Consider the following 203,604-nt stretch of genomic DNA (forward strand, 5'->3'; position numbering starts at 1 on the left):
CCCTGGGAAGGAGGCAGGACAGACAGGAGGTGGTACCCCTGCAGTCAAGGACCCTACAAGCTTTTTTTTTTTTTTTTTAATAAACTCTGCCCAGCGTGGGGCTCAAACTCACAACCCCAAGATCAAGAGTTGCATGCTCTACTGACTGAGCCAGCCAGGCACCCGAAGGACCCTGCAAGCTCTTGTTAGCCCCTGGAGAATAACCAGAATTGGGGGAGGTTCGAAGCTTCTCCCTGCATGTTCTGCTTCTTGGTGGCCCTCCTCTGCTATGAGGCTGAGGTGCTGAATGCAGCTTGCAAGAGAGGAATACCAGTGGAGGCAGCCCCAGCACAGAGTCTGTTTGTCTCAGTTTGCCCCCAGATCCGTGTCTGGAAAGTCCAAGGCCCCGACCGCTCTCTGGCAGACTCACGGTGAAGACCCTCACCGCAGACAGAAGGACAGTGCTGTGGAGGGACTGCGGGCTCTGGCGGTGTGGAGAGGATAGGCAGTGCTCTCTGCAAGAAAAATTTAAAAGCATAACATTTGGAAGAAGTATTAAAAATGTTTCAAGGTGGGGTGCCTGGGTGACTCAGTTGGTTAAGCAGCCGACTCTTGGTTTCAGCTTGGGTCGTGACCTCAGGGTTGTGAGATCGAGCCCCACATCAGGCTTAATGCTCACCACGGAATCTGCTTCAGATTCTCTCTCCCTCTCCCTCTGCCCCTCCCGCTTGTGCGCTCTCTCTCTCTCTAAAGTAAATAAATCAGTCTTAAAAAAAAATGTTTCCAGGCTCTGGAAATCAACCAAATGTAGACAAATTAAAAAACATTTATTCTTGGGAAAAACTACTGAGTCTCATGTAAGAGCAGTGGAGGCCTGCAGCCCTCTTGCCTGGGGCTGCCGCCCACCCCTGCCCTCTCTCTCTTGGTAAGGGAAGCAGTTTTACCAGATCAGGGCTCTGCTCTGAAGGGGGCATACTTGATCATGTGTTGTTTGAGGGTCACGGAGGAGAGCTGTAGGTTTTTTATCAGCCCAAAGCAGCAAAGGTGGTGAGAAATGAATGGGGAAAAACCCAAGGCTTGCTAGCCTGAGGTCTAGGCAGCCGAGGAGTCAGAAATTTATCGGGGAGACCATGGAAGCGAGAGTGCTGTAGGAATGGGTAAGCGCTCAGCACCTCCCAGGCTGCCAGGGATCTGCACAAATCAGTAAACCAACCCTCAGTACCTAACCTGAAACCCCCTAGAAATGTATCTGTTAACCAGTAAACGTGGGAATTTCCTGGTCAACATGACGAAAGGTACTGGTGGACCCTTGAGTTCCCCTTGGGAGGGCGACCTTGCCTAAAATAACAAATTCTTTGCTAACAATTTCCTTTTTTTCCACTCTCCTCTCTACCTTTATTTATTTATTTATTTATTTTTAAAGATTTTATTTATTTATTTGACAGAGATAGAGACAGCCAGCGAGAGAGGGAACACAAGCAGGGGGAGTGGGAGAGGAAGAAGCAGGCTTCCAGCAGAGGAGCCTGATGTGGGGCCCGATCCTGGAACGCCGGGATCACGCCCTGAGCCGAAGGCAGACGCTTAACCGCTGTGCCACCCAGGCGCCCCTCCTCTCTACCTTTAAAAGCCTTTCCTCTCCTGTAGCCCTTTGGAGCTCCCCTGTACTTGCTAGACAGGATGCTGCCGATTCATGAATCAATTAAGAGAGCCAGTTAGATCTTTAAAATGTATTTGGTTGAATTTTTGTTATTTAACAGATTTGGTGGCAGCAGTGGGATCCAAAGCAAACTTCCAGCAGCATTTGGGGACAACGAAAAACTAGTGTGATACCTGTGAACCGTTTGAGTTCACTGCTTTTCTCGCCATTTCTGAGGGCTGTTGGTGAGTTCCTCCGGATCTAAGCTCTGCCCTTTTTGTGTTCAGGCTCCCGATCTAATCAGCTTTTCTTTACAGGGCAGGTCCGTTTGAGTGGCGGAGAGTTATGCCCAGAGCCAAGCCCCCTAGCCTTTCAGGTCACAAATCGCCCTATGGATTTGTGGATGGAAACCTCAGCAAGTGACCACAGGTAGTGGTGGTGGTGTGCATGGGGCCATCTTGCGGCCAGGGTACTGTAACGTCTCTTGGTTACTGCCGATGCATTAAGATGCACATGTTTGTTTATCTGGTTTTATATAGATACAGGCTTACTAGTGGGGTTCTCAGAAGGGGCCCAAAAGGCCACAAAAATCAGTGGGCCCAAGGTGAACATTTGAAGACAGAGTACTTGCCACCTTCAAAAGACTCCCGTGGTAGGATAAGTTGGTCACAGACCAGGTTAGATTGACGTCAGGTCACCCACCAGCCTCAAGAAAACTTCCGTGCAACGAGGTACGCTGTCAAACACACACAGTCCTCAGCCTTGCCGCACACCCCATTTAGGCATCATTTTGGCTCCGAGAAACCCAAAGTCTTAGCTAATGGGATCCTTAAATTCTAAAGAGTCATGTGCTCAACCTTCCAGCACACCTGCTTATTTTATGTCTAAGAAAAACAGAAGGTTTTCTTAGAAGTTGCAGATGGCTAGCAAAAACAGCAAAATCTTACTGGGCTTCTTTTGTGTGCTGTGGAATTTGGTTCTGTAACCATCAGGCTGGAGGCCCCAAAACAAGGCCAGACAGAAATGTGAGTTGCCCCCCTTGGGCGGTTGGATATGGCTGTGCAAAAATGGGAGTTAACTCCATTTGCAGCCAGGGTCCTAGGGAGCTGCTGCAAGCTGTCAGAATTACAGCCTAAAAATCCAATGGTCCCATGGGGAACATTCCAATTAGAAAAGATCATTTAGGAAGCACCCTTGGAAGCAAAGGTTCCCCAATTAAGCCAAATGGGATACCTGTTTTAATTGGCAAACAGAAGCCTCTAAAAGGTTTCAAAACCCCAACGTGGTTTCTTTAAAAGATTTCATTGCAAGAGGCTAATGAAAAATTGCAGATGTAAGAGGGGCCTAAAACAAAAGCCTGGAAGACTGATAAAGCCCCCACTCCTCTGCTCCTGTCATCCTTTCAGTGCTCACTGTACTCATCCTCTGAATTGTTTTAACACTCGGAAAGGACTACAGAACCGTAAACAGAAGTCCACCAAGTGAAGGGCCTTACACACACCCCCATATCCACCTTCAAAGAAGGCCTGCCACATGGGTCCCTCCAGAGTTGACCAAACGGAGGGGTTTTCTAGGTAAACAGCCAAGGGGAAACTCTGGTAGATCCCAGAGCCAGCAGAGGGGATCCTGGAAAAACTGGCAGAAGCCAGCACAGGGTGGAAGTTCTTACCGAATCAGCTCTCCTGCGTCTCTGTCTGCAGTGCCCAGTTGTGAGGGGAAAATTTCACGTTGTCCCTTTCCAAATCCAGACCCGTTGGTCATTGATCCTTCGTGTCCCAGCTGCCGGCGCCTTGTTCCTCTTGTTGGCACAGCCGGGCTTGGCTTTCTGTCTGCCCGGGACTTTGTGGTTGTGTTTCTTTCTCTTGGCTCTCATTGGGAGTAACTCTGGAGCTTGGAAAGCTACTATCCTTTGCACCCTCTTTGTGGACCGTCTTACACCAAAGGGGCGATTACTGAATACTGCCAGAAATATTTAAAATTAGAACTATGTACCCAGGGGAGCCTGGGTGGCTCAGTTGGTTAAGCGGCTGCCTTTGGCTCAGGTCATGATCTCAGGGTCCTGGGATAGAGCCTCGATCGTATGGGGCTCCTTGCTGTCAGTGGGGAGTCTGCTTCTCCCGCTCCCTCTGCCCCTCTGCCCCCCCCACAATGCTCTCTCCCTCTCTCAAATAAATGAATAAAATCTTAAAAAAAAAAAAAAAAAAAAAAGAACTCTGTACCCAGAGGGAAACAAGCAAATTGAGATACTGTAGTTGGGTAGGTGGATGACCCATGATATCATTTAAGTTATAATCCGATTGTTTGAGGAACTGAAAGCAACTATCCTTATCTTTCAAATCTTCACAGAACTAGAAATGCAGCTCTAGAGGCAATTCAAAGTTCCCCTATTCCTTTCCCAATCCCCAAACTTCTCCTAACTATCTTAAACCCCTTGTAAACTATTGGCTTTAGGAAACCAAAGTCCTTCTAGAGGAACGTGCATTCTTTCTCTGTCCCTCAAACTTAGCACATCCTGTCAGGACTTTGAAATGTAAACATAGCCCACAATCACCTGAGATTGAGGGGGGAAAAGAGGGAAAGAGGCCTTTTTATAATATAAACTGCTAAAAGGGTTCTCCTGCCCAGACTCCAGCACTTCTTCCTTACCATCAATTCCAAGAACAAAGACAAGTCTTGAAAATCTTCTTCGCCAATATTAGAACTAGATTTTTCCACCTCCGATAGTATTGCTAAAATTAGTTTGTCGAAGAGCTCTATTTAGTTGGACAGGTGCTTGTAAGGATGGGGCATTCTAAAACTCTCAGACACACGAAAGCTAGTCCAAATGCTTTTTCAAGTTCACGTGACCTGGGAAAATATTCAGTTGGTTTAATTAAAATAGACTTGTCTCTAGAGTTACCAGCATTAAAATTAGAGCTTTCATTCTGCCTGGGTTTATGGAAACTCAAATAGGTTGATATCATGATCTCTTACACAAAATGGTTTTTGTGTATTTTTTAAATAGCTCAAAAGAATGATGAACTTTGATGTCTCCTAACGTTTCTATGTCCCCATAGAGATTTTGGTAATCTAAAATCTTGAAGTTTTGCTGAGTTAGGTTAAATGATGAAATAAGTTAAATTCATTAAATATGTAGATCGTTTCCAAATAAGACATAATACTAAAATACTAGTTACTAAACATAGGTTTATCTACTTCTGGCTTCCTTATTACAGAGAAACTACAGATAAGTTTGGGTCGCTAATAAACATGGGTGGGTTTTTTTGTTTATTTAATTTATTTATTAAGTTTATTTTGGGGGGTGCCTGGGTGGCTCAGATGATTGAGTAGCCGACTTCATTTTGGCTCAGGTCACAGTCTCAGGGTCCTAGGATTGAGTCCCACGTCAGGCTCCCTGCTCAGCTGGGAGTCATCTACTCCCTCTCTCTCTGCTCCTCTCTCCCCACTCATGCTTGCTCTCTCTCTGGCGCGCGCGTGCTCTCTCAAATAAACATCTTTAAAATAAATAAGGGTGCCTGGGTGGCTCAGTCAGTTAAGCATCTGCCTTCAGCTCAGGTCATGATCCGAGGGCCCAGGGATTGAGTCCCGTGCCGGGCTCCCTGCTCAGCAGCGAGCCTGCTTCTCCCTCTGCCTGCCAATCCCCCTCCTTGTGCTCTCTCTCTGAGATATATAAATAAATAAAATCTTTAAAAAAAAATGTACTTGGGGGCGGCTTGCTGGCTCAGTCAGCAGATCGTGCAACTGCTGTTCTTGGGGTTGTAAATTCAAGCCCCACTTTGGGTGGAGAGATCACTAAATAAATAAATAAGATCTTAATAAATAAATAAAAGTACTTGGTTGAATTTTTGTTACTTAACAGATCCAAAGAGGAACATTTCATGATGGTGAGGGATCGATGTATCCATCGATTATATCCATTATAACCATTATGTGCATCTAGCATCAGGGGCGTAATACGTGAGGCAAAGACAAGCGAAAAGAGGAATGGGCAACTGAAAATTCATGGTAATAATTCTCAGCAAATTAGAAATAGAAGAGAAATTTCTCAACATAGTGAAAGGCACCTACGAAAAACCTAAAACATCATACTCAGTAGTGAAAAATGGATGCTTTCCTCCTGAGATTGGGAACAAGGCAATGTATCTCCTTTTACTGAATCAACATGACATTATACTCGAGGTGGTCTCCAGTGCAAAAAGCAAGGAAAATAAAAGGCGGTCAGATTGGAAAGGAAGAATTAAAATTGTGTTCATTCACAGATAACGTGATCACAGATGACAAGGCGTCGGGACACAAGATCAACGAACAACAATTAGTTGTGTTTCTATGTACCAATAATGAAAACAGTCTAATACTGCACATGGGAAAGTCCCATTCACAATAAAACCAAAAGGAGTATTTGGAATTCAGTTAACGAAAGGGCAAAGCCCCTGCCCTGAAACTACACACATTGCTGAAGCAAATTAAGATCTGAATACATGGAAACATTATAACACATTCACGGCTTGGAAGACTCGATATCCTGAAGATGGCCATTCTCCCCAAATTAACTTATAGATGCAGCACACTCCCCCAGAAACTCCCAGGGCGCTTCTCTGTAGAAATTGACAAGCTTATCCTGAAATTTATATGGAAATGGCAAAAGAGCTAGAATAGCCCCCCCCCCCAAAAAAAATTGGAGAAGAAAAACTCAGTTGAAGAACTTAAATTACCTGATCATACAACTTACCGTACGCTACAGTAATCAAGGCAGTGTGGTGCTGGCATCAAATCAGTGGAACACAATAGAAAATCCAGAAACACAAATTCCCGTTTGAGGTCAACGGATTTTTTACAAAGATGCCAAGGCAATTCAATAAAAGTCTTTCCGACAAGTGTTGCTTGAACGATTGGCTATCCATATGCAAAAAATATGAACTTAGACCCTTACCTTACATGTTATACAAAAATTAACTCAAAATGGATCACGGATCTTCATGTAAGAGCTAAAACTAAGAATTCTCGATGAGAACCTAGGAGAAAATCTTTGTGACCTTGGGTTAGGCAAAGATTTTTTAGATATGTCACCGAAAGCATGATAAATTGGACTTCATCAAAATCAGAAATCTTTACTCTTCAGAAGACACCACTGAGAAAATGAAAAGCCCCAAACTGGGAGAAAATATTTGCAAATCATATATCTAATAAAGAACTTGTATTTAGAATACACAAAGGGGTGCCTGGATGGCTCAGTCGGTTAAGCGACTGTCATGATCCCAGGTTCTGGGATCGAGCCCCACGTTGAGCCTGCTTCTCCCTCTGCCTGCCACTCCTCCTGCTTGTGCTCCCTCTCTCACTATTTCTCTCTGTCAAATAAAATTGTAAAAAAACAAAAAATAGAATACACATAAACTTTTAACAGTAAGACAAGTGTATTTAAGAAACAAACAGGCAGGGGCGCCTGGGTGGCACCGCGGTTAAGCGTCTGCCTTCGGCTCAGGGCGTGATCCCGGCGTTATGGGATCGAGTCCCACATCAGGCTTCTCTGCTAGGAGCCTGCTTCTTCCTCTCCTACTCCCCCTGCTTGTGTTCCCTCTCTCACTGGCTGTCTCTATCTCTGTCAAATAAAAATAAATAAAATCTTAAACAAACAAACAAACAAACAAACAGGCAGAAGTAGGCTATACTTAGTGAATGGCTTGCAAAGAATAGAACATGGAAAGGAGGAAAGAAATAACTTCATAGTGGGGAAGCTGGACAAACTGCCTTGGCTAGTGGTCAGGAGTAGTATCATCCCCATTGATAGCATGTACCTCTGATATGATGTCTAGAGAATGGCGCTTGACCTCCGTGGTACTCTTCACAAAACCCACAATCCCAGGATAACCATGGGGAAAAAACATCCCCCCCAAAAAGTCCAAATTGAAGGACATTCTATAAAATACCTGACCAGCATTCCTCAAAATGGAAGGTCACGAGGGGCACCTGGCCGACTAAGTCGGTGGAGCATGCGACTTGATCTCGGGTTTGTAAGTTCAAGCCCCACGTTGGAAGCAGACATAACTTAAGAATAAAATCTTAAAAAAAAAAAAATGAAGGTCATTAAAAACAAGAAAAGACCAAGAAATTGTCACAGTCCAGAGGAAACTAAGTAGACAAGATAACTAACTATAACGTATCCTGGATAGCCCCAAACAGGAAAAGCGCATTTGTAGAAAACGCACTTGTAATGAAGTCTGGAGTTCGGTTAACAGTATTATACCAATGTTGGTTTCTTCACTGTGACAAATATACCATGGTGATGTCAAGATGTTTACCACAGGGCGAACTAGGTAAAGCCTGTAAGGTTACTCTCTGAATTTCTGCGACTTTTTAATAAATCTATTCTAAAATTTATTAAAAATGAACAAGGAAGGGGCACCTGGGTGGCTCAGATGGTTAAGCGCCTCTGACTCTTGGTTTTGGCTCAGGTCATGATCTCGGGGTCATGAGATCGAGACCCTCATCAGGCTCTGCACTGGGTGTGGAGCCTGCTTCAGATTGTCTCTCTCCCTCTCCCTCCCTCCTTTCCTCCCTCTCTCTAAACACACACACACACACACACACACAACACACACACACACACACACACACACACACACACACACACACACGGAAAAGATTTGAATGGATATTTCACCAGAGACAATATGTGAATAGCAAGCGAGCATTTGGAAACATGCTCAGCACCATCAGTCATTAGGGAGATGCAGATTGAAGCCACCATGAGATACCACTTCACAGCCACTAGGATGGCTCTAATCACACGGACAGTGTCAAGTGCGGCGAGTGGAGAATGTGGAGAAACGGGAACCCTCACGCACTGCTCGCGGGAGGGGAAAGTAGCTTAGCAGCTCCTCCGTAGTGAACCACACACCACAGGAGCCGGCACTTTCTCCTAAGGATCTACCCAAGAGAGAAGAAAACATGCCCACACAACAATTTGTACGTGACTGTTCAAAACAAGATTTATTCTTTATTTACTGCCCAACGGAGAAAGAATCCAAGTGTCCATCAACAGACAAACAAGTGATGTGGATAAATGATGTACAATGGAGTACCGCTCAGCAGTAAGCAGCAACGCACCGTTCATTTGTGTGGCATCACGGACAACCTCAAAAACACGCCAAGTGGAGGAAGCCAGACAGAAACATTACATAGTCCAATTACACGAAATTTCTAGGACGGGCAAAACTGTAGAGACCAGAGGTTGCCTGAGGTTGGGGGTTGGGAGCAGAGGTTGACTACAGATAGGCACAAGCGAACATTCTGGGGGTGACAGACTGTGGTGAGTGTCACACCACTGCATAAATTAACTAAAAGTCGTCGACCGTACACCTACAGTCTAGGGATTGTACAGCACGTAAACTATACCTCAGAAATCTTTGTTTCGGCTTTATTGAGGTACAGTGAGAAATGTACCGTGTACTCCTGATGATTTGATATACGCATACGCCGTGAAAGGATACGTCCCAGCTAGTCAACACATCCGTCATCTCATATTATTTGTATATGTATGTATCTTTGGGAAAACATTTAAGTTCTACTCTCTCAGCAAGTGTCAGTTATACAGTTTAGTGTTACCAAGTTTAGTAGCCACGTTAACATTAGATCCTCAGACCTTGAACATCTCATAGCTGAAAGTTGGTATCCTTTTACCGGTCTCTTCTTATTTTCCCCCACTCCCCTAGACTTCAATAGATCATTTCTTTTTTAGGGACAATACTATGAAGAAGTTGTGACATATTTTTTTTTTTAAGTAAGCTCTATGCCTAACGTGGGGCTCAAACTCACAACCCCGAGAACAGGAGTCACACACGCCACCAACTGAGCCCGCCGGGCGCCCCAGCATACGATTTTAAGGCAGGTTGCCAATAGAATTTATCATTCAAAGCAGAACAATTCTTTTTTTTTTTTAGATTTTATTTATTTGACAGAGAGAGAGATAGCGAGAGAGAGAGAGAGAGAGAGTGCGCGCAAGCAGGGGGTGTGGCAGGCAGAGGAAGAGAGAGAAGCAGACTCCCCACTGAGCAGCGAGCCCAATGTGGGGCTCAATCCCAGGACCCTGGGATCATGACCTGAGCCAAAGGCAGATGCTTAACTGACTGAGCCACCCAGGAGCCCCTCAAAACAGAACAATTTTGAGAGTGAAAAGGATTGCTACTAAAGCTATGCAGGAAAACAGGTGTGAATGAGAACCGAACCAGACCATCTGCATGAATCGTACCCCTTAACAAAACAAAAAAAACTGGTATAAACCAGACATCTGACAGCAACAGTTAGTGGCCATCTGTTGTGTAAAAGGCACAAGAAGGTGGCAGAAACACACAGGAGCAAGATAGACATGGTGTCTATGCTGGCGCGCCCTACTTAGGGTCCCCTAAAGGGATGTAGAGCAGAGGTAATGACTATGGAGAAGAGGATAGGATGCTTGGGGTAATAGGCATTTGGACGAGGAAGACAGGTATTGCGAGATTTATGGGTCAGTCATTGTCAAAGGGGAAGGTTTTCCATAGCAAACAACTCAATGGAGCATTTTATCACCAGCTGAGTTAGAACTGCTCAGACGCTTTGCTGCAAGCTGCAGAGTTGCTTTTCAGCTTCTGTCCCCAGAAGGTTGCACAGCGAAGCCTGGGAGAAGTGTTTTGATTCAATCCTATTTTCCTCTACAGTTTGTGTCTCTTCTGTGTCCTTTCCATAAAAAAGACAGAGGCTAGCATCTGGGTACTCAGTCCAGATGCAAGTCCTTGTCTGTGTCATTTCACCCTAGAGTGCCCCTGAGGTTTTGTCCTTCCTGTTTTACACATGAAACTCTTGAGAATCAGTAACTTGCCCCAAATTGCACAGCTCGAAAGAAGGGGAACCAGAGCACGCCAAGGACAGTGACACCAGGACCCATTCCTCCCCTTCTCTATCAAGCAGCTGTCTGATCTGACTTCTGCGATATGGTGCTGTCCTACCACTGAATCCGGCTCCAAATCCCCGGGGCCACTGAGAGGGACCTCGGAGAGCATCTAATCTGTCCCCAGACGGGCAGCTCTGATGTGCGTCCTCTGATTAAGCAAGCCTCAGCTCTCTGAACCCCAATTTCCTCCTCTCTAAAACAGAAGTTGGGCTAGATCTGTGGTTCGCAAACCACTGCTCTCAGACCCTTTTATACTCTTAAAAAGGACTGATGAGACAAAGAGCTTTCATTTTTGTGAGTTTTATCAATATTTACCATTTTAGAAATTGAAACTGAGAAACTTTTGAGTAACAATTTCCCCAAACAAAAGGAAATTCAGTGATATGTGTCATTGTTTGACAGTTTTGAAGTCTCTCTAATGTCTGGCTTACTACAGTTTAAGACAGCTGGATTCTCTTGCTTCTGCATTTAATCTCTTCCAGATCACGTGTCACAGAGCCTCTAGAAAACTCCACTGGACACCTGTAAGAAAACGAGAATGAAAAAGGCAAGTCAGATCTTGCTAGTGCTATTGAAATAGTTTTGTGCCCACTTCTCCCTGAAAGGATACCAGGGACCTCCAGGGGTCGTGGACCACCCTTTAAGAACTATTTCAAAAGGTGGCCCAGAGACAATCTGCAGTGAGAATCACCAGGGGTGATAAAACGCCTTCCTGGCCTACCCCAGATCTATGGAATCGGAGTTCACGTTTATCAAGCTTCCTTGCACAACTGGAGTGTGGAGGCACTTGGTTGGGAGAGCCCCAAGATTCCTGCCAGCCTGGGTCATCCAAAACTATAAAGTCGCCAAAACTGGGGTTAAGACCTAGGTCCCCATGCCTCAGAATGACCAGTGGCCAGTGGCGGAAGCAGCTCTGCTCTCCCTGGTTTTGCCTGGCTCCATCACCTCCCATATTCACTTCCTTCCCCTTTCAAGGAAGTATTGAGAGCAGCCAGGCATCTCGTGTGTAGCTTTAAAATACATTCTGGGCTGGGGGGCCTGGGGGGCTCAGTCGTTAAGCATCTGCCTTCGGCTCAGGTCATGATCCCAGGGTCCTCAGATCGAGCCCCACGTTGGGTTCTCTGCTCGGCAGGAGGCCTGCTTCTCCCTCTCCCACTCCCCCTGCTTGTGTTCCCTCTCTCACTGTCTCTCTGTCAAATAAATACATAAGGTCTTTAAAATAAATATATAAATTCTGGGTTTACTGGCAAAAATCAAAAACACAAGAAACAACAGGTGTTGGTGAGGATGTGGAGGAAAAGGAACCCTCGTGCATTGTTGGTGGGAATGCAAACTGGTGTGGCCACTCTGGAAGACAGTATGGAGGTTCCTCAAAAAATTAAAAATAGATCTACCCTATGATCCAATAATTCCACTACTGGGTATTTACCCAAAGAATAAGAAATTACTAATTCGAGGGGTACCTGGGTGGCTCAGTTCGTTAAGCATCCGACACTTGATCTCAGCTCAGTCTTGATCTCAGGGTCATGAGTTCAAGCCCTGAGTTGGGCTCCATGCTGCGCAGGGAGACTACTTGAAAAAAAAGAAAGAAAAAAATAATTAGAAAAGATGTATGCACCCCTATGTTTATAGCAGTATCATTTCCAGTAACCAAACCACTGAAGCAGCCCAAGTGGCCATCGATAGATGAATGGATAAAGAAAATGTGGTAAATATATGTTATATATATATATATATATATATATGAATATTACTTAGCCATAAAAAAGAACGAAATCTTGCCATTTGCAACATGAATGGATCTAGAGAGTATTATGCTAAGTGAAATAAGTCAGAGAAAGACAAATACCATATGATTTCACTCATATGTGGAATTTAAGAAACAAAACAAATGAAAAACAGAGACAAACCAAAAAACAGACTCTTAACTATAGAGAATAAACTAATAGTCACCAGAGGGGAGGTGGGTGGGGGGATTGGTGAAATAGGTGAAGGGGATTAAGAGCATACTTATTGTGGGGCGCCCGGCTGGCTTAGTTGGTAGAGCGTGTAACTCTTGATCTTGGGGTCATGAGTTCAAACCCCTCTTTGGGGGCAAAGATTACTTTAAGAAAAAGGGTACGCTTATTACGATGAGCACTGAGTAATGTATAGAATTATTGAGTCACTACGCTGTATACTTGAGACATATTATAATACTGCATGTTTGCTATACTGGAATTTAAAAAATGACTAATGTTGAACCAATAAATAGTCAGAATAAATTCTGGGCTTGCTTCCAGTTGTATATGTCTGCATCCAGGAAAAGCAAGAAGGAATGAAGGGAAGGGCCTCATGGGACAGGGACTTTGTTCTTCAGGAGGAAGTTCTGTTCTAATCTTGGCCCCACCTGGACATTGTACAGCGAGTCAACCACAGAGCCCATGAACACCGTGCTCCACACCGGAGAGCAGCGGAAGGAAAAGTCGACCTTCAGGAGTGTAAGCCCTGGTGGGTACAAAACCAGCAAATAGGGAAGCAACTCAAGGAAAAGAACAGATTAACAGAATGCCTTTAGTGCAGAAACAATACAGGAGCATTTTTACATGTAAGATAGATTGTGAGCATTTAAATATTCAGAGTGAGATTCCATACTGGATTCAAAAATATTAACTGTGATTTACTCATACCCAACTTCTAGTAGGAAAAAACCAGGATAGTGGGACACAGGCTTACATGTAAGTTACTGTAGTGTATCTGTTAAAACCTGTATTACAAAGTAACTTGTGCAATTGGTGTGATGGAACTAGCTTTGGCCTTGAATCGGGCACAACTGGGCCACTAACTAGCCATTAAACAGCTGTGTGACTTTTGTTTCTGGCGAGCACTTACTATGTGCAAGGGGCATGTTAGAGATATGAAGCATTTACAGAAAAAAAAAATCCTAAAATGGACTGGAGGCGCCAATCCTGGTTCACCAGCATCTGCTGTGAGAGGCAGGAGGGTTCAGTGCTGATGAGAAGATGCCTGGAGCAACGCGGGGCGGGGGAGGGGTGTGCGGGGGGGGGGGGGCTTCTGAGAGGGCTGTGGGGTCGCCTCTAGTGCCTCAGCTGTACGGGAAGTTCAGTGACGCCTCCATCACACCCCAACAAGTTCGTTCACCGCCCGCTCTGCGCCTGCTGCTTCAGGGTCTTGGGTGAGGAGCCACATTTCCTGGCACTCATTACACCCACATGCCAGAACGAATCCGGGTCCCCGACGGGATTGACCCCACAGTGCGCCGCAGCGTTGGGAGGAAGGGACGAGGGACACTCAGGCAAAGGGCGTCTGAGTGCCGGGACAGTGGAAAGCACAGCCCGGAGTGAGCTGCCATCCTTCCAACCGAGCCCCGTGTCTTCTGCTCCCGGGTCCGGGTGGAGCCGCCCGCCCGGCCTCCGCCGCGGCTCCCGGATCTGCGCCCGACCCCCTTCGCTGTCCCAGCGCCTCCTGGCTCGCGTCCCCCGCCCCCTCCACCAGTGATCGCGAGGCGCCGAGCCGCCCGGGCAGCTACGCCTGCGCCCCGCACCCCCGGCGCCCTCTGCCTGTCCCGGGCGCCCCCCCCGCCCGGCCCCCTGCACCCCGCACCCCCGGCCCCCTGTGCCCATCCCCCTCTTCTGTCCCAGCGCCTTTAGGCTCGCGCCCCCCACCCCCTCCATTTGTGCCCACGCCCTACCCGGTCCCCACTGCCTGTCCCGGGAGCCCCCCACTCCGCCCCTGGGTCAGTCCCGGGCGTCCCCGCTCCCGACCCGGCCCCCTCACCTGTCCCGGCGCCCCAGCCCCTGGCCCTGTGTCTGTCCCGGCGCCCACCGTCCCTCCACTGGTGCCCGTGCCCCGCCCAGGCCCCTGTGCCTGTCCCGGGTGTCCCCTGCTCTCCTCCCGGCCCCCCTCCTCTGTCCCAGTGCTTCTCGGCTAGCACCCCCAGCCTCACTATGTCCCTGGTACCCCCGGCCCCGCCCCCCTGTGCCTGTCCTGGGCGCCCCCCCCCGTCCCTCCACCGGTGCCCTCGCCCTTCCCAGGACCCTATGCCCGTCCCGGGTGCCCCCTTCTCCCTACCCGGCCTCCTCCACCTGTCCCAGGATCCCAACCCATCGCCCAGCCCCCCTGTGCCGGTCCCAGGCGCCCCGGCGCACCCCCTGCCTCGGCGTTGCCATCGATGTGCTCGGCACTCTTCTGAGCCGGCCCCCCGAGAGTGGGCGGGCCCGTTTGCCTCAGGTGGGCTAACAGGCGCTGGGGAGAGCCAATGGCGTAGCTGCATAGCTCCGCCCCTTCCTTCCGATTGGTCAGCGCCGGAAGGCCGCGGCCAGGGCCTGGGGGCCCTTGCGGGAGCGGAACTCAGCCTCTGTAGCCGCGCCGCGCGCTCTCAGTTCTTCGGCTCCGCACGCTTTTTCCCAGTCTGCCGCCGCTGCTGCAGCCATGGCCCAGTGAGTGACGGCCTGCAGACCGCTGGGGAACTTTCCGAGGGCTGGCGCGGAGGGCGGAGCCACCCCTGGCGTCGCTTTGACCACGGGGGTCGCGGGAGCCCGGCCTCGTGGCGCCCGGAGCCCCGGACCTTCAGGGTCTCAGCCCCGTCGGGCCCAGGCCCTCTGCCCCTCGCGGCGCCGCCGGGCGGATCCCCGTTTCCAGAAAGGGCTCGGCGGGGAGGGGACCGGCATGGCCGAGGGAAGCCAGGGCCCGAGCCGGAGGGGAAGTGGCTGGACGGTCGGCGGCTGTGCCTGCAGGGGCTTCTCCCCAGTGTGGGAGACGAGGACACCCGCAATGAGTCATTACCGGGTAGACTGGAGCGCAGCAAAGATTGCGTGCCCTCTTCCGTGCAGGATTAGTTGATCTCAAGAGAACCTGAGGTCCTTTGAAGTGGCAGAGTGTAGGGTGGCCTGTCTTTAGTGGCCTGGGAGGTGCGTGCCTGGGTTCTCAGAGGTGAAAGGGAGTAGGGGGACGGGAAAAGGAAGGCAGATGATTCATAGCAAGAACTAGGACACTCTTGGGTCCCTGAGTTGGAATGGATTAGGTGGAACTGATACATTTTTCTTTGTTTCCTTTCCTGGTCTTTTAGAGCTGACATTGCACTGATTGGACTGGCTGTTATGGGCCAGAACTTAATTTTGAACATGAATGACCATGGCTTCGTGGTAAGTCAGGAGGACACACACTCCTCTTGTGGGTTCTTGGTGTGCATTGGAGCACCGCTGCTGATCTCCAAGATCCTATACAACTTGAACTTATTTCTCTTGATGTATTCCCTGTTGCTGCCCATGAGGTTTTTGCAAAGGAAGGAGAAGCACCAGTTCACGGGGTGTGTGTGTGTGTGTGTGTGTGTGTGCAGCTCCACCGTTCTCTGAAGGACAGTCTTGCTGAATACATCTGACAGTTTTGTAAGGTTGCAGCCTGAATAAAGTTACCCAGATCTTTTTTTTTTTTTTTAAGAATTTATTTGAGAGAAAGGGAGAGAGAAAGCACGAGCGGGGGAGGGGCAGAGGGAGAGGAAGAAGCAGACTCCCTGCTGAGCTCCATCCCAGGACCCCAGGATCATGACCTGAGCCGAAGGCAGACACTTAACTGACTGAGCCACCAGGTGCCCCATCTTACCCGTATCTTAAGGAGGAGGAATCCACACTGGGTTCCTAGAACTCTAACTTTATTGCCTAATGAGAACTGGGGTGAGTGAAAGTTTAAATAGTATAAACTCGGAGCTTGTTTCGATACAAAGAGTATGGATGACAAAAGATAACAGTTTGCAGCAGCTGCTTCCTTGATTTGAGTGAGTCCCAATCAGCTAGTGACAGACTGCAGCCTGATTTTCCTCGGGCAGCTGACCTTTGCTTATAGTCATTTCTCTGCGTGGGTATGAGTAGAAGTTTCATTGTCACTTAATCCAGGATCTGAAGTTCTGGGTTCTGGATCTCCTAATCAGACCTTTTGTCCTTCTAGGTTTGTGCTTTCAATAGGACAGTCTCCAAAGTTGATGATTTCTTGGCCAATGAGGCAAAGGGAACTAAAGTGGTTGGTGCTCACTCCTTGGAGGAGATGGTCTCCAAGCTGAAGACCCCGCGGCGGATCATACTGCTCGTGAAGGCTGGTCAGGCTGTTGACGATTTCATTGACAGATTGGTGAGGCCAGCTCTGCTCCCAGCTGCTGCTGGTGGGGCAGCTTTTCTCCTTCAGTCCTACAGCTGTTTCACCAGTTTTTCCTTAAGAGATTTTTTTTTTCTCTTCAATGTCTGGATGTGAACTGCTTAGTTCAGACAAAACAGTGCTTCAGTGTCTCAGTGTTGGTTAACTTGATTGGCACTAAGTAAGTCCACTAATTATCCTCAGGTGGTAATAATGCCATATGTATGAATTTCTGGGACACCAAGAGACATTTCAATTAGAATTCATTAACAGTAGGAACAAAAGAGTAGTAACCTCGGTGTCTATCTTTGATACTCCAAAAAACTTACTGTTTGGGTGTGCATTATGCATGTTTAGTGCTATTCACTAATAAACTTAGTGTCCAAACTTAGGCGTAGATTTCACTTTTTTCAGCGTTTGTATGAAGTAACAGTATGTAAATCGTTGTATAATTTAATATTTATAAATGATGAGATCCCCTTAGGGAATCCTAGGAACTACGTGCTCGGTACTTATTTCTGAATGATTTGTTGGCTCTAGAAAGTATATCTTTTTTGGAAGAGAAAACATATGTGTATGGGCTGCAGTGGGCATGCTAGGGCAGGCGGGTGACCCGGGGCTGAGTGCCCCAGAGCGGGCCTTTGTTGCACTTCTGACCCTGAGCATTAGCTGAAGGGGCCGTGCTTTGTGTAGGTGCTAATTCTGGTTCTTTAACACATCTTAGTCTGACCCCTCCTTTAGTCTCTCCCCCACGGCCCTAGGGCTAGGGGGTGGTGGGCTCACTCTGTCTTCCCCAAGCTGTCCTCTCACAGAAGGGCCGATGGCCACTCACCCACCGGGGTGGCAGTGGGAGAGGAGGAGCCAATGACAACGACAGGTTCTTCCCAAGGGAATGTGCCCGGCAGCGTCTGGTTGAAGCGCTGTTGCTGCGCGTGGTTTCTGGGGCGCCTCTGGGGCCCCTTCCCTCAACACACCTCACTGACAGGCCGTCAGTGGAGACAAGCTCACTGCCAGTGCCCTGCGACCTTGGGTGCTTCTCCCTCCAGCAAAACCCACAAAACCACACACAGCATATGGGTGAAGGGGAACGTGTGGAAATAACTTACGGAGATACGCAAAACCATTCTCAGTAATAGCTCCGGAGAAACCAAAGCATTAGCTGATGGGAAGAAACGTTTCGCTGTGAGAATGTAGTGACAATACACAAAGCCAAGGGATGAACATTCCTTTTCTACGGGAGTCCTGTTAACAGTGGGCGTGACTCTGCAGGGAGAGGAATTTGTAACCAGTGCCCTACCATTAAGAAAAAATGACCTAGAAAGGAAGAACACTGTGATAAGGGAAGGACGTACCAAGCTTTTTGTGTAGCGACATGTAAGCTGGTCACGATTAGCTATAGACGGAAGGGACTGGAAGGTGGTAGCTTATTCTAAAGCATAAGAAAATATGAAGTCATGTTCACCGGATCCTTGTGCAGGGAGACTGAATAATAACTAATAAAGTCAGCCTCGTTGGGCACTGCAGGAAGATGTGCTTGTTCGCGGCCTGGTCTCCTGCCATCTCCAGACAGGGCTGATCACGTCACCGAGTCAGGCACCAAACCAGCTGATGGCTGCTTCTGGAGCCCTACTCTGCTCTGGTCAGATGTTATAGGAAATGATGGGATCCTTTAGAATGAGTCCCGTTCCCAGTGTTCGGGACTGGAAAGCAGCCAGTGGCACACAGTGGAAATACAAAATTTTTCAACTAGGTTTTGGTTGTCGTAAAATTTTAAAGAGAACCATCTTCGTTGTGGAGAGTTCTGACAGGGTAGCTAGCCCCAACCTGGCGCCTAAGGCTCAGCTGCAGCCACAGGGAGGATTACTGAAAATGAAAACAACATGTGCTTTTAGATTGGATTTATCTGGGAGACAGTCTTGTTTGTTTTAATTGGTCAAGATACGTTCTATTTTGTCTTTCATTTCTTTGACCCAACTTAATGCTAGCGTCTGGTTACAGGTACCATTGTTGGACACTGGTGACATCATCATTGATGGAGGAAATTCTGAATACAGAGACACCACAGTAAGTATTCTTCAGTCTAAATTCTTCCCAGTTCTGACAACATTCTAGAAAAAAGTATCAACACACGTGATGAAAGAGGGGACTGTCCTTCTGCAGTGCTGATCCCGGGGCTTTGTGCGGACGCTGCTGTCCTCAGCCTCTGCTTCTGCTGAGTCGTACCTGAGGTCTCCTAGGAAGGACTCCTGCTTAGATGCAGCAGGCAGGCGGTTTGTGCTTAGCTCTTCCCTCCTCCACCAGCAGCCCACGCCACGTCAGCGCACAGCGTGGTTGAGAACCACGGCTTGAGTGGCCTCGTGTGCTGGAGGGAGACCCTGTACCACCTCAAGTGCTGAGTGGCAGGAAGTCATACTCGTAGGAAACCAGCTCTTAAAAACCAAAACACCTTCCCCAAATCCACCAACTCTTAATGGGGTCCTATGGTCCTAGATCTTCCAGGAAAACGAGGATGTATGTTTGGCTTTATTTATTATTTCCCTTTGGGGGAAGGGTAGCTATTTTAAACTTCCATAGATTTATTTTTTCTTTTTATTAAGTAATCTCTGTACCCAACATGGGACTCAAACTCACAACCCCGAGATCAAGAGTCACATGCTTTACTGACTGAGCCAGCCAGGCTCCCTGGATTTTTTTTTTTTTTTTTCCTAACTCCCAACTGAGAGGATTAAATTTCTTTTTAAAATTATTTATTTTAGTATTTATTTATTTTTTTAAGTAGGCTCCACACCCAGTATGGGGCTTGAAGTGAAGACCCTGAGATCAAAAGTTGCGTGCTCTACCACTGAGCCAGCCAGGCGCCCCGGGATAAAGTTCCCTGAATGATCAGGTCATTCTTGGATCCTTGGGTCATTTCAAGTCCAGCGTGGGTTCTCCATACCTGTCTTACACCTCCTCTCATTCATTGGGAGAAACTGTTCTGTTTGTTTTTTTAATTTTTAAAGATTTTATTTATTTATCTGACAGAGAGCACAAGCAGGTGGAGGGGCAGAGGCAGAGGGAGAAGCAGACTGTCCGCTGAGCAGGGAGCCCAATGCGGGGCTCGATCCCAGGACGCTGGGATCATGACCTGAGCCGAAGGCAGACACTTAACTGACTGAGCCATCCAGGTGCCCCTGGGAGAAACTGTTTATGGAAGCATAATGAAATTATTTTTCTCTCGTGTAGAGACGATGTCGCAGCCTCAAGGCCAAGGGAATCTTGTTTGTGGGGAGCGGAGTCAGTGGTGGAGAGGAGGGGGCCCGGTATGGCCCCTCACTTATGCCAGGAGGGGACAAAGAAGCCTGGTGAGTATCAAGGTGCCACCCCCATTTCAGCACAAGGGAGCCTGAGCTGTGGCGGGGGGGGGGGGGGCTGTGGGCATTTCTGCCGCCCTGATCTCTGTGGGCCGGAGCGGTGGAGAGGATGGAAATTGTTCCTTTATCCATACATTTTGCTGCTTTGACATCATATATGTGTGTGTTCTCTGTTATTCCCTCCAAGACTGATACTAGAAGTTTTGCACAGGCTTACAGAGTTCAGAGGCTTTAAGGAAGCTGTTCGAATAATGTCCTAGGCACTGTCTGGACTTAGAAGTCAAGTCTGCCTCTCTCAGTGATGTAGAACCCTAAAATAACTGTTTATTTAATAATCGTCTGAGTAATGGAAAAATCTGACAGGGCCTGTTTTGTCCCTGGGAAAGTGAGGTGGAAGTTTTGTATCTGACTTGGGGAGAAAACAAGTTTTATACTGTTCACTGTGCTGTACATAAGAGGAAGTATTGGTCACGGGGGGGTGGCGGTGATGTAAGAGCGGGGGTGCATAAGGCATAAGGGTAGGGGGCTGAGCGGGACAGAATCAAAATGAAAGGTGCAAGGAATAGTCACAGCCGACGCGCAGACTGAGGGAAGCCGCTGCTGAGACTGCAGAGGGGGCGGCCGGACGGAGGGAGGGGGGTGAGCAGAAGAGAGAGAAACAGAAAAGGAGGCATCCTTCAGAGGGACACGTGGAGAGGTACCATTCTTTTCTGGAGGAGTTTGATTTCCAGATGCGCTAAAACTGTGGTATGTGTTGAAGTAAGGAGTGGTCAAACCTAATTCCCAGAGGCGAAGGGTTTCCCGGGGAAGGTTATTCTTCAAATGACCTCTGATGAGTAAGTCTGGGGATTCTCTGCAGTACGTGAAATCTAAAGATTTTATTTATTTGTTTGTTTGTTTGAGAGAGGGAGAGAGAGAGCGCGCGCATGTCAGCTGGGGGGGGGGATCCCAAGCAGACTCCCCGTTGAGTGCAGAGCCCAACATCGGTCTTAATCTCACAACCCAGAGATCACGACCTGAGCTGACATCAAGAGTCGGAGGCTAACCCCCTGAGCCACCCAGGCGCCCCTGCAGTATGTGAAATCTAGAAGTAGATAGAGGCCTTCCTGCTTCTCAGAAGTTTACAAACGTTTATCTTGGGTGGACACGCAGCCGATACACATGAAAATATTTGACAACACAGAGGTGCTCCAGGTGCTCATTGACTCAGTTTCTCAGACTGTCTGGCAAACTTGAGCATATATAAGACTCATTCAAATCGTTTGCTAAAAGTAACAGGAATGATGGTTAGTACAGTGCTTAATGTGGGGTCGCCTGGGTAGCTGAGTCGGTTAAGCGTCCAACTCTCGATTTCGGCTCGGGTGACGGTCTCAGGGTGGTGAGATCGAGCCCCAGCGGAAGTAGAAGTGGCGCCGTTACCTGAAATGCTCAGTTCGAGTTCAGTGAAGTTCTAAAGCTTCACGCGCAGCTGTCTTAGCTCTGACCCTGAGCAACCCCGGCAGTCCTGTGTCTTTACCAAAAACTTTTCGCGAAGAAGCCTGTATTGGTCAGTAGTGAGGAGAACAGAAGCAGAAAGCCTCGTGGGGCAGTGGGGGGGGTGGAGCGCAGCTGCTTTTTCTCTGGGAAGTCTTGCTGGGTTCTGCGCATGCGGAGTCATGCTGAGCCTGATAACACGCTGGCAGACCGAGGAAAGGCGTCTCCACAGGAACTTCCCTGTTGCTTGCTGTTTGGAGTCACAGCTCCTTTTATAGTGCAAAAGAAATTTCTCCTGGCTTTGATGCTTCCAGCTGGCCTTTCTGTCTTCTCTAACCAGATAGTCTGCAGCCTCTGAGGGCTTACCTCGGGCACTTGGCACAGTCATTACTTTTTTGAAGGTGGGAGGGCACTTGCACCTCCCATTTGAAAGAAAAAGATTGGGCGGGGGTCCTTGAGTATTTAATTGAGATCTCAGTCCCTCTTTTCAGCAGCTAAACTACACGGTTCCTTCCCACAGGCCCCACATCAAGACAATCTTCCAAGGCATCGCTGCGAAAGTGGGAACGGGGGAACCCTGCTGTGACTGGGCAAGTTCTGGCTCTTCTTTCAAGCCAGCCGGTAACACAGGCACAGACATGACAAAGTGCGCAGAGCCAGGACCACCTTGGTGCCAACAGTTAGTTTTGTGACAAGCTTCTCAATCTTGAAGTCGCTAGCACAGCTGAGGCCTAAGATTCATGCCTGTTTTACGTGTCCTTGCGTCTTATCTGACTATTTCAGAGCCTTGAGGTTGGTATTAAAAACAGCCCTCCTCAATTCATGTAAGAGTTGGAATTCTTAAGAAGGCACAGCAGGGATGAGGTGAAGTGAGACTTGTTTTATTAGCAGTGTGACTTCATGAAAATGAAGAAAATGTCAGAATCAAAGGTGGGCTCTGACGGCCTGCATGGAAGGAGGACTGAATGGCTGGTGCTGTCCGATGTCCTGGCCACGGATGTGGAAAATCTCTTTCCTGTAGCTTGGGACGCAGGTATTCTGCGCTGGAACAGAGTATGCGGCGCATGGCCTTTTGCCTTCACAACACGGGAGGGAGGCCTGTGCTCATTCCTGTAGGCCTCCCTTCCTGCATTTTGTGTGGCTGCTGAAACCAGTTTCATCCCGACTGCAGCCTCAGTCCAGGCCGTGGGCGGGAGGAGCACTAGGCTGAGAGACCTGACCTGTGACTCTGGCTCTCTGTTCACTGTGGGACATTAGCGAGTCAGTCAGAAAAGTGTTCTTGTCCGTAGCATATGAGGGGTGGGCTGGGTGGTCTCCGAGGTCTCTTTAGCTCCTAATCCCCTTTATTAGTTTTATTTCGTATGAGGGGGGTAAAAGATGGAAGAAGTCCTGAGGCGTACGAGGAATGAGGGGAGGCCTGACCACACCCGGTGACGGCAGCTGTAGCCCCCGGTGCTGGTCCCTCCATCTTAACCCGTGGTTCCTGAGTCGGGCAAAGTCTGCTTAGGGTGGAGAGAGGCTGGGCTGGATTTGGAGGGTTGAGGATTTTCTCATTAGTATGAAGGACTGGGAAGGGAACTTTCAAGCCTCGACAGTCGATTTTACTACAGTAAAAGGACAGCCACGGTCACTCCTTTGTAGACACACTTAGGACAGAATCATGAAGGAAAACCAGGACTGGCCCTGCTGTGTCTTGATCGAGTCGGGGGTTGACGTTCCATGGCCTCAAGGCTCACTCTCAGGATATTGAGAAAACGGGTACAGATACTGAAAGCAGGCACTCCTTCGTTCGTTCTTGAAGTTACAGGAAGGATGGGGTGAAGTAAGATGTTATTAGCCATGTTGCTAAGCAGCCACAGAGGTGTCAGAATCAGAAGGGGGCAGGTCGGTGTGGAAGCTCGGACGGCGGAAGTCTCTGATGTGAACTCCACCGTGTGGACCCCGGCGGTGACAGCAGAGACGCTCGGGTCAAGCCGAGCCCGGGTCCACGGCGCGGGTGGACGCCTGTCGTGGAGATGGGTGTGGCTGATGCAGAGCCCGCTGCCGCCGAATATTTGACCCCGATACTCCCTTTGTTCTGATTCCTGGCCCACTAAGCGATTTTCAGAGGATCTGGTTCCCCGCGTGGCTCGTCTGTAGGGACAGAATGTGCCGTCGGGCTAACACTTGTAACTACTAAAATCCATAGTTAAGTTTCTTACCCTAAATTCATAAGCTGGCATTCTGACTGTAGACATCTTGCCGACTTTATTATAAATCCGTATCTTGTCAGCTGTGAGACGCTGGCACGGACACGTTTCTGGGCTTACCAGGCTGCGGGCCAGACCGGGGTCTCAGGTCATTTTACCCCTTGGTAGCCATTAGAAACAACTACAGCACATTTATATATTTTTAACAGTGCCAGTGGTTTAGTTAGCCAACTTACCGTAACCCCCGGTGGCTAGGAGAGTGCTGACCTCGGGAAGAGGAGGCCTTTCACTTGAGGGCAGGGCTGGGAGCCAGGGGCCTTCATAACGAGGGAGGGTGGGACAGGCAGGCTGCCGAGCTGTGGGCCTGGAGGCTTGGAAAAGCCTTGGGAGGAACGAATTCAGAGTGAGTTTGAAGGAACACTGGACGGGTGTGAAGCTTGTATTGAATTGTTACATAGTGATGCTTAATTTTAAAAATACTACAGATATTTGCTTCCTATTTGTTATTTTTTGTATGGGGAGGGAGCCTCGCCAAAGAATTTGATGCGGGTGTTTCTGGGGTGTTCCCTGCCTCTGAAGGCCCCCTGGTGCCCGTTGCCCCGACAGGTGGGAGACGAAGGAGCGGGGCATTTCGTGAAGATGGTGCACAATGGGATCGAGTACGGGGACATGCAGCTCATCTGCGAGGCGTACCACCTGATGAGGGACGTGCTGGGCATGGGGCACGACGAGATGGCAAAGGTGAGTCCTGGGCCCTGCCTCCGGGCTGCAGCAGCCGAGCCCTGCTCAGGTGAGAGGGGTTTGCCGGTGACAGTGAAGCCTTCTGCCACCTCCTTTATGTGGTCGTGCTGGTGGCAGGATGGACTCGGCCCCAGGGGCGCGGGCGGCTCAGCGGGTGAAGCGTCTGCCTTCGGCTCAGGTGGCGATCTCAGGGCCCTGGGATCGAGGCCTACGTCGGGCTCTCTGCTTAGGCGAGAGCCTCCTTCTCCCTCTCTCTCACTCTCAGTCTCTTAAGTAAATAAATTAAAAAAAAAATAAAAAAAGATGGACCCAGCCTGATTTAAGGGAAGCTGTCCCATAGGATAGCGAGCCCCTGAGCCGGAAGTCCCCAGAGAATCGTGGCGGTGATCATTAACCACCATTTAGTGGCCCTTCCGGTGTCAGGCCTGTGTCCTTTTATGGTCATTACCTCGTTTGGTTCCCCCCATTGTCCTGTAGGGGAGGTGGCAAAGAAGCTCGCTTTCCTGGTCAGGTTGGGACTGGCTGTTTGACAGTTAATCAAAAGTTAGTCAGAGTGGGGGAAACAAACATTCCCCCCCAACATTTTATTATGAGCCCGATGTTCAAACACACAGCAAAGCTGAAAGAACTTGGTAGTGGACACTGGTGCACACGCCCCCACATTCTCCGGCTAGCATTTTACTACTCGTGCTTTATCGGATGTCTGTCCCTCCCTCTATCAGTTGATCTTCTAAAAATACATTTCAAGGTAAACACCAGTACTCTTTTCTCTGAAGACTTCAGCATCGTTCCTAGGTAAACATTTATTTTAACTGAAAATAGAGGAAGCCACATTCATCGCCAGTCCAGTCCTTTCCTCGAAGTTTGGCTCTGCTGGCCATCATCGTCCTCTTTCTCATCATCTAGAATTTCCACTTCTGGTGACTTTGAGTGGAACATGATTTAGGGACACTTGTTTGCAAGGTGCACACTGCAGAATCCTTCCTGGTATTTTACAGCTTTTCCTCCTTATTTTTTTGTTTTAAAGTTTATTATTTTTTTAGGAATCTCTACACCCAGCATGGGGCTTGAACTCATAACCCCAAGATCAAGAGTTGTACCCCCGACTGACGGAGCCCCCTGGGCGCCCCTCCTCCTAACTTTCAAACGTGTCGTCCCCACTTCATTTCACTGGCTTGCCTTTACTCTTCTTTCCAAAACAGTTTAACTTTATTTTCATAGAAACAGTGCTTTTCTTTTTGTGTGTTCAAATGTAATTGATTTACTTAAAACGTAACGTATTTTTATATACAAGCGCTGTTCTGTATGCCAGGAACTGTCCTAAGTGTTGGGGATGTGGTAGCGAGAAAACCCAAGTCCCTGCCCGCACGGAGCTGGGAAGACATGGTGGTAACTCCACGGACAATGTAACACTAGCTGGTAGTGACTGTTAAACAGAAGAGGAAACGGGGGTGAGGAGTAGGTCAGTGAGCAGGGAAGGCCTCCGAGGAGGCGATGGTGTGGGTCTGAGGGGAGAACCGTGCTGGTCAGCAGCCAGCATCACCAGGCTCAAATCAAATCAGACCGACTCGTGGGGAGCAGAAAACGCAACCCGGGGAGCTGGGCTCAGAGCCGTGAGCCTCGAGGGCGGAGCAGACCGTGAGCCCGGCCAGCACCCGAGGGGAGGGCGGTGAGCCAGGTCGGGGGCCTCCGCGTGGCCCGGCTCCGCTCACGCTGTGCGTCTCACGCCCTGCACTAGGCGTTCGAGGAGTGGAACAAGACGGAGCTCGACTCATTCCTCATTGAAATCACGGCCAGCATTCTCAAGTTCCGGGACGGCGACGGCGGGCACCTGCTGCCGAAGATCAGGGACAGCGCGGGGCAGAAGGGCACGGGGAAGTGGACCGCCATCTCAGCCCTGGAGCACGGCGTTCCCGTCACCCTCATCGGTAACGTGCGGCCTCCGGCCGAAGCCCCTCGTCTCGCTGTTTCGCTCTTGCTGTCCTTCTGGGGGTTGGTGTAGACCGGCCGCCGAGGACGGGGCCTTGGGGAGGACGTGTGCAGCCTTCGTCAGCGCGCGGTGCCTTCTGCTCCGCGGCGTGAGAGGCGACCCTCTTGAATCTGTTCCTGATAAGCTTCTCCCAGTCACGCGGGCTTTGAGGTGCAGGTGGGAGCTCCTGGCTTTCTCATCCACTTCGACCTTTGGGATAGCTGTGGTCTTAGGATTGAGCTGTGGTCAGTGACCTCCATGACTTCCTAATGGGGAAGGTCACGGTAACGAAATTCTTCATACCAGAGTTCACCAGATGACATAAGCTCACGTCCTCAGCATTAATTGTTAATATTTTCATTAGGTTCCCCCCCAATATTTTATTTATTACTTTATTTTATTTAAAGGTTATTTATTTTTAAGTAATCTCTATACCCAACATGGGGCTTGAACTCATGACCCTGAGATCAAAGTCACATGCTCTTCCTACTGAGCCAGCCAGGAGCCCTTCCCCCAGATATTTTTAAAATAAAATATTACCTATACATTTCAGGTCCTTTAATATTCTCTTCCTTCTTTCCTTCCCCCCCCTCCTTTTTTTTAAAAGATTTTATTTATTTATTTGACAGAGAGACAGCCAGCGAGAGAGGGAACACAAGCAGGGGGAGTGGGAGAGGAAGAAGCAGGCCTCCCAGCGGAGCAGGGAGCAGGGAGCCCGATGCGGGGCTCGATCCCAGGATCCTGGGATCACGCCCTGAGCCAAAGGCAGACGCTTAACCACTGAGCCACCCCGGCGCCCCTCCTTCCCCTTTGTTTAGAAGAAAGCCACTATCCTGACCGTTGGTGTGTGTCCTTTCCACACATGTTGTTTCTTTTAGAGGAGCGAGCTAAGCAGTAAACTCAAGAAGACGTGGGGCGAAGGAAATCTTAGAAAGTAGAAATAAACAGAGAACAAATAATAAGAGGATTTATAAAACCACGAGTTGGTCCTTTAGGAATAAAATAGGTGCACTTCTGGCAGGATCGAAAACGGACAGTGAAACAAGGTGCCTTGCGTGCTGAGTGAAAGGCTCATCTTTGCTCCTGGCAGAATGGCTCCCCCGCCCATAAAACAGAGGTTTTCCTCCCTGCTCGTCCGGTTGCAGTTGCCTTTGTCTCCCTGCTGCCCTCCCTGCTGCCCTCCCTCCTGCCCTCGTGCGGTAGGGCTCCCTGCGGCCAGGGCGCCGTGAGGAGGCGCGCGTTGCTGAGGCAGCTCTGGGCCGCGGGCAGGGGACCGAGGGCACGACAGTGGCAGGAGTGTCCGCTGACTGCTCTGCGACAGTATGGTAGGTTCGTGTGAGGGGCTCCGCACCCCTTCCCCCAGTGGAAGGCAGGCCAGGCTTCATCCCCGGGGGGGCGCCCTTCGTGTTCGTTGAACTCATGGGGAAGCACGTCTTCGAGCTGACGCTTGGGTAACCGGGAGGGTTGCGCCACCCCGGCCTCCTTGCACCAGCTGTGTGACAGCGACGCTTCCGGCCCCGGCGCCCAGTCATCGTGAGTGTGCACGGCCGGGGGGGGGGGGGTGCTGCCCGAGGACAGCGATGGCGGCTCGTGGGTTCCGAGTGTGGGCAGTGCTGTCAAGTGGATGGCCGTCCCCGTTCCTCGAAACCGAAGTCCGGAGGTTTTACTTCATTTTGTTTGCAGGGGAAGGATTAGTTAGAGTAATTTACTCTGATTCTATAAATTATCAGTTGAGCAGGTCGCCTTTTCCAAAGGCTAATTTTTGAAGATGTTAAGTGTCTTGACATTAAAGTACTGCATTGAAATGCTTACTCAAATGAAACAAAATTGTGGTCATCGGCGTACTGGAAACTAAACTTCAATAATTAGAAAATGGAGCTTTTGGGGTGCCTGGGTGGCTCAGTCGGTTAAGTGTCTGCCTTCGGCTCAGGTCATGATCCTGGGGTCCTAGGATCGAGCCCCGCGTCGGGCTCCCTGCTCGGCGGAGAGCCTGCTTCTCCCTCTACCTCCACCCCTCCCCTCCTGCTCATGCTCTCTCTCTCTTTTTCTGTCAAAAATTAATAAAATCTTTTAAAAAAAGAAAATGGAGTTTTTGAGGGGCGAGTCTGTTATTTCTCAGTGTCCTGCAGTTTCAGACAACCCCATGTCAAGGCAGGGCCACCGTCGTTGAGCATCTGGCCGAATTCCAAGGCTGCCTGTTACTAACTAGTTTTCAAGGGGTAGTGAGTGCTTCTCAAGAAGAGTCTTTGGTGAGCATTTAAAAATTAAAGTCCTGTCAAGTGAAATTATAATTTTACGTGTGGACCAACAGAGTAATTCTGAATAATAGTGGTTTTGCTTCCTTGTTTTTTCCCCAGAACTCCTCCCTTTTATTTTTTTTTTAAAGATTTTATTTTTAAGTGATCTCCACACCCAGCGTGGGACTCGAACTTACAGCCCCAAGATGATGAGTCACAGGAGCCACGACCGAGCCTGCCAGGCTCTCGGAACTCCCCTTTTGAATTTCATGTTGGTCTTTGGGATTGATATCTACATTTATGTTGGAAGATTGACTTGTTTGGAGTTTTAGTTACCAAATTAACTGTCTAGAGGTTTTTATAAGTTCAAAACTTTTTATAAGTTTAAAAGTTCTTTCTGAGCCAGGTTAAATTTTGTGGCCTAACGCTGACACTTCCAGCTCTTTGTACAATTGGAAATCCAGCTCTTTTTCTAATTTTCCTCATCCTCTCTGGCTTGCGTGTACTCTTTTCTCTCCGGTTTTATGAGTGACCTTCGATCCCCTCCCCTACGCAGGAGAAGCAGTGTTTGCTCGATGCTTATCGTCTCTGAAGGATGAGAGGATTCAAGCTAGCAAAAAGCTGAAGGGTCCCCAAAAGATTCAGTTTGAAGGCGATAAGAAAGCATTCCTGGAGGATATTCGGAAGGTGGGGCCCAGTCCGTTCCGTGGTGGTCTTGGGTGCCTCGGGTGGCAGTGGGGGTGGGAGGACGCGGGAGGCCTGGGCGGGGGTGGCAGAGTCCTGCCCTGTCCTGGTACCACTGTCCACGCTAGGACCCGCACTGCCGGCGGGGAGGACGTGGCTAACTCCAGCTCCGGGGTGTCCGTCCTTCTTCAGGCCCTCTACGCTTCCAAGATCATCTCGTATGCGCAAGGCTTTATGCTGCTAAGACAGGCGGCCACGGAATTTGGCTGGACCCTCAACTACGGTGGCATCGCCCTGATGTGGAGAGGGGGCTGCATCATCAGGAGGTGAGTGCGGGCCACACGCCACGCCACCGTGCTGAGAGCGGTGGTCTCTGCGTCTGTGTGGACGGTGGCCCTGGGACTGGCGCCGTGAGTCCCCTAACTGGCGACAGGACAGGTGTAGGTGGTCATGTCCCACTTTTTTCCTGTATGTCAGCCGTTCTGACTACATTGTCTACACCCTTTAAAGTAGCTCCGTGAGAACCGTCGCGCCCTCTGGCCTTGCGTCTTGGGACTCTGGCTCCCTGTTTTCACTGAGCGAACAGCTGGCTCTGAGGGGTGAGGAGTAACTTGGTGTGTCGCTAGGGTGCGTGTCCGCTTCCGGCTTGTCCCCCTGCTTTCTGCTGGGCACTCAGCGTGCGGAGGTTAAGATTCATGATTTCTTCCCTCTTGATCATTTCAGCGTGTTCCTAGGAAAGATAAAGGACGCATTTGATCGGAACCCACAACTTCAGAATCTGCTACTCGACGACTTCTTTAAGTCAGCTGTCGAAGACTGCCAGGTAGGCCGCGCAGAGCTGGGTGCTGGGAATTTTGTTTTTTCACTTCCCTGCCTCGGTGCACATGGGGTTCTGTCGCTTAGAAAGGAAGCGGATCTCGTCTCCGTGGGCTGACCCCTCGTCTTTGGCTTGTTTTGGCTCAGGGCTCGTGGCGGCGGGCGGTGAGCACCGGGGTCCAGGCGGGCATCCCCATGCCCTGCTTCACCACGGCCCTTTCCTTCTATGACGGCTACAGACACGAGATGCTCCCGGCCAACCTCATCCAGGTGAGCTTTCCGAGCAGGTGGTGGACGGTAACCCGGCTGGTGCCTCACGGCGGCCTGTCCACGCGTTATTCCAACCAACCCGACTTCTCGTTTTCCAGGCTCAGCGGGATTACTTCGGGGCTCACACTTACGAACTCTTAGCCAAACCCGGACAGTTTATCCACACTAACTGGACAGGCCATGGTGGCAGCGTGTCGTCCTCTTCCTACAATGCCTGATCAGGCCGGTCCCCCGCCACGATCCCCCGGACTGGGACATTCCACTGGCCGCACGACACTGCTTACACAGCCCTCCGCCCTCCTCTGCTCAGACCTCAGAAGATAAAGTCCCATAAGAGATCCTGAAAGTCACCGTGCGCGCACGTGTGAAGGAGCTCTGCAAGGAGCACTGTGCCCTCTGCCCTAGCCTCCCGGGGCCGAGCAGGAGGCGAGCATGTGCGCGCTGGCGTGAATCAGCTCCGGGGAGCCGTTTTCCACGCGTCCCTGTGCTGAGGGAGGCGGGGCGGTTCCCCTGCTAGAGGCACCCGCAGATGGGAAGGGCTTCTGTGGGATTTGCTCAAACTGGAACCTTTGTATCACGTCGTAGATTCCCCATTTTTCTCTACTTAATAAAAGGTACTTTCAATGTCTGCTTCTTCTCTAGACTCTTCTGTATCTCCCCTCGGCCACACTGAGCCATTCTCGCCACTGGCAGAAAGGTGTGCGGCCCGTTTCGGCACATGGGAGCCTGTTTCCTTCTAGCCTTGTTCACTTTTTCCTCTCCATTAAAACAACAACAACAACAAAAACCCCTCCAGAACAATACGAGAAACACCAAAGTTAGGATCCTGATGAACTGTGCCGGGAAGGACGAGGAGGCGACACAGGGACCCGAGTGTTTTCTCAGGTTGGGCGCTGGGTCCACGGATGTTCACCGACACAGTCTTCGTGCCTTTTGTGTGTTGTGTGCCACGCTTCGTACGAAATGTTTTAGGGAGCTACATTTCAGTGACACGGGGGGCTCAGTGTGCCCTGCCTCATTCCCCCTCCTGGGCCCGCCTCTTTCTGTTCGTCCCTAAGCCCGGCGCAGGGGCGTGGGGTGGGAACGTTAGCAACCTAAGCCTACTCCTTGAATCCGGCCTTTTCACTCCATCTTGTTTACTTAAGACGTCCTGCTGGCGTGCTTACTGATAGTGTCGTGTGGCCTGGCGCCAGGTAATTGTTTTATTCCAGCAGCTTAACTCCAGAAGACTTCTCTGGAATGCTTACAAAGTCCTGCGAGTATCCTAGAATAGAGCAAAGGGCTTCCTTGTTTTGACAGCTGGTGTGTAATCTGACCTCTGACCTCTTTCAGAAAGTGCAGGGGCTCGCAGAGCTGACATGGGAGGCGATCCTTTTCATTAAATGTTTAGCTTTTGAAGCTCTCAACCTGGATGTGAGTACTTAGCTGGACGCGGCTCTGTCACCCTTCCCCACCCCCGCCTTCAAGTAGAGGTGCTGCGTCACTGCTCAAGACAGCATTTTGTTTTTCTTTTGAAGATTTTATTTGTCAGAGAGAGGGAAAGAGAGAGAGCACAAGCAAGGGGAGCGGCCAGCAGAGGAAGAAGCAGGCTCCTCGCTGAGCAGGGAGCCCGACCTGGGACTCGATCCCAGGACCCTGGGATCGTGACCTGAGCCGAAGGCAGACGCATCACCAGCTGAGCCACCCAGGCACCCCGACAGGGTTTTTTTTTTTTTTTTAAGGGATGTGAACCCCTCGATGCAGCTTTCCTCCCAGGTGATCTCTGACCACTCGCTCTGAGGCGGACAGGCGCTGCTAGGATGGAGAGCGCGTTCCTCCGAAGAGACGCGAAGTGCGGGGTGGGAGGCTAAGCGTCGAAAGCGTGGAATGTAAAGCTGGACCGTCTGAAATCCTACCGATCACGTGCAATAGAACTAGGCTCTGCTCAGCATCCAGAAGCTATGAAGCCTCAGATCAGCAACCCCCCCACTAGCTGTAGGGCTTTCGGCAAATTATTTACCATCCCTGCTCCCAGTTTTCTCATTTGTAAGACGGGATAATAGTACCTGTCTCCTCAAGGCTGTTTTGTGCATTCATGGAGTGAAGAACAGGCCAGGGCCTGGAGGTAATAAGCACCTCTGTGTGGCGTTATTGCCACTGCAGGCCGCACCTGTCCCTGAAGCAGCGGGATTTCTGCGGTTTAGACACCAGTTTACGTCTCAGCGCCCAGCGGTGAGTTCGCTCTGCAAGCCCAGCCTCAGGACGGTCCTGGTGGCGTCCTCCGTGTGCCACACGGCCGGGCGTGGCAGTTGGGACAAACGCCTTCCAGGGGGCGGTGGAGGCCGGGGGAGCTTCTCAAACTACACAAGCCCCTAGCGCCGGGGGTGGGTCTTGAGGAAAAGGGCAGATTCGGATTCAGCAGGACGGGGTAAGGCCCCGCGCTGGGCATTTCTAACTGGCTCCCAGGCGATGCCACGCGGGCCACGGACCAGACAGAAGATCCGAGCGCACAGGTGGACTCGGCAGCAGCGCCCAAGGCCTCCACCTGCCAGTTCTTCATCTGCACAGCGGGGCTGGGAACGACTTCCCCAGGTTACCGGGGCGATGAGTGAGATCACGCAGGTACTTGGCACAGCACCCGGCACACAGCGAGGGCACAATAAGAGGAAGCTGTTTGTCCTGTTAAGGAAAGTGACAGTCTTTTGCCGAGGCCCTTGCTGGGGTGACTGTTTTTACTAGAAAGGCGCTCGTGCTGTTTGAGTTTTACATCCTGGGACGGACCTGAAAAACAGATCAGTGAAACCTCGGTTCGCCCCTGGAAGGTCAGCCCCGCCGTGACCTCTCCGTTGCTCTGCACATCACTGCCCCTCTGTGCCCGTGTACTTTCTCGTCTGCACAGAAGGGGCGGTGAGACTCCCTCACAGAGCTGTTCTGAGGCCGACATCAGTGCCCGCCCCACAGGGACAGCTCTGCAGGGTTGGCTGTCACTTACCAGCTCCTGTGCCAGGTGGCGGGCCAGCAGCTCTGAACGTGCTGGAGGTGAGCACACAGGGGTTCTGGCCCATGCGGGGACAGACTGGTGGCTACTCCAGGAAAGGGCCTCTCTGGGCAGAAATCCTAGGCCCACTAATGGCTTCAGCCACAGCTTCTGCTTCATTTGGGACAGAGAGGTTGTTGGTAAAGACCGATGCATCAGACATGGGAGCAGACAGGATTTCTCAGCAAGGGGACTTCAGGCAGGGGACTGACAGGTGTTAGACATTCACCGACGCCGACGTGGAGCCCCTCCTTTCAGGAGAGGCAGAGGGGCTTCAGGACAGGTGTCCTTCTCTTAGCACGTACATTAGTATATACGTAACATGTCCACAGTCCAGGAACGCTGCACGTTGCTCCAGTTACCGCTGAGCGGTGTATAGGAAACTGCCCTAAACTCAGGTAATAACCATCTTTATCCTAATTCTGTGGCTTGGGAGCTGGAAGGGCACAGGGGCATAGCTTGTCTCTGTTCCACAGTATCTGGGCCTCAGCAAAGGCTTGAAAGCTCGGGACCACTCCGTGGCTGCGGTCACTCGGAGGGGGTCTGTCCGCTTCATTCATCTGGTGGTCGATGCTGGCTGCGGGGACCTCAGCTAGGGCTGAGATGTGGCCTCGCCGTGTGGCCTCGGGCTGCCTCACGGCATGGCAGCCTCCGGCGCGGCGACCTTCTTCCCCGGGGGCTCGGCTCCCAAGCTGGGTGTTCCAAGTAACAAAGCAGGCACGACGTTGCCTTTGAAGACCGAACCGTGGGCGCCGTACAGCGTTATTTCCGCCACTTTATGTCAGTTACAAGCAAGTCATAAGCACCCCAGATTCAACGGGTGGAGGACGAGACGCTACCCCTCGATGGCAGCGTGGGCCACGTTCTAGAGGAGCACGTGGGTCAGGAGATATTGGCTCGATTTTTCGAGCCGGTATCTGTCACCTATGCTTCCCCGGAAAAAGACCATTTGTGACATGGAGGAGTCAGGACCTCTGGCCCTATTTGGGCGTTTTCCTGAGTGTCTCCCACTGTATAAATGGCACATACAGGAATAGAATAATAACTGTGCGCCAGGCGCCGTTGGAGGTGAACTCCATCAACACCACGCCCTCTGAAGCAGGTACTGTCACTCCGCCCAGGGTACAAACCAAGCACACGGATGGTCTGGTTACCCCTGACGCACTGTAACCAGACCACGGCCGCCAGAGCCCCTGCACTCGACCCCTGCACCGCCTTCCTGCTCGCGTGCACAATCCACACCTCCGCTCGGCCACCGGCACGCTTCCGGAGCACCTGCCACGTGCCGAGCGCTGGGCCAGGGACGGCGTGTCCATGGGGAGGGCAGCAGTCCTGACCTCGGGAGCTGACAGAATCCACATGACAGCCAAAGGAGATTGATTGTTTAAAATCAGCATTTTACAGGGCAATTTTAGAGGAAAAAAATGATGACCGTTATTGAAGTTTAAGTCATGGCCCCCTTTTTAATGCAGCTGAAAAGGATCCAGGAAGCCCGCAAATGTCCCCATTTTACCTACGCCGAGGGCGTGCGCTCGGAAGCCAGGCTGCGGCTAACCCGATCTGGGCTCCACCACTTCCCAGCATGTTAATCTCTGTGCTCTGGGACCAAGTCCTCTCACCTCTGTGACCTTGTTCCCTCACATATCAAATGGGGTACCAGTACCTACCTGTGAGGGCAGCTGAGAGATGAAACAGGCGTCTAGAACAGCCCAGGAGCTAGTAAGCCCTGGGGAAGGTAGCATCACTGCCGGCAGGGCCAATCTTATTTCACAACGTGGCACAACGCTGACATCTAGTGGCCAGTGGGCGTGGCTGGTTCCTTACCGGGCAAAATCCCTCCCTCCAAACAGATCCATTCTCGGTGACGAAATACCTCAGCTCTGGACCTTCCTCTATCAGACTCTGAAGTCCGTGGGTATTCCGCAGACCACTAGAATAACTAGAATAAAGCCATTGCTTTATTTGCACATATATATGTGTATATAATTTTTTTTTAGAGAGGGCGGGGTGGCAGAGGGGGAGGGAGTGAGAGAATCCCAAGCGGACTCCCCACACAGTGCGCAGCCCGATGTGGGTCTCAGTCTCAGGATCCTGAGATCAGGACCTGAGCCAAAATCAAGAGTCAGATGCCTAACCGACTGAGCCACCCAGGCGCCCTGGGAAGCAACTGCTTTAAAATGAGATAACATGCAAGGTACAAAGCATAGAAACTGCCCAGGAGATAACCGTGACTATTTTTGAGCACTTAGGTGCAATTTTGGCCTCACAACCACTCTCTGATGTTAGTACTAGGGCCCCCACTCTGTAAATGCAGGAACTGGGGCTTGGAGAGTTTCTGTGGCTTGCCCTGGCTCCCAAAGCTCGTGATAGGGGCTGGGCTCCGAACCCGAGTTCTGGGCCTACAGCTGGAGCTCTCCACCTGCTCCCAGCCCACTCCATGCCTGCCGGCTCCCTTCTTTCCTGCTGGAGACCAGAGAGTGGCAGCGTGAGGGGCAGAACTGGGCCTGCCAAGGCACAGGCTGCATATCAGCGACATACCGTGAGAGGCCTGTCCTGCATGGCACTGGGAACCATCCCAGGGGACGGGACACCGGGACTCTCTCAGGGAGCAGTGGGGAAAAGAGGCCAGAGGCACCTGTCATCTCAGACGCAGTGGAAATCGATCAGAAGGCGGATTCCTCCAAAAAGAGTTTCTCTGGGTTTTGGCCTTCGGCACACTTGTGAGGCTTGGAGGCACTTCCGTGGAAGAGGAAGACCAAGAGGGGCCTGTGGGCTTCCCTTTAATTGTAAAAGACACACACACACTAGTTAAGAAATGCAGAATACAGGGGCGCCTGGGTGGCTCAGTCGTTAAGCATCTGCCTTCGGCTCAGGGCGTGATCCCAGCGGTCTAGGATCGAGCCCCACATCAGGCTCCTCTGCTGGAAGCCTGCTTCTTCCTCTCCCACTCCCCCTGCTTGTGTTCCCTCTCTCTCTGGATGTCTCTCTCTCTGTCAAATAAATAAATAAAATCTTTAAAAAAAAAAAAAGAAGAAATGCAGAATACAGGAATATATTAAGTGAAAATCTGAGTGTCTTTATTGCCTTCTCTTCAACTCACTGCTCAGAAGTTAACTGTATTTGTCATGTATCCTTCCAGCTCTTTCTATTCCTTTCAAATATCCCACATCTCTATATGGATGCATATGCTCTTCTTTTAAAACAAAAAAAAAAGGTTAGTCGGTTCATACCGGTCTGCAAGTCTTCTATCCCTTAATGTCCTCATTCTATAAACTGGCAATTAAAATATGTTAGCGCTTCAGGTTTCTAAGAACCCTTTATAGATTATTTTGAAGAATAAAATCTTCAGGTTACACAAATAATCACCCCTAATAACTTTGTATGTCAAATCTCTGCCTCCTCGACCCCCCCACTTAGGATTCAGCAAAGATGTGGGACAGTTGCAGGTGAGGGGCCAAAAGCAAATCCTTGTGGGATTCTGCCCCCACAATTTCTCCCTTCACCCCCGCCCACCCCTTTCTCCACAGAGGTGTCAAGAGGGGAGGTTGCCTGTGGATTCTTTCAGTTGAGCACCCTTCTTTTCTTCCTTAGTTTCAGATTAGTCAGGAAAGGCCGATGATTTTCAGGGCACTGGAAGGTGTTCGGAATACCCTCCGGAGCTCTCAACGCTCGCCTCCCTATGCAGTCAAAAGTGAACACAACCCTAAGCCCTAAGTGGGAGGACGTCCAAGGAGTGTTGTTTTCTCCCTGATGACTGCAGCGAGACTTTGGAAAATACATAAGCAAGTCAAAGCCCTTTTTAAAAAACTGGGGGCCCTGGGACACCAGGCTGGCTCCCTCCATTGAGCATGGACTCTTGATTTCGGTGCAGGTCACGAGCTCAGGCTCTGTGGGGCTCTGACTCGGCTTTCTCCTTCTCCCTCTGCCCATGTGCTCACTCTGTCTCTCTCTCTCTCTTTTTTTTTTTTTTAAAGATTTTATTTATTTATTCGACAGAGATAGAGACAGCCAGCCAGAGAGGGAACACAAGCAGGGGGAGTGGGAGAGGAGAGCAGGCTCATAGCAGAAGAGCCTGATGTGGGGCTCGATCCCAGATCGCCGGGATCACGCCCTGAGCCGAAGGCAGACGCTTAACCGCTGTGCCACCCAGGCGCCCCCTATCTCTCTCTTTTAAATCAATAAATCAATAAAATCTTAAAAATAAATCTTTAAATAAAATAAATCTTTAAAATAAATAAATAAATAAATAAATAAATAAATAAATAAATAAAATCTTTTTTTAAAATGTTAAAAGAAAAAAAAAAAGTTGGGGGCCCTGGAGCGCCTGGCTGGCTCAGTTGGAAGAGCAAGCATCTCTGCGTGTGTGAGTTCGAGCCCCATGTTGGGCAGAGCTTAAAAAATTTTTTTAATTGGGGGCCCTGGTACTGCTGCTGAGTGAGTGAGCCTCGCTGTGTCACCTACTCACTGCCTGCGCTGCTGAATGGGACAGTCATCCAGCACTTTCCTGCAGGCTGATGCCCTAACACTACTGTTGGTGACACAGTTACAGACACTGGGTGGCTTTTGCAAGGCCTGCGGAGGTTAGAGCCACACGGAATTTACAGGGAAGGGTGCCGCCCGACAACGCTGTCCCTGCACACACGCCTTCTTTCCAAGGAGGGCTCGTGGGAGCCTCAAGCCAGGCGCTGAGCCCCGGGGAGCCGGTGGGGTGCCCGCCCCCGACCGCGAAGGGCCTTTCCCGGAGCGGCCGCCAGAGGGCGCGCGCGGCGCGGCGGCGAGGAGCTTCGCGCTTTGTCCCCCCGCGCGGCCCGTCGCCCAGCGCCGCGGCGGGAAATACGACAGACTCCTCCCGGCCGCCGCCTCCTTCAGCCCTCGCGCGCCTGCCCGGGTCGGCCCTGCTGCGATGGAGGAGGACGAGGACAGGGCGGCCGAGGAGCAGCAGCAATTCTCCTACCGACAGGTACAGGAAAGTCGGGTCCCTGCCGGGCTGGGGGAGGACGGCGTCTAGCTTCTGGAGAGGGAAAGGCCTCGAAGCCTCCGCCGGGCGCTTCTCGGGGCGCGTCCCCCCGAGCGGAGAGCGCGCTCCGGCCGCCTGCGCCTGCGCCAGCTGGCCTGGCCTGCCGCGGGGGGTGCTGGGAGGCGGTCTCCAGGGTAACGCGGGTCGGAGTCTGGCGCCCGGGGGCCACCTCGGGCTGGGAGCGGCGGTCTCCCTTCTCAGACAGGGCTGTCGGGAGAATAGGGTGTGCGCCCTGGAAGGGGATTCAGGCAAAGCACTTAGCGCGGGGCCCGGCGCGTGGCCGCCGTGAGGTGCGCGCTCCGCCCTGCAGACGCGGGGACGCGCTGCGAGCCCGGATGCCGCGCGGGCTCCTTCCCGCGTGGGTCTCAGCCCTGGCTCCGCAGCCCGGGCGGCGCGCGGCTCTGCTCCAGCCCAGCTCTCCCGCATGCAGAATCCGAGTAGTAGGAACCTCCCAGGGCGGTTGCGGGCAGCGCCTGGAACAAGCGCACCGGGCGGAGTCGTGAGAACGAGCCAGAACGCCCTGAAGAGGTAAAAAGCAAGAACCAGGGCGGCCACCTCAAAGAGGGTGAAGACCGGGAGTGAGCTCGGTGCACGGGAGTGTCCTCCTGCCAGGGTTCGTTTCAGAAGCTGCTTACCCACCGCCTCCCTTTCTTTTGGGAAGCGCAAGGTTTCAGGAAAAAGCTGCAAGGATAGTGCACTCAGCAGCCATAGGCTCCTCACCTGGATTCACCAGTTGTTAACACTTGGCTATATTTACTCCTTTGCTCTCTTTTTTTCCTGAATCATTTGAGATTTAATTGCAGGTACCTTGACACTTTCCCTTTAAGTTTTAGTACTTTCGTATGCCTCTCGCCACAAGACGGGTATTTTCGTACATAACCTCAAGTATCACACTCAGAAAGTTTAGTATTGGTAAAATCCTATTACCTGATGTTCAGTCCATAGGCACGTGTCCCCAGTGTGTCCCAAAGCTGTTTCTTCTGGTCTTTTTTTCTTTCATCCAGGAGCCAGTCAAGGGTCATAACTTGCATTTAGTAGTCCTGTCTCTTTGATCTTCCCTGGGAGTTCTCCACCCTTTTTGTCTTTCCTGACATTGATGGTTTTGAAGAGTCCACTGATGGCAAAAGTAGTGGGAGATAAACCCTGAGAGCTGAGGCTGTCCTCATTTTCGTATTCTCAGCTTACTGAAGCAATGAGTATGGCTGCAAAGATGGGCTGAGAATTTGGTGAGCAAGTTGAGGGTCCCGTCACTCATTCATGCAGCTGTTCTTGGCGCTAGGTGGACAGTAGGGAACAAAACTGACAGGGTCCTGCCCTTGAGGAATTTGGGATCTAGGGATTGAGCCTCGAAGTGCAGTGTTGTCTGCAACATTGAAGAAGGCACTTGGCCCGGTCCAGGAGGCGGGCAAAAGGAGGGACAAAAAAATCTGTGGAACGTTCAGAAGCCTCCCTGTCCTGTTCCTCTAATGACAACACCACACATACCTAAAAAAAGATGACCGTGGGGGCTCTTTATCCCTTCCCAGGGCGATGGTCCCTTTGTCTCCTTCTACCACAAGCCTCAACTTACCTTGTCTTTTGACATCTGAAACCAAGAAAGGTCATTACCCTTGCTTGTCTGCCTGGCCTCTACTCTGGGCTCCTGGAGCTGTGTTTCTCTAGGTCCTCCTCATCCTGTCTCAGCTGTGAACACTTGCTGTTTGGGGTTCAGCTGTCCCCTGTCCAGTTCAGTTCTGTCTCCAGCATAGAGGAGCACCCCCAGGGGCGCAGTAAGTTTGTTGACAGCATGCTGAGATCTTGGCTTGGCTTTGTTTTGCTTCTTTGCTTCTCTGCCTGGGAAAGCTATGTTCTTCAGTATCTAGAAGGGTTGCTAAGGAACAGCGAGGGTCCTAGTGAGGTGGGCTAGCAAGCCAACAAATCAAAGGAGGGTCAGACGTGTCCTCACAGGCCTTTCCCGGCATGGTCCCGAGCGTTTGTCCTTGGTCACGTGCAGGCCTGGGGCCCCAGTGACTTAGAGCAGAGGGATGGGATCCTTTTGCATTTCACTAGAGTAAGCCCTGTCTGGTTTTTCATTGTTCCAGAAACACCTAGCATGTGCCTTTGCTCAGTAGGAATGGGTACACATTTGTGGACTATCTAAAGTCATGCAGATACTTTGCAAGTGCAAGTCTGACTTTGCTCCCCGCTGACCTGTCGTTGTAATTCCTTATCTTTATTTGACCTAAATCATAACCATTAACAAGGAAGTAATGTTTCTCCAAGTCACACTCCAGAGGGCCTCATTAATTTATTAGTACACTTGAAAAGTCACTCAGCCATTGTGGAAAGTGCTGAAGGAATTAGGCTGAGCAGACCCTCTCCTTGGTCTTAATTTTCGAAGATGTGGAAAGCTCTTATTTGCAGCCTCACCCATGAAGTATTTTGACTTTTTGCTTCAGAGGCTGAAAGCAGCCGTCCACTACACTGTTGGTTGTCTCTGCGAGGAAGTTGCATCGGACAGAGAGATTCCATTCAGCAAACAAACCATCGCAGCGATCTCAGAGCTGACCTTCCGGCAGTGCGGTACGAAGCGGGGCCTTTCTCTCTGTGGGTGGAAATCCCCCAAGTTGTTTTTGCCCAGGAGAAACGTGTGGCCGGGTACCATGGCTCGTCTTAGCAACAGGCGGAGAACATAACCATAGGGCGCTATTCATGAAACATTTCATTTCTAAGCTGTAAGATTCGGATGTTTTATGGAAACATCTGTTTCTATTACCTAACACTGGGCATGAACCCCTTTATTTTGTTCTGTTTTAAACTGCCTGGAACATTAGACATTACATTTTTATCTCGTTGCTTTATAACATTTTTATATCGCCCATGCCATGGTTTCTATGACAGCCGAGCTTGTGACATTGGTATCTGCTTGACGTCCAAGGAAATTAATGTCCTCTCAAGCCATAACTTGTAGCAAAATTTAAGATTAAGGGCTAGTGTCATGGAAGGAGAGGTGTGGCCACAATTACCACACTTATGACAGGGAGGCCATATGAATAACTCACACAACCTAGGCTGAAGGCTCCCGTCCGGGGATGGGGCGGCCTGAAGTGCATCCTCTCTCCGCAGAAAGGGTCTGTCGTGTTAGTCACTGGGTTGTGGGAACTGAGGTTGCACTTGCCCTCCTTCTGAGATAAGATTGGCATGAGGATAGCTAAAGCACATCTTCTTCTCTTTCAGAAACCTTTGCCAAAGACCTTGAAATGTTCGCAAGGTGGGTAAAGAGTTGCGTGTCTGATGCTGTGTGCGTCGACGTGCTGTGCCTCCTCCCCGTCCGGCGGTGTGTTCGGGAGAGCTTTAGGCTTTTGTGTGCGTGGGTGGGTGGGTTTATTGCAGGCTCCTCTGCCGTCATGATTCCGCAAGAATATAACATCTGCTGTAATCACGTCCATTCAGACTTGATTTGGCACTTTTGTGACATCTTCTGAGTACTTTTTGTCAGAGAAGCGGAGCTGCTCGGCTCCCGGCTACACGAGGGCTGTGAACGTGCAGGGCGTGTGCGCGCTGCGTGCCCGGCGGTGACCGTGGGCGGCCGTGGGGGCGGTGACAGCACCCAGCACCCAGCACCCTCAGCCTCGGGGTCGCAGCGTCCGTCACCAGAGGCACACGCGCCGTGAAAGGCGGGTGACTTGCTTCCAGCGGGGAGGCTCGAGCTCTTACAGGTGATTTACGCTCATCTCTTCGATTAGTACCTCAGGTAATTGAGAACAATCGCGCCCAATTGCTTTTACGAAGCAGTTTGAATGGCGGAGGCCGGAAAGGGCTAGAGCTTTGCAGTCCGCTCGCACGTCCGAGTCGGTGCCAGCCGCTCCGCACCCGAGCTTTTCACCTCGCCGCCGCTAGCTCTTTGTGGCTCGGTGAGTGCTTTGGATGAGTTAGAGCCATAGGTTCTCAGAGGGCGGACTCTACATCTGTCCTGTCCCCGTGTATATGAATCCCTAAAAACCGCTTAGCATCGCCAGCTTGGCCGAAGGGTAGGGTCGTCTCACGGGATACTAATAGCTCCTGTGGTTTCTTCACTCTTAATTGAGGTGGTGGCTCCTTACGTGGCGCCCATTAACTCCCCCGAAGCCCCCGCGCCTCGTGCGAAATAACATTTGTCACCCCTCTTGCCACGTCTTTCCTTTTTTCGGAAAATACAACTTCTTTTTATTACAAAGGATGGCACAAAAATGTAAATATGTAAGCCCACGATTATTTGATTTGAACGTGAAGCTTATCAACATCGAGCCGGGTTTCTCCATCTCAGCACCGTGGACATTCTGGGCCGGCGCCTTCTGGGTTGTGGTGGGGACTGTGCCGTCCTGTGCAGGGCGCTGATGGGCTTCTCTGGCCTCTCCCTGGTGGACGCCAGCAGTAAATCCCCGGTCATGACTTTTCCTGCCATTTCTGTGTTAGCTGTGGGAAAGACAACACATGTTTTTAGGTGGTTCTGTAAAGATACTAGAAATAAGAACGAAATTGGAAATATTTAGCACATAATACACTGAGCTTTCAGGTAGTCTGTTTTATGATTACGTTAAGAGGTTGGGTTTCCTTTGCTGGGTACTTGCTGGGTGAGGGTACTTGCTTGCTGTGTGCGTCACTTAGCCTGTAAGCTCCCCAGGCAAGGGCATCATCAAGTCAAGGCTGCCAAGCTGCTGTTGTCTAACTGAGAGAGGCAGAGGCTTACTGACGACGAGATGCCTCCCCTTCCGCGTGTCCCGGGGTGTCCTCTGGCGCTCTTCACGCTCCCCCCGCCCCCCGAGCCAACACAAGTGCAGATTTACTTTGAAGACTCCCCCTTGTCTAATTTCACACTGATCTTTGTAATACTTCAGTTTGCAGTCATTAAAAAAAAAAATCCTGTTTGAAAGTTTATCGTGGGGTAGGGGTTGGGGGCGGGGCACCTGGGTGGCTCAGTCGGTGAAGCGTCTGCCTTCGGCTCAGGTTGTGATCCCGGGGTCCTGGGATCGAGTCCTGCGTCGGGCTCCCTGCTCAGTGGGGGGAGTCTCTTTCTCCCTCTACCTCTGCCCCTCCTCCCTGCTTGGGCTTGCTTGCGCTCTCTCTCTCAAATAAATAAAATCTTAAAAAAAAAAATAAAGTTTTTCACGGAATAAAATTGATATTCCCAGAAGGTCAGCTTTGTTTATTCTGTGGCCTTGTGTTTTCCCCGAGGCCACTGTCTAGAACTGTGAGTCCTACAAGCAGTCTGAAGGACTGTTTCAGGCCAGCTGTATATTAAATGGTCTTTGTAGGCTGGCTGGGAACCTAACCAGTATTTGTAACATTGTTTCTATGAGAAAATGTGTTTAAATTTGAGCTAATTCACCTGTAAACTTTGGAAAATCATCTCCCAGTTTAAGTTGCAAATTTCCTTTAATTTAGCTCTGAAATCTCTAGTCACCTAATATTGTTAATATATTAAAGATGTAACGTTCTGAAGAAGACAGATATTAGTAAGTTGATTCTAGGAACATTTTGGGAAGAGTCTTCAAAACCTGCGTTGCTAACAGCGTTACTTGAAAAACGGCTTCGTAATTTTCCCTCGAGTCGTTTTCTGGGGTCAGAGGCCTGATTTAGGTGTGAGGAGGCCAGCCTCCGATATACCTGCCCCTCCGGTTAGGGACGTGTTGGCATGAAAACATGGTGCGGAGGGGGCAGATACCAAGCCGAGTAGTTAGAGGCTTGGCTTTGCCGTTTCCTGACCGCTGCCTTGTGAACAGATCGCCTCTTACTCTGTGAACAGGTCACTGTGCTGCTTCCTTCTGTTCTTCTGTTTGTGGCACTTTGCGAAGAATGTGAAAACCGGCAGAGCGGCCCGATCTTGTGACTCAGGTCCACACTGTGTCCGTGGCACCTAACCGCCTCCCCCTGGTACATCTGTGGCCCGGCTTCTACTCTGTGGCCGCTCTGACCTCCCCTTCTGACTGTTCCCCTTCTCTCCTGGCCCTTGCGAATGGCTAATGAGAAGTTGTCTCCTGCAGTGGATACTGTTGGCACAGGCAGTTGCTGTCAGTCGTGAGGAGACGACACATGCCACCTGCACATTTAGCAGGGTGTGAATTAATTCAAATTATGGAGTGTAATTTCTGTGTGATTTTATTGTTAACAGAACAGATATTTGGTGAGGACTGTGTGTTGGCCACTTTACTGGTTATTAAGGATACAAAGATGCCTACTCACTCCTGTGTACAAAGTTTCTACTTACTTTTGGAGGAAGTGAGAAATGGCAAGAAATGGTGTAATTAGAGCAATAAGTTATTGAATAGAGCTTATCTGAAATTACCTTTTATTTTATTTATTTTTAAAATATTTTTTTTCTTTATGTGTCGGAGAGAGAGAGAGCGCGCACAAGCAGGGGGAGCAGCAGGCAGAGGGAGAAGCAGACTCCCGGCTGAGCAAGGAGCCAGATGTGGGGTTCCATCCCAGGACCCTGGGACCACGACCTGAGCCAAAGGCAGACACTTAACCGACTGAGCCACCCAGGGGCCCCTAAAATTACCTTTGAAAGCAAAGATAAGAGGACTGGAATGAGAATAGGAGTCCAGGTTGTAAGCAAGACACAGACTCCAGTTTAATGGATGTTCTTTGTTCTGGCTCGGCTGTTGTTGAGGGAGCGCATTACCTCCTTGTGGGGGGGGGCATCTGCCTGTAACGTAGCCCTCGGAGAAGAGCTTCGGGATCTTGGTATCTTTGTTGTTCTACTTCCCATCTGTTTAAGCAGAGGCAATCTTTGTGGTGTGAGATATTGTGCCATTTTCTCTTTTCACTAAAGGGGTGTGCGGACGGGCTGCGTGCTCTTTCTGTGGTGTTCGCTGTGACCGTTGTGCCTAAGCAAGTCCCCGCTCAGGCACCCGTGGCCTCGGTGGAGGTGGACAGATGGCTGCTGCTTTCCTTGGTCTCTTTATTTAATTAGTATCTTGGCGAAGTCACTTCACTCATTTTTATGTCATTGTTGCGTAATGAATTTAATCTAAAAAGATGGGCTACTTAGAGATCCTTGCTAGTTTGGAGTCTGACCGTGAACTTTTGGGTTTCATCAAAACTTGAAGTGATACTAAACATTTTGGTGAATTGTTCCTGCCCTTTCTACAGACATGCGAAAAGAAGCACAATTAACACCGAAGATGTGAAGCTCTTAGCCAGGAGGAGTAATTCACTGGTGAGAGATGAATTTCTTTCCTCACTCCCCTTTCCCATCAGAATACATTATTCCCAATTAATCACTTGCAGCCATGAAGCGATTCCCCAGGGCACCTTGCATTAAAAACGAGAGATGGTTGAACCATTCAGACCTGCCCACAATTTATAGTCTCTCTTTCATCATGATGAATCTCGCTAAGCCAATTTGAAATTTTCTAATCAGCACTCTCTGGATTTCATAATTTGCCTTTTTCGTAACATCTCAAAACTTTGGCCCTGAGTTTCATTTACAGCGTGGTGTCAGAGACAGGCCACTGGCTGGAGCGTGTGGGGAGAGTTGTGTTGCTGTGTGCACAGCTCTCATGGGCCAGGTATGGAAGGAGTGTCTGCACGGCTGGGATGGGCAGAAAACGGAGCACGTTTTCTGTCTTTCCAAAGAAATCTAGAAGTCATCTTGACCACGCCCTCATTTTACAGGTGATGCTGTGGTCATCCCTGCCTCGTGGCCATGGCCCGGGGCAGACGCAGGGCATCTGTGAGGTTTTCTGACCTTGTCTAATCCTAGCAGTGAGAACACTTTCTGTCCCTCATCCTGTGAGCTCCACCAGGACGGGGACCTTTGTCTCATCTCTGCTTCATCTGCCCTGCCTAAAATACGGCCTGGCATACAGCAGGTGCTCAGTACATAGTTGCTGAAGGAGTTTGTATAGCACTTGACAGTTTACGGGGGGCTTTTATAGTTATTATTTTACGTGTATTATTTCAAACCTCACAGCCTGCCTCCGAGGGTTTTTCATAACATGATTGATTAGCCCGATTTTACAGGGGAGGCCGCCGGAGTTAGGAACTTCGCAGAGCTGAACACGGAGCACTCGGGCGGGTGGCCGAAAGCAAACCGTCTAGGCCAGGCTCTAGCACCGCTTCCACTGGGCTCCCTTTTCCCCCTCCTCTTCTAATACCCTCCCTCCAAAGTCGAAGTCAAGGTTAAAGATGGTGTGATTGCTAAGGAAACAGCTAAGGTGGCTGGCGGTGCTGTGTATCCGCGGGGGAGACACTTCTCTCTCCCCATCCGTTCTGTGCGGGTCATGGCTGGGAGCTGGCTGGCTGCGGTGAGCCCTTTCTTCCTTTTGCAAAGGAATGGGCAGTGCCAGTCATCTTAGAACATTAACTGGGAAGTTACCTGCTTATTGCACATTCGTTTACTTCCCAATCGTGTGTTTATTTGGGGCTCTTAATTTTTTTTTTCATGACAGAGTTGCAGCTAAATTTATGCGTTTGATAAAATCCTCCCCGACGGCAGGGACCTGCATTATTTACCCTGTGTCCCTAGGACCCGGTGCATCGTCGCTGCTCAGCGATGTTAGTTGGATACATTTCGGGGGGCGTTCATTGTGCTGGTGCTTGGTGGGGTATATTGAGGCCTGGCTTGTCTTGTGCACGCTCCACAGTTGAACTCTTGATTACTCAAGAAACTCCTGCCTGTTGGGTAGGAGTGTGGGCAGCAGTCGGTTGATTTTTGTAGATGGTTGCTTCTTCCAGGAAAAATTGGAAGATCTGTTTCACTCTCAGGAACGTAACCAGGCTTTTCCACCCAAATTCCTAGGGGGGGAGTGGTTAGGAGGGGCTTAGATTCCCCTCTGCTGCCCCAGGTTTGTAGAGTGGCTTCGCAACCAGGTAAAAATGTGATTCTTTAATTTTTTTTTTGGTAGCTAAAATACATCTCAGAGAAAAATGAAGAGCTCACTCAGTTTAACACAGAACAAAAAGCAAAGAAGAAGAAGAAGCTAGAGGATGACAACACAAAATCAGTGGCACCGGCAGAGGCTGCAGCGGCCGGAAAGGACGGTTCTTGACTCTGTCGCCACCGGCAGAAGCAGCCTTGAGCGGGGAGGGCGGCCGGGAGCCCCGCTGCCACAGAGGGGTTTTCGAAGGGATCAGTAGAGAGTAAAATAAAAAGGCTAAAAGGCTTGCTGGGCTGTGTTCTCCGAGTCATTGGCTGCAAAAGCTCGTGTCAGAGAGCCCGAGACGCTCGCGCAAACGCTCCGCGTGTCCCCTGCGCTAACACAGGAGTCTGGGGGCAGGGCTTGGAAACGGTATCTGTTGCCATTACTAAGGTTGTGTCAGCAAGGAGATGTGGCCGACTTTTCAAGGAAACATCTTCGTTATCTCTTCATTCTTCTACGTGGTTCTTCGGGCTGACAGTCCCTGAAAGATGAACAAAGCTCTTTCGATCTCCAGTGCGGTTTTTAAACCTGTATCATGTGTGACCACAAGGTAGTGTGGTGCTCGCAGGTGCATGTCCGTTTTACTTTCTGAAGGTGATTTTCTCCAGAAACACAGTTTATGCAACTTTTCTTTGGCTATTTTGTAATTTAACTATGGTTCTGTGGGGCAGAGGTTTTGCTTGAGAGGAAAACCCGCTCTCTTCCCAAACACTCCTGTGTGTGGTGCCCTGGCTCGGTCTGTGAGGCCTGGAGCTTCTAGTCCTGCTGTCTTCTCTGTGGGGTGTTGGGGGGCCCAGGACATGACTTTCCCGGCTGGGGCAGGAGGCATAAGGGACGGCACTGCATTTGGGAGCCCTCTCTGTGCCAGGCTGCCCCAGGGCTCCATATAGGACCTCAGTGCGTCCTCCCAGCCTTATGGGGCGGATCTGATTCTCCCCGTTTTACTGATGTGCAGACCGAGGCTTGAAGAGGTCTGTGCGCTGCCCAGGTCTGCTGACCAGTCGAGATGGTATTCACCCTGGGGGTGCTGACTAAAGAGGGGGTGAGAGAGAACAGGACAGGGGTTCTGGGTAGAACGGATACCGATCAGCAAAAGACACCCCACAGTGTGGCTCTCGAGGGGCCATGATAAGCTGGTCACGGGAAAGCTCTGAAATCAAGCTTCACAGTCTTAGGGTCTGCAGATGCCTCCTCCTTTCACCTCAGAAAGTGACTGTGACATCCATGTGTCACGTCAGGTAAGAAAAGGGAATCCTAAAGCTTCTGTCCTGACAGTCCCTTCCTGCCGAGACCCCTGTGTGAGCACCTTCCTTTTCGGGTAAGCTCTGTAAGTCCACGTCAGGCGAGGTTGGACCCTGGCCGCCGTGGACTTGCCGCAGGTTGCCAGACGCGGATTTGCTTCCGGGTCCTGCGACTCTAGTGGCGGTGTGACTTTCCGTAGCTTTGTGTTCTCATGAGCGACATAGGGCGTATGTGACAGGAAGAGGAAATGGGGAGGACTGTTGCCGTGGGTCTTGTTTTTATGGATTTCCGTAGCTCTCCAAACTCGGCACACATGGGATTGGAAGTGGCGAACTCCGTGTGCGCCACGGTGTCCAGTCTGGTTCCAGGGCCGGAGAGGCCCCCTGTCCCTGGCCTGGGTATTTGATGTGGAGTTTTCTAGCCAAATCAGAAACTCGACTTGATGTTCATGTAATCTTTGGGTGTATTTGCATATTTATGTACGATGTGTTTATACTTTATTTTTTAAAAGATTTCATTTATTTGAGAGGGACAGAGATAGAGCGTGAGCGGGGAAGAGAGGGAGAAGCAGACTCCGCTCGGAGCAGGGAGCCCAGTGTGGGACTTGATCCCAGGAGCCTGGGATCATGACCTGAGCCGAAGGCAGACACTTCAACTGAGCCACCCACGTGCCCTGTTTATACTTCCGGTGAGCAGGCTTACGACACGTGTTTCAGGGCTTGTGACAGGAGCGGTCGGACGGTGAGGAGGAGCTGACTCCATCTCCTGGGTTCTGGGAGCTGCCTCTTCCCCACTGCATGCTCCGGGGGCGCTTCGCTCACTCTGGAGAATCCGCAGTGATGTCGGTCATCCTGTGCGAGTCCATCTTTGGCGACAGATGGCAGAAAGGACCTCTGGAGGGCCCTGTTTGTGGGCTGGCTTCCTCAGAGTCCTGGAAGCTCCTCTAAACTTGAACCTATTAACCTTTACCAGATGACGAACCAAATAAAGAAGCGGGTGTCTTTGGAAGGAATGTGTCCTGGTCACATAGACGGGGGCAACTTAACGTTTGTAGTATTTGTCATCTTCTTGTCACAGTGGTTCCTCGAAGTGCTTGAAATAAAGGGCCCGTGGTAATGTGTTACTACCGAAATTAACCGGAGCCAGGGAGCTGGAAAGCATCCCTCTCCGCACGCAGCAGCAGCTGGAATGCCCTGGAAAGGTGTGTACTGGCTCGCACACAGCGGATACTTCAAAACCTGGATGTCCCAGAAAGGCTGCATCGGGACATGCTTCTTTCTTTACCGAATTGTTGAATTTCTGAAGAGCCCCTAGGGGTCGTTTAGTCCAGGCTCCCCACCACCTAGGAACTCGTGCAGCGTTCTCCAGGGACAGAGTCCGTCCGGTGACGGGACTCTCACTGTTCGGTTTCTTCTGTACTTAGAGAAAAGTCTTCCACCCTCTAACCTCTCTCTTGGTTCCATTTGGACCTTTAGAAGGAGCACTCTTTGTTTTTCAAAATAATTCAGGACTGAGTTCCTTTTAATCGAAAGTTCCCATTTGATGTCTTTTCAGGAACACGTTCTTGCCTAAGACCTTAGGTTATCAGCTCCCAGAGGGCAGGCTCTAGGCTGGAGTACGTGATCGCTGGTGCCTTGTGCAGTGCGGCGCTCGCGGGAAGCACCCCGAGATACTTGGACCCTGGCGTGTAAGATGTGCTGGTGGAATAAGTGGGAGCCCTTGGGTTGCATGGCCCCTGTTGGGGGGCCCCCACGTGTTGTGGTGCGCGGCTCTTCTCTGTACCCTGGGGAGCAAGGAGAAGGATTGAGGATGTCGTCTTAGCGTTGCTGGACGTGCGTGCCTGCTGTGAGCTCCACGTGGGCCGGGTGCTTTACGGGACCCTCTTCAGTCCTCACAACAGCTCTCTGATGGGGGCAGTAGGTCCAATTTTTTCTTTTATCCCCATTTTACAGATGAGAAAACAGCCACAGAGAGGCCAGGAGCAAAGCCAGGGTTTTAGTCTTCAGCCCTTGCCTTGAAGTACCAGACGGGTGGCCGCCTGCTCGAAAGCAGCCAGTAATAAGAGGGCGCGTGGCCTTCCTCCACCCGCGGCACCCGGCCCTCCTTGGCCCACTCCCAGCGCCCTGGTTGCCCTGGAGATGTGCTTCCATTCCTAGGCACTGAGTCTTGCCCCCTGGCTAGGCAGGCTCTCACAGCCCTGCTGGCGTGGGTCCTTTGTAGTTCAGTGTAAGCTCTGGGTGCTCAGAGTGTCTGAGGAGTCCGTCCAGTAAAATCTGCAAAATATACTAAGGGTATAAGAAGCTGGCTGAGCTGCTGTCAATTTTCATTTGTGAGACTCTCCTTTTTGGAGGCCCCTGGCAGGCTCAGTTGGTAGAGGAAGGGACCCTTGATCTCAGGGCTATGAGTTCAAGCCCCATGTTGGGCATGGAGTCTACTGAATTAAAAAAAAAAAGTCTCAGTTTTTAATACCATTTATAGGAATTTTCTTAGGCTAAAAAATTATTTTCGTATAGAAAAAAATGACGAAGCAACATGCAGTAATGAGCCATGACTCCTCGGGCCATGCCCATTTTGCCTAGAATCTCTACAAGCCTCTGCTGGAATTTAAGATGGAAATTGCCCTTGGGGGAGGGGTGTGAGCCAGGAAATTGGAAAACTGAAAGGGTCAGCCTTCACTTTTGGAGAGAGCTGTCAGTTCGGTTGCTTTACTTCTGCTTGGAACTTGCCGTGGCTCCTGGCCCCAAGTGGCAGGTTTGTGGCCAGTGACTCAGTTTACCGGCTGTCTCAGTTGGATGAAGAGGGTCTGCGGCTTTGCTTGTGGGATTCTGAAACTGGGACCAGGGAGGGGATGCCCTGGGGGGCAGCACGGAGGAGGCCTCCACGCTCCGGCCTTCCCGGGAAAGCGGGGCAAGTGCAGGTCCTTGAGTCAGAAGTAGCCAGGCCCTCCAGGGCCAGCATCCCCAGGCTCTCGGCTCCTTCCCGATCACCCCGTGCCCAAACCTGCCCTCTTGCCCCGGTTTTTAGCCTCCTTGCCTGCGATTCGGTGAGAACCGGCGGGTTCTTGGGGCGCCCCCCTGTACCCCCCTCATCCCCCTTGTCTCTTGGGCCCACGGCGGAGTCCATCAGACCTTACACGGGCAGAATTTCAGAGCCTCAGCTCCTCACGCACAGCGAATTTTCTATTGTGTGAAATCGCTTGGCTTTGTGCTCCTGGCTTCTGCGGACTGTGGGCGTGACCGTGAGGACGCGGGACTTCAGGAGTGAGCGCACGTGTCCTCCAAAGTAAGCAAATCTGCTCTAAACTCGGAGACCGTCGGAGGCGTTAATGAAGGGGTTAACTCTGATCCAAAAGCGCTTTTGTGGGCTGCTGGCTTAGGCAGGTGCAGCACTGCTTGAGAGGGAGGGAAGTGGGGGTACAGGCTTTTGACAGGTACAGAGACAAAAAAAACAGCTGCAGGTGGAGCTTAATTAAAATGCCCCCCACCCCTCCCCTCCGCGAGACCCAAGTGCACAAAACAGCGATTTCGAGGCTGCCGGAGATGAGCAGCGGAGAGAAGTGCTGGTCAGCCCGCAGAATGCCGCCGCCCCTCTGCCTGCTCCTGCTGCTGCTCTCGGGGGCCACGGCCACCGCCGCCCTGCCCTTGGAGGGTGGCCTCGCCGGACAGGACAGCCGGGTGAGTAGTGTGCCGGGGCCGCAGGCTAGCCCACTTTCTGGCTGGCTCGTTCCTTGGCCTCTCTGGCCTGGGGATCGCCAGCGTCTCCAGGGCCGAGTGGCTGTAGACAGAAGGCAGGGCTGACCTTTGTGCGGCGCCCCGCAGCTGCCACCCGTCCTGGGATGTCCCCTTTAGACCACGGGTTCTTGTTTACCCTCAGTGGTCCCAACAACCTGCAGAGAGCTCTGAAACTCAAGGGGGGGCTCCCTGCCAGCGATCTCCATCTGCTAGTCTTTGAAACGTTACGCGATCGTGCCAGTCTATCGCAGGGCGGTCACGGGGCCGCCGACGGCCCGCGTTAGTCACACGTGCTTCTAGAATCTTAATTTATAGGTATGGGACTCTTCACTGGCTCAGATTCATTGACATCATTATAGTTTCCGTCGTGAGAATTCGTAACTTTGTGAAGTGATTTATTTTTCTCTTTTTTTCCCATTTTGAAAAAGTTCCAAGAAAGAGTACATAAAGTTGGCCATTAAAAATGGATTTTTCTCTAAAATTACCAGATGAGTTTCAGACAAGTCATTTATCATCAGGTTACTCCTAGAAGCTTTCTAAGGAATTTGAAAGAGGGGAATATCACGTCTCAATCTGATCTGTCTCAAAGAGTAATTTGTGAACCTTCAGGAGTCAGACCAGGCACTTGGCGGCAGGGAAAATGATAGATTTCCTGACCTCAGCCAAGATTATGGGCCAAACTAGCCGTTTTTTTTCCCTGACTGAAAATTCTTAGCTTTTCCCTCTCTAACTAGAACAATTTCATTAAGGTGCTCTCTTAACTTTCTCATCCTTTATTTTATTTTTTAACTTTTTCTTTTCAGATTTTTTAAAAATTAATTTTTATTATGTTATGTTAGTCACCATACAGTACATTTTTAGTTTTTGATGTAAAGTTCCTTGATTCGTTATTTGCGTATAACACCCAGTGCTCCATGCAATACGTGCCCTCCTTAGTACCCATCACCGGCCTGTCCTAATCCCCCACCCACCTCCCCTCTGAAGCCCTCAGTTTGTTTCCCAGAGTCCATAGTCTCTCATGGTTCCTTCCTCCTTCTGTTTACCCCCCCTTCATTTTTTAACTTTTGCATCCTTTAAATGGAAATGTGATTTATTCTTCTGAAGCATCTTTTTTTTTTTTTTTGAGGAAGGAATTATGGATCTTTCCATGCTGGCTGAACCAGATGGTTGATTATTTTTCTTTCCTTTGTCCTCTGCTTCTTTTTAAAAGCATCTGCAGGAGGTGGTAGAAATGAAGAAAAACAGCCTCTTGACTTTCCTGGCTGGGTGGTACCAGTGGGTCTCCCGGGCGGGTGCAGCACCCTTCACAGGAGGGGCAGCCGGGGAGGCGGCCAAGCGACAGGAAGTCCCCCCCCCTCTGCGGTCCTTGCGGGCGAAGACACCCTGCAAGGATTTCTTCTGGAAGACCTTCTCCTCCTGCAAATAAAATTCCAACCCCGATCAATCATGCAAAGGAGTGTTAAGGATGGATCTGAATAAAATGTATTAACAGCCGTGATCTTTCTTCTTCACACAGTTGTCTTCTCCTTTCCGTGTAATTTAAAAAGCTTTATTTATTTAAAAAATATTTTATTTTTAGTAATCTCTACACCCAGCCTGGGGCTTGAACTCACAACCCTGAGATCAAAAGTCCTGTGTTCCATGAGCTGAGCCAGCCAGGCGCTCCCCAAAGTGAACGTTTTTGATTAAGATTTTTGTGTTTTTTGCTGTCGTGTACCCACTGGGCTTTCTTTCCACCTTTGTTATGTGCTTGGAAGTTCGCCCTTGTCTCCCTTCCTTTGATTTAAGACGGCTAAAGGCAACATATTTAAGAATCCAGAATAACATCTTATTTCAGTTTTTTTCATAGAAATCATCTAATTTAAAAAATATTTCCCTCATATTAAAAGCTAATTTTTAAGATTGTGCTCAAAGAGCAAAATGATTATTCCTTGTGTTTTGGCGAAAACCAATTTAAAAACAGATGTCATGGTCTCAAACATGATCTCATGTTCACATACTTGTAAGAAGAGTTACATTCAAACCTGCTCTGATAAAATACCTGTACTGGATTTCATTAGTAAGTTAATTTTAATTTGTTGCAGTTCTTTCGTGGATCAGAGCGTCTATGTTTGCGTCGTGAAGAATGAAGTCTGTTTGTTTAAAGGCCTCATTTCAAACCAAATACAGAGCAGGGCTGCTGTCGAGCCTGTGGCCTGCTTGCCTCAACTTCTAATTCAAGACTTTCAGGATGCCAGGATTCAGACTTTGTTCCATGTGTTTTTTTTTTAAAGATTTTGTTTAGATAGCGCGTGCACAAGCAGGGGGAGCGGCAGGCAGAGGGAGAAGCAGGCTTCCCTCTGAGCCGGGAGCCCGAAGCGGACTCGATGCCAGGACCCCGGGATCATGACCTGAGCCGAAGGCAGATGCTTCACCGACTGAGCCACCCAGCCACCTCCCGTGCATGTATGAATTATATACATGACACGTATAATTGTGATATTTTCCCATTCCCCAAGCATTTCCACAGAAGGGTCAATGAGTGACGGCTACACAGGAGGGGAGTTCCTTTTTCTGTGAGATAAGGCCGAGCAGCCGTCAAGCCCCATGTGGACCAGGATTTGGGGCTGCTCAAATGACATGAGGAGTGAACAAGTCACTCAGTTTCAAAACCCTGATCAAATCTTAGTTCTCCCCCACAGCACCAAAATCCTTCCTTGATGACATATTGTTTATGGCTCTCGAATGACAGACTCTAAAGAAAAGTTCCAGGGTCAAGCTGTTTAGATGCTAAACTTTAAAGTTCAGAGATCATACCTGGAGTTACCGGAAGTTTCTGAGGGTCAGGCCTAACATGAGGGAAATTGGCAAAGGCTGGCTGGAGTAGCACAAATCTTCTTTTCTCTGGACACCGGGGGAGCAGACGCGGAGTATGACTGCTGACCGTTCTGTTCTGTTTTCTGCAGAGCTGAGCTCATATTCATAATTACTAGCTGAGTAAAGTATAATGTGATGGAGGAGACTTAATAGCACCCTCATTTCCAAACACAGCAGCTTTAAGAGACCAGTAATTGGGTCAGTGCACTGGTGCAAGATGCCGGCCTGAAAGGCCAGCTAACCTTCAGAACTTTGTCTTTTAAGATTTTTCTAGAAGAAAAGCATGCCCATTGTTTTTCAGTTTCAGTTGGGGTCATACATACACAGTCCTTAGGATTGGGGACTTACAACTTTGAACTAAGTAATATCTGAAGGATAATGAGGCTATGCTAATGAGACTGGCAGGAAATCCGTCAAGTCTAAGCTTACCTTAGTTCAGGGGGCTTGATAAAATGTTAACTGGCATCAACTGCGTGGCAGACTAGATTAATATGCTCGTGATGAATACATTAGGGTGAAATGGGTATATTAGGGTAATTTTCTACCATCCGGTTTTGGGTACTTTTCTCAGAGCATACCTTGGTGTAGTTCAATATAGACAGCTACGTAGATGTGGTCGTCGGCACCTGGACAACTTGCAATTCATTCTTGCACGTATCTTTTTTAAAGATTTATTCATTGATTTGAGAGAGAGAGAGAGAGAAAAGCACACATGAGCAGGGGCGAGGGGCAGACGGAGAGAATTGCTCTTCTAACTGAGCCAGCCAGGAGCCCCTGCGTTCCATTTTGAACAAATCAGAAGAGGGAAAGGTAGGTATCAGAAAGAAGGAAATTTTCTGTTTCTAGATGAGAAAGGAAGAGGCAAAGGGCAGCTGGGCTACCCACTATTTCTAGCTTGTCATAACCCTAATAAAAGTAACGCTAATTTGTCTTTTCCACTTATAATTAGTTAAGTGATCAAAAATACGTGTGCTTGTCTTGTTAAAATAATTGTAAACTGGAGGAAAAGCTAGATTTTTGGTGACCGATCTTGGAACGTGGTATTGGGGATACTGAGGAAAATCCCGTGTCTATGCATTAACCCGTTACTTCGCTTCCTTGTGATTGCAAAGTGTGTTCTTTTAAAAAAGATTTTATTTTCAGGTAATCCCTACACCCGGCGTGGGGCTTGAACTCACAACCCTGAGATCCGGAGTAACATGTTTGTTTGTTTTTTTTTTAAAGATTTTATTTATTTATTTGACAGAGAGACAGCCAGCGAGAGAGGGAACACAAGCAGGGGGGGTGGGAGAGGAAGAAGCAGGCTCCCAGCAGAGGAGCCCGATGTGAGGCTCGATCCCAGGACTCTGGGATCACGCCGTGAGCCAAAGGCAGATGCTTAATGACTGAGCCACCCAGGCGCCCCCAGAGTAACATGTTCTATACCGACAGAGCTGGCCGGGCGCCCCTGCAAAGGGTGTTCTGATTCCATTTGAGCAAACAATGAACTCTGAGGTTCTGCAATCTAAAATTCAGTGCCATTTCCTGGGAACGAGTCTTTCCCCCTCGTTGGAGGCCTTCCAGCAGGACGGGGGACCCCACTGTCTGAGGACTCAGGCAGTGGCTGGGTGTTCAGAACACATCACTTACAAGGTCCTTAAAAACTTCAGGTAATACAAGACACAGCAAGATAACTTAAGGCAAAACCGTACAAATAAAATAGAATGGAGAAAAACCCTGAAGGCAAAAAAATAAATAAAAAATAAAAAAATTGAGTGGATAGCTAAGAAATAAAACAGCTAAACAATCTGGTTACTGAAGTCACATTAATCATTTTTGTAATTAATGCAGGTTTTCTTTTCCGAGACTACTATTATTTTATCCCTTTCTCTCTGGAAAATGAAAAACCCATTAGTTTTTTTTCCTTTTGCTTTTCCCCAGAAATTAAAGGTTGGTAAGTGGTAATTAGCACAGCTCCTGTCAAAGCCAATTGCCTAATGGGGACCGACATTTGACTTGAGTTGAAAGAATGGAATATGGCTAATGCGGAGTTCATTAGTCCCAGCTGCTTCCGTCGACATTCTTTTCTCCCACCGTAAGAACAGGCTGCCCTGCTCGCGCTCTCCTATTTTTAGACATATTGCTGTGCTGCTGCATTTCTATTCTAGAAGGCCTGGAGGCACGGTGGCGCAGGGAAGGTAAACGGCACCAGGGGCGATATAATGTGTTTGCAGCCGCACGCGCTACACGTTTTGGGCCCGTTTGCGGGCTAAGGTCTTTGCCTTGTAGACCCATAGATGGGGGCCTCCTCACACAGCTGTTTCGCTCCTGCTCCCCCCATCCCCGAAATCGCCCTCTGCAGCCTGTGCTAGGTACCCGGCTCCTCCTCAGACACTACTTCATTTAACCCTTTCAACCGTGGGCTTGGCTCCCTCCAAGCCTGCAGTACTTTCTCCATTATTCTATGCAGCCAAGATGCTTGGTGGATCGGGTTCTAGTAGAGCGCACCAATACCCACACCCCGGCCAGCCAGCTCAAGCGCTCCTGTGTATCTGACAGACGCGATTCAAGACAGTATTTTTAATTCAGTAGGGCGAAGGTGGAGAATGTTGTTAGAATTGGTGAGTAGAGGTACCATTCTGTTTCTGGAATCCAGGCTTCCTTTACCACTGGGCTAAGTGTACAGTGTTCACAGGGCTATTTACTTCTCTTATACCACCGGCACTGTGCCTGCGGTCAGAAATCTTTTGGCAGTTACGTTGTAGACACAGGAGGTCTTTTCCGGTTCTGGTTGACTCCAGCTTATTATGTTGATGTGACAAAACCAGTGATCTGGAGGTGGAAGGGAGAAGAGTGTGTGGACCTAAGAGAGAACACACATGAGTGGGAAGAGCGCTGAGCGCCTCAGTCGGTGAAGCGTCTGCCTTCGGCTCAGGTCATGATCCCAGGGTCCTGGGATCCAGTCCCGCATTGGGCTCCCTGCTCAGCAGGGAGTCCGCTTCTCCCTCCCCCTCTGCCCCCCTCCCCTGCTTGTACGTGTGCATGCGCGCTGATAAATAAAATCTTTTAAAAATTAAGTGGGAAGAGCACTGGAATTAGAACCAGGATCCTGGCCCTCCAATTAGCCTTGTGACATGGGGCAAATCTCTGCACCTCACCGAGCACCACTTGGCTCATGTTGCGTGAGACGACAAGCCACGCCCTGGCCAGCTCACTCAGGCTCCGGTACGGTGACTGCTAATGTGGAGCAGACGGCAAACTGCTAGAAAAATCCCCAGCTGGCATTAGTGACCCTCCAGGGGGATTCTGAAAGTGCGCGGGGATGTTTTCAGTTGTCGTGGGGCCTGCAGGCTGCCACTGGCATTGCGCGGGTGGGGGGGCGGTGCCAGTTCTGCCACGAACAGGATGACCCTGCGTCATGAAGAAATCAGCCCGTATCCTGCATGGATTTGAATGTCACGCTGGACATTCACCTGGATGAAAATCTGTTCCAAATTAGAGGACAAAACCCAAAGACCAAGTTTGTACAGAAACAGGAAGTCTATAAACCAGAAGGCTCTGCTTTGTACCCAGAGAGACTCACAGTCACATCACATGGAGATCAATTTAATGACCTTTCATCCCCCCTGCTGATAAAACATATTAGAAAACTGGAAACAGTCTCACAGTGGTAACAGATATAATTTCACAATTAGAAATGGCGAATTACACTCCCCGTATGTCCCTGCGGTCTGCAAACTTAATATGCGCCTTTACACAAACCAAAAAACTCATTAACTCGAGACACAAGTTTGTGGCCATAAATCAACTCTGTTCTGTCACCTTCTTGACCATCATTTGTGTTTAAAATTCTGCACTTCTGGCTTCAGCACACGGATAGTGAGTCTGAAATGCGACAATTGCTCTTCACTGTCCTTGACAGTTTCTTTCAAATGGAGAACGTAAGAAGGGGTCATCAGAAGAGGTGGGGTACTGTGGATACAGCCTCCTCATTCAAAACAGGTGGAAGGGCTCTTCTGGAAGGGACAGGAGGCTGGTCTTCCAGCCTGTTCCAGGAGAACGTGCTGTAAGGCAGGGGGGCCAGTGGTAAGGCGGCAGCTCGGGTAATCAGGCTGACGGTATTTACTGCGAATACGAATAAGGTCGCAGGCTTTCTGGCGGCGGCGGCGGCGGCTACGTGGGCTCTTGTCTGGCTCGCTTGGGCTCCCGCGGTTCTCCGGGCAGCGAGCTCCTCCTTGCTGACACGCTCCGGAGAGAACGTAGGCTCTGCACCTGCTGGAGACGCAGGCTGAGCTCCTGGTGACAGGCCTGCTGCACTGTTTCTGTCTTCTTTAGGCCCCAGTTCAAGGCAACAGCGAGCGCTTTGGGGTCTTCCTTGGTGACCAACTGCGGCAAGAATAAGAACCTCTGAGAACCATGACCTCTGCTCTACTCACCTACTGCTCTCCGGCTCCCTGAGTTTCTTTAGGGGAGCGAGACCAGGCAGTACCAGCTTATGTTACATCCTGGCGCTGAAATGCCAGAGTTCTTTCACCTTCAGCGGTCACGGGCCTCTTCTTACCCTCCAACACCGCCAGGAAAGATCTCTAGAAAGTAAGGTCCTCCACTTACAGGAACCGTAGCCCTGCCCAAGTCAGCAGGTTTCCTCCCTCCCAGCAGCACGGGGGACAAGGATGAAGCAAGAGAAGCGGCGCCCACTCAGGGATTCTGCATCAGGCTTCTGGTTCCCTGGCTGCGGAGCCAGCACGAGAGGACCCCCTCAGGCGCTCCTTTCACTATGACCGTGCATGTGTCTTGATGGACTACAGATCCCCGTCGAGGGCCGACAGAACCAGAGGCTTGAGCCCTGCCACCCCTCCCTATCTTTGCTCGTTCCATAACCCGCCGTGCCCCAGAGAATAATGTTTGACATCGAGGGGGTGCACCCCGTTTTGTTCAAGCCATTTTGATATAGATTAAATGAGATGTTTCGTAAATGGGCAGCTGTGAGCCAGGGTCTGCCGAGGTGAAAAGCACTCTGGCGCGTGCCTCTGCAGGGCAACACGCACCCCCAGGGGGAGGGCTCGGCGCAGCTCAGGGTCCCTGGTTCTCGCCCACCTCCAAATCCCGACTAGACAGACTCAGCTCTGGGGCCGGCTTCTCCTTCAGTGCCGTAAGGACCTGGCTGGCAAGGGTGATTCCGGAGGAGCTCTTGCGGTTACTCCCCGCGTCGACTGCATCCATCTTGTCACTGAAGCCAGCGTCGGACTCTGCAAAGCAGACGTGAGACGGAGCTGAGACACGGTGTGAGCGCACCGCCGCGCACACCACAGTCAGTCAGGCAAGACGCCCGCAGCTGTGGCTTCCTCCTTGTTTGATCCCGTTATAAACACTGGTTCTCTCCCCAGGAAAAAGGCTGGCCAGGCCCTCGGCCCTCAGGGGGACTCCCCTGGCCAGGGAGTCCTACCTTGCTGCTTTGACAAGACGCTGCCCTCCTTCTCCAAAGCCTGGAGGTAAAGCTCCAAGAGCTGCTTGGACTGACGGGCTTCCTCCCTCTGGTCAAGTACCTGCTGGAGGGTGTTCTGGAGCCCCTGCACCGTGCCGCAACTTTGGCATAGTTCCTGAGCCAGGTCCGAACACGGAACGTCAATGAGCACCTAATAAGCAAAGACGGACTTTAACAAACCTAACCATCTTTCAAAACACAATGGCCCCGACCCGTCCACAGCAGGCTCCCTCCTTCCTTCAGCAATCCGTGTCCCTGCCGCCTCTAGGGAACCCGCCAATGTTTGCCAGCTACACTTCTGGGAGTTTATTCTACGGACAAGCACGTGTGTGAGATGACACTGGTCTAAGTTTTTTGTCGCGCTGTCTGGGATCAGCAGGACTGATGACAACCCAAAGGTCCACCAATGGGGACGACTCTTTAAATAAGTCACGGTACATGCACAAAAGGGAGTACTATGCAGTGGTGAAAAAGAAGTGTCTTTTATATACTGATCTGGAATACTCTCCAAATATTTTTTTAAAAAGATTTATTTATTTATTTTAGAGAGAGAGTGCACACGTGGGTGCGTGAGCTGTGGTGGGGGGCATAGAGAGAGATGGAGAGAGAATCTCCACCAGCCTCCCTGCTGAGCACGGAGCCTGTAGCGGGGCTTGATCTCATGACCCTGAGATCACGACTTGAGCCAAAATCAGGAGTTGGAGGCTCGACCAACAGAGCCACCCAGGTGCCCCTCTCCAAATATTTCTTTAAAAAAAAGTAGGGGCGCCTGGGTGGCTCAGTCGTTAAGTGTCTGCCTTCGGCTCAGGGCGTGATCCCGGAGTCCTGGGATCGAGCCCCGCATTGGGCTCCTCTGCTAGGAGCCTGCTTCTTCCTCTCCCACTCCCCCTGCTTGTGTTCCCTCTCTCCCTGGCTGTCTCTCTCTCTCTCTGTCAAATAAATAAATAAAATCTTAAAAAAAAATAAAAAAAATTTTAAAAAGTGGATATGCTTACACTTGTGTAATATAGGGAAGGAGAAAAAATATTTTTATTTGCTGGTACTTAAAATATCTCTAGAATGGGAAACTGAAAGATTGGTGACCTCTGGGAAGGGAAACCTGGTGGCTAGGAGCAGGAGTCAGATTTTTCACGTAGCTCCTCCCTCCCGCCTTGAGATGTAATTCACACACCACACGATTCACCCATATGAAGGGTATACCTAGGTGGGTTTAGTACGTTCACAGAGTTGTGCAGTCATCGCCAGTTTATACCATTTTCACCAAGCCGAAAAGAACTGTACCCATTAGCAGTTACTCCCTATTTCTTCTCAAAGCTGCCCCAACCCAGTCCTAGGCAGCTGCTCACCTACCTTCTGTCGCTATGGATTTGCCTATTTCGGCCACGTCATATAAATGTACCTATAAAATCTGTGGCCTTTCATGTCTGGCTTCTCTCACTTAGCACAATATTTTGAAGGCTTATCCATGTGACAGCATGTGTTTGTACTTCATTCCTTTTAAGGGCTGAATAATATTCCATTGTGTGGCTAGACCACATTTTATTGAGCAATTTATCAGTGCACGGACATATGGGTTGGTTTTGCTTTTGGGCTACCGGTATAATATCCTTCTGTACCTCGTGGATTTTGAGCCATGTGAATGTATTCATGTTATTTATTCAAATATATAAGTTTGTAAGTTTAAAAAATTACCAAAAAGCCACCTCCTTGGAGGGGACTCCCTTGACCTCCCAATCGAGACTACTAGCCCTGCCGCTCTCGGCACACTGCCTCACCTACTACCCACCTAAGATGCTTCCCTCCATCAGAATTCTGTGTCTGGCTTGTCCACCACTGTACCCCCCTGGACAGAATCCTGCCAGGCACAGGGCAGGGGCTCAAGAAATATTTTTTGGAATTAACACATACTATTTTTATCCCAATTTTACAGGACAGGAAATGTAGGCAAAGAGGCTAAGTTACTGGCTCAAAGTCATAGCGATAGAGCTGGGATTTAATTCGGCTCCTCCCAACTCCGTATTCTTTGGGACTACATCCTTAACTCCCCCCGCCCCCCGCAGTAAGCCTAAATAGGTGGGGCCTGCGCATCTGTATTTTCTCCCTCCCTCCCTCCCTTTCTTTTTTAAAAAATATTTTATTTATTTATTTTGAGAGAGAGAGCAAGAGAGCAGGGGGAAGAGCAGAGGGAGAGAAAGAATCTCAAGCAGATTCCATGCTGAGCACAGAGCCGGATGCGGGGCTCCATCTTACAACCCTGAGATCATGACCTGAGCCAAAATCAAGAGTCGGACATTTACCCGACTGTGCTCCCCGTGCGCATCTGTATTTTCTACCCTAGGTGTGAGAACTAGAAGAGCCTTGCTTGTCATCAAAGCATTGTTTGAAAATGAAGAAATAATGAAATTATTGTGGCAAGACGCATGGAAACTAAGGGGCTGGGGGTGGCGGAGGCCAGATGAGCGTGGCTGCGGGTTGTGGAGGGGGCTTACCTGGAGGTCTTCCTCAGACAGGAGGATGATGCTGGACAGATCTTCTTTCAGCTGCCTGGCCACATTCTTCCACTTCAGCCCTCCCCCACTGTCTGTTTCATCCACATCAAAGGACTCCTGGGAAATCCAAGCCGTGCCTCCATCTGACAAGGGGAGAAGAAGCCAATCACAGGGTAACCTAAAGTGCTAATCTAGGACCTACATTTTCCCTTCTCTTCCACCTTCAATTTATTTCTGTGTGAAACTGCTCTGTACCTTTCTTATGGGAAGAGGCCACTTTAAACCTGATGCATGGTCACGCACACCCAGGATCCTACCGACTTCCCTTTAGGTGAGTTGTTGTGTCTCTGGGTGTGCTCCGTTTTTGTACACAAAAACACTCATTGTCAGCAGCACTTCTCTTGTGCTTGGGGATTATTCTCATCCTTGACTGGAGGAGCTGTAGCCAGTGTTTGCTGTCACTGGGGCTGAGTACAAAGGTGGCTGGCAGAGCCACTGCTGAAGGGTGACTTCCTCAATTTAGTGGCATGGGGACTTTCTAAGGGGACACTTTTTTAGCCTTTGATCCTTGCTCATCACTAATTAGTTCCCTTTGTATCTCCAGTAGTGATGATGGTATAACATTTACTGAGCCCTTTGTGTGTGTCAGGCAAGATCTAAATGCTTTTTATCAGTGGTTCTCAACTGGGAGTGATTTTGCCTCCCCGCAGAACACATTTGACAATGTCTGAAAGCATTTTTGGTCGTCGTAACTGGGGTAAAGAGATACTACCAGCATCTAGTGGCAAAGGCCGAGGTTGCTGCTGAATACCCTGCAATGGACAGGACGGCCCCTACAGCAAAGAATTCTCCAGCACGAAATGTCAGTAGTATTGTTGGGAAACCCTGGTTTGATATATATTATGTTCTATCAGCCCTACAACACCTGAGCAGAGAGAAGTACTATAATTATTACCTCAGTAACATGCTAAGAAGTTAGATAACTTGCCCAAGGTCACATGGCTAGTAAATAATAGTCTGGAGTGAAACCAGGCAGCCTGACTCTGCCTGTGGCACTGATCTCTCTGCCATGCTGCATTTTAGTTACTGTTGGTCTGTAGTTATTTGAGAACCAGGCCCGCGTCTCATTCCTCTTTACCCCGAGACCCAGCACCATGCCTTGGCATGCAGAAGGTGCTCAGTAAATGTTGGTGGCATAGATGCTGAACCAGACAAACAGCAACCTGGTGCCTGTGCAGTAAGAAGAATCACGGTGGATGCTGTATTGCAAAGATAACTTTGTATGTGGCCAGAGTTTCTTACCTGAATTGCTGTATGCCCACTTCTCATTACTGGCCAACGCTACAAACTTAGTATTGGAAGGTAGACACAGGAAGTAATCGTCATCATCAACGATGGTGCCATCCTCTGCCAGGACCAGGGTGACTGGTGCCAGGGACTTGTCAATGGCCAGAATGTCACAGGCTGAGAGGAATAAAATATTTGGCAATTGACAAGTATCCATAAGGAAATTACATCTATCCCTGTACTCTCACTATACACACACACACACACACACACACACACACACACATGCTCCCAGAGCATAGCAGAATTCCCGGTAGTTAATAGTAACTACAACTACTAGCACTAATATACCACTTCCCACATGCCTGGTACTAAGTGCTTTTTGTATACAGTATTCTCCTAAAAATCCTATAAGGTATGTACGATTGTTATTCCCATTTTACAGATGTCAAACCCAAAGCTCAGGGAGGTTAAGTAACTTGTCCAAAATCACAAAGTAAGTGTCAGAGCTGAGATTTAATCCCACAGCCTGACTCCTGAAAAAGTCTCCTGCAGCTGCTCTGCCTCCACATTAAAAGGCCTTCGCATCTTTACTTGGATGAAAAACAAACCAAAGGCTGATCTGATTCCTTGTGAATGAGCAGTCTTTCACTCATTTACTCAGTGGTCATCTTAAATTCTCCTGTGTCAAACATCAAAAGAAAGAAGGAAAAGAATAGAAAAAAAGGAAATGCTTTGTGTTCTTTGTAGCCTCGTTCTTTGCAGCCTTTCTAACCTATAGGAAGGCACAAGAGAAGTACAAGTTTGTGTCGGTAGCTTCTCATCTTTATTGTCAAAGGGCAAGAAGCTTGTCCGGGGCAGGCCTGTACCATCCCATTTAGTGATGACAAAGCCTAAATTGCAAATGGGATAAAAGAGAGCAGCAAAGTAGCCACGAGACTACATATATGGTTGGGCGATGTTGTCCAGCACCCAAATAGAGCAGTAAGCCTTGCAAAGGCTGAGCTCCAGAGAACATAAACACTTAACACAAGCTCTGTGCCAAGTGCATACAGCCAATGCGCTCAAGGGGAACAAAAACTTCAGTACCCTAATGCTAAGAAAAAAAATACGTGAATGTTAATATGGCAAAAACCATCTCACTAAAGCATTTATAATGCTTTGGCTGCTCCTGGGTCTCTGAAAGATTTCTGTCTGGTACCTTTTGGGTCTTGGTGGCTCTGAGAGGAAGCACTGAACACTGACACCCCCTTTGACTACATTCCCGGGGAACACTCGGCCCAGTAGAACTTCTGTGGATAAACAATCCACAGAGCTACCAGCTCCTAATACTTTTAAGTCCTGTAAATATAGCATCTGCCTTGAGAGTTCCAACAATCCTGTAAAGCAGGGCTGGAAATATTATACCCATTTTGCTGATGAGAAAACTGAGGGTCATGGGCTGCTTAAGTACAAGGTCAAGCAGCTAGTAAGTGTGGGGCCGGGACTCAGAACTCTGGTCACTCAAAGCACCTGCTCCTTGTCTGGAACTCCGGAATGGTCGGCAGCAGCTCCCTCTTCGCCGCACAAGTGCCTGCCAGAACTGACGGTGGAAAGGCGCTCCCACCCCGCCGGGGGATCAGCCAGGGGGTGGGGGCGCCGGTATCACCGTAGGGAGCCCGGTGGCTGGGTCTGGTCCAAGATCTGAGTGATTTTTAGGCAAGGCACCTAAGTCGAGTCGGTCTTAATTTGCATATTGCTTCCCGTCTACCTTCCCACCATTAGGAGTCTCACACGACGTAATCGCTTTGAAATTTGTCAATCGCTCTGCCCACGTCGGTTATTTCTGTCCCAAGTCGCTCCTGCTGACCCCTCCTTGCCCCTGCCAGACATCCTCACCCTGCCCGGCTCCCCGCAGCCCCCGCCCCGGCCCCCACAACCTCCGCCCGCGCCCCGCGCCCACCCTTGCTCCTCAGCTCCTCCAGGCAAGAGGCCGCCACGCCGTGCTGCTCGCGGCTGTGGTTGCGGCGCAGCAGACACGGTTTCAGAGCCCGGGTCTCAGTCTCGGCTTCCTCAGCCACCTCCATCCTCTTCAGGGTGGAACCTGACTGACTCGGGGAAGTCTAGGCGGCTCTGCGGGGCGCCCTCCCCGGTCCTGCGGCGTGCCGGGAGTTGTAGTTCTCTTTGCGGCAAAGCACGCGTGGGACCAAGGCACGCCGGGAGATGTAGTTCTAGTTGCCGCTTATCACGTTCGGCTCCGGGGGCATGCCGGTAGCTGTAGTCTCTGGGTTCGAAACCGACTATGTTATGTTGCTCAAATCCGCCCAGAGGAGTGTTTTTCTACTTTATATTTAGGAGTTTCAATAGCGGGATCAAAATGAGGTCAATAGGGATTTATTTTGCATTATGAAAGACACGCATGTATACTTCCTTGGGTTTTTAGAGCACTCCTGTTTACATATATAGATGCATATTAATATTTAAACGAAACAGTCTGTCTTTGTACTGTATTAATTTGTTTTCCCTCTCCAAACTGAAAATATATGTAAGACGTCCCAACCCTCAGGATAATCTGAAGGAAGTCAATTTTTAAAATTGATGAGTGTAGTTTTCAGTCCTGCTGAAAATGTGACAGAGAAGCATAAGATACTCGCACATTTCCACCAGTTCGATTCCCTGCTTTAGCTGTGCAAATTGGGTTGGGATCCCAGAACAAAATGCTTACATAACTAAATTAAACATTAAGGTCTCAAAGAAATCAGAGGGGAAAGGGAAAATGAGAACCTCATCACTGTTTGAGACTGTCCAGATGCTGCTTGGTAATAAATTCATCTTCGTTCTAATACTTCGTTCTAATATTTACCGCCTCTGAAAAAATTTAACATTAAAATAATAATTAAAAAATCAAAAAGGTTCCTCCCTTAAAAGGGGGGGCATATTACGTAAACGAGAAATAGCCTATATTCATTCAGAGTCTCTCATATTTTGTTTATAAGAAAATAAGATATTACCTCATAAGAAAAGGGTAGGCATTTAAAACAGCGTTTGGTAGGGGGAATTGTTACTTGAGGCAACCCTTTTGAATACTCCATAATCAATCAAAACACAACTGCAATACGAACTGACCGGTAGTTCTAATACATGCAAACTTTTCGTGTAATTTTATACTTAGCTTAAAATTTAACAACTCAACCACTATAAAGTAAGAATGTAGAAGCCTCTCTTCTGTTAAAAGCCCCGTTCAGTGTCCTCCTAATAGATCTGCAAACCGTTATCAGACTCCTATCTCCAAGATGCTGTAATTATGTGTGCAGGAGCTGGGTTTTGGATCTTTTTATTTCTAGTGGCTACCAAAGTGCCTGGCAAATAATAGGCGCTCAACAAATGGTACTGAACTGAACCATTTATTAATTAATTTCCAAGTTTCTTCCCATTCATTCATTTATTAAAGACTTAGCGAGTCCCTGCTTGTGCCCAAGGCACCGTGGGGATGGACAGAGATTTAATTCAATGAGAATAATACACATATAAAAATGCAAAAAGGACGGACTTAGGATCTTCCTGGCCAGCGGAGACCGAACGGCAATAGTGCGAGGTGACCCAGACGTGGGAGTTCGCTCATCTTCCCTACTTGCCCGCCATCGACCGGCTCAGTTCCGGCTACTTTGGTCTGGGCGGGTGAGAAAGAGCGAGGGCGCTTGGGAGAAGCCTCGCCCAGCGGCGATAGATTAGTTAGGCCTCAGAAAGATGGCGTCCTCGGAGCAGGCAGAGCAGCCGAGCCAGGTAAGGGGAGTGGGACTGCCCCGCCGTAGTGGCGGGCACCCCGGCTGGAGGGGGCGCTCGGCGTGCGGTTAGGAGCCGGGCGGAGGCCCTGAGCCTCCCTAGCCGGTGGCCCCGACCTCTTGCCCCCTCCTGGGCCCCGCCCCTCCCCAGGTCCTCGCCTCCAGGCCCCTCCCCCGGTGACCCCTCTTAGACGACATTCCCGAGCCAGGGCTCGGGGGCGCCCGCGGGCCCCTCCTTCCAGCCTGAGGGCCCCTCGGGCCCCGCTTGCACTCGGCCGGGACGGTGGCAGGACCCTTGAGAAGCTTCCAGCCTTGAGCTGCAAGGGCCCCTGCTTGAGGAGAGAGGGGTGAGAAGCTCGATCATTCTCGGTTGTCCCCTCCCAGGAGGGCCCAGACTCCATCAAGGTTCCCACTCTCCCAACAGTCTCAGCCTTCCTGAGGTGGCCCCACTGCCAGCCTCTTCGTCACCTTTGCGCCTTCTCTGCCAAATTGGGAGGGTCGGAAATGTACTCGGACCCTCTCAGTGCGTTGGTAGGAAGGGGACTCACTTGTAAACAACAGACGCCGCCGGGCTTTTGGCTGAGGATCCGTCCTTGCTTCCCACAGTTTGGTTTTCTTGACCAAAGGACTCTGCTCTAGCTTTTCAGCCACAGATTCAGCCAAATCCCACTCCATTAAGGGGACCTTGAGGACCAGTGTTCTTGCCTGTACGTCTGCTGTCAGGAAGCAGTGGATGATAAGGCCTATGAAAGGATGTGAAATTCAAAGGTGGGGTAGGCTGGAGTGAGGTGGATGGGGTAAGCGGTACCTTGCATTTACTGAGGGTGTGCTGTGATGCTGGGGACAAATTAACGTTTACCATCTCATTTAGTGCTCATTACGACCTTTATGAAAATCAGGCTATTAACCACCATTTCACAGAAGTGGATGCTAAAGGTCTGTAACATGCCCTAAATCATGTGCCAGATTGGGTCTGGATTTAAACCCAGATGTGCGTAACTCCACCAGTTAGCCACACATGCTTAAATTTAGTTAAGATTAGACAGAGGAAGAAGAAAATGGTTTCAGTCTGGACTTCATCATTCACCTCTCACCTCCTTGAAACACCTGTAGTCTTTTCACAGCCTACTGGTATTTCACTTCGTTCCTTGGCAGAAGAACACTCCTTAAAGTTTCTTGCTGTTGTATTCTTCATGATACGTCTATTACAGGAATAGCACTTAAAGGAGCTGTGTGTTCCCCAGACCAGCTTCTGTTAGCAGAGCGGGTGATTCAGAAAGAAGATGTCTGGATTGTAAAATAAGGGAAATAACTAGGGCTGATTCTGGCCTTCTCACTGTCAGAAATTCTGGAGTGTGGGAGTGTCTCAGAGGAGGGGCCCTCCTTTCTTGCCTTATCCCACTTAGCTTGCTGCTATGCTAAGGCTCCTCAGAATCTGGGCTTTTCTGAACTGTTATATGTTAGGAATGCCCACAGCCAGGGATTAAAGGTGCCTTCCGTCCCTGATTCCTCTAGGACTTTTAATTTGCCAGTGCTGTGAAGGTTACTAAAAAGCTTGCCACTTGGAACCATTGTAGTGCCGAAGGATTCCTTTGGTTCTGGAAATTGTCCTCTGTACATGTGGAAGGGACCTAAGGTCCTTTGAGGGTGTTTGGCCAGCACTTGTTTGGTTTTCAGTTCTGCTTCTCCTTTGCCCTCTTTCCCAAAGCTGGTAGAGATGGGATTGCATCAGAGTACACTGACAGTTTTGGGAAAATTTGAGTTCTTCATGCCAACTTCTGTCACTGTCTAACAATAAGCTGCAAATGCACACTTATGAAGTGAACCAGCTCTCCTCAGCAGTTGATTATCATTTTATTTTCAAGTCCTGATCTACTTGGCTTCCCATTTCTCTAGTCAAAGCAGAGTGGAATTGAAGAACTATTTGGAGAATTTCCCGCAAACCTGGTTTGTAAGAAAGAACACATTTTGCCTTTGGGGCTGAGTCAGTATTTGTTTCATAGAAGGTTTGTTGGTTGGCCTTGTGGAGCCTCAGTCTCTCATTTTGAAAGATACAGGGTGATAGCCAACCCTTTCTTCCTTTGAGAGGCAGTGTAGAACAGTGGTATGCGCTCCCAGGCCATCCCTATTGGCTTAGAATCCCAGCCCCACTACTTACAGCTGGGTGATCTTGGACAAGGTAATTCTTTGGCTCTCGTTTCTCCAGTTGCAAACCGGGAATAATACTTGTGCCTATCTCATAGGGTTTCTCTGAGGGTAAATAAATTAACTTATTTTATTTTATTTATTTATTTTAAAGATTTATTTATTTGAAAGAGAGAGTGTACACATGTGTGTGCAAGCAGGGGAGGGGCAGAGGGAGAGGGAGAAAGAGTCTCAAGCAAACTCCCCACTGAATGTGGAGCCTGATGGAGGCTTGATCCCATGATCCTGAGATCACGATCTGAGCCAAAACCAAGAGTCGGACACTTAACCAATTGAGCCACCTAGGTGTCCCTAAATTAACTTAATTTTAGAACAGTGCCTGACATAGTGTGTTATCTGTTATTATTGGATTCATTAAACTCTGGATTTTCACTCACAAACGAGAAATCTTTCTTTAAGCCTTATTATTATAATTTTTGGGGGGGTATTTTTTTTTTCATATATTGACTACTGGCCCACTAAAATTTTTTATTTGTTCCGGAGTAACTTCCGTCCAATTTAAAGGAATACCCTGAATGCTGGTGTTTATCCTAGTTGTCCTTTGTGACTTTTAGATATCAGTGACATACTTGCTTTTTTCATGATGGCGGTCTTTTTAGTCTTTCTTCAAGATGGTCTGTTGGAGTTAGAAATCACATTTATTGCTTCCTGTCCTTGTTCTGTTTTCCCCATGTTACTCTAGTTTGCATGGTTGATCTCTTATGAGAGGCCCTTTCTAGTCTGTACATGGTATGGCCCATTGGAATGGGTGCTACTATCCCTATTTCTGTACTTCTCCACCAGTTGTCGTCAATGAAGAGCTTGTTTAGTGGTTATTGAATATTGAATATATTAGAGAACATAGATTTCAAATCTGTTGAGATTCCCTGGATATAGTGCATTTGGGATTGCGAGAACACAGAACCTGGGAAGGGAGAAGAACACGGTGAAGACAGTAAGGAGTAGAAGAGCATGGCCTTGTATCGAGACAGACTTTGAACTCCAGCACTCACTCGCTCTTGGACTTGCCACTCCACATCTCTGACCCTGTTTTCCCCTTTGTAAAATAATAATTACCCTAAAGGGTTGTTCTGAGGGTTGACTGAAATCGTGGATGTAAAGAGCATCTGCTGCACAGTCAGTGCTCGGTGAATGTTAGTTTCCTTCTCCAAGAATCTGTGGGCAGTTTTGGAAGTCTGCTGAGCTCTTGAATAACGGTAGTTCAAATGAGATATTTTCCCCCTCAACTCTTTTCTATTTTGAAAAACTTCCAACCTTTAGAAATGTTGAAAAAATAATACAGAGAGCTCTTGTAAAACTCCTATAAAAACTTCAAGATACACTGTTTACATTTTGCCAGATTTGCTTTATTTCTGTCTCTTTACATGTATTTTTTTAAAGATTTGAGAGTGAGTTACAGACATCACGGTACTCCATCCTAGAATACCTCACCTTGTCATAAGAGTGAGGTTATTCTCTTATATAACCGTAATACCATTATCACACAAGAAATTTAGTATTGATAAAATATTATTTGATAATACAGTCCACATTCAGATTCTCCCAATTAAGACAAATCCAAATCCAATCAAGAAATAGGGGTTGATTTTTCTCTTTAGTATGCTTTAATCTAGAATGATCCCCTCGTCTTTAAATTTTTTCTTTTTTTTTTTTTAACTGAAGTTTAACATATACCCAGAAAGCACACAAATTATGTGTCCAGCTTGGTGAATTTTCAGAGGGAACATACTTGTGTAACCAGTACTTACATTAAGAATTCAAACATTACCAGGACCTCAGAAGCCCCCCTGGTGTCCTTCCTGTCACTGCCCAACCCCCTAAAGGTTGCCCCTATCCTGACTTAAAAGTCATAGATTAATTTAGTAGCTTATTGAGTGACAAAGTCCTTATGGCCAAAAACTTTACTGCGGAATTCTAATAGGTGTGTTGTGGTCAGTTTAATGAGTTTCGACTTGTATATGTATATACCTGTGTATGTATATACCTGTGTATATGTATATACCTGTGTATGTATATACCTGTGTATGTATATACCTGTGTATATGTATATACCTGTGTATGTATATACCTGTGTATGTATATACCTGTGTATATGTATATACCTGTGTATGTATATACCTGTGTATATGTATATACCTGTGTATATACCTGTGTATATGTATATACCTGTGTATATACCTGTGTATATGTATATACCTGTGTAACCACCACCACAGTCAAGATCGAAACAATTCCAGTATTTGTAAATGTTCCCTTTTGCTGTGTCCCAGTAAGCCCTAGCCTTTGGCCTCAGGAAATCTGAACTGCTTTCTGTCACTATTGATTATATTTGTCTTTCCTAGAATTACATATGAATGAATTCATAATGTATGTATTTTGTGTCTCACTTCTTTTGCTCAGAGTAATGTTTGTGAAACTTAACATTGTTGTATCAGTAATTCATTACTTTTTATTGGTAATATTCTCTCATATAGATATATCACAATTTATTGATCTGTTCACCAGTTTATGGACATTTGGATTCTGTTAATTATCTATTGCTGCATAAGTATTACAACAAATTTACACAAATTACCAAAAAGAGCACACATTTTTTTTGTTTCAGTTTCTGTGAGTCAGGACACAGTTTAGCTGAGTCTGACAAGGCAAGAAATCAAGGTGTCTGCTGGGGCTGTGATCTCATCTGGGTCTCGACTGGAGAAGGATCTGCTTCCTAGCTCATGTGGCTATTGGCAACATTTAGTTCCTTGTGGCCTGAAGACTGAGTACCTCAGTTTGTTATTGGCAGTCAGCCAGAGGCTGCCCTCATTTTTTTGCCACAGGGGTCTTCCTAACATAGTCACTTGGCTTCCTCAAAGCCAGTAAGGAAGAGTCTCTTAGCAAAATGGACATTACAGTCTTACATAGTGTAACCACATACATGTAATTACATTCATCCTGTCATCTTTGCCATGTCCGGTTGGCTGGAAGCAAGTCACAGGTCCCGCCCACACTCAGTGGGACCACACAAGGGCAGAATACTAGGAGGTGGGGATCCTGGCAGTCACCTTAGAGTCTGTTCCCCCACATGATTGGTTCTAGTTTGGGGCTACTATAAATACTCATGTATTGTGAGGAGATATATTCTCATTTTTTTTCGGTAAATACTTATGAGTGGAATTGCTGGGTCATATGGTAAGTATACGTTTAGTCTTATAATAAATTGCCTAAGTGTTTTTGCAAAGTTTTACTATTTTTTATTCTCACCAGCAGTATATGAACATTCCACTTGTCCTACATCCACACCCACACTTGGTATTGTGTCTTTTTAATTTTAGCCATTCTACTGAGTGTGTAGTGGTATTTCTTTGTGGTTTTAATTTACATCTTTGTGATGACTAATAACATTAGGATCTTTTCATGTGCTTACTGGTAGAGGCTGGGGTTCATTTTTTTTCCCCCATATGGATATGACTTATTCCAGTATCATTTGTTGAACAGGTTACCCTTTCTCCATTGAATTATCTTGCCACCTTTGTCAAAAATTAAAAAATTGGGGGCACCTGGGTGGCTCAGTCGGTTAGGCATCTGCCTTCGACTCATGTTGTGATCCTGGATCCAGTCCAGGAATCAAGCCCCACATTGGGCTCCTTGCTCAGTGGGGAGTCTTTTTCTCCCTCTGCCCTTCACCCTACTCTTGCTCTCTCTCTCAAATAAATAAATAAATCTTTAAAAAAATTAAAAAATTGTATATACATAGGTCAGTTTCTGAGCTCTGTTTTGTTTCATATCTCTGTCTATCCTAATGCAAATGAAACACTGTCTTGATTGCAGTAGATTTATAGTAAGTCTTAAAATCAGGTAGTGTAGTGTCTTTTGACTTTATTGTTTTTCAGAATTGTTTCAGCTTTGGTCCATTGCATTTCCATACAAATTTTAGAATCAGTTTATCAATTCTTACAAAAAAGCTTGTTGTGATTTTTATTGGGATTGTGTGGAATCTATAGATCAATTTGGGGGAGAATTGACATCTTTTCAATATTGATCTTCTAATTCATTAACACGTGTCTCATTTATGTTGTCTTTTAAATTTTCAGTAGTGTTTTGTAGCTTTAAGTTTGGAGGTCATGTACACATTTTGTTAAATTTCTCTATTTTGGCATGCTGTTTATGGATGTCATGCTGAAATTTCATTTTTAATTGTTGAATGCTAGTGTATAGAAATAAAATTGTATCATTGTTTACAATGGTCGTACTATGGAAACAGCCCAAATGTGCACTGATAGGTAAATGAATAAAGAAGATGTGATATATATTTATATATATATATGCATTTTATATATATACACATACACACACATATGAATACATATAATGGAATATTATTCAGCTATAAAAAAGGATGAAATCTTGCCATTTGCAGCAACATAGGTAGAGCTGGAGAGTATAATGCTAAGTGAAAGAAGTTGGAGAAAGACAAATACCATATGATTTCCCTCGTATGTGGAATTTAAGGACAAAGGCAAAGGAAAAACTAGAGAGACAAATCAAGAAACAGACTCTTAACTATAGAGAACAAACCGATGGTTGCTAGAGGTGAGGGGATGGGTGAAATAGGTAACAGGGATTAAAGAGTGTACTTATCGTGATAAAAATAAATAAAATTGAGTTTGTATGTTGGTCTCGTATCTGTAACCTTGTTACACTCACTTTAAAATTCTAATAGCTTTTTTTTTGTAGATTGTGTGATTTCTCTGTAGATGATCCTGTCATCTGCAAATAAAGATAGCTTTGCTTACTGCTTTCCAATCTATATACTCTCTAGGACTTCTCATACAATGTTAAGAGGAATATTGAGAATAGACATTCTTGCCTTATTCTTGATCTTTGGAGAAAATTCAGTCAGTCTTCACATTTAAATATGTTATTAGCTGTAAGTTTTTTTGAAGGTGCCCTTTATCAAATGGAAGGAATTATTTTTTTTTCAACTTTTTAATTTGTTGAGTGTTTTTAAAAAAATTATATGTGTTTTGACTGTTGTCCCGTGTTCTTTTTGCTGTCTGTTGATCCTGTTGTTTTCTTGATTAATATGATGATTCATATTGATTGATTTTCAAATGTTAAACCGACTTTCTGTTTGTTGGATAAATTCCACTTGGTTACGATGTATGATCCATTTTATATATTGCTGGATTTGGTTTGTTAGTATTGTTAAGGGTTTCTTCATTTTTGTTTAAGAGAGGTATTGATTTGTAGTTTTGTGTGTGTCTGTGAAATCTTTGTCTAGTTTTGCTATTAGGTAATGTGGGCCTCATAGATGGAGTTGGGAAATCTTACCATTTTTTCTTTTTTCTGAAATAGTCTGTAAGATTGGCATTACTTTTTCCTTAAATGTTTACTTGAATTCACCAGTGAAGCCACCTGGGCCTAGAATTTTCTTTTTTAAGTTTCATTACATACTTAATTTATTTTTAATTTTTTAAATTATTTATTTATTTATTTTTAAAGATTTTATTTATTTAGAAAGAGAGAGCACAAGAGCAGGGGGAGGGCAGAGGGAGATAGAATCTCAAGCAGACTCTTTAAAAAATCTAAATAAGTAAGTAAACGAGAATTGATAATAGGAAAAAATCTGGAAAAATCCCAAATGTTTGGAAATTAAACAACAGATTTCTAAATTAAGGGTGAAAGAAGAAATCATAGGGGAAGTAAGAAAATATTCTGAGCTGAACAAAAATGAAAACAATATAATTTAAATTTGTGGACTACAACCAGAGCGGTGCTGGGAAGGAAATAACATTTTGAGTACCATACTAACTTTAGAAAATATGCTAGAGAAATAAGAGCAAATGAAACCCAAAACAGAAGGAAAGAAAGAAATGAAAAATTCTACACATTACAAAAAAACATGGAATGCTTCACAAATTTGCATGTCATCTTTGTGCAGGGGCCGTGCAAATCTTCTCTGTTGTTCCAATTTTAGTATATGTGCTGTTGAAGCAAGCACATATTTTATTTTGTGTTTATTTTTGAGATATATTTTCACTGGCTATAGAATTCTAGGTTGACAGGTTTTCCCCTCACAGGCATTTTAAAGATACAGTGCTACTGTGTTTTTTATTGGGCTTGCAGGTCTTCTGATCAGAAGCATGAAGTCATTCTTAGTCTTGATTAATATTTGTAGGTAGTGGTTCTCTTTTTTTCTGGCTGCTTGTAAGATTTCCCCCTTTTCATGAGTTTTTAGCAATTTGATTGTCTAGTGCGTTAGAATGCTTTTGTGTTTGCTTTGCTTAGGGTTTGTTGAGCTTCTTGCATTTGGGAGGTTGTCATTTTCATCAAACTTGGAAAATTTTCAGCCATTATTTCTTCAAATATTTTTCATTCTTTTTCCTTTTTTTTCCCTTTGTCCTTCATTTTGGTCAGTTTCTGTTGCTGTTTCTTCAAGTGCACTTACCTTTTCTTCTGCAGAATCTAATCTGTCACTCCCATTCAGTGAAATTTTTATTTCCGATATTATATTTTCATCTCTAGAAGTTCTGCTTTCTTTTTATGCGATATATTTCTCTCTTACTATGATCCAGTTTTCCTTTGAATTTTCTTTTTATTGAGGCATAATTGACATGTGTATATTAGTTTCAGGCGTGTAACATATTGATTCAGTGTATGTGTTTTTAAAACTGCATTAAGTTCTTGAATAAGGTTGTTAACGCTTATCTTAATGTTGTCTGTGAATGATTTCTTCTAATTTTTCTTACTATTATGGATCACACTTCCCTGCCTCTTGATGTCTTTGAGATTATTGAGTGGGTGCTGATGCTGTGAATTTTACATTATTGAGGGTCTGGATTTTGTGGTCTTACTTTAAAGAGTGTTGAGATTTGTTCTGGTGGGTAGTTAAGTTACTTTTGGTTCATTTTGATTCCGTCAAGTCCCGTTTTTAAGCTTTGTTACGGTGGATCTAGGGTGGCCTTCACCCTCGGGATAAGCTGCCCTTCCCCTACCAGGATGTGGCCCCTCCAGGTCTCTACTGAGTGCTCGGACGGAGCAGTGAGCACACCCCACTCTGGTGCTGGTGGCTCATGAGGCCTTTGAGGGCTTTGGGAGCCATTAACCTCATGGCTTCTTCACTGCTGTTTCTCAGCCTTGTGGAGTTTCACTCTGTGCGTGCACACGTTTTACTGTGCAGCAAGACGTAAGGGAACCTCTGTGCAGATTTCTGGAACTCTCTTTGGGCATAGCCCTCTCCTCTCTGGAACTCTGTCTGCAGCTCTCAGCTCCCTTAGTCTCCCTGAACCCTAATCTCTGTTTCCTCAACTCAACAAGAGACCGCTATGCTCTGCTGGGATTCCCTCCCTCACACCCCCTTTCTTAGTCTGAAACATGCCTCTTGGCAGAAAACCAGAGTGACCTTAGGGCTCACATCATTTGTTTCTGTTCTGTCAGGAATCACTACTGTCCAGTGTCTACAAACAGTGGTATCATGTATTTGGTTTAGTTTTCTAATTGTTCACAGTGGGAGGTTAAGTCTGATCCTGATGACTCCATCACAGACAGAGCAGAAGTCTGTAGGTCGATTTTGAGCAGAGGGGCATTAGGATATAACTTCTGTCATCTCACCCTGAACGTGAGGTGGAGGTATTTTTCCCATTATTCCCACGGATGGGGAGACTGAGGTTCAGGGAGGTTGAGTGCTGTACCCACAGTCGCTCCGTTCCTGGTGCCAAAGTTCATGCACTTGCCTCTATGCCAGTGCCTCTCAAAAAATAACTGTTGAATTGAACCGTATTCTACTCTGCGAAGAGCTGCAGGCCAGACCGACACAGGACATACTCGGAGTTACACAGCCACGTGGCCGGTGTGGGACGGGATGTTCTGTCAAGTGCTCGGATCTGAGCTGCGTGTGCCGTCGGTCTTTGCTGTGCCTCCGGGCCAGTGCTTGGGGACACCTTCTGGCTGGGGAAGGTCAGCGCCTGGGCAGCAGGACTGAGAGCGACTTTGTGCCTAATAAACTGGGAGCATTTCTCTCTGCCACTCTGGTCTTTTTCTGTCTGTTCGTTTTTTGTTTTTTTTTTTTAATTATTTATTTGACAGAGAGAGACAGCCAGCGATAGAGGGAACACAAGCAGGGGGAGTGGGAGAGGAAGAAGTAGACTCCCAGTGGGGCAGGGAGCCGGATGTGGGGCTCGATCCCAGGACTCCAGGATCACGCCCTGAGCCGGAGGCAGACCCTTAACCACTGTGCCACCCAGGCGCCCCTGTGTGTTCGTTTTTTAACACCGCCTTACGCTCCTGCTCTTGTTTCCTTCCTGCTGTCTGCATTCTGGCCGCTAAGGATCCTGACGGTGCATTGCTTTAGAGCGTGTTTCTTACACCTTTGCAGTGGGCTTCAGCTGGTGATTTCTAAGCCTTACTATTAGTATTATTTTTAAAGTCAAGACCACCCTGTCAGAATTTCCAGGATCAAGGTGAAATTTAATTTGTAGAGATTTGTCTCAAGCCAGAAGATAGACTTGACCACTTAAGAGGGGTTGATGCAGGGGTAGGTGTTTGAGAAGTGTTGGGCTTTCATAAAAGCTGGGTTAGTGAGCCGGACGGACCTGCACGTGCTGGGGTGGAGCTTCTGACAGGCAGTTGTCTGCTCAGACCTTTGCCCTTCTTTGAAGCGACACCTAGAGCTGCCTGTGAAAGATGGTCAGCATTCTCCAAGGGGTCCTGTTGGTGTTTGGATGGAACAGTTCTTCATTGCATGCAGTCCTGGACATAGAGCCTCCCAAGCCTCTGTCTTCTAAATGCCAGTGAGAGATTCCCTGGCATTGTGACAGCAGAACCCCCCCCCCCCCGACATTTTCAGATGCCCCTCTGGGGTGTGTGCGTGGGGGGTGATTCTGCTCTGGGGTTGAGAACCACTGGACCACAACACTGCGCTGGGGAGTAGGCCAGGTTTGTGTTAAGTTGCAGAGGAAATGTCCCAGGGACGGACACGTGTCCTGCTGTGGTTCTCTGCTTGCTTCTTTTGTGCGTTTGTATATGAAGTGATCGCTTTGTTTTAGCTTTTTTTAGTTAAAAAAAGCTTAAGATCATATTTATTGGGTACTGGTGATATTTTAAGTGCCGAAGATCAGCCTTCAGTAAGATGGTAAAGTGCCTTCCTTTAAGGAGCTTAAAATCTAGTGGGGATAGAGAGGTGATAAACTAGTTATCAAGTGAAGAATCTCAGATTGTATTATCAAGGAAATCAGTGTGGAGCGTAGTAAGGATGAAGGCTGTTTTGGTTATCAAGAAACCATTTTCTAAAGAACACTGAGATGAGAAATGGGGCGTGGTCCATTCTAGACTGCAGGTCTTCCAAAATGAGCTGGAGAATCATCTAGAATATAATCAGTGTTGGGCAATTCCCAGACTGTGAGAGGTCCTCTGTGAGCTCACTGATCCGGCCTGACAGACCTCAGTAGTCCTGTGAGTTCAAACAGGGTGCGGGGAAATGTTGCTCCTCTTAGCAGCCCTGAGGCTGGGCTTGGAGTCCTGGCTTTGGTGTGCAGAGGAAGGCTCTGGAAGTCAAGACTTCAGGAGTCTGGAGAGTGTCGCTATTCAGATTCCTTGATCGGGGTATGCCACACATGTGGGTTCTTAAACGCTTTGAATGTCCCTGGAAGAATCTGTAAGGAGCCAGCGTCAGTGGTGGGTCCCCCAAGGAAGAGGGGAGTGTTGGAATGAGAGAGAAGCTTTTTAAAAATTTTAGTATATATATTTTTAAAACAGAGAGTTCACTTCTGTGGCTCACAGTTTAAAAAGATACAAAAGGGTATATGGTGAAAGAGACTTCTTAGTACCTCCATTTCTCTCCACTTCCACTACAGTGCAGTAGTGTACTGTTTTCCCTTTATTCAAGAGATGAACTAATCTTAAGGGAAGTTCCTTGGTGATAATGATTCACAGTGGTGAGTTGTATTTCAGGAAGAGGAAAACTTTGGGTTAAGTCAGAAGGAGGCTTCGTAAATATTAAAGCTGTTTGAGTTTTGTTGAGTCAAATAACTCACATTATTATTTGGGGGGTAGCATTAAGAGTGTCGCTTAATGAAATGTGGTCTAGACAAAACTCGATGATTTTAAGTAGAATGCTTCAAATCCCTTCAGTCCCAGGTACTGGCTGAGTCATTACGGGCACATAATTTAACCTCCTGTGCCTCAGTTTCTCATCAGCAATAATTTCAGACACTTATTGTAGAGCTAAATGAAGAAAGAGGTAAAGAAATGTTAGCATTTTATATTTGCCAAGTGGAGTGGAGGAAGCCCTCAGGGAGATAATGAACTTGAATCTATAATGCATTCAGTTGAGTAAGAACCATGTTTTATTCTTTGTTGCCTTTCATTCATTCAGCAAATATCTGTGGAAGGCCTAATCGGTGCCTGATACTGTCCTCAGCCCCCGGGCTGCAGTAAGAGGCACACAGTTTCTGCCCCTGCAGAGTCCTAATCTGGTGAGGGACACAGACCTCAGTCAGATAATCACACAAGTCAAGCTGCGGTCCTGCTCAGTCCCTAAAAGAGAGGTGGATGGTGTTAGCATATAGTAGGGAGAGTTCAGCCTGTCTTGGATGTCGAAGACGAAATGCTTCCCCAAGAAAGTGACGTAGCTGAAATCTGAAGGATGTGTTAAACTGTCAGAGGCACGGGCAGGGGTAGCATGTGCAAAGGCCTGGGTGTCTGGTGGGCAGAGCTGGGCAGCGTGGTGTCACACACACCTGAACTGCAGCCAGTGGCTATGTTGAGAGGGTTTTCTGTATTAGAGCCGTTGTTATAGTGGTTTACTGGGGGTGTGTGGGGGGGTGAGATCTGATTATTACCGTTTTGAAATGATGGTCTGTTTGCAGTGTGGAAAATGAATTAGAAGAGAGCCAGCATGGATGTGGGTGAACCAATGTGAAGGCTCTTGGCAGTGGTCCAGGGAGGAGATTTTGGAAGCTTTGACCCAAGTGATGGTAGTAGAAGTGGAGAGAAGTGGATGGACTGATTCCATGGATATTTACGAAGGAATGTTGGCAGAACTTGATAATGTGTTAGCTCTGGTGAGTGGGGGAGAAAGAGCTGTCCAGAACGTTCCTTTGGACTCTGGTTTGTATATTTTGGTGGAGGGTTGTGCCATTCTCGCAGATAGGGGAACACTGGAAGAGGATACGTGTGGCAGAGGGAGGAACTTGTTGAGTCCAGAGGAGGCTGGAAGGCCGCTGGATGGAGAACTCTGAGGTGGGGCCTGGGCTAGAGATCTAAATGCGGTAGGTTATCCCTGCTGCCCCTTACCGCTGCCTGCTGGGAGCCTCAGGAGGGAGGGAGATGGTGGGGGGAAGGGAGGCAGGGAACACGTGCTCAGATTCCCTGAGACTTTCCACTTGGTTTCATGCAGGCTGACCTCATTCTGGGACTTTGGATGAGGGGACAGAGTCCTTCTCCCGGCAGAGTTCTTGTCACTGTGCTGTGTGCCAGCCGTGCAGGGGCAACGGGGTGTGAGGAGATCTTTGGGGACCCTCCGTGGACTGGACTCTTTCCTCTCCCACCTTCTTTGTTCCCCGCACCAGAGGCCTGGCACTTGCCATCTGAACGAGCTGGGAGGAGTATCGAGGCTGGAAGCTGGCTCCTGAGACCCACAGATCAGCTGCACTTGTCTGGATATTATCTGTAGATAATTGGAAATTGGCTTGAACATCAGTAACAGTAAACTAATCATAACTCTCTCAAACTGCTTGTTCTATTCTTTTGGAGATTTGTGAGTTTCCTCCGAGTCTGTCTGTCTCTGTCTCTCCCTTTCTCTGGATTTGGGCAGATCATCAGCCCTGGGTTGAAGGCAAATGTGAGATCCAGACAGAGGAGAGGGTAACAGAGTGGAGCCAGGCGAGGGGGCCACAGGCTCCCTACCTGCCGGTTGGTCTTTCGGCCTGTCACTGGCTTGTTTATACAACAGATTCAAGCTTCCTTACCACTGGGGGTTGGTGTCCTCCGTGACGGGTGATAAATAGGAACCAGTGTCCATAGTTTCTGTGCTTCCTGGCTCCAAGTAGATGCCCGGAGAAAATCCAGAGTGTGGGCACCTGGGGCCCCCTTGTGGCTGGATCTGGTTCTCCACTTCGGCTCTGCTTTTCCGGGGTCAGTCAGTCGGTGGGAAGATGGCAAAAGGGAAGTTTTGCTCTCACATGAAGCCTTTCCTCTGGACTTCGCTATTCCTGTGAATCTTGTGATGGACCCCAGCCCTTGCTGCTCAGCTGCTGACCTCGGGCCCTCCTAAGCCAAACCTAGCCTTCTCCTTGAGGTGCTGTGGCAGTGAACCCAGAAGCAGTCTCTTCACGTTCACTGGCAAATTCAGACTCCACGGTGGGCTGCTTCTTACAGGCAGCCCACCATGGAACATTCTGCAGTCTGAGAAGCTGGTGAGAAATAGGAGGAATAGGTGTTGGTGTGTGTTGCTTGAGAATGGAGTGATTTTGGTTTTTTGATGTCCATTGGGTGGCACTGTGATCTTATTTTTGTTTCTGTTTTTCTTTGCAGCCAAGCTCTACTCCAGGAAGTGAAAATGTGGTGCCTCGAGAGCCTCTGGTAAGTACCCAAGATATATAGTATCATTTTCTAATCATGAAAATACTGTGTGAGTGTGGAGAAACCCTAGGACCCTATAGTTTTGCATCATTAGTGTCTCTTCAAAAGGAGGTGCTGTGTGGAGACTAACCTAGTGACCTTTGACTTCTGACTTCTTTTCTGGCATGCAGGGGTTAGTGGGCTCTCTCCTTAGTAAAGACTGGTCTTTTCTGGAACAGAAAGCATCTAGCTCAGGGCGTGGTGCAGCGCTTTGTTTGTTGCTGATCAGTAGTAATCAGTGGGATGCCTGAACCCTTTGAAAGTGGGCTTGGGACGAGGTTGCTGCTTGATTGTCTGAAATAGCCGTTTTGCCCTTCAGGGTGAGAGCGCTGTCAGGTGGCCTTTGAGGAACAGGTAAGGCAGGGAGTTCTGTTTTTGCCTGGTCGGTAATGTGTGCTGCTCGCTACCAACATTATCTGCTCACGGTATTGACGGGAAACGGCCTCCCGAGCACTGAAGGCAACTTTCTTCACGAAGTGCTTTTGCTTTGGTGGTCTGAGCCCCAGTCCCTGCCAGCACCCCCCACTTTCATCCTAGCTTGCATTGCAGGGCCTGCCACAAATCCTGTTGGTTGGGTAGCAAGACCTGTTCTGCACTAACCAGAGAAGTTTTAGGAGGGCCAGCTTTCAGAGCTTTGTCTTTGTTTGGATGGCGATAACGAGCTCAGGGTTGCACCGCCCAGCTTTGGTTTCCCAGGCCTCGTTTTCTTGCCTCTCCTCCAGCAGTAGTGGGAAGAGGTGATGTGAGGTCCTTAGCTGGCATGAACAGGCCTGAATTCTAGCCCGTACTCAGCCTTTCCAAGGCAGAAGGTGAGTTGGATTTGGCTGAGGCTGAACGACCAGGGTGACGCAAGCCCTGTTGGGGCTGTTTCAGGGAAACGCGGTTGTCTTCTGTGACACTCGCTGTTACTAAGTGTTAACCAAGTCCGGCTCCCTTCCCACCACGCCCCACAGTGGCTTCATTTCACTCTTGGTGTTGCCTGGGTTTGTCCTGGAGGTCAGGGTGGTGGGAAAGCCAGAGGCTTCAGAAGGGCTTTGCTTTGCCAGGCCCTTAGCTAGGGAGCTGGAGTGTTCCCCTGGGGCCGTCAGTGCCCCAGGGCTGGAGTTGTGCTTGGTTTTGGACTAAAGTCCAAATCGAATGCTGTAGTCCTCTGCAGCCCTTTACCTCCTCGGTCTCCTTTTACATTTTATCTACTGACTTAACTTCTGATCCCCGGCAGAGCTGGCTGGTCCTTCTTCTGCAGCATGATTGGCTAAACTCTGGGGGGTTCTTTCTAGCAGCGAGCCCTAAGCAACAGCAGCCTGGCTGATTTCTGGGTGTTTGGAGCCCTGCAGCCCCTTTGCTCCACGAACGTTTCTGGATGCTGCTCTTTTCCTGCTGTCCTCTGCATCTGCTTGTTGTTTGGTTGTATTTTCTTTTCTTTCTTTTCTGGGAGGCCCCGAGCAGTCTTCAAACCCTAGTAGCCTGTGATCGTCCAGAGTTCAGACTCATTCTCTCCAGGCCAACTCTACAATTACCTTATATTTAATTAATATTTTTTCCCCTCTTTACGTACTTGCTACATAATTGCTCAGAGGAAAGAAAACACATAGCAGCAATTTATATATATATAAAAAAAACAATAATTAAAAAAAAACCCCGAAATAAACTCCCATCTCATTTGGGCTGATCCTATGAGTTGGGTAATTAGGGCCCTATTAAAAGGTGGACCCTTTCTCCTTCCCTTCTTTTTTTTTTATATTAATTTTTTTATATTAAACTCCCACAGTCTCTCAGTTATGGCCTTATTGCTTTTGGCCAACCATTCGCAGCAGCCTGATTAAATGAGGGCACCAGCCGCGTTGTATGGTCTTGTGTGAGCTACTTCTGTCTCTTGAGAGCAGCGGTGGGAGGGTGCCAGGCAGCAGGGCCCCCCAAGCACTGGCGAGGACTCGTGGCGGGTCAGGGTATAGGACTTTAAGCGGGCAGTAGGCTGGATGAGAGTCACAGGGTGCTGGCGAAGGGATGGAGTGGTATCCCCCACCCACAGAAAGCCCACAGCCCTGGGTCCGAGGCCCCCTGCCCTAGGGGAGGTTTCTCAGGCACGTGCATTAGCCGTCTCTTGGATGCTTAGAAGGAACAGACAAAGAATAAAATTAAGCCTCCTTCTTAAGTAATTTATGTATTTTATTGGGGAAGAAAAGGCATTTGTACACATGAAACAATTAGCAGACAGCACAAGACCATATATAATTTTAGCAAACGGTACAAAATCGCATATAATTTGGTGCAGAATTGCCTGGCTGGGAGTATAAGAGCCCTCATTATTCAGAGAAGGAAGAGTTCTGCCCGGGGTATACTTAGGGATGTTTTTTTGTGAAACTTGAAGCCAGGTCTTGAGGAATAGGATTTTCCAGTGTTGGGGGAACACCCTGCTAAGTTGCTTTTGTTTTTGTTTTTAACTGAGAGCATATTTTCCCTACCGTTGTTTCGTGGAAGCTGCCTATTCTTTACACCGAAAGGGCTAAGCATGGGATACTGAAGGCGTATCTTATTCCTGGTCTCCCGAACCAGGTGATCACTTCGGAGTAATTTTTCCCTTTATTAGAGAAGTGAGTTCTGACAAGAGAGGCTCCATAGAGTGGTCAGTACAATGCAGATGGCATGGACGGGTGATATTTGGGGGTTCACATTAGTTTTCTGCTTTATCTCCTAGAGCAGGAGGGCCTGATTTTCGTTTCTGCCCTCTCCGGACCAGAAAAACGGTCTTGTGATTTGGTGGTGAGGAGCATTGTCTTGTAGTCTTGAGATGACACACTGGTGTCTTTAGTCACCCCCTTGTCTGGGTTCCACCCACATAGTGACTACATGTTACCTTCTCTTGCCCCTCAGGCCTCCCTACCATGAAAAAACCACCCCGGCAACCCTAGCCATATTAGTGAGATGGTTGCTCTATAATGTTGTAATGCCCTCAGGGCTGGAGATTGGTGAACAGACCGGTCTTGATAAATTCTGTAAACTCCCAGTTGAAATTCCCTTATTATTGATGATAAAACTCTGCCAAAGTTAAAATGGCCGATTGCTTTTTCTTTTTCTTTTTTTTTTTTTTTTTTTTAAGATTTTATTTATTTATTTGACAGAGATAGAGACAGCCAGTGAGAGAGGGAACACAAGCAGGGGGAGTGGGAGAGGAAGAAGCAGGCTCATAGCGGAAGAGCCTGATGTGGGGCTCGATCTCCTAACGCCGGGATCACGCCCTGAGCCGAAGGCAGACGCCCAACCGCTGTGCCACCCAGGCGCCCCAACCGATTGCTTTTTCTTCTTCCTTACTTTTCGTCTCTGAGCTTTGCCTCCTGGGGCAAGGAGTTTTGACAGATTAGCCTCCAGCTTCCCTGCCCATCCTCCCCACCATGACCTGTTGAAAACCTTCTGTAAATTCTCTCAGACCTGAGTTTTCTGGTCCCCTGTGTGGGCATGTTCTCGGCCCCGGGCGGGGTCCTCGCGCAGGATCAAGCCCCACCTGGCCGATGGGTCTTTAAATGGGCGGACAGTTGTTTGCCTGTCCTGCTGGGATTCAGAAACTAGGGTTAAGTAACCGGCTGAGAGTCCTTTTAGTCATCTGAGTTGAGGTTATTTGAAGTGAGCAATAAATAAGGTTTCGTTTGCACCGTGCTCACTGGTTTCAGCACAGGTTCCTCAATATCCAGCAGTACTGCAGGCCACCTGTTTCATACAAGCTTACGCATTTGGGTGAAACTAGCATTTTGGCTTTTTGCCCTTTGACACCAGGTTCTTCCTAATGGATGAGTCTTCTGCCAGTTCTTTCTTCCTCTGACTTAACAGGTATAGTTTTTTGGTTCTGTTTTGGTTTTTATCCTTTCCCTGCATCCCTCCACCCCAATAGTCCCAAACTACAATGAATTTATTTTTATAAAATATGATGGTCATTTCTACTTTATCACCTTCCCTAGGATTAATCTTTTTTAGTAGGCTGAATTATTAATAATAAGGATGCTCTCCACTCACAGAGCCAGGCCATGTCTCAGCTTTGCCCTCTAAGTACAGAAGTATCCTGTGGCCTCTGGTTTCTCCCTGAGGCTGACGGAATCTTGTCCAGGGCGGGGGTGTCCTACATCGTGGATCTGATCTTAATCCTTCTTGGGGAGCTCATCTACCTTATGCCTGGGTCACCGAAGATTTTCTCTTTGGTTTTTAAGTCAGTTAACCAAAGGCCGGTAATCAAAAGGCCATTAATATCTTCATGAATTCAGGGTGTTAGTCCGTGAGCTCTTCTTTAAGAATACCTGTGGCTAGTTGCCTGTCTCCTAAAGACCTTGCGGGTGTATTCCTGACACTCACCCTGTATTTGTATCTTTAGTGGCTGGCGTACTTCGGTCGTACTCGCTGGCAAGCTCACCGGGGACAGGTGCTTCTTGTGTTTTGTCCCCACCAAAAATCTCTGAAGGATGACATTCACATGCTCAACCCATTTCTTTGTGTATAGCGTGTGCATATGTGTGTATGTGTATGTACATGTCTAGAACATACGATGCATGTATTTCGTAAACTTCAAAGCAATTGGTGGAGAGATAAAATGGATTTAAAAAAAAAAAGATTTTATTTTTAAGTAATCTCTGTACCTGATGTGGGGCTCAAACTCACAACCCGAGATCAAGCGTCGCATGTTCTAGCGACTGAGCCAGCCAGGCTTCCCAAATTCATTTTAATGTCATATTCATGAAGATGTATCCACAAGCACAGGGGTAATGAAACTGGCCTTTTTTAGAGATTTCAGAAATTGTCATTTTTTTTTCAGGAAAAATAAATCAATATGGCAAATCTAAAGTAGTAAGCATTATTATTGTAAGAATCTGTCGTGGTTGATTCCTGTGCTGAGTTAGGTTACTCAAGTGAGCTGTAATTTCCACTCAGGGACCTCTGTCTGGATGCGGATGAGTGGGGGTGACATCATAGGGATAATCCTAAATCTCTTCTACTTATTTATTTTTAAAAAGCGAATCATCTGCAGATTTTAGTACTTAAACCACTACTAGCAGCACATGGCAGGGGTGAACCCCTCACAACTGCTGCTGAGAAACTTGGGACTGAAATCAAGAGTAGACAACTGAAGGGTGGGGCTGGTGGGACACCCCTCTGAGGACGCCTTGTCCTGGGAGCAGGCCTGAGGCCTGGTGCCTTTCAGATAGGGAAGGTGGTTGGCTCTCCTCCTTCCCCACTCTTATCAGTGGTGGAAATCCTTCAGTGATGAAAATGCTCTCTTTTGACACCCTCCTTCTGGGGAGGGTGCCAGAGAGCCCCACAGATCATGTGGGGAGGAAGCTGTTGAGAGTCCTCCGAGCTGGATGAACTTGAGAAAAGCCTCATTCCGGCTCTGGGTGGCTTGTCTATAATCTCTAGGCCACTTACTGATTTTGAAATTACTGTCTCTCCCTACTTCGTCCCTCCTGTTCTGGACGAGGTTTATTGAATAGACTAGGTGGGGCCCTTTAAGTTCTTTCCTCTTTCAGATAAATGAAGAGGTGGTTTTCTTCAGTTTTAAGGTATCCTTTTACAAATAATTATTAGACGAATCGAAACTCTTAGGAGTAATAATTAGGGCAATGGAATTTGAAATAGTTACTCAGCTTTGTTTATACTTTGGGTTCCTGGCTTTCACAGTAAGTCTTGCTAGTTGTTATAGTTCCTGCTGTCAGAGGCCCTGACTGTCGGCTGACCAACCCGGCGAGGGTCCTGGGGACTCGGGAGCCAAGCGCCTCTGCCTTGTGCAGAGCCGGGCACAGGTGGGGCGAATTCAGTCTGTAATCTCGTCGCCCGCATCATTCTTCCAGAAGGCCAGGCCACGGTTGCCCCCTGTCTCCTGGAGATGGTCTCAGAGTTCTTCAGGTGCCTTTGGTCACTGCTGAGGAGGGGGGAGAGGAAGCTCTTATCTGGGCGGAGGGACGTTCAGAGGTTCTTCTTTCGCTTAAGATCAATCATCTTATTTGAAAGACTTTTCACCTAGAAGCGTTTTTTGTTTTTTTTTTTTAAGTGCCACCTAAAGGATGGGTATTCCCTGCGGCAAACTGTGACTCTCCCACGAGCCCCTGGTTTGAGAACCGCTGAATGTCATGTTGTGCCGAGGACTGCCAGGTGCCCTGCGGTTTCCAGGATGATTTCAGTTGAAATATTTTCACGCGTTCTCAAACCGTGCAGACCAGTTTGGGTTTGAAAAATACGATCTTGTAGTTAATCCCACTTCTGTGCTGTGAGAAGCCGCAGGAAGATGAAGTGGTGCTTTGCAGGAGGACGTGTTCGCCGCCCTTCCTTCTTCCCTCCCAGCTCTCCTTTCTTTTATGGTTTGTAGTTATAACCAAGATTTATGCTTGTTGCTCCACAAATCTTCTCCCTGCCATTATGAGTTTGTCTGAACAGTCTAGAGATGGGGCCCACACTGAGTGATTCTTGAGGTAAATCTACCCGGGGGCACTCTCTGACGCTCAGAGTCACGGAGGAGCTGACTCATAGCCCCCAGTGGATCGGATAAATTGCCCCTGTCGAGAAAAAGACGTGCTGCCACCTTTGTGACCTCTTGCCTTAGCAGTGTCCCTGGTGGCACAGGGGCCTGCTGGTGCTTACTGAGTCTGTGGGGTGGCGCTCTGGGTCACAGTCACACCCTTCACCCCGCAGTGTCTGTCAGGAGGCCTTTCTCTGTCTTTCTCTGTTGCTGTCCCTCTCCCTCCCTCTCCCTCCTTCCCTGTCGCTCTCTCTGTCTGTCCCCTGTGGCCCCGGGGCCACAGCAAGAGGGTCTTTGGGCAGGGCAGCTTTCTGCAGCCTGGTGGGGAGGAGCTGCTAACAGGATCAGCCAGGCAAGGTGATGATTTGTATCGGTGGTTTAGCTTTTCCACACTTCACTGCAGTTGGATTTTGATGGAGAAGGGGAAAAAGAAGACAACATATATTAAACAGCTTTTCTCCCGTTTCCTTATTTCTTGTTGCTTCGTCCTTTTGGCTTGTGTGTACTTTCGAGAGTTATTTCAAACCTCTTGTCACATGAAGCGGCAGCATCAGTAAATACATATTTTTTTAAAGTATCAAGAGCTCACATTAGACTCACTCCTTGAAGCGACGGACCCGCTGTTACGGCACCGTGGAAGCCGCTCCAGGAGGCCCGGGGTGCTCTCAGTGGGCGGCTCCCGGCCCATTACGTTCACCCCTATTCTGCAGACCAAGAGGTCATCAGCCGGTGTATTTGTTAGTGAATGCTGTAGACAGGTGAGATACAAAAGTGAACAGAGGGAACTACAAATATAGTGTGTTTTATAAACATAAATGTGAAAAGAAGTTTCTGTGAAAGCTAAGCTGAATGCTCTGGTAAATGTGAATTGCAAGTAGAATGTCTTTTCAGGTGTGAGCAAGATAGACAGTTAAACTAGGGGAAGGTCATAAAAATCTGGAAGTATTCAGTACTTTGATTTGCGTTCCTACTGTTTTTAAGTTCTCACTTTGCTTTAGAAATTGTGAAGGGTGTGTCATGGGTGGGGTTTATGCAAGAAAGACGTCTGGGAACTTCAGTCTGTGGGCCCACACTCAAAGAGAAGGTCTTGGCTCCACATCAAAAGATTAGCAAATGACTGTACGTTTATAGGTTTTAAGTTAATGTAAAATGTTTAAGGTATGTAGAGTAGGCTCCATTTTTAATGATGCCCGGCTTTAACCGATTTTTCGATTAACTGACCAATTACCAGCTCTGATGACCTAGGTCAGGAGGGCTTCTCGGGTGCATTTTGCTGGCCTTGGCGCTGGTCTCTTTATTTTTGTTAGCTTATTTCATCCTAACGTGAAACGGGTGGGAACTACTGTTTGCCTCAGTTTACGGCGAGGAAACCAGCCCAGGGCAGTCCAGTTCCTACAGTTTGTGAGGGGCAGGACTGGGATTGAAGCCCCAGGTGCGGACAGCCAAGCCTCTCTCGTCTGGGTCACAGGCAGGGACCGCCAGAGGGGCTCCGGCTCTGGTCGGGGGCTGCCTGGTGAGGCTGCTGCCTTCATGCGCTCCCCGGTTGGAGTCTTTTGTACGCATCTGAGCTGTTGAAAAGGCACCTATTAATTTATCACAGGTGATGTGGGCCTCCTCGTGCTGGAGGAGGCGTCTGCACCCATGTACCTCACTAATGACAGGTTAAGAGATCGAGGCGAGATAATAGGATCTTTTCATCTGCGTCTCTAGAGCAAGGTGCTGTGTCCCTGCTGGCTTCTAGGGGGCAGCAGCTGCTTGCCGGTTTACCTCCTGCGGGCGGAGGGACGCCGCCACAACTGAGCGCTTGGCTTCGGACTCCAGCTCTTAGTGGTGCCGGGGCTGTGCAGGCCTTCGGGGAGTCGCCGGAATCCACACAAGTAAGGAGACGGCAGGATCCAGGGTATTCCATCCTTGCTCTCTCTGCCCCGCTGGGGGAGATCCTTTATCTGCGTCCCCATCAAGGTCCATAAATCCGTCACTGTCAGAGTTAACAGCAGAGTTCACTTGCTTTGAAGATAAGAGACGTAGAGATGTCTTTAAGAGGGTAAAATCTCTTTGTCAGATCTCACTTGTTGCCATTGATAACCCACTCTAATCATGTGTAGCTGTTTTGAAATTTTCGCCTGTGGGCACGTGTCTTTACTCTGTTGGGAACACGACTGTCCTATGCTTGATTACCTGTTCTTCCTCTGGGCGCTTCCCTCCCCTTCTCTCCCGCACCCCAAGCTGGGTTTACAGAGGTGTGTTTTCGGTTCTAAATGACTCACTTCTGGAGCACGGTCGAGCACATTGAAGGGAGACTTTGGATTTGCCCGTTGTTTTAGACGTTGGGGCCCAAGCCTGACGCAGGGCCAGCTTGGGCCTTGTTGCAGTGAGTGACAAGCAGCCTCCCCCCCACAGGCCCTGGCCCTCAGATCTCCCAGCTGTATGGCTCCCTCGGGTGACAGAAAGGGGAAGGCTTGGTTGCAGGCAGAACCGGATGGTTGCAGTACACACCGAGAAACAAATTGGCCACGACATTTCAGCCCTGGGAGGTTTATTTAGGATTAGCTAAGAATTCTCAGCCCCGACTCCGCTGTGGGAGGAGCTGGTAACTGATGGCCGCTCTCGGGCGCTGCCTGCTTGCAGGCTTTCATCTGAGGACCCCTGAGCCCCGGGGAAGGGTGGGAGTTTCCATGCTCTGAGAGTAGCTTTCCTCAAAGACAAAGGCATGCCTCTTCACCTCACCTCCCCAGCGCTCTCTCTGTTGTCTCTCTCTGAAAAATGGCAGTTAATAGAATCTGCTAATGAACAGAAGAAATAACTAGAAATAGTGGCAAGTCGTTTGACAGTGAAGTGGTTTATAACTTCTGTTTATCAAGTGATTATAATTATTATTATTCTTATTTCTATTGGATTTTTGAAGAATTCAGCCTGGTCTCCAGAGCCCCATTGATGCAGCATTTTATCTCTTTCTTCGTCATGTCTAGAAAATAACTTTATTCCAGTGAAATCCAGATCTGTAGTCCTCCCCCTGGACCGCCACCCCCAGATCTATTCTCTCCCCTTTCTGCTTGTCTTCCTTGGCCTCAGCGGGCTCCATCAGGTGGGGTATCCCCCACTGACCAGCCTGGCAGAGCTAATACTGGCTGGAGGAACGCTGTGGTGTTTGTTTTTGCAGTTCCTGGATTTGGTTTAATGTACAATTGATTTTTTTAATGTATTTAATCATTTTTTTCTTACCTCATAAGGATTAACCTGCACAAACCTCATTTTATCCTAAGTGTGGCTTTGGGAGGAAGGGAGAATAAAATTGAGTTTCTCTAGCTTATTTTATTCTTTCACTTTTTATTTTCCGAATGGCTTTTCCTGCCGAAGCAGCTCCGTAAGATACAATGTATTTTAGTGGCCATTACTTACTCATTACTAACTGGTCTCTCCTGCTTCCCTTTGTCTGTGAACTAAATACAGGGGGCCTAAAGATAATTGGTAGCTCTATCACAGACTCGCCAATTATAGATTAACAGGGAAGACAGCCCAGTGATGGTTTGTGGCTGGCCCTGGCTGCCCACCTAGCAATGTGAGCTGTCACTCTGTATCTGCCACCGGGCTGGGCTGGACTGGATCAGGCCTTTCCTAATTTTGTACCTTGGCTTTCCTAATTGCTGCGCACGGTCTCCCTGATTTACAGATGTCAGCCTCGTCTTATTCGTCCCTGTGTGTGGTTCTCATGCCCCTCTTGTTCTTGCTTATTAGTTCCTGCCTCTTTGTTATGTCTATGAAGTGTTAACATAAGTTTTGTTTCTGTTTTTCTTTGCAGTTCCCTGTGGGCCTAGAATGGTTAGGTGGCAGGCTGCAGATGAAAGATGCTCTTGAAATTAGTGGTTTTCTGTAGTTTTGTCGGCTGAGTCCAAGTGAAGGCAAGTCTTTGTGGGTGCTCAATTCAGCCGGCTTTTCGAGTGTTTATCTGATTCGTATTGTAGGAGGTACAGGAGGGGAAGAGTTGCATCTCGCCGTTCGGTTACCAAGCTCTGGCGTAAGGCTGTTAGGTGCACACGTAGCAGAGGAGTCCCCGTGTTGTATGGCCATATTTCCAAGCAGAATGCATGTTTCCTTAGTTTGTCTCCTGGGCATTTGGCACCTAGGCATCTTGCTAACCCCTCTACAGGATGGGAAAATACCCTTCTAGCTCTGCTCTGGGTAGGAAGTAGGCGCTCAGTATGTGTTTGTGGGATGTGGAAGTGTGTGTGTGCGCGAGTGTGCGTATACTCACTTTGGTAGATAGCGATGAGGGGCCTGGGGGCTGGAGAGCACAGCTGCCGCCTGGCTCCTGACTGGGGACTCAGGGTGCGCGGTTCCCACTGGTGCCTACGTACGCGGGTGCGTAGTGTATCATTGCCACGTAAGCAGCAGAAAGCGGGCATTTTATGACAGGGAACATCAGAGGAAACATTATAGCTGAGACCTTTATAGCCTTTCCATTACTATGGTTTAAATCTTGACAGTCTCTATTCGCAGTGACACTGGGACCAGCAAAGACAGCGCTCACTCCCACCTCCCTGTCCTCTCTCCACATCCTGTTCCGCCGCTGTGATGGGCATCGTAAGTGTGCCGGCAGCAGAGCTGCTTTGCAGTTTGTCTAGAAACAACCCCTTTTGACTCAGAAGTTGGAAACCAGATGACTCACCGTTCTGTTTGTTTTATTGCAACTGTCATTTCGTAAAATGCCCTGAAAGCTTTAAACTCTAAATGCCAAAGTGGGCTTTTCGCCTTTCTTTTTCATTTTGTTTCCTCTTGTGTTATCTCTCATCTTTCTCTCATGCCTCTCCTTTCTCCTTCCCTTTCATACTTTGTTTCTCTTTCATTACTCTCTCTACCCCTTCGTGCCTGCCTCCCCTCCGCCTTTTGATGACTGAAGCAGTCTGCTAGCATCATGCTGCGCTCTCCCCAGCCACCTGATTGAGAGTCTGCACCCTCCAGTTTTTGCGTGGGGCTTAGACTTGGAAACAAACGTCCGTGCACGTCAAAGTTTATAAAGTACTCGTCGGCGGCAGCTCTAGAAGCTAAGTGCCATGTCCGATCATAACAGCTACTCACCTTTTTGTGAATCTACATTTTGTATGGTTGTGGGTGCATCTGGGTCTCCCCACGTATCCATCTCCGCCCTTGTGGCTGCCACGATCACGGTGAGAGCGCTAGGATTTCCTAGGACGGACTGGAGGACAACATACCGGTCTCCCTCCGCAAAGTGCTGATTTCCGTGAGAGGGCCTTGAGCAAGCATGCCAACCTTCTTTGCTCTGAGAGGTTATTTAACTGGAATTCCTGAAGTCAAGAGCACCTGCTGAGTCTTACAGCTTAGGTGGGAGGTTGGGATCTAAATTTTTAAGGACCCGAGCTCTCAAACCAGGACTTGCAGGATCTTTTTTTCCAGCAGTTTCTGACACTGTGGCACTTGACTGAGTCGCCTGATCGATGACATGAGCGTCACTGGGTGTTAAACACCTGGCCAGGGAAACAGGGACCCTCCGTGGCTTTCCCCAAAGGATGGCAGACAGATTGTGGAATTTTAATGAAGCTGGGGTGGGTCCCCGATGTTGGTCTGCTTTGGAGCATAACAGAATCCCAGCATTAACTCCAGGCTGTCGGTTGGAAAACGTATTGGTGTCAGTGTGGTTCTAGTCTCCGTTTGTCAAATCCATAAACCCAACTGAACTAATTTTAGAAGTAGCTAGTTAGAATGAACAAGTGAGAACTTCAAACACGCAGGAACCTTTCTTAATCGAATACTCCTTGTCATTTTTCTTTTTCTTCTTCTTAAAGGCTTTTGGTCTATCTTGGCCTTCAGAGCGAGCCATCCTCCGAATTCTCTTATAATTAAACTTCTTTCCTATATGTCTCCAAGGAAGGAGAGTGTTTTCCAAGTTGTGAATCAGGGCGGGGCAGAGGGAATAGGATATCGTTACAATATTTAACAGATTGATGGCTGTGAGTTTTAAAAATGAGTTCTGTGTATCTATTGCTGGGCGGCATTCAACATAGAATGCTCGGTTTCTCACCCACTTGGCTGGATGTCTGATTCTGACACAACCGCCATCCCTGCTGCTGGAAAACAGAAAACCACAGGCTGTTAACTTAATACTCTGCCCTTCTGGGGCTAGGGTGGGAGCACGGTGGGGAGCAGGGTGGGAATAGGGCGGGAGTGGGCGGGCAGGAACGGGGAGGGGGGCACGGGGTTCACATCAAGATTCTCTCACTCCCCACTGGAGACAGATGTTCCCCTGTTCCAGCTGACCATTGGAGCAAGGATTCTAGAGTTTCTGGCCATTTTAATTAAACTTCATTGAAAGGTGCCCGGAAGCCTGCGTATGACCTGGACACTTACTCCTCGGGACCAGGAGCAGCCTGCCAAGTGTCCGTTGCAGGCTCCCCCCGGATTCCCTACCTATGGATGTTTTCTCCCTTCCTGGGCAGGGCCTGTTGGAGAAGCAGAAGGATCATTTAGTGCTCATGGCTTCTCTGCTGAGCTATCCAGCAGGGGTGCCAATTCTTCCATTTAGCTGACTATTATATAGCCCTTAAAAGGGAAAGGTTTATTTTAGCTGGCTGCTATATTGATTGCTACAGGGACGTTTCTATTTTCACTGGCTGCTATATTGACTGGGAAAGGGAAAGGGGCTGTATTGCCGGGAGCTGTCATATTGACTGTTACAGAAAAGATCTGTATTTAAGCAGTACCAGTGCACTGGGATCTCCCAGGCAGGATATTAATGCTAATTCATCCGCTCGCCCCCTGCTGTGAGCGTTATTTGTTTAAATCTGTAGATTCCCACAGCGCGTTTATATCCTCACTAGAGTGAGCTCTGCTCCCTGTAATTATTTAACATTATATGCTGATATAAATTGTAACAGTTAAAGAATGGTAATGAGTAGCCAAAAAAGAAAAGAAGAAAAAAGAAAAGAAGGAAATGAGGAAAATGGGGAAAAAAAGAAAGGGGGAAGATATATTAAAAACACATATAACGTATACGTCTAAGAAGCGTGTACGTGTACACGTATGACATTAGAAACAGAGTCGGGTTCTAAAACAGCAGCGAACAATTTCTGGCATCCTTTCTCCCGCTTCAAGTCGACGTGTACAGTGTGGCAGAGTCCACGTATCGTGCACCGGTGTGTGTGTGCGTGTGCTCGTGTGCTCACATCTCCTGTCTGAAAGCGACTGTGCTGGTGTGTGTTCTCCTGGGCAGTTTGCACACACGTGTATCATTACATACGGTGTGTGTATGTACTCTCTGTAGCGACAGGACATTTATCCATTAGCAATTCACTTTCTTGACGAGTACCTGATATCTGAGTTTCTTTCGAGCTTCCGTGTTCACGCAGGAACTCTGGGCCTGAGACCCATCTCTGGGAGCGCAACGGGGAATGCTCAGTTGGGATTGAATCAACAGGCCATTGGGTGTCACTGTCGCTCTGTTGGCTGTAGTTGAAAGAGGTCTTTTCTGCGGGGGAAACTGGATCTCAAAAGAAAGAAGTTCTGCTCAAGTTGGAGGTGTTGTCTTTGAGATGTTTGTCTGCATTTTGAGACACCCGTTTTAAAAATAGTTGTTTTATTTGCTTGTTTTTGCTGTGCTAAGCCCTGGCATTTATATTGTTCTTGAAAACTGGGTGCTGATGGCCAGTTTGAATATCACCTGGAGCGTGCAGGATGAGGACTTCCCATAAACAGAAAACTTCTGCCTTACTCGAAAGCTCAGCAGCATTCTGGAAACCCTTCTTGAACAAGGAGACGGGGTTTGGGCAAGAACTTGAAAACGGAGGACGAGAAATCTCCTTGCATAGCCTAAATTTGGTGAGTGCCTGCAGCTCCTCTGCTGCCTGTCCTGGCCTCGCGGAGGTGGGGAGTGTGCTGTGCGCCACGCTGCCGCCTGGTCTCAGAGGCGCGGGCGCGCTGCTCCAGCTGGCTGCTCCGGCAGCGTGGAGCCGTGCCAGGCTTCACCACAATTCATACTGTGTCAGTTTAATAAATGCACTACTTAAATTATGAAATTACAAAAGAAAAAAGAGAATGCACTTATTCAGACTCTTAATACATTAAAAATAAGGCATTAAAACTCTGACTTTTTTTTTTTCTTCCAGAATCAATAATGAACAGGAAGGGTTGTAGACATTAACAGTCATGGACATTCAAACTCTTATACATAAATTATCTCAGAAAAATGCACATAAGACTTGAATAATGTAAATACATTAATGCATTTAATAATTTAAACATTAAAGCTCAAGCAGGAATTTGAGGCAGAGGCTGTTCTGAGGTAAGGGATTGGTCCTAGAATGCGTGTGTCCTAGGATCGATGGGTGATTTCCCCTAGAGACACCCTGGGAAGAGAGTGCCTGGACTGCTGGTGTGAGCTCCCATGCCAAGAATCCCTGGGCATTTCTGATCTCAGTTGCCTGCCAGCCCCGCATTTTCACATGTCCCGACCTTCGTCCTCAATTCCATGTCTCCCTAGTCCCGTGCTTCTAATTGCTTGTTTGTTTGAAAATCAAATGCTTCCACTTGAAAAACCAATGGACTTTGAGAGTGTCTTGGTTGGAAAGCCAAGCCAAATTAAAAAAATCCTTCACCCGGCTCTGGCTGCTGGTGTCTGGGAATACGGAAGCGGTTGTTCCGTATCATCGTCGGTGGCACTGTCAGCCTGGAACTCCCCCGCAGCAGCACCGCAGTCAGTGGGTCCGGGTCGCAGTGCGCTGATGGATTTGGAGACAGGTCTAATGGGAGTGCAGAGATGATGTACAGTGTCAGCGGCTGCGTGTCGGGCGTAAAGGCCGCAGGTCACCACGCCAGGAAGCAAGACAGGGGCCGTGGAGTTAGACTCAGGGGTCGGTGACTGATCGTGCCTCACTCGGATTTGAGATCTAACCATCAGAGAGACTGATGTTACTGTTTGTTCCCCTGTCTTCCAAAATCGTTTTCACAACAGCAACACTGGAAAGTTAAAGCCCCCTTTTCCAGCAGAATACAGAATGACTGAATTCAGTCTTTGACATCTGTGCTGTAGAGTGCCCTAGAAAGAACTAGGAAGCCGGGGCAATGTGCCTCGAGATTTCATTTGTTAGCCCCGGTGCTATTTCCCGGTAGCTCCCCAACATCGTTTTATAGCCCGAATCACATGAGAAACTGGGAAAACCGCAGCAAATGTGTTACTGGGTATGTAGTCTGAGAACTTTTTCTCCACCTGTGGAGGAGGTGTGTTGCCGATTTGCTCCCCTGGGTTTGCCGTGGGCCTGAGGGACCCTTGGGAAATGGTTATCAGATGGTAGTGACCAGGCAGAACCTGTTTTCATGATTGCCAGATCCCGTAGAGTCTCTTACCGGATCTCAGCTCTCCTACCTGAAACTTCACCTGGGGTCGTCTTGATTTGACCTAGGCCTCGTCTGTTCTGGCCTCTGTGGCTTTGTTTGCAGCCATTTCCAGTCTCTGTTGCAGCCAGAGGCGGCCTGCTCTCCAGCGAATGTCGTTACAAGCCAGCTCATAACCATTCTCAGGAGCGGCGGTAGGCTGGCCTGGTGTGGGCACCATACACACAGTATTGGGCTGTGCTGCCCAGATGGCCGGAAGGAAAACCAGTCCTTTAAAAACTGGTAATCAAGTGTTGGTTTAGAAGGGAGTAGTGTCAGGAATGGGTGAGGACCCCCCCGGGAACAGATCTTGAGGTCATTTTGTCATCCTTGGGGTGTGTGCGGATTCCTCTCCAGACCTTATGAACAATCTTCATGTCATGACCCCTTCCCCACCTGTTTGCCTTAAAGAGGCATTTCGCCTTGGGATGAAATGTCAGTCCCGGGTCTGTTGTGTTTATTTCCTTTCCAGAGTTTTTCAAAGCCCAGGCCTGCTCCCTCTGTTACTTGTCGACCCTTGAACAGTGGCTGTCTTTCCTGCCTGCACTCCCCACTTCATCCTGGCAGAGGGAAGAAAGTGAAAGCGGGGAGCACTCGGACCAGGGGGAATCTAATTCTCTTTGGGTTTTGCTGGTCACACCCAGGAAAGCTTGCTTCTCTTCCCTTAAGTTCCAAGAAATGTTTTATGGCCTTAACCGCATAATAGGCTTGTGCCAGATTGGGATGTGGGGGGGAGGGGGTGGGGACAACCTCACTCTCCTGTTGGAGGCGCAGAGTGCTGGCTGCCATCAGGCAGAGTGAGCAGATAGCGCTGATTGGGGGTCAGTTCACCCCTGTGATATATCCCTTATGCAGATTTCCTTTGAAGAGTGAGGAGTCAGGTTCATTAATTAAAGGAGCCTGGCTCGAGCGCCCTGTAATTATAGGTGCTAGAAATCTGAATTTTAAGAGGTCTGTGCAGCTGCATTTTGAAAAATGTTAGGGAGGCACCGAGAAGTACAGGCTGTGGGCAAGAATGTGGCTGAACCAGATTTGGGAGGTTCAGGTTTTGGCAGAATTCCCCTTCAAATTCATATTTATTCTATCTTTTTTTTTTTAATGGGAAGCTGAAGCTCTGATTTTTATTTATTATTGTTATTGGCATTATTTTTTGGATGAAGTTTACACCCTGTGACAGGCTGCTATTGTCAGAGAATGGTGGGCAAAAAGTATAAACTAGAAGATGCTTCATTTTCAAGGAAGCAAGGGGTATCTTTGGGTTCTAGGGATGCAGTGTTTGAAAAAATTAAGTAACTTCTTTCTTGAAACGAGTGAGGGGGAAAGGGAACAGAAAGTTATTTTGAATGCGATGTAGGGAGAGAAGTCCCAGGCATGTGCGGGACTCTAAAATCTTTGTGCCTACTTCTCTTCCCCAGAACAGTGTCCCCTCTGCCATAAATCGTATTTTGATGTGAGCCCAGGGGTACAAACAGAAAATTTCAGACCTTTGTGGGAAGTCCTGACCCGTCCCTTTTCTTTCTCATTTCCTTAATTATTTGTAGGTTGACCTTTCGCTTTGGGTGGTTTCTCTCTCCCTCTTTTTTTTCTTTTTTCTTTGTTTTTCATTTTTCTCTTTGATTTGTAAGGTCTCCTTTTACTCCTTGTTAAAAATCTTTATTTTAGACCGTGACTATTTGCATCTCTGTTAATTAACATGGCCAATTTGGAAGGTGGATAGGAGGGGGAATGAAGATGAGTGGGGTCTCACCAGAGACCTATGTGGCCAAGCACACGGTCAGCACAGACCTGATGCCTCTGTGAGCCTCTTTTGTCCTTGTTGGCTCTGTCTTCTTGGGGGTCTTGCAAACATTATCCCATTTCACAGTGTAGACCCTCTGCCTCTCCTTTGGGGATTACAAGGGGCTGAAGAAATATTATAAATGAATAAATACACACACATATATACAAATATATATGTTAAAAGATAATCTTCTCTACTCTTCCATGCGCTTATGTGTGTATACTGGGAAATCTTCTACTAGTGAACCCATAAACTGTGGAGTAGAACAAAAGTCTCGAAGGCTGTCATTTGCTGCATTTACAATATGCAGATTGCAATTCCAATTAGATTGAAACCTCTATTTAGCAGAGTGGTTTTGTGAAATAAATAACTTTTGAAGAAGGCCTACTACATATAATAAATACCTATTTTTCCTTCACTTGCTGGCATCAAGCTTCCTGCCTTCCAAACACTTGCCGTGAAGTGCTGATTCAGAAGCAGGCGGCATCTTTGGGCTCTTTACAGAAGAAATGCTTCTCCTTTGCTTTCCTGGCACAGGGATTTCATCCTTGATTTACAGTGCTCAGCTTGTTAGCGCCGGCGAAGGGGAGATGGTGTGAAGGTCATGATGTCCGTTGTGTCCTCTTGGAGAGAGAGTGAGGGGTGTGTGTCTCCCTGGGTGCTTGTGATGGTAGTGGTGGGGTTCAGGTGCCCCCTGCCCTGTCCAAATAAGTCAGCCAGAACTCTTGTGTCTCTTTTCCACCCTCTCTACTACATGTCATCCAACGGGCGGGTGAGTGATTTTGAAAGCCTAATTCAGAATTTCAGGAAGAGTAGCGCACCACCTAGTAGAGAGCTTCCTCCGAACACCCCCCTTTTCATCATCCTCCCCTTCTCAGCCCAGCCGTGACAAACTGGCGGGTAATGAACATATCAGGTCCTCCTATTAGGCGAGTCCCGATGCTGGAAGCTGCTCTCGCTTTGTGCAGGTCCTTTCACAGCCCTGCGCTTGTGGGTGGTGGTGCTCTAAGTGGTCCTAGCAGAGGGCAGTGAGTGCTTTGGGGAAAAGCGAACAGAACGCTCTTTGGAAGAGAGAGTGCTTAAAAGGGAGAGAGGGGGCAGTAAGGTGCCCGGCTTGAAAGCACCTGGTGAAAATACTTGAACTTGCAGGGTTGCAGTCCTGAACACCACCGCCTGTCTCAGCAGCGGTGCTCTGGGTTATAATAGGGTGCCTGATTACAAAGAACATGTTGAAGGCCACTTAGTCCCAGGTCGGGCTGTGCATTAGGCGGCTGGCTAATCCTTTGCCGTAACGCTGGACTAGAATCGCAGAATTGGAAGTAAGCGGTCTGTTGTGTTCCAGCTGTGGCAGTAAATGATTCTGTTACAGGTGCTGCCCTGTGTGGCTTTTTCTCAGCTCCCCAACTTTTCTTTCCCCAGTGGAAAGAAAAATTTGTTGTGAGAGCGTCCTCTTCTACCTGCCAGTGACTTTTAAAAACGACTTTTCTGCTTACCTTATGTGGTCTCTTTTCTCATCTTCATGATTTGAAATTTTGACATGTAGATTAATATAGTAACATGCAGGGGCTACACATAGGCTCAGGTCCTTGGGCCTGGCATGTTGGAGCAGAAAGAAATACCTAATTGCATCAAAACCACTCTAAGTTCATATATGTGGAGCCCATCAAGCTGAAAGCATCCAGACAGCATCTGCTGTTATCAAATCACTCGCGAATCCAGCTAATTAAAATAGAGCTTCATTTTTCTGAACCATTGTTTGGCAGGAATTCGAAACGGGTCTAACCCAATTTCTGCGTGTTTATGAGCCTTTATTATATCAGAGGTACTTTTCTGTAAATGTACAGGGCAGCGTTAAATGAATTGACCCGCGCGGTATTGCTGTAGACGCGCTGTGGACTTGCTAATGATCTCTCCTCCAGCTTTCTGGTTTCCAGACAGACTCCGGAAAGCTTCATGCTCTCCCTTTTTATCCTCTGCTCTTTGTCCTCCTCCTTTTTTTTTTTTTTTTAATTTTCAATTTTAAACTTTTACTTTTGACCATCTTGCTTTCTTTAAGAAAACAGAACACACTTTTTATATTTGCTCCCTCGATGTTTGCTTTTTCCATTTCTCTGTTTTTCTCTTTCTTCCTCCCTTCCTGTTCTTGCTGTGCTTCCGGGGGATGGGGTTTGCCTGCTCTTGATTTCTCACTGCTCCCTATTCCTTCTTCCCCCTCTCTCATCTCTCCTCTGGTCTCTTCCCTTTGACATTCGCTTCAGTGCCTTTCCTCAAACCTTCTCTTTCTCCTTTCTCTCTTCTTTCCACCCCCTCCCATTTTTCCTAATAAAACGTTCTTATACCTTTGTCTCCACATGCAGATGCAGATTAGGGCAGAAAGTGGTGCCCGTGGAAGTAGAGGCATTGGCTGCTGGGAGGTGACGTCAGCCTGTTTTGCTTCTCTGAATTTGCTTGCATGCTTTATTTTCGGTTTTTAAAAGATTTTTGAAACCACATCTACTCTAGTTTATAGTCTAATAATCTTACTTTGAAGATCAAAAGGGTGGTATAAATGCTAACTAATTCTTCCACGTGACCCTTTGGCGCGTCTCTCGGCACTCTTAGTTCCATTTTACAGATGAGGAAGTAGAAACAGGAAAGGTAAGCACCTCTTGGAAAGTTCCCGAAGAAGTTGGTGACTGAGTTAGAATTAGGACCAGGTCCGCTTTGGCTTTGCTTCGTTGATGATCCCCTCCTTTTCGGAGCTTACCCTCCTCCCTGTAAGAATCGTCTGTCTGTAAGACAAGGGTGAGGGGATACTACTACGCCTTTTGCCCTTCTCTTCATGTACTTACTTTTAGCCTTCTGAAGTTGTTTTTTTTTTTTTTTTTTTAACATTTGTAGTCTTTTAGACGTTAAATGAATTTCTAGGTAATTCCTGGGGAAGGAGGAGGCCAAACCACTTATGCGCTGGTAAAAACCCGTCCGTTACAGTCTTGAAGCAGAGCGCTCGCTTTCTGCTTCCAGCAGCTTCCAGTAAGTGGGCCCACGTCACACGCGCTGGCCCCAGTGATCAGAGCATTGTAGGAAGCATTGCCATATTTGATTGAATTTAGCCATTCGGGAATGACGTGTATATGAAGTCGTCTCTTGCATTACTGTGGCCTTTATTATTGCTAATGCATTCTGACATTACAGGTGTAGCCTTGGCCCTCCCACAAAGGGCAAGGCTGCTCTTACCAAGCTTAAGAGCAGAATTCATGAAGCTGTTATACAGTGAAACTGGTGTTCACATTTAGTTAATAAGCAGAGTAAGGGAAATGCTTTTATAGAAAAGATAGCCAAGTGACAGAGGCCTTTCCTAATCCTCACCCAGCATTATTTCAAAAACTGGATCTGTTACTGTTCTCTTGCAGGGAACTGGGGCCAATGGATAGAAGGCTCAGGAAAGTAGATTTCAGCTCCGTTTAAAGAAGGACTCCTGAGGGTCACCAGACTGGATCAGTCAGTAGAGCATGGGACTCGATCTCAGGGTTGCGAGTTCGAGCCCCAGGTTGGATATAGAGATTACTGGGGGAAAAAAAAAGAACTCTTGAAAATGAATTGACAGTCTCTTGAGAGTGAGTTCTCTTGTTTCTCTTGTTATATGTGTAAGCATTGAAGGGGAAGCCCACTGATCATTTGTCAAGGTTGTTAAAGAGGGGGGAGTCTTAGATCATATGTGGGACCGGATGGCCTAAGATCTCTTTGACTCCTTTCCTTGTCCTGGATTGTAACAGCAAAAGCAGCATCTTTGCTTGTTGTACCTGGTTTTATAAGTGCCTGCTGTACTGTGTGGACCCGGGGAATGCTCAGTAACTATTCATTATTTAATCTTTGGTTTCCTGCTTCCTAATCTAACTTGAATAAAAACTGTTCTTGTTCAGTCCAGGAAAACCATCATCTCTGGCTCCCTCCTAGATGAGTCATTTTGGATAGGCACAGTGAGATGGCCATCAAGATCTGCGTGAAAACCAAACAAAACACTTTGAAACTTTGGGCTGGGAATTACATAAAATGGGTTATATACTTTCTTACTTTATTAGGCAGAGTATCTGGAATATAATTGAGTCCTCATGACTCAGTATTGTCATTGTAGACATAAATGTTTATATTGTGTTGTAAGTACAGCTCTGTTTTCAAAAACTGTTGGAATATAGATATGTTGTATATTTGCCCTTATTCGAAATGACTCCACCTAGGCCGAATGAGCCCCAACTAATAAACTTTTGAGTTTTTTGCTTGCTTTTCATAGCTGTTTCTCTCTTGACATTTGTTGCTAGGTTTCTTTCACTCTCTGGTCTTTGTTTCCTAAGTTATCTCTCTGTTAGCTGGCTTCTTTCTCCTTTCTCATTTGTAGTTTTAATCTTCTGTAATTTGGATATCAGATAACTAGCTTGTATGTAAAATAAGTTGTAAGTAAGTAGCGTGAGTAAAGCTTTGCTATGTGCAAAATATGTGGAATCTGTCATTTCTTTTTTGGCAACAGTGATTTTTTAAATTCTCCCTTTCCTTCTCTCCTTCCTCTTCTCTGTTGGTTTTCTCTCTCTCTTTTTTTTTTTTTAATTTGGGTGAGATTGAAGAGCTGAGCTCCAGAAGGGTTGTGTCTTATCCTTGACCCTCTTTGGCCCGAGCCCATATCCCTGGTTGAGGTATCACAGGCTGCCTTTGGGAGTCAACTTAGAAATTATAGAGTGGACGGTTGGAGGGTCCAGAAGGTCATTTGCATTAGCTCTCATTTTACAGAAATGAAGGAATCTGTGGCCCAGAGCAGGGACGTGAAAGGCTGGGTCTCAGGACGTGTTAGTGTCAGGGCTGGACTCCGTGTGCAGATGTCTTGAGATCCAGCCAGCTTTCTGTCCTGCCATCCCACCAGGTTCCGTTCCCTACCAGTTTTGAACAAAATCTGGGTAAATGAGGAAATACAGGGTTTCTGTAAGGTAAAGTTGTGGAGAAAAATTCTCTGCTGGCTAGGGGCAGGTTCAGAATGAAAGTCCATAAACCAAAAAAGGTTTCTGTTTGTTGCAGTGTTTGGCTGTGTTTGCACTCAAGGCTGATATCGATATTGTAGGAGAAGCTTTAATCCTTTCATTCAAATTTACAAGAAATGCTGTTTCCTTTTAGTTAAAAAAAAAAAAAGTCCAAGAGAGCATTTGATTTGAGGAACCAAAAGTCTAGAAAATGTATCCGGGAGTCCTCGTCAATTTGGGGCATAATGAAATATAAAAAATACTCAATAAAAGCTCCTTTATTACTTTAACTGTTTAAATGTGGAGTTTTTAGCCATCAGGTTAATGTTTTGGTATCATTTTTTTATTTGATTGTGAGCACTTTTCCAGGTAGCTCTGCCACTCGAGCGCTAATCAGATTCCCACAGATGAATGGTGCTCGCTGCAGCCTGACATCACCGCAGTTTTGCTTCGACATTATTTTATTTGGTTTTCCTGTAAAAGTTAATAACTCTGTGTCCATGTGTTTAAACAGGCAGGAAGAGAGAGAGAGAGAAAGGACAGTGAGCAGAGAATGATGAGCGAGGTCTCAGGAAGCTTCTGCCAAATTGAGGAAATGTAGGGATTTTTGTGATTTCAAAGTATTTCAGCCTCCTAGTGGGATGTGGAGAATCAAGAAGGTTGCAGAGCAAGATGGTCATTCCTAATCCTTCAGATAACAAAAAGTGAACTTCTCTGTTTCCCAGACAGAGCTGGAAGGAATTGGAAATGAGTTACTATTGATTTAGAGGAGGGGGGCAGGGTGCTCAATAGAACTGATTTGCTTGATGGTGAAAATTGTTTAAATGTTGCGTTAATTATAGGTAAATTACGTGCTCATTTTAGATGACCAAGATCGGTAGGAAGTCAGATGTAGGGTGTAGAGACCCTCCTTCTTGAGATCTGTAATGAGGGCCTCGTGGCCAGGGCGGCTGTGATGTCTAATAGGCCTCTCTCCAGTCTTTTATCTTTAAAGGTGTATTTTCTTTATTGGTAGCTGTGGTTGTGAATAATAGGAATGTTCACCATGTTTAGTGAAAGATTATGGAACGGTTCAAAGCCATGATGATTACCATTTGAGTTCCTTGCTGAGCTACAAGTTCCTAAATTGGGGTTTATCAGAGAAGGCAACTGGAGTGATAGTGTTTGATTCACTCTCTCTTCTGAATTTGCACCTTGGTCCTGTGGGTACAAATCCGATAGTGGGGGATGAGAGTCAGTTCCACAGCCCTTGTTTCAGTGCTTCCGGAAGATCCAAGAAAAGAGTGATGCCTCTTTCCCCATCTGTGTCCGAGGCATAGCTTGACTTGCTTCTCTATTCCGTACTCGTGGTGTGGGTAAGTTCCTCCTAAGGTCAGCTACAGAGGCGTGACCTAGATCAGATAGATACCCCTTTCTCAGAAGATAGAAACTGGCCACTGAGTTTCTTAGTTCATATGGATGCCAGATAGCCAGAGTCGGTTCCACCAACGTGGCCCATCTCTGTAGACAGCCTATTTCTGGCCACTCTCTGGGGCTTATGTGCTTGGGGAGGAGGGCGCTTTTCCTCGGAGAGGAGCTGATTTCATTTCACTAGTTGAATGGAAACCGTTTCTGATCCCTATTATCTTACTGTAAATTTGAAGATTTTTGAGTCTGCCAGTGTTATGAATCATACTTTTGGATCTCATACTTTTATTTTTTTCCTCTTAGGCCATAAAAGAACCTAAACTAATAGCAGAAACTAGGACTTGGTGGTCCTTTGTTAGTGCAGATACTGTTTACTTTCTTGGGCTCTCTGGTGGATCTAAGGGTGACTTAAAGGCTGTCCACGTTTGTCATTTTATATTTCTTTCTTAATTGTTTTGTACACAAAATATTTTACATTTTTAAAAAAGATTTATCTATTTTTTAGAGAGAGAGAGCACAAACAGGAGGGGCAGAGGAGAGGGGGAATCTGAAGCGGGCGCCGCGCTCGGGGCTCGATCTCATGACCCCGAGATCACGACCAGAGCTGCAACCAAGAGTAAGAGGCTTAATTAAGACTGTACCACCTGGGTGCCCCTGTATACAAAATATTTTAATAACATACTATCCAGTTAAGCGATATCCAGCCTGGAGGCCAAGGCAGTTGCACGTGAGCTAGAATGGAGTCTAGGCGGGCCTAGCCGAAAATTCCTCTTTATTTATTTTTTCTTTTTTATTAGCTTTAGAGGAGTACAAATTAATTCAGTGGGTTAAGGAGGGAACGCTATGCGCAGAGAAGGCAGATCACGTACAAAAGCAAAAAAGTATAGCAGAATATCCCAGTATGGAAAGAGCCAGACCTTGTCTCTCCTTTTGTCTGTGGCACAGCAGCGCTGAAGAAGTGCTGGATGTGTACTTGCTTCTCTTTATGAGAAGAATTTTATCTCTTCTTTCTACCACTGTCCGTCATCTGTCTGCTTATTTGCTCAATCCCAGTACGCGTGTACAGCGGTATCAGGATTGTGGACTTGTGCTCCCCTGGGAAACACCTTTCTTAACTACACGCCAGTGGTTATGTATGGTTCCTTTAGTGCTCAGGCTACAGTCTCCACTCGTTTCTTAAGGTATGTACGTAATTTCCCCTTCCACGTCTTTGAATGAAGTTATGTCCTCTACCTGAAACACAGATTCTTTTTTTAAAATAAATTTTTACCCCCTTCACCCTTTCTCCTACCCCTCAACCCCTGTCTCTGGCAACTACCAATCTGTTCTCTGTATCTATGAGCTTGTTTTTTTTTTTTTTTAAGATTTTATTTATTTATTTATTTGGAGCTTGTGAGTGGTCGTGGGGGGGTACAGAGGGAGAAGGAGAGGAAGAGAGAATCCCAAGCAGACTCCCTGCTGAGCGTGGAGCCCAGCAGGGGGCTCCATCCCACGACCTTGAGATCATGACCTGAGCTGAAACCAAGAGTCGGATGCTTAACTGATTGAGCCACCCAGGCGCCCCTTATTTGTTTGTTTTTTTTAATTCCACATATAACAGAGATTATATGGTATTTGTCTTTCTCTGTCTGACTTCACTTAGCATAATACCCTCGAGGTGCATCCGTGTTGTCACAAATTGCAAGATTTCATTCTTTTCTTTTATGGCTGAATAATATTCCTCTATGTGTGTGTGTGAGAGAGAAGGGGGGGAAGAGAAGGGGAGAGAGAAAGAGGGAGAACACACATAATAATTTATCCATTCATCCATTGGACACTTAAGTTGTTTCCATATCTTGGTTATTGTAAATAATGACATTTGTCATTTTAAATTCTTTTCTTGCTGTCTTTGCATTCAAACTGTTTCTAGGCTATGTCTGTTTCTTTTGTATTCAAATCTATTTTTTAACATTTAGTCGCTCTCTAGTTTTTTTGTAGGATGTCTGGTAGGAGTGTCATTTAGTGACGCCTCAAAGGTTTTAGTATTGTGTTGTATGTGGGGTGACTATAGACAGAATTTCTTGGTCCTGAGCTTATTTTCTATGGAATCCAGGAGCCCATCTCTTTGCCCTCAGAGCCCAAGGTGCTAAGCCATCCCGAGGGGACCCTGTCCTACACTGACTGGTCGTCCGTTCAGTGTCCAGCCCCTACCGTCACTGTCCATGACATAACCTTCATCCCCTTCCTAATCGTCCCACATCTTGATAGCGCATGACCAGAGAGGGCTTTGCCAATCTCTGTGTGGCCCCGACTTCAAAAGAAGTGGGACACAAAGCACTGTTTCATTTGCTGAGCATCTGAGAAGTACTGGCGTTGGAGAGCCGTAAACTTCAGAAAGCAGAAAATTCAGCCTGCGGCGGAGAGAGGGAGGGACAGGGAGGTAGAAGCAGTGGTATCATTAGGAAGGTCCTGGGGACTGAATGCTACATATTTTTAGTGTTGGAGTCACCAGCTACCGTCACTGAGTGAGCTCACAGTTCTCCTAGGGAGCATCTTGGACACTGAGTCATTACATTCCTTTGGAGTGATTCAACTCAACAGCTTGACACCTTCATTAATTTTACAACACGAAGCCTGGGTGCTCTCTGCTTCCTCTTTAGCAGCGCAGGGAAATTAGAGGAATATAGAAAATGCAAAACCGAGGGAAACTGGCAGAAGGAGCAGTCGAGGAGCTGTTGAAAGACACCGTGTTGAGGAATTGAACTCCTTGCCTTTTCTTGGTACCTCCTGGGACCGAGCACCCAACTCTTGCCACACGTCTCTGGCACATAAACCTTTTATTTCTGTTCCTGGCATGCCGGCCGGACCTCCGACTTGCAGCCAGCTCGTTTGCTTCTCCGCTGAGGTCACTGCTACCGTGATCCGTGTATAATGGCATTTTCCTCCTCTTTTCAGTATGGAGGCTATTACAGTTTCTTCTCTAAGCAGGACTTCAAACAATTTGCTGCCAGTTGGATTTCAAAGCCAAGGGAAAAGGCAAATGTCATCCTTTTTTCCTCCCCTCTTTGGGTAACTGCTTTGTTGGTCGCATCAAAAATTAGAGGGGCTGCTATCTAAATTCAGGTGGGGATGCATGGGGACAAGGCATTTAAATTTGCTTTTCTTTCTCCCTGAAGGAGAAAATCCTTTTCCTTCTCAACCTTTCCTAAAAAGGAACTTTGATCTTCTCAACCCAGAAGCAAGGGTTTTCTTTCCTCTCCGGCAAGTGTGTGCACTCCGGCCCTGTTGTGTGGCGCGGTGACAGGCGAGCCCTGCAGCGGCAGCTCCTCTGCTTTTCAGCTTTGCCGCCCCAACTGCACCAGCTCCCCTTGGGCTGCAGGCTGGCACCCAGAGTACCCTCCGGAGTCACCCTCGTGCCCCTGAAATCACTGTCACTTGATATTAAACAGTGCACGTTGGCTTAAGATGCTTTTTATTTCCACACACATTTCTAGAAGAACAAGTTTAATCAAATTACAAAACAATGACATTCTGACAAGCAGTTCGTGCAATATTTTAAACTCGGGCCAAGAAGAAAAATTTAAATGCAGAGGTATTTCACTTTGAAAGGTAGTTTTGGTGCACACGACGTTGCCACTTTTCATAAAGGCTTTTACTACATATATCAATGTGTTTGAAGAGAGACTAGGGTCAATAATGCGTGCTTTGGAATTCCCTAAATACAGATTTGCACAGTAGACCTTAAAAATATTATGTTCTATCATGTCAACTCTTGTGCACTCCTACCAGAGATATTTTATTTCTTTAATGTGAAAAACAAAAGGACAGAGGAAAGTAAAACAAAGGAAATTAGGGCCCACAAGCTTAATTAGTAGAGGGTTGTAACCCAAATCAACAATGGGAAGGACACAGTGACAAAAACCAGGAAATTCCAAGTTGAAAGAGAGGCTCTTTCCTTTAACTCCTCGCGTGCTGGGCCGCTTGCTAGCGCACTCCTCCCCAGGTGCAGGAGGCTGGCTCCAGTAGGACGCGCGGTCTTTATCTTTGAACTTCCTGGCTTTTCTTGACTTTCCTCTCTCCTTTCCCCTCTTGATGTAAATGAAACATACCTCTGTGTGTGTGTGTGTGTGTGTGTGTGTGTGTGTGTGTGTGTTAACCGTAGATAAACGGGCTAAAAGTACCTCTTGATTTTGTAACCCTCAGAGAAGGAGAAAGAGTAAAAAAAAAAAAAAAAAAAAAAAAAAAAAATTCCTGTCACTGTCATCTGTTCATTTTTAATGAGCAATTTTAAAAAATTGAAAATAAAAGAGGAAAATGAATAGGTGTTGAACCAGCCCGTGATATGTAAATGCCAACTAGTAATTACCTAAAACCTCAATTTTCATTCTGTTTCATCTTGCAAAACATTTCATTTTCCCTGAGTGAAAACACTTCACTGGGGCTCTGCGAGTCAGCGGGGCGGCCGCCCCTGGCCTGCGTGGCCGCCGGCTCCGGCTAGGGGGCACTTTGGCTCTGCGCTTGGGCTGCCCGAGCCTCGTCCACCTCAAGGTTATTCCCCTCTTGCCATTCCAGTGGTTTTGCTCCGAGCGTTCAGTGGCGCCCCTCCCCCCACTCCCACTAGTCTGGTTTCGGGGAGCCTCATTCCTCCTTGTCCTTGCGCGGGATCGTATTGAATTTTGGCTGACCGAGCCTTCCTGCGCATATTAACTTTCCCCTCACCTGCCGGCGAGCCCCTCGGCTTCCGAGTGGCACCTCACACTCTTGAGAGCGGCTTTCTGCCAGGCCTTCTTCCTCCCTTTGGGATTTCAAACACAACAGTCTCAGTTTTTATGTTTATTGCTGCTGCTTTTTCTTCTGTCTTTTCATTTTGGCGACTGCCCGGGGGGGGGGGGGGAGGCGGCCCCCCTCACTTGAAGCTCACCCACGGTTGCTCCCCTGCCGCACTTAGAACGAGGGTTCTGACATTTCTTTTGCGGGCTCATAGATTTCCTTTCATTCTGGTTTAGGATCTGACTCCTTCTGGGTGCATTCGTGCAGCGTCTTGGTATGTGGCTCGTGGGTGCCCCTGCTTCCAGAGCGGTTACCCTTCTCAGCCCCTTCCCTAGCTAGAAGGAGAGCAAGGAGGCTTGAAAGAGAACGAAGAGCCTGGGATAGGCTGCCACAGATGAGGGAGGATTCTGGATGCAGAGAGCCAGAATTATGTTGTCCTAGGACCCTGGATCTGAGAGTGCTTTGCCTGGAATCTCAAGGAACACGGCCTCTTTAGTGAGATATATAGCTTCATAATTAGCCCGTTGCATTTTTTCACGAGTGCTAGCATCAGCGTTCTACGATGTGTTTCTCTGATTAACAGCTGCTTTGCAACTATTTCCTTGTGCCACCGATGACCGTATTTGTCAAGGAACTCCTGACAGAGTACTGATTTCTTACTAAAATGCAGCATTTCTGTTTGAAGAGGGTGCTTTCATTCTCAGCACTGCCCGGCTTTTAAAGTCAGTCCTTGTTAAAACTCGAGTTGGCTTTGGTCTAACGCTTGTTAACAGGATTCTGGGTATCTATCTACTTTAGAGCACGAGCATAGGAACCTTTCACAGGCAATTTAATCTTCTGAGCAGCGCACGTGCGGCGGTGCGGTGTCGGGAGTGGGGTTTCAGGCCCGCTCATCGGTCATTTCTTCTGTCCTCTGGTTGTGATCTCTCTGGGTTAAAAAGGACTTGGCTTTGGTTGTTAGTGTCATTAATTTTTGAATATTTTTAATATTTTAGAATGGCTAATGAAGGCTCACAGTTTGGGAGATAGATGTGTATGTAGCACACAGGAGTGCTGGAATTGGTGGCATTCCAAGTAAGTGTCACTGGAGACAATGCATCCGGTTTACATGTCAGGTGCAAAGTGCTCAGGCTTCCTCACACCCCAGGCTCGTTATTAGGCAAGCTCTGTTCTCCTGTCCCCCTTGTGCAGAAAATAAAGTGCGCGTTCTGAAGATTACAGTGTGCAGGTCTTTTGCAGGAGAGTGGGAAGCACATAGGAAGCACCCCTTCAGCGAGGACTGCCAGAACTCGATTCCTCTCACCAGGGATTACTTACCCTACACAGTGCATTTAACATTGTAGATAGCCCCCGAGTATACTGTATTCCACTGATTTACAGTTACAAATCCTGGGCTCTCAAACAAGGATCTCTCGCGATTGGCCGATCATCTGGGGTCCAAAGGTGTCCTTCAGCCCCAAGTCTCCTCTGCCTCCTGGCTGCAGCGGTCCCCCCGCACGTCCATTGCAGAGGCGGGCAGTCACTTTAGTGATAAACACGGAAAATGATCAAATTTCCTTAAGACTGAAGAGTTGATGGTGCCAGGATGGTTTTATTTTGCTTTTTGGGGGAGGGAGGCAGAAGATAGGGTCACAGGAGTAGGGGTAGCGAGAAGCTTTGCTTCTGTTTTCTTCTGAGTTCATCGTCTGTATTTTTACGACTCCAGCTCCTGGTGATTCGAGGTGCACTCATTAGGAACTGTCAGTGCAAGAGGAGGGGAAAGGAAAACCGAGTCCACGTTTCTCGTGGACTCAACGGCGAGTGGCTTCCCACAGCGGCATCAGGTGCTTTGCGCCAGAATTTTCCCTGGCTTGCTGCACTCCCACAACATGTGCAATAAAGTTCCTGTCTCCGTTTTACATCTTTGACATTGAGGCGGAAGATTTGGCCTGAATTTATGTAATTTAGTTGGGCACAAATACAACCCATGAATAGTCACATTCATCTCCTAATTAGAAAATCAAACGATAATACAGGACAGGCTGCAGGCACCCCATCACGTCGGCCAACAAAAGCATGCTGTGTGTGTTGGGCCTCTGCAGAGGAAGAGTCAGCTGAGTTGTTTCATGAAGTTAATGAAAAGTGTCCAACAATGGCGCTGGCAGTTACTTAGTGGCTAAAACCTTTGCATTATGGGTAAAGATTTGCAGGAAATCTTTTACCATCTGTGGATGAATCCCCGGGCATAGAAAATTCCAGATTGGACAGGCCTTTCCCCCCTATTGTAGCGCCAGGTTCTCGGGCAGGGGGGCCGGGGGGGAAGTAAAGAGTGGCTGAAGAAATAATTACTGAGAGGCGGAGAGAGGTTTTCATATGTTCACACTTACATGTAGCTGCTTATCTGGGTATCTTTCTTATTCAGCACATTATGTTGAGGCTGTTAGTTTGGATGCTTTATATTTTTGCATCTGGCGTAGTGATATCGATGCTGTTAAATATGTGATTTGCCTGTCGCCTGCATTTTCAGACAAAGATCAAGAGGGACATAAACAAGCCCCAAATATACTTTATGTAGGTGTTCGGCAGTATGGTTTTATATGGCTTGAAATTAGTGAATGGAAACTTTAAAAGAAATTGTTCATATTTTTGCAAGTTTGAAGTGTGCCGGGACTTTGTCAAATTCCCGTTAAAATAAATATGTCAATTTCATCTCCCTTCCGAATTCATTTATCTTGCTTTTTTAAAAGGTGTTTTCTACTTTACCTGATGTTTAAATTGGATTCGCTCGTTTATGCTGTTCTTTGCTATATCCCCCACGTTTTTCTTAAATGAATTACTAATGACAGAGCACTCCATCATTCCCTCTCTACAGCCACTTTAAGGAAAGCATGGTGATCTAAACCTTTTAACCTATTAAAGATGATTTTTCCCAATTGAATCAGACCCACCACAGGTGTAATAACTAATCATTTAAACTACACCTGCTATTATGTATTTTTAAGCCATTATGCGTGTTGGATAGATGATAATTCATGTTTATTGCATTGTCCGATGGATCCGTTTTGCCTACACTAGGCTGATTAATGTATTTAAAGAAATAAGAGATGCAATTTTTAAAAAAAAATTGATGGAATGCGCCAAGCACTGCATTGAGTGCACCATTAAACCCATCAGAACTTTGCTCTCTGACCAGAAATGCATATACCAAGGACTATATTAAAAAAGCAAGGTGAAACCTGTGCGTTTTAGTGGTGGGATTCTGTTTTCTTTCTCTGTCATGGAAAATTTTGGAAGGATGAAGGAAAGGTCGATGCTTCTATGGGTAAATGAGAGGAGCCGTGCTGTTAGTATCTGCTGCTTAAGGCCCGCTCATCCGCATTCCCTCTGACACCTGGTGCACACCACCGCGTGCGGACACTGGCGCATGGTACTGGTGCCGGAATTGTCTTGTGTGTGGAAGGTGTGTTTTTTCTCTAGGTGAAGAACAGTCATCCCCGAGCCATCCGAACCAGGCCAGTGGCCATTGACCCTGTGGGGCCTGTGACTGTGTAGCCGTCCACTCCTTCCTGGACATGGGCCTCTCTTCCTCTTGTCTCTCTCCCTCCCTCCCCACGTCTCCTTCCCGCTTCTCCTGTCCCCACTTCTTCTGCCTCTCTTTCCGGTCCAGCTCTTCTGCTTTCTCCATTTGTCCCGTGGCCACCTTCTCCCCTGCCGTTCCCTCCTCCACTCCAGTCCCTCTTCTGTTTTCCTCTTTTTTTCCTCCCTTCTCCCATCTCTTCATTAAAACACATCTGTTTTGTAGATGTCTGTCACATTTTTCTTAAGTTTGGTGCGACCGGAGGAGATGTGGTTGAGGGGCCGAGGGGGTGCGTGTGGAGTTTGGGGGTCTAGAATCTGGAGCATCGGTTTCTCTCTAGTCCAGAGCTGGTTGGTTACCACTGCAGCTCATGATGGGGGTTAAGAGGTTTGCAGTGCTGGACGGATTACAACCAGTCTCCAGGAACACGAGTGGGTCTTATCGCTACCGGGCCTGAAGCTAAAGGTCTGAGACACCTGAATTCATCCTTGAGGGAGAATGTCTTAGGCTAGCCTCCAATAGAGGGATTATGGGAGAAGATACATATGGGAATTGACCTGGCTTTTTTTTTTTTTTTTTCTCATTTATCGTCATATCTTTGTTACCAGAGAAGTCTGGCTGGTGTCAGGATTAAATTCATATAAGGTATGAGGAGGATATTTGTAAGATGTATTCCACTGATAGTCACAGCACTTTGTGCTCGAGTCTCTGGATAGCTGCTACCCTTAGTCTGAAGGATCTTAGAAAAGTTTCTTATATTTGGTCCCTTAGAAATGTTTTCTTTCAACAACTTAGGAGTGAACTCCAGGGTCTGTTGACTTTACCTGTAACACGAGACTATATTATTCTTTTGGTCTTGATGAGATGAGTAATGCCAGGCATTTAAAACGGCCCCTTTCCTATTTGGGGCAGGTTGGCGTGTCCCACCCATTGCACCAGTGCCTGGGACGGAGAGCACACAAGCGGCGCGCAAACACACGCTTCATGTGTGCTGAGTGATGTGAAGGTTAATACCTTCAGCAGTTTTCCTCCACCCCCTCTTTGGCTTATTTGTAGATAGAAGATTTCATTAAATAATATTATTACCAGAGGTAGGGGGATCATCTGTCAATCTGTCAGCTTTTAGCCATGAAACCCCAAACTTTGTCCTTTGAAGTCTCTTCAGGATTGAGCTTCGTTGCATAAGAGGGACCGGTGTGAATGGCTGTGTGCGTTGTCTCTTATATAATCCTTCCCAGCCGGTCTGTGCTCAGCACTCTCCACTCTGTGGAAGCAGCGTGGTCTTTCTTCTCCTCAGATGCTTGCAGGGTGGTTGGGGAGGCAGCCTGAACATTAGAAGACAGTATAATTATGTCTTCAATTATATGGTACACACTACGAGCATTAAAGAATTTAAGAGAATAGGGAGATCAGAGATGGCTTGCTTATTTAGGGAAGGCTTTGAGGAGTTAGCACAGGCTATAAAAGGGCTGTGTTGGTGTGCGTGTGTGTGTGTGTGTGTTTGTACACATGTACGTGTGTGTGTGTGTGTGTATGCAATGTTTAGACAGGTAGAGGCGGGAAAGGGAGGCCTTCTAGAACAAGGGCATAGCCCGAGCACAAGGATGGTGACGTGGGTGAGCATCGCCAGGAGAGGGCTACCTGCCGAGGAGTATGAAGATTCAGCTTGAACAGGCAGAAAAAGGAAAGATTACTGCAGGTCTTAAAAGCTAGGCTGAGGGGATTAGGTTTGATAGAATCAGATACAGGAAGCCAGTTGGAACTGACATAGTCTTTTATTCAGGTAGATTTTAAATGTGAGAAATAACTGGTTATATATTTGACCACAATGGTGTGCTTATTTCTATGGACCTGGGATAAACTGGTAGGATTTTTAATCTTGACATTCAGGCTATTGATGTTTATTTTTCTTCTCTCTTTTATCTCCCCGACCAGATTGCCACAGCAGTGAAGTTTCTACAGAATTCCCGGGTCCGCCAGAGCCCACTTGCGACCAGGAGAGCATTCCTTAAGAAGAAAGGTACAGGTTCCCCATGGCCATGCAGCGTGGCCTGCAGAAAGGGACTGGGGACGGGGCAGATGGAAGCCACGGTGTTGCTGAAAGGACCTTCCATACTGTCCCACTGGTGTGGGAGTGAGGGGAGCCCCCTCAGGGGGAATGCGGGCTTCTTTCCTTAACAGTCGAACAGAGAGATGATACTGTCTGGGTGATCCAGCACCAGGTGCAAGGCTGACATTTAGCCCAGGACAGCCTGGCACGGGCAGCAGGAAGAGGCCCACTGGATAAGACTGTGGAGGACTTCTGCCTCTGGTCCGTTCTTCTGATAATATGACCCTGGTTACACAGTGACTGGCTTCAGGTTAGGAGGTCAGCTGCCTCAGTAAAGAATCAGGAAGAAAGAAATTGAAGGACGAGGGAAATGAGATGACTAAACAAGGTCGGGTTAAGGTCAAGCTTGGGGTCAGTCTGATTTACGGATTGAAGTGGTAAATTACTGGTTTTATGGTATTTCTGTAAGCAGGGATTAAATGGATCTTGACAAATTCAATATTGTCCAAAGCAGAAAGAATCTCTTTTGGCTCTGTTGCAATTTAGGATATTTTTCTTGTTCTGTAAAATACAAAACAAACCCCAAAACAAACAAAAAAAAGAATTTGACTTTTTACTCTTCGAACATCTTAATTTTCTAGAAAGCTGGAAAGTTGCATAGAGGCCCTTACGCACCATGGTGGGGGGAGTGCGTTTTCTTTCTCCTCTCCACCTCCCCCCCCCCCAAACAAAACTCTTTTTCCTTCAGGAGCTGGAGTGTCAGCTTCAAAATTCGAGGTTGTGAGCTTTAAGTCATCTGTGGCTGGAATAGAAGACGGAGTGGTTTGGTGGTGTTTCCTCGGTCTGCTCTGTGGCCTGCTCCATGGCGTCCCACCATAGAGATGCTTGTAGGACCATGTCCCAGGCCTGCACCCTTGGGGTTTGGGCAGAATGAGCCTGAAGCTCTCCATTCGCAGGCATCTGGTCCGAGGCAGCCTCAGGGCTGGCCCCTGCGACGGCGCCGGTGAGGGGCTTTGTGCATTTGCTGGCGGTATCATGCTCGCCCCCCATCAGTAGGAGGTTATTACAATTTGGAGCGCGTTGGCCGGCCTCTCCACTGCGCAACCATCATGCCATGAAAGAGTTTTTCCTTGAAATATGTGTACCTATGGGGAGTAATTAATCATAAAAGCTTGGGGATTTCAGCTCTCTCATCAAAGCATCGAAGCCGGGGAAAGCTGAGCCTAAAAGCCGTGCTGATTACCCGGGGTAACCCGAGACAAAATCTATGGTTGCCGAGAGATCCTCTGCCCCAGTATATTGTGCGGTATTATAACTGCCTGATCTTCTCTTCCACTGACAATGACCAGTTATTCCTCATTTTCTCTCAAACGCAGCTGGGTTAGAATTTCATTTGCAGAAGGTATTTAGAGCAATTTAGAGACAAATGTCTCTGGTGTTTGCTCGGCGCTTCCCCACCGCAGGCTTTGCTGAGCAGTTTTAGTATCAGGAGCTCCATCTAATCTGTGTAATTTTAATAAATCCCTGACTGGGAGAAGGAGAGGAAAAAAAGAGAGAGAGAGAAACTCTGGACCAAATAATACTTCTTTTGAGTTAGTTGGCTAATAATTACTGTGGAGAGGAAACTGTTTTGTGCAATTATTATTTGTTGCTCCTTTAAAAATAACGCAAAACAAAACCAATCGATGAGTTAATCCATCGCCGAGTATTTGCCCTGCGTATGCCCCATTCTGGGCCCCGGGGACCCTGCAGAGAAGAGGACAGACAGCATCCCTGCCCTCGCTGGGCTGACATTCTTAGGGGGAAAGGCAGACAATTAACCAGTGAGAAAACGAGATCCATAGTCTGTCGGGCGGCAAATGCCATGGAGAAAAATAACGCCGGGCACGCGGGGTTGAGGGCACCGGCGCTGGGGTGGGGACGGCAGACGGGATGACCCGAGCATGTCTCTCTGAGAGGGCGGTGTGAGCGCAAGCCTGAGGGAGATGAGTATTGGTCAGTGTGGAGTGGGCACAGTTCCTCTTCGACCCCTAATGTGGGCAAGAGTTTGTAGAATTGCAGGCAGCAGGACCCCGGAGAGGCCTCCTTCCCTTTTTCCTCTAAAGAGAGCCGCAGGAGTCTACCCTGAGCCTCAGTCCAGAATCACTGGCCGTAATCACCCATCTCCATTATCCTGTAAAACGCTGCTTCAGTCAGTAATTATCTGTTTCCGAGTTGAGTCCCAATAGGGTAAGTTCTGGCAGGACCTTTTCTGGGCAGAGGATTCCAAGGTTTGATTGGCGTCTGGGGAAGAAGCGCCCCTTCGTGGATTTACACTTCACTTTTTAAATTTCCGGCTGTTCCTTGGGTCAGGTGTACACGGTCTGCGGAGTTTGGCACCGGCCCCAGTGGGGTGAGGGGGGAGGGGCTTTTGCAAAGGAACCAGCGTCTCCCCTGTCCCTAACTGTACTTGGGAAAGAAAGAGAGTTGGCTGGCTGGTCTGTGGCGGTGGGGAGGGTGTCCTGAGGGGAGGGACCAAGGTTCTGGCATCCTCCCCAAGGCTCCCCGTCTCCCGTCTCCCCCGCAGGACTCAGGACTCGTTGCAGGGGTGGGTTTGGAGCGCTGGCTTTGGGCGAGCTTGCAGCTACTGTAGTCTTGGCTTTTCCTAGCAAATGTCACTTCAGGGAATTGCAGTGGAGCACTGCCTTGAATTATAATCTTGACTTTCTTTTTTTTAATAAACATCTCTTTCCTGAAAAGGCAAATCCAATTTTGTTTTTCTTTTAATATTATTTAATATTTAATATAGAAATTGAGGTCCCTGTAGTGCATGTCAGTTCAGTGGAAAATGAGGGTTACTTTAGGCACATCAGCTGAGTTTGTTTTAATGTGAAACCACAGCCTGGAGCAGGGCTGCAGCCTGCCTCTGTTACTGACAGGTTAAATGTTGTGCTGTCTGATTCGGGGCGCTGGGGGGACGGGGGCAGGCTAGTGGGGCTTGGATGGGATAGGCATGCAAGAGCATTGGTTTGCAAAGGTCTTCTGGGTTTGTGGTGTTTTGTTTTCTTTTTGTGTTTTGAGTTCTCTTTTGGATGCTTTAAAGTCTGAACATGGAGTCATTAATGAGAAACATGAAGTTATTGGAATCATTTATCATTTTCCTTGAAGTTCGTACTGCCATTTTGTGTAATTTACAACATTTCTTTATTTTATCTTGGATTTTTTGGATGGAAGAGAAAAGCAGCTGTTCACCTTCGGAGTATTAGAATAGATGTTTTTGTTTTCCTTCCAACCACTTGATTCCGCAGATGGCACGTCAGCTGTGTGGTCAGCCGCACATGGGCACCACTGGACTGTGCGTGGGGTTTAAGCCCTCTTGGAAGTGGACCGCATACAGAGGCAACGCTCACCAGGCAGGCATCACGTCTGGGCTTTAGGTGGGCTGCAGTCCAGGAGGTTAGAGTAGCTTAAAAAGAGCAGTAGAATTGGTCCAGAAAGTTAGAGGCTTGGACAGCGTTGTCAATAGGCTTATGTTGATTTGACACCCTATCCAACCACAAAGTGTAGGAGGCAGGCTGCTTCCAAACACGTTGGCAGGCTGAGCGTAAGGTGGGTAAAAGTGATGCCTGTTCGTGGAGGGAGGACGGGAGACGGGGAAGATAGGGGAAGATAGCGTTGTCTGTTAGCTTACTCCTAATCTATCTGTTGCAAATCAGGCTTCTAGAAGAACGATGAGCATCACACACTTCTCTGTATAATCCTGCATAATGGGGCCTGGGTGGTGTTGGCTGAGACTTTTGCTTATTGTGCCTTTTCTCAAGTGTGTAAGTAAAGGGCTGTGTTCTCGCTCATCTAATAAATAGTCCAGGGGGAAAGGAAAACTAAACAAACGAGACACACCACCATCCTTTCTCATTCTGAAAGGTGAAACAAGATCTTATCTTTCTTCTGTTCCTGGAAGCGGAACCCCCGGTAGCAAAGCCGCCTCCTTGCTGGAAATGAACTTGAGGAAGAAACCTGATGGTCTCAACCTTGGTAGTGGGGTAGAGGTGAAGGGCTGCTCTCGCTGGAGTATTTCAAGGGGGAGTAAATTCTTACGCAGATTTCAATTTAACTCTCTTTTATTACTTTTCTTTTTTATCATTTACGTCCATTTCATGAGGTAGTTTGCATGTCCTTGAATGGAATCTCGTTACCATGAAAGCTTTTTTAGCATTGATTTCATAACAGTCTTAATTTAATAGCTCCGTCATTACTGAGAAGCTCTGGGAGTGGGGCCCTGGCTTTCCAGGTCACTGACCTTTTAATTACAAACCTTGTTCTGATGGCCAGGTTATCGACTGGACAGCTCCCAGCTTGTGCCCCCAGGATGAGAACGAAAATAACTGTTTCCTCCCCCATCTCCAGGAAAAAAAAAATTGTAACCTCATGTGTTTCTAAAATTAATTTTCTCCTTCAGCTTTACTTTATAATTAATTCTTTAATGTGTCTTAGTGAAGCCAGAAGTATTTTTATAATGCTGTTTTTTCAAGAGCTTGGGTCCAGCAAAGAGCTAGGAGGGGACAGGGAAGGGAGACCCCATGCTTGGCTGTGGCCCATTTCGTCACCCTCAGAAACTGCTGTGGCTGAGCTGGAAGGAAGGGTATTGGCTCTGTGAGGGGCTGTCTGGCCCTTCTGATTCTTTGTTAATGAGATGTGGATTGTGGCATCAAGATTGAGATTCATTCCTGCATTTGCTGGAGTAATTGTGCCTTCTCTGTCATGGACGTTTTATTTTATTTCTTTATTTTTTTAAACTAATCTCTACCCCCAATGTGAGGCTCGAACCCATGACCCTGAGATCAAGAGTCACACGCTCCACTTACTGAGCCTGCTGGGTGCCCCTAAAATGGATGTTTTATTTTGTTTTATTTATTTAAAAAATATTTTATTTATTTATTAGAGAGAGAGAGAGATAGCAAGAGAGAGCAGGGGGAGCAGTGGGCAGAGGGAGAAGCAGACTCCCCGCTGAGAAGGGAGCCTGACAAGGGGCTCCATCCCAGGACCCCGGGATCATGACCTGAGGACCTGAGCCGAAGAAAGATGCTTAACTACTGAGCCACCCAGGCGTCCCTAATATGGATGTTTTAAAAAGATGCTCCCCTCCTGGGCAAAGACGAGGGTTGGGTGATTTTTCTTATTGTCTTACCTCTCTGTTAGTCTTAGATGGTGGAAGAAACAAAATACCTGACCTGAGGAGTTCTCCTCGGTCATGAGGTTGAACCGAATTAGGTGATCTAGGTTCTCTCTCACTGATGATGAAGAGGGGAAGAAAAAGGAAAGGATGGTGGCTGGTAAGTAGGGTGGCCACTGGTTCCGGTTTGCCCCACACTGTCCTGGCTTTAACACTGGAATTCCTATGTCCTGGAATTCCTGTGTCCCTTCGGCCTGGGCAGACAAGTCACCCCACCCTGGCAGGGCAAGCCATACCCCAGAGTGTGAGCTATCCAGAGAGACAAAGTGGGTGTGATTTTGGAAGCTGGAGGAAGAAGCTCACCAGCAGTCAGTCCCTGAGAGTCCCGCCTGCAGTCAAGTGGCATTTCCTGAACCACTGCCCTGGTGTGGGTCCCGTGCAGAGAGCCTCTGGGCTGGGGCTGCGCCCTGCAGGTGAATGAGGAGCTGCCGGTGGCGGAGCAGACAGGACTGTGTACGGCAGCCTCGGGCTTGTTCCTGAGGATGATTGAGCACCTGCATCCATCTGTTGTGAACGGACCGTCTTCCTTCCCTGCCAGTCTTGCATCTGCATATCCGTCACCTGCTGTTCCGGACCAGCCTATTCATCACCCTGACTGGTGTTCCCCCCATCAATTTTCCTGCTCCCCTTGTTATCCAAACTTGTCTTGAACTCCAGAGATTTTTTTCAGCATCCAGGATGAGAGCTGCAGCAGCTAGACCGGCTGAAGGCCATGGAAATGGGGATGCCATGGCTTCCCCGTTCAGAGGGGGAGCTGGTAGCACTTGCTCTCCCAAGAGGGCTGAGTCACGTGGGTTCCTACACTTCACCCTACCACGGGGGGACTGTGGCCCAGAGGAGCTGGGGGTGGGGGACAAAGCTCTTTTGGATTTACCCAGTTGCTTTGAGGCTTTTCCTGAAAATGAAGAATGATTCCTCTTTTCTTAACCTTGTGTGCCTGCGACAATGCTACGAAGAAAAAGCGAAGTGACGTTGTTATGTATGGTAGTAGTATTTTTGAAGGTTTTTTTTCTTTCTTTTTTTTTATTTTTTGGAAAGGTAAGCTTTATACGTGGCTTCAAAAATTCAAACCGTAAAGAAGGATATACAGTGAAAAGTTAGTCTTCCTTTCGTCTCTTGTTCCTGTCCCCCTCGCATTCTCTTTCCCAGAGGATGCTTCTGTTTATTCACAGTTTCTTATGTATCCCAAGATCATCTGTCCGTATAAAAGCATGTTAATATTTATTCCTCCTCCCAGAGAAGCACACTTTTTAAGTGCAGTAGTAGCATATTTTGCACTTCACCTTTACACTTGACGTTACATTTGGGCATTCATTCCACAGCAGCGCCTGCAGATCGGATTCATTCTCGGTGGCTGCGTAGTACTCCAGGATGCGCGTGTATCAGAATTTTTTCTAACCAGTCCCAAAGCAGTGGACATTTAGATTGGTTCCAGCCCTCTGCCGTTTCGGACAACATCCCGGTGAATATTCTCGTGTGGACGTTGCTGGCCCTGCGTCAGTTTGGCACTACGCTGAAGTAAAAGCGTTTTGCATATGTGAGTAGGCTAGGGTATATTTCTCTTGCTTAGAATTTCGTGAGACTTTGACTATAAAGAGTATAGAAAGAATATAAAACTGTTTTCTAATATAAACGTGACTATAGGTAGAAAGAAATTAAAGAGAAAAAAGGCTGCATAACAAATTATCACTAACGCTTAGCACAGATTTGCATTCTAAGGGGACGTTCTGGTCACTGGTTACAGGAAAAATGCTTTCTTTCTGAAAGAATACTTTTTTTAGCCCATTTTTGAAGGGATATGGGCTCATAAATTTAACTTTTGACGCAAAGAAGTGTTCAGATAAATGGAAAGCTTCAGAAACTTGGTTGCAGTCTGTTCCAAATGAAATACGCGGCTTAGTTTTCTTTTGTCGTTATTCGATGTTTTGTGGGTCCTCAGCCATTGTTTAGGTGGTCAGTCTTTTTTTTTTTTTAAAGACTTTATTTATTTGAGAGTGAGAGGCATGAGAGGGGGAGGGTCCGAGGGGGGGATGGTCAGAGGGAGAAGCAACCCCCCCCCCCCCCCGCTGAGCAGGGAGCCTGATGCGGGACTCGATCCCAGGACTCTAGGATCGTGACCTGAGCCGAAGGCAGTCGCCCAACCAACTGAGCCAGCCAGGCGCCCCTGGTGGTCAGTCTTTATTCAGTACCTGGTGTGTGCAGAGTATTATCACTCCAGGCACTTCCTGAGAGAAAAATGAAGCACCTTTCTTTCACAGTGAAGAGGCTCATTAGAAGGAGGCAGGGGTGGGGGCGGAGTGCCTTTGCACAGTGTCTGCTCGTATCCACAAAGGGCACAGTGTCTCAGTTAGAAGTCGGCCCTGTCCGACCAGGAGACACTGGAGTGTAAAGCTCACTGGGCTGTGAGTCCCTCGAGGGCAGAGACTGTGTCTCACTCTTCCCAGCTTCCTCCATACCCAGCAGAGCCAGCCCCAATGAGAGTAGGCCCCCCTGGTGAAGGAGGGCCTGGGCAAACTAGAAATAGAAGGTGCTTACCAGGAGAAGTTGCAGAAGGAGTTCGGTTTTTCTGGAGTCAACACTGCACATATCTGTCCATCTCAGGCGCACACACGAGGTAGTTTCAGAACTGCTAGCCTGTACGCCATCACCAGCTGGAGTGCAGGGTTGGTCTGCAGTTCTTTGTCGTCAGTCTTGCTGTATCCCGGGAAAATGCTCTTTTCCAGTTACTTAGGTCAGCAGAGCTCCTTCTTAACTGTCTTAACGTGGACAACGAGGGAAGCAGTGGGTGTAGGTGGTCAGAGAAGAATGGAGAAGACAGTGTTAGTGAGGGAGGCTCATGCAGAGGATTACGTGCTGTTAGCTGGATTGATGCATGGGCTCTGCAGAAAAGAGAATTGAGGTTGGTGAGATGGGCAGCAAGGAAGGAGCCGGCCTTGGGACTCAATATTGTAAATCGTGCTTGACAGCATTATTGGAACCAGTTGAAACTCTGTCACAGTGCTATCGAGGAAGTTAACTCTGGGCTCTGTATTTAAACGGAAAAGGCCTGGCAATAGTAGAACCAGCCACAAAGAGGGCACTGCCAAGTCCCTTGTCAGGTGTGGAGGATCTGGGCTGGGAAGGTGGCAGCAAAGATGGAAATAAAAATGCCAGCAGAGAGGCTCCTGGGTGGCTCAGTCAGTGAAGCATCTGCCTTTGGCTCGGGTCATGATCTCCGGGTCCTGGGATCGAGCCTCCGGTTGGCCTCCCTGCTCAGCGGGGAGTCTGCTTCTCCCTCTGCCACCCCCCTGCTCAGCTCGTGTTCTCTCTCTCGCTCTCTCAAGTAAATAAAATCTTTAAAAAAATGCCAGCATATATATGTAGAGAATTTTATGGTTTACAAAACACAAATTCATTTCTTCTTCACTGTGGTCTTTTAGTAGGCAAGTTAATCTATTATTTGTTGAATGAATGAATGAATACATGATTTAACGAATCTCCCATCTTATAGATGAGGGCGCAGAGGCTCAGAGAGATTAAGTAGTGCACATATGTGGCAGAAGTAGAGGTAGGACCAAGTCTTCTGACCAGAGTTCTTTGAACTCTACCACTACTTTCTGGGAAGGAAGGACAGAGCCACAGACGCTGTAGAAAAATGAGTGAGCCATGCTCAGTAGTAGATTGGGTGTGTGAGGTGAGGGAGACAGGACTGAATGTGACTCTTAGGGTGGTTTTGGTGTGTTAAGCAGCTTTATAGAGGTATAACTGACATACAATCAACTATTTATATTTAAATTGTGCAACTCTCACAAATCTGACGTGTATATAGCTGTGAAACCATAGTGAGCACGCTGATCACCCCCAGATGTTTCCTCCCGCCTTCCTCCTGCCACACTCCCCACCCCCCACTCTGGTTCCCGTGCAAGCACCAATCTGCTTTCTTTCATATAGATTAATTTGCATTTTCCAGAATGTGTTATAAATGGGATCGTACAGTGTGTATGTGTTTTGGTTCGGCTTTTTCACACAGCGTGATTACTCTGAGAGTTGCCTACATCGTTACGTGTATTAGCAGGCCATTCCTTTTTGTTGCTGACTAGTATTCCATTGTTTGGATATAGTACAACTTGTTTATCCATTCACCTGTTGATGATTATTCGAGTTTCTGGTTTTTAGCTATTGGTATTTTAGCGGTGTGTAAATCTTTGTAGGGACATATGATTCTTTTTCTCTTGAGCAGGTACTGAGGGGTAGAATGTCCAGATCATATGGTGGGTGTATGTTTAACTCTTGAGCAAATTTCCAAACTGTTTTCGAAAGTGGTTGTGCCATTTTATGTTCTCCCCAGTCGTATATGAGTGTGTAGGTTTGGAGCCTGGAGAAGAGGAAGATGCAGGTGTCATATTTGTAATGTCTTTCCAGTAGTAAAACCTCTTGGCTTTGTAAGCATTGTTAAAAGAGACTAAATGATAGGTCACGTTTGGAGTACTCCAGCGTGGGAGGTAACAGTGCACAGACTGTCTGGGTTGAAATGCTAGCGTCACCACTTTCTGGCTGTGTGGCCCTGGATAAAATACTTACCCTCACTGTGCTGTGTTTTATCTATCTGTGAAATGGGGTTAATGGTAGCATTTACTACAAAAGGTTCTTGTAAGGATTAAATGAAAATGAGGTGAAAAGTGCTTAGCACAGTGCCTGGCACTGAAAAGAAGGGCTTAGTTGATGGTGACCATGATATGACAGGGTATTTCCTCTTAGAAGGCGTACTCTTAACGCGCTGTAGTCAGTTTGCTGTGATGTGTTAAAAAGACAAACGTGTTGGTATGACAATTCAGGTCACAAGAACCTCTAGGAATTTTGAGCAGAGAGGGATTTAATACAGGCAGTTAGGAGCTTGCTCACTATAGAAAGGGCTGGAGGAGTGGAATCAAGGCCAGGCCTCCAGGAATGACTTTCAGAGCACGGAAGGAGTGACTTGCCAGGGAGCCGCTCTGCCGTCTGTCCCAGGCAGGAAAGCAGGGAATCGGGAGGCTCCCACTGGAACGTTTGAGTTTAACAAGCACAGCCTTGTCGCTGTGACTCGGGGATCAGGAAGTTGCTGCTGCCACCACTGCAGCGTGTTCTGCATCCGTACAAGCAGTGACAGGACATTGGGATATGAACTTGGCTTCTACCTCTGTAAAATTGCCCCTTGACCCCTGTGAGGTGAGGGCTAGAGATTGGGCACTGTGATAGGGAACCTAGGTATTTCCAGCATCCTGCTTGCCCATTGGCCCGTGTTTGCCACAGTCAAAAGCAGCGGGTACAGGTCTTTTATCTCGTTTCCACTTTCCAGATCACCTGTGAGTGCTCCTAACCCCTATCCAGAACTCTCGCTGCCAGGGAGTCTGGGAAGGGTAGCTGTTAGCATCCGGCTTCTCTAGTGGAAGGCACACCAGGAAGAGGTGGGAACGAACGCTGAGTGCCATCAGAGGAGCCCGCAGAAGAGAAAAGATTCACGCATACAACGTATTTGCCCTCAAACAGCGTCTAAGCACCTCTTTCACAAGGCTCTTTCTTACTGAAGGCTTAACTTGGGATTTTTCAAGCCATTTAGATAAATGGTCCACAAAATGAGGGAGGCATTCATTTGGCTCCAAAACATGCTAATAAAAAAGGCCGCCAAAAGAGAGAGAGTTCATGTTTTCAGTCTTTAGGCAGGTGGCAGTGGTTTAGTTGTAAATCTAAAGTATTTCATTCAACCAAGAGCAAATGGTATGTATATGTGAAGGGAGGGATATTGTTTTTAGTCAACTGTTTTTATTGTTTTGGGGAAGAGCTGGACCTTTAATTGTTAACAAAGCTGCATGGTGATGTATCTTCAGTTTTTCCAAGAGATAAATATTGACATGTTCTTTATCACCACTGGCTTTCTGAGCTGGTTGTAAGAATACTTGTCAGTCTTTTCTGGCTCACTTAGGCATGGGAGTTGTAATGAGATTTAGCTGCTAAGGGTGGGCAAGCCAGTTTTCACCAGAGGGACTACATGATATGTGGGTTTGTCTGGAAAATGTTGGAAGTAGAGACTTCTGAAACTTAACCAAGGTATGACATTAGGCAATCTCTGCTTTACAATATTTTATGTTGATTGGACTATAGTGAGAAAGATTTTAAAGTAACTTTGAATAGTATTCATTCATGTTCCAGTCCGTTATATTAACACTTTCAAGCCTCTCCTGCTGTGTGTGTGCATGTGTTAAGAGTATCTGTATTTGCGAAGCATGAGTTAGTGTGCTTTTATTTTAAATTTACTTTTAACTGTAGGCTTGCTAGGTTGGTCAGTCGACAGCTTAATCTTTTTTCCACTTGTGATAGTAAGTAGAGGTCACTCCTAGTGGTCCTCAGGCAGTGGCATGATGGGGCAACCAGGCTCCTGTTTAGATTGAACAACTTGACTACTTTTTCTCTTCCAACTTTCCACAGGCCTGCATCTGGTTTCTTTTTTTTTTCTTTTTTCTTTTTTTAAAAGATTTATTTATTTATTTATTTATTTATTTATTTATTTATTAGAGACAGCCAGCGAGAGAGGGAACACAAGCACGGGAAGTGGGAGAGGAAGAAGCAGGCTCCTAGTGGAGGAGCCTGATGTGGGGCTCGATCCCGGAACTCCAGGATCACGCCCTGAGCCGAAGGCAGACGCTTAATGACTGCGCCACCCAGGTGCCCCCTGCATCTGGTTTCTAAACCATTCTGGTAGGAGCTAGTCTTCTCAGATGTCGCCCCTTTCATCAGACAGAAGACTTGTGAATGCTCCAGTGTCTTACTGTTAATTATTCTTTTTAGTTTTAAAGCCCTTTCGAGCAATCTTTCTGTAATTAGATTGTTGAGGAGATTGTAGTAAGACGGTGGTCTTTAAATTTTGTGTAGATTTTCAGTTTGTTCAATGATTGCAAAGGCTTTCATTCATAAAGTTGAAGTTTACCTTATCATGGCATTTCAGGGGAAAAAATCATGACCCTCTGTGATAAATTAAATATCACAACCACACAAATGTCATCTTTTCAATGAAACCTAAAAGTGCAGAGGAACAGGACTCTCGTCCACTCTGTTTTTGGCTTTAAGCTGGATCTGTACTCTGAGCCGACAAGGAAAATATTTTACCACTGACAGGGGTGAACCTGTGAAGCTACAGAACAGAGCCATACCCTCTCCTGCTTTGTGAGTCACAAACAGAATTGTCAATTACATTATTCTAATTGCAAAATTTGGGGTCTTGGCCGAAAGAACACAGGTTGAGTTTGAAGAAGAGGCTGTTAGAAAAATCGGTTTAACTTACAAACGGAGCTAATTTGTACAGAATGTAATTGAAAGAGAATAAATATGGAGATTCATGATGACCTCTTTTGAGTCCATTTCTGATATTTACTTACATTTTTTTCAGTCAGAGCCTCTCCGTGAAGCAGTCCTGAAAAGAGCAGACTAAGTACTAAAATAGAACAGAAAATAGTGCCGTTGTGTGCAAGACCTGAATACCTGATTTTGAAAGATTTTTACCATTCGTTCATGCATTCATCCAGCAAGTATTTATTGAGCATATTTTTTATAAGTCATTGTGCTGGCTCTAGGACCAAGAATATCAGGGTTAATAAAACGCAGCCTTCTGGGGTGGAGACAGAAATGTGAAATGTGCAGAATTGTCGCAGTTAAGCCAAGGTTGCTCTGATAGAGGTATCGGGAGGGTGGGGGCAGGAGGGGCAGGAGGTTTGCACTGGGAGGGTTGCTGCAACCAGGACACAAAGAACAAGAGTGTTGGCAGCCAGCTCAAAGGCTCCAAGGCAGAAAAGGAGCCTGATATGATCCAAGAACCCATCGTAGTCATGAGTGAAAAGAAGAGTGACATCTTGCCAGCTTCCATCTAGAGATGCCATTGAAAATAAAAGTTCCGTTGGATTTCGTATCCCTCAGTCTGTAGTTTTCATGTCCTCAGCGACACAAGTTCATCCCTGTTCGCCAGGCATTCCTAGCGTGCAGTCTGCTGAGCACTACGCTACGTGCACGCAGTGGAGACGCAAAGGGAGAACTCGGTGCCATCGGAGAACTTGGTGCTGAGACCGTAGACACTGCTAGTGATACCGTTACTGTGACTCATAAGCAAGCCCAAGGTGATTTGATATAGACTGTATGATTGCCACTAGCCTATGTAGATTGCTTTACGTTTAAAAAAGTGTTCTCCCATACATTTACTCATCTAATCTTCATGGTAACACGAATCAGTTCCTCAAAAAAAGTGCACGTGAGCATGAAGGCTTTGGGCAGTCCACTGAAATTGAGGAACAGGTGTCTGTCATCATTGAGCCATTGAATTTCAGGGCACCGTGTGCTCATGCGGACTAGGACGCGCTCCTTGAAGAGTCCCGTTACTAGAAATGAAATCCGGAGTGACCACAGAGGTTATTTATCTCATGCACGCCTTTTCACATACATTTCTATTATCAGGAATAGAAGAGGAATGTCATTTTAGTTTTATTTAGTTGTGGAGATTTTCTTGCTGCCTTTGCCGAGGGTTCTTGCCTAGAGAGCTCGTTCTTGTGTTCGAGGAGAGGAAGGCTCGGGTTTGAGAGGATGGCCGTGTTCGTAAATGCTGTTGACTTTGTTGTTCTGTATGGAGGCTTTTATCAGGACAATAAAGGGTAAATAGGGTGATCTCTGCTCCAGTGGAGAGGTCGAATGGTTACATTACACAATCTTCTAGAGCATCTTGCAGCAAATACATGGGTTATATTAAAAATTGCAATCATATCATTTTTTATAGTAAATTGCTGACCTTATGCAGTAGAATCAGCTTTATTGAATTTCGCCAAAAATGCGTTTATAATTCTGCCATACACACATGATATTCATGTCCTTGCTGTCCATGTGGAAATGTCCCTTTTTATGATGTTAAACAAATTAAATCGACTTTCTCCTGAGCTGCTGTGCCTCACCTTTAAGATCCACTCTCAGGAGTTGAACATCCACGGAGCCGAGCTCACCTCTATCAGCTCGGGTGTCATTACATTACACAGAACGCGAGAGTCTGGTGCCCGAGGAAGCCTTCCCCCAGCGACACACAGCTGGCTTTGAGATTAGTTCGAGGTGGTTCCAGGGCCGTTAATGTATATCGTGTGTACAGCTGAACGCTAACAGGGCCTTACCATAATTACTCAGTTTGTTTTGAGGAAATGGTCGGTATTTGTTTAAAAGCATTTCACGATGAACCAAGAGTAGTGCACACGGTATGGTTGGTTCTCAGCTGTTCGCTGGTGGATATTCATCGCCAAAGTTTAATCTTAGATCAGTTCTTTCATTCTCTGTAGCTCTGCTCCCTTTCCAACCAGTGATGGATCAGGGATGCAAACTAATTTTCATGTCAGTCTAACAACAAACACAGTCAGGAAGTTATAATGCATATTTAGGTGAAACAAGCATTTTGAAGTTATCTGCTTCTTCGAATCATTGCTCCGCATTTGTTTCTCCGTTATATGGACTGTTAGGTATATGTCTATATATGTGTTTGTGTGAACTGCTAGTTCCCAGTTTCGTACACAGAGACGGTATGATATGGTGGGAAAATCCATCCATCCATTCTCTAATTTATTAAATGCCCAGTTCCTCTGTGGCCAACATTTGTGCTAAGCACCGAAAATATAAAAATAAGATTCAATATTCGTGGTCTCATGAGGTTCCATGATATGTATGCAGGTGTCGTATGGGTGATAACACATTACAGGGGCTGTAATAGGTGTATGTGTAGGGGCCCAGAGGAGGGGGTGATCAGTTCTGTGGTGGGGGAGGAGGATTAGAGTGGAAGGGTTAGAAAAGGTGTCATTATAGGGGAGGTTACCTTTATAGGTGTCCCCAAAAGGATTAGCTGTCTTTAGGGTTCGGGGAGCAGTGCCGACTTTAATCTATGCAGGGATGCGATGGGAACATCGTCTCTGAGATCAGGAATGGCCTGGAGATTCAGGAAACAGGCCGGAAGGTTGGAGAGGTAGGCAGGGATCAGACCTTAACGTGTGTTAACTCAAGGGTTTGGATTTTATTATGTGGACAGTGGGGAAGCTATGAAGAGTTTTATGTAGAATAACGTATTCTGTTTGTGTTTGAGAAAGCTCTCCCTGAAGGCAGGTGAGCAGTTGGGAGTTCGCTGCAGTAATTCAGGTGAGAAATGATGGATGGACGAGGGCAGTTGTTGTGGGGTTGGAGAGGATGGATTAGGGACGGTGTGGAAGTCGACTTGGCCGGCGTTGGAGGCTGAGTGACTCAAGGAGTGAAGGCAGAGAGAGAGGTGTCTGCGCTCACTGTCAAGGTTTTTGGCCTGGGGACCTGGATGGAGGAGAACAGGTAGAGTGGAGACAGTGCCAGGCCGGGAGTCGGACAGCATGGGGTCCAGAGAAGGCCCCTGTGTGATTAGTGCTTACACTGGTGGCTGGACCACGCTGTGTCACCGTCAGACACCTGTGGCGTGGTGTGGGTCTCCTGACTTTCATGTTGCTTCCACGGGGTGACTGTCAGGTGTGTTCTCTGTGTGGAGAGACATTGGTGAGTGGTTTCACTGAAATTTGAAGCTCTCTGAAGGTAGAAAAGATGGCATTTGTGAAACAAGTGGTATTTTATCTGGAAATGGCTTCTCTGTGAGAAGGCTGTCACTGCTTCCTGGTGAAGCCTGCCTTTCCTTTCCAAGAAGAGGGTCCCACTGAATCTGACCAGGATCATGGTGGGCTGCCGCTGGAAACGCTTCTTCCAGAAAGCTCCTCTCTCCCCCTGCCATCTGCCCAGAGTTTGACCATTTGTTTTATTTGTTTATCTGGTCCTTTTATGTTGGTATGTATTTCCACTGATCTGCTCATGATGACCAGTAGGCTCTGCTGATGTGGCCCCCACAGGGGTCAGGGCCTCCCCGCACAGTGTACGACCTGATGGTTACAGCTACCTGACCCTGCATGTGCCTTGGTTTTCTGGTAGCAGATGGCCTTCTCGGTACCTTAACTCTTATGACTCGATGAGTCAGAGGGTAAGAAGTGTGTGCTGCTAAGGCAGAAAAGCGTAAGGCAGCAGCTCCAGTAGGAGTGGGAGTGAGAGACCCAGTTAGTGCTGTTCGTGATGGACGACGTCCACAGAGCTCAGGGCAGGCCCCCTGGAGGAGGCACGGCGAAGAGCATATCGCTTCCTCAGACTCTTCCTCCGGTGCTGGTCCAGCTCCACCCCAGGCCCAGACACTCAGCTCCGTCCGGACCCATGCTTGGGGCAGAGCGCACTGGTTTCGGTGGGGGATTATGGTCTGCAGCTTTAGAAAGCATATAGGTTGCACTCCTTTTTTAAAAAAAGTGTATGTGAAAGCAAGTTTCTTCCCTGTAGGCATCTTGCTCAGTTGGCTTACGTCCAGCCTTTTCATGGAAAACAGCCTCCTTGTTTGATTTGGGGCTGCTTTAAAGCTGGACATCTCCAGAATTCACCCCTCCGGTCCCCGGCATTAGAGTCACCCATAGGACGGCTCCCTGCGCCCCCCTCCAGCCCTGTCTGGTCTCTCACTGACCATTTCTGTCTGGGGTGGTCACTGTTGTAGTCCACTTTGGTGGCTTTTGCCTCTTCCTTCTGCCTTTTTTTAAATTAGGATTTTTGAATATATAAAAAAGAAATCGTTAATGAATGGTTTGGATGTGCAGTATTGCCATCCATTCACCTCTGGTAACTTTTTAAGACGTTGACCTAAAGAGCCTTTCTCCTTCCTCCTTCCCTGCGTACGTGGTAGGGGGGAGGATGGGGAAAATTACGGAGAAAAACATGTTAAAGATGACTTCCACTGTAAAACGAGAGGGAAAAATCAATGTTTAAGGAAACCCAAAAAAAGCACCTCTCATTATAGTAATTAAATGGCAGCATTTAACCTATCAGAATGTTCTGCATGTGTGAGAGACAAGCCGAGGAGCTGTGGGTTTGAAATTACAGCTCTAATCCTCAGGGAAGAGAATAGTTAAATAATTTGTTTTTGAGGTGCGAGAGCAGAGCTGGGGAGGTTGTGAGTGTGCCTGTGCGCGTGCGCGCGCGTGTGCCCCCGTGAGGGTGAGGGGCCTCGGTGCCTGTGTTTACCGAGAATACCCTGGAGGTCGGTATTTATCAGCACCTGTGTGCTGTCAAGAAGAACACAAGCTGCTGTTGCCCGTTCATTAGGTTTCCAGAAGTGTCCGGGTCTCACCTGTGGCCAGGCGTTGCATCATAACCGTAGGACTTGCTTCACTCTGGCCCTCTGGGACACACAGGAATAGACTGGAGAGGAGGCCGGGTGAGACAGAGAGAGACACAGGAATTAGGGAAGGAAGAAAGCGGAATAATTTTAAAGAATGTGCATGGCACAGACTCTCAGGACAAAGCATTCCGACGTACAGGGCTGGCACTCACAGACCAGGCTGGCCATGCTGCAGAGCTCTGGCCAAAAGGGAGAGGGGCCACCTTCTCCGGCCGGCCTCCTCTGCCAGCATTCCCTGCCCCTGGCACGGTTCCTCCCATGCCGGGATGCGGCGTTGGGATGTCTGTGAATGACGGGGATTAGCCGTGTGTCCTGTCTGCCCCGTCAGTGGCGTGACCTTGGTCTCTGTGTACCCCTGGCTGGAGTTTGTGGTATTGTTAACGCTCTGGCCCTCTGGAAGCTGCTCCGTTTCTCCCTAGATATTCCCAGAGCTTGGCAGCTGCACTCAGAATTCCACAGGACAGGCTGACACATGGCAGAGGGGAGCTATGCACATCTGTCCCTGTGCCCCTCATTAGGGGACGAGCTCTTCAGTGACTTGGGATGGGGGTGCTGATACACTGTGTTCCATTTAGGCACACAGTCCCCGCCGGTCTCTACGAGAGCATGAAGGGTTTCTATTATACTAATAAGGAGCCCTGGGGACGCTGGTTACAGTGTGATAATCGTCCCCTTGGAGGGCCTGAGGCAGTCTGTGTGCGCTGACCTCATCCTGGGGGAGAGCTGATGAAACCCCGGCTGCTGCCGCACTGCCTGCCGCACTGCCTGCGTGGAGGGGGAGGGGACAGGGTTGCCGGGTGCTTCTCCTCCTGCTTCATTATTATCCGTCTTGCTTGTCTTTGGGGCATTTCATCAAAACTTCTTCAGTTTTGCTTAAGAACTTTAAAGAGCTGATGAACCCAATGGAAAATTTTCTGTAATAACTCACTACAGCAACTCACTTCACAAATACCAGCTAATTAATCCTTAGAGCACCCTGGGGATAGTGGAGGGGATCATAAGGGCAGTGACATTTTTAAATTTCCATTTTATAGACCGAGAGACTGAGCCACCTGGAAGAATCTGTGACTTGGGTCCGAGGGGCGCACAGATCTAGAACTGAGATTAGAGCTCTCTGCCTTTTGGCTTCTGTTGGAACTGTTGGGTCCCACCTTAGAGGCATTTAGAAAATCACCTGGGTTTTGCTTCTCCTCCCGTCCTTCCCTCTGATCCCCACTTGACGCTCTGTCTGGGACCTAGTCTGTGTTCCTACATACAGATCCCTGTCATCAGTCGTAACTGCTGCCTGGTGTTCAGCTGAGAGTCTATACTGTCATTTATTTTAGCCAGTCCCCTTGATGGACATCTAGATGATTTCTGTTTGTTACCATTAGAGCAACTCTTCTTTAATATCCTTGAGAAATACACATTTTCTTCCTTTTGTAATCATCTTCTTAGAGTAAAAATCTTTGAGTGGAACTCTGGGTTAGGGAAATGGTTTGTTTCTGTCCCCTCGTGCACCGCTGGCCTGCGCTCTGACAGCCTGTGCCGGCTCCCACGTCAGCAGCTGCCATCGGTGCTCCTGAGCCCGAGCGTGAGCTCCATGTCGTCAGGTGTGTCGTCTTCACCGTGTCTTCTTTCGGTCAAGCGTAGAAGCCGCCGCCCAGACACACACACACCTCAACAGCACAGAAATACTTCATCTGCTTCTTTTCTTTTATGGATTTAGTTTTCTTGTATGGAATTTGATTTGTTCTTAGTAGAGCAACAGGGGATATAACTTTCTTTTTTCCTACTGACCAACTTGATTGTTCTAGCACCATTTTTCAAATGATTTCTTTTCCCCCCCGCTCATGTCACATGTCACTGTTATCATATATGAAGATCTTAAATAGGCTGATATGTGGTCAAGGACATTCTGTTCTTGTTCTCAGATACATGTATTGCTTGTTGTATCTTGATTGTTGTAGATTTGATACATTTTTTTATCCGCGAGGTGTAAGTTGTACACTTCCTTTGTTCTTTTGAAGAATATTCCTGGCTTTTCCGGCCCTTGTGTTGTTGTTGTTGTTGTTGTTCTTCTTCTTCTTTTTTTTTTTTTAAGGTTTTATTTATTTATTAGAGAGAGAGAGCGAGCACAAGCAGGGGGAGTGGTAGGCAGAGGGAGAGGGAGAAGCAGGCTCCCTGCTGAGCAGGGAGCCTGATGCGAGGCTGGATCCCAGGACCCCAGGATCATGACTTGAGCTGAAGGCAGACGCTTAACGCTTAACCGGCTGAGCCACCCAGGCGCCCTGTGGCCCTTGTGTACTTCTAAGCTTATGTCAGAATCACCATATCACGTTTCCTCCTCTCCTCCTTGATCCCACCCCTCCCCTTCCCACTCCAACCAAAAATAAAATCCTTTTGGTATTTGGATTATTACATCCAACGTAGAAATGGCTTTGGGGAGAATTGGCATCTTTGCAATGTACAGTTTTCCTCTCATGAATGTGTGTATCTTTCAAGTGAAGTACATTCCTCACTGATGAAGTTTGACACTGTTCTTGCATTTACACTTATAGGGCCTTTATTTTTACTATATTTTCTTTTTTTTTTTTAAAGGGGTATTTTATTTTAAAGATTTTGTTTATTTGACAGAGATAGAGACAGCCAGCGAGAGAGGGAACACAAGCAGGGGGAGTGGGAGAGAAAGAAGCAGGCTCATAGCGGAGGAGCCTGATGTGGGGCTCGATCCCATAACGCCGGGATCACGCCCTGAGCCGAAGGCAGAGGCTTAACCGCTGTGCCACCCAGGCGCCCCTATTTTTACTATATTTTCTAATCTTTGCCAATATTTAGGAAAGTGATGGGTTTTTATGTTTTAAAAATTATCTTACTGTATTCTGTTTAATAGTCCTAATTGTTCTTGTTGGTTTTCTTAGGTTTTCTCAGTAACACATTATGTGAAAATAACAACATTTTCCCTTCCCAGTGTTATATGACTTTGTTATTATTTTGGCTGGGGCTTCCAGAACAGGATTAATTAAATACATATGCTCAAGGAACTAAAATGCTTCTCTTCAAAGCATCAGTTTAGAAATGAAGTGCATAAGAATATGAAAGAAATTATAATGATCCCTAGACTTTTTACCTGTGTTGGCCAATATGTATTCTTTGGCCAAAAACGTTTGACATGCTTATGACAACTTTGTATTAGACTAGAAAGTCAATGTTATTTCCATTTTTTTTTTTCAGGCAGAAAAGCTGAAAGAGAGTGGATATGATTTCCAAAGCCACTTGGCCAGTAGATCAGGCACCAGACTCCAGAATTGTTGTGGAGGGGGAGGCGGGGGGTTGGTGGTTAATAGTCAGAGCTGCTGCCACTTGGCAGCACCGCCGCAGCCCTTCCTACAAACAGTGTGAAGTCTGGGGCAAAAAGGGCAAGTTTTTGACTTAAAGAGTACGTAAGACAAGAATACCGTGGGACATCAAAGGTGATCTCTCCTGTCTCAAGGACATGAGCACTAATGGCAATGTCATCAGGCTGCTGCTACCCTCACCCCGAGATAGATTATGGCAGTGGGTGGAACACGGAGTCATTTTGTTAATGTGGGGCTGGGTAGCTGCAGGGTAGGGCACTTGGGCTGCCATTGTCACCAGATCTGGTCCCTCTGGGCATTGTCACCAGATGATAAGATTTGAACTCTGCTTTTAGCTCTCTCTTCCCTGCACGGAAACTTCAGGTAGTTCTTCTTCTTTTTTTTTTTTTTTTTTAAGATTTATTCATTGAGAGAGAGTGTGCATGCGTGTGCGTGCCCTAGAGGGAGGGGCAGAGGGAGAGAGAGAATCCCAAGCAGACTCCCCACTGAGCACCAAGCCTGACTCGCCGTTCGATCTCACAACCCTGAGATCACGACCTGAGCCAAAACCAAGAGTTGGAAGCCCAGCTGACTTGGCCACCCACGCGCCCCTGTAGCCATTTCTTATAGGATCAAATCCTGTCTGTGTATACTCTTTCCAACCTCAGGTGTGTGTTTGTTTGTTTTTGCCGTCTTTTTATTTTGAACAATTTCAGAACTGAAGAATTGAATGGTGCACTGAACATCCAAATACCTTTTACCTAGTCTCTCAGTTGTCAACATTTTGCCACATTTGCTTTATCTTTCTCTCTCTCTGTCTTACTCTCTACACACATCCTTTTTTTTCTGTTTTAAAAAAAAGTCAGTTGCAGATACCATGACACTTCAACCTCCGTTACATCAGCATGTCTCCTAAAATAGGGCATTCTCTCACATAACCACGCCACCTGTCACACCTCAGAAATTAACACTAATTCCATAAAATTCTCTCGTGTGTAGTCCATACTGAAATTTTCCCAGTCCCCAAATTTCTTCTGTACTCTGCAGTCGGGGCTCATGCGGGGCGTTTTACTGCTGCGTCTCTTCATCAGGAAGTGTCCTCCTGCCTTTTCCTGTTTTACTTGTCATTGACTGTTTTGAAAAGGTCAGGTCGATTTTATAGAATATCATACATACTGGATTTGTCTCATTGTTTCCCCTTGATAAGATCAAAATTAAACATTTTGGGCAAGGATCCTTGATAAGCAATATCATGTCCTTATTATCGCATCACATCGGAAGGTGAGAAATGTCCGATTCTTCCTGATGGTGGTGTTGAGGCGGTCGCTTGGTTTGTCAGGTAGCTACCAGATTTCTCCACTGTAAAATTCTCCTTTTAAACGAGCAAGTCACCTGAGAAGTGGTTCTTCGAGAGCATGTTCTCTTTTTGCTCAACAACCTGTCATTCAGTGGTTTTAGCAAGCCTTGGAGATCTTTGCTCGAATCAGCTGTTTCTTTGGGATTTTAAAAATAGTGATTTCCTAATTTTATATACATTTATTGCTTAGTATTTTCTACAAAGAAGAACTTTCTCCCCTTGCCTCTTCTGTCGGTCTCTCTCTGGTTCTCACTTTCTTTTGAGTATCACCGTATACTCTTTAGTTCAGGGTATTATAGTCCATTATTATCATATTTCATTTTAATGCTCACATTGTTCCAAGTTAGATCAGTGGATGTCTGTTCAGGTTAGCTTCTGGGTCCCTTGCGTTTTGGCACAAATGTCTCAGGTGCACCTTTTACTGCCTGTGCCCTAAGCCAGGCATTAGACATTTTCCTCAAGTTTTATTTAGTAGGAATGTTATTTAGAAGCTGGGATCTGGACACTGGTTTTACACACACACACACACACACACACACACACAGAGAGTTTTATTTATTTTTTTCACATGACACGTATGTGTATACATATACACACAATTCAAACTGAATATTACAGGAATTTTCCTTTCATCTCTTATTTTGCATTTGTATCTTTTCTTACACTGAAAAACTGGATTTTTACGAAGTTTAATATGGTTATCATTTATTGTCATATAGAAAAATGGTTTTTAAGTTACAAACTAATGTTATCGTCAACATTTCTCTTACTGAGGAGTTTAAGAAAGCTTGAGTTATCTTTGCAGTTCTTTCTGGCTTTAGATCAGCTTAGAAGTTTTCAAAGTTTTAGGTCTGTAGAGCTCTGCCCCCCCCCCCAAACCCTTTCAGGGAGTCAGGTCAAAATGGTTTTCATTGCCAGGAGTAAGATGTTATTTACCTCTCTCACTGTGTTGACATCTGCAGTGACAGCGCAGAAACAATGGCGGGTAAACCTTCTGGCCTCCCGCTGTAATTTTTTACTGCTGAGCACGTGCAGTTTTTTTTTTTTAAAGCCATTTCATTGAAGACTGTCCTTGATGAAAGAGTAGAAATGATTAATTTTATTAAATCTTGCCACTTGAGTATGCACCTTTGTAATATTCATGTGACGAAATAGGAAATAGGCGTAAAGTACTTCTGCATCCGCAGCAGAGCGGTTGCCCGAGGAGAGGTTCTCGTGTGATCATTTGCGTTATGAGCTGAACTAGCTGCTTTTCTTCTTGGATATCATTTTTACTTGAGGGAATGACAGAGAAACTGTGATAAAGTCAGACTTTAGTATTTGGGAGACGTTTTCTCAAAAAAAGAATAAAGTGAGCCTGTTGTTTTGTTGAAAACATGCTGACAGTGTTTGTTGTCAGTAATAAAAGTTGAACTTTCAAATGACATTAGGATTTTGGAAAAATGCGTATCCACCACCGTGAACTGGGCAGTCTCCCCATAACTGACGAGTTCTGAGGAGGTCATGGTGATGCTAAGGAGTGTGCTGTTTCGATGGCGTGAAAGAAGTATGTCAGCATCTGGAAGCTCTGCATACCTTAGTGAACCAGTATTTCCTAAATGATCAACACATGATTTTATAAAATTACACGAGTGAAATGTCCATTCAAAGTGCAAGGTAGACCAATGGATTTTATTGGAACAGGATATAAAAGTTTATTGATATGATTTCAGATACCACATTGCAACAAATCCTTAAGAAACTGCCACGTGTGGAGTTCTGGTGTAGTGTCACAGAAGAATATCCACAGTTACCTGAGAAAGCTGTTACAAGACTCCTCTCGGGACGCCTGGGTGGCTCAGTAGGTGAAGTGTCTGCCTTCGGCTCAGGTCATGATCTCGGGGTCCTGGTGAGCCCATGTTGGTCTCCCTGCTCAGCAGGGAGTCTGCTTCTCCCTCTCCCTCTGCTCTTGACTTGTGCTCACTTGCTCTCTCTCAAATAAAAAATAAAATCTTTAAAATAAAATAAAAGACTCCTCTCTTTTTGCACTGTATATTTGTACTAGTCTGTGTTTTCTTCATTTGCTCTAACCAAACCAACATATCATAACGGATGGAATGCAGAAGTAGATATGAGAATCCAGTTGTCTTCTATTAAGCCAGACATAAAAGAGATTTGCAGAAAAGTTAAATTGTGCTACCATTCTCACTAATTATTTTTTGTTCTGGAAACTAGTTATTTCTTTTTTTTAAGATTATGTATTTGAGAGAGAGAGTACGATTGTGCGTACAAGTTGAGGGAGGGGCAGAGGGAGAGAATCTTCAAGTAGACTCCTTGCTGAGCATGGAACCTCACACAGGGCTCGATCTCATGACCCCTGAGATCATGACCTGAGCCTAAACCAAGACTCAGACGGTTAACTGACTGAGCCACCCAGGAGCCCCTAGTTATGTTTTGTTTTAAAATAAAAATGTTATTCATATTAACATGTTATAAGTGTATTACTATTATTTTTAAATGAATTATTTTTAAATTTCTCAGTTTTTTTTTTTTAATGATTTTTTATTTTTAAGTAATCTCTACACCCAGCGCAGGGCTTGAACTCACAACCTTGAGATCAAGAGTCGCATGCTCTTCAGACTGAGCCAGCCAGGCGCCCCTTCAGTTTTGATTTCTTTTTTTTTTTTTTTAAAGATTTTATTTATTTATTCGACAGAGATAGAGACAGCCAGCGAGAGAGGGAACACAAGCAGGGGGAGTGGGAGAGGAAGAAGCAGGCTCATAGCGGAGGAGCCTGATGTGGGGCTCGATCCCATAACGCCGGGATCACACCCTGAGCCGAAGGCAGACGCTCAACCTCTGTGCCACCCAGGCACCCCCAGTTTTGATTTCTTAATTGAAGAATAATTGACATACAATATTGTATTAGTTTCAGGTGTACAACATAGTGACTCAGTGTTTATATACATTATGAAATGGTTGCCAGGACAAGGCTGCTTACCATCTGTCACCATCCAAAGTTGTTAGAGTATTATTGACTATATTCCTTATGCTGTACATGACATCCCTGTGTCTTATTTATTTTATAACTAGAACGTTGTACATCTTAATCCCCTTCACAGATTTTGTTCACCTCCCCCCGACCCCTTCCCTCTGGCAGCCATCAGTTCTGTCTCTGAGTCTATTTCTGCTTTATTTTTTAGATTCCTGTATAAGTGAAGTCATACGGTATTTGTCTTTGTCTGATTTATTTCCCTTAGCCTAACATCTTCTAAGTTCATCCATGTTTTCAAAATGGCAAGATTTCATTCATTTTTTTCATGGCTGAGTGATATTCTGTTCTCTATATACCACATTTCCTTTATCCATTCATCTGTTGCTAGACGTTTAGCTTGCTTCAGATCTTGGCCATTGTAGATAATGCTGTAATGAACATAGGAGTGTATATATAGTTTTGAATTAGAGTTTTCATTTTCTTTGGTTAAATACCTAGATGTGGAATTGCTAGATTGTAGGCTAGTTTTATTTTTAATGTTTTGAGGAACCTCCATACTGTTTTCCATAGTGGTTGCACCAGTTTACATTCCCACCAACAGTGCAGGAGGCTTCCACTTTTTATCTTTGCCAAACTTGTTCTTTCTTGTCTTTTTGATAACAGCCCTTCTGACAGGTGTGAGGTGATATTTCATTGTGGTTTTGATTTGCATTTCCTCGATGGTTAGTGATGTTGAGCATCTTCTTTTTTTTTTTTTTTTTAAAGATTTTATTTATTTTTTGGACAGAGAGAGACACAGAGAGAGAGGGAACACCAGCAGGGGGAGTGGAAGAGGGAGAAGCAGGCTTCCCGCCGAACAGGGAGCCCGATGCAGGGCTTGATCCCAGGACCCTGGGATCATGACCTGAGCCAAAGGCAGATGTTTAATGTCTGAGCCACCCAGGCCCCCCTGAGCATCCTTTTTATGTGCCCATTGGCCATCTGTATGTCTTGTTTGGAAAAATCTCTATTTTTAGGTTATCTGTCCGTTTTCTAATTGGACTGTTTGTTTTTTGATATTGAGTTACATAAATTCTTTGTATATTTTAGATGTTAACCACTTTTTGGATATATCACCTGCAAATATCTTTTCCCTTTCAGTAGGTCGTCTTTTCATTTCCTTGAGGGTTTCCTTTGTTGTGTAAAATATTTCTAGTTTGATATAGTGCCATTTGTTTACTTCTGCTTTTGTTGTCTTTCTCTGAGGAGACAGATTTAGAAGAATATTACTAAGATCAGTGTCAAAGAACTTACTGCCTGTTTTCTTCTGGGAGCTTTATGGTTTCAGGTCTTAATTTAAGTCTTTAATCCATTTTGAATTTATTTTTGTATATGGTGTAAGAAAGTGGTCCGGTTTCATCTTTTTACATATAGCTGTCCAGTTTTCTCAGTACCGTTTCTTGAGGAGACCACCCTTTCCCGATTGTATATTCTTGTCTTATGTATTGTAGAGTATTTGGCCATATATGGTGGGCTTATTTCTGGGACCTTTGTTCTTTTCCATTGATTTTTGTGTCTGTTTTTGTGCCAGTCCCATACTGTTTTGATTATTGTAGCTTCGTAGTATAGTTTGAAATCTGGGAGCCTGATATATCCTCCACCTTGTTCTTTCTCAAGATTGCTTTAGCAATTCAGGGCCTTTTGTGGTTCCATACAAATTTTAGAATTATTTGTTCAGTTCTGGGAAAAATACCACTGGTGTTTTGAATACGGATTGCATGCAATCTTTAGATTGCTTTGGGTACTATGGACATTTTAACAATATTATTTTTTTTTAAATTTATTTATTTGAGAGAGAGAGAGAGAAGGAAAGATAGAGAGCACAAGTGGGGTGAGGGGCAGAGGGAGAAGGAGGAGCAGACTGCCTGCTGAGCATGGAGCCTGATGCAGGGCTTGATCCCAGGGCCCTGAGATCATGACATGAGCTAAAGGCAGACGCTTAACTGATGGAGCCACCCAGACGCTCCTTAATGATATTAATTCTTAATTTTTCCAGTCCATGAACATGGTGTATCTTTCTATTTATTTTTGTTGTCTTCAGTTTCTTTCATGTGTCTTTCACCTTCTTGATTTAATTTATTCCTAGATATTTTATTCTTTTGGATGCAATTGTAAATGGGATTGTTTTCTTAATTTCTCATTCTGGTAGTTATTGGTGTATAGAAACACAACAGATTTCTCTATATTGATACTGTATCTTGCAACTTTATTGAATTCATTTTTTCTGATAGTTTCTGGGTGGAGGCTTTAGGGTTTTCTATGTATCGTGTCATCTGCAAATAGTGACAGTTCTCCTTCTCCCTTACCAACTTAGATGCTGTTTATTTCTTTCCCTTGCCTAATTGCTGTGGCTAAGACTTCCAATTCTGTATTAACTAAAAGTAGCAAGAGTAGACATCCTTGTCTTGTTCTTGATCTTAGAGGAAAAACTTTTAACTTTTCACTATTGAGAGTGATACTAGTTGTGGGTGTTTGTAATATATGGCTTTTATTATATTGAGGTACAATGCCTCTCTACCTACTTTGTTGAGAGTTTTTATCATAAATGGTTGAATTTGTCAAATGCTTTTTCTGCATCTACTGAAATGATGATCTGATTTTTTTTAAAGATTTATTTTAGAGGCACCTGGGTGGCTCAGTCATTAAACTTCTGCCTTCTGCTCAGGTCATGATCCCAGAGTCTTGGAATCAAGCCCCATATCAGGTTCCCTGCTTAGCAGGAAGCCCGCTTCTCCCTCTCCCACTCCCCTACTCATGTTCCCTCTCTCTCTCTCTCTCTGTCTCTCTGTCAAATAAATAAATAAAATCTTTAAAAAAGATTTAGAGCGAGTAAGCATGAAGGGAGGGGCAGAGGGAGAGAGAGAATCTCCAGCAGACTCAGCACTGAGCGCAGAGCCTGACGTGGGGCTCGATCTCACAACCCTGAGATCATAACCTGAACTGAAATCAAAGAGTTGGATGCTTAACCGACTGAACCACCCAGGCATCCCAGATGATCTGATTTTTATCCTTTGTTTTGTTGATGTGATGTGTCATGTTGATTGATTTGTGGATATTGAACCATCTTTGCATCCCTGGATTAAATTCCCCATGTTCATGGTTTATGATCCTCTTAACATATTGCTGAATTCAGTTTTGCAGATTTTTGCACCTTTGTTCATCAGGCATATTGGCTTGTGTGGGTTTTGTTTTGGTTTGGTTTGGTTTGGTTTTTTTGTTTGTTTGTTTGTTTTGTAGTGTCTTTGGTTTAGGTATCACGGTAATGCTGGTCTCATAGAATGAGCATGGAAGCATTTCTTCGTCTTGAGTTTTTTGGAACAGTTTGAGAATAATAAATGTTAACTCTTAAAATGTTTGGTAGAACTGACCTGTGAAGCCATCTGGTCATGGACTTTTGTTTGTTGGGAGTTTTTTGATTATTGATTCAATTTCATTACTAAATCAGCTGTTCATATTTTCTATATCTTCCTGATTCAGTCTTGGAAGATTGTATATTTCTAGGAAATATTTCTTCTAGGTTGTCCAGTTTGTTGATGTATAATTGTTTGTAGTAGTCTTTCTTATCCTTTGTATTTCTGTGGTATTGGTAACTTCTCTTTCATTTCTGAGTTTATATTTTGGGGCCCTCTCTTTTTTTCTTGATGAGTCTTGCTAAAGGGTTATCAGTTTTATCTTTTCAAAGAACTGACTCTTAATTTCATTAGTCTTTTTTCCTTAGGTTTTTGTTTCATTTATTTCTGCTCTGATCGGTATTATTTTCTTCTTCCATCTACTTACTTTGGGCTCCCCCCCCCTTTTTTTTAAGTTCCTGTAGGTGTGAGGTAGATTGTTTATTTGAGATTTTTCTTGTTTCTTGAGGTAGGCCTCTATTGCTATAAACTTCCCTCTTAGAACTGCTTTTGCTGCATCGCATAGATTTTGGAACATTGTGTTTTCATTTTCATTTATCTAAAGGTAGTTTTCCATTTATTCTTTTTTTTTTTTAAAAGATATTTATTTATTTATTTATTTATTTATTTATTTATTTATTTGACAGAGAGAGACAGCCAGCGAGAGAGGGAACACAAGCAGGGGGAGTGGGAGAGGAAGAAGCAGGCTCTTAGCAGAGGAGCCTGATGTGGGGGTCGATCCCAGAAGGCTGGGATCACGCCCTGAGCCGAAGGCAGATGCTTAACGACTGCACCACTCAGGCGCCCCTCCATTTATTCTTTGATTTCCTCATTGACCTGTTGATTGTTTAGTAGCATGTTATTCAGTCTCCATGTGTTTGTGTTTTTCTTCCAGTTTTTTTCTGTATTTGATTTCTAGTTTCATAGCATTGTGGGCAGAAAAGATGCTTGCTATGATTTCAGTCTTGTTAAGTTTATTGAGACTTACTTTGTGGCCTAACATGTGATATTTCAAGAATGTTCCATGTGCACTTGAGAAGAATGTGTATTCCATAGTTTTGGATCGAATGTTCTATATCTATCTATCTGTCAATCAAGTCCATCTGGTCTAATGTATTGTTCAAGGCCAGTGTTTCCTTGTTAATTTCCTGTCTGGATGATCTAGCCACTGATGTAAGTGGGGTGTTAAAGTCCCATACTATTGTGTAACTATTGTATTTCTCCCTTTACATCTGTTAATATTTGTTTTATGTATTTAGGTATTCTGATTTTGATTTCTAATATGGTAAGTATCAGTACATCTGATCTTTACTAAAAAAAAGTTGTTTGAAATCTTTAATAGTTTCTAAGAGTGTGAAGGGGTCAGGAGATCAAAATGTTTGAGAACCACTGCCCTTGAGATTGTAGTATGCATCTTTAATTTACTGAAGTCTCATATCAGTGAGGATCTTTACTGCTTCCCAACGTGCTAGCTCCTTAGAACACTTCACTTCTGTTTACTCTCTTCCTGCCTTTTGTGTTATTGTGGGATTTTTTGAAGATTACTACTACATAGATTTCAAACCCTATAAGACATTATTATTTTATACAATCAGTATTTATTTATATTTGGTTTTTCCTTTGTTCCTCATACCTTCCTGCATTTCTGCCCTCTGTCTGGGATCATTTTCCTTCTGTCTGAAGAACTCCTTGAGTGTTTCATTTAGTGCAGGTCTGCTAGTGATGAATCCTCTGATTTTGTCTGCCTGAAAATGGCTTCATTTCTCTTCATTTTTTAAAAGGCTTTTTATTTTTGGAATGATTCTTTTAATACTTAATGTATATTTTTAAAGATTTTATTTATTAGAGAGAGAGAGCACACGAGTGGGGGGGAAGGGTAGTGGGAGAGAATCTCAAGCAGACTTCGTCCTGAGTGTAGAGCCCATCATGGGGCTTGATCTCATGACCCTGAGATCATGATCTGAGCCAAACCAAGAGTTGGTCGCTCAACTGACTGAGCCACCTGGTTGCCCCTCCTTAATTATATTTTTAAATAAATTGCAGTAGTAGCACAGTGAATTCCCATATACCTTTCACCCAGATTCCTTAAATGTTAACATTTACTTCACCATATATACTTTCTCCCTACTTCCTCTCCCCTTCCTCTCTCCCTTCCTGTAGACACGTGGGTGCATGCATCAAAATAAGGAAAGTAATTTGATAAAGTTCTATTGTGTAATCAAAATACCTTGTTCAAATATAGTCAGTTGTCCTAATAATGTCCTTTGTAGCAAAAGAGAAATTTCTTTCCTGGTCTGCCATCTAATCCATAATCATGAGTTGCTTATGACTGCTGCTGTTATCTCATTAGCCTCCTCTAACTTGGAACGCAAAAGACTTTGTCTTTTGTGACCTTGATATTTTTGTATGGTATTTGACTTAGGACATTTTATAGGATGGTTTTGCACCCTGTACCTCAGTTTGGATTTCTGATGTTTCCTGATGACTAGATTTAGTTGCTGCACTTTGAGTGGGAATACCATGGTAGTGGTATTGTGTTGTTCTCAGGGCATCGTGTAAAGAGGTGTCTGACATTGGTTTGTCCCACTGTTGCTGGTTTCACTTTGGTTTGTTGGTTGAGGTGGTGCCTCCCAGGTTTCTCCACTATAAAGTTAATATTTTTTCTCCTTTGTAATTAATAAGTATCTTTTGAGGAGATATTTTGAGATTATGTAAATATCCTATTTTTCATCAACTTTCATCCACTCTTTTTACCACCCATTAATGATTCTTAATCAGTTATTGTGGGGATTGCTGAATCCTCGAATCAGTAGCCTCAGATCAGTTGTTATGAGGATTGCTGAATGGTGATTTTCTAATCCTTTCTTCTGAAATATGTTCTTGCTGGTACAGAATTCTAGATTGGCAGCTGTTTTCTTTCAGCACTTTGAAGATGTTATTTCATTATTTTCTGGCTCCCATTGTCATTTATCAGTCTTATTATTGCTCCTTTGAAGGTAATACGTCTTTTTCTTCTCTAGCTGCTTTTAAGATCTTTCTTTTTATTTTTAAAGCAGTTTTACTGTGATTTGCCTAAGGTGGTTTTCTTTATAGTTATCCTGCTTGAGTTTTAGAGAGCCTTTGAATATGTGGCTTGATTGCTTTCTGTTAGCTTTATAAAATTATTGACCATTATATCTTTAAATATGGCTTCTGTCTTGCTCTTGTTCAGTTCTCTTTCTTGGACTCCACTTATAATTATGTTAGAGCATTTTTTCCATGTTCCATATGTCTTTTATGCTCTATTCTGTGTTATCTACCCATTTCCTCTTCTTTCTCTTTACCAGCCTATCCTCTAGTTATCTAATCCTCTCTTCTGCTGTGTCCAGTTTGCTGTTAAACTATCTATTGAGTTCTTAATTTCAATAAGTGCATTTTACAATTGTAGAGTTTCCAGTTGATTTCTTTGCATCTACTCTGATTGGTCTCTTTGTGTACGTGTCACATTATTATAGAATATGTTTTATTAGCTACTAGGGTTAATCTTCCTTCATTGTTTTTTAAATTATTCACATTTTTTTTTGGCTATTATTATTACTTTCTGTGTAATTTCCAAAATTAGCTTGCCTAGTTAGAAAAGAAACATAAGACTGTTGATGTTTTAAATATTGGGATCACATTAAATTTATAGATTAGTTTAGGACAGGTGAAATCTTTATAATGTTGACACTTCCTATTTGAGAATAAGGTAATCCTTTCCAAGTGTTCAAGATTTCCTTAATATACCTCAGTATCTTTTTATAGATCTTGCCCATTTACTTCTTAATTTATGTTCTGATATTTTGTCTTTTGTTACTGCTTAGAGTGGTAGTCTGTTCTTTCATCATATCTCCCATCCAGCCTTTAATAAATTTATTTTTATTTTTTATTTTTTTAAAGATTTTATTTATTTGTTAGAGAGTGAGCATGATCAGGGGAAGGGGCAGAAGGAGAGGGAGAGAGAGAATCTCAAGCAGACTCCCTGCTGAGCACGGAGCCCAACACAGGGCTTGATCTCATGACCCTGAGATCATGACCTAAGCTGAAATCAAAGAGTTGGACACTTAACTGATTGAGCCACCTAGGTGCCCCCGGCGTTTAAATTTGAAGGTGATTTTCATATACAGTTGACCCTTGAGCAATGTGGGGTTTAGGGTTACCACCTCCGTCCTTCCTGTGCAGTTGAAAATCTGTGTGTAACTTTTGACTCCCCCAAAACTTCCCTACAAATAGCCTACTGTTGATTGGAAGCCATACTGATAACAGTTGATTAATACATATTTTGTATGTTATATATATTATATACTGTTCTTACAATAAGGTAAACTAGAAAAAAGAAAGTGTTATTAAGGAAATTGTAAGGAAGAGAAATGTCATTTATAGTACCGGATAGAAAAACTGCATGTAAGTGGACCTGCTCCGTTCAAACCCGTGTTGTTCAGAGTCAGCTGTACTAATTTTGAATGTAAACACGTAACTATATAGTTTATAAAAGGTGGCTTTTTTCTTTTTTTAGTTGACTCATATTAGTTTTCCTGGTATATCAGTTTTCCAGGTACTATTGGGGAATCACATATTTACCTCTTCCTTTACAGTGTTGCTGTCTCTCCTGTTCTTGTCCAGTGGCGTCAGCTAATACCTCCAGAAAAGGGATAAATAACGTGATGCTTTGTGAACAGCTTCGTCCTAGTCTTGGCTCTAAATGAAATCCCTTTATGTCTTCTGTTAAACATAATGTCAGCTTTGGAGAGTGACACTAACCCACGTATATACAAGTACTCCTGCATCCGTCTGCCTGCCTCTCCCCCTCCCTTCCATCATGTTAAGGAAATATTTGTTAAGAGTTTTTACAATTTCTGGGGTGGGGCAGATTGCTCAGCACTAAGTAATCCTCAGAATTTGTGCTGGAGCTGTAAAATTCCCCTCAGTATCATCAAAGACGTTAGGTGACTTATTTTTTTCTTGGTGCCATTTGCTCTCGGGCTCTAGTCTGAACTTTTTGCTCTCTAGACCTGCTGGGTAGCTGTCATCCTTCGGCCATTATTCTGGGTAGTCCCTTTATCTCTCTCTTCTGATCAGTTTTCTCTTGTCTGGCTTCTTTGTGTTCTTTCTTGGATTGCTTCTTAGGTTTGGTGGAACAAATCCTTCAGAAGCGTCCTAAGAAGCATGTGGGGGAAGGGGAGTAAACATTTTTAGACGTAGCTTTTCTGAAAATGTTCTTAATTTTACCTTCATGTTTCGTGGCGGGTTTAGAATTCTAGATCGGAAATAATGTTACATCACAATTTTGAGAGTACGGTTTTGTTATCTTCTAACCTTCCAGTGTTGCTGCTGGGAAGTCTGATGCCATTCACATTCCTGATCCTTTCTTTGTGAAGTTTATTTCCCTCTGAAAGGTTTACTTCTTTTTTTTTTTTTTTAAGAGTTTATTTATTTGAGAGAGAAGAGAGAGGAGAGTGCACGAATGGGGTGGGGGAGGGCCAGAGAGAGAGGGAGAAGCAGACTGCTTGCTGAGTAGGGAGCCCCATTTGGGGCTTGATCCCGGGACCCCGGGATCATGACCTGAGCTGAAAGCTGATGCTTAACTGACTGAGCCACACAGGTGCCCCTGAAGGGTTTATTTCTTATCTTTCTTTATTCTACATATTCTGAATTTCACTGAAATTTTCCCTGTGTATTAGGCAGTGTTTGGTTTTTTTTTTTTTTTTTCTTTCCATTCACTGTGGTCATTTGCTGACCTTTTCAATAGAAAACTCATATCCTTTAGCTCTGTGGAATGTTCCTGTATTATTTCTTTAATAACTCCCCCCCTTGTGTTCTGTGTTTTGTTTTCCAAGAATTCCTGTTGGACGTTAGATGTCCTGGGTTGACCCTCACATATTTTAAAAAAACTTTTTCTTTCCTGTTTTCCATCTTTTTGGGTTTTTTTGCCCTACTTTATGGATAGTTCCTTCCAATATTTTATCTCCTAATAATTTTGTCTTCCAGTATTTCTTTTGAAAAAGCGTTGATTTTTTTTCCCCCCTCAGATCTTTAAGTGTCTTCTTTTTCTCTGAGTGTTCTTTTTTTCTGGCATTCTGTTCTTGTTTCTTGGATGCAACATCTCTTTTTTTCTCTAAGAATATTATTATTATTTTTTCCTGTTGCCTAAATAATTTATTTCCTCTGAGTTCTTTTTTATTATGTTTTCAGGGCTCTGATTTTCATTTTTGAGATCTTGCCCATTTACTTTAAACGTCTGGTGATCCTTTGGTGTCTAATATTTAAGACAGAGGCTGTAAAAAAAAAAAAATAATTGGAAGGTCCCTGGGCATGAATCCTTTTTATCATGTTAATGTAGAATAAGTTAAAATCACAGTTAGAGCTGCCTGTTCAAGCTGCAGTATCCAGCTGGAAGTCTCCTTTAAAAGGGATTTCAAGGGCTATTTTTTGACTCTACAGAATTTTTGCTGTATATATAACTAAAATCTCTGGCTATGATGTGATTTCATTTTATGTTCAACATATTAACAGTAATTGCTTCTGGATGGTAGGCATGTGGGTGATTTTTCTCATTTGGCTTCTTTCAGCTTTTCTCTGTTAAAATAGTTGTTTTCAGTTTTGGAATATTACTTTCATAATCAGAAAAATATCAAAAGGAGTGAGTTTTCTTCATGTTCCTTCCCTTAAACACCATCATTCTATAGGATATTTGGAAAAATTGAAGCAGAACATGGAATTTAATTAATTTAGTGCAATCAGGTGGGTAGATCCTGGACAGAAGTTAGAGATTTTATTCAGTTGTTTCCTCAGATCAAGAATTTTCTGAAATTAAGACCCAACTTGTTAAACTGCACACTAGATTCCATGAGGATAAGATGATACCTTTCTTGCTTACTGATTTGTCTTCAACTCCAACATAGTGTCTGATTTAATAGGCTCTCTATAATATATGTTGATGAATAAATAAGTTAACAAGATGTGCCATTGCTCCAAAAAACGGGTTTGGAATTATCAGGTACTCATGTGAAAGAATCATCTTTGATTCTTACCTCACAACATACATAAACAATAAAGGTAAATCTGTGAAGTTTCTAGAAAAACCCAGCAGAGTATCTTCATAATCTTTGAGTAAGCAAAGATTTCTTATTTAGGCCACAAAACCTACTGTCATTAAAAGGAAAAAAAAAAAGCTACATCAAAAGTAAAAATTTCTATTCATGAAAATAACAGAGCAAAAGGACAAATAATACATCTGGGAAAGGGTATTCATGATATATGTATTCAACAGAAGTCTTGTATCTAGAATGTATAAAGAACTCCTATAAATCAATGAGAGAAAGTCAAATAACCTAATTTTAAGAAGTGTTCAGAAGGGGCACCTGGGTGGCACAGTCGGTTAAGTGTCCGACTCTTGATTTCGGCTTAGGTCATGATCCTCAAGGTCATGATCTCGGTCGTGGGATTGAGCCGTGAGTCAGGCTCCGTGCTCAGCATGGAGTCTGCTTGTCCCTGTCCCTGCCCCTCTGCCCTTCCCCCTGCTCATGCTCGCTTGTGCTTTCTCTTGCTCTGTCTCTCTCTCAAATAAATAAAATTAAAAAAAAAAGTGTTCAGAAGATTTGAGCAGATGTTTTATTAAAGAGCATTTCCAAATGCTTGACAAGCTTATAAAAAAAGATGCCTAACATCATTACCTACTGGGGTAGTATAATTCAAAACCGCAGCAAGTCACTATTATATGCCCACCAGAATGACTAAAATTTAAAAAGCTGAGAATACTAAGTGTCAACACGAAGGTGGAGCAGCTGGAACCCTCATACATTGCTGGTGGGAGTATAGCCACCTTGAAAAAAACTCACTCTCCACTAAAGTTAGATATATCCATGTTCTGTGACCTAGCAATTCCAGTACCTAGGTATAGACCCAAAGGAAATGAATGTGTGTGTGTGTGTGTGTGTGTATGTGTGTGTCCATGGAAAGACAAGTACATGAATATATATATATAGCAGTTTTATTTCTATACAATATGTCGATCAACAGAATAATGGGTAATTTATGGTATAGACACATAATAGAGTATTACACAGAGAGAAAAAAGAATCAGTTACTGCTTTGTGCAACCAAGTGGATGAATCTTAAAGCATTTTGTCAAAGAAGTCAGATATAAAAGAATATATACCATTTATATGAAGTTCCAGAACAGGGAAGACCAATATTAAGGATCAGAGTAATAGTGTTGCCTTGAGGAGGGTGTAGATGAGAAGGGCTGCCTTACGGCACACTAGGAAATGTTCTAGGTCTCCCTCTGAGCGATGGTTACACAGTATATGCGTAAGTACAAATTCTTCAAGCTGTGTACATAAGATTAACTGGTATATTATCTCTCAATTAAAAAAAAACAGGGCTCATTCTTATTAGACTAGAGGAAAAGAGGATTTAGAACTTTTAAGTCACATTCAGAGGGAAGAAAGGATGATCAGATCAACAAAGGTCAGGAAAGGAAAAACAAAAACTATTAAAAGAGGCAGTGAACACAGTAAATATTTATGGATTAAAACAATCCCCTATTAAACAGCAGATCACAGACCCCCTACAACCTGAGGAAAAAACAAAGGCCAGTTTTATGCTGTTTACAGGAGAAATACCTGAAATGAAACAACGTAGGAAAATTGAAAACAAGGGATGGGCCAAAGGTAGTGAGCAAACGCAATCCAGAAGAAGCAGAATTGGCAGTACTCATATTGGGCAGATTAGAAATTCCAGGTTTGAAAATATTAAAAAGAATGGTCAATTTATACCATTATAAAATTCACTCCACCCAGAAGGCATAATAATCATGAAACTTCATGCACTTGGAAACATTTTATAAAACTATATAAAGCAAAAGCTATTAGAAATACAAGAAGAATTTAAAACCACACAGTTGAAGATATTAACATACTTCAGAATTTAGAACGCCAGCCGTCACAAAATAAATAAGAATGTGAAATAATTGGATAACAATGAATAAACTTCTGTGGTATATAAATACATAGAATTTTGTGTCCACCAAACAGGGAATATTCAGTTTTTCAGTGCATATAGTACATTTATAAGAAGTTAGGTAAATTGACCACAAAAAAAAATCTCAAAGTCCAAAGGCAGAAATCATATAACAACCCCTTCTCTGACCAGAAAACGATAAAAGCGAAATTTACAGTAAGAAGACCTGCAAGAAAATTTGGTCACTGGAAAATTTATAAGATTCTTCTGCAGAATTCCTTTCATCTACCTTGTTTGGATTTTTCTGACGTTCTTCTTTTAGCTTCTTGAGATGAGTACTTAATTTATTTTCTTTCTTAGGTTTTATTTTTAGGAATTAGAAAAAAAAACCCATAGATGTCTAATATTCCCTTAGCATAGATTCCTGAAATGAGGAAGTATTGAATCACAGGGTATGGATTTTTTTAAGACTCTGGATACATAGCAGTGGTTTTCCACATAGTCCTACCAATTCCTTCACCAGGGTCTGAGAGTATCCGTCTTAATATACTAAATGTGTCTGGTCCCTAAAAAACAACAAAACAGGAACAAGACCACTTTCTCAGATTACTTTCATTTGCATTTATTTGATTAATAACACAGTTGAACTTTTAAAATATGTTTATTTCTTCTCAGAAGTGTTTATTCAATCCTTTATTTTCTGCTGGGATATTAGTGCTTTACTTATTGATTTTTAAATGCCCTTTATATATTAAGAATATTAATTCTTTGTCATGTTTGCAAACATTTTCCCTATTGTTCCTTGCCTTTTATGTTTTTTAATATATAAAAGTGATTATTTTCACATAATCAAATCTATCAATCTTCTAATAACTTCTCTATTATTTTTATGAAAGAGATTCCTTTCCCATAATTATTAAATAATAATAATTATAGTAACAACAACAGCAACAGCTAACATTTATTGAGGGGTGATTATGTGTCAGGCAATGGGCTAAGTGGCTTTATTTAATCACAAGAACCCTGTGAGGTGGGTATTTTTTTATTATCTTCTTGCATTTGAGAAAGAAACTAATGAGAGAGGTTCAATAGTTTATCCACAGACAGAAAACCAGCAATAAGTTAAATATTCACACACAGTTTATTTTAGTATATGGCTTATGTTTTATATTTAACTCTTTGATTCCTGAATTTAATGAAGTGATATGAAGTGACACTCTTCAAACATCAATTTTCCCAAAAATGTTCTTCAAATAGTTTTTCCCCATTTGTTTGTTTTGCTTCCTTTATTATATATTAAATTTTAGTATATAGCAAGGTCTCTTTCAGGGATATCTATTGTATTTATTGACCTATACACTCTTACACAAGTGCCACAACGTTGTAATTTCTGTATCTTTATCTTCAATATTAATATGTATAAGAACAAAGTTCACTCCATCATTTTTCTCTTTCAGAAACATTCTGAGGGGCAACTGCGTGGCTCACTCGGTTAAGTGTCTTCTTTCAGCTCAGCTCATGATTTCAGGATTGTGGGGCTCCATGTGTGGGGCTCCATGCTCAGCAGTCTGCTTGAGATTTTCTCTCTCCTTTTCCCCCTCCCCCACTTATGCATGTGCACACTCTTTCTCTCCAGTACATAAATAAATCTTTTAAAAAAACCCCAAAACGTTCTGAGTGAGAGTTCTGGCTTTCAGTAATAACCAAGTAGCTTGTATCAGAATAACATTTCCACCAATAACAGATAGAAATTCTGGACAAAATATTTTGAAAATGTTGTTTGAAGGCACAAAAAAGCAACCAAATACAATCAGAAATTGGAGTGGACTTGATTCTTGAGAGAAGGAACCACTTTGGGTGAGAGCCAACTCTGTATGACCTTTTCCTTGAGGTATTCCATCCATCAGGTTGTAGCAAAAAGAAGTTAGAAAGCTGCCACCATGTTGGTTTGAGGAATGGGGGATGGATTTCAAAGATGCCAGAGTGGCTAGAACTTAAAATGGAAATTATAGGAAGAAGAACTTTGGAGGGAGTAACCCCAGCCTGCATAGAAACACCCTTCACATTGTAGGCTAACTCCTGAACTGCCCATGCACAGGGCAGGTGTCGCAGGTTCCAGGCTGGTTTCAGCAGCTACCTACTGTAGGAAAGGCAGCATTTAGAGCTCGAGTCTTATCTAGTTAGAGGGGCTTTGTAAACCCTTTGGACTTTCATTTGAATCCCCAGAAGGAACATCCATAAGGAGGAAACATGTAGGAAATGCCTACGACTATGGCATTTTCCCCTAGGATTAAGGATTAAGCACAAAAAAGAAATAAAGTATAAAATGGCCTGCCCCAAATTAAGGTGATCTGCCAGTAATTTAACTGCCTACTGGCACAAAACTCAGGTCTTTAGAAGGAGACAGTAGGATCCAGAGCCTCAACAGGCTATCATCCACACTGTCCTGTATAAAATAAAAACTTTCTAGACATGCGAAGATGAGCAGACAGGAACCTGTGACCCTTACTGGACGTGAAAATCAATAGAAATAGACTCACAGACACACGCAAAAAACCTTTAAAATAACTGAAAAATATATTGAAAGAGTGTATGTGAAAAATATGGGTGAAAGAACGAAGAGGTGGGGAGTTGTCATATAGATATGGAAGCTGTAGGGAAGAACCAGGTGAAATGTTCGAGCTGAAAAAGATAAAACCTGCTACTGAAATTTCACTGGATGGGATTAATAGCCAACTGGGCACAAGAGAAGAAAGGATCAGAGATGTTGAAGACAGGTCAGTAGAAATCATCCAAACTAAAGTACAAAGAGGGAAAAAGGATTGAAAAAATAGGAACGGAGCTTCACTGATCAAGTTGCCTAACATTCTAGTAATTATAGTCTCAAAATCTGAGATGAATGAGACTGAAAAAATATTTGAAGAAATGTTGGCTGAAAAACTTCCAATTTTGATTAAAACACACACACACACACACAGAGCAACCAGGAAGCATGGCCAACCTCAAGCAGGTTAAATACAGAGAAAATTACATCTATTATTTTAGTGAAGCTGCTGGATGCTAAAGACAAGAAGAAGGAACAGTGATCAGAATGATGGCTGGGTTATAGTCAGAAGCCAGGTAGCCCACTACACAGTGGAAAAACATCTTCAAAACACTGGAAGAAAAGACTGTCATCCTAGAATTTGATACATAGTAAAAATATCCATCAAATATGAAGAAGAAATAATGGTATTTCTGGTAAAAACTGAGAGAAATTGTTGCCAGCAGACATGTATTGTAACAAATACCAATGGAAGATCCTCATACTGAAGAGAAAATAATACCAGGAGGAAATTTGGATCCTCAGACGGAATAAAGAGCATGGGGAATGTGAAATTTGTGGGTGAATATAAAATACTATTTTTATTCTTAAATTTTGTAAAAGTAGTCTAAAGCAATAAGATATTTTTGGATTTATAACGCATACATATATGTGTATATGTGGTGAACATTAGAACAACAGCACAAAAGGCACAAGGAGGTGTAAATGAAATTGACTCTTAATAAAATGTGTTAATATATACAATATGACACATATAATCATACATATCATATTAAGGTCCTTAATATGTAAAGTGTTAGAATGTTAATGCAGAGTAGACCCTGATGAGTTACAGAAGCATACTGAAATCCCTAGAGGTTTAAATAAATTTCAAAGAAGTATATTTAAATATCCAGCAGAGAAGACAGAATGAAGTCTCAAACATTCCTTATTATTCTTATTGTACCTTCTTCTTCTTTTTTTTAAAGAGACCCATTTTATTTTATTTTTTTTTAAGATTTTATTTATTTATTTGAGAGAGATAGCCAGCTAGAGAGGGAACACAAGCAGGGGGAGTGGGAGAGGAAGAAGAAGGCTCCCAGCGGAGGAGCCTGATGCAGGGTTCGATCCCAGAATGCCAGGATCACGCCCTGAGCCGAAGGCAGACGCCTAATGACTGAGCCACCCAGGTGCCCCATCTTATTGTACCTTCTTATGTACTTATGCAAGATAAGCTTTTGGAACTTTTGAAAAATTTAAAATAATTGGAATTTTTATTGGATCAAATCTTCCGAATTAATTTGAAAAGACTGTTTCATTTATTTCAATATTTTTTTGAGAGAAAGAGATTGGGGGGAGGGACAGAGGGAGAAAGGGAGAGAGAGAATCTCAAGCAGGCTCCATGACCAGTGCAGAGCCCAACGTTGGGCTCGATCTCACAGCCCTGAGATCATGACCTGAGGTGAAAGCAAGAGCTTAACTGACTGAGCCACCCAGTTGCGCCATCAACATTCTTATTTCTCTTTCAAGGTTTTCTGTATATAGATCTAACATACTTCAAGATTATTCATAGTAGTTTTATATTTCTTGTGGCTATTGTGAAAGGAATTTATTTTCATTTTATTCCTTAATTACTTGTTGCCGGTGCATAGGAATGCTCTTGAATTTTTTAAAAGTATGTAAGTCTAGCCATCTCATTAAACTTTTTTATTGAATTGATTTTTCTGTATGTATATATAATTCTATTGTCACATGACTATTTTTGTGATCTTCTTTCCAGTTCTTAAATATCTTAATTTTGTCTTGCCTTATTGCATGGGATGGAACTTCAAAAATAATGTTACTTGCTGATTATGGCAGTGGTAATGAGTTTTATGGTGAATAACTTTATTTTGAAGAGAGAAAAAAGAGATCCCCAAGTGTTACAAATATTATCTTTCAGTTATTAACAATCTGCAATCCATTAGATACCAGTACACTTTATTCACATTTATTCACACATTGAACAAGTATTTGGTGAATGCTCACTCCAAGTTGATCCATATGTTAGGCTTTGGGGATACAGCAGTGAATAAGACAGTAAAAGTTCAACAATGTTAGAATCCTTAGAAAACCGTACAAGACAAAAGGGAGGTTACAAAGCTATCTATGTTTGGCAACCAGAGGAATATTGTATAGATGGCTATCGCTACAGACAAGTGATCTGGCTGGGGTGACCAGAGAAGACTCTGGTGGTGGGAGAGATAACCTAGGACAATGGACAAGATCGGAGTAGGACTGTAGGGAGTCTGCAGTGGGTGGAGCATCAGGGTGGAGGACTGAAGGCCTGTTGGGCTGGGGAATGAATGAACTAGTTTGCCTTGGTGCAGGGTGAATATATGGCTACAGTTTTACACTCACCTCTGGGGCTCCTTGGAGGTTCTAAAGAGATGTTGCAGGGGCAAAGAGGGATCAAGAAGGTGGGACTCTGGGTTTGCTCTGTGCGCCAGCTGGCTCTCCCCAAACCTGAGTAGCCGTTTTACATATTGGGTTTCCATTTATTTATTCCTTCCACACAGTTTTGTTGAACACGTACCAGTGCCAATAGAATCTAGGCAGTATCCTAGGTACTGGGAATATAGCAGTGAATAAAATAGCCCAGTCGCTGCCTTCATGGAGTTTACATTCTAATGGTGGGAAGGAAAGGAGACCATTAGGGGAATAAAATGTAACCGTAATGTAAGTGGAGTAAGAGCAATAGAGAGTTCTTGGAAGGTTGTGATTTTAAATGGAATGGTCTGGAAAGTCTCCACTAAGGTGACATTTAAGCAAAAACTTGAAGAAAATGAGGAAGCAAGCCATGCAAATTTCTGGGCAGAAAGAGTTCCAGGAAAAGGGAACCACCTGTACAAAAGCCTGAAGAGAGGGCTTGTCTGGCAAATTCTAGGAACAGAAAGGAGGCCAGAGTGCAGGCAAGGTAGATCATAGTGGGAGCTGAGGATGCAGCATTAATAGGAGGTGAGGTTGTATAGAGCCGTGTTGAACCATGCGAGTTTTACTTTTAATAAAATCCAAGACCATCATAGGCTTTAAGCAGGGGACTTACATGACCTGACTTAAGCGTTTACAGGATCACCCTGGCTGCCATGGTAAGAGTAGACAGTTGGAGAACAATAATGGAAACTGGGAGAGCAGTCAGGTGATAAGTTCCCAGTCACATCCCGGGCTATTATGTGACAGTAAATCCAACAGAATATCCCAATTTGTTGGATCTAAAGTCTGAAAGAGACGCAGAAGTTAAGGATGACTCTAAGGGGTTTGACCTTGTGGCTAGAAGGATGGAGTTGCCATTGATCTTGGCGGGGCAAGATGAGGAGCTCAGCGTTGGACATGGTAGGTTTGAGATCTCTATCAGGCCTACAAGTGGAGGCTCTAGGTGGGCAGATGGATTAATGTGAATTGAGTTCAGAGGAGAGGTCTGAGCTACAGATAAAAATTTAACGTTAACGTCTTGATTTTGATAATGGTACTGTGGTTATGTATGAGCATGGACTCCCCGCCCCAGAATCAGGAAATGAATGCTGAAATACTTGAGGAGGAAGGGGCATCCTGTTTGTAACTTAGTCTTAAACAGTTTGGGGAAAATAACTATATAGAGAGATTGATAGAGAATAATAAAGCAAACTTAACATTTGAAGAATCTGGGTGGAAGATATATGAGAATTCTTTGTACTATTCTTGCACCTCTTCTGTAAGCCTGAAATTATTTCACAATAGAACACTTTTTAAAAGCGAAGGAAAATGTAGATATTCCAGATAAACAAAACTGAGGGAATTCATTGCCAGCACACCTGCACTGAAAGGAACGCTAATGGAGTTTTCAGACGGAAAGAAAATGATCCTACCTTGAAGACACAGAAAGGCAGGCAGGCAGGGGGAGGGACAAATAGAAATGGATATTGGCTGTATAAAATAACAGTGTCTTTCTTGTGGGGTCTAAGACACATGTATAATTGAGATGTGTGACAGTAGCACAGGCAGAAGGTTGAATGAAAGTGTTGGACTTGTTGGCAAAATGGTAACATTTCTCATTTATATGAAACGATAGTAAGTCCAGGGTATATGGCGGTATCTAAGGCCTGGGTTCTCATACGTTTCTAGCCTAGGACCCCTTTCACTCTTAAAAATCGAGGATCCCCCATTAGGCAGACATGCCAGTAATTATCATTGCAGACACACAATCCACTGATGGATGCTGAAATTAGAGGTGAAAGTTTGAGTCTCTCCTCCAAGCTATTTAGTAACTACAAAAGGAAAGTTAGTAACACTACAGTGAAGAAATCCATTGAAAACCACCTTGACTACAAGCCAATGGAGGGGAAAGCCGAATTAAAAAGTTGGCAAGAAGAGAAAGGAGGGCATTAAACAGATCAAAAGGAAAACAAATTGTGAGATGAAAGACATAAACCCCCAAATTTCAGTATTCACGTTAAATGTAAGTAGACTACTCCATTAAAAGCAAAGTTTGTCAAGATTAGATTAAAAAAAAAAAAAAAAAGCTAACCCCCATTCAGGCTGCTTATATCAAACACATCTTTAATGAAAAGACACATAGGATTAAGAGTAAAACGATGGGAAAAGATACTATGCAAACACTAACCAAAAGAAAGCAGATACGAGTATCAGAGAAGACAGACTTAAAAGTGGAGTGAAAGGGAAGGACATTTCAGAATGACCAGTTACCAGGAAGATTTGACATTTCTAAGTACATATATACCAAAGAACATCACTTCATTATACAGAAAGCAAAAATGGACAGAACTGAAAGGAGAACTAGACAAATCTGCTATCACAATGGAAAGTTTTAAAACCTCTTTCTTCATAATTGGTAGGACACACAGGCAGCGGTCAAGTTTCTCCCAACACAGTTAACGGGCTTACCATATTTATGCACCTGCGTATGAGTAGTGTGTGTCCACACACACATGTGTATGCCACTGTACCCAGGAAAGACACGAAATCTGCACACAGTTCAACCTCGTTAGTCATCAGGGAATGCTAATTAGAATCAGAACGAGATAATCACTTCACACCCACCGGAATGGCCAGAATGGGAAAACCCTGAGCTTTGGTGTTGGATGTAGAACAGCGAGAACCCTCCCGCACGCCTGGGGTGAGGTTCATTGGCCTGACCGCTTTGGAAACTCGACAGTGTCTGCTCCGCTGAGAATGTGCACACCCCACCGGATCCAGCAGTTCCCCTCCGAAGTCTGTGCGTACGATGCGATTAGCAGCCTTCTGTGGAACAAACAGATCCGTTATAGTTGCTGTTTGTCCTGTGTCAGAACACTGTTCGCAGCCAGACGGAGTGAACCATGGCCACACACAGCAGCATCACACAAACATCACGTGGAGCAAAGAAGTCTTCTGTGAAAGAATGCTTTCGGAATCGTTCCATTTCTATAGAGTTCAAAGATAGGCACATTTCGTCCGTGGCAGTAGAAGTTCACTGGTGACCGGGAGGACACATGAGGGCTGCTCCCACAGGCTGTTGTTTCATTATTATTATTTTTAATCTGGGTGGTAGCTACATAGAGATTTTCACTGAGTGAAAATACATCAAGCTGTCCGCTTAGAATGTGTGCTCCTCTCTATGTATATTGAACGCCAACAGAAGTTTACTTAAAACTACAATGAGGCCATTCTTTTACCTTTTAGGATGACAAAGAAAAAGCTTGATAGCATCATTGTGGGCAGAGTTGTGGGAAACACACGCATGCTGGTGGGAAGTTAAATGGAAACCACTCTCAGGAGTGTTAGTCAGTGTTTATCAAAATTAGAACTGCGCATATCTGAGCGTGCTCCCGGGGACACCTTACGCATGTACAGATGGTACGCACAAGGACTTGTTTTGGGGTTTTGTAATATACGTACAGTAGGAGAAGTTCAATAAATTATGGTATGTCCACGAAACGGAATGCCTTATGGTCATTAAGTAGAATGAGAGAGCGCTACAGATGCTAATAAGGAATATCTCTAAGATACAGTAATTAAAAATAGCCACTTGTAGAGTGCTGTTTACACCATTCTGTTATTCGTACAAAAAATATGCATGTGCATATATACGCTAATATATAAAATGTATATTATATGGATATAGAAAAGCATTTCATATTCATAGACCATCTCTAGAAGAAACTAGTAGCAGTGGTTGCCTCTGGGAAACCTAACCGCATGGCCAGGTGGCAGGAGTGGGAGGGAGACAACTTTTCACTGTATACCCTTTTGTATCTTTAGAATACAGAATTATATTATGGAAATATATCTGTTAAATATTTTTAAAACAATTGTTAAAAGTCCCATAGAAAGGTGTTTTTCAGTGTACCACGGAATCGCTTCTCAGTAAGTCTGGTACGGCCACGTTTTTCTTCCCATTGAAGCAGAGCTTTGGTTTAACACCAGATGACATGGTTGGCTTTGTATATGGGTGCCAAGATGTATGGGGAGAAGTTCCCTGTGGCAGGATGCTTGGACTGCAGGGCGTGTGGGGATGAGTTGATGAGCAGACAGCAAATTCAGACGTCCTGTGTCACGCCCGCTCGCAAACACAACACTCCTTGAATGGAACAGTGGGCCCTCCCCGCTGCTTGTAGTGTAATTTCCCTTCTCTCTTCTGAACGTGTATAAGTTGGATTCAGATTAAGTTAAAATGATGTAACTCTCCTGCTTCCTTTTGTTCTTTTTTTAAATGTAATTAAGATCAAGCTATGAATATAACATCTGCTTTTTATGTCTTAATGTATCAAAGGCATTTTCCCATGCCATCAGAAATTGTTCATGAGAATGTGCACAGTTGAATAATATCGCATTACTGAAATGTGTCCTAATTTGTCTAATCAGTCCTCTTTGGACATTTATGTTGTTTCAATGTTTTGCTTTTCTTAAAAATACGGTGAGGAACCATCTTTGTGCATTAGTCTTATACTACATTATTTTATTATTTCCTAGAAGTAAAATTATTGAGTCAAAGGGTTATGAACATTTTTATTTTTATTTTTAAGATTTTATGTATTTTGAGAGGGGAAAGGGGCAGAGGCAGAGGGAGAGAGAGAATCTCAGGCAGATGCCATGCTGAGCACAGAGCCCAACACGGGGCCCAATCTCAAGACACTGAGATCATGACCTGAACTGAAACCAGGAGTCGGATACTCAACCGACTGAGGCACCCAGGTGCTTCTGAATACTTTTAATACTTTTGAGATAGAGTGTGGAATTATCTTCTAGAAGCTTCTCAGTTTGCACTTCCACAGCAGACTTCTCAGTTGGCACTTCCTTTGCCAGCTTTGGGGTATTCTAATGCCAAAAAGTCATTTTATTTTGAAAGAATTCAGTCTTAATAACTTTACCAACACATCTGAATGATACACCAGAAGTGAGGGCAGGATGTCAGTGTCTCCTTTCAACATGAACAGAGGATCGGAGTATTTCCCCTGTGTTGTCTGGAGTCGTGCGGATTCCTGCCCGTCCCGACCCACAGGCACTAGAACCTGAGATAGACTGCTTACTGTCCCTGTACTTCAGCTTCCTTCCCTGTAAATTGGGAGCCAAAGGGGCCACCCTGCCACCTCTCGACACATGGGTTACACGCCGCACAGGCCCACGAGATGTCACGGGCACAGTGATGTATGCCTGGAGTTGCGCCCCTTGGCGGCCCTGCTCCGGTTTGGGATTCAAACAGTTAAAAAATATTTAAAAACTCCTTAAATTATTCTTTGACACTTGGGCTTCATAAATTTTGGCTGTTATTTCTAGGTGGAGAGTGGAAATGTGAATGATTTTTACTTTCCGTGTTTTTATTTTCCGTGTTTTCTGCAGTTGACGTACTATTTTTACTATCAGTAGATAGATATGTCTGTGTATTGTAGATCTTATGTTTATATATTGTACAATATTACATGTATTATATTATACATAGAAGACAGACAAAATACTCTTTCAACATAAGAAATGGCGGGGAGAGGTCTTAGGGAGGCTGCCATTTAACAGGTAGGGAAGGTGAGGTCTTGGCTCTCACATTGCCTAGCAAAATAAGCACTCAAATATTTATGGATTTGGTTGAGTACTAAATATTTATCCCTACGCTAGTAATGTTGACTATAGCAACCAATACCAAAGTCATTTGAGCTACACAAATAGGTGGTGACAAAATAATTTATATACTGTATTGACCTATTAGGACATAGAATGTTTTAGTGTGTTAATATCAGATTAATATGAGGACTTTAAAAAAAATTTGATAGCTGCGTGGTAATTTAAAACTTTAGGAAGTAAGTTGAATGCTAAATAATAAGCCTTCTGATCATATATTTAAGATTCAAGATGTTAGAGAAAACCCCAAACGGACATTGAACTGTCACAGCATTCAGCTGAGTGAAGAGTGTATCTTGGTACACGGAGCTCTTGCACCAGCGTTCCCCTTACGGAACAAAAATCTCCACCTTGGTTTGGGTCCCACAGTAAGTTGGTTCTCAAATCAGTAACATATGAAACAGCGTATGGCTGTCCCTACCATCCCAAAGCAAATGTTTGTTTTGTTGCAGTGATGGAAACATTTCCATTGGTGAAGCAAATATTTAGAGCTGAAAGAAACATTTGGGCGGCCAGGATGTGTCAAAATAGAACAGATGCCTGCCTTTTAAAAACACACATTAAAAAAAAAAAAAAAAAGAAAGAAAAAAAGAAAGCCACCTTGTACTTGGCTGCTGTGGCTAGAGCCACAATGGGTTAAGGAAGAAATTAGAAAATGTGGATATCATTCTAATCCCAGTTTCTGGGATCATCTCTGTACCTTTTTCTGTCTTGCTTTTTCTCTTCCAGAAAATGGGGTAACCATTTTAAGTGATTTTGCTCAGGAGTCAGGGTTTTTGTGGGTTTTTTTTTCCCCTTCCAGATATTCTCTTTGTTCTTAAAAAGTAATTTATCCTTTTGAATTGGAAATATATTCACATGGAATACAGTTCCTAAGGATAAGACAGTGTAAAGTCTGCCTTCAGTCTCTGTCCCCAGCTACCAGTCCCCGCTCTGTCTGTGTCCTCTCTGTCTTTATTTTATGCCTGTACACACAACTAAATAGATGTGTTTGTGTGTGTGTAGATACATATATTCTTTTTTTTTTTAACATAGAGGTTCCGTATACCGTTTACCTTGTTTTCACCCTATGCTCCATTTATATTCTTTTTTGTTTTTCTTCTTTTTCAAGGCAATTGATTCTAAGAGTTTGCTTATTAAAAATGTCCTAGCTGTGTCAGATAGTAGAGGGGAGCAGGCATGTCAGGCTGCTCGTGCTTGACCGCCCCCCCTCCCCCGAAAAAGAACTCAATGTTGAGAATCCAGTTCTGCCTCTGGGGCTCACCAGGGGCTGTGGGTGAGTCACTGTCCCTCTCTCTGTCCTTTTCTCTTGATTTTTAAAACAGAAGAAAAAGGAGAGGAAAAGAATAGGAGATCAACCAGATGAGCTTCAGCTTTTCTTGGTTTGGTTGTCAATGGTGAAAAAAAAATTTTTTTTTTTTTAAAATACACTTCTCTGCCTCTTCTAAAACAGGAGCAGGATTCGAGAATAGTTAAAAGTGCGTATTAATTTGGCTTTTCTGCATATACACAAACATACCTTTGGCTTACCCTGGCCCTTGGCATTCAAATAGCTGTGATTCCTGATTATCACACCCTTTGGTCTTTAAAGACACAGTTCCTTCCCCAGGATTTGTTCAGCACACCGGGGCAGGGCTGACTTCTCAGCCTGTTGCCAAGGACCTGCTGCTGGCTTAGATACTGCCGTCCCCAACAGCCGGCGACAGTATTTGCCGTGCTATTAATCCTTTGGAATTGATGATCAAATAACAAAATCAACTCCTCTTTGTTTTTGTTTTTAATCTAGTGGAGAGGGATTAAAAGAAGAAAAAAAACCTTTAGACTATAGATCTAAAAATAGACATCGTGGCTGCTGATTGGAAACCCTCCCAGTCTTTCATATGAGAGATCTCAATTTGTGTTACACAGAGGGGCAGCTCACTTCTGTCTTGTTCACCAGTTATACTACTCCCCAGAGAAGCTCAATAAATTTTATAGGGAAGTTTCCTCCTTATGCGGAAGGAGCTAAGCTCAGTGACTGGTGTGGCTGAAGTAATTTAGGGCTCCCAGGGAGTATGTCTGCCTGTGGAATAACGTATCTGAAGTAAATGTATAAAACTTGTGATCCTGGTCATCGATGCTGCTGAGCACTAGGTCCCGTGGCCCCAGCCTGTCTGATTGGGAATGAAATTGCTCCCCGAAACTTGCATTTAATTCACGGCTCAGACAGTCCTCCTGCAGGCTTCCCTGGTAGTGGCTGCGAAGCCTGTGTGCTGGCGTTTTCACCGCCAACTGTTTGAAATCTCCCAACTCGCACTTGGCTGAGTTTGTACATCTCTCGTCTGCCTCTCGGAGACGCAGAGGGACCCCCTTCCATTGGCATCAGGAGAGCAGACCACCTTCTCTTTTCAGACTCAGAGCAGAGCAAGGCTGCCCGCTTCCGCAGTCTCTAAGCTAACAGTGCAATACATTTTGCACTGGCTTTTTACTCAGTGATTTATACTAGGAGACGTGGCTGGGTGATAACCAGTGTCCTTTTGTCTTTGTATTTATTTTTCTTGCACATTTAATGTATTTAAAGGATATATTGTCTTTATGGTTCACTGGGATAAGGAGGGGGTTGGTGCAAATTTTAATGAGAGGTCCCTGGCTCTCTGTGTTGAGATGAGAATTATATTCTTGGTTAGGTATCTTTCTTTCTTTCCTTAGGTGGCAGGAGGCAGTGTTTTGCTGCTTTTTGAAATAGCATTTCTACCTAACAATTTTTAGAAGGGTACTGAGAGGACATTCAATTTCAGGGCATCATCAGCAACTTTTCTCCTGTTGTTTGAACTTTCCTCATTTAAGGAGACAGGAAAGTCTCATGTCTTGTTCCTGATTTTACATGTTAGTATCAGGATGGTGGGGACCAGCCCTACCATCAGATCAGTTTTCATAAAAACTCTTTCATTCAGGGGGTAATGATATTTGGAACTAGTTTTCTCAAAAACTGTTTTCGCCGCTTGGGAATAGTTAATCAGTAGAGGAGAAAGCACTTGGCTTATTTGCTTAATATTTTAACCAAGTGAATTAGACAGGTTGGGGGGGGCTGGGGGAGGGGATAAGAAAGTGGGTGGGGGAGGCCCCATAAACAAGGTGATATATAATATTTTTTTTGTTCTCCTTTTAAATAAATACCGATCAGCTTTATGTTCAGAGACAATAGGAGCCGTTGGCTTAAATTTGCAGTTTACTGTATTTATGGCTGTAATATCAAGGTGCTGCCGTCGTAATTTCATGCCCCAATGAGAAGAGCAAGGTCGAAGCAAATGCTTCCATCGGCATCTGCTAACACACTAACTCATAAACAAGGCCCGGCTGGATCAGGTGGCACGGAATAATACAGGCTAATGAAATACAGCACAGCTTTCCATTACTGTTAGTTTTTACAGTGTCGTCATTACGTGTAATTTATGTTTAAAAAATTCAATTTTATACAAGGCACTGGGAAATAGGGGTCTACAGGTCATCCAACGACTTTTAGAGGCTCTGAGAGTCTTATTGTACTCTACTGTTCCAACAAAATGTTAATAAAATAAAATAAAAATACTTTTTTCCCTCCCCCCCCCCAGCCTTTTCTGAGAGAGTTGATTTTTCTTTTAATTTGGGGAGTATTTTTAGCCAGCTGTCTTCTCTGCCTCATCTCCTCTCAGAGTGTGCATGGGGAGATAACTAGTTGTGTTCTCAGAGAGGTGACCCCCGCACGGTCTCCACACGTCCCAGATGAATCACCCAAGTGCTGTACATGGAGGGACTGTGACAGGGGAGGGAAGATGGCCCCAGTGGCTAGCCCACAGCTGCCGCCCTTTGCTGCTGGCCCTCTGGCCCTGTTCCCTAATCCCAGCCAGACTTGACATTTTTACTATAAAACTCAGGCCTGGCTGGAAGGTGCCGTCGGGTGTTCATTACCTTGCTTATTTCCAAACTATTCCCCACCCCGCTGTCCTGGTTGTTGTTTGACCTACAAGATGCAGCGAATGCTGCTGTCTGCTGTCACCTGTCTTTCTGCTTCACCTGCATAGGGCCAGGCCCCGTGGCGGTGCTCAGCGGTCACTGGGGACAGCACCGAGGTGACTTATTCTGAGAAGCCCTTGCAGAGCCAGTCCCGCAGGAACAAGTCAGCTCTTCCCAGTGCCCAGTTTTGTCTGAGTCCGTGGGAAAGGACCTGCAGCGTGGTGCTCCCAGCCAGTAGGCTGCCGCTCACCAAGTCAACCGGTTTGGTTCTGTTTGCATTTGAACCGAAACCTTTAGAAAAAGAAAACAAATCTATCTTCTAGGGGATACAAGTAAGCAGGTGTGGCAGCCTCGAGGCCATTCACTTCAGTTGCCCGCAGCAGTAACAAGGGGCTTTATTAATCAATAGCTTGTAGCTTGCTTGGTCTGTTCTTTTAAAAGAATCCCACCCTGGGGAAAGTTGGAAAAGAATCTTCGGGGGCTTCTGCACTGGGGCAGCAGCCGTCTGCTTGTAAAGGGCACTGGTTCTGGAAGTAGATTCCAGAGAACTGAGAACTAGTAGTCCACCCTGGTTCCTGGTGCTCGGGACCTTCATTTACGCGATGTGAATGACCAGCTCTCAGTTTTGCCAGTCAGGCAGCTGTGTTGTTTTTTTTGTTTTGCTTTGTTTTTAAGATTTTATTTATTTATTTGAGAGAGAAAGAGAATGAGTAGGGGGAGGGGCAGAGCGAGAAGCAGATTCCCCGCTGAGCAGGGAGCTGGACGTGGGGCTCCATCCCAGGACCCTGGGATCCAGCCACTTAACCAGCTGAGCCAGGCATCTCGGGGTAGCTGTGGTCTTAAAGGTGAAATGACACTGTCTCTCAGAGGCAGGCGTCCTGGCCCCTTCACTTTGGACAGGTGCCCTCGCTTCTTTCTCCTCCTCTTGGTTAAAGCTAGCGAGTGGATGGACTTCCTTAGTTTTATTCTCTGTCGATGATATGTTTTAATTGTCACAGACCAGGGGTGGTAGCTGTTGAAATTGGCACGTGGCAGAGGTTGACGTTATTGAAAGTGTCTAAATGCAAAGTGCTAGTGATATCAGATAATGCAAACTGACACCCCAACTAAAAGAAAATCTTACGCTTTATTGAAATTGGCTAATTTCTCCAAAGGTGGTGGCTAAAGAAGACTTGAGGGCAGGAGGTTTGCCTGCCACAGGATGGTGACACCCTTTGCCCCCGTCTCTGCTCTGCTCAGCCCTTGCTCGGTCCCTCTGCGGTTAGATTATTCCTTGCAGATAGCAATCAACTGGAAGGAAGTGTGTGTGTCTAATTTGCATGAGATTATTTAAAACAACAACAAAAAAAGGTCTGCATTAGTCGGGGTGATGGTAAACAACGCAATGAGACGCCTTTTATAATATAGCCTGTGCCTCAGCTTTCACAGCCAAATATAATCCACTTCCAATTGGCGGTTTCCTTTATTATTCCTTTTAACCTTTGGGATTCTGCAAGGTCTCAATCTAAACTCTGCGCCGTCTGGCTCATGGGGGCGGGTGGGAACCTGGATGTCCTGTGTGTGGGTCTTGTGGCTGTCCCTCTTCCCTGAAGGCAGGGTCGGCTCAGCACCAGGAGCCCACGACTGCGTAGGTCACTGTTGTGTTCTGAAGGAGATGACACCCCTTCCCGCCGAGGCTCCGTGCGTCCCAGATGAGTCAGCTGAGTTGGGAGAGTACTGAACCTGGCTGGCCGTTGCCCCCCGAGCTGGGGGCGCACTGAGGAGGAAGCCTCCAAGGGAAGCATGGGCACCTGTCTGTGAGAGGCCTGTGGATTTATTGGGAGTTAGAGTATTAGAGCGAGACGGGGACACTACCTTTGTCACTGTGGAGTTGTTCAAAAAGTTGTCCCACTGTCATTTGCAGATAGGATTGGGGGGTTGGGTTCCTGTTGGTCTAGCCCCCAAGTGCCATTTGTCAGCCCTCCCCTGTAGATGGGGTGCCAGGTGGGGCTGAGAGAGACCATTTAGTGCTTCTCTCAACTTCTCACAAGGTTGAAGACTTAAGTCGTGTTTTCAGAGTCTCACATTTGTTGTGCTAGAGGGGGAGGTCACCAGGCCGCAGATGGAGGGCCGTGGGTTGTCGAGCCGGCAGCACCGTGACCTTCCTCTTGGGATCTGAGGCACGTTTTCACCTTCCTCAGGCCTTAGTTGTTGTTCTTAATCTGTTAAATGAACGCAATGGCTGGGATCATGGTCCAGCTCTGAAATTATATTATTCAGTGAGATCATGAAAATGCATTTTTTTTTTTACAAGAAGAAAAGTGATTCATTTTATGTAACTAAATCAAAATCCTGACTCTCCAGAGGACTGGGGATATCAGAATCCCAGCCAATGTAAATTTAGAGCATCAAATGATAAGGTCTCTGAAAACCAAGAGCTTGGAAGGAAGTGCTGATGCCCTTTAAACCGTGGCCTCACTAGTGGGCTCGGCTGCAATAATGCAAGGAACATGTTTTATTAGGAAAATAGGCTTCGTAAAAGCTCCGGGCCAGAGGGCAGAGCAGCGGGCAGGGAGTGCTGTCCCTTTAACCAGCTCCGGCTCTCAGGGCCGCAGCACAGCCCGTGACTTACGGTATATTTCCCCAGCGTTAAACATTATCGTACTTGTTTATATTTGAAAGAGCCAAAAGGGAAAATGAGAAAGCAACTGAATGCTCCTTTTGGGAAAATTATCCTCATTTGCAGCCAGCAGCTGACAAGGCACACGAACCACCAGGTTTATGAAATTCCATAGTGTCCATCCACCCCCGCTGATGCGTGCACCGGCTTCTCCCGTGCTGATGATGAACTGGTTAAAACCGGGTCTTTCCTCCAAGAACTCTGAAAGGGATTCCCCTTCCTCTTCGGAAGTTGACTGGCCGTCACTCCTGAGCTGGGAGCTTGATCGGCACATGCTCGGGTACCTGAGTTTTCCTTTTTTGCCAGGCTTGTCCCTCTGTCCTGACCCTGTTTCTCTCGGGAGGCCTTTGGCGCAGCTGGGGAATTTGGGAGGAGGAATGGCCCAGTGTAGCCCAGCATACTCGAAGGTAGCTTTTGTGTTGGAAGGTGCTCAGCGCCAGCCTTTTCATTTGCCCCATCAGTGCGTTGAGAGTGGGGTGCGCCGGCGGTGGGGGCAGCAGCAGCACTCCAGCTTCACAGAGGGGCAGCCTTGCCCACCACTGGCTGGCTCCCCTGTGTGCCGAGGGAGAAGGGCAGGGCTGCGGTTTCAAAGGGGACACAGCCCTCAACTGCTCAGCATAGGGAGGGGAACAGAGGGTCCAGGGCCGTTTAGTTCAGGCCTTCTCCCTGACGGCTTGCACTAGGGCCTGAAAAGTTGCAGAGGCACTCCGCCAACTACAGCCAGTGCGCCGTGGGCCAGCGCCGTGCTTCGGAGCATTAATGCGCCCCATCTGTTAGCCCCTTGGCACCGAGCGTGCGGCACCATGCTCCGGAAGATGCTGACCCTCAGAAGCTCCGTGTACTTCATCTGCCCCCAGGGGCAGATACACCGCGTCGTGGGCCTCTGATGGAGAGCTGCCGAGCAGATGGGGAAAAGCTCTCGGCCCTCGTTTAAAGGCTCTGCGTGGTGGCTGCACTGGATACTGGGATTCCTAGAACAGCACAGGCCGGCCGGAGCGGTCTTGGCGACTTAACAGTGACCTCCGCACTGCTGCTCCCACTCTCGGCAGCCCAAGCACTTTTGTACCCACCGTACCCACCTCTCGGACCGGCCCTGCGGGCAAGTCGTTTGGTTGGCACCCTCGTCCTCTTCCCACAGGGCCAGCGTCTCTAGTCGGCCGCGGCCGTGTGCCCACTGGAAATGGGGTCTCCTGGGGCCCTCCCCGGCCTGGTCCTCTCCCATGGGCAAACCCTCTGCATACGCCGCAGCCACTGCAGATGGCGCCCTGCTCTTCCCGGCTGTCCTGAGCGCAGTGCACTTCAGTGTCGCGAGGATTACAACAAAGGGAGGCAGAAAAGCTAGCCAAAGGCGATGCAGGCAGCCTGTGCTAGGCTGGAGCAATAACCATCTGAAAGTTTGGGCCTGGCCTTGTTTTGATCTGTTTTCTTGTTTTATTTTCTTCTTTACATTCTATATCCCATTCATACTAATCACAGTCAGTCCTGATTTTTCTTTTTATTTCTGCATTTGTCATAAAATAAAGCAAATTATTCCCGTCTTCGGAAACGATCGAGACTAATTAGTCGTCTCACCCAATAATTAGTTTTTTGTTTCCCTGTCTGTTTTCATGCATTATTGTTAGTTTTTCCCCCTCTTTTTTTAACACCATTACAGATTAAAATGAGTCACATTTGCAGTTGATGGTATCTGTTTTCGGGGGAAGAATGGAGAATTGCAGTACGGAGCGACTTCAAAAGCAGCAATAAACTCAAGGATAAATTAAGGAAATTGAATGAGCCACATTTGGAAGCAGTGTGGAGGCTAATATTCTGTCGCTTAAGGTTAAATTGCAACTGAGAGAGGTTCCGGAGAATCCGAAATTGGGGAGGAAACTTACCAGGATGCTAGGCACTCTGTGGCTCTCAGGGTCCTTTCTCAATGAAGATTTCGAGGCGGCCAGGGACAGTGGCAAAGGTGTTCACCTGCAATTATGTCCTCTTCTCCCCCCCAGGGCTGACAGATGAAGAGATTGATTTGGCTTTCCAGCAGTCGGGCACGGCTGCCGATGAGCCTTCGTCCTTGGGCCCAGCCACACAGGTGGTTCCTGTCCAGCCCCCTCACCTCATTGCTCAGCCATACAGTAAGTCACCCGCTCAAACTCCTTCTTTAACCTTGACTGGGGTTCGGGATACCAGCCAAAAAAGCAATGCCTCCCATATCCCAGACTCAGCAAGCCGGGAGACACTGGGACTAGGAGACAGCTCTTGGGTTTTTCCAAAAGAATGTGCCACACCCAAATCCTCTCCTAGACAAACTTTTAAGTATGTGACAAAGGTTTAAGAAAAGATGAGGGACCAGAATAAATGAGTGTATTGTGTTGTTTGAAATATTTTGGTTACAAGTAAGACTCTATAAAAGTATTTCTCGGTTCTGTTTCTGTTTTCTTACGTCGTATCACTCTTTCATGAAGTACATGAACATCTGATTCATGACCGCGTTCTCGTTTGCTCACTGAAATGACTCCTCTCCTAATTTTATTTTTTAAAGTTAATATTAGTAGATTTGAGGTGGCCTCTCCCATCCCCCTTCTCCCCTTCCTTCCTTCCTTCCTTCCTTCCTTCCTTCCTCCCTCCCTCCCTCCCTCCCTCCCTCCCTCCCTTCCTTCCTTTCCTCCTTTCCTTCCTTGTCCTGGCTATACCATGTATATTTATGTGGTGACAATCTGTTAGAGAATTTCAGATTAAATGTAAAGGTCCTTTTTGAATTAACTTTTAATTATTACATGAGAACATGACCCATGTTGTTTTTAAGTGAAGCTGTTTGAGGAATAACAGTTCTTCAAACCAGTCATAAATGTACAATCTCCCAAAATACAGCCAGAACCTTTCGTTAAGTCACTTATAAAAAGTCTAAAAAGATTAAAATTCACTTCAAAGTGATGGAAAATAGCTCAAGTTTCATGTCTGTAACAACTCAGCCTTGGATCTGTTGTCTTTCAAAATAAAATGCCTTTTCTGTAATTGTCTTCATTTTAATTGTCTCAGAAGTTTTATTTTTTCAAAACATGTTAATTTTAAACAGTGTTAGATGTCAGATTTTGGAAGGCATCACAAAATGCCAGGCTTGTTGACTCCTCCCCCCCCCCACGTGGTCTGGAGCTACCTTCTGGCCCTGGCTTTGCTGCCCTCCCTCTGGCTCAAGACAGTGCGGGGGGCCAGGCGGTGGCTGTGGTGTCACAGATCTCAGATATCTCCTTTCTTTTGCTTTCTGGTTGAGGCTGAATGGGCGAGGCCAGGTAACAGGAATTCAAGTGCACCTCATCCGTGGTCACCCTGTCTCACAAACCACTGGAGTCCTCTGACCCCTGAGACCTGAGAAATGGCGCTCAGCGGGGAGCCTTGTTTTGGCGCTCCGGAGTCAGTAGCAGCTACTGTGAGCCTGGGACTCACGGCCCCTTCCTGGCCGGCATTCTTTCCGACCCATTGTGTTTGTTTTGGGTCACTAGACATACTCTCCGTGTTTCCTTCTATCCAAAGGCTAGGTCTCCACACTTTTTTTTTTTTTAGTTGTGTCCCTCGGCCCAGCCATTTAATGGGATCTGTTGAGGACAGGCAGTGGCAGCTGGGGTGCAGAATTTTCTAAGACGCACATCTGTTCTATTCCAGCTGTTTCCTCCATGGCTTAAAACCAAACAGGTCTCTTGGCTACTTGGAAACTTCTTGCTCAGAACAGATTGTTCTGGTTGGTCACAGAGTTGGCCTAAAACGTCATGCGTGTGCCTACTTTTGTTAGGCACAAAGGGTTAAACTGTTGTTCTTTCTGAAAGAGGCAAAAGAAGAAGGGGGAGGGGGACAGTGCCTTCGTCTAGATTCTTCTGTCCAGGTCTCTCTGAGAAGAAGCATTACACGTTTAGGTATTTAGGTAGGAGTATTTTTAAGAGTCTCCCGGCCCTAAAAATAAAATACATCTTCCTAGAGACAGACTCCTTCCTGCTTTGACGCTAGTATAAAAACAATGGTAATGGCAATTTTAAATCCCTGAAGTTTCTACTTGTCATTGGTGAGCTTCATTCCTCTTGTACTGTTCCACTGCTCCTTTCAGCTCCGGGGGTGACTCTACCTCTTCACTTCTGTACTTTTGCCAAGAGGTGTCAAAACTGCTCAAAAAAAAAAAAAAAAAAAAAAAAAAAAAAAAGCTTGATTTTGATTAATATAGAGAAACAAGACTTTGCCTGACTGATAATAAAACTGATAAATGACATTTGAATTACTTGTAGCGGTAATTTATTACATAAAATATCTTTTATTTGACATGCGATTAGTTGCTGGAAGCATCACTCAATCTGACTAGTTTAAACATGCTCTAAAATGAACCCCAGTAAAAACCAGGGCTGTCTGCTGCTGGCGTTATGAAATATACTAATCCTGGAGTGAGGAAAAAATCTGACTTTAAATATTTAAATGATTAATTGGGTTTATATATTTTTTTTACCTTTCTAACCCCCTTAATTACAAGCAAACTCAGGGGAGTTTCTGAACTAGGTGTGCAATCTGCATGCTTATCACTGAGGCATTGTCTGCGTCCTGGGAGGGATTTATGGCCTCCACTCATGTGTGTTCCTGCCCATTTTACATCTAGAGCCCTTTCCTTCCCATGTCTTGGCTCTCTAAGGACAGATATTCCATCTCTGAACCCAAGTCTAGAAAATGGGATCCTCTGGGCTCAGCCCCAGATGCTCATGTCTCGGGGAGGGGTGAGCTTTTTCAAGACTGCCCCAGGGAGCCTAGTGCTCTTGGATGCTCACCTCTGGACTTGCTGGCCCTTCTGCTTTGGCGGCAGGTGTCCCACTCTGTGCTGCTTTTGGTATCTCTGCTCTCTGGTGAATGTGGTTGACCTTGAGATGGTAGCAAATGCCTGTGTCAGCAAAGAGGACTTGGACACCTGCCAGAAAGGTACCAGGTCAATCCGTCCGTGTTTATTAAGCATCTACTGTGTGCTTAGTATAGAATCGTCAGAGATACAAAACGAGATCCTTAAAACTCTTACAGGCTCTCTGGGAGAGAAAAGATAAACTCTTAAGAAAAGGATAATAATATAAGACATTGTGATTTAATGCCAAAATTAATTATACAGACAAGAAATTCCATAAGAATACAGAAAAGAGAAAAATTAATGTGGGCTAGAGAAGTCAGAGAAGGCTTTGTAAAAGCAGTAGGAGGTCGACACAGAGGGGAAGCTTGATGTCACCTAGAGTGAGAATAAACCAGTGTTGTCAGGGCTCAGAGGAAAGTCAGACAGAGCTCAGGAACAGTCAGGCTGGGATTCGAGAGGAAATCTGACGTTCTCTGCTTCTCGTTTTGCTTTCTTTTTGTTTGACTTTGAATCAGGAATCAGTATGTGTATATACCCGCGGTGCCTACCCAGTCCTGAACATAAAGTTCTGATAAGTGCTTGATTGATTGATTTGTTCCAAGCTGATTTTTCTTCTTTCCAACCAAAGAAACAAGAAGCAAGGCAGCTTTGGGATTTAGGCAGGGCCATTGTAAATTTTGTAAGATGGTATTTTTTTCTTAGGCTTTAATATTTTCCCTCACTGTCTTTGATAACCAACTTAGGTCTTTCAAAGATTGACCTGTTTAGCAACATATACTTACCCTTGATTATCTTCATTCACTAAGCAGGCATTTATTATTTTATTCCTGCTATGGGCCGGGCACGGTGCTAGACCCCTGCGGTGAAAAGATTAATAAGGCCTGGTATCTCTCTCCAGTTTTCCCTGTCGAGTCGGAAAGGCAGTTAAGCAACCAGCGGTGCCTGTGAAGTAGGTCCAGGTGAAGCCAGTGGCACAGACGGGCAAAGGGGCACTTCAGACAGCAGGAGATGCTTACCTGGATGGGGGTAGGGGGGACATGGTCAGTTCATTGACCAACCAAGATGGACAGGAGCAACCAGGCTAAGGCAAAGGCATATGGACATGACACTGTGCAATGTCCGGTGGCTGGAGCCTGGGATGGCAGGGCCAGAAGAGAGGCCTGGAGAGGGAGGTGGCAGCCAGGCCATCGCCCTGATGGAGCACAGTCAAAAGTACATTGATTTTTTTTTACTTCAAAATGTGTCATCTAATCATTTTTGAGGCTGTATTACCTATTTGACCACATTATTCTTAGACTATACCAAAATTACTTGTATCATCTGAGAAGGTGCTGCGTGGAGAGTTAGGGAAGACGTTCCAGGAGTGTGCGAGGCAGCTGTCCCGATGCTCTGCCTTCCCCTCTTCTTTGTCCGGCCAGGTCATTGCTGTCCCTCAGGGTCGGGGGCAGCCGTCAGCTCCTCCAGGGACTCTTTGAGATGCCTCCGTTCCAGAGGGATGGAGGTTCCCCCTGGCCTGCTCAGTTCCCTGTTCCCTGCCGTACACCCTTCAATGTTTATTCGCTTGTCTTTTCTATTACATCGGAATTTCTTGAATTAGAGGCTTTTTTTTTTTAATTTATAACCCAAGGCTCTGACTTAGCAGGTGCTCTAGAAATGCTTGTTGAATGGATAGTTGGTGGTGGAAATGTGCTTGGGAATTGAAAGGCTGTCCTGTAATACCCCCAGCCGGTGGGGGGAGGGTGGGGAGCTTCCCTGGGAGCCATTGAGTGGGGCATCCCGTGTGCTCGGCCATGCAGGCTGTGGGAGTGGAGGACAGGCCTTGCCTACAGGAGGCCACCATTTGACCATTTAGTGGGAATCCCAGTGCTTGGGGGAGTACAGCGAAGACAAACCCATGCCATCTTGCTTGGGGTAATGGTGAGAGCTTTTGGAATTTATGAAGGCAGATCTCACTTTTTACTTACATAGAAGTTACTGTTTTGTGTATTGAAGAAAACATTTCTCTAATTTTTCAGAAATTGTATTTTTTCTTTTGTCCATGTGACTGGTTTAGAATAGTAGCTTTTCGGGGCGCCTGGGTGGCACAGCGGTTAAGCGTCTGCCTTCGGCTCAGGGCGTGATCCTGGCGTTATGGGATCGAGTCCCACATCAGGCTCCTCCGCTATGAGCCTGCTTCTTCCTCTCCCACTCCCCCTGCTTGTGTTCCCTCTCTCGCTGGCTGTCTCTATCTGTGTCAAATAAATAAAATCTTTAAAAAAAAAAAAAAGAAAAAGAATAGTAGCTTTTCAAGAGCTAGCACCCTGTCTGTTTTGTTTGCTTTGTGCCAAGCCCGTTGTGGTACCATGTGGGTGCCACATTCATGCCATTTGTAGATATTGAGGCAGGCAAGTGTCCCAGGTTTCTTAGGCCATTGAAAGAATCTTTGGTGTTGGTGGTAGATAGGATTATATCTTTGCCCACGGTGCAGCCTGTGTTCATTTCATAAGATTCCACAACAAATAACAGAAAACCCCAAATAAGAATGGCTTAAACGAGATGGAAGAATATTTCTGAATTCTGTAAACGTGGGCAGTCAGGGCTCTATGCTCTGCACCCCTGACACCTAGCCAGCACCCGTCCTGTGCTCCAGTGTGACTGCTCCAGCTCCAACTGTCCCAGCTGCTGTCCAACCAGCAGGAGGAGGGACAGGAAGGAGAAGGGCCAGCCTTCTAAGGACACCTCCTGAAAAGTGCCCACATCACTTTGATTTTCTGCCCGCTGGCTGGAACTCAGTCCCACGGCCACACCCGTCTGCACAGGAGGCTGACAAGTGCAGTCCTTGTCCTGGTGGGGCATGTTCCCGGCTTTTCATATCCCACAGAAAGTTTGAGTTAGAATAAACACTAACTTCAGGATGATGGTTTCCCCTGGGTGGAGAGGAGCACATGGCTAGTTTCAGTGGTATTTGGAAAGCTTTAGCGGGTAAAGTAGGTGGGTTTAGGATTGCTAATTTTATTATCATGCTTCATAACTTATATAAATGTTACATTCTTCTGTATGTGTCAGAAATTGCAGGGGGCATTTTAAAAAGTTGAATTTGAATTCTCAGGTCTTGCTTTTCCCCTTGGTGTCAGCTGCTAACTGAGCAGAGAGAGAACCTAGAGCCCACACTGCTGGGTGTTGTTCTCAATCACTACTGGCTCCCTTTATCTCTTCTCTTTGTTTTAAAAGTTCTAACGGCTTTTTTCCCCTAAATCGGCTTTATTGAGGTAAAACTTACCTAAAATAAAACACACCTATTTTACTTGTACCATTTTGAGTTTTAACATGTGTATGCTGCCATGTGGGCACCACCACATTGTAGAACACTTGCAATACCCCAGAACATTCCCTTGTGCCCTGTTCCCAGCCAGCCTGACTCTGGGGCAACCCTTGGTCTGCCTTCCGTTGCTTCTGACTAGACTTCTCTTTCCTGGGATTTTACATAAATGGAATCATACAGGATGTACTCTCTCTCGTCTGGTCTTGCGCTCAGCATAATGTTTTTGAGCTTTATTCAAGTCGCTGTGCGTAGCAGGGGTTCCTTTTTACTGCTGAGCGATATTCCATGGTAGAGATGTACCACGTTTGTCCGCTCACCGGCGGGTGGGCTGCGGGCTGTTTCCAGTTCTGAGCTGTGACTCTCAAAGCTCTCGTGATGTTCGTGGACAAGTCTGTATGTTTTTATATCTCTTGCGTAAATGCCTAGGAGAGGAGTTGCTGGCTCGGATGTGAAGTCCATGTCTATCTTGGTAAGAAACTGCCGAACTGGTTTTCAAAGCGGTTGCACCATTTCACGTCCCCATCAGCAACGTGTGAGAGACGTGGTCGCCGCGTAGGCTCACCGTTGGTGTTCTCAGTCTTTTTTAACGCCAGCAGTTTTCATGCGTATACAGTGGTACCGCTTAGTGGTTTGAGTTCACGTTTCCGGGATGGCTAATCACGTTGAGCGTCCTTTTACGTGCTTATTGTGCATTTGCATACACAAATTTCTTTTGTAAAGTGGCTGTTCCCATCTTCTGCCTATGTTTAGTTGTCTCCTTGAGCTGGAAGAGTTCTTCACATCTGGATGCCTCTGCTTTGTCGGTTGCGTGTTTGTTAGTTTTCGTCCTGGCCCGTGGCTTTTTCTTTCCCTTGACACACTGCCTTTTGCAAAAGATTTTAAAATTGATGATGTCCATTTGTCTTTGGGTTTCTTTTTTTTCTTTTTTTTTTTTTTTTGGTTTGTTTTCGTTTTTGTTTTTACAGTTTATGGTTTTGGTGTCCTATCTGTGAAGACTTTACTTCCCCCAAGGTTGGAGAGGTTTTCTCCCTTTTTCTTCAAAAGTTTTAGAGCGTTTGCTTTAATGTTGAGATCTGTGATTCATTTTTAGTTAATTTTTATGTGTGGTGCGATGTGAAGCTCACGGTTCAGTTTTGCCTGTCTGGATGTCCAGCTGTGCCAGCATTGTACGTACAAAAGATCATCCTCTTCCCCGTTGAATTACCGGTCCTTCTATCAAAAATCAATTGTTTATATACGCATGGCTCCGTTTCTAGACTCTTCTTTAAAAATTTTTTTTAAAAACAAAGCTACTGAAGTACATTTTATATATCATAACACTCACCCGTGTCAGATGTACAGTTGCTGACGTTTAGTATCTTACTGAGTGATGCACTCATAACCAGTGTTAGCACTTTCATTCACCCAAATAAGATTCTCTGGGCCCACTTACTGAGAATCTCACCTCCCACCCCAGGTAAGCACTAAACTACTTTGTCACTCTAAATTTACCTTTTCTGGACATTTCAGGTAAATGGTCCCTTGTGCCTGCCCTCTTTCAGTGAGCACAGTACTTTTGAAGTTCTTCCATGGGGTGGCAGATAGCAGCACTTTCTTTTTATTGCTGACGAGCACCCGTTTATGGGCGTACCATCTCGTGTCTAGCGGTCTGCCGGCTCACAGACATTTAGGTTATCTCCAGTTTTGGCTGACCTGAATCACACTGCTAAGATCATTTGTGTGCAAATCTGATGTGGATGTATGTTTTCAGTCCTTTTGCATAGACCTCCAGGAGTTAAATTGTTAGGTCATCTGGCAGTTTTATATTTCTGGATTTTCTTAATTTTTCTTTCTCATCTGCTTTTTTGAAGTATAATTTATACACAGTAGGATTAATCAACTCCAGGGGCAGCTGGGTGGCTCAGTTGGTTAAGCGTCTGACTTTGGCCCAGGTCATCATCTCGGAGTCCTGGGATCCAGCCCTATGTTGCACGTGCACGCTCTCTCTCTCTCTCTCTCAAATAATCTTTAAAAAAAAAAGAATCAGGGGGCGCCTGGGTGGCTCAGTCGTTAAGCGTCTGCCTTCGGCTCAGGGCGTGATCCTGGAGTCCTGGGATCAAGCCCCACATCAGGCTCCTCCCCTGGGAGCCTGCTTCTTCCTCTCCCACTCCCCCTGCTTGTGTTCCCTCTCTCGCTGGCTGTCTCTCTCTCTGTCAAATGAATAAATAAAATCTTTAAAAAAAAAAAAAAAAGAATCAATTTTAAGTGTATAGTTTGGTGAGTTCACAAACTATAATTCATTTAACTCACGTAACCTACACTACAATCACAATATAGAAAATTCCCACGACCCAGAAAGTGTCTTTGTGCCCCCTGCAGCAGTCCTCTCCCCAACATCAGGTTCTTTTTTTTTTTTCTTTCAGCCACGTAGGAGAATTTCAGCTCCACATCCTTATCTGCACTTGGTATTCTCAGTTTTCAAGTTTAGCCATTCTAAAAATGTGTATGTAATAGAATCTCATTGTACTTTTAATTCATATCTCTCTAATGACTGATATTCCCATGTGCTCCGTGGCCACGCATGGGTCTCGCGTGGAGCATCTCTTCCGATCTTCTCGCACTTTTTTCTGAATCGTGTCATTTTATTGTTGAGTTGTGTGTAGCTCTTTATCAAATACGTATTTTGCAGATTCCTCCGCCCCCCCCCCCGTGACTTGCCTTTTTGTTTTCTTGGCAGTGTCTTTTGAAAAACCGCAGTTAAAGCTTTTGATCATGTCCATTTTATTCTTTTTTACCCACTTTATGGCTCATTCTTTTTGTATTTTAAGATGTCTTTGCCCACCCCAAAGATTTTCTCTTCTGTGTTCTGTTTTCTCACAGTAGCTTTAGAGTTTTTGCTTTTTGGCTTCGGCGTGTGATCCGTTTCGAGTTCATGCTTGTGTAGGATACGAGGCGAGGGTCGAGATTCCGTTTCTTCCCCCTGTGGCTCACCACTTGTCCCAGCACAGGTGTTACACGGGTTATCCTTTCCCCATAGAATTACCTGGGCCTCTTCATCAAAAAAATCCCTTGACCACATAAGCCTAGGCCTATTCCTGGGCTCTTCTGATCTTACAGTTTAATTAGAGCTCGAATATTTTAATCTGTGAGTGAGGATATAGATGTGACTGCCAGTGTCCTTCCTGCCCAAAGATGACACTAGCGATAGCATAGCAGCCCGTGAGAAGTGGAAAGATTGTCTTTCACAGGGTGTTCATGTGAAGACAGGCCTTGAACTTCCCGATGTGACCGCTGTGGGGCTGCCGTGGTGTCTTTGCCTCACAGCTGCCCAGGTGCTTCGGTTCAGAGCAGAGCTGTTGTGTTCTCGTTGCTGCTCTCTGGCCGGTGTGTCCTTCCGGCCGCCGCCGGCCGCGCTCAGCCGTGTGCCTCAGTGAGCCCCCCACACGGTGGCCCGCCCCCCGCGGCTCTGCCTGTGATAACCCTGCAGCCGGTCGCCGGTCTGTGTGTGCCGTTAGCCCCGCCACTCTGTGCCGTAACAAGCACGGGTTTAGCAGGCTGGCTTGATTCCAGGACCGCACTGTGGAAGAGCCTGTCTTATTTAATTTTCAGGGTGGCTTGTTGGGATGACTTGAGCAGCTAGACATGGCACCGTGAGGAGTCACAGCCCCAGCCTTGGGGAGCATGGAGGGGACCTGGCCCTGCGCTCAAGCTGTCGGCCTCCCCGGACTTGATAGTTTCTCCGCGTCGACAGCGAGCGCCTCCGACTGTCGCAGCAGGACGGTTCTGTGACGTTTCCAGCTCTGTGTTGATGAGCCTCCGCTGGCTTGTGGGATTTCCATGTACCAGTGAGTGCAGGCACATGACTTGGCGGCTTCAGGTTCAACGCTGCTGTGCTGTGTGAGGGGTTCCCAGCCCCACACGTGTTACTTGACCTTTATTCTCACCCGCTGGGTGAGCATTTCTTGGTCATGGAGGTTTGACTAAAGGAGTGGAGTCCTCTTGGTTTAGTTGTGTTCAGGGAATGGTTAAGGAGGCACAGGGACGCACCTCTCCTGCCCCTGACAGGGCCACCGTACACCGTGGGTTCGCCTTCGGGCAGGCGGACCTCCGTGGAGACTGTCCGAGCTCAGGCTATTCGGCAGAGTCATTGGGAGGTGAAAGAAGGCACTGAGTTTCGAAGAGCCCTGTGCTCTTCTCCCTGCAGTGATTTGTCCCTAGACCTCGTTGCAGCCTGGGGCGGCGGGGCAGTGCCAGCAGTGACCGGCTGTGCGGGGGGGGGGGGGGGGGCACCTGCTGCCACCGTTGACCGTCTTTGTTCTTCGAGAGACGCCAGCGGTGAGGTCTTGGTAAAGTACTGGACCATTCAACTCGTTAGCTGGTTGGGCCCGTTGGGGAAGTGCCGTGAAACAGCTTGAATCTGAGTGACAGTAAACATATCCTTGTTCCTCCGTTCTTCCAACGTAACAGAGCTCTGCCTCCTTAGTCAAGTGGCCTGTGCTTGATAAGAGAAAAATGTCCTTGGGAGCCATCGGGTTGGTGGTGTGGAACCAGGACCTCTCATCTCAGGCTTCGTGTCTGCTTTGGACGTAGGCGGGCATCTGCTTCCAGGCTAGAGGCTCTGAAGTTTTTAAAAAGCTCATTCATTCCACTCCCCTTTCTTCCGAGCGAGAGCAGAAAAGTGACCGGCCCTGTTTTCTGCCCGTGACTGTAAAACTCTGGACCTTCTGGGAACGTGGGGGCCCGGTGCCCTGCTCTCCGTTCCCTCGTGGGGGTCTGCACTGGCTCTGGGGAAGGTGGGCCCCAGGGTGGGTGGCAGAGAGGACTCCAGGGGGTCATGGCTGGGGCCTCGAGCCAGTCTGGGATCACGCCGAGTGCTTTCTCAGTAGCCCTGGTCTGTTACCCTTTGAAAGGCGTACGCCGGGTCAGGGTTCCCTCCATCTTAGTTTCTCTCTTTTTTCATTTTGCCACAAGACAGAATTGTATCACACATCTCCAAAACGAGTAAAATGGCATTTCAGCTTCTTGTCTTTATAGACTCTCTGAACTTTAGGAAAGATCATTCTGGTCCCTTTTCATTAATAATGAAAACCAAGGGGCAATAAAATGTTCTTAACGCGAGCATGTCAGGAGCGAGTGGCGGTGCGGGGGGTGAAGGGTGCGGCCGGCAGGGAGCCACAGGTGTTGCTTGCTGCTCAAGGAGGTCAGAGCTCTGGAAAGGTGGCTGCAGCTGTCGCAGGGGGTTCTGGTTCGTGGACCCTTGAACTGCCCGCACCTGTTCAGCCTTCCAGCTCCAGTGCCCGGAACGAGAGGCTGCGCTTCTCAAGACAGCATAGGCTTGCGGGAAGGAAGGAGCCAAGCACACTTTGGGTTCTGGCCCAGTTTCTTGCCCGGTTGCAGCTGTTTTCTTGCAGGTTATTGAGTGGGGATTTGAGAAGGCAGTGGTGAGGATGTATTCTGGACGCGTGCCGATCCTGGAGGTGTCCTGTCCAAGGACTCTGGCAGCCCAGGTGGGTGTTCTGGGCATGGACGGAAGCCCTCCTGACCAGGGCCTCTCTTGAAGAGTGTTAAGCTTACTCTCTCTCCACTTTTTCCTCCTGAAGGTGAGCTTGTACTGGATGTTGGATGCTGTGTCAGGGCACTCAGAGCAGAGTGGGCTTGGAATGAGACAAATGAGAAGGTTGCCCGGAACTCAGAGCCTCCTGGCTCCTCCAGGTCAGGGTGAAAGGTCCATCTCCAGCAGTGGTCTCAGAGCTTTTGATTTTCAGAAGCCACGGCCGCTTAGCCTTGTACATGTTCGATGGATGGGGGTGTTCACGACAGCAGAGCGGCAGAACTGTCCTTCTTTCTTTTTAAGAGAGGGAGGAGGGGGAGGGACAGAGGGAGAGGGCGAGAGAGAATCCCAAACAGGCTCCACGCCCAGAGCCTGACACGGGCTCCATCCCAGGACCCTGAGATGGTGACCTGAGCCGAAATCAAGAGTCGGACGCTTAACTGACTGAGCCACCCAGGTGCCCCAGTAGAGCTCCTTTCTGGAGACAGTCTCTGTGACCCTGAGTGTCGCTGCACAACCCTGGGAGGAAGTGGGGATGTCCTGGCTTGCCAGAGCCCACACCCCAGAGCCCACGTGAGAGTAGACGGCTACATTTACATAAACATGGATATGCTACACGCCAGGAGACACTGTAAGCAGAATCAAAAGAAAAATATACTGGGAAGAACTTTTTCAAATTTTTTAAAAAGATTTTATTTGTTTGTCAGACAGAGAGAGAGAGAAAGCACAAGCGGGGGAAGTGGCAGGCAGAGGGAGAAGCAGACTCCCCACTGAGCAGGGAGCCCGATGTGGGACTCAATCCCAGGACCCTGAGATCATGACCTGAGCTGAAGGCAGACGCTTAACTGACTGAGCCACTCAGGCGCCCTGGGTTTGTGCAACTTCTGTCATAGACAGAGGGCTCATGTTCCAGGCTCCTCCATCACTGTCCCCTCTGCCTCCCGAAAGCCGCATTCAGCTATAGAAGAAGGTTCTATAAATTGATGAGGAAATTGATAAAGGAATTGAGTAGAAGAGTAGGGATCATACACAGTAGCCAAAAAGGACATGCAGTGCAGAGATGCTCAGTCCTCACTCACAGTAAGATTCACGCAGATGAAAATGGGTATGAAGTCTTCTTTTCCACTTTTTTGGGCGGCAGTCCGGGTGGGATGAGCCCGCAGTGTTGGTGGCCGTGAGGAAATAGGCACTCTGGGACGTGGCTGATGGGAGCGAACTGGGTCAGCTCCCATGGAGGACTGTTTGAAAATATCTTTCAGAATTGTGAATTCCATGTACCTCCGACCCAGGCTCCTAGGAATTCATGTGTACAGGTGTCCGTGTACGTATGTGTGAGGTGACATATGTACACGGTCCTCGGGGGCAGCACTGTGTGAAATTGTAAGAGGCCAGAAATCAGTGGGGAATGGCTTAACAGAATATTACGCAGCTATGGAAAAAAAAAACAAGATGAGAAGTAGGGGGAACGAGAAGGAAAATAGTACATATCTGTGTTGTCTTATATGTGCATAAAAAGTCTCGGGGCGCCTGGGTGGCACAGCGGTTGAGCGTCTGCCTTCGGCTCAGGGCGTGATCCCGGCGTTGTGGGATCAAGCCCCATATCAGGCTCTTCTGCTATGAGCCTGCTTCTTCCTCTCCCACTCCCCCTGCTTGTGTTCCCTCTCTTGCTGGCTGTCTCTCTCTCTGTCAAATGAATAAATAAAATCTTTAAAAAAAAAAAAGTCTCGGGCAAGACAGGAAGCTGTTCACAGCGACTCTTGATGGTGGAGGGAGCCTCTTGGCAGTAGACTGACAGATGCTATGCGCCGTTTACACCACGTGCATCTATGAGCCACTCAGAAGCTCTAAAACAGAACAGGAAGTTGAGAGCTGAGGGAAAGGCCACCTGTTGATTACAGTTTGTGCACGAGACTCCAGGGCTTTGCCACGTTGGGAAACTGGCTTGGGATCCACAGGCCGTGCTGGCAGTGGGGGGAGGTGGCCAAGGAGAGATACCTCCAGGCCCCTGCATCACCTTCACGTCTGCCTCCTGAAACCCGATTCAGCAGCTCGGGGAGGAGGGAACCTCTCCCTCTCCCCCCTGAAAGTCTTTGCCCCTTGGATCCCCCTGGCGGCCTGTGCGTCATCAGGCCCTCCTCACTGTGCCCATATCCTGCCACTGAGCCTGGAGAAGGTCCCTCTCCTGCTCGCCTTTGTCGGGAGATGCCAGGGCATGACAAGTACCTGAAGAGCCCGCAGGCACGGGGAGAGGTGAAGGCGGAGACACGCAGCGTCTGTCCCTGCAGTTGGGGCTTCGCTCTGGGAGCTGTGGTGCTCTTTTCAAGAAGCTTGGGAAGGCCGTTGCTCTTCCTTCTTCACCTTTTCTCTCCCAAATGCATGTCCAGACCCCAGCTTCCTTGTCATAGCAGCATGCCTCAGGTGGGTGCCTTCTGGATAACTTGCCTTGGGCACTGTGGTCTGATTCTGCAGACCCGATTAGTGTCCCACACCGCTGATCGTTCTGGAAATGGTGCACCGTGCCTTCCACGGCAGATCCCTTGAGAGGAGGCAGAGCGTCAGAGAAGATTATGGACATGCAAGTACTTTCTAAACAGTCGGTCGGAAAGATTACGAGATAGAAAACTCCTTTCTCCTCCTGTGGGATTGGAATTCCATTCAGGAGTCGGGGCAACTCCTGAAATGCTGTCCTAGAGCACTGGGCCGGGGGCTGCTCCTGTGGGAGGCCTGGCTGCCCGGGTCTGGTTCCCGCCCAACAGCAGCACGTGTTCTCCTGGGCCACTTGTTCTGTGCCAGTCCGTCTTACCTTTTGTGGCCCCCAGCAGGAGCCTCCTCCCGCCTCTGCCTCCCTCCCCTCCCGCCTGTATCTTGCCCTTGAGGGTACCCGATGTTGTTCTCCCAGGATATAGAGCTGACTGGGTCACTCCCGGATTCAGAGCCTTCAGTGACCCTACTGCTTGTGACTGATGACCGGGTTCCCCGGCCATGCTCTCCACCTGGCCGCTGCATGTCCCACCTCTTTCCCCCCACCCCACCCTCCACCACTCCCACTTGATTGACCCCCTCTGTTCTTCCTGGTCTCCCCTCTCGGGTAGGCCCAGTTGCTCACTCGGGCCACACTGGCCGCCTTCTCTCTTTTGAGCACAACCCCTGCCTTGGCACTTGCTCGTCCCCTGCCTGGAGCTCTGTCTGGGACCCCACATGTTTCAGCGTCTGCCTCCTCCAGTCCTCCTCCTGCCGACGCCTGGCTATCCTCCCTGGCCCTCCCCCTGGCTACATTGCCCCATTGGGCCTTCTTTTTGTTGTTGTTTAAAGATTTTATTTATTTAAGTAATCTATCCACCGAATGTGGGGCTCGAACTTGGGACCCCGAAATCAAGAGTTGTACGCTCCACTGACTGAGCCCGGCCAGGCACCCCACCCCGTTGGGCCTTCTTGATCACGGTCTGGAGTTACCTTGTTCAGTCATTTGTAAGCTGTCTGCTGCATGGTTCAGGACGAGAGCAGGCCAGGGCACCGGGGTCTCATCAGCCCAGGCCCCTGCGCCTGCAACGCTGTCGGGCACACAGATGCTGCTTCACGACGTCTCGAATACACAGGTGATGCAGCCCGCCCCCCCCCCCCCCCCGGTTCTGAGGTGGCTCTTAGCTCATCACTGCGTGTAGCAGGTTGTGGGGACGTGTATTTGTGCACACCTAAGCGTGTTTGTGTCAGCCTCACAGGACCCTTTGTTCCGTGAGAGTGGAGACCATGCCCTAGGTCTGCAGATCACCTCTGCCACCTGACTGCCACCCTGGGACTTGGCTCACGGCTACCCTTCTCTGCACAGCAGGTGCGCGGTTGAGGCGGGTCATTCCGAGAGCCCGGACAGAGGAGGGAAATGCAGCCAAGCCGCTGTTCCCACTGTCACACGCTGTCTCCTGCAGTTGTGTGTCACAGTTGCCGATCCTTCCAGATTAACAGACAGTACACGTGCCCTCCCCTGCCCGGCAAGGACGTGTGTGCTTCTGCTGATATGCCTTTTCCTCCCAACCTCAGGCCCTGTGGGGTCCCGATGGAGAGACTACGGTGCCTTGGCTGTCATCACGGCAGGCATTGCGTTCGGCTTTCACCAGCTCTACAAGGTACGTCCGCCCTTCCCTGTGCCCCCCACCCTGGCATTCAGCCCCGTTCTCCCCCGTCCCAGCCCTGGAGCACGATGGCCCCCCACCCTGGCGTTCAGCCCCGTTCTCCCACGTCCCAGCCCTGGAGCATGATGGCCCCCCACCCCGGCGTTCAGCCCCGTTCTCCTTCGTCCCAGCCCTGGAGCGCGATGGCCCCCCACCCCGGCGTTCAGCCCCATTCTCCTTCGTCCCAGCCCTGGAGCGCGATGGCCCCCCACCCCGGCGTTCAGCCCCGTTCTCCCCCGTCCCAGCCCTGGAGCGCGATGGCCCCCCACCCCGGCATTCAGCCCCGTTCTCCCTCGTCCCAGCCCTGGAGCGCGATGGTCCCCCACCCCGGTGTTCAGCCCCATTCTCCCCTGTCCCAGCCCTGGAGCGCGATGGCTGAGGGGTGTGTGTGGAGGCATAGCGTACGCATGATCATGCACGTTTTCTGCGGGGGGGGCATCTGGTTCAGTCTCCATCCTGCCTGCCCCCTGGATGGCTGCCCTTGGCCACCTCAGACCCTGCTCATCTGCTACACTGGGCTTCTCTCCTCAGAGTCCCTGCTGTGCAGGGTGACTGTGGGGCCCGTCCATCAACAGGCCATGTCGGGTATTTAGGACAGTGCCCGGCATATGCTGAGTAGTCGGGACATTGAGACAGAGACATGAGAGACAGACTGACAAGGCGCTTGAGAGCAGGGACACTGGAGCCCAGCTGCTGTGTTGCATCCCAGCTTTGCCACTTGCCAGGAGTTCAGCGGTCCCATCTGTAAAATGGGGACAATAGTACCTACCTCACAAGGTTGTCGTGAAGCTCCTTTGAAAAGTGCTATGTGCCTGGCACACAGGAAGTACTTTCGATGCTGTTATTCTACTTGAGTATTTGGAACTGGCTTTGAGAATCTCAGTATCATCTTATTTATGGGCTCTGCTTTTGTTTCCTACATACCGTGTTGGCATCCACGTAAATCTAGGATTTTTTCCCCAAACTTCATAGCCGACCCTCAGGATCCCCGTCTTGGTTGCTTCTAACAGAACTGCAGGCATGAAATGAGCACATACTTCCTTGATACCAAATACTAACCAGATACGAACTACCAGATGCTGACTTTGATTTGAAGCAAGCGAGTCTTATCTGGAAGTTTCAGAGCCAGGGTAGGCCCCAGAGACAAAAGGCAAAACAGTGGCCAGAGGACTTACTCTCTCTTGGTCCTGGAAAGAAGGCCTCTTTCCTCCCCATGCCACTTGCAGCTCCACCCCTTAGGTCTGAATGAGTACCCAGACTCACTGTTTGTAACTTTCAGCACATGAAACATGTTTAAACATTGTGCCCTGGGATTCTTAATTTTTGACTTCATGCAAAAGCTAGTGACAGAGTTGTAACAGGGTATGATTTTTTCAGTGGAACGTCTCTTCTTGGATTTGGAAATTTCCATGTCAGAAATCCAGAAGCAAAATGTTTAGGTCCTGGGACTTCTCCCCCTGACCCGATGCCCTTCCCTTACCCTGTGTGCCGAGAGCCCATTTCCAGTCGCTAACTGTATACAGTCACCAAGAAGAACAAAATGCTGCGATGGAATTCTCAAAATAATGCCCCAGCCCTACCAAATGGTAGCTAATCGTCACGTGACTGCCCTCGGACAGCTGTGGTCTGCGGGACGTGGGCATAGCTCCTGTTGGAGCAAAGCAGAGATAGCATCGGTTTTTCCCATGAAGCTCTGATCTTTACTCTGCCTTAAAAAATAAAAGAGACGTTGAAAGATCAGTGGCAGTGGTGATGAGAATTTCTTTAGTTTCTTCAAATGTAAAAAAAAAGAAGAGTCATCACCTTGTTTTATAAATATGTAACGATTTAGGCTGGGAGAGTGTATGTGCTCCTTCCCTTGGCTTTTCTGATCTCAGAAATAGAAGTTTTCGTTTGTTACATGTGTAAGAATCCCTTGACTTTCATACTCAGGAAACTTTCAACCCCAAACGTAAGGCTACATTTGATGAGTTTCAGCTCAGTTGTGGGTAATAACTCACATGGGTTGAAAAGCACTTTGCAAAATAGGAAATGCTTCTGTGTGTTTGCTAAATAATGATCTTCACTCCGGAGTCGCTCCTGAAGTGAGTTCTCCCGCAAACGCCTTGTGAAAGACCTCCTTCTCCTTCCCCAGTACAGAACCCTTAATGGAGAAGTTGCTATCTTTTTTCCCATCTGGGCCCCAAAGGGAGTAGGAAGCCAAGTGCTTTGGTCCCACCTGCCTGTTACCACACTTGCCAGCCTGTGCTGCCTCCAGTGCCCCCCGCCCCCATTAACGCTGGAGATGGGCTCACGCTTCTAACACAAGAGGCTCCAAGTTCCGAGCTTCTGGAGTGCAGCACATGTGTTCTGTCACCCAGCCCTTCCAGCGGCTGCCCTGCTGCCCACCTTCCACCCCTTCCCACCTCAAAGCAGGCAGCCAGTTACCAGGTACACTGCACTTGCCTTCTTCCTGAATATTCCAAGCCCCTCATCCTTCCCTGGGCTTCTCGAATTCTGGGCTGCCATGTTTGGTTGCCCCTTGGCATCTGCTTCCTTCTCGCCAGGGTCAGTTTCTTCAGGTTCTGCCCCTTCCTCTCCCTTCTGCCCTTGTGTCTGGGGGAATCTGACTGCATTTGACTCTTACCCGGAGGATGCTGGTTCTGAGGCTTAGTTTAGAAAAAACTTGAGGTGTGACCTCTTTGGATGGCCTTGGAATACCGTGTATTATTCCCTAGGAAAAGGACCAAAGACCCAGAAATCTGAGGACTTTCATCTGGTTTCTCAAATAATTTTTTTGTTTATTTTATTTTACTGCTTCGTCTCTGAATGGTGATTCATTCACGCGGATCGAAATGTTGAAAGGATCAGAAAAGTGTCCAGTGGAAGGCGTCCCTCCCGCTCCTCCCTGGAGGCCACCAGTAGTGTCACCTTCTACATGTTTAGCTTACAACTTTTAAAGCAGAATTTTAAATATTTTTTTACAGAAATATACATAGCATCATTGAGATAATTAAATAAAAGGAGCAAAAATAGACCGAATTGACTTTAACTTGTCCCTACTTCCTGGTCCATGTCCTTGTGCAGGATCTTAATCAGCCTCGTAACTTTCAAGTATCTCATTTCTGGGGTTTGCGTCGGGTTTCCGAAACCCAGAGGGGACAGAGAGAAAGTGGGTGGGCAGAATTTGAGCGATGGCTGGAGAATGACCCCAGGTTGTGCCCGCTGCTCCCGCCCGCCCCGCTCCTTGTAGAGATACCTGCTCCCGCTCATCATGGGGGGCCGAGAGGACAGGAAGCACCTGGAGAGGATGGAGGCGAGTCTCTCGGAGCTGAGTGGCAGCGTGGCACAGACAGGTAAAGATTAATGACTCCATCAAGTCGCCCCTTCGAGCCTTCGTGAGCAGCCCCTTCTCTGCCCCGCCCCTCCCCCTCCGTCTCCACTTTATGTGGTGACTTCATTTATCTGCTCTGAGAATCTGTTCACATTTGCAAATGAAGCCGCCGTCATTTCGGTTTAATTTGAAATTGCTTGTTTACTGTCGGCGCGGCCTCAATTAATTATGTTTTTACGGAAAGGCTCCCAACCTCAGAATATTAATAAGGGGAATAAAATGACAGCCTTTCTAAGGGCTGTAAAGTTCATTTTTAATTTCTGCTTCTGTGAGGTTTTCAGGGGGGTTTTCAGTGATTTTTTCCCCCTTCCCTCTAAGAATCCAACACAGGGTCAAGAAAGGCTGTAATTACTGCGGCTCCGGGGACCCCAGCCACCTCCTCTGTCATCGACTCCACGGGGCTGGCGTTCATTACCCGGCGCCCCACCGATGGCCCAGATTAGCTGGGACCTGTCGCACTAGAGGTGGCTTTTCCTCTTTATAAACTTGTTTACTAGACGGAGGCTCTGAATCTAGAAACTCAGGCAAGCTCCAGAGCCACTGTCCCAGGCAGGAGTCTGTCCCCCCTGGGGTGTGTTTGCAGAGCCACCGGAAACACTGCGGTGCGTTGGCCCCCGGGGAGGCTGACGCTGGGGCCCGTGGCTCCAACATGGTCCTGTGACACTGTGACCCGGGCGCACACTGGCAGCCTCGGGACTGGGTGTGGAGGGCGGGGAGGAGCGGCAGCGGAGCCCGATTTGTAGTCTTGAACGAACAGGTCCCAGGACCGCGGGCCTGAGATGTGTTTCTGCGAGCATGGGAGAGTCCAAGAGTTCCACAAGGACACAGGGAGGGGCTGAGATGAGGGACCTAGACGGTACCGAAGTCGGGAGAGCCGAGCAAATCATAAGCACATGTAATTGGAGGGGAGAGGTTTCGAATGGATACACTGTTGACCACGGACAAGTGCACAATGGGAAGATGGAGTGGGACTGCTAGGTTAGACGCGGTGCAGGTAGATGGCCCAGAGCGCAGATAAATCACATGCATTGGGGGTGGGGGGTGTCTGCAGATCGGTGAGATGCGGCAGCTGTAGGTGTGTGGACGGAGAGGGGAAGAATCTGTGTGTATCATTTAACAGAGATGCGACTGCTTTCTCCTCCCAGTGACTCAGTTACAGATGACTTTAGCCTCCGTCCAGGAGCTGCTGATCCAGCAGCAGCAGAAGGTCCAGGAGCTCGCCCACGAACTGGCTTCAGCCAAGGTACTTGTCCCTGACCCCCTCCAGATCCAGATCTGCCCTGCTCCGGGCTCCGCTTGGGGCCTTTGTGCCTAGTTCACTGCATTCCGTTCCATGGGGGCGGGGCCGACTGTCTTTTCTCATGTCCGTTACACGACAGGGGCCCACACTACCCTCCGCAGAGAAAGGAGGCAGTCACCGTCTCTGTGTCCCCTCCTAGCAGGACGGAGGAGAAGCAGCCCCTTGCCTGTGGCCCTCCCATGGCAGCACACACCCAAGCTCTGGACGTGGTTGGTGTAGACACAGGATGGTCTTCACGAGCATGTTAGGTCACAGGTCAGAGCATGACCAAGAGTGAGTCCAGGGGACAGGGAAGTAGGGGGAGTGTGCCGAGGCACTGGGTGAAGTCTGCTACAGTGGGCAGGTTCTCTGCACCCAGCTCTTGGGAAGTCAGGTGACCCGTGAAGGGGCGCCAGGGGCAGGTACCATGCCTCACTTCCCACATCTGAGCTGTCTTGGCCAGTATGAGATCCTAGGATCAGACCCAAAATCTGCGTCTGTCACCGGCTAGCTGTGTGAGCACAGGCCAGTTACTTAACCTCTGTGAGTCTTCGTTTCCTCATCTGTAAAATGAAACTGCAATCCCGGCTCCTTCGTTGCCTGTACGCGCTTAGAACAATGCCCGGCTCCCGTCGGCTCCCAGGACGGCAGGATGCTGGCCTGGGTCTGTGGGTGCGTGACAGGGTCATTCCGCGGGGCACTGTCTTGGACAGACCCAGCCCTGGAGACAGTGGTCCAGGGGCTCCAGGACGTCTGCTGTGCTCCCCACTCCATCCCCTTCCCCATGCTGCTTTCTGGTTGCTTCCACACAGCCCGTACAGTAAAGGAATCTTCTCTGAGTGGCTCTCCCAGGAGAAGCCCCACCCAGCGCAGAACCAGATGGGAGCCCCCGCTCAAATCTTCTGCATTTGTAAAACCAAGGGAAACAGGAATCTTTCCATTTCCGATGGAATCTGGGGTGCCTCCTGTGAAGAGGGTCCCCAAGAATCCCCTTCTTGGATAACCCCCCCCCCCCCCCCCCCCGGCGCTGCCTGTACTTCCTCCTCAGATGGCTGTGGCTGCCTGTGGCCACCTCTAGCCACCGTGCGGTGCGTGCTCCCCGTGGGCGGGCGGCCCGTAAAGCAGCCGGGAGGGCCGGGTTCTGGCCCCCGCCCTGCTCTCCTCTATTATCTTTGGGAGTGGTGGCCTGCCAATGGCCAGAAGCCATTCCGGAAATTGGAAAACTGTTTGCAGACCTTAAGCATTAAGATTAAGACCACATGTTGCATTTTAAGAGGGGAGGGGGCTGGAGATTGTGCTTGGCGGCTAAGAGCTGTGTCTGTGAGCTCCTCGTGCTCGCTTCCCTGATGGTCCCTCCTGCACCCTCTCTGCACCCCCCCCCCCCCCCGCCGTCCCTAGCCCCTTTTCATTCTCTCTTCTGTACTGGAGCAGGGCTCACTGGTGTGGTGTCTAAACCCAAATGCATGAAGACTTTGGTTACCCCATAAACCAGCGATTCAGAGCTGTGTTTTCTCAGCTGTGATGTAAGTTTTTATATCTGGCTTCCAAGCTCCTACTGCAGCTCTGTAAAAAATTAAAAAGAAGAGCGTTAAGTAATTAAAAAACCTACATAAAACTGAAGGCTGGGAGTTTTCTACAACTGTTTTTTAAAGAGACTGGCTAAAAAGCCCCAGATGTCAGATTTTATTTCTAAATCCTGGCATCTGGCACCATATGCGTTTGGAAATTTGAGTCCCTTGTAGGCCGGTGAGTGGAAATTGCTCCCTTGTTAATGGGCTGCTGTGGCTTTCAGGGTCTCCGAGAAGCCAGAACAGTGGCTCCTGGATCTGTGCTGTCTGGTGGTCTGGAGTGAGGACCCCGAGGGGATGTGTGTGCGGGCGACTGGTGCTTGCAGGGGGGTTGCATGCACTCCCTCCAAGACCTCCAGCCCCTCTGCAGGGCTTCTCCCTGTAGAGGAGTGCTCGCCTGAGTGGGGCCCCCACCCCAGGTCAGAGGCCCCCCGCCAGGCTGGCGGGAACATCTGGAGCCCCTCCCCTCTGCCACCCTGGGCCTCCCCACGTTCTCCTGAACTTATGGTTCCGGTTTTCTGGGTCAGGCCAGGGTAGGGAAGCTGGGGCCTTGCACGACTAATCCTCGCTCTCGAAGCCACGTGGAGGTGGCCTCCAGCCTGGTGGATCCAGGCCCACACACCGGGCCTGTCACACCTGGAATTGGCCCATAAACACTTCACAGGCCACTTGGCCACCACCAACTACCACTTGGGGGACCACCATTTGGACTTTCCTCTTCTCCGTCTGTCCCAACAAGATTTGCCAAAGAAAGGTGTAGTTCTCTGAAGTTTATTTGGAAAATGGTCAAGGATGGCATGTGTCCGAGGGGTTGTGGCAGTTTCTCCTGTGGGCTGTCTTCAGGGAAAGAAATAGCGTTAAGTCCTAGGACAGCTTCTTCCTCTCTGCTGAGCTTTCAGAATCATCCCAGAGCAGTGGCTGTGGACAGATGGCGTGGCCCACGTTGTCGTGGCTTTGCAGATAGCGGGGTGCCGCCTGGGGGCCTGACCTGGCGGCGGTGGGAGCCGCAGGCTGCCCAGCAGCGTGGGAAGTGCTCCCGAGGCGAAGCCTGCCCTCTGGGCCTGCTTGAGATTGGGGGGGGGGTGCCAGGCCGGGCAGGTGCTCAGCGGTCTCCCTGGCCCTCCAGCACAGGCACACCTCAGAGATACTGAGGGTCTGCTTCCAGACCACCACAGGAAAGCCAGTATCGCAATGGAGCAAGTCAGATTATTTTTTTAGTTACCCAGTGCGTATGAAAGTAATGTTTACACTATAGTCTCTTAAGGGTGTAATATCATTATGCCAAAAAAATGTGCATACCCTAATTTAAAAATACTTTATTGCTAAAAATTGCTAACCATCATAGGAGCTTTCAGTGAGTCATGTTCACTGATCATAGATCACTATAACAAATATAATAATAATGAAAAGTTTTAAAATATCGCGAGGATTGCCGAAACGTGACACAGACAAAGCGAGCCAACGGTGTTGGGAAAAGGGCACCGACGGACTTGGTCGGGACAGCATTGCCACAGCTTCACTTTGTATTAAAAACAAAACAAAAACCAACAAAACCAAAAAACCCAGTGTCTGCGAAGTGCAGCAAACCAAGGTAGGCCTGTCCGGCGTGGGTTGTGGCTGCGGCTGGTCTCAGCCCCAGGGTTCCCTCCTGCGTGTGGTGGGATTGTCGCTGCAGGGAGAGGGGCTCCGGTGAAGCAGTTGGTGTGGGGATGGGATTCACTTAGGTGATGAGTGTAGTTCTAAGGGGACATTTCAAACACAGGCAGAAATGGAGGGCCACAGAGCGGAGGGCGTGCTCCCGGCACCCCGCGGGGCATGGTCTTGGCCCCCCGGCCCCCGGCCCCCCCCCCCGGGGTACATGCCGGACGGTGGATCATTTCCTACTGCAGACACTTCCGTTTGCATCTCTTGAAGGGGAAGGGCTCTTGTGTGGCTGTTATTTTACGGAGTTGGAATACCATTCTTACTACCTGAATGCATGTCACGATCGCTTACTCTCGTCAGATGTCCAGAGTTGGGGGCGTGTTTGTTTTGAGGGTGCCATCACTGAAGCAGAAAGAGGCAGACCCCTGAACAGGCAGTGGCAGAACCTTCCCAAGGGATCTCCAGGCTGGCAGCCAGGACACAGCAGGCCCTGGGTGCCACACTTGCCCCCGGGTCCTCTGGAAATGACAGCCCCTCCTGCCACCCTGGCCATCTGAGCTCCACGGGGCAGGAGGGAGATGCCACGCTGATCCTTGTTCTCCCGTGTTTTGACTTTCAGGCCACCACGTCTACCAATTGGATCTTGGAGTCTCAGAATATCAATGAACTCAAGTCGGAAATTAACTCCTTGAAAGGGCTGCTTTTAAATCGGTAGGAGGAGAGAAGGCGTGGGCTGTGGTTCTGCCCCCAGCCTGGGACTGTGGAGCCAGAGCTCCTGGGGCCCAGCCAGGTGTCATGGGAAGGGGCGCATGTCCCCGAGGGGCCCCTGTCTGTCCCTCCCCTGATGGAGCTGGGCGACTCAGGCACTGAGTACGGGAGTCTTGGCAGCTTCTGCCTTCCCTCCACGGGAGACCCCCTCCCTCTCCACTCCAGGGGGGACAGTCCGCAGTGCCCCCGAGTTCCCGAGCATGGTTTCTCACCCTGTCAAGACCCGGTCAGGGATAGCGGGAGCCAAAACACAGGCCCTGGAACAAAGGGGAACATCCGGACCTGAAATGGGGCCTCCAGACAGGGACACCGCCTCCTCCTCCCTCCATCCTGAGCCCCAACACGGGACCTCTCGGTGACAGTTTGGTCCCAGAGAAGTTTCTCGAAGAAGGCCAGGGAGTCCTTGGTTGGAAGGATTCTACGACTTGAGGCAGCGAACAGAAACAGTGCCTGCCGCCCCCACCCCTAGCTTCTCTGGTCTCCTGCTGTCCCTCTGCAGTGAGAGCACCTTCCATGAGCCCCCACAGGGGGGGCTGTGTCACCAGTGCAGTCCTGAGTGGAGGGTGACCGACTTGTCCTGTTTTTAAAACCTGGGATGGATATTGGGGCGGTTGGTCACCTCACCTCAGGGCGCTTCAGGTTGACCTTGCCTGCGTTCTCATTTCTCCGGGGCTTAGTGGGGGCTCTGTGAGGCGGTCCAAAGGCACAAAGTGGCCCTTCACTTGGGGTCAGAGATTGGGGGCTGCAGGGGTCTTGTGGCTCCAACCAGGGGATCCAGTTCTCCAAGCCACCTACTTGTAGGTGATCTCGGGAGAAAAGAATGCGGCCCTAAGAGACGTGTGTCCTTAGGAGAAATTCTTTGTTTCTGAACCTCAGAGACAAGAGCCTTTGAGGTCAGAGGGACAGAGAGCAGGCATTTGGGTAATGTTGGAGCCAAGAAGAGTGCAACGTGCATTTCCTGCTAGCATCCAGGCCGCTTTCGCTGCGTGCACACTGTGCTGTGGGATCCGAGGGGAAGAGCTGTCCCGGGACCAGCGCTGGTGGACGGTGGGCCTCCCGGGAGAGAGCAGGCCTTTGTTCTGTTGGCTCAGGAAGAGATGGGCCCGTGTGTCCTCGACCATTGCCAAGTGGACCTGACCTCCCCGGTCCCTCCTGGAATCGGCTTTGGTCCAGGCTGGCTGCTGGCCCAGGGCTCAGGGCTCAGGGCCCAGGCCGGGAAACGGGAATGGAGAAGTGACTTCCCTGTCGAGTGTTGGGCTCAGAGGTTTTCTAGTAAAGTGCACCAGTGTTACCCTTCTGGTTGTGAGGTTTCTGACCCCACGACTGGTGGCCAGGTCTTCCCACTTCTGTCCAGGCTGTGGACAAGGTAGATGGAGTCGAGGCCGTGTGGCTTGGGTTCCCAGTTCTGTGGCTCAGTCTCAGTGCCCTGCCGGCTCCCCGTCCTCACCACCCCCTCGCCCAGGTGCGAGGGACCAGGAGGGAGCGGGCTTCCGCACGCGGCAGACCCTGGGGCCAGCTGGCTGGTACCTAAGGATGGCAGGCCCGATCCCGGCAGGGAGGGCCTGGAAGGCACCCCGAGTGGGGCGGGGCGGGGCGCTCTGCAGCCGCACAGGGCACCCCTGGCTTCCACCTCAGCTGCTCCAACCTCCAACCGGCCAAGAGGCCTTGTTTCTGGGAGACTGGCAGGGAGGGAGGTGGGCTGAGTGCTTCGGATGGGGGGTGGGTGTGGCTCTGCTGAGGGAGGGCCCCGGGGTACTGGCACCAACCCTGCTTCTTGTCCCCCCTGTCAGGAGGCAGTTCCCACCGTCCCCCTCGGCCCCGAAGATCCCGTCTTGGCAGATCCCGGTCAAGTCCCCGTCACCCTCCAGCCCTGCTGCTGCCAGCCACCACAGCAGCAGTGACATCTCACCCGTCAGCAACGAGTCCACGTCGTCCTCGCCCGTGAAGGAGGGCCACAGCCCCGAGGGCTCCACGGCCACCTACCACCTGCTGGGCCCCCAGGAGGAGGGCCAGGGGGTGGTGGACGTCAAGGGCCAGGTGAGGATGGAGGTGCAGGGCGAGGAGGAGAAGAGGGAGGACGAGGAGGACGAGGAGGACGAGGACGTGAGCCACGTGGACGAGGAAGACCGCCTCGGGGTGCAGAGGGAGGACCGCCGGGGCGGGGACGGGCAGATCAACGAGCAGGTGGAGAAGCTGCGCCGGCCAGAGGGCGCCAGCAACGAGAACGAGCGGGACTAGGCCCTGGGGCGGTCCTCGGCCGGCGGGGCGCAGGGGCCCGGCTTCTTCTCTGGCTCTGGGAGGGCGGCCTCGAGCCGGGTCGGGGCAGAGCCGTCGCGGCCTCCGGGGGGCCTGCGCCCTGTGCGCGGGGTCACACTTCTGTGCCGTCAGCCTCCCCTCGCCTGAACGCCAGCCCCAGGCGCCACTTCTCGGCTCCACCCCAGCCAGACGGGCCCTCGACCTTGTGCTCACGTCAGGCGGGGGCCCCTGAGCCCCGGCTCCCGGACAGAGGTCTCGTCCAGGGCGTGTCTGCTGAGCCTCTTAGCTAACCCAACACCGTGCATGACAAGAGGTAGTTTCGTTACCTGGCTCCCGCTCCTCCGTGGAGGAAGGGCTGCGTCCGCGTGGTATCTGCCGTCCCGCCTCCCTCCTGTCCTGCCATGGCCTCACAAGGGGCCGGGGGCCATCTTGTCATGTTTCCAGAAGCCACGGCCCCGTGCTCTTCTCTCCCAGCCGGGGCCTCCCAGGGCCCCACAGCCGGGTCTCGTCCAGATGATGCTGCCCCCGTGCACTGTCCCTGCCCCACGTGCCCTGTCGTCCTTCCAGACAAATGAAATCATACTGCACTTCGGCCCTCCTCGCTTGCTGCGTCGTGACTCAGCTAACCCCGTGGCGAGACGCGGTTCTCACTCCCACGTAGGAGCCTGGCGTCAGGGCCTCCCTGTCTCCCTTCCCACCCGGAAACACATGTTCATTGTGTGGTCAGGTGTAGGTTTCAGAATATAAGATACTACTGTATATAATTGTAATAAATACGAGTTGTCACTATTTAATTCCTGCCTCTGGCTCCCTGTCTGCTCGTGGTACCCTGTGCCCGGAGGCGGGGCCCCCAGGGCTGTGCCAGGTGCGCCCTGGGGGCGGGGGCCGGGTGGGGGCCGGCCTGGGCCGCCCTGCTCTTGGGCCCGGCGGGTGGCGGTCCCTTTCCCGAGGCGGTTTCGCGAGCTGCTCACTGCGAGCTGGAGGGTTCGGTCCTCGGTGCTGAAGGGCGACATCCTGATGCAGGAGGAGACGGGACCTCATGTTACTGTATATAGACCTGGTGTTGAGTGTGATGAGCTCTCCTTCCTTAAATGGATGAATGTGCTCCCAGGAGAGCGTGTGTCTCGCTCTGTCTTCCTCCCCCGTCTCCTGCGCTCCCTCCCTGTCTCCGTTAACCTTCACACAGCGTTCAGCTGCGCCCAGAAAAACAGCGCACGACCCTCCTTCTGAGGAGCCCCCGCGCCCTCAACCACCCCCCCCCCTGCTGCGGCCAGGCGTGGGGACAGAGGGCACGGCCACCTGCAGGTGCCTTGTGTAGATACAAAGTGGGGACACAGTGCAGGGCGAGCGGCCGTGGAGGCGGAGCCCCGCAGCGCGGCGTGTCCCCCTGTGGGCGCGGCGGCCTGCTGACCACCGTGCGCGCGCCACCGCCCGGCCTGGCGCCCGCCAGCACCCCTGGGGAAGGAGGAGGCCGCCGATCGACGGGTGAGAGACTCGGCACTGGGGCTGTTTTGTCTCAGAAGACATTTCTTCTCCTGCCTAGGCCCCTTTTGGGGGCTCAGAGCCCAATCCCCTCCCCGCTGCTGCAGACCCGTTCCTGGCTCCATGGCCCAGGGCACCATGAGGGCGTCAGGTGATGGTGACTCAGCTCTTCCTGACCCTCCTGAGTGTGCAGCCCTCTGGCTGACTCTCAGGTGTCACCTTTGATGCTCATCATCTCCCATAACATCCCTGTGGTCCCTTGTCCCCACCATGTGCTCCCTAGAGCCAGGCAGATCCTGCATTGAGAGTTCGCCCCCCCCCCCCAACCGGCCTCCTTGCTGCCCCCGAAGCAGCCAGGCTTCTCAGTCTGCTGGGGCTACCAGCCTGTCCGGGCCAAGGACTCCCCTGAGTCGGGGAGCCGGGAGGGCAGACCTGAGACAAATGAGCAGAGGGCTGGAGGCCTGGTCCCAGCCCTCAGCCTCCGTGGGACGTGGCCGGAGACCCGGCTGCCTGCTGTCTGACCTGCTGGGCCACCACCTCTCCTCAGTGAATGGAAACCCCAGGTCCTCGGTGGGTGCTTTGGGGTCTCCCCATTCAGGTCTTCAGCTTGGTGACCGCTGGTCACCGTCTCTAACTTGGTCTTGAACTTCGCAGGGGTCCCTCCGGCGGCACCAGAGGGGGACAGCAGAGGGCAGAGCCTGGGGTGGGGCTGGCCAGAGCGGTCAGGGTGGGTGCGCTGGGCGGCGGCCCCCCAAGACGCCGTCGCCATCCCCAGCCAGGGGCAGTGGGGTTCAGTGGGCCGGCGGGGCCCTGGGGCTCATGTGCGGGGAGGTGGGGCAGGAAAACTGGACCTGGAGGCCTTTTGCCCTGTGGGTCCTGAGCTCCAGTGTCAGCTTTTGAGGACAGAGTCTGGCGAGACTTCAGGGAGGGAAAAAACCCCTCCCCAAAACGGCGTGAGTG

The 203,604-nt window shown here is 47.2% G+C and overlaps 4 protein-coding genes, 1 long non-coding RNA gene and 1 other non-coding gene across 14 annotated transcripts; 3 read left to right on the plus strand and 3 right to left on the minus strand.

Moving 5' to 3' along the window:
* Window positions 1-9,535: 9,535 nt before the first annotated feature.
* Window positions 9,536-14,759, minus strand: LOC113270524 (uncharacterized). Of its 4 annotated transcripts, none has more exons than XR_006411776.3 (4): window positions 14,687-14,722; window positions 12,928-13,025; window positions 12,002-12,107; window positions 9,536-11,060 (listed from the first exon to the last, which is right to left on the minus strand). It is a non-coding gene; the product is annotated as an uncharacterized LOC113270524 (long non-coding RNA). The 4 variants fall into 4 exon arrangements; XR_006411775.3 differs by having other exon boundaries at window positions 12,002-12,110; XR_008956785.1 differs by lacking the exon at window positions 12,928-13,025 and having other exon boundaries at window positions 14,687-14,759.
* A 77-nt stretch (window positions 14,760-14,836) lies between these two features.
* PGD (phosphogluconate dehydrogenase) lies at window positions 14,837-31,024 on the plus strand. Its single transcript, XM_026519873.4, has 13 exons — window positions 14,837-14,977; window positions 15,607-15,682; window positions 16,482-16,661; window positions 18,663-18,728; window positions 19,890-20,008; window positions 22,011-22,080; window positions 24,286-24,420; window positions 26,159-26,348; window positions 29,183-29,313; window positions 29,503-29,636; window positions 30,034-30,133; window positions 30,274-30,396; window positions 30,495-31,024. The coding sequence occupies exons 1-13, from the start codon at window positions 14,970-14,972 to the stop codon at window positions 30,612-30,614; spliced, it is 1,452 nt and encodes a 483-aa protein (XP_026375658.2). The 5' UTR covers window positions 14,837-14,969; the 3' UTR covers window positions 30,615-31,024.
* A 7,212-nt stretch (window positions 31,025-38,236) lies between these two features.
* CENPS (centromere protein S) lies at window positions 38,237-53,745 on the plus strand. 2 transcript variants are annotated; one of them, XM_044391498.3, is made up of 5 exons: window positions 38,237-38,372; window positions 40,868-40,991; window positions 41,646-41,679; window positions 45,543-45,609; window positions 53,498-53,745. In XM_044391498.3, the coding sequence occupies exons 1-5, from the start codon at window positions 38,316-38,318 to the stop codon at window positions 53,711-53,713; spliced, it is 498 nt and encodes a 165-aa protein (XP_044247433.2). In that variant the 5' UTR covers window positions 38,237-38,315; the 3' UTR covers window positions 53,714-53,745. The 2 variants fall into 2 exon arrangements, with proteins under 2 accessions (XP_044247433.2, XP_048077953.1); XM_048221996.2 differs by lacking the exon at window positions 53,498-53,745 and adding an exon at window positions 47,300-47,558 and having other exon boundaries at window positions 38,243-38,372.
* Window positions 53,746-58,712: 4,967 nt separating this feature from the next.
* On the minus strand, window positions 58,713-66,519 carry DFFA (DNA fragmentation factor subunit alpha). Its single transcript, XM_026519869.4, has 6 exons — window positions 66,326-66,519; window positions 64,399-64,560; window positions 63,097-63,239; window positions 60,569-60,758; window positions 60,220-60,371; window positions 58,713-59,508 (listed from the first exon to the last, which is right to left on the minus strand). The coding sequence occupies exons 1-6, from the start codon at window positions 66,447-66,449 to the stop codon at window positions 59,296-59,298; spliced, it is 984 nt and encodes a 327-aa protein (XP_026375654.3). The 5' UTR covers window positions 66,450-66,519; the 3' UTR covers window positions 58,713-59,295.
* A 1,550-nt stretch (window positions 66,520-68,069) lies between these two features.
* On the plus strand, window positions 68,070-201,953 carry PEX14 (peroxisomal biogenesis factor 14). Of its 5 annotated transcripts, none has more exons than XM_026519867.4 (9): window positions 68,070-68,145; window positions 82,866-82,913; window positions 117,239-117,323; window positions 174,417-174,545; window positions 190,144-190,229; window positions 193,507-193,609; window positions 194,793-194,890; window positions 198,758-198,849; window positions 200,697-201,953. In XM_026519867.4, the coding sequence occupies exons 1-9, from the start codon at window positions 68,110-68,112 to the stop codon at window positions 201,142-201,144; spliced, it is 1,125 nt and encodes a 374-aa protein (XP_026375652.1). In that variant the 5' UTR covers window positions 68,070-68,109; the 3' UTR covers window positions 201,145-201,953. The 5 variants fall into 5 exon arrangements, with proteins under 5 accessions (XP_026375652.1, XP_057161095.1, XP_057161096.1 ...); XM_057305111.1 differs by lacking the exon at window positions 68,070-68,145 and adding an exon at window positions 81,203-81,394; XM_044391472.3 differs by lacking the exon at window positions 68,070-68,145 and adding an exon at window positions 81,466-81,572.
* Window positions 76,231-76,335, minus strand: LOC113270705 (U6 spliceosomal RNA). The gene has a single exon (XR_003321905.1). It is a non-coding gene; the product is annotated as a U6 spliceosomal RNA (small nuclear RNA).
* Window positions 201,954-203,604: the final 1,651 nt, after the last annotated feature.

This window comes from Ursus arctos, unplaced genomic scaffold (genome assembly GCF_023065955.2).
Source record: "Ursus arctos isolate Adak ecotype North America unplaced genomic scaffold, UrsArc2.0 scaffold_32, whole genome shotgun sequence".
In the NCBI taxonomy this organism is placed as follows: Eukaryota; Metazoa; Chordata; class Mammalia; order Carnivora; family Ursidae; genus Ursus; species Ursus arctos.

What these genes read in the sequence shown, in the direction of transcription:
- CENPS (XM_044391498.3), top strand. Translation starts at nt 38,316, where the DNA reads ATGGAGGAGGACGAGGACAGGGCGGCCGAGGAGCAGCAGCAATTCTCC. An exon ending in GACCTTGAAATGTTCGCAAG is followed by an intron (nt 41,680 to 45,542) that starts GTGGGTAAAGAG and finishes CCCTTTCTACAG; the next exon opens with ACATGCGAAAAGAAGCACAA. An exon ending in CCAGGAGGAGTAATTCACTG is followed by an intron (nt 45,610 to 53,497) that starts GTGAGAGATGAA and finishes TCTTTTTAAAAG; the next exon opens with CATCTGCAGGAGGTGGTAGA.
- PEX14 (XM_057305111.1), top strand. Translation starts at nt 81,233, where the DNA reads ATGTGGGTGAACCAATGTGAAGGCTCTTGGCAGTGGTCCAGGGAGGAG. An exon ending in TGGTGCCTCGAGAGCCTCTG is followed by an intron (nt 82,914 to 117,238) that starts GTAAGTACCCAA and finishes CTCCCCGACCAG; the next exon opens with ATTGCCACAGCAGTGAAGTT. An exon ending in GCTTTCACCAGCTCTACAAG is followed by an intron (nt 190,230 to 193,506) that starts GTACGTCCGCCC and finishes CGCTCCTTGTAG; the next exon opens with AGATACCTGCTCCCGCTCAT.
- DFFA (XM_026519869.4), bottom strand. Translation starts at nt 66,449, where the DNA reads ATGGAGGTGGCTGAGGAAGCCGAGACTGAGACCCGGGCTCTGAAACCG. An exon ending in GGAGGAGCTGAGGAGCAAGG is followed by an intron (nt 64,561 to 66,325) that starts GTGGGCGCGGGG and finishes TATTCCTCTCAG; the next exon opens with CCTGTGACATTCTGGCCATT. An exon ending in TGTCTAGTCGGGATTTGGAG is followed by an intron (nt 59,509 to 60,219) that starts GTGGGCGAGAAC and finishes TTCTTGCCGCAG; the next exon opens with TTGGTCACCAAGGAAGACCC.
- PGD (XM_026519873.4), top strand. An exon ending in GGAGGGGACAAAGAAGCCTG is followed by an intron (nt 20,009 to 22,010) that starts GTGAGTATCAAG and finishes TCCTTCCCACAG; the next exon opens with GCCCCACATCAAGACAATCT. An exon ending in GGCACGACGAGATGGCAAAG is followed by an intron (nt 24,421 to 26,158) that starts GTGAGTCCTGGG and finishes GCCCTGCACTAG; the next exon opens with GCGTTCGAGGAGTGGAACAA.